This window comes from Symphalangus syndactylus, chromosome 14 (genome assembly GCF_028878055.3).
Source record: "Symphalangus syndactylus isolate Jambi chromosome 14, NHGRI_mSymSyn1-v2.1_pri, whole genome shotgun sequence".
Classification (NCBI taxonomy): domain Eukaryota; kingdom Metazoa; phylum Chordata; class Mammalia; order Primates; family Hylobatidae; genus Symphalangus; species Symphalangus syndactylus.
This window is the reverse complement of record NC_072436.2, coordinates 108,449,625-108,734,290: the sequence shown is the minus strand read 5'-3', so window position 1 is coordinate 108,734,290 and position 284,666 is coordinate 108,449,625. Positions and strand designations below refer to the sequence as shown.

At 43.4% G+C, this 284,666-nt stretch overlaps 1 protein-coding gene, 2 long non-coding RNA genes and 1 other non-coding gene across 27 annotated transcripts; 2 read left to right on the top strand and 2 right to left on the bottom strand.

The window, feature by feature from the left end:
• Positions 1–52,874: 52,874 nt before the first annotated feature.
• On the bottom strand, positions 52,875–57,950 carry LOC129461717 (uncharacterized). The gene is made up of 4 exons (XR_008650673.2): positions 57,817–57,950; positions 57,429–57,544; positions 54,506–54,623; positions 52,875–53,245 (listed from the first exon to the last, which is right to left on the bottom strand). It is a non-coding gene; the product is annotated as an uncharacterized lncRNA (long non-coding RNA).
• A 41,108-nt stretch (positions 57,951–99,058) lies between these two features.
• Positions 99,059–134,646, bottom strand: LOC129461716 (uncharacterized). The gene is made up of 4 exons (XR_010115783.1): positions 134,557–134,646; positions 123,166–123,337; positions 122,107–122,217; positions 99,059–99,510 (listed from the first exon to the last, which is right to left on the bottom strand). It is a non-coding gene; the product is annotated as an uncharacterized lncRNA (long non-coding RNA).
• On the top strand, positions 128,540–260,760 carry ATF7IP2 (activating transcription factor 7 interacting protein 2). Of its 24 annotated transcripts, XM_063618212.1 has the most exons (16): positions 166,056–166,128; positions 167,139–167,285; positions 167,373–167,489; positions 194,476–194,514; positions 199,509–199,587; positions 209,417–209,534; positions 211,000–211,832; positions 213,904–214,028; positions 218,455–218,589; positions 220,997–221,095; positions 237,602–237,759; positions 251,593–251,666; positions 252,960–253,015; positions 253,391–253,457; positions 258,021–258,106; positions 258,948–260,760. In XM_063618212.1, the coding sequence occupies exons 7-16, from the start codon at positions 211,010–211,012 to the stop codon at positions 259,359–259,361; spliced, it is 2,037 nt and encodes a 678-aa protein (XP_063474282.1). In that variant the 5' UTR covers positions 166,056–166,128; positions 167,139–167,285; positions 167,373–167,489; positions 194,476–194,514; positions 199,509–199,587; positions 209,417–209,534; positions 211,000–211,009; the 3' UTR covers positions 259,362–260,760. The 24 variants fall into 24 exon arrangements, with proteins under 24 accessions (XP_063474285.1, XP_063474286.1, XP_063474284.1 ...); XM_063618215.1 differs by lacking the exons at positions 166,056–166,128; positions 194,476–194,514; positions 199,509–199,587 and adding exons at positions 128,540–128,609; positions 165,149–165,250 and having other exon boundaries at positions 209,384–209,534; XM_063618216.1 differs by lacking the exons at positions 166,056–166,128; positions 194,476–194,514; positions 199,509–199,587 and adding exons at positions 162,276–162,347; positions 165,149–165,250 and having other exon boundaries at positions 209,384–209,534.
• Positions 260,761–270,724: 9,964 nt separating this feature from the next.
• On the top strand, positions 270,725–270,827 carry LOC129463406 (U6 spliceosomal RNA). Its single transcript, XR_008651174.1, has one exon. It is a non-coding gene; the product is annotated as a U6 spliceosomal RNA (small nuclear RNA).
• The last annotated feature ends 13,839 nt before the right edge of the window (positions 270,828–284,666 follow it).

Below are 284,666 nucleotides of genomic sequence, written 5' to 3'. Positions count from 1 at the left end.
TTCGGCCTCCCAAAGTCCTGGGATTACAGGTGTGAGCCACTGCACCTGGCCTATTAATTCTATTTTTAATCTTTTGAAAGGCCTCTGTACTTTTTTCATAGTGGCTGCACCATTTTACAACCCCACCAACAGTGCACCAGGGTTCCAATTTTTCCATATCCTCACCAACATTTGTCATTTTCTGTTTTGTGATAATGGCCCCAACAGGCATGAGGTGATAGTTCATTGTGGTTTTGACTTGCATTTTCCTAATGATTATAATGTTGAGCATCTTTTCCTACGTTTGTTGGCCATTCACATATTTTCTTTGGAGAAATGTCTATTTAAATCCTTTCACTGTTTTTTAATCCAGTTATTTGTTCTTTGCTGTTGTTGTTATTGCTAACTTGTGGGAGTTCTTTACAAATTCTGGATATTAACCCCTTATTAGACATATGGTTTGCAAATATTTTCTCCCATTCCATAGGTTGCCTTTTCACTGTATTGGTGGTTTCCTTTGCTGTGTCTAATTTCTTAACTTGTGCTATCTCATTTAATCCTCATCAAAATCCAGGGTAATGGTGGGGGGATTCAGAAGGGGGAGCTGAGACCTAGGATGGGTCCATTGGTTGCCCAAGGCCACACAGCCTGTAGTGCCAGAGCCAAGATTGAAATCTGTATTTTCTAAGAAAACTCTCTTGCCACTCTAGAGCAGGGACCATCCATCTCTCTTGCTATGTGAATAGAAATATTCACATAAGGCCAGGTGCAGTGACTCACACCTGTAATCCCAGCACTTTGGGGGGCCGAGGCGGGTGAATCACGAGGTCAAGAGATCGAGACCATCCTAGCCAACATGGTGAAACCCTGTCTCTACTTAAAAAAAAAAAAAATACAAAAATTGGCTGGGCATGGTGGAGCATGCCTGTAGTCCCAGCTACTGGGGGGGCTGAGGCAGGAGAATCGCTTTAACAGGGGAGGCGGAGGTTGCAGTGAGCCAAGATTGTGCCACTGCACTCCAGCCTGGCGATAGAGTGAGATTCCGTCTCAAAAAAAAAAAAAAAAAAAAAAAATTCCCATAGGAACAGCTCTTAGGCAGCCCTGACCCCTCCAACATTTGCCACAAATACCTGACAAGGTCTGACTCTGTACTCCTCTAAATTCCTTACTACCCTTCCCACTCCCATCCCTTCTCCTCTCCAGGACTAAATCAGTAACAACGATACTCGATGCTAGGCATATGTGCTACCTCTACCTTCTCTAAAACCTAATTCTCATCAATCATTCTCTTTTTCCTAGTGGGTCTAAACTGATTCTCAGAGTCTTTCTTGATACAGTATTCCAAGCAGCCTCTATCCAGAGCTGACATGTGAGATGAAACCCCTTTGCCATCTCTACTCAAGACTAGGAGTTTTTCCAGAGCAGAAACGGTACAGGATTCATCTCTTTAATGAAAATTTTTCAATACTAACAGCAACATTTTGTTAACTGTTAACATGCCTGAAGCATGTCAAAGGCTGTGCTGAGCTGTTTATACGTATTCTCCCCTTTATGTTATAAGGGAGATAATACCCATTTCTCAGATAAGGAAAGCAAGGCACAGAATGCTTAAACGATGCACAAAAAATTGTATTGCTGGTAAATGGTGGAGGCAAGATGGCAATTGATGGAGCTTGACTGACACAGCACACCATATCACCCCTGCCTCACCCTTGTCTGTGTCCCCCAGCTCCACACAGTGCTTGGCATGCAGTAAGTACATAATCAGCATTTTGTAAATGAATGAATGCACAAATTCTTGAATGAACGAATGAATTGGCTTAAGATCTGGTGCCAGGGTAAGAGGAGACCAGCTGCTGCAGACCCATGGGAGGCTGGGCTGTGGGAGATGGTTTCTGACTCAGACCTAGCTCCCAAACCAGGCAGGAAGAACTGCCTCCCTGCTTCTCAGCCTGAGAGTCAAACCTTCCAAGATTATAATTATCCCGCTTGCCCCACCCACGGCCCTGCTTCTCCTCGGAGCCATAGCTCACAGGCCTGAGGGCTCCAAATGAGAGGGGGCGGGTGGGGGTTGACAGATGGGTGGGGTGCCTCGGGGGTTCTTTTAGTAAGAGAGCTGGAGAAACCAGGGTGGGGGGAGGCTGAGGCACTGGAGTGGAGGAGGGAGGCTGCACAGGTCACCGCGCATCCCCCTGGTATCCTCCGAGTTGCCCAAGAGGTGGGGCACAGGCAGAGTGGTGAGCCTGTGCCACGGAGAGCAGATGTTCAGTGGGCGCAGCCTTGAAAAGAGGCGGGGCCTTGGACTGTTCATTGCTTATCTCCAGGCCTCCATTTCCCCATCTCTAAAGTGACAGAGGAGCTCAGGTCCTTTGAGCCAAATTTTCTCTAACTGGCAGGCACATGTCTTGCGTAAAGAAAACAAATTTGCATCACCCTCAGTCTGCCCCACCCTCTTTCTCCCCCAGTTCCAGGCTGGCACTTTGGTGCAGACTTCCCTCTGCCCCTAACATCATTTTCAGCACCCAGGGCTATGTCAGAGTCACCTGTGATCATGAGTCTTTTCTCAATCCCTCCCCGTCCCAGGCACGTACAGGGGGCGCATAACAGCTGGCACCATACATTTGGTCATGTATGTTAATATCAATAAACCATTTGTTATGCATGTTCACCACCATCGCTGGACTTTATGGCCACTCTGTAAACAGCACCCTGTAAAGGCTAGAGGGGAAGCTCGTGGGCTTTGCAATCAAGCAGGCTGAATTCCATACCTGGTTCCCACACTTACCACCTATGTGGCTTGGGTAAATCTCCACTTCTTTTCACTGAGCCTGGTTTCCTCATCTGTCCAATGGGCATTGAACAGATACAGAAATGACAAGCATATAGTAGTTATCCAAGGTTCAGTAACTCCTACTATTACTTTATCATTTTCCCAACTGCTAAGAGCTGTCTCCTACTCAAGACCAAGCAGGTAAGTAAAGGGCCCTCAAGAAACAACCTCTAGTGAAGTTATTAGAAGAAAGCTCCAGCCTGGGCAACATAATGGGACCTCATCTCTACAAAAAATATATATATATACAAAAAATTCTCCCAGCATGGTGGCACACACCTGTAGTCCCAGCTACTCAGGAAGCTGAGATGGGAGAACCACCTGAGCCTGGCAGCTCGAGGCTATAGCGAGCCATGATTTTACCACTGCACTCCAGCCTGGGTGATACAGCCAGACACTGTCTCAAGAAAAAAAAAAAAAAAAAAAAAAAAACAGGAGAAGAAGACACCTGAGGTGGCCCCTGGAGTTTCTATGTACAAGTCACATTACAAAGAGATGAATGCACACTTGCTCGAAGAGGGGAACAAGTGACGTGGTAAATACTGGAGCCCAGTTCTGTGTCATGCTAGAAGGTGGCATACCCTGAGCCTCAGTCTCCTCATCCGTACAATGGGAGTGTTCGTAGAACCCAGCTTGAAAGGCAATTGTTAGAATTCAGTGAAACAAGGTAAGCACTTAGCACAGGACCTGGCTTACAGGAAACAATGAATGCCAGCCATAGCTATCATTCAAGGGGAGACATTAGCATTTGGGTCACCTGATTGATAGAGCAATAATCTAGCGATGGCCTGGGCTCACAACCTGTGTAAGTGGATTAAGACGTGATAAGTCTGTGGCTCACACCTGTAATCTCAGCACTTTGGGAGGCCGAGGTGAGTGGATCTCTTGAGGTCAGGAGTTCGAGACCAGCCTGGCCAACATGGTGAAACCCCAACTCTGCTAAAAATATATACAAAAATTAGCTGGATGTGGTGGTGCATGCCTGCTATCCCAGCTACTCAGATGGTTAAGGCATGAGAATCACTTGAACCCAGGTGGCAGAGGTTGCAGTGAGCTGAGATTGCACCACTGCACTCCAGCCTGGGCAACAGAGCAAGATTCTGTCAAAAAAAAAAAAAAAAAAAAAAAAAAAAACAGAAAGAAAAGAAAAGAAAAAAGACATGATGAGGATGAGGAAAGAAAAAGCATTGGTTTAGCCTGCAAGGAGGCTGGCAGGGTCGGGCTGCCAAGAAGTGTGGCTCTTGTAGCATTTCCCTCTGACCGTGGCCAGCTGCTCTGCACCTCCTTTTAGGGCTAGCAAGAAGAGAAACAGGAAGAAAATGCAGCAAGCAAAATTCACTGTAGAATAAGGGAAAACTTCTGACCATGGTGGAAGATGTGAAATTACAGGACAAGGGCACCATAGCACTGTGTCATCCTCGTTTCTGAAGCAAATCTCTCGTCCACTCTTGCTTCCGTTGACCCAACAGCTTCAGCTGCAGCTGTGTGTCTGGTCCCCGTGCACCTGACACAGTTCCTCCACAGCCTTCCAAGTCCCTCTACATTTCTCTTTTGGGGCTTTTTCCAGAACTACAGAATCTCACTCCCTTGGGTCTCCACGCACAAGGCAGCCTAGAATTGCAGAGTTACGCCCTGGACAACCTTCAGCCATTGATGGATAAATGCCCAAGCTCCCTCGACACTCAGAGGAAAAATTCCGAAGTTTATTCTGGTGGCTTCTCCAGGTCCCCAGAGGCACTGAGACCCAGTTTCCCACAGCTCAATAGCATGCCTTTTATTGGCTTCTTCCCCTTCGGAGATTTACACTACTTGCTCCCTCACTCCTGCCTCCTGGAGTCCCCTCCCAAATAAAACACCTGCACCCATGTCCTTGTCCCAGGCTCCAATATCAGAAGAATTCAAACTAGGACGTAAACCTGGTAGCACCACCTCTCTACCTGATCCGGGATGCCCTTGCTGGCCTCTCTCCCAGGCCGACTTGATCCTGCCTCTCCTGCTCTGTCCACTATCTGGTGCTGATATCTGCATGGTAGACACATCATATCCCATTGTCACGGTGCATCTGTGAGCTCATGCCCCACTCTGCTCCGAGATGTTCACAGGCCAAGACAGTCTCCTGGTCACCTGAGGGTCAAGTAGCTCAGGACACCCCTTATTTTTATCGCAGTTGTGATCATTATCAACAACCACGTGGAGTCCAGTGACTTCTGTGTTGACATTTTGCATTTCTAGAAGGTAATATGGCACACTATAGAAAAAAAACACTGAGTTAAAAGTTAAGATATCAATGCCGGGTGCGGTGGCTCATGCCTGTAATCTGGGCACTTTGGGAGGCCATGGTGGGCAGATCACTTGAGGTCAGGAGTTCGAGAGCAGGCTGGCCAACATGGTGAAACTGAAAACACAAAAATTAGCCAGGTGTGGTGGCAGCCACCTGTAATCCCAGCTACTCAGGAGGCTGAGACAGGAGAATCACTTGAACCTGGGAGGTGGAGGTTGCAGGAAGCCAAGATCACACCATTGCACTCCAGCCCTGGGCAACAAGAGTGAAACTCCATCTCAAAAAAAAAAAAAAAAATAGTTAAGATATCAAGATTCTTAAACATTACCTATAAGTTCAATAAAGGAATAGTTATATGAATAATGACATATTCACTCAGTAGACTACTCTGCAACCATTTATGGTTTTAAAGTATTATAATAATTTTTGCTAAGCACTTAGTATATTCCACACAGCGGGCTAAAACCTTTTCCACACATTTTCTCATCTAATCCCCACAATAACCCATAATATAAGTACTGGTATTATCATCATCATCACTATGACTATTATTCTTATTTTACAAATGAAGAAATTGAGTCTTTATAAAAATCATCAGCTAATGCTTATAATGCAATGTTGAGGTAAAGTGTAGGATATCAAATGGTGTGTTCAATACATCTCAATTATATGTAAATACATATGTAGAGAAAACAGGCTAAAAGATGGTGGATTACAATGTAGGCCATGGTTGTCTCCGGGTAATGGGTTTATAAGTCACATTTGTTTTCTCCCCATCTAACTTGCTCAGTGATGGGCAATTCATCTTCAGGCTGAGGATCCACTGCCCTGCCGTCACCTCCATGAGATGTGGGTTAGGTCCCCATGGCTCCACCTTCTCCTCCTTAAGAAGCAGGGGCCAGAGCCCATGAGCCCTGAGGATTCTACAATTTGGGTGTCAAGAGGAGACTGCCAGGAGCCAGAGCCAAGCATCAAGAGAGGTTGCAGCAGTTATGCTGGGTCAGATCATCAAAAGGACTCACAAGACTCCAACAAAGTAAAAGGCCTGAAAGGTTTTTCTTTTCCATTTTTTTTTTTTTTATATTTCAAAGAGAGACAGAGTCTCGCCATGTTGCCCAGGCTAGTTCTGAACTCCTGGGCTGAAGCAATCCTTCTGCTTTGGGCTCCCAAAGTGCTGGGATTACAGGTGTGAACCACTGCACCTGGCCCTGAATGGTTTTATTACAGGCAAAGGATACAGAACGATAAGAGTAAGAAAACTCGGAGCAACTTCAGGAAGATCCAGAGCATCCACGAGCAGTTGCTAAGGGCCCCCTCAGTCACACGGGACTGGTTTGGCCTCTGCATCGTGAACCCCCTAGTGCATGGGGAAGAGCTCGGCCTCAGGGAAGCCAAGGCATATGTTCATCTTATTTCCCTCTGGTCACATAGCCCAACCCAGTCTAAGTAACCAGGCATAACAACTGAAACCAGGTGCCAACCATCCATCTATGTTTTTCCAATAAACTATGTAGCAAGTTGTTACAGGGCACCTCCAGGCAGCTTTGGACTTCTGACAGCATGTTATAAATCACGGATTAGTACATCCCATCCTTTTTTGGCCAAGCCTATGGTTCCAGTGTCTCTGGAGAAAATGCACAGAGTTACACAGACTAGCTTCAAGTTGGCCCTATTCTTACAGAGGCTTAGGATGAAGATTGGCCTTCCTGGGCCCCTGGAGTCACACTCCAGCTTTGCTCCAGATGAAGACCTAGAATCCTGAAATCACAGCTTGGGTACCAGGTGTGCAAAGTCATGAATAAATGCCCAAGCTCCCTCAACGCACAGAAGACCAAGTGCATGAACCTCCTGGTCATTGGAGATGTGCTTGGATATGTCCTCTTGGAGCCTGAGCCCAGACTGGCACATCTCATTCAATTACCACTGATGCGCTGATCCTAGAGAAGTGAGAGCAAGGAAAGTGAGGATGGAGACTGGCTTTTCTTGCCTCCCTTACTTCTTAACCCTCCCCCATACCTCACCTCCCTTAAAGTCCTCTGCCAATATCCCATAGCCTAACAGAGTAGAGTAAGCTTGGGATGCAGGAGAAATTGACCAACCTGAATCCCACCTTCATTCAATGAATACTCATGTCTCATATATAAGGAGCTTGTGGATGCTCTAGAGCTCATGGAAGTAGACAGAAGTCATCTCTATTCACGTGGGGTTTATAGTCTAAAAGGAGTCAGGTAATTAACAAATAAACATTCAGATGAATACACAACTTCAAATAGTACAAGGAAAAGGAAACAATTTGTTGTGAGAGAGAATAAAGGGTGTTGGAACCTGCAAGAGATCAGAGGCCAGAAGGAAGCGACACTCTCTAAGGGACTGGTATTTAAGCTGAGAGCTGTAGGAAGGACTGATTGACATAGAAGAAGGGGAAGGGGGAGGGAACAGCATGTGCAAAGGCCCTGAGGAGGGATTGCTTGGCAAGTTAAAGAAAAGTGACTGGAGGCCAGTGTGGCTGGATGTGGCAGGTGTGGGCAAGAGTGGTAGCAGATGTGAGGTTGGAATGGCAGAAGAGCATCATGCAGGGCCCTGCAGCCACAGCAAGGAATTTGGAACTTATTCCAGATGTGATGATCTCATGGGTTAACTTCTCCAAAAGTAGAGCCTGAGACAGGATTTTGGTGCAGGTGGTTGATTTGGAAGTGGACTTCTGGAAGCAGGAACAAGGAAAGGAAAAGATTTAGGAGACAAAGCCATATACATGCCCATCATCAAGGTCACCACTGAGAACAACAGAAGCTCTGTGCTACAAAGACCTCATGAAAAGCATGCAGGAAGCCTCCCGGAATTTTCTACCTGAAGGAGGGATAGTGGCACATTTATCTTGATGATCGCCTCCCGGGCTGTTAACTCAGTACTTCTGGGCTAGACTTTTGCACAAACTAAGCAGGTTTCAACAGCATCCAAGAAGACTCAAGCGCAGAAAGCAGAAAGACTCAGGGCACACTCTTGAGGTGGAGTGAGAAGTTACCATCAGCGGCCGAGCGCAGTGGCTCATCCCTGTAATCCCAGAACTTTGGGAGACTGAGGTGGGTGGATCACCTGAGGTTAGGAGTTCGAGACAAGCCTGGCCAACATGGTGAAATCCTGTCTCTACTAAAAATACAAAAATTAGCCTGGTGTGGTGGCACATGCCTGTAATCCCAGCTACTCAGGAGGCTGAGGCAGGAGAATCGCTTGAACCTGGAAGGCAGAGGTTGCAATGAGCCGAAGTCATGCCATTGCACTCCAGCCTGGGCAGTAAGAGTGAAACTCCATATCCATCTCAAAAAAAAAAAAAAAAAAGACAGGAAGAAGAAGTTAATATCAACACAGAGGAGGGGCATGGGGGCAAGACATAGGCATGGGGTGCCTCTGCCACCAATGGGGAGCCTAAGACAGTCTTTAAGTAGGAGAGGGCCATCTGATTGCACCATAGATGCTGTCTGCCCTGTTGTGCACACAAACGGAACAAGAACCTTGTACGTGTTAAGTACCTACTCCATGCCCCAATACTGGGAGCTTTATACACAGTATCTTTAATTATTCACAGTAGGAGTGATTATCTCCATCCGTCACGATCAGGGGTTTCAGGTGGTCCTAGCTGACAAGTTTCCCCAGGGGTAACTTCTCTCCTTCCACTTGATCCATGCCAAAGATGAGTCTTAGCACATGAGTCTGATGCTTAAGGAGCTTATTCTGGCATGTTCTTATGAGACAGACAGTGGGAGCAGGCTGGTGGCATGGCCAGACACAGCCAGGGGTCAGATGACCGACTGACCGGGAGGATATCCATCCAGAGACCATTATCAAAGTTTGGGGGAGCCTTCCCCCTTCCTTCGATCCGTATATTCAGTCCAGGTCCCTTACCAGGTGTTTCTTACATAAAAGGAGTTTAAGCTATTCTTGTGAGGATAAGCTTTATTTTAAGATTTATGAAAGTTATATCTGTGCCGATTTAACTTTGTCTCCTGGAAATCCCCGGGCCAGGCTGCATCATACTAAGTGACAGGTAGTGTCAGCCCCGCAAGATGCTCGGATGGGTTTTATGGCTACCATTAATCTTATAGCCACCAGATGTCTTTTATCGTACACTACACCAGCTTACAGATGTGGAAACTGAGGCTCAGAGGACTGCACTAATTTGCAGGTCTCACAGGGAGTAATGGAGCCGGGAGCTCCTACCAGCCCCTAATGCTCTTGTCTGCAGCTGCAGCAAGATCGGGGGGGCCCACTGTGTTCTTATCTGGGGTTCTTCACTCGGCATGGGTCTTCTCGGGCTCAGATGGTGCCAAGAAGTAGTTCTGGAGAGCCCTGGGCCCTTGCATTTTGACTTTCTGCCCCTGCAGGTGTTCACCTCCCCCACACACAGAACTGTGCCGCCATGAAGGCTAATTATAAGTGCCGGGTATTTATAGTGAGTTTCTCCACCCAGTGCTTCCAGCACCTCGAAGGAACTATTTACAGAATCCTCCCAGCACCTCGGAGAGAAAGGCAGAGCCGAGCAGGGGAAACTGAGGTGAAGCGACGGGGCGACATCTCCCCTGTTAAGGACCCTCAGCCAAGGAAGGCTTGCAGGGCGTCCTCACAGCAAGCACTGGGATTTGAATAGACAGCTGTCAGAGAGAGTGAGAGGAAACCCATGAACGCACACTTCCCAGACGTCTGGCAGCCACAGACTCGGCCATTTCCAAGCACCAGCTCATTTCATCTCTGTGCCTTGATTTTCCAATCTGCAAAATGGGGCCGTGAGGCTATGCCTCATAGACTTGTGAGATTTAAATGAGTTTAAACAGGTAAAGGAGAGAGCCTGGCAAGGAGTAAGCTTCAAAAAATGCTATTAACTATTTATTATTTTTTATCACCTTTACAACTAATCTAATAAAGTAGGCAAACATTATCCACTGGGCTTGTTGAAAAATGAAAATAATAATTACATTTTTAATCATTTCCTCTACAATGCATAGTTAGGCTGCAAGACTATTTCGGAACCAAATTTATTTTTTGCTACAATGATGTGTTGCACTGTGCTAAAGTCAGGGCTTCAGTACGTCCATCACTGGAGCCACGCTTGTTACACCCACCAGGCAACCACCCATTGCCTGCGTGCCTGACATCCTCCACACCTCCACGTCTCCACCGTCCATCACCCCACACTCTGCTTCCATGTGTACATATTCTTTAGCCCCTGCTTACAAGTGAGAACATACAGCATTTGTCTTTCTGTGTCTGAGATGTTTCATTTATGATCATGGCCTCCAGTTCCATCCGTGTTGCTACACAAACATTTTCATTCATGTTTACAGCTGAATAGTATTCCATTGTGTGTGTATTTATATAGGTATATATACTACATTTTATTTATTCTGTCCTCCATTGATGGCCACTCAGGTTGATTCCATATCTTTGCTATTCTGAATAGCGCTGTGATTAAACATACGGGTGCAGGTATCTTTTTGTATAATGATTCAGGAAACAAAGTTAAAAAGGGAAAGGCAGGTGGGTTGTCTCCACCCAGATCAGAGGGAAAAGGGGAGAAAGGGAAGGGGAGTGAAGGGGAAGGAAATGCAAGGGGAAGGAAAGGAAAGGGAAAGAAAGGGGAAGAAAAGGGAAGGAAGGAGATGCGAGAGCAGGGGAAGGTAAGCAGGGGCACATATCACCTTGTTGCTGGTTCTCTGCTCCTGGTCAAAGTTCAGTGATCCACGGAGCAAGCCCTAAGTGGAAACAGGAAATTATGATAAGATCTTTATGGGCTGCGGCACACACACACACACACCTCCCACCTCACAACAGGGGCCAAGCCAAGGGCTAACCACAGGTCATCCAAGTTTTCTGCTTTCAGCAAGATTCCAGTGCCTAAACCATAGAACCCTGGAGATCCTCCCCAGAAAAGTGCAAAATGGAACAATAATTTCCCACCTTGGAGAGACACAGTGAGGATAACACGAATAAGTGTGTACAGAGTTCCTAGCACATGAAAGGGTCTCAACAAAATGGTCACTATTATTAGAATCCTGGGTTTTCTTTATTATTTATTTTTTAACCAGTGTATGAGTCCATCCTCACACTGCTATAAAGAACTACCTTAGACTAGGTAATTTATAAGGAAAAGAGGTTTGGTTGGCTCACAGTTCTACAGGCTATACAAGACGTATGGCTGCAGAGGCCTCAGGAAACTTACAATCATGGCAGAAGGTGAAGAGGAAGGGGGCATGTCTTACATGGCCAGAACAGAAGGAAGAGAGAAGGGGGTAGGTGCCACACACTTTTAAACAAGCAGATCTTATGAGAACTCACTCACTATGCTGAGAACAGCAGGGAGGAAATCTACCCCCATGATCCAATCACCTCACACCAAGCCCCTCCTCCAACACTGGGGATTACAATTTGACGTGAGATTTGAGCAGGGACACAGAGCCAAGCCATATCAACCAGTCCTTAATATTTTTTATGTATTAAAATCACAACATGTTTGACATTAAAAACAATTCAAACTTTAAGGGAGAATAAAGACAGGGGAAAAGCTTCTTCCTCTCTCCTCTCTCTCCACCCAAATCGTTGCTGTTGCTATTGTTTTTGTTTTCTTGGTAAGAGCAGAAGTCCTCAATCCAGAAAGTCAAGAAACCTGAATCCTCTCCCAGGATGGCCAGCAACCCTCTGTGTGACCCTGGCCAAGTCACTTTCACTCCCTGCAAAGTTTCCTCTTCTGGGAGGATAGACCAGACGAGCTGTTCTCACACTCTACTGCACAATAAAATCATCCAGGAGATCTGAAAAACTCCAACACCCAGGTGGCACCCCCAGGCCATTGAATCTTCGGTAGCACCCAGGCTTCAGTATATTTTCCAAGCTCTCTGTGTGGTTTCAACGAACAGCCATGGTGGCAGGAAACTACCCCACTCCCCTCCTAGGTCCTTCTCAAACTTCACTGCAGGCATGGATCATCCTGGTCTGTGCTAAGATGCCCTGGCTCAGGCAGAGCTTGGCCATTTCTAGCAAGCTGCCAGGTTCTCTTGCTGCTGGTCCAGGAAAAGGGACTAGACCATTGGTTGAAAAGCTGTTGTTAGCTTTGCAATACTTTCTACAAAAGAAACGTTGCATGGAAACAGATACTTAACAAAATTGCTCTGATTAAAGTCAGGCTTCAGCAAGGATGGGAGAATCGGAGTCTCAGACTCAGATTCACCCCTAAATCCCTGAATTGGGCAGAATTACGACTCCATCAAAGACATCATGTCCTAATCCCACAAACTTGTGAACATGTTCCATTACCTGGCAAAGGGGAATTATGTTTTCAGAGGAAATTAAGGTTGTTAATCAGCTAACCTTAAAATAAGGAGATTATATGGGTGGGCCGAATCTAATCAGAAGAGGTTGTTAAAAGTGGAAAAGAGTCACTTAGTATTCCCTATCTGCCTTCCCTATATTTTCTCCTCCATAGAACTCATCTTCTAATATATTTTATAATATGTACACTTATGTTTTGTTTTTTGGTTTTTTAGAGGCAGTGTCTCACTGTGTTGCCCAGGCTGGAGTGCAGTGGCTATTCACAGGTGTGATCCCACTGCTGATCAGCATGGGAGTTTCAACCTGCTCCATTTCCAACCTGGACCAGTTCGCCTCTCCTTAGGCAACCTGGTGGTCCCCTGCTCCCAGGAGGTCACCACACCGATGCCGAACTTGGTGCGGACACCCGATAGACACAGTGCATTGCAGCTCAGAACTCCTGGTCTCTAGCAGTCCTCCGGCCTCAGTATCCCCAGTAGCTGGGACCACAGGCACGTGCCATGGTGCCCGGCAACATATTGACGTATGGATTGTTTCTATTGTCCTCTTCCCTGGAAAACACTCCATAAAAGTTGAGATTTTGTCTGTTTCACTCATCCTGGATCCAAAGTGCCTACAACAGTGCCTGACGCCACATAGATGTCTAACAAATATTTATGGAATGAGAAGTTAACAAAAAAAAAAAAAAAAAAAGTGCAAGAGGGAGGCAGAAGAGTGATGTAATGTGAGAAAACCTCACACCACTGTTGCTGGAATTGCAGATGGAGGAAGGGGCCCCGAGCCAAGGATACAGGCAGCCTGTAGAAGCTGAAGAGGACAAGAAAATGGATTCTCCTTCAAAGTCTCCAGAAAAGAATTCCTTGGTTTCAGCCCACTAAGACCTGTGCCAGACTCCTGATCCCCAGAACAGGAAGATAATAAATCTGTGTTGTTTTTACCCACTCGGTTTGTGGTCCTTTGTTACAACAGCCGGAGGAAAGTAATGCACCCTCTGAAGCATCTCCAGTAAAGCCCTAGCTCACTGAAGCACAGCTGGGCTAGACAAGCTTCATCACTGTGGATCCTGAAGGGGCTGAGAGTCACTAGGTCGGTCCTCTGCCCCTTTTCTTGCACAGCTACTGGCAGACACTTGGTACTCCAGGACTTGCTGTCACAGCCCAGCCTGGTGGTATCAGCTTCCCTGGGATTCCAGGGCCCCTACTTCCCCTCTTCCTGGCAGGAGGGGAATCCCAGGTAGCCTCAGCAATGCCGAAGTTATTTTCAGCTTAGCACCTGAACATTTCAGCAAAGAACAGCTTGGAAGTGTCTCCTGGACCCCCAGAGGAGACCTTGTTCCTCTCCTTGTGCTGTACCCTGCCAGATGTGGCCTTGCACCTGCGTACTCCAACTGGCGCGGTACCCAGAGCATCTCTGGTCCAACCAACTAGCTCAGGACAGGACAGAGGGTCAAGGGAGACCCCAAGTCCATCCCAGTCTGGTCTCCCCTATGCCAGACGTGGGGGTTGGACTATTCTGCAGGAGAACAGATGGGCAGGAATCTCAGGGGGTCTGGAAACAGATGAGGTCTCAACAAAAGCCCTAGAACAGTGGTTCTCAGCCCAGCTAGCACCTGGATTCACCGAGGGAGTTTTTCAAACTCATGATCAGGCCAAGAACAGTGACTCATGCCTGTGATTCCAGCACTTTGGGAGGTCAAGGTGGGAGGATCACTTAAGCCCAGGAGTTCAAGACCAGCTTGGGCAACATAGCAAGATCCCATCTCTATTTTTAAAATGAAAAATTTTTTGCCTGGACATGGTGGCTCACGTCTGTAATCCCGTACTTTGGGATGCCAAAGCAGGTAGATCACCTGAGGTCAGGAGTTCAAGACCAACCTGACCAACATGGCAAAACCCCGTCTCTATTAAAAATACAAAAATTAGCCGGGCATGGTGGCATGCACCTGTAATCCCAGCTACTTGGGAGGCTGAGGCAGGAGAATTGCTTGAACCAGGGAAGTAGAGGTTGCAGTGAGCCAAGACCGTGCCACTGCACTCCAGCCTGGGCGAAAGAGCAAGACTCTGTCTCAAAAAAAAAAAAAAAAAAAAGAAAGAAAGAAAGAAAGAAAGCAAAAGAAAAAGAAAAAAAATTTTTTTTAAAAACTTCATGATGCCCAGGCTGCTGCAATTCAATCAGAATTTCTGGAGGTGCAGCCAAGGTGACAGTTTTTAAAAGACCCTTTGTGATTTCAATGCAGTCAGGGGCGTGAACCTCTAGATTAGTAGTTCTCAGAGTGTGGGTGACAGGTGGACAGCATTGGCATTGCCTGGGAGCTTGTTGGAACTGCAGAATCTCAGGCTCCAACTCAGACCTAACGAATCAGAATCTGCATTTGTACAAGGTCCCGGGAGACTCCTGGGCACTTTCAGTTTGAGATGCACAACAGTGGAGCATAATAGTTAAGACTGTCAGCCCTGGGTCAGAGTTCATGGGGTGTCTCCACCACTTCTTTTTTGTTGTTGTTGTTTTTTTTTTTTTTTTTTGGTTTTTTTTTGAGACGGAGTGTCGCTCTGTCACCCAGGCATGAGTGCAGTGGCGCGATCTCGGCTCATTGCAAGCTCCGCCTCCCGGGTTCCCTCCATCCTCCTGCCTCAGCCTCTGGAGTAGCTGGGACTAGAGGCCCCGGCCACAGCACCCGGCTAATTTTTTGTATTTTTAGTAGGGAAAGGGTTTCACCGTGTGAGCCAGGATGGTCTCGATCTCCTGACCTTGTGATCCACCCACCTCGGCCTCCCAAAGTGCTCGGATTACAGGCGTGAGCCACCGCGCCCAGCCTCCACTACTTCTTATCCACAGAGCCTTGGGCAAATGACACTCTTGGAGCTCTCATTTTCTCCTTTCAGCTTTCTCCCACGTCCCACAGGTGGGGCTAGGCAGAAAACTCCAGAAATCCACAACAGTCCAGGGGACTTGGTGAGGACACCCAGGAAAATTCACAGCCTGTCTTGGAGGAAGAGGTTTGGGAGGACCCTGAAGATGAAACAGTCTGGAGGACCTCCCACAGTAACAGAACATGAAATTCCGTGTGAATGTGAAAACAGCTATGTTAGGGAAAGCATCCAATTTAAAACATTCTGCCCCTCTATCTCTTTAAATGAGTACCCAGGTCATATGTCCTGACCTTCTAGTCTCAAAAATACTGTGTGTGTGTGTGTGTATGTGCACATGCGTGTGTGTGTGCATTTACCATCTTGGCCTCATGAAAAATTGACAACCCATTCATGGTAGCCGAAGGATGATAGAAGCTTCAAGGTGTTCAAGAGAAGTGTTATAGGAAGTCAGCACTTATTTGAAGCTCCTCCATTGATGCGATCAGAAATCTGGAAAAAACACTGGAAAAACACAGTGCCTTAGAGGGAAAACCAGGCAGCTCTCTGAAGAATTTTAAAAACAGGAACAAGGATTTCTCAATTTGCAGGGCTCTCTGGAAGCGGGCCCTTTCGGATGAAGGCGGCAGGCTATAGTTAGAAAGAGATCCATGGTGAAGAGCATTCTGTTACTATAAATTCACTTCCAAAAGCCAAACATATGTGTGTGCACACACACATAAATACCATATCTATGGAGGAGATAAATCAGCGTATGACATTTAGCCCTTCCTAAATTTGGAAAAATATAAAATTACTATTTTTTTTTTTTTTTTTTTTTTTTTTTGCTAGTGTGAGAATAAGAAGGAAGGCATTTCACTCTAATAAGAGCGATCTGGGAGAGCATTATCTACATTCCTGAGTGCAGCTCATTCAATCATTCACTCATTCAGTCTCCAAATAGTTGCAAGTGTCCACATGCCAATAAGAAACAAGACTGAGGCCTAGCACAGTGGCTCATGCCTGTGGTCTCAGCACTTTGGGAGAGTGAGGTGGGCGGATCACGGGGTCAGGAGCTCAAGACCAGCCCGACTAACATGCTGAAATCCCATCTCTACTAAAAATGCAAAAAAAAAAAAAAAAAAAAAAAAAAAAAAATAGCCGCGCATCGTGGTGCATGCCTGTAATCCCAGCTACTCAGGAGGCTGAGGCAGGATAATCGCTTGGACCCAGGAGGCGGAGGTTGCAGTGAACTGAGCCGAGATCGCATCACTGCACCCCAGCCTGGGTGACAGAGTGAGACTCTGTCTCAAAAAGAAAAAAAAAAAGAAACAAGACTGATATCATTCCAGTCTTCACGAAGCTGGCTGGCTAATGCCTACCTTTCAGAGTATGGTCCTGGACTAACAGCACTGGCATCTTCTGGGCACATGTCAAAATGCAGATTTGTGGGTCCCACCTTAGAGCAACTGAATCATAATCTCACCCAGGAGTTCACATTCAGGTTTGAGAAGCACTGACCTAGTAAAACCTGATTTCTAAAGGTTTGCCACGAAGGAGGGCGGTCTGGAATTTCAATTTCACCCATGACCTACAGACAGAGAATCATTAAATGGAAAGATTAATAAAGTTAGCTATTTACAACCTAAACACCCCTACCTCACCAATGGAGATTATCAATCCAAGACACTGCTGATTTGTCTAATTGCAAAAGACTGTGGAAACCAGCAACTAACTCCACAATAGCGCTAAGGGAATCTGGGAGGTATTATACAACCATTTCATGATTCATCAGTATCCAGGGACCCTCCCAGGAAGGAAGAGATGGGTTCAAGTTGCAGGGTGAGGGTTTGGAGGAAAAGTTTGCTTGTCTTGGTACAGAAACTGAAAAGTCTTAGATTCCAACTCCAACACTCAAGCCCACTAATGGATGGATTGGCTCCAAGATCGGCAGGGTAACAGATGGAAGTGGAAGAAAAAAATATCATTTTCCCCAAACTTGCTGAGTCTGATGAAGATGTCGGAAGATTTGGATGCAGCCAGCATGATTAATCTTACCAACTTTACCTTGAGTTTCACTTTTGGCGGGGGAATGGCATCAGCTTAAAAGTTAATTACCAGCAAGAAACAAATCATGCAGCTGATGTGCACATTATAAACAAATCAAGTTCTTAAAATAGGCAACATGCCACTTGGAACAATGGTTTACAAGCCCAAGGGTGCATGAAAATAATTGCGAAAGGTGAGCAAACTAATAGCTAAAATATGTGAATTAAATGAGGGCAAATTGCAGATATTAATGAAAAAGCAAAGGGAAACATGGTCAACCTCTCATTTTGTAAACAGCAAGCCAAGCAGAACGATCCAGCATGCAGCCCCCTGTGGAATGAGGAGGGACGCCCCTGATGGAGACAGGGCTCCCCAAAGATATAGAAGCAGCTGGAGTGTAGAGAATCAGGGCAAGAGGAGGGGGTGCCCAGCTGGGGAAGCTCAGATCAAAGCTGACAGCAGCAGAGCCCCACCACAAGAGGGTAAATTCAGAGGTGTGTGGGAGGTGAAGTTTCTTTCCATTGTAGAAAGTTGGAAATTAAGTCCAAAGTCTTCCATTGTATTTCCATTGCAGAAAGTTAGAAATTCAGTCCAAAGTCTTCATTGTACAATTGAAGAGACCAAGCACAGAAAGGGGAGGTAACTCTCCCAAAGTCACACAGTAAGTGTCAGAGCCAGCACTTGAACTTTGGCCTCCTGACTCCAGGTCACACTTCCTTCCCATTCATCAGGGGTTCCAAACTCCTGTGCCTACAGGGTCAGGCAGGGAGCAGAAATTCAAGAAGCTGGCTTGATGTGAAGACCATGGGCCACTAGGGTCCAACAGAAATCCAATGTGAACCTCATAAGAATTTTCTAATAGAAGTAGAAAAATACCTCCCAGATTTCCTTATCCCTAATAGCCACCTCAATTTGGACTAGCCACATTTCAAGACTCAATAGCCCTATATGGCTAGTGGTTACCTTATTGAACAGTACAGCTATACGCAGTGATGCGGAATGTTGAAAACCAGAGAGAGGGTGACCCATCTAAAATGGGACAGCAGCCACAATCCCAGCGAGGAGGGAATGTGAAACCAGATGTTCAGTTTTCAAAAAAAGCCAGAAATCCAGATAGTCGTATGAAATCATTCAACGGTGAAACATCTGTGAAATGAAAAAATATTACTGTGCTACCAAGAACACATCTGATAACTGGAATTGGCATGTGGGCCCACAGTTTGCAATCTCTCTCTCAAAGAAGCAAAGAGCAACTGCATTAAATAATCAACTTAAGCATCCTTAGGAACCTAGTCAATATCAACCACTTTTAGGGACAAATTCAAGTCCCAATTCTTAACTCCTCCACTATATGAAACTTTATGAGTTCATTCCTCTGAGCCCCAGTTTTCTCATCTCCAAAATGGAAATAATCTCTTTCATGAACATGTTTTAAGGGCCCAATGGGAAAATTAAATGTAAAAGCAACTTGGCAATGTCAAAACACTGCACAAACATCATGGTCGCTACTGGGACATTCTCAGAGAATAGGACATGGCTAACCATCACGATGACATCTGAGACCCCACTGGGGTCTTGTCCCAGGGGTATTGTCCCAGAGACAATAAGCTATCATCACTGGGGATCCAAGCCCTTCCTGTCTGCATCCTGATCCTGAAGCTTAGAAGAGCTTTCTACAGGAAGAGTTTTCTGACTTTCTAGTCTCTTCACACCCACTGTATAATCCACACCAGGCCATATGTAGCCTTGGACACGAAATTCACTGATTCATTCAACAAACACCATTGAGCACACACCTTGCATCAGTCGTTCTGGGAACTGGGGATATTTAGTGGAGAGGATAGGGTGGGCGCTCTGCACTATTTTGGTGAGTTCTTTGTGCCGAACTCTGTACACCTGCTGCCTTTCTCTGAAGACTGACTTTGGGCTATAGAAGCTCCGCCACTCATATCTGGGAATTTACATCACTGCCAGGGTAGTCTTTAACCACTGACTCAGAGGGGCGGGATGGAAAGCCCAGCTTCTCCTGGACTCGAGGTGGCACAAACTCTAAGGTGTTAGGTACCCATCCCCCTCCCAGAGCATCCTGCAGAATCAGGCTGAGGCTGAACTTGATCTGAAATCTCACCCTTGCTTGGCTATTGCCCATTCTGATCTTTTTGTCAGTTTCTCTTGGAAGCACTTTCCTAATAAATCACTTGCTGATGAACCCTCATCTCAGGTCCTGATTCTGGAAAAACTTGACCTAGGACACAGACATTGTTATTATCCATACACAGCCCTGCCCTTGGGGAGCTCTCCAGCTGTCTGGAGAGGCTGATGTGCCACAAATCAGATAATGCTTCATTTGCCAGATAAACAAATACAGTCCTTTTGGGGAAAGTGCTGTATTTGTTTGGAAGGATGTTTTAACAAGTTCACTGAGGGCAAAATTGATTCCCTAAGGGCATGAATGCTGCTGGTGCCAAGAATTCAAGGGAAGAGGAGGAAACTGCTCTGTGTGTGAAAATGAGAAAGCTTTGTTTGTTCCCCAGAGCAGAACAGGAAGGGGAGTGCCAGGACCTGGAGGGGAGGCCAGGACATGCCTGGTGCGATGTGAAACCTCAAATCTTCAGTGAGGTGGTGAACAGCATGCAGGCACAGGGGCTGGAGATGGAAGAGACGGTTAGGAATTGACCTCTTGAGAAATCTTAAGTAGGGATTTGGACTATCTCAAGCCGTAGAATCAGGGACATTTGAGGCCAGTTTGCAAGCTGCCACCCACGCCCACCAGGAAGACTACAGTAACCTCCTACATGGTGTCCTGCTTCTATGCCTGCCCCCCTCCCACACTACGGACTCCCCACCAGCAGCCGCAGTGAGCCTTTAAAATGCAACTAGGTCTTGACACCTAAATGTATTCAGTTCTTGAGGCCAGGTCATTTTGTGCCTCTAAAATCCTCCAACAGCTTCAAAGCCAGGCGTGGTGGCTCACACCCATAATCCCAGCACTTTGGAAGGCTGAGGAGGGCAGATCACCTGAGGTCAGGAGTTTGAGAAGAGCCTGGCCAACATGGTGAAACCCCATCTCTATAAAAAATACAAAATTAGCCAGGCATGGTGGTGCACACCTGTAATCTCAGCTACTTGGGAGGCTAAGGCAAGAGAATTGCTTCAACCTAGGAGGTGGAAGCAGTGAGCCGAGATTGCGCCACTGCACTCCAGCCTGGGTGACAAGAGCAAAACTCTGTCTCAAAATAAATAAATAAAATAAAATAAAATCCTCCAATAGCTTCCCACTGCATTTAGAACAAAATCCAGGGTTTGTACCCCGCCTTCATGGACTCTGTAACATCTGTCTTTCTGATCTTCCGAACATACCCATCTTTTTCTGACCCCAGGGCCTTTGCACTGGCTGTTTGCTCTGCTTAGACCCCTCTCTCACCCCCACCCCAATATTTGCAGGGTGGGGTCCTTCTCATTATGCAGCTCTCAGCTCAGATATCATCTCCTCACTCGAGTCTTTCCTTACCACTGTGAATTTTAGCACCTGCCTCGATTTATTTACTTATTTATTTACTTATTTTTGAGACAGAGTCTTGCTCTGTCACCTAGGCTGGAGGGCAGTGGCACGATCTCAGCTCACTGCAACCTCCACCTCCCAGGTTCAAGCAATACTCATGCCTCAGCCTCCCGAGTAGCTGGGGTTACAGGTGTGTGTCACCATGCTTCGCTCACTTTTGTATTTTCAGTAGAGATAGGGTTTCGCCATGTTGGCCAGGCTGGTCTCAAACTCCTGGCCTCAAGTGATCTGCCTGCCTCAGCCTCCCAAAATGCTGGGATTATAGGCATGAGCCACTACACAGAGCCCCTGACTCAATTTATACCAGAGTCCTACATCAGTTTCTTCATAACACTTATCATCCCCTGAACTTGAACTATTGATTCATGCATTCACGTGTTTGTTGTCTCTCTGCTCCAAGAACATAAGCCCCATGAAGGTGGGGGCCTTATTCTATTTACCAAAGTGTCTACAGAATCTGGCGTATAGTAGGTCCTCAACAAACATTTGTGGAGTGACCCAGTGAGCTCCTGAGAGACAGGGGACCTCCAACAGGCATTTGGATGACACAAACAAGTGATGCTGACATAAGTGTGCATGAGGGAATGGTGTACCAAATGCTGTGAGAGCCCAGAGGTGGCAGAGAAGGTTCCACAGAAAAGAGGATATTTGAGCTGAGCCTTGACAGGCTGGCCTTCCTACTGTTTCGGGTGCCTTTACTGTTTCTCAACAGCTCTAGGCTCCTTATGACTCTGGATGCTCTGATTTTGTAGATGATGTTCTCTCTCTCTCTCTCTCTCTGTCTCTCTGCAAAATACTTCATTCTTCACCTGACTCATTTCTGCCCACACTTCAGGTTTCAGCTTAAATGCCACTTATTCAAGCCAAGCATTCCCAGACCCACTGTCATCCAAATTATGTCCTCCTTGCTGATCTCTCTGTAAGCATCCCATGTTAGTCATTCTTATCACCCACTCTTTGGGTTTCCCCCACTAGACTGTAAGCTCCATGAGGGCAGGGACCATGTCTGTTCTCTTCACCACTGTATCCTCTGCGCCTAGTGTGGGTGCCTAACACTCAATAGGGGCTCAGTAAATATTTGCTGGTCAATAAATCTGTGGACAGATTTATTCATGGAAGAAACAGAAGACAGAGGAGAAGGGTATGCCTCAGCCTCCTCAGTAGCTAGGATTACAGGCATGCGCCACCACACCCAACTAATTTTTGTATTTTTAGTAGAGACAGGGTTTCGCCATGTTGGCCGGGCTGGTCTCAAACTCCTGACCTCAAGTGATCCGCCTGTCTCAGCCTCCCAAACAATGTATTTTCACGCAGTTCTGGAGACTGACAGTCCAAGATCAAGGTGCAGCATGGCTGGGTTCTGACAAGGGCCCCCTTCCTGGTTTATAGATAACCACTTTCTCACTAGGGTGGCCTCACATGGCAGAGAGGGAGCAAGCTCTCAGATGACTTTTTTTTTTTTTTTGACAGAGTTTCGCTCTTGTTGCCCAGGCTGGAGTGCAACGGCCCAATCTCGGCTCACCACAACCTCCACCTCCCAGGTTCAAGTGATTCTCCTGCCTCAGCCTCCCGAGTAGCTGGGATTACAGGCATGTGCCACCAGGCCTTGCTAATTTTGTATTTTTAGTAGAGACAGGGTTTCAACATGTTGATCAGGCTGGTCTCAAACTCCTGACCTCAGGTGATCCGCCTGCCATGGTCTCCCAAAGTGCTGGGATTACAGGTATGAGCCACCTCACCTGGCCACATGTCTCTCCTTATACTAATCTCATCATGGGGGCCCCACCCTCATGACCTCATCTTACTCAAATTGACTCCCAAAGGCCCTGTCTCCCAGCAGAGTTCAAGGCAGAAAATACTGGTGCCCTTAGAAAGTCACAAATTGTTTGGTATGCTAAAAGAACAATGTGCATGGGCAGAAAAAGGCATGAGATGGGTAGGCAAGGCAAGGAGATGGGACACTTGGATGCAGCTTCCCATTATCCCTGTTTTCCCTGCCAACTTGACAGGTCCCCACAACTCTCCTCTGCACCTGCATTCCTCGAGTGATGAAGGAAGGAGTAGGTTTGGTTTTTCCAGGGTTTCCTGAGATAAAAGAAGAATGAATCTTTGTAGCTGCCAAGGGAAGAAACCTCCCACATGCCAAGAAGGCAAAAGATAAAGAAAGAGTGAACAATTGTTTCCTATGATGAGTTGAGGACCACTGTGGGTCTGGACTAGCAGACCAGGAAGCATGCTCACCCCAAAGGAGATCCAAAAAGAAAACCAAATGAGTTAGGTGAAGCTGTCTTGCTTGAGACTACCTAGTTTGTTCCCATGATAATGGCTTTCTGGAGAAGGATGACTGGATGAAGAATGCTTAAAGATCAGGAGACTCTGGGCAGGGAGACCTGGGGAGAGGTTTATTAGTCAGCTCGGGCTGCCCTGACAAAATACCATAGCCTGGGCGGCTTAAACAACATAAACTTGTTTTCTTGCAGTTCTGGAGGCTGGAAGTTCAAGATCAAGGTGCAGCATGGTTGGTTTCCAGCGAGGGACTGCTTCCTGGTTTATAGATAACCAGCTTCTCACTGGGACCTCACGTGGCAGAGAGGGAGCAAGCTCTCACATGTCTGTTCTTACAAGGGCACTAATCTCATCATAGGGGCCCCACCTTCATGACCTCATCCAACCCTAATTAACTCCCAAAGGCCCTATCTCCCATCACACTGTGAGTCAGAACATCAAGATATGAATTAGCAGGATACACATTCAGTCCATACAGGAGGCATTTGTGATCATTCCAGTGGGAGAAGATTTGAGTCCCAAAGATACATACCATGATAATCACCAGCACTGCTTGCCAATATTTTCAGCTTTCTAGGCTCATGATAGGATACCATTCCCTGGGCCCTGTGCAGTCAAGTAGGGCCATGTGACTAGTTATGCTCAGTGAGCTGTGAGCAGAGTGATCCATGTCACTCCTGCCTGGAGCATCCATGTGGCAGTGCAAGACCCTCCAGAGCTCTGCATAGCATGGTCTTTCTCCATGAGGCACTGATGTTTCTGCTCAACTCCCTTTTCTCTCCTTTCTCTCCTTTCCCCTCAATCTAGGGAAAAGCCTCACTCTTCTCAAACTGTAATTCTAATTCTAAACATTACGGAATTCCGAATCTTTTTAATTCTCCTAAGGACTTAGACATTGGGACACTAAAGACATGCACTTGCAGACTTTATTCTGTTTTTTTATATAGTCCCATCTCCTCCCTTATGCAACGAGCCCAGCCAAATGCTTAGATTGAGACTGAAGGGAGCACGGAGAAAAAAAAGGAAAATAAAGAAAAAGTATATCAATGAATATTTCAAAAAATACTATTGACATCTTCAAATTCATAATTCATTCCTTTGTCATCTTTATTCTGCAATCTACCCCTTCCTGTGAGTGTTTCATTTTAGACATTGTATGTTCTAGACCTAGAAATTCCCATTGTTTCTTTCTTATTGTTCTATTTGAGGCTGAAATTTCTTATCTTTTCATTTATTGTGAGCAGAGTTTCCCTTACATCACTCAGCATTGTTAGAATAGCTGCTTTAAAAATCCTTGTCTAGGCAAGGTGCAGTGGCTCACGCCACTAATTCTAGCATTTTGGGAGGCTGAGGCAGTTGGATCACCTGAGGTCAGGAGTTCAAGACAAGTCTAGCCAATGTGGCAAAATCCCATCTGTACTAAAAATTTTAAAATTAGCTAGGCTTGGTGGCAGGTGCCTATAATTCCAGCTACTCAGGAGGCTGAGGGAGAAGAATCGCTTGAACCCAGGGGGTGGAGGTTGCTGTGAGCCAAGATCACACCACAGCACTCTCGCTTGGGTAAAAGAGTGAAACTCCATCTAAAAAAAAAAAAAAAACAAAAAACAAAAAAACTTATCCGCTAATTCCAACGTCTGGGTCACTTTGGAGTCAGCTGCCCTCATTGTCTTTTTGCTCAAGAATGGGCCACATTTTCCCATTTGTTTGCATTTAGAGTAGATTGTAACCTAGATATTGTGAATATTACATTGTAGAGACTCTGGATTCTGTGCTATTTCTCCCAAGAGTGTTGATTTTTTAATTTGTTTTTGGAGGCAATTAACTTGGTTGGACTCAAACTACAAACTCTACTAGTGGGGCAGCAGCTTAGTTCTCAGACCATCTCTTTTAGCTTTATCTGGGCTGCTTATGGTTTGCCTGGTGCACAGATACTTCAGAAGTCACCCAGAGATTGGGGCAGAATTTATACACAGAGTTAAACCTTGCCATCTCCAGTTCACTTTCCCATGAGAACAGATGTCTGCAACTATGTCCTCTGGCTCTTCAGGCCAGATGGAGTGCAGGTTTTCTGTTGGAGTTTTAGCCACCACCACCCATCCTTTAGGTAGCTGAGTTTTTTTTTTTATTATTTGTTGTTCAGGGATTATATTTGTTATCTGACGGAAGGTCACCCCAGTAGGCACCTACTTGGCCATTATCAGAAGCAAAATTCCACATTTCTCTTTAAAACGGTGTTTAGCTCTTAAGAAAAGTCAAACGTATGTCATAGCACAGAACAAGCCTTTACAGGCAAATGTCTCTCCATTCATATTAGCCTACATCATTGTTTTTCACAGCCCCGTGAAAATTCATCTGGGATATGCAAGAGTCAAAAAACCAGTTGGGAAATGACCGGGTTTGCTAGATAATTTGCCAGTTTAAATCATAGCTTTGCTCCCATTTTACTGATAAGGAACCCCGTGCTCAGAGAAAATATGTGGATTGGCAAAGTCTCAAGGTTACAAAGGAATGGATCTAGAGTTTGCTCTTAGGTGATTGGGATGTTTAACAGAGGCAGGAACTGTCACAAAGAAGAGATCTCCTGGGCCATACTCCTGACCTTTAAAAATCAGATTGCGTCTACCTTCTCTAAACAGCACAACTCAAGCTTTAGCCAGAAATCACACGGCTAGAAGTGACTGGGCAGGTCAAGAACATTGGGGTTGACTGGGCGCTGGCTGACGTCTATAGACGTGGCTGACATCTATAATCTCAGCACTTTTGGAGGCTGAGGCGGGCAAATCATGAGGTCAAGAGTTCGAGACCAGGCTGGCCAACATGTTGAAACCCCATTTCTACTAAAAATACAAAAATTTGCCAGGCGTGGTGGTTCACACCTGTAATCCCAGCTGCTCAGGAAGCTGAGGCAGGATAATCTCTTGAATCCAGGAGGAGGAGGTTGCAGTGAGCCAAGATCCTGCCACTGCACTCCAGCCTGGGCAAAAGAGCAAGACTTTATCTCAAGGAAAAAAAAAAAGAACGCTGGGGTCCTATGATTCGTTTCAGGGTCACCCCTCAATGTCACATTTAATGGAGTTCACATGATTCCAAGTTGATGGTCCTGTATAAACCACAAACTTAGAGACCCCAGTCCCAATCTATCCACTTTAAAATGTCCCCAGTGTGCCTTTTAAAATTACAAATACCAGACTCTTTCTTACTCTGCTGCCAGGGCGATAAATTGCCTTTTTTTTTTTTTTTTTTTGGCAATACCTTATTAAAATTGTTTGAACGCTTTCACCAAGGAATTTCACTTCTAGGAATACAGCCTAAGGGAACAATCACAGAAGCACAGCGAGATTTATGTACAAAGATGAACATTGTAGCATCATTTGTAATGGTGAACAATTGCAAAGAATTTAAATATCCAAAAGTAGGAAATGCTTAAATAAAATATGATACAGCCATACCATAGAATATTAATATGCAGCTGCTAAGAATCATGTTCCTGGAGAAATTTAAGGACGTAGGGAAATGCTGATGTATGTAATGTTGAGCTAAGTAAAATAATGCAGGACACAGTTCTCTGTATAATATGATCCCATTTATAGGTGTGTGAAAGTTTGTATATACATGTACAGGTATGTATCTATCTTGGTTTATATCAGAAAAAAATATGCAACAAAATGTTAACAGTGATTATGTCCGGGGGTCGATATTATACATAATCTTTATATTTTCTTGCTTTTCCATATCACTTTCTAAAATGAGTATGTAATGGCCTTAAAATCCCAAAAAGAAATATTCAACCTGTAAATGTCATCAAGAGAAACCAGAGTGTGAAAGGGCAGACACATGGTAATATAAACCATTACATACTGCAATTTCAATTCTCCAGGAGAATGATGACATTTCAAATCAAATTAACAGCCATGTGTCAGTTAACCTCTGCTACATAACAACTACAAAATCTCAGTTGATGAACGAAAAAGCTCATGTGTCTGTAATTGACTGGAGCTGGCTGATCTAGGCTGAGCTCTCACTGGTGTATCCCTGGCTAGGCTGGGACTAGGCTGAGTTGGGCTGGGTGGTGTAGAGTCTTATTCCACTTGCTTCCCATCCTCTTCGGAGACCAGTGGGCAGGTGCCCATCCAAGTTCTTCTCCTGGTGATGAGAGCGGCACAAGACAGCAAGCCCCATCATGCAAGTGCTTTTTGGTGGCATCAAACCTGCCGCTGTCCCATAGGTTAAAGTGAATCACATGATCAAACCCAAAATTAAGGGGCAATCCTGCCTCTCCAATGGCAGAAGCTGCAAGGGGACAAGTCAAAGATCATGAATACAGAGAAGAATGAAAAACTGAGCCATTCAATTTGCCAGTGGTCACTATCCTAGGGGAAAGATGCTTACATGCAGTGAGTTGGAAATAATGACTTCATAGGCCTCTTATTCAGTTACAGACAGATTCCTCCAACTCCATCTTCAAAACCGCCCACCCAAGACCTTTTTTCTTTTTTTTTTTTTTTGAGACAGAGTCTCACTCTGTTGCCCAGGCTGGAGTGCAATGGCACAATCTTGGCTCACTGCAACCTCCACCTCCCAGATTCTCCCTGCTCAGCCTCCCAAGTAGCTGGGATTACAGGCACCCACCACCATGCCTGGCTAATTTTTGTAATTTTTAGTAGAGACTGGATTTCACCATGTTGGCCAGGCTGGTCTTGAACTCCTGACCTTATGTGATGTGTCCACCTCGGCCTACCAAAGTGCTGGGATTACAGGTGTAAGCCATTGCGCCTAGCCCAGCCAAGACTTTTTGCTCCATGGATATCAAGCCAACTTTCTCAATGACTGGTCATTTGAGTTACTGTTTGGTTTGTTGGTTGGTTGGTTTTGTCTTTTTCACATTATTCAAACCATTAATTACCTCTGAGATGCCTGCTAATTTGTTCCATTTCATGTTTCAGTGTAGCAGAGTCTCAAAGACACAGAGAAAAATAACAGTGTTCTGGAAGGCAAGCAATTTGCCCAAGGAGCATATAGGTCAATGCCACAACGCACAGCCATACTAGGGCACTGCAAGACTCCAGGGCTGCGCTGTCCAAATGGTAGCCACTAGGCACAGGCAGCTATTTATATTTAAATTTTAATTAGTTAAAAATAAATAAAATTTTAAAATTCCGTTCCTCAGTCACACTAGCTACATTTCAAGTACTTAATTCCCATGTGTGGCCAGTGGCTATTGTAATGAACAGCACAAACAGAACAGGTCTGTCTTTGCACAAAGGGCTAGTGGACAGCATGGGTCCACAGCATGGGTGCCACTGACCCAAACTGGATGGTGCTCCCTCGAGCTGTTCAATCCTTCAATCCTGACACAGCGAGCCAGATCACTCATGCCCAGGTCTCCTGGAGCTCACTACAACTCCATCTGTGCTGAGTTTTTTGGTCAACAATTCTAAGGGCATTTGCTTTTTTCACCCTTTCAACTTAATAAACGCATACCTGCTATTCATCTACTTTAACCGGGTCCTGCCAATGCAATCCATCCTGGATACTTTTCGCAAAGCAATGGGTTTCTTTGACGTTCTAGTTCCTATGCTTCGTAGCCTTTGTGATCTGGTCCTGAAGCACCTCATGGTTCTCATCTCCTAATTCTCCTTGCCTCACACTCTTGGCTGCAGTCATTTGTGGTTCTCCATACGTATATTGTGTTGTTCTATGGCTCTGGACTTTGGGAGGTTTGTGTTTTTAATTGATGAGGTATTGCTCTGTTGCCCAGGTGGGAGTGCAGTGGCATGAACACAGCTCACTGCAGCCTCGAACCCTTGGGCTCAAGTGATCCTCCCACCTCAGCCTTCCTAGTGGCTGGGATTATGGGTGTGCACCACCATACCCAGCCAACTTTGGGACCTTTGGATATCTGGTCCCTGCAGCCAGAATGCTACTGTCCCACCTGTCACCTGCACTTTTAAAGCTGAGTTCCCAGCCTGCCCTCTGAAAGATGCTTTCCCTGACGACACTGACGCAGATGCTTCTCCTCCACTCTCGGGCCCCACAGTTCCCCTGACTTACTTTTATCCTCACCCCTCTGCTACCATTCTCTGGCTTCTCTTCCATGCTATGGGCTCCCTAAGAGCAGAACATCTTGTCTAATTCAGATCATTAAAGTGGCCCTGGAGCCAGATCCACCTGGGTGTGAACTTCTGTTCCTCCACTTGCTGGCTGTGTACTCATAGACAAAGTGCTTTAACTTTTCTGTACCTCATTTTTCTCATTTGTAAAACGGGGATAATATTATGTGGGCATTTTAGCCAGGTGCAGTGGCTCACGCCTGTAATCCCAGCACTTTGGGAGGCTGAGGATGGAGGACACTTAAGGCCAGGAGTTTGAGACCAGCCTGAGCAACATAGTGAGACCCTGTCTCTACAAAATATTTTTAAATTGCCAGGCATGGTGGTGTGCACTTTTAGTCCCAGCTACTCAGGAGGCTGATGTGAGAGGATTGCTTGTGCCCAGGAATTTAAGGTTGCAGTGAACTGTGCTCACATCTCTGCACTCTAGCCTGGGTGACAGAGTGAGACCCTGTCTCTAAAAAGAAAAAGAAAATCGGGATGTTTTGTGAGTATATTAATAAGGGTTCTCCAGAGAAACAGAATGATAGGTTAAATGTAAAAAAGGGGGCCAGGCAAGGTGGTTCATGCCTGTAATCCCAGGACTTTGGAAGCCCGAGGTGGGCGGATCACTTGAGGTGAGGAGTTCGAGACCAGCCTGGCCAACGTGGTGAAACCCCATCTCTAATAAAAATACAAAAATTAGCTGGGTATGGTGGTGGGCACCAGCTACTCCAGAGGCTGAGGCAGGACAATTGCTTGAATCCGGGAGATGGAGGTTGCAGTGAACCGAGATCGCGCCACTGCACTCCAGCCTGGGTGGCAGAGCGAGACTCCATCTCAAAAAAAAAAAAGAAAAAAAGTGAAAAAGGAGATGCACTAGAAGAAATTGGCTCGTCTGATTTGGAGGCTGATAAGTCCCACTCCTGGCCATCCGCAGGCTGGAGGCTCAGGAAAGCCAGTGCTGTAATTCAGTCCAAACTGGACGACCTGAGAACCAGAGGAGCTGAGTGAATGCCAGTCAGAGGCAGGAGAAGATGGGAATGAGAAGGGGCAAATTCCTCCTCCCTCCACCTTTGGTTCTATTTGAGCTCTCAACAGATCGGATGCTGCCCACTCACACTGGGGAAGGCGGATCTTCTTCACTCAGGCTACTGATTCAAATGCTAATCTCTTCCGGAAACACTCGCAGTCAGAAATAATGTTCTACCCCATATCTGGACACTCCTGATCCAGTCAAGTCGACATGTAAAACTATCACAGAGGCTGAACTGAGATGCCACGGCTAGAAAATGATAACAGAGCCCGGCACCCTTTAAAGGCCTGCTAAGTGTTAGCTGTTTATCATATTGATTTTTTTTTTTTTTTTTGAGACAGAGTCTTGCTCTGTCACACAGGCTGGAATGCAATGGCATGGTCGTGGCTCACTGCAACCTCTGCCTCCCAGGTTCAAGTAATCCTCCTGCCTCAGCCTCCCAAGCTGGGACTACAGGCACGTACCACCTTGCCTGGATAATTTTTGTATTTTTAGTAGAGATGGGGTTTTGCCATGTTGGCCAGGCTAGTCTCAAACTCCTGACCTCAGGTGATCCGCCTGCCTCGGCCTCCCAGTGTGCTGGGATTACAGGCATGAGCCACTGCACCCAGCCTCTGTTGATCTTTATATTGCGAGATCTGGCATACAAGAGGTGCTCAGTTATTGCTGCCTGGATTAGTAAAATGATAGGAAACTCAAACTAGTTTTTTAAAAGACCCCATGACTTGTCATGGTGCTGCAGAAGACCCAGGTACTTTTAAGTGGTCCCTGCTAAAGGAATTGGGAACAAAACTGCTTATTATCACCAAGGAGGAAGTATAGGTCTGTGTCTGGGATGGTTTTCCCTTCAGACAATCCTAGCCAGGGAACGACTCCAGATTCCCTTAAGAGGCTGCCCTCCTAGCTTTGAGCATGGTTAAAGACTTCTGCAAATTACTTCCATCATCAGACCAGCTTTGAGACAGCTTAAGGTCCTGTCAGAATAATAATCATAAAATGCCTAACATGGATTGGGCACTTACTGTGTGTCACTGATTCTCAAAGGGAGGCAATCCCCCCACACATACACCCTGTGGACGTTTATCACATTTTTGTGGATCACACTGGGGGGAAGGGGACAGGCTGCTACTGTCATCTAGCAGCCAGAGGCCAAGATTGCTGCTAAACATCCCACACCGGCCAGGACAGCCCCCACAATAAGGCATTATGTCACCCAAAATGTCAATGTCAAGGCTGAGAAACCCTGTTGCATTCCAAGGTATTGAGCATTGTGTTATCTCATTTAATCTCCATACTGATGTTATGAGTGAGGCAATATTATTACCACCATTGCCCTGTTTTCCAAAAGAGGATACTAAAGCTCAGGTATGCAAACTGCCCAAGGTCATACAGCAAGAAAGTACGAGACAGGCCAGGTGCGGTGGCTCATGACTATAATCACAGCATTTTGGGAGGCTGAGGAGGGAAGAACGCTTGAGGTCAGGAGTTTGAGACCAGCCTGAGTAACATGGTGAAACCCCATTTTTACAAAAAATACAAAAATTAGCTGAGTGTGGTGGTATACACCAGTAGTTCCAGCTACCCAGTAGGCTGAGGTGGGAGGATCACTTGAGCCAGGGAGGTGGAGGCTGCAGTGAGCCATGATGACTCAGGACGACAGAGCGAGACTCTGTCTCCAAAAAAAAAAAAAACAAAGAAGAGTGGCAGAGACTTGATTCAAACACAGGGCGCATGCTCTCAGTGGCTACCATCTATTGGGACCAACACATCCTTTAAAGCCACGTGGCGTAGCAGTGAGAACCCTGGTTCTGTCATCAATAGACCTGGGGTTGGAACCCTCGCTTGGTTTCTCAATGGCCATGGATATTAGTCTGTTTTTATGCTGCTAATAAAGACATAATGAGACTGGGTAATTTATAAAGGAAAGAGGTTTTGATGGACTCATACTTCCACTTGGCTGGGGAGGCCTCACAATCATGGCAGAAGACGAAGGGACCTCTTCCATGGCAGCGGGCAAGAGAGAGTGTGCGGGTGAACTCCCATTTATAAAACCGTCAGTTTTATAAACCTCTCATGAGACTTATTCACTACCATGAGAACAGTATGGGGGAAACTGCCCTCATAATTCAATTATCTCCACCTGGCCTCACCCTTGACACTTGGGGATTATTACAATTCAAGGTGAGATCTGGGCGGGGACCCAGCCAAACCATAGCACCACGTGATCTTGGGCAGTGTCCTGAAGCTCTCTAAGCTTCTGTCTCCCATCTGTAAAATGGGGGGATGACGTCCACCTTATAGGGTCGTTACAGGTAAAATCTGACAATGAACACAAAGCCCCCGACAGATTGTCTGACACTCACTAAACGGTAGCTGCTGCTGCTATTGTTGTCATCATCCACATCACTATTATTATTCCCATTGCCTTGGTGCTGGAGGCCCAGATTCCCTCCCACCTGATCCTAAGGAAACAAGAACTCAGTTTTGTAGCTACTCCCAGGGCGCCAGCTGGCACTCAGAAACCAGTGAGATGCTGCCTTCCCAATGCCAGATTTCTCCCTTACAGAAGGGAGCCGCTGCTTTGGGAAGCTGCAGCAGTTCCCAGGGGAAGACATGTGTTGCTCAGGGCCTCACTGCTAGGAGCCAGAGGCAAGAACATGACCTGGAGCAGGTGGCTGGGCCACACAGGCTGTTTCCTCTCTCCCTGGGGAGCCATTCCCCCTGGTTCCTCCATTGAGAAGCACCAGGGTCCTTCACTGCAGAAACCAGTTACCCGCTGGACCCACTCCGGATTCATGCTGCCCTCGGAGACTCTGTTACCCAACACGGGAGGAAAGCCAAAGAAAGAACAGAATTCTTTAAAGAGAAAAGTAATTTCTCTCTGCTAACTGTCTAGGACTGCCTATCTTTTGGAAGGTGCCAAGAGAATGCAATGCCAAAGTGCAGAGAACATGCTAGAAAAGTTTCCAAAACATGGGAGCTGCTGCTGATGAGGGCAGGGCTTTCATGAGACCTCTCAGACCCCCAAGACCAGCATCAATCACTTCATGTCCCTACTAATAACAGCAGTAATAATAAGACCCAGCACTTAGAGCCCACTGTGTGTCACACACTGTTATAATTGCATTCCATGCGTCCTCTCCAACCCCTTTCATCAGTGTGCCCATTCAGAGGCCTGTGTGTCAACACATAAAAGATATTTCATAGGGGACAAATAGGAATATATAAGCCCTGGCCACCACCATCATCCGTTATTACTACAACTATCACTATGACTGCCATCCTGCAAGAGAAGTGTTTATCTTCACAGAACAGTAGGGCAAACTCAGGCTCCAAGAGGGGGATTTGGCCAAAATCACAAAAGAGGTGGGATAGTCCAGTGGCTAAACCAACAGGCTTCAGCATCAGTGGCCACTGTTCAAATTTTGATGTGGCTGTTTAGTAACCACATGCCAACTTGGGGAAGTTCCTTCCCCTTCTGAGCCCTCAGTTTTTTCTCCTGCAAAATGAAGAAGTAGATTCAAATACAGGTTAGGTCAGGCTCAGTAGCTGACACCTGTAATCCCAGCATTTTGGGAGGCTGAGGCGGGAGGATCGCTTGAGCCCAAAAGTTCGAGACCAGCCTGGGCAATACAGCGAGGTCTCGTCGCTACAAAAAATACAAAAATTAGCCAACGTGATAGTGCCTGCCTGTAGTCCCAGCCACCTGGAAGGCTGAGGTGGGAGGATCACCTGAGCCTGGGAGGTCGACGCTGCAGTGAGCCGTGTTCACACCCCTGTGACAGAATGAGACCCTGACTAAGAATAATAATAATAATAAAATTTAAAAAAAAAACAGGTTAAAGTAATGATTTGACCTGATTGTTTTTGTTTTTTAGTTAAAAACTCAGCTCTAGAGTTCAGGAAGTAGAGGTTAGATGTTCTGTGTTTTCTGAAGATAGAATCCTCCCTGCCCTTAAGAAAAGAGGAAAGAACTGGCCGGGCACCGTGGCTCATGCCTGGAATCCCAGCACTTTGGGAGGCTGAGGTGGGCAGGTCACCTGAGGTTGGGAGTTTCAGACCAGCGTGACCAACATGGAGAAACCCCATCTCCGCTAAAAATAACAAAAATTAGCCGGGCATAGTGGCGCATGCCTGTAATCCCAGCTATTCGGGACGCTGAGGTAGGAGGATCGCTTGAACCCGCGAGGTGGAAGTTGCAGTGAGCTGAGATTGCACCATTGCACTCCAGCCTGGGCGACAAGAGCGAAACTCCATTTCAACAAAAAAAAAAAAAAAAAGAGAGAAAAAGAAAAGAGGAAAGAACTTTCTATTGCTAATAATATGTTAGCTCTGTTGTTAATGGTCAGTGAGGACCCTCTTGGTCTGCCATAAAGGCTACTATGAGAGATAAGACATTAGCAAGACTGGGGTATAGAGGGAGAAAAAGCTAGGGTGGAAAGGAGAGGCTGGAGAGGAGATGGAGGAAATTCAATACCAGACACCTTGAGCCAAGTGTACATCTCAAATGAGACCAATGCCCAGGAAATGCCAGGTAAGAGGTGGAGAGAGTGCAGACAGGAACACCTGACATGCCCCGGGTCTCTGCTACACCAAAGGCTCTCCTGGTGACAACCACTCCTCAATTGAGGGAAGAAGAGGCTCTGCCCCATGGTCAAGGTCTTCATTCCCACCATCCTACAGATGCTCCAAGAGCACATAAGCTCCCTCAACAACAACATGCCCCCACCCCAGACAACCATAAGACCCAAGGTAATCTCTGGACACCAAGTAGGGCAGTGAGGAAGATGGCCATCCCTATATGGGGGGGGTAAAGGGGATTCTACATAGGCATTCTGAGCTAGGACAGTGAGAGGAGCAGATGCGACTATTGTATTAGCTATCATTGTTGTCATTATCTCCTTCTTACTTTATTTATTTTATTTTTTGAGACTAGGTCTCACTCTGTCACCCAGGCTGAAATGCAGTGGCACAATCATGGGTCACTGCAGCTTTGACCTCCCAGGCTCAAGTGATCCTCCCACCTCAGCCTCCCATGTAGCTGGGACCACAGGTGTGCGCCACCACTCCTGGCTAACAGAGACAGGGTCTCACTATATTGCCCAGGCTGGTCTCGAACTCTGGGGCTCAAACAAGCCTCCTGCCTCAGCCTCCCAAAGTGCTGGGATTACAGGCATGAACCACCACGCCCAGCCATCATTTTCATTTTCATCATCATCTCAGGCTGGGCTGCAGACTGGTGAGGGATCCTCTGAACTCTGCTCCCAAGTCCCTCCAAAGCTGCTGACCCTCCAGCAGTGACCACTTTCCCCTGCCCAGCCAGACACCTGGAAGGAAAGCCACTGTTGCTGTTTACCACCCCACCAACCATGCGGCTGGTCGGCAAAGACTCCGCTGACCGGCAGGAAACGAGGGGTGCAGGCAGTAGCCGGGTCCCTGCTTGCTCTGCCTCTGAGGCAAGGGGGTGGTGCTGGGGGAGGACGAGGCTTTTATACACAAAGCAGATGCGCCATAAACTCATACTCCCCGGGCACAGACACTCCGGGGGAAATGCTGCCGATTTTACCCACTCATTCCTCTGAAAATAACTGCACACACTATCTGCCAAGTTTCCGGAACAGAACAAGTGCTGAGGAATAGGGAACTGATGGAGAGAAGGAGTTTAGGATAGTAGGAAGGAAACCACATTGCTCGGCCTTAGAACAGGTCTCTGAAAGGGAGAAAAGGATCTGCAGTGGACTTCATCTTGTCCTGTGTTTTTAATAATAGCAATGCTAATTGCTATCATTTTTAAAGCAGCTACTCTGTCCTGGCTCTGTGCTTCATATACACAAAATTCCATTCAATTCTTCTGGTACTATTACTGTCTCCATTTTTATGGATGAGTAAAGTGAGGCTCAGATAGGTTCAGTAACTTCCCCCAAGGTCACACAAGATAAAATGGCAGAATCATGATTCAAAACCAGGCCCCTCTGACATCTGAACTCTTCCACTATACTCAGCTTCCTGCCAAACAATTTGTTCACCTGTACCTCTCAATAATAGACAGATTGGGCCAGGCGCGTTGGCTCACACCTGTCATCCCAGCAATTTGGGAGGCCGAAGTGGGCAGATCATCTGAGGTCAGGAGTTCAAGGCCAACCTGGCCAATATGGTGAAACCCCGTCTCTACTAAAAATACAAAAATTAGCTGGGTGTGGTGGCACATGCCTATAGTCCCAGCTACTCAGGAGGCTGAGGCAGGGGAATCGCTTGAACCTGGAAGGTGGAGGTTGCAGTGAGCCGAGATCACACCATTGTACTACAGCCTGAGTGACAAGAGTGAAACGCCGTCCCAAAAAAAAAAAAAAAAATAGATAATAGATGGATGGATGGATGATGGAGATGGAGACAGAGAGAGAGAGAGGATGAGGTGAAAATATCTATGAAGAACATAAAACATATCTCTACCATTCACTTCTGTAGATGAGACAGCTGAAGTTCCCACACATTAAATAAAAATTGCTCTAAGTCACTCAGTTATTTGGAATCAGAATTATCAGTCTCTCTCCTTTTTTTTTTTTTTGAGACAGGACACCACAGCTGCCTAACACCTTAATTTTAACCGTTTTCAGACTCACTTTGGAGTTCCAACCTCCAAAACTGTGGGGCAATGAACTTGTGCTGTTTTAAGCCACTAAGTTTGTGCTAATTTGTTACAGCAACAAAAGGAAAATAACACAATGGGCTTCTTAGCCGAAGATAAAACTGTACTTCACAAAATAGCAAGTAAAAAGATATTTTGGGTCTCTGTTACATACATGCAAGAAGCGATGTAGGCCAGCCACGGTGGCTCACACCCGTAATCCCAGCACTTTGGGAGGCCGAGGCGGGTAGATCACCTGAGGTCAGGAGTTTGAGACCAGCCTGGCCAATATGGTAAAACTCTGTCTCTACTAAAAATACAAAAAAATTAGCTGGGTGTGGTGGTGGGTGCCTGTAGTCCCAGCTACGCAGGAGGCTGAGGTAGGAGAATCACTTGAACCTGGGAGGTGGAGGTTGCAGTGAGCCAAGATTGTGCCACTGCACTCCAGCCTGGGTGACAGAGTGAGACTCTGTCTCAAAAAACAAAAAGAAGAGATGTGAAAAAAGAAGCAGTGCGAAAGGAGAGACAGAGAAACAGATATAAATATAAACAGGAACAACAGAAGACAACAGATAGCTCCTGTTATGAGCACTGAATTGTGTACGCTGTCCCACCTCCATTAAAAAGATATGTGGGACGTGGTGGCTCATGATATAATCCCAGAACTTAGGAAGGCCAAGGCAGGAGGATCACTGGAGGCCAGGAGTTCAAGAACAGCCTGGGCAACAGAGCAAGACCCTCCCACCTCAGCCTCCTGAGTAGCTAGAACTATACACACGCATCACCATGCCTGGCTAATTATTTTTAATTTAATTTAATTTTTCTAAAAAAGATATATGGAAGTCCTAACCCCCAATACCTCTGAATGTGACCTTATTTGGAAACTACAGTCATTGCAAATAAAATTAGTTAACACGAGGTCTTAGTGGCGTAAGTTGCATCCCTAATCTGATATGACTAGTGTTATTATAAGGGGCAGCCACTTGAAAGAGGAGACACACAGGGAGAACGTCCTGGGCCTGAGATGGGAGTTCTGCAGCTGCAAGCCAAAGAACACCAAAGACTGCTGCAGAAACCACTGGAAGCTAGAAAGAGGCAAAGGAGGATTCAGAGGGGGCGTGGCCCTGAAAACACCTTGATCTTCTGGCCTCCAGAACTGTGAGACCATACATTTCTGTTGTTTTAAGCCTCCAAGCTCATCACACCTTCTTACCGTAGCCCTGGGAAACCAATACACCTGCTTTCCCAAAGTACCAGCTACAGCGATTTTGGGAATACTGCTGCTAATCATGTTGCATTTTTGCAGGTCTAGGCATATATTTTCAGCCCCTTACCCCCAAATCAAAGTTTACCATATTTTTCTGTTTCTGAAATTTCCTATCTCAGGTATATGTAATTCATATAATCTGACTTCCTTTCTCTATTTTTTTTTTTTTTTTTTTAAAGAAACATAGTCTCACCCTGTCACCCAGGCTGCAGTGCGGTGGTGTGATTATTCCCACGTCAGGCTCCCGAGTAGCTGGGACCACAGGTGCATACCACCATACCCAGCTAATTTTTAAATTTTTGTAGAGACAGAGTCTCACTATATCACCCAGTCTGGTTTCAAATTCCTGGGCTCAAGCAATCCTCCTGCCTCAGCCTCCCAAAGTGCTGGGATTACCAGCATGAGCCACCATGATAAGCCGCTTCCTTTTTCATCACCACCAAAGGCCATGTTTAAATTATTGGTGCATCCTATCATCAAGAGCATTTTTTTTTTTTTTTTTTTTTTTTGAGACAGAGTTTCCCTCTGTCACCCAGGCTGGAGTGCGGTGGCGTGATCTCAGCTTACTGCAACCTCTGCCTCCCGGGTTCAAGCAATTCTTCTGCCTCACCCACCCAAGTAGATGGGATCACAGGCATGCACAACCATGCCCAGCTAATTTTTGTATTTTCTTTTCTTTTCTTTTTTTTTTTTTTGAGATGGAGTCTTGCTCTGTCACCCGGGCTGGAGTGCAGTGGCGCGATCTCGGCTCACTGCAAGCTCCGCCTCCCAGGTTCACGCCATTCTCCTGCCTCAGCCTCCCGAGTTGCTGGGACTACAGGCGCCCGCCACCATGCCCGGCTAATTTTTTGTATTTTTAGTAGAGACGGGGTTTCACCTTGTTAGCCAGGATGGTCTCGATCTCCTGACCTCGTGATGCACCCACCTCGGCCTCCCAAAGTGCTGGGATTACAGGTGTGAGCCACCGCGCCTGGCCGTATTTTCTAGTAGACACAGGGTTTCACCATGTTGGCCAGGTTGGTCTCAAACTCCTGGCCTCAAGCAATCCTCCCACTCCAGCCTCCCAAGTAGGTGGGATTATAGATGCATGCCACCATGTCTGGCTATTTTTTAAATTTTTCATGGAGAGGAGGGCCTCGCTATGTTGCCCAGGCTGGTTCAAACTCCTGGCCTCAAGTGGTTCTCCTGCCTCAACCTCCTCAAGTGCTGGGATTTCAGGCATGAGCCAATGTGCCCAATATGCTTGAATTTTTTTTTTAAGTGTGTGGCAGGGGAGAGGTAGAAAGATAAAATAGGGATGAATGGGTGGGTGGATGGAAGGATGGATAGATAGGTAGATGACAGATAGATATTTGATTGATAGATAGATAGGAACACAGGTAACTCCAATGCCATCAGTCACCAGTTTACAACAAGGACAGACAAACTTCCACCTCAAGCCATCTCACACTTTACTTTGAGGACCAAGCACATCCCCAGTAGAGTTACACAATTTTTTTTTTTTTTTTTTTTTTTTGAGATAGAGTTTCACTCTGTCACCCAGGCTGGAGAGCAGTGGCTCAATCTCGGCTCACTACAACCTCTGCCTCCTGGGTTCAAGCAACTCTCCCGCCTCAGCCTCCCAAGTACCTGGGATTATAGGTGCATGCCACCACACCAAACTAATTTTTGTATTTTTAGCAGAGACGGGGTTTCACCATGTAGGCAAGGCTCATCTCGAACTCCTGACTTCAGGTGACCCTCCCACCTCAGCGTCCCAAAGTGCTGGGATTACAGGCCTGAGCCACCGTGCCCGGCCAAGTTACACAGTCTTGCAGGAGAAAAATGTGATTACTTACCAGGCATAAGAGCTGCTGGGGAGTGGCTCTGTGGTTAAGTCACTCTGTGGTCTTATTTCCATTTGTCTCTGTTACATGTCTAAAGAAAATAAGGTCGACCAGGCGCGGTGGCTCACGCCTGTAATCCCAGCACTTTGGGAGGCCAAGACAGGCGGATCACCTGAGGTTAGGAGTTCGAGACCAGCTGGCCAATATGGTGAAACTCCGTCTTTACTAAAAATACAAAAATTAGCTGGGTGTGGTAGCACACGCCTGTAATCCCAGCTACTCGAGAGGCTGAGATGGGAGAATCGATTGAGCCCGGGAGGTGGAGGCTGTAGTGAGCCAAGATCATGCCATTGCACTCCAGCCTGAGCAACAGAGGGAGACTCCAATTCAAAAAAAGAAAGTAGGGTCAACGAGATGCCCAGAAAAGAGCGGGGATGGAAGCGCACTCCCTGAAGACTCTCAACCGGGAGGAGGGGGAGACGGGGATTATATACGCCCCACTCATCTGCATAGCACTTGTCCCAACTATAATTCAGTAACAATTGGTATCATCATCTAAGGATTATCTCCCCCCATGGACCATAGATTTCACGACAGCTGCCCCCTGCATGTCCTGCCCACTGCAGTATCTCCAACAATGAGCTGGGGTGCTCATTACTTGTTTGTTGAATGAATAAACGACTGTAGGTAATAACCGCACCATCTGAACCAGGATCCCAACAAATGAGGCTGTGACACATGAGATGCCCAGAGGACAGCTGAAATCAAATCTGCCTTTAAATATCTGGGCTACAACATCATCTTCTGTGGAGTCAGGTTTTCTTCTGTCAGCTTAGCTTCATCATCTTGTGCCTCAAAGCTAAGGGGTCCGCTTTGTCTCTCTCGGTCCCAGCCGTCTCCAACCCAGGAAGGAATGTGGAAAATGGTGCTTGAGAAAGCAAGTCAGGGCGCTCCAGGCCATGTGGAATCAGGGTCTGAAAGAACACCATAGGCACACAGACAAATGTGTGGACCCGTTTGGCATCTTTATTTTCCTTCCAAGTACCAGTTACTCATCCTGGGCCCAAATGGTAGCAGGTTTCCTTCCCCAAGGGGATAGATTGCAGAAACCAGAAGAGAGAGGTGGGTAGGGGGGCAGCTGAGGAGGGCAGGAGGAGAAGCCTGCACAGCACCTTCGCTGCAGACTAGGCGAGGGGGAGCATTGGAGAGCTGCTATCTCCAGGGCAGCTGCAGCCTCCTGCAAGGTTATCTGTGGCGGGCACAGGCTCAAAAGCAACGGGGCAATAAAAGTGAGTCATTGTCACCCAGCGTGAGCCAACTCAGCCACTCGGGGCTCGGTGAAGCATGTCCCTAGATGCAAAGTTACTCAAATTCTGGAATGAGTTTTGCCTGAATAAAGGACATTAAAATGTCCGTGCCCATAAAGACTGGCTGCTGTGCAGCGCCAGCATGGCTGATGGAGCCAGGGTGATCAGCTGACAAGCACCACCTGAAACGAGCTTCGGGCTGGAGACAGCGCCATACCCTTTACAGACATCTGTCCTCAAGCTCCTAACCCAGCTCTGTGGCTGCCTGGCTGTGTGCCCTTGCGCAGGGACATCACCTCTCTGATCTTCGCTCCTCTAAATGATCTCCAAGGGCCCTCATACACGGAAATTCCATGTAACAGCAACAAACAGCCTGTGTGTTACTCTTCCCAGGGTTGGTGTTTGCATTTTGACAAAAAGTGTCTGCACTCTCCAGCAGCCTACTGATGAAGTGTACAGGTTCCTGAATCCAATTGTTCAGGTTCAAATTCCGGTCCTGTCATTTATTAGCTCTGTGACTTCAGGCAGGTTGCTTAACCTCTCTGAGCCTGTTTCTTCATGCCAAGTATAACATAACCAACAGAAAGGCAGGGAGGCTTATTCCAAATCCGCAGGTATCCACCTTTTGATTGGGTTCCCCAGTGATTCCAGGCATCTTTTGGCTAAGGTTTCTGGAACCTTCTGTTTGGAGCAGAAATTGGAGCATCATACTGGCTACCGCCGCTTGCTGCACGGATAAGTTTGCAGAGGCCCCCATCCATCAGGCTCGGTCTCTCTCATTACACTGCATTTTCTCCTTTGTAACATCTATTATGATCCAGAATTACCTAGTAAATTTATTTACTCACTTATTTTCCATATCTCTCCCCCTGGATTTAAGCTCCATGAAATCACAGACTCCATCTAGCTCATGACTATCGATTCCCATAGCATAGCATCAGGCACACAGCAGGTGCTCAATACACCTGTTGCTGAACGAACAAATGAACGGATGAATGAATGAATTGCCCTTATCTAGATGCTTCTCACCTCAGCCTTCCCAAAGTTTCTCGGTATCCCTGCTTTGCAAAAAAGGAAACTGAACCCTCTGGGGTGGAAATGACCCAAAGTCACAGGGCAGTGGCTGGTACACAGGTCTGAATGACTCAAAACCCCATGTGTCACCCCCTCCCAGAAAGGTGTAGACAGAAGCACTAAAAAGGGGTTAAGGGCAGGAGTTTTGGGTCTGTCCAGCCCAATTTCCATCCCAGCACTCCTTGGGCAAGTCACTTAACCTGAGGCTCAGTTTCCTCATCCACGACATGACGATGATACCACTAACATGTTCTTCATCAGAGTGAGAGTCTCAGGACGATTAAGCCTACTTTGCACGGTGCTGGGCACAAAGCAGGCCCTCAATAAATGGCACGTTATTCATTACTACTTCTACTGCAAGCTTTTCATTTTTTTTTTTTTTTTAATTTTTAGTAGAGACAGGGTCTCACAATGTTGCCCAGGCTGGCCTCGAACTCCAGAGCGCAAGCGATCGTCCCGCTTGCACCTCCCAAAGCACTGGGATCACAGGCGTGCACCACCATACCAGGCCTACTACGTCCTTTCCAAAAACCACACGGGGCTGGCCTCTTTGTCCAGCTCACCATTTTCTCTCTCATTTCACTCCCTGCTTCTCTCTGCCACCTCCAAAGAGAAACATCCCAGCCCCCAAGCGAACCCCTTCCGCTCCGTTCCACTCCCCAGGCGGAGCCACGCGTGGGGTCTTGTGCACGTGGTCCCGCGGCAGCCCACAGCCCTCTGCTCTCCGTTTCAGGCTGTGCACCCCGGCTGTCCGCACTTCCCGGGCCTCAGTCCTCCGCAGCCGCCCCCTCCACCCACCTGCATGCCTGTGGCACGAGTGGGCACACGTGTTCCCGTCGCATGTGGAACCCGCACCTGTGGGAGGAGAGCCAGCCCGGGCTGCCGCGGCGGCTGAATCAGGACAGCAAATCTCGCCACCCCCTCACTCCTTAATCCGTTGCAATCTGGCTTCCTCCCTACGCTGCCCGAGGCTGCCCAAGCCGGGGTCGCTGATGATTCCCACGCACCAAGTCCAGCATCTTTTCTACGGTCTGGTCCGTGTGTGTCGCTTGGGAACGTTTGATTTTGATGACCACCGCCCCGCTAGCACTCCCTCCGCTAACTCCCTCCTCCTGGGACCCTGCCTGCTCCCCTCGGTGCCTTCCCCGCTGCACTGTGTGCCATTCCTGTTCAGACTCTCCCACTCCCACACCCTTCCGCCCAGTGAGCATTTATGGAGCTCCTGCCCTGTGCAGAACGTTGCTGGGCCTTGAAGGGGAGCAGGCGGACCCTGAAGGAGGCGGTGAGCTCCCACAGTGGGGGCTCACACGGCAGCTTCGCTGGCCTGCAATCCGTTCCCAGCTCCTGGCCAGGTGCAGTGGCTCAGCCTATAATCTCAGCACTTTGGGAAGCTGAGGCAGGATTCCTTGAGCCCAGGAGTTCGACACCAACCTTTAAATTTTTTGTCTTTAAATTTCATTAAATTAAATTTTATTTAAATACAAAAACTCCTGGGCTTAAGCAATCCAGGAGGCCAGCTGGCCCTGCTAATTTCATTTAAATTTTTCGTAGAGGTGGGTCTTGCTGTGAGACCCTAACCCTAACCCTAACCTGACCCTAACCCTAACTCTCGCTGCGAGACCCCATCTCTACAAAAAATTTAAATGAAATTAGCCAGGCATGGTGACAGCTGTGGTCCTAACTACTTGGGAGGCTGAGGCAGGAGGATCACTTGAACCCAGCAGTTTGATACGAGCCTGGGAACATAGCGAGACCCCTGTCTCTATGAAAAAATGTAAAGGAAATTAGCACAGCATGGTGGCCTCGCTGTAGTCCTGGCTTCTCAGGAGGCTGAGGTGGGAGGACGGTTTGAGACCAGGAATTCAAGGCTGCAGTGAGCTATGGTCCGACCACTGCACTTCAGCCTGGGTGACAGAGTGAGATCCCGTCTCTAAAAACGCAAGTTTTTTTTTTTTTTTTTAATCCTGGTTCTGCTGCCTTGCTAGCTGTGTGTCTTTGGGCAGATAGCTTACCCTCGCTGGCTGTCAGTTACCCCTTGTAAAACGAGGATCACTGTGGGATTTGCAGGAATGCCTGTGAAGTGTTTAGCACTGCGCTTTGCATGACTGCCTCACCCCTACTCTATTTTCTGCACAGCAGCCAGAATGATCTTGAAACATAAATTAGATCTCGGCAACTGCTCGCCTAAAACCTCTCCAAAGGTTTCTCGTTGCCCTTAGCATAAAATCCAGGCTCTGCACGATGTTTGCAAGCCCCTGGCGATGCTCTGACCTCATGTTGGGTTATGCTTCCGTTGGTTCAGAAATCCCAGCCACCCTGGCTTTCTTTAATATTAAATTTCATTTTAAATAATTAAAATATAAAGAGTAAATTATTTAATGTACTAAAGTAAATAATTTCATTTAAAATTTATTGCCGAATATCTAAATTAAATAATTTCATTTAAAATTTAATATTGAATACATCAAGTTCATTTCTACATCAGGACTAGTGAGGTGCCACCCCCTCCACTTGGAATGCAGAGCCCTGCCTTCTCTCCATCAAGCACGTGCCCCAGGTGTTCTCTCCTTCCCATCCTTCAGGCCTTCCCTGACCACAAGGGAGGAGATACTGTCAATGTCTCACTCAGATCCTTGTCACCAGGCCAGTGGACCCACCCCCAACTGCTGTAGGTATCAGCTGCTTAGGGCTCATACCTGAAACCTTCTCTAAAGGATTATCTACCTAGCTTCCCTGACTCTCCTTTCACTGAGAGCAGCCCTTCAATAAATCACTGGCACAAGAGATGCCATCTCAGACTGCCTCTAGGGAACTGAACTTAAGATACATTTTTTTCTTTATGTTGGTTTCTTTCAGAGCAATTATTATTATTATTATTTTAAGACAGGGTCTCACCGGGTGTGGTGGCTCACTCCTGTAATCCCAGAACTTTGGGAGGTCAAAGTGGGAAGATCACTTGAAGTCAGGAGTTCAACACCAGACTGGCCGACATGGTGAAATCCCGTCTCTACTAAAAATACAAAAATTAGCCAAGCATGGTGGCAGGTGCCTGTGATCCCGGCTACTTGGAAGGCTAGGGCAGGAGAATCTCTCGAACCCAGAAGGCAGATGTTGCAGTGAGCCAAGATCGCGCCACTGCACTGCAGCCTGGGTGACAGACTGAGACTCTGTCTCAAAAAAGTAATAGACAGGATCTCGCTCTGTCACCCAGGCTTGAGTGCAGTGGCACAATCATGGCTCACTGCAGCCTCAAACCCCTGGACTCAAGGAATTTTCCCACCTCAGGAGACTCATGACTACAGGTGCATGACACCACACCTGACTAAACATTTTATTTTATTTATTTATTTTTGACACAGAATCTCGCTCACCCAGGCTGGAGTGCAGTGGCACAATCTCGGCTCACTGCAAACTCTGCCTCCTGGATTCAAGCAATCTTCCCACCTTAGTCTGCAGGCACAGACCATCATGCCTGGCTTTTTTTTTTTTTTTTTTTTTTTTTCTGAGGCAGAGTCTCTCTCTGTCACCCAGGCTAGAGTGCAGCGATGCGATCTTGGCTCACTACAACCTCCGCCTCCTGGGTTCAAGCAATTCTCCTGCCTTAGCCTCCCAAGTAGCTGGGACTACAGGCACACGCCGCCAAGCCCGGCTAATTTTTTGTATTTTAGTAGAGGCGGGGTTTCACTGTGTTGCCCAGGTTGGTCTTGAACTCCTGAGCTCAGGCAATCTGCCTGCCTCAGCCTCCCAAAGTGCTAGGATTACAGGTGTGAGCCACCACGCCCGGCCAATATTTTTTGTTGTTAGCGAGGTCTATGTTGCCCAGGCTGGTCTCAAACTCCTCGCCTCAAGTAATCCTCCCACCTCGGCCTTCCAAAGTGCTGGGATTACAGGTGTGAGCCACTGCACCCAGCCATTATTAATTTTGGAAAATGTTTGGTACATTTCTTTCCTCTCTCTCCCTCACTACAGGGGAAGTTCCATGAGGGCAAGAATTGCACCTGTTTAATCCATCACTTCACCCGAACACTTGGTGTGGGGGCCTGCATGTAGGAGACGCCGGAAGAACTGTTTCTTGAATTCAGGAAATGAGGCATCGTATGTTTCCAGGGATTCCTCTCTAGTTTCCCCTCTTTGGACCTTCTTCTCAGTCCACTCTTAGATGATCCTCTTAGGATCTCAAACTCAGTGGGTCCCACTGTTGATTCATCATCTACCCTCAGGAGAGGAGCTCTCCCCTGCCTTCTCTAACTCTGGCAGCAGCACCAGCCTTCTGGTGCCAAGGCTAGAACTCTGAGTGCCATGTCTGACTCATTCATCACAGCCATCCCCGTAGCTAATCAGGGCCTAGACCTGTCCAAGACGTGTTGATGTTGCCCCCTTCTCTCCTCTCCCCGAAGCTCCACGCTCACAGCCTTCAAGCAAGCCCAAGCCCTGGTTTCCTCATTCCCAAGTTGCTACAAGAACTCTTAGTAGGAACTCCCCACATCTAGCCGTCACCTCTCCTGCACCCATCTTGCACCAACCTGCTGGACTCATACTGCCAACACTCACCAGCAATCACCTCCCTCCCTCTGGTAAAAACCCTAGGATGCCCACAGAGCCACGTCCTGTTGCCTTGCCTAACCTGGCATTCGAAGCCTCCAATGATACATCCTCAAGCCATCTCCTCCAACCTTGTCATTAATACTACGAATGGCCAGGGAACGCTTCTTTTAGGAGGTGACATTGCAGCCAGATCTGAACAAGAAAGAGCAACAATACAGAGTTGTTTTCAGATGTTAGGGTACTTCAGAACCCCCTGGGAGTGTAAAAATATATGCAAATGCCTGAGCTTTATCTTAGATCTATTGTGTTGAAATATAGTGGTGGAGATTGTTTGCTTGCTTGTTTATTTGTTTTTAGCAATCCCTCCAGGACATTTTGTAGTCAGGCTTAGAAGCCACAAGCGGAGGGACAGACACACAGATGGACGAACAAAGAGACATAAATTAGTAAGTTATAACCTAACCATAAATCCCAGGGCTGAAAGCACAAAAGACCCTGCCATTCACTTTTTCTGGGAGAATCAGAAAGATGTCCAGGAGGAGAGGGTCTCTAAGCATCGTCTGAAGGGGTGAGCGGGGTTTGCAAAGCAAAAGAAGAACGGTCCTCATTAATATAGTGGAGAGTTAAAAAAAAAAAAAAAGTGTACCCAATGTAAAAGCTGGGGAAGAAAAAAAAAAAAGAATGGAGAAAGTTACAGGCAGAGAGGGCAGCCCCTGTGAGAGGTCCCCGGCTGCGGCCAGTAGGTGACCACCAACGGGAGGCAGTGACTATATCAGGATGCCGAGGTGCCCCAGGGAGATGCAGCCGAGGTTGGAGTTGGGGCAGGTAAGGGGGAAGGACTTTGTGGGTTATCTGAGGAAGATGGAGTTTCTCCTAAGGCCACCAGGAGGCGCCAGAGGCCAAGCGGGGCGGGGGACGGGGACTGGCTCAGTAACTTCCTCTCCTGGAAACAGCCCGGAGCAGGGTTAGCAAGGATGTGGCCAGGGCAATAAAGGGCTTATAAGGAAATTAAAAGGTCTGATGAGGGCCATAAGGACGATTTATACCCTTTCTGTAGCATGCCTCTTGCTTGTACTAGAATTCATGTATGCCTTTGTCCCGTCTCCCTAATGAATTGTGAGGTACTCATAGAACTAAAACCCGTATAATGTATTAGCCGAAGCAGGGTTTCTCAGCCTTGGAACTGTTGACATTTGGGACTGATAATTCTGTGTTGTGGGAGGTTGTTCTGTGCATGTTAGGGTGTTTAGCAGCGTCCCTGGTTTCTACTCACACGATGCCAATGCACCTCCATCTCAACTAGTGACAAGCAAAAATGTCTCCTGACATTGCCAACTGTCCCGTGGGAGCAAAATCACCCTCAGTGGCAAACCACTGGGTTAAAGGGGTTCTGCAGGCTCTAGCAGGATCCAAATCTCGACTCTGCCACTTCCCAAGTGGGTGATCTTGGGCAGACTACATTACTCCTCTATGCCTCCATTTTCTCATATATCAAGAAGGGATTTTTAAAAAGTATTGACATCAGCCTCAGTGTAAGAATTAAACACAGTGATCCAGCCAGGCACAGTGATGCACGCCTGTAATCCCAGCCCTTTGGGAGGCTGAGGCAGGAGGACTGCTTGAGCCCAGCAGTTTTAGACCAGCCTGAGCTACATAGCAAGACCCTATCTCTACAGAAAGCGAAAAAAAAATTAGCCAAGTGTGGTGGTGCACCCGTAATCCCAGCTACACATGAGGCTGAGGTGGAAGGATCGCTTGAGCCAGGAGCTCAAGGTTCAGTGAGCTATGATCATTCACTGCACTCTAGCCTGGGCAACAGAGGAAGCCTTTGTCTCTAAAAATAGAAATAATAAATTAATAAATAATAAAAATAAATACAAGGCCGGGCCCGGTGGCTCACGCCTGTAATCCCAGCACTTTGAGAGGCCGAGGCGGGAGGATCACCTGACGTCAGGAGTTTGAGACCAGCCTGGCCAACATGTTCAAACCCTGTCTCTACTAAACATTTAAAAATTAGCTGGGCATGGTGGTGGGTCCCTGTAATCCTAGCTACTCAGGAGGCTGAGGCACAAGAATTGCTTGAACCCAGGAGACAGATGTTGCAGTGAGCCGAAATCGTGCTGCTACACTCCAGCCTGGGTGACAGAGCAAGATTCCATCTCAAAATATAAAAATGAATAATAAATACAATGACACATGCGAAGGCCACAAGGTAAACACTCACTGAACACCAGGCCTCTGAGGACACACGGGGTAGTAATGGTTATGGTAACCTCAGTGTTAGCAACTACAGCCTAGCTCAAGAATTCCCCAGATATGTGTTCCAAGGAATGCTGAACTCAAAAAGTAGTTTTATTTAAAAAGGTTTTCAGGCCAGAAAATGCAGGACACCCAATTCCTTTTGAGCAAATTAGGTATATTCAGTTAATTAAGACTCCGAGAAGGCCTGCAGTCATCATTAGTAGATTTTAAGCTCTGGGAAATGCGAAGTCAAGTCTAGCTCACTACAGTACCCCCTTTCCTAGCATAATGCTGAGGAGCACTCAATAAAAATGTGATAAATTGTGGCCGGAGGATTACCCAGGTACCGAGGCAAGAGACTGAAGGCACAAACTGTTTCAGTATAATAAAGAAAACAGTTACAATAAGAATAGTTATAATACAAATTAGATATAGAGATGATCATGGACATTATCAATCATTAGTATAGACATTATCAATCATTAGCCTTTAATATTACTGTTTGTTTTATTACTGATATAACAAAGGAATAACCGGCAGGTATAGGGTCAGGTGCTGAAGGGACATTGTGAGAAGTGACCTAGAAGGCAAGAGGTGAGCCCTCTGTCACGCCTGCATAAGGGCCGCTTGAGGGCTCTTTGGTCAAGCGGTAATGCCAGTGCCTGGGAAGGCACCTGTGACTTAGCAGACCGTGAAAGGGAGTCTCGCTTTACTTGGAGGAGTCAGGGAACGCTCTGCTCCACCAGCTTCTTGTGGGAGGTTGGATATTATCCAGGCCTGCCCGCAGTCATCCGGAGGCCTAAACCCCTCCCTGTGGTGCTGTGCTTCAGTGGTCACGCTTCCTGTCCACTTTCATGGTCCTCCTGTACTCCTGCTTCCTCTCTGAAGTTCTTAGAAGATAGCAGTAGAAGAAACAGTGAAAGTCTTAAAATCTTTTATCTTTCTGATAAGTGCACAGAAGAAAACGCAGATGCATGCTGCCTTCTCTCTCTGCTTCAGCTACCTAAAAGGGAAGGGCCCCCTGTCCCATGATCACATGACTTGCTTGACATTATCAATCACTTGGACAACTCACCCTCCTTACCCTGCCCCTTGTCTTGTATAGAATAAATATCAGCGCGCCCAGCCATTTGGGGCCACTACGGCTCTCTGCGTCTTGGTGGTAGTGGTCCCCCGGGCCCAGCTGTTTTTCTCTTTATCTCTTTGTCTGGTGTCTTAATTTCTTATGATCTCTCGTCTCCATACACAGGGAGAACACCCACTAAGCCCTGTAGGGCTGGACCCTAAAATAAATGAATAAATTAACTGAATATTTACATGAGTGAACTTGTTAATTACAGAAATCAGCTTAGCTGAGTTTAACCCCGTGTTTTCCAAGCTCTATGGACCACTGCACTGCACAGATCCCTAGGACTACAGCCCTGCAGATGTGCTTTAGAAAAAAAGAGACAAAAATAAAAAATAAAAAAATTTAAAAGATATACATATTTACTTTGGAAAATGTAGCCCTTTCCCAGAATGGTACAGCAAAAGTGAGTGACTGAGAAGGCAAGGATGATGACAGAACACATTTCTGGGATCTGAGTTTCACAGGGGCTTCATCTTCAGCTAACATTAAAACATTTTTTTTTTTAAATCAGAGTCCTGCTCTGTTGCCCAAGCTGGAGTGCGGTGGCTCGATCTTGGCCTACTGCAACCCCTGCCTCCCAGGTTCAAGCAGTTCTCCTGCCTCAGCCTCCCCGGTAGCTGGGATTACAGGCATATGGCAAAACGCCCGGCTAGTTTTTGTATTTTTAGCAGAGACAGGGTTTCACCATGTTGGCCAGGCTAGTCTCGAACTCCTGACCTCAAGTGATCTGCCCTCCTCAGCCTCCCAAAGTGCTAGGATTGCAGGCGTGAGCCACCACACCCCACCTAATTTAAAACATTTAATTCAGCTCCAAAATGGGCCCTAAGAGACGAAAAAGCAAAAGCATTCTTGGCCAAGTAGACCCTATTTTTTAAAAAGAAATATAGCAATCTCTGTGCCATTTTGTGTGCCGTAAAGCGATGAAGCAAACATCCCCCATAGAGGTGATTGTCACGCGCGTCCGTGTCAAGAGAGTCCATCAAACAGGCTTTGTGTGAGCAACAAGTCTGTTTATTTCACCTGGGTGCGGGCGGGCTGAGTCCAAAAAGGAGTTAGCAAAGGGTGGTGGGATTATAATTAGTTCTTATAGGTTTAGGATAGGCGAACGAAGTATATTCTTAAGGGTGGGGAGAATATTACAAAGTACCTTCTTAAGAGCCTGGGGAGAATATATGTATCAGTTAGGGTGGGGCAGGAACAAATCACAATGGTGGAATGTCATCAGTTAAGGCTATTTTTACTTCTTTTGTGGATCTTCAGTTGCTTCAGGCCATCTGGATATACACGTGCAGGTCCCAGGGGATACTGAAATGCCTAACCTTGTTTTTACTTCAACTCGTTACTTTGAATTTTGTCCTGCTTGTCTCTTTAAATCACCTAGCCTTGCTTCTCATGTAAATAAGACTCTTTCTAGCTAGGAAAGCCGGACAAACTCCAATTGACCCCTTAATTTACAAGACACTAGGGCTCCTCACCCAACCCCCTTTCGTGAGGAGTTGGCCTGGGTAAACAGATCCTCAGCATTTCAAAGGGGCCCAATTAACTGATGAGGTACCAACACCAGCAATGTATGAAGTTCCCAGGAACTTTCTCCAAGAGACAACAACATAAAACCTTGAGTTTGCGTCCGACATAGACCCTATATCTAAGTATAATGAAAGATTTAGACCCTTGCACCTGGTACCCTGGCTCTTCTTGTAACCATTTGTCTTTTAAGTTGTTATCACTCTGTAACCATTTTGATTCTTGATTCTTGCATGTTTTTACTTCTGTAAAATTATTACATTTGAGTCTCCCTCCCCTTCCTAAACCTAGGTATAAAAGTTAATCGAGCCCCTTCCCCGTGGCCGAGAGAATTTTGAGCATTAGCCTTCTCTTTGGCCGCCGGCTTAATAAAGGACTCTTAATTCGTCTCAGAGTGTGGCATTCTCACTAACTCGCCTGGGTACAACAATACGATGGCTTAGCTTGGGCTCAGAGGCCTGACAGTGGTATCAATCTCATTCCTCACGTCCAAAGAAATGTCTGTCACTGCAAAGGTTGTAGCTCCCATACCCCAAAAGATTAAATTTCTCTCAAGTCATGATTCTATTCCGTAACAATTCTATCCAATGGTGCTTATGGCAAAAGTCAAGAAAATTGCCTATTGCAAACTCAGTTCCAGTTTCTGATTTTTGAGGGATGTGTTTAGACTACTGCCCCCCTTGTTTGCATCTAAAATTTCCATCCAGATGAACAGTAAGCAAAATAAGTGATCATGGAAAAACGTACTCAAGAGGCATGAAAGACTTTTCGATAGCAATGGGAAAAGCCTTAGCCAAAACGAGGGCTTACATTTGCAACGTGCCCATTCCACGTCAGATACTCTTCTAGGTACTTCTCACATGCAAACTCATCTAATTAGGGGGTGGATCTTATTATGATTCCTGTCTTACAGATGACCACATTGCAGCTCAGACAGGTAGAGTGACTGGACCCTAGACACACAGCCAGTAAGGGTGGGAGCTGGCATTGGATCATAGTCTTCATGTTGTAACCGAGCGAGTTATAGAGAAACGCCACACTCTGAGACTAATTCAGGAGTCCTTTATTGCCGGCGACCGAGAGATGGCCAGAGCTCAAAAATTCTGTCGGTCTCGAAGAAGGGGCTAGATTTCCTTTTATACCTTGGTTTAAAAAGGGGAGGGGGAGCCTAGCTGAAGCAATTTTACAGAAGCAGAACAGGCAAAAAGTTAAAACATAAATGGTTACAGAAACAGTTAAAGAAAAATAAACAGTTCCAGGTGCTTAAACTATCACAAAGAGATAAATGCAGGGGCTTTGAGTACCATCAACCAAGCGAGTTCCCAGGAGCTGCTGGTACAGCTTGCCTCGGTATCTTATCAGTAAGTGCATTCCTGGATGTGCTTGGAGTCAGCTTGCACCAGTTATGTCCTTAAGGGAGGGGGATAAGGGGCTGCAAGTGAAGAAACCAAAATGGAGTCTGTCCAGCTCTGTCAACTAAGTGAGAGTCAATCAGGCTAAAATAAGGTAGGCTATCACATTAACGCTACATTCCACAGCCTCAATAATTTGCAGTAATCACCAAAGCTACTTTTAAGAAGTTTTAATATGCACTTTGGTTATCCATTTATAACTTTAATACTAAAGTTAATTATCATCAGGCCAGTCATGGTGGCTCATGCCTGTAGTTAATACAAAAATTAGCCAGGCACGGTGGCACGCACCTGTAGTCCCAGCAACTTGAGAGGCTGAGGTAGGAGAATTGCTTGAACCAAAAAGATGGAGGTTGCAGTGAGCTGAGATCACACCACTGCACTCCAGCCTGGGCCACAGAGTGAGATTCAGTCTCAAAAATAAATAAATAAAAAGTAAAAAAAAAAAAAAGTGAATTATCTGGTAGAAGTATAGGAGGTATGGAGGAAGAAAGTGTCTACACCCAAGACACATTAGAGTCTTTCTTGAGGCACTTAACTCCCAGACCCTGGGACACTAAACGACATGAAAGGCAAGAAATAGCTACCATTTAGCAATTCCATATTATTCCAGATATACCTCTTATTGCCTTTTTTCATGCTCCTTGTATTTGCTGAAGAGGTTTAAAACAAAGAGTAAACGGCAATGCCAGCTCAACTTGCATAATTCTAATGAACCAATTCGAAACAACATTCAAAGCAGTAATATCCTCACCCTCACTTCCTCCAGGCCCACCCCTAAATCAAAAAAAAAAAAAAAGAAAAAAAGACTTGATCCCTTTACAAACACTGGACTAGGAACTTCACTTATAATATCTCATTTAATCCCTAGCTTAAACTGACAAGCAAACATTAGTTCTCATTTTACAAATGAGGAGACTGAGGTTCATAGTCGTTCAGTGTCTTGCCCAAGGTCACATACTTAGTAAAGGAAATGAAGAGGGTTCTAAACCAGGTGTGTTTTCGAAATCTCCAGGTTCTGCTGCCTTCTGTATTTCAAGGTGGTTTCACCAGAAAAATCCCCCAAACCCCAAAAGGAAAAACAAACAGACACACAAACAAAGAAAAAAACGGTTATATTCCAATGTCCTCACAAGAACTGGAGGCCGGAGGCCATGGCTCATTCTTGTAATCCCAGCACTTCGGCAGGCCAAAGCAGGAGGACTGCTTGATCTCAGGAGTTCAAGACCAGCCTGGGCAACATGCCAAAACCCCGTCTCTACCAAAAATACAAAAATTACCTTGGTATGGTGGTGCACGCCTGTAGTCCCAGCTATTTGGGAGGCTGAGGTGGGAGGATGGCTTGAGCCCAGGAGGCAGATGCTGTAGTGAGCTGAGATCGTGCCACTGCATTCCAGCCTGAACAATACAGCAACACTGTCGCAAAAAAAAAATTCATTTTAATTTTAAAAAAAGAACTGGAGATAGTATAAATGTTATTAAACTTGAGTGCTGCTACTGGAGAACTGTGACCAATTAAATAGCTATTTCCTCTGTTCTGAACTGCACCCGGCCTGTTGATGAGATTGGCAGATCAGCGCTTTGAGCCATAATGCTAAGAATCTCAGGAGAAGAAAAGAGCAGATAATGGCACTTCACTATGGGTGGGGCTCAGTGGTGAGGCTAACACTTATAAGAATTGTGTTAATAGCAACATTTCTGGGATCCTTCTAGTCAACCAGAATGTGACATGTAAAAAGAAGTGTATTATTTTTTCCATATTAATACTGATCAAGTGCAGACATAAAACCTCTCTGCGGGTTTCATTTCTTTTGGATACAGGCACATTTTGCCATTTTCAAACACAAAATCTCTGTGACCAATGCTTGCTCATGAAAGGCTAATAATAATGCATTGACTGCTACAAGCTATTTTTTGTTCTGGCTGAAAATTTGTGACACTCCCTAGGTGAAGCTTTTCTTCCTTCCAGGGTTTTTACAAGGTCACTGCTGTTTTCTAGGGCACTCGTCCCAAACTGTGGAGGTGAGAGTAGCATTGGAAATGTGTCAATGCCAGAACGTTCATCTCAATATTTGAGTCAGAGTTTAAAATTCTTTTTTTTCTTCTTTTCCTGACGGAGTCTCGCTCCATCGTCGCCCAGGCTGGAGTGCAGTGGCGCAATCTCAGCTTACTACAACCTCTGCCTCTGGGTTCAAGCAATTCTCCTGCCTCAGCCTCCTGAGTAGCTGGGACTACAGGCATGCGCCACCACGCCTGGCTAATTTTTGTATTTTTAGTAGAGGCGGGGTTTCACCATGTTGGTCAGGCTGGTCTCAAGCTCCTGACCTCGTGATCCACCCGCCTCAGCCTCCCAGAGTGTTGGGATTACAGGCGTGAACCAATGTGCCTGGCACAATGAACTGGTTTTGAACAACTTTTTTGTCTCAAACACTATCCTTCACACTGGAGCTAGACCAGGGAAAAAGGACCAAGTTGGCCTCCATGGAGCTTATATCCTGGTGGGGCAGGAAGAAAGATTTTTATAAGATAAATTAAACAAACTAATTAACATTTGGAATGTTAATTTGGGGTAGATTTGTCTCCCCCAAAAAGATATGCTCAAGTCCTAACCCCCGGTGGCCTTATTGGAAAATAAAGTCTTTATAGATATAATCAAGGTAAGATGAGGTTATACCGGATTCAGTGGGCCTTAAATTCAGTGACTGATGGATCCCTTTATAAAAGGAGGCGGCCGGGCGCGGCGGCTCATGCCTGTAATCCCAGCACTTTGGGAGGCTGAGGTGGGAGGATCACTCGAGCCCAGAAGTTTGAGACCAGCCTGGGCAACATGGTAAAACCCTGCCTCTACAAAAAATTAAGAAATTAGCTGGGTGTGGTGGCATGTACCTGTGGTCCCAGCTACTTGGGAGGCTGAGGTGAGAGGATAGCTTGAGCCTGTGAGGTTGAGGCTGCAGTGAGCCATGATAGCACCCCTGCACTCCAGCCTGAGCAAAAGAACAAGGCCCTGTCTCAAAAAATAAATAAATAAATATGAAAAATATATATATATTTATATGAAGAGGGTAATTTGGACACAGACAGACATGGGAGGAGAAGCCTATGTGCAGGCGGAGGCCCAGATGGGACTGACCCATCTACAAACGGAGGAACCCCGAGGAGTGCTGGGGCCACCAGAAGCTGGGAGAGACAAGGAGACAACCACCCCTAGAGCCTTACGGGAGAGCGCAGTCATTCCTAACTTTCATCTCAGACTTCTGGCCTCCAGAACTGTGACGGAATAAATTTGTGTTGTTTAAACCTCCCAGGGCCTGGTACCTTGTTATGGCAACTTCAGGAAATAAATATAGCGGCTAACAGGATTCTCAGAGAGTGATAAATGGCATGAAGAAAATGAAGCATTTTCTTCAGGCTGAAGACCCCATGTCTACAAAAATAAAAAAATTTAGCCAGGCTCCGTGGCACATGTCTGTGGTCCCAGCTACTTGGTAGGCTGAGGTGGGAAGATGGCTTGGGCCCAGGAGTTCAAGGCTGCAGTGGGCTGTGATTGTGCCACTGCACTCCAGCCTGGACAACAAGACCCTGTCTCAGGAAAAAAAAAAAAAAAGAAGGCTGGGCACAGTGGCTGATGTCTGTAATCCTAGCACTTTGGAAAGCTGAGGAGGATGGATCATTTGAGGTCAGGAGTCCCAGACCAGCCTGGCCAATATGGTAAACTCTGTCTCTACGACAAATACAAAAGATAGGCCAGGCGCGGTGGCTCACGCCTATAATCCCAGCACTTTGGGAAGCTGAGGTGGGCAGATCACTTGAGGTTGGGAGTTGGAGACTAGCTGGGCCGACATGGCAAACCCCGTCTCTACTAAAAATACAAAAATTAGCCGGGCATGGTGTCAGGTGCCTCTAATTCCAGCTACTTGGGAGACTGAGGCAGGAGAATCACTGGAACCCAGGAGGCAGAGGTTGCAGTGAGCCGAGATCGCACCATTGCACTCCAGCCTGGGCAGTAAGAGGCCTCTTGTTCAAAAATTATTAAGAATTTCAACATGGGCCAGGTGCAGTGGCTCACACATGTAATCCCAGCACTTTGGGAGGCTGAAGTGAACGGATCTCTTGGGCTCAGGAGTTCAAGACCAGCCTGGCCAACATGGTAAAACCCCATCTCTACCAACAATACAAAATTTAGCCAGGCATGGTGACGCGTACCTGCAATTCCAGCTACTCACGATGCTGAGGCACAAGAATTGCTTGAACCCAGGAGGCAGAGGTTGCAGTGAGCCAAGATTGCGCCACTGCACTCCAGCCTGTGTGACAGCAAGACCCTGTTTCAAAATAAACAAACAAACAAAAAAGAATTTCAAGATGGTCCAGGTGTAGTGGCTCATGCCTGTAATCCCAGCACTTTGGAAGGTGGAGATGGGAGGATCGCTTGAGCCCAGGAATCCAAGACCAGCCTGGGCAACACAGCTACAGAAAGATCTCGTCTCTATTTAATAAAGAAAGAAAAATAACCTCAAGATCATGAACTCAGAGCACTAAACCAAGTGAGGGGCCTTTTTGAGCATGGGCCCTGTGTAGCTGATAGAGACCCTACCTTATCTTTCTGCGGTAAACTGTTCAGCACTTCCGTGTTTGCCTGGGTAAACGATCTTCACTTTTCACCTGGAACACTGAGCACTGTTCTTTGGTGTCTGTGTCCCGGATGGTGCCCTCACACTTTGCACTTGAATAAACTCTTTCAACTAGATCCTGAGACTTTGATCATTGTAGGTTGACAAAAACCTACCACAGCCTGACCTCTGTGGTTTGAAGAGCTCAGAGTATGTGTGAGTGGAAAAAAAACACAAGCTTTTACCTTTTTTTTTTTTTTTTTTGAAACAGTGTCTCATTTCATCACCCAGGCTGAAGTGCAGTGGCGCAATCTCAGCTCACTGCAACCTCCCTCTGCCGGGTTCAAGCAATTCTTGTGCCTTAGCCTACTAACTAGCTGGGATTACAGGCGTGCACCACCACACCCAGCTAATTTTTGTGGTGTGATCATGGCTCACTGCAGCCTTGAACTCCTGGGCACAAGTGATCCTCCTGCCTTAGCCTCCCAAGTAGCTGAGACTACAGGTGCATGCTGCCACATGTGGCTAATTTTTAAATTATTTGTAGAGATGGGGTTTCACTCTGCTGCCCAGGGTGGTCTTGAACTCCTGATCTCAAGTGATTCTCCTACCTCGGCCTCTCAAACTGCTGGGGTTACAGGAATAAACCACAATGCCCAGCTTTGTTTATAATTTTTAATCATCGGTTAGGTTTAGTGTTAGATTAGATGCATGATTCACAAATCTAATTTGACATGTCAATTCTTTGTGTCAACACAGTTTTCTTTAAAAAATTTTCCCCCAAATGAGAATTACTTGAAATTTTGAAAGTAAAAGAAACCTTTCTGAAATTAATTGAATATTTGAAAGTAAAATAAAATAGGTATTCATCCTTAAAATTCTGATTCATATTGTCAAATTGTCCTCCCTTCAGAGACATTTTCACTTTCAATCACACACACAGAGCATGAGTGTGCTGCCTTCACACCTACCAGACACCAAGCTAGGCTCTGTATCATCCTTACCACCATGATCAGTGGAAAATAAAAGCACTCATTTCTGTAGCAATGGTAATTACGTAGTCTGGGGTAGAGAAATCAGTCAAGTCCCCCCCAACTAGGATGCCATTTGCTGGGAGGGGGTTGGAAGAATGCACCAACTGTCTATCAGCCATTTCTCTACATCTGCCTTCCCAATGATTTATCTGTAGGCACCTGCTGATCACCCATCTCATCATGCCTGGCAACAACTTTGGAGAAACCAGACTGTCCACAAGAGTAGAAGCTTCAACCTGGGCAACAGGCTGAAGACCCCATGTCTACAAAAATAAAAAAAATTAACCAGGCTCAGTGGCACATGTCTGTGGTCCCAGCTACTTGGTAGGCTGAGGTGGGAAGATGGCTTGGGCCCAGGAGTTCAAGGCTGCAGTGGGCTGTGATTGTGCCACTGCACTCCAGCCTGGACAACAAGACCCTGTCTCAGAAAAAAAAAAAAAAAAATGAAGGCTGGGCACAGTGGCTGATGTCTGTAATCCTAGCACTTTGGGAAGCTGAGGAGGATGGATCATTTGAGGTCAGGAGTCCCAGACCAGCCTGGCCAATATGGTAAACTCTGTCCCTACGACAAATACAAAAGATAGGCCAGGCGCAGTGGCTCAGGCCTGTAATCCCACCACTTTGGGAGGCCAAGGCGAGTGGATCACTTGAGGCCAGGAGTTCGAGACCAGCCTGGGCAACATGGTGAAACCTCGTCTCTACTAAAAATACAAAAATTAGCTGGGTGTCATGGCGCGTGCCTGTAATTCCAGCTGCTCAAGAGGCTGAGGCATGAGAATTGCTTGAACCCGGGAGGCAGAGGTTGCACTGAGCGGAGATTGTCACTGCACTCCAGCCTGGGCAACAAAGCAAGACTCCATCTAAAAAAAAAGAGCCAGGTGTGGTGGCGCACACCTGTAGTCCCAGCTACTTGGAAGGCTGAGGCATGAGAATCCCTTGAATCCAGGAGGCAGAGGTTACAGTGGGCAGAGATCTCACCACTGCACTCCAACCTGGGTGACAGAGTGAGACACTGTCTCAAAAAAAAAAAAAAAAAAAAGGAAGAAAGCCTTCAGTGCCAAGTAGAAGAGTTCTGTGTGCTATAGATGCAAGAACACCAGATTAGGGGTCAGGAGCCCTGGCATTTGCTCTCTCAGGCATGCCAATTGGCTTTTCTGGGATATACAATACCCAGGACTATAGGTCAGAAGTGAAGGCATTTCTGTCTAGGCACAGTAGCTCATGACTATAATCCCAGCACTTTGGGAGACTGATGGGGAGGATCTCTTGAGGCCAGGAGTTTGAGACCAGCCTGGGCCACATAGCGAGAACTTGTAGCAATAGTTTTAAAAAAGAAAGAAAGAAGGCCAGGTATGGTGGCTCATGCTTGTAATCCCAGCACTTTGGGAGGCCAACATGAGTGGATCACTTGAGGTCAGGAGTTTGAAAGCCTTTCAGAGATAACAGCCAACTCTCCTATTTTTTTATTTTTTCTTTATTTATTTACTTATTTATTTTAAGACAGAGTCTCGGCCGGGCACGGTGGCTCACACCTGTAATCCCAGCACTTTGGGAGGCCGAGGCAGGTGGATCACCTGAGGTCAGGAGTTTGACATCAACCTGGCCAACATGCTAAAACCCCATTCCTACTACAAATACAAAAAATAAGCTAGGCATAGTGGTGCACCCCTGTAATCCCAGCTACTCGGGAGGCTGAGGCAGGAGAATTGCCTGAACTAGGGAGGCAGAGGTTGCAGTGAGCGAAGATCGCGCCACTGCACTCCAGCTTGGGCAACAAGAGCAAAACTCCAATTCAAAAGTAAAAAAAAAAAAGACAGAGTCTCACTTTGTCACCCAGAGCTAGGAGGATTAACCTAATGTGAGATGAAGGACCATTTGGACACTCTAATGGCCCCTCTTCTCAAAAAAAAAAGAAAAAAAAATTAAATAATTGCATATGCATATACGTGCACATACCCACATATAACTATAATTCAGCCTATAAATTCTGGTAGATTCACTGACACCTGAAGCCCACCCTCAGATCCCCAATTTAAACATTTTTCATTAATAGAAAACATACTGTCATTGCACTAAGTCATTTTGTTTTGAATGCTTACACCAACCCTTCAAGTAGAAATAATAGTTTCATTTTATAGAGGAAGAAAGCAACACACCAACACACGAGTTAACAATACATGCTCAGATCACATTGCAAGCCAGCGTCACATTAGTTAGTTTCTTTGAGTGCAAGTAACAGAGATTTGTTCTAGCAAACATGTGAAGAAAACGGATGAATGGCAAGGATATCAGGTAACTTGAAGAATAAAAAAAAAAAAGGCTGTGGCCAGGCACAGTGGCTCATGCCTGTAATCCCAGCACTCTGGGAGGTCAAGGCGGGAGGATCACTTGAGGCCAGGGTTTGAGCCCAGAGTTCAAGCCCAGTCTTGGCAACATAGTGAGACATTGTCTCCACTAAAAATTAAAAAAATTAGCCAGATATGGTGGCGCGTACCCATAGTCCCAGCTACCCAACACAGAGGCAGGAGGTAGGGGCTGAGGTGGGAGGATCGCTTGAGCCCTGGAGGTCGAGGCTGCAGTGAGCTGTGATCACCCCACTGCACTCCAGTCTAGGTAACAGAGCAAGATCCTGTCTCAAAAAAAAAAAAAAAGGCTGTGAAGTTGGGCTCAAAACAGTAGAAATCAGAGCAGCTCTACAGCCCTATTTTTATTTCAAACTTTATATTACTGTCCTCAGAATGTATTGCCCTGAGCGGTTGACAAAGACTCTCTCTTTGATCAAACTTTAGTCAGGCTCCTCTGAATCCTCTTCCTAACTTGGCCTTGACCTTTGGACTTCCCTGTTTGTCTTTGTATCTCCCAGTTTTAGCAAAATTTCTGTCATGTTGATTTAGCCAGAATCCCCACCTGCGATAGCTGACAATCCTCAAATACGTAATCAAAATCTTCCCCACGACCCCCAGGTGATGTCTGATCACCCTAGCTTGGCTTTAGCAAGAATCCTGTTAGGTCACTTTTAGCAAGAATTCCTCTATCCTCTAATTAATAGTAATTTTTCATCCACCAATCCTTCCCACCACAACCCTGCCTTTTGGCTATAAACCCCCATTTTTCCTTGTTGTATTTGAAAGTGATCCCAATCTTGTTCTCCTACTGCAAAACCCCATTGCAGTGGTTTCTTGGACAAAGACTTTTGTACTGTTCTTTAACAAGTGTCAGAATATCTTCTCCTGGGGAATTGGTTTAACCTGGGTGGCGGAGGTTCAAGTGAGCCAAGATTGTGCCACTGCACTCCAGCCTGGGCATTAGAGTGAAACTCCGTCTCAAAAAAAAAAAAAGAAAAAAAGAATATTTTCTCTTGGGGTGAGTCATATGTCCACACATGGCCAAGTAAACTGCCAAAAAGGCTGTGTACTATGGGTATGATCCCTAGAGGGAAAGTGGGATGCAATGACTGAAAACAAAGTAGGGAGGTGAGAAACACCAACACGTCTACAGTAAAAATGGCATCCATAGAATGATGGTTTGGGAGTGAATCCAACCAGAATATCCCTACCCTCCTTTCCACGCTCTGATTTGAAGAGAAGCTGGGCTCATTGGTAATTAATCAACTTATTTAATCAATACTTGTCTCTACTATGAATTTGTAATTTAGTTTTCCTAATGATGTGTCAGCAATTTTGAGTCATGTCTGACCTATGAGCACTCAGAAAGTACATCGAAAGTCAAACGGATGGTTAGGCTTTGATCCAGGCCTTGGATGAGTTTTATGAGTGTTAAGATGTCACAGAAGGATGTAGTTTTGCCTTTCCAGAACACATCCTTCTTCTGCTAACAGCATCCTGATTTTCCCTTGCTCTGTCTCTAAGAATGAATATAAGATCCAGGCTTGGCCAACCAGAAATAATCCACGTTAGTCCCAGGTTTGAAATTATTCATGAAATTATTGGGAAATACATGTTTTTCTAGGTTTCCCAGCCTGGAACATGAAGACTAAGGCTGATAGTGCTTTTTTACATTGCCTAAGCACCAAGATCCAGCCGTGCCTGAAGCTTCATAAACATTTTGGTTAGGAGCCAGGCGCAGTGGCGCATGCCTGTAATCCCAGCACTTTGGGAGGCCGAGGTGAACAGATCACCTGAGGTCAGGAGTTGAAGACCAGCCTGGCCAACGTGGTGAAACCCTGTCTCTACTAAAAATACAAAAATTAGCCGGGCATGGTGGCACATGCCTGTAATCCCAGCTACTTGGGAGGCTGAGGCATGAGAATCACTTGAACCCTGGAGGCAGAGGTTGCAGTGAGCCGAAATCATGCTACTGTGCTCCAGCCTGTGTGACAGAGCAAGATTCCATCTCAAAAAAAAAAAATAAAATAATAATAATAATAATAATAATAATAATTTGGTTAGGTTAGTCAGTGCTAGTCTTTTTTTTTTTTTTTTTTTTTTTGAGATGGAGTCTTGCTTTGTCTCTCAGATTGGAGTATGGTGGCGTGATCTCGGCTCACTGCAACCTCCACCTCCCAGGTTCAAGCGATTCTCCTGCCTCAGCCTCCTGAGTAGCTGGGATTACAAATCCACGCCACCATGCCCAGCTAATTTTTGTATTTTTAGTAGAGTTGGAGTTTCACCATGTTGGCCAGGCTGATCTTCAACTCCTGACCTCGTGATCCACCTGCCTCAGCCTCCCAAAGTGCTAGGATTACAGGCGTGAGCCACCATGCCCGGCCAGTCAGTGCTATTTTTATGTAGGCCTTTATTTATTTATTGAGATGGGGTCTTGGTCCTGTACCCAGGCTGGAGTGTAGTGGCTCAATCACACCTCACTGCGGCCCCTACCTCCCAGGCTCAAGCAATTCTCCTACCTCAGCCTCCCAAGTAGCTGGGACCACAGGCACGCACCACCATGCCCAGCTAATTTTTTTTTTCTTTTTGTTTTTGAGCCAGAGTCTCCCTCTGTCACCCAGGCTGGAGTGCAATGGCTCAGTCTCAGCTCTCTGCAACCTCCACCTCCCGGGTTGAAGTGATTCTCCTGTCTCAGCCTCCCAAGTAGCTAGGAATACAGGCATACACCACCTTGCCCAGCTAATTTTTTGTATTTTTAGTAGAGATGGAGTTTCACCATGTTGGCCAGGCTGGTCTTTGCTGAGACCAGCTTGGTTGCGGAGACCCTAACCCAGCAGCGCTAGAGGAATTAAAGACACATACATAGAAATATAGAGGTGTGAAGTGGGAAATCAGGGGTCTCACAGCCTTCAGAGCTGAGAGCCCCAAACAGAGATTTACCCACATATTTATTAACAGCAAGCCAGTCATTAGCATTGTTTCTATAGATACTAAATTAACTAAAAGTAACCCTTATGGTAAACGAAGGGATGTGCTGAATTAAAGGAATAGATTGGGCTAGTTAACTGCAACAGAAACACGCCCTTAAGACACAGATCGCTCATACTATTGCTTGTGGCTTAAGAATGCCTTTAAGTGGTTTTCCACCCTGGGCGGGCCAGGTGTTCCTTGCCCTCATTCCCGTAAACCCACAACCTTCCAGCTCGGGTGTTAGGGCCATCATGAACATGTTACAGTGCTGCAGAGATTTTCTTTATGGGCAGTTTTGGGGCCAGTTTATGGCCAGATGTTGGGGGGCTTGCTCCCAACAGGTCTTGAACTCCTGACCTCAAGTGATCCATCTGCCTCAGCCTCACAAAGTGCTGGGCTTATAGGCGTGAGCCACTGTGCCTGGCAAATATTTTTTTCTTTTTGTAGAGACAGGGTTTCACTATGTTGCCCAGGCTGGTTTCAAACTTCTGGGCTGAAGCTATCCTCCTGCTTTGGCCTCCCAAAGAGCTGGGACTACAGGCATGAGCCACCGCGCCTGGCCTATGTGTTTTTTTAATATTGGATTTGTGCTACTTGCAACTTAGAAAACATATGACTAATACAAAGGTGTCCTACCATGTCTAATCATGTAGTGAGACCAGTGACTTTTGGTAACAGAGTAAGCGTGTTGTTGGTTTTTCACTTACTTAACCACATGCTAGAACATAGACAGAGACAGAGAGTAGGAGAAAAAACAAAAGACACCAAAATAATAAAGGCACATACATTTGCACTCCAGCCAACTCTTTCCCTGTTTTGTCTCTCTCTACTTTCAGGCTCCTTTTTTATAGATACCTAATATTATCAGGATGCTGGGTTATCTAAATCCATTTACAGCTTTGAACCATGAGAATAAATCACCTATTTTAAATAAACTAACAAAATTAAATATCTAAGTACCCAGGACCTGAATATAGTTCTGTCACTCAGGTGGCTTGTATTTTAAGAGGCCTCTTGAAAGAATGTCATGTTTAAACAAATGGAATAAACAAATAGCTCCGCCTCCCAGGTTCATGCCATTCTAGTGCCTCAGCCTCCCCAGTAGCTGGGACTACAGGCACCTGCCACCACGCCCAGCTAATTTTTTGTATTTTTAGTAGAGACGGGGTTTCACCGTGTTAGGATGGTCTCGATCTCCTGACCTCATGATCTGCCTGCCTCGGCCTCCTAAAGTGCTGGGATTACAGGTGTGAGGCACCGTGCCTGGCCCTGTCTCTGTTTTTCAAAGCTATTCATTACATAAACATCCTTGAAAAGTTCAGAGCTTGGCCAGATGCAGGGACTCATCCCTATAATCCCAGCAATCTGGGAGGCCAATATGGGAGAATTACTTGAGTCTAGGAGTTCAAGACCAGCCTGGGCAACACAGCAAGACCCCCATCTCTACAAAAAATTTATCAGTTAACCAGGTGTGGTGGCACACACCCGTAGTCCCAGCTATTCAGAAGGCTGAGTTGGGAGGATTGCTTGAGCCCAGGAGGTTGACACTGCAGTGAGCTGTGATAACACCACTGCACTCGGCCTGGGTGCCAGAGTGAGACCCTCTCTCATAAAAGAAAAAGTTCAGAACTCTTCTGAAAAGGAAGCCAGTACTTTTTCATAAAAGAGGCCCGTGGAGAACTGTCTCCTAACAGACAGCAGCTTATACTGCAGCTTGAACTCTAAGGCTGGCCCCATGTAGTCACATAAAGTAGTTTATAGCCCAGGAAGCACAGTTAACATTTGCTGAAAACTTCCCAGGCCCTTCAAATGCATTTTCTCACTGTAATATCTTCTTGAGGTAGGTTTTATTCCCATTTTATAGATAAAGAAACTAAGGCTCCTGTAAGTTGAATACATCGTCTGATATCACCCAGTTAAAAGTAGGAGGGCCAGAGTTTGAACTCAGGCTGGTCTGACTTCAGATAACTGGTATCCCATTCTATCCAAACACCTGCTATGCAAATAAAGTTAGATAGGTAGGAATACTTGTACTTGCTTTTGGAGTGAGACTCCATCTCAAAAAGAAAAAATGTGTTTTCAAGTCTCAAAGAATGCAAAGTAGCTACTCTTTTCTAGAGAACCCAGTTGTGCTCTGTAAATCAGACAAGGGAAGGTGACAAGAGTCCCTCCTCTGCCTTTTTCTGCGCTCTCAGTGAATGGATTCAAATCCAGCCTCTCACTCACTCACCTTGAGATCTAGACCAGAGGCTCCCTCTCTCTGGCCTGGCTTCTTGGTCCTGGATGACCCACCTCAGTGTATCAGGCAGTCTTTCCTCTGCCCGCTCTGCTCCCCAAACCTACCTGTGACGGTGTCTTCTCTGCCTTGGGCCGGTTTTCACTGCTTTCCTGGCATCTGGCTACCCAGGATAGACGTGGAGGGGACTTGGGACCCCTTGGACCGTGAAGAGAAGAAGCCTCCATCCCATTTCCTGGGAAAGCATCTGAACAACAGTGGGAACTTTCAGGAGGCCCGATGTGGCCACCTCCCAACACCTGGGCTTCAGTATGCTGAATGTGTCTCCTCCTTTTCTCCTCCTCGAGTTGCCTTAGAAAAGACTTCCTACGACTGGCTCTGCAGGTGGAGACCTGAGAAACCTGGAGAGGGTTGGAGGTGGGAATGGGGGCGGGGTGAGCTCTATACTTTATTGTGTCTCACACAATTCCTGGCACATATGAGCGTGGCTGCTATGAAAACAAATCAGAAATGATGATTATGTCAGAGGTCTCTACACAGGAGCCAGGAGGGCAGGAGAAGCTGGCCCCTACTCACGCATCACGCACACGACCAGATGGGATTTGACCTGCCTGAACTGGGCCAAATCGCAAACATCCTGGAGAAGCAGGTGCATTGGATTTGAGCTGCTCACAGCGGGGCAGACCACGAAGCTCCCAGGGAGACAGCTGTGCCGAATTAAGCTGATCATGGCCCAGAGACTTTCTAAGCTGTCAACCAGCTATTATCAATCCTGGGCTGTGCTAAAATCTTCCACTTGTGTAAACTTGCAGTAAACCTTTACAGACCCCTGCCTACCTCACCTGGACCAAACACAATTTAGCTACTTGCTAGATTTGTGTCTCCCGAATTGCAATTCATAAAAACCCTGATTAAAACATTCTCTGTTTTATTTGTGGCTCCACAGTATTAGTTTTATTTCTCATTAGTTGACAGTGTCTTTTTTTTTTTTTTTTTTGAGACAGAGTTTCACTCTTGTTGCCAGGCTAGAGTGCAGTGGCACAATCTCGGCTCTCTGCAACTTCCACCTCCTGGGTTTAAGCAATTCTACCGCCTAGGCTTCTGAGTAGCTGGGACTACAGGCACATGCCACCACACCCAGCTACTTTTTGTATTTTTAGTAGAGATAGGGTTTCACCATGTTGGCCAGGCTGTCCTTCATTATTTTGTCATGTTTTAAGGCCCAGGAAAGGCCTAGGCGAAACTCTTTGGGCTTTTGTTACATTCCAGCCTTTGCATAAGGGCACTAGCTTTTAATATTTTGAGACAGAGTTTCGCTCTTGTCGCCCAGGCTGGAGTGCAGTGGCGTGACCTCGGCTCACTGCAACCTCTGCCTCCCGGGTTCAAGTGATTCTCCTGCCTCAGCCTCCTCAGTAGCTGGGATTACAGGTGCCTGCCATCACGCCCGGCTAATTTTTGTATTTTTAGTATGGACGGGGTTTCGCCACGTTGGGCAAGCTGGTCTCAAACTCCTGACCTCAGGTGATCTGCCTGCCTTGGCCTCCCAAAGTGTTGGGATTACAGGCGTGAGCCACTGTGCCCAGCCTATTGTCATTTATTTCTTTTGCCAATGTGTGGTTTTTATTACAAGGACCACTAACCTGAGGAAAGAGATGTTGGGGCTTAGGAAATGATACCCTAAAATGAAGGCCCTACAAACAGCCTCAGAAAAAAAGTCTCTCTCTGCCCTTCTTCTGCCCTCCTGTCTCTCTCCCCTCCTTTTCCCCCATAGAAACTGGATTCCTGGTCAGGCACGGTGGCTCACGTCTGTAATCCCACCACTTTGGGAGGCCGAGGTGGACGGATCATGAGGTCAGGAGATCAAGACCATCCTGGCCAACATGGTGAAAACCATGACTCTACTAAAATTTAAAAAAGAAAAAAAAAAAACGGATTCCTTTTTCCCCAAGGCAGGTCACAGAAACCAGAACGCCTTCTTTCTAAAGCAAGCCATAAAACCTATAGGTATTAATCTACCTCTCCCGACTCCACTTCCATGTAAGAACTGGCCATAAAGAAATTGTCTGACCTACCTTGCCTGATTGCAGGTCATCTGAAAGTTGGCTATACAAACTAGGTCATTCTTGTCATACTCAACTAAATCAGTCAATGGGCCAGGGATAAAAAGCACTCAGGGTACCTAATATTTCTCTAGAAATGTTATTCTCTGCAAGTCCAGTGGCTGAAACTGCCTGTTGTAACTTGAAACCAGTTTTATCTATAGCTGCTGAGATAACCTACTGCAACTCTAGGACTAATTTTGCCCACAGGAGTCACCTACCGATTGGTGCTTGTCAGCTCCCTGTAGCTTTACTAATGCCAATGAACTTTGTTTCAGGACCACACATAACACTCCTCTTTTTAAAAATTGATTGATTGATTGATTGATTGAGACAGAGTCTCACTTTGTCGCCCAGGCTAGAGTGCACTGGTGTGATCTTGGCTTACTGCAACCTCTGTCTCCTGGATTCAAGTGATTCTCCTGCCTCAGCCTCCCGAGTAGCTGGGATTATAGGCGTGTACCACCATGCCCAGCTAATTTTTGTATTTTTAGTAGAGCCGGGGTTTCACCATGTTGGTCAGGCTGGTCTCAAACTCCTGACCTCAAATGATCCACCTGCCTCAGCCTCCCAAAGTGCTGGGATTACAGGTGTGAGCCACCACACCCGGCCACCTTTTCTCCTATTAATCTGCATTTTGTCAGTTGATTTTCAGAGAATCTTCAGAGGGTCAAATGGAAGTTTTTCCTCACCCCTACCTGTCAGGCCTCTGAGCCCAAGCTAAGCCATCATATCCCCTGTGACCTGCACGTACACATCCAGATGGCCAGTTCCTGCTTTAACTGATGACGTTCCACCACAAAAGAAATGAAAATGGCCTGTTCTTGCCTTCACTGATGACATTACCTTGTGAAATTCCTTCTCCTGGATCATCCTGGCTCAAAAGTTCCCCCACTGAGCACCTTGTGACCCCTGCCCCTGCCCGCCAGAGAACAATCCCCTTTGACTGTAATTTTCCTTTAGCTACCCAAACCCTATAAAACGGCCCCACCCCTATCTGTCTTCACTGACTCTTTTCGGACTCAGCCTGCCTGCACCCAGGTGAAATAAACAGCCTTGTGGCTCACACGAAGCCTGTTTGGTGGTCTCTTCACACAGACGCGAGTGAAATTTTGGTGCCGTGACTCGGAACGGGTGAGTCACAATCCGAGATCAATCCCCTGTCCTCCTGCTCTTTGCTCCATGAGAAAGATCCACCTACGATCTCAGGTCCTCAGACCAACCAGCCCAAGGACCATCTCACCAATTTTAAATCCGGTAAGTGGCCTCTTTTTACTCTTTTCTCCAACCTCTCTCACTATCCCTCAACCTCTTTCTCCTTTCAATCTTGGTGCCACACTTCAATCTCACCCTTCTCTTAATTTCAGTTCCTTTCCTTTTCTGGTAGAGACAAAGGAGAAACGTTTTATCCGTGGACCCAAAACTCCGGCACCAGTCACAGTCTCGGGAAGACAGTCTTCCCTTGGTGTTTAATCATGCAGGGACGCCTGCCTGATTATTCACCCACATTTCATTGGTGGCAAGTCAATTGCGGGGATGCCTGCTTTGGCTGCTCACCCACCCCTTCTCTCCATGTCTCTACCCACCCCTTCTCCACTTTCCTGAGGGGCAAGCACCTCCCACCCCTTCTCACTTTCCTGGGGGGCAAGCACCCCCCACCCCTTCTCTCCATCTCTACCCCTTTTCTACTTTCTTGCAGTGAAGCACCCCCCACCCCTTCTCTCTGTGTCTCTACCCTCTTTTTTCTCTGGACTTGCCTCCTTCACTATAGGCAACCTTCCACCCTCCATTCCTCCTCCTCCCTTAGCCTGTGTTCTCAAGAACTTAAAACCTCTTCAACTCTCGCCTGACCTAAAACCTAAATGCCTTATTTTCTTCTGCAATGCCGCTTAACCCCAATACAAACTCGATAATGGCTCTAAATGGCCAGATGGCACTTTGGATTTCTGCATCCTATAAGACCTAAATAATTCTTGTTGTAAAATGGGCAAATGGTCTGAGGTGCCTGACGTCCAGGCATTCTTTTACACATCGGTCCCTCCCTAGTCTCTGTTCCCAACGCAACTCGTCCCAAATCTTCCTTCTTTCCCTCCCACTTGTCCCCTCAGTCCCAATCCCAAGCGTTGCTGAGTCTTTTGAATCTTCCTTTTCTATGGACCCATCTGACCTCTCTCCCCCTCCCCAGGCTGCTCCTCACCAGGCTGAGCCAGGTCCCAATTTTTCCTCAGCCTCTGCTCCCCCACCCTGTAATCCTTTTATCACCTCCCCTCCTCACACCCGGTCTGGCTTACAGTTTAGTTCCATGACTAGCCCTCCCCGATCTGCCTAGCAATTTCATTTTAAAAAGGTGGCAGGAGCTAAAGGCATAGTCAAGGTTAATGTTCCTTTTTCTTTATCCCAAATCAGATAGCATTTAGGCTCGTTTTCATCAAATATGAAAACCCAGCCCAGTCCACAGCCCGTTTGGCAATAACCTTTAGATGCTTTACTGCCCTAGACCCAGAAGGGCCAGAAGGCTGTCTTATTCTCAATATGCATTTTATCATCTGGTCAGCTCCTGACATTAGAAAAAAACTTCAGGCCGGGCACAGTGGCTTAAGCCTGTAATCCCAGCACTTTCGGAGGCCGAGGCAGGTGGATCACGTCAGCAGATCGAGACCATCCTGGCTAGCACGGTGAAACCCTGTCTCTACTAAAAAATACAAAAAATTAGCCGGGCGTAGTGGCGGGCGCCTGTAGTCCCAGCTACTCGGGAGGCTGCGGCAGGAGAATGGCATGAACCCGGGAGGCGGAGCTTGCAGTGAGCAGAGATGGCGCCACTGCACTCCAGCCTGGGTGACAGAGCAAGACTCTGTCTCAAAAAAAAAAAAAAAAAAAAACTTCAAAAATTAGAATCTGACCCTCAAACTGCACAACAGGAATTAATCAACCTTGCCTTCAAGGTGTACAATAATACGGAGGAGGCAGCCAGATGGCAATGCATTTCTAAATTATAATTACTTGCCTCTGCTGTGAGAGAAACCCCAGCCACATCTCCAGCAGACAAGAACTTAAACGCCTGAACCGCAGCTGCCAGGGTTTCCTCCAGGACCTCCTCCCCCAGGAGCTTGCTTCAAGTGCTGGAAATCTAGCCACTGGGCCAAGGAATGCCCACAGCCCAGGATTCCTCCTAAGCCATGTCCCGTCTGTGCAGGACCCCACTGAAAATCGGACTGTCCAACTCACCTGGCAGCCACTTCCAGAGCCCCTGGAACTCTGGCCCACGGCTCTCTGACTGACTGACTGACTCCTTCCCAGATCTTCTCAGCTTAGCAGCTGAAGACTGACGCTGCCCAATTGCCCCAGAAGCCCCCTGGACCATCACAGATGCCAAGCTTCAGGTAACTCTCACAGCAGAGGGTAAGTCCATACCCTTCTTAATCAATACAGAGACTACCCACTCCATATTATCTTCTTTTCAAGGGCGTCTTTCCCTTGCCTCCTTAACTGTTATGGGTATTGACGGCCAGGCTTCGAAACCTCTTATAACTCCCCAACGCTGGTGCCAGCTTGGACAACATACTTTTATGCACTCCTTTTTAGTTAGCCCCACCTGCCCAGTTCCGTTTTTGGTCGAGACATTTTAACCAAATTGTCTGCTTCCCTGACTATTCCTGGGCTACAGCCACACCTCATTGCCACCTTTTCTCCCAGTTCAAAGCCTCCTTCACATCCTCTCCTTGTATCTCCCCACCTTAATCCACAAGTATAGGATACCTCTACTCCCTCCTTGGCAACAAATGATGCACCCCTTATCATCCCATTAAAACCTAATCACCTTTATCCCGCTCAATGCCAGTATCCCATCCCACAGCACTCTTTAAAAGGATTAAAGCCTGTTATCACTCGCCTGTTACAGCATGGCCTTTTAAGCCTATAAACTCCCCTTACAATTCCCCCATTTTATCTGTCCAAAAACTGGAGAAGCCTTACAGGTTAGTTCGGGATCTGTGCCTTATCAATCAAATTGTTTTTGCCTATCTACCCCATGGTGCCAAACCCACATACTCTCCTATCCTCAATACCTCCCTCCACAACCCATTATCCTGTTGTGGATCTCAAACACGCTTTCTTTACTATTCCTTTGCACCCTTCATCCCAGCCTCTCTTCACTTTCACTTGGACTGACCCTGACACCCATCAAGCTCGGCAAATTACCTGGGCTGTACTGCCGCAAGGCTTCACAGACAGCCCCCATTACTTCAGTCAAGCCCAAATTTCTTTCTCATATGTTACCTATCTCGGCATAATTCTCATGAAAACACACGTGCTCTCCCTGCTGATCGTGTCCACTAATCTCCCAAACCCCAATCCCTTCTACAAGACAACAACTCCTTTCCTTCCTAGGCATCGTTAGTGTGGTCAGAATTCTTACACAAGAGCTGGGACTGCGCTGTGTAGCCTTTCTGTCCAAACAACTTGACCTTACTGTTTTAGCCTAGCCCTCATGTCTGCGTGCAGCGGCTCCTGCTGCCTTAATACTTTCAGAGGCCTTCAAAATCACAAACTATGCTCAACTCATGCTCTACAGTTCTCATAACTTCCAAAATCTATTTTCTTCCTCACACCTGATGCATATACTTTCTGCCTCCCTTCACTACCTCTCAGCAAGCTGAACTCATTGCCTTAACTCGAGCCCTCACTCTTGCAAAAGGACTACACGTCAATATTTATACTGATGCTAAATATGCCTTCCATATCCTGCATCACCATACTGTTATATAGGCAGAAAGAGGTTTCCTCACTATGCAAGGGTCCTCTATCATTAATGCCTCTTAAATAAAAATGCTTCTCAATGCCACTTTACTTCCAAAGGAAGCGGGAGTCATTCACTGCAAAGACCATCAAAAGGCATGAGATCCCATCACTCAGGATAGAGCTTATGTTGATAAGTTAGCTAAAAAAGCAGCTAGTGTTCCAACTTCTATCCCTCATGACAGTTTTTCTCCTTCTCATCTGGCCACTCCCACCTAGTTCCCCGCTGAAACTTCCACCTATCAATCTCTTCCCACACAAGGCAAATGGTCCTTGGACCAAGGAAAATATCTCCTTCCAGCCTCACAGGCCCATTCTATTCTGTCGTCATTTCATAACCTCTTCCGTGTAGGTTACAAGCCGCTAGCCCACCTCTTAGAACCTCTCATTTCCTTTCAATCGTGGAAGTCTATCCTCAAGGAAATCACTTCTCGGTGTTCTATCTGCTATTCTACTACTTCTCAGGAATTTCTCAGGCCCCCTCCCTTCCCTACACATCAAGCTCGGGGATTTGCCCCCACCCAGGACTGGCAAATTGACTTTACTCACATGCCTCCAGTCAGGAAACTAAAATATCTCTTGGTCTAGGTAGACACTTTCACTGGATGGGCAGAGGCCTTTTCCACAGTCTGAGAAGGCCACCGTGGTCATTTCTTCCCTTCTGTCAGACATAATTCCTCGGTTTGTCCTTCCCACTTCTATGTAGTCCGATAACAGACCGGCCTTTATTAGTCAAATCACCGAAGCAGTTTCTCAGGCTCTTGGTATTCAGTGAACTAATGGTCTTTTAAAAACACACCTCACCAAGCTTAGCCACCAACTTAAAAAGGACTAGACAATACTTTTACCACTTTTCCTTCTCAGAATTTGGGCCTGTCCTTGGAATGCTACAGGGTACAGCCCGTTTGAGCTCCTGTATGGACGCTCCTTTTTATTAGGCCCCAGGCTCATTCTAGACACTAGACCAACTTTGACTGTGCCCCAGAAAACTTGTCATCCCTACTATCTTCTGTCTAGTCATACTCCTATTCACCATTCTCAACTACTCATACATGCTCTGCTCTTGTTTACACTGCCGGTTTACACTGTTTCTCCAAGCCATCACAGCTGATATCTGCTGGTGCTATCCCCAAACCTCCACTCTTAACTCCCTCTTAAAGTACTTAAAGTAAATAAATAATCTTTGCTGGCAGGGCTATGCTGAACCCCCTTGAGCACTCTCTAATTGGATGTCCTGGGTCCTCCCAATTCTTAATCATTTAATACCTGTTTTTCTCCTTCTCTTAATTCGGACCTTGTGTCTTCCATTTAGTTTCTCAATTCACACAAAACCACATCCAGGCCATCACCAATCATTGTATATGACAAATGCTCCTTTTAACCACCCCGAAATATCACCCCTTACCACAAAATCTTCCTTCAGCTTAATCTCTCCCACTCTAGGTTCCCACACCACCCCTAATCCCGCTCAAAGCAGCCCTGAGAAACATCGCTCATTATCTCTCCATACCACTCCCCCAAATTTTCGCCACCCCAACACTTTACCACTATTTTGTTTTATTTTTCTTATTAATATAAGAAGACAGGAATGTCAGGCCTCTGAGCCCAAGCTAAGCCATCACATCCCCTGTGACCTGCATGTACACATCCAGATGGCTGGTTTCTGCCTTAACTGATGACATTCCACCACAAAAGAAATGAAAATGGCCTGTTCCTGCCTTAACTGATGACATTACCTTGTGAAATTCCTTCTCCTGGCTCATCCTGGCTCAAAAGCTCCCCCACTGAGCACCTTGTGACCCCCACCCCTGCCCGCCAGAGAACAACCCCCTTTGACTGTAATTTTCCTTTAACTACCCAAATTCTATAAAACGGCCCCACCTTTATCTCCCTTCATTGACTCTTTTCGGGCTCAGCCCGCCTGCACCCAGGTGAAATAAACAGCCTTGTTACTCACACAAAGCCTGTTTGGTGGTCTCTTCACGTGGACGCCAGTGAAACCACCGAGTCAAGAAATTTAGCAACTGTTGTTTTTCTGTTTTTCTCCTAAACTGGATTTTCCAGAAACACAATGAATATTTATAACGGCATTAATGAGCTCATTATCACCAAGTGCTGGCTTTGCAGACATGACCTGAACGATGCCACCTTTCACTCTTTCTTTTTGAGTCTTTTGGCCAAGAATTACTGTGTAAAGTTTTGCACAAGAAAGGAAATCTGCCATCTATTCGGTGCAATGGCCTTATTTGTGTATTTAAAAAGGTATGATCCGGAGTGGGAGGTTTCATTAAAGTGGCTGCAACCCTCCAACGCATTCTTCTTGCACTGTTTGTCTGTGGTGCTTTGGGGTAGAAATTAATCAAATTTTTGGCAGAGATTTGTAGGATATTAATGTTGGTTGGGGATTCGATCCGTTGTTTTCTTGAAGTGGGAAGAAAAGATCCCAGGAACACTGCCCAGCTAAGGGTGAGTGAATGTGATGGTAATTTATATGGAAAGGATTAACCAATTCTTCTTGAAGGATGAAACTGATCACCTTTGAGAGGTAGTGTGCCTGCGGGTCTGTTCCCGTCCTTCCTCAGTGGCTGGGCTGAAACTACTGCCCAGGACTGCTGGTTCTGAGTTAAACCTTAGGAATCTCAAGTGCAGGGTTTCTCTATCTTTGCCTGAAAGATTCAAACTTTGAGACTGGGTGTGGTAGCTCACACCTATCATTCCAGCACTTTGGGAGGAGGAGGTGGGCAGATCACTTGAAGCCAGGAGTTCAAGATCAGGCTGGGCAACATGACAAAACCCCATCTCTACAAAAAATACAAAAATTAGCTGGGCATGGTGGCATGCACCTCTGGCCCCAGCTACTCAGGAGGCTGAGGTGGGAGGATCGCTTGGTCCTGGGAGATGGATGTTGCAGTGAGCCAAGATCATGCCACTGCACTTCAGCCCAGGCAACAGAGTGAGACTCTGTCTCCAAAAAAAAAAAAAAAAAAAAAAAAAAAAAAAAAAATTCAACCTCTAGAAGCAAAGTACAGAATCTCATTCCTATCCAGATGGCACTGACTATGTGGGAGTTTGACATTGTGGGAGTTTAATATTGTGTTTAGGGGCTAAAGTTTTTTTATTCCAATAGATCATGTACGAGTTAAGGGATATTATCCATTCGAATAAAACCTTCACCCTCTGAAAGTTCCCTGAAAATCAAGTGACAAAAGGTAAATGATAGAAGAAAAGGCATACACGTTTATTAGCGGGTGCTGGGGAGGATCACAGAGTGATGGCCTAATTCCCAAAGGGATACAGATTCTTCTATATCAGACTTCTTAGGGGAAAGGATCGTGGGGAGTGTGAATGATTTTAGGAGGGTAGCAAAGGATTTTTATTATTATTATTATTATTATTATTTTGAGACAGAGTTTTGCTCTTGTCGCCCAGGCTGGAGTGCAGTGGCGCGATCTCCACCTACTACAACCTCTGCCTCCTGAGTTCAAGTGATTCTCCTGCCTCAGCCTCCTGAGTAGCTGAGATTACAGGTGCCCACCACCATGCCCAGCTAATTTTTCTATTTTTGGTAGAGATGGGGTTATGCCGTGTTGGGCAGGCTGGTATGCAACTCCTGACCTCAGGTGATCCACCCGCCTCGGCATCCCAAAGTGCTGGGATTATAGCCGTGAGCCATAGCACCTAGCCACAAAGGATTTTTAGGGGAATTCAATGGGCTTAGAGAACACACAATGGCTTGGAACAAAGTCTGTTGGGTCTGCAGAGCGGAAAATGATTTGTGACAAGTCTGTTCAGGTGTGTTGGCAGACTTCAGTCAGTCTTCCTGTGATGTGAGTTCAGCTAATGAAAACTCAGGGACCGGGGTCATTGCTTTCTTCTTTTCCAGGTCCAGGCTTTAGGTAGATAAGGGAACTTCAGAGAACAACTTCATCCTGTGTTTTGGGAGACACGGAGGATTGAGCGATGAGAAGTGGGTGGGTGAGGTCAGAGAGACCTTAGGTCTTCCTCAGTTCAGCCCGTCGAAGTGCCCTATTTTGGGGTATTGGTTTCTGACTCCCAACATTGGTGAAAAAATTGGGCTCGAAGTGGACCGGAAAGTTAGCAAAATTTCTTTAACTGTAGCAGGAGGAATCGTAGACAAAACCTCTCTGACACTGGATTGCGGAAGGAAAGAGCTTTATTCTTCTGGGAGCATCGGCAGACTCAAGTCCTAGAAACCGAGCTCCCTGAATAAGTAATTCCTGTCCCTTTTAAGGGCTCACAACTCTAAAGGGGCTGCGTGAAGAGGGGGTTGTGATCGATTGGACAAGCGAGGGGTAGGTGACTGAGGGCTGCATGCACCAGTAATCCAACGAAACAGAACAGAACAGGGAGTTTCACAATTCTTCCTCATACAATGTCTAGAATCTATAGATAACTCAAGCGGTGAGGTCAGGGGTTGAATTTTAACTACCAGGCCCAAAATGTGACTCTGGGCTGTCTGACTACGAATTTCACTTCTGCTTATTCTTTTAACTTCTACCTTTTCAGCAAACAAGAAATTAAGTATAAGACAATATGAGGAGTGGTCTCCTCTCTCATGACCACCTCTGCTAGTTCAGAGAAAGACGCCCACAGTGACTGGGTGACCAAGATATTGTTGCCTCAGACATTTACATTTCAAAGGGGATTAATCCAAGACCTTCGAAAAAATGTTTCTGGGTTGTAAAGCTGTCAAGAGGCTTACTTGCCTCTGAAGAGATTTATAGACACACCAAAAGATTAAAGTAAGAATCTACGACCACTAGGTTTCTCTCAGGAATACTCTGAGAGGAGGGGGATATGGTCTCTTTTCTTTTGTGGTAACAGGGGATATTCTTTTTTTGTTGTTTTTTCTTTTTTCTTTTTTTTTTCTTCAATTGGTGATAATTGCCCCAAAACTTTTAGAGTGATTAGAACAGAAAAAGTTAAATATATCAGTAATTTATTTTTTCAGTCTATTTTTTTCAAAATGCCGTTATAAGGGTAACACAATTTTATTGTGAGGAAACTGGGGAAGTAAAGAAAATCATAAGGAAACTCAAAGCCACCTTTTGAAGTTCATTCTAAAAGGATGAACTCAATTTGGGTCTGCTTAGTAATTATGTAAACGTCCTGTTACAATTGATAATTAACTATTTTGTGTTTTGCATCATCGAAGCCAGCTCAGTATAGTTGAATAAAAGGTACACCATATGAAATCTCATATCTAGACTAATTTCAAGAGGACCAAAGGAAATTATTATAATTATCACGAACTTTCTAATCACCAGAACAGCATAAAACCTTTGTTTATGTAGCAAAGTACCAATGAGTGGAAGGTGCAAGATAGAAGCTGTCACAAAAGAAAGGGCAGCCTAAGAATGAGAAGTTATAGCTTCTTTTTCGTATTCCTCCTCCCAGAGGTTGAGTTCTGCATGCCCTCCATCCCCACAATTCCACTTGACATTGCCACTGCCTTCCTCTAACCTGTCTCTGATTCTTCCTTACATTGCTGGTGGAATGACCATTCCATCTGACATATCAGATTATTCACTATTTCTTCCTTCTCTGTTACTTGTTTGTTGAACAAGTTTATTGAACGTCTATGTGCCAGCCACTAGCCAAAATGCTGGGGCAAGCCTGGGCACAGTGGCTCACGCCTGTAATCCCAGCACTTTGGAAAGCTGAGGCATGGCCAATTGCTTGAGACCAGGAGTTCACAACCAGTCTGGGCAACGTGGCGAAACTCTGTCTCTACAAAAAAACAAACCAGCAAACAAGAAAAGTTAGCCAGGAGTGGTGGCACACACCTGTGGTCCCAGCTACTTGGGAGGCTAGGGTGGGAGGGTCACCTGAGACCGGGAGGTTGAGGCTGCAGTGAGCTGAGATCACACCACTGCACTCCAGCCTGGGTGACAGAGAAAGACCCTATCTCAAAAACAAAACAAAACAAAATGCTGGGGCTATAACCATGAGTGTGCTAGGAGAGGGCACGGGTAACAGTACTCTCCTCTTCATTCTCTTCCTCCTGGCCTATCTCCTTCTTCCTCCTTTCCCTAGTTTCACTACTTGGGGCTCCAATACGAAGACCTTTTTAGATGTATTGCATCTTCGTATCCCCAGGGCCCAGCACAATGGCTGTATGAATGAATTCTCTATTGAAATTATTGGCCAGGCGCAGTGGCTCACGCCTGTAATTTGGGAGGCCGAGGCAGGCAGATCGCCTGAGGTCAGGAGTTCAAGAACAGCCTGGCCAACATGATGAAACCCCGTCTCTACTAAAAATACAAAAAAATTAGCTGGGCGTGGTGGCAGGCACCTGTAATCCCAGCTATTCTGGAGACTAAGGCAGGATAATCGCTTGTACGTGGGAGGCAGAGGTTGCAGTGAGCTGAGACCGTACCATTGCACTGCAGCCTGGGCAACAAGAGCAAAACTCCGTCTCAAAAAAAAAAAAAAAGAAAGAAAGAAAGAAATTATTTACTCAGAGTCTGGGTGCTAGAGCTGTTACGGAAGGAATTAAAACACTACTTTGAATCTTTCCATTTTTATCTACATTTTTTTTTCTGCTTATTAAAATGAGTCAATATCATAATAAAATCATTACAGAAACAAATAAAATAGAAAGTGCAACTCCTCCACATTTCTAAATTCAAGAGATAACTGCAATTTACAATTTGATGTGTGCTTCTCTAATTTGTTTCTCTTTTTATGTAGCTCTATCTTTCTATATACACACCTACATAGGTATATTTATATCCTATACATAATTTTAAAACCCAAACAGGATCATAGTAGTCAAATGAATCTTCAACTGCTTTTTTTTTCTTTTTTTCTATTTGATGATATATCTTGGCTTGGATTGTGCTGAATTTCTTCTAAATATCTTTGCAACTGTAAATTGTATGCTTTTGTATCGAGGCCAGAAGCTCGCTTATTTTTATTAACTAGTTCCCATTGTTATAAAAGAAATACAAGGCTGGGCACGCCTGCTCACTCCTGTAATCCTAGCACTTTGGGAGGCCCAGATGGGCTGATTACTAGAGGCCAAAAGCTCGAGACCAGCCTGGCAAACATGGCAAAACCTCATCTCTACTAAAAAAATTACAAAAATTAGCCGGGCATGGTGGTGCACGCCTTTAGTCCCAACTACTCAGGAGACTGAGGCATGAGAATCACTTGCACCCGGGAGGTGGATGTTGCAGCGAGCTGACATGGCACCACAGCACACCAGCCTGAGCTATAGAGCGAGACTCTATCTCAAATAAATAAACAAAAAAAAACAAAAATTATTTTACAGAAGCTTCTGCATAATCAATAAAATCACCGGGTCTGGAAATTGTCAAATACTTGGTTACCTAACCATAGCTCAAACTGCTTGCCGTTCTCTAAAAGCTAGTCTTTTTTATTTTTATTTTTTTTGAGCCAGAGTCTCACTATGTCACCCAGGCTGGAGTGCAGTGGTGCAGTCTCAGATCCCTGCAACCTCCACCTCCTGGGTTCGGGTGATTCTCCTCCCTCAGCTTCTCGAGTAGCTGGGATTACAGGCACACATCACCACACCTGGCTAATTTTTGTATTTTTAGTAGAGATGGGGTTTCGTCATATAGGCCAAGTTGGTCTCAAACTCCTAACCTCAAGTGATCCGCCCACCTCGGCCTCCCAAAGTGTTGGGATTACAGGCGTGAGCCGTGCACCGGCTATTCTTTTCGATAATCAGAAACCAATGGGTTTCTTATTATAGATGACTTCCCAGAATGAAAACTACATTACCCACCCTCCTTTGTAATAAGGTGTGCCCAGCTGACCACATTTTGTCCAATGGGCTATGAGAAGAGCCACAGACAACTTCCCAGTTCAGTGACGCCTCACAGTACGGTGTGTTCCTTCCTTGTGTCTTTTTCCCCTGTGTAAAGGTTGGAATGTGGACCTTGGACCATGAGAACCAGCAAAGCACCTTAGAGATGAAGACACAATGAGATGAAAGGATCTTGGGCTCCTGACAGCTTTGCAAAGTAGGACTTCCAAAAGTAGTTGGACTTCTTTAGAAGAGAGAAATATACTTGCATCTTTGCTCTCGTAAGCCACTGCTATTTGGGGTCTGTGCTAATGCACAGGTGAATGCCTGCCTATACTGTGAGCATTATTACTGAGAAATGAAACGCTTTTTGTCTGAGGAATGTAAGCCCCTTTATTTTATTTTTTTTTTAATTTGAGACAGATTCTCACTCTGTCACCTAGGCTGGAGTACAGTGGTGCGATCTCGGCTCACTGCAACCTCTGCCTCCCAGGTTCGAGATATGCTCCTGCCGCAGCCTCCCAAGTAACTGGAATTACAGGCGCACACCACCACGCCCAGCTAATTTTTGTATTTAGTAGAGACGAGGTTTCACCATGTTAGCCAGGCTGGTCTCGAACTCCTGAACTCAAGTGATCCACCTGCCTTGGCCTCCCAAAGTGCTGGGATTACAGACACGAGCCACCATGCCTGGCCATTTTTTTTTTTTTTTTTTTTTTTGAGATGGAGTCTTGCTCTGTCACCCAGGCTAGAGTGCAGTGGCACAATCTCAGCTCACTGCAACCTCTGCCAGGTTCATGCGATTCTCCTGCCTCAGCCTCCCGAATAGCTGGGACTAGAGGTGTAAGCCACTTGCCCAGTGGTAAGCCTGGTTTTGAGCACTGGGTCTAAACACTTCTTAGCTCTGTGATCAGGAGCATGTTACTTTTAAAAAAATTTTTTTAAATTTATTTTAATTTAATTTAGTTTTGTTTTTTTTTTCTTTTTCCCTCTCAACGCAGCTTTTCCCAACTACTGGGAGAACCAGGAAGGCCAAGGAGCCTGTCACTTAACCGCTGGGAGCCTTTCTTGTCTCATCCATGAAATGGGAATAAAAATAAAACCAATCTCAGAGTGTAACCGGGACAATCAACATTTCTTTGCAAGACTGTTGCCGGAGGCCAGGCGCGGTGGCTCACGCTTGTAATCCCAGCACTTTGGGAGGCCGAGGCGGGCGGATCACGAGGTCAGGAGATCGAGACCACGGTGAAACCCCGTCTCTACTAAAAATACCAAAATTAGCCAGGTGTGGTGGTGCATGCCTATAATCCCAGATACTCTGGAGGCTGAGACAGGAGAATTGCTTGGACCTGGGAGGCAGAGGTTGTGGTGAGCCAAGATCGGGCCATTGCAGCTCTCCCTTATAAATGATCATTATGGAGGTCTATTTAACAGGAAGAAATTATTATTCTCTTTTAATTGATTAATTAATTCATTCATTTTATTTATTTATTTATTTTAAGAGTCAGGGTCTTGCTCTGTCACCCTGGAGGCTGGAGTACAGTGGTGCAATTATAGCTCACTGCAGCCTTGACCACCCAGGCTCAAGCAATCCTCCCACCTCAGCCTCCCAAAGCACTGGGATTACAGGCATGAGCTACTGTGCTTAGCCCAGAAACAAACTATTATTATTCCTTGTTCTTTCTCTTCTTGAGAGAATTAGAACCACTACTTCCTTCCGTATGAATTTATCATCTTCATGCAAGATGAGCCAACCGTAATATCATACTGTTTGGCCACAGAGATTGGTCAAAAGATGGCTCTTGCTAAACCAATCAGAGTCCTTCCTTAGAACTTTATGATTTGGGGTCGGGCACGGTGGCTCACCCCTGTAATCCCAGCACTTTGGGAGGCCAAGTCAGGCAGATCACCTGAGGATGGGAGTTCAAGACCAGCCTGACCAATATGGAGAAACCTCGTCTCTACTAAAAATACAAAATTAGCCGTGTGTGGTAGCGCATGCCTGTAATCCCAGCTACTTGGGAGGCTGAGGCAGGAGAATCACTTGAACCCGGGAGGCAGAGGTTGTGGTGAGCCGAGATCATGCCATTGCACTCCAGCCTGGACAACATGAGCAAAACTCCATCTCAAAAAAAAAAAAACTTTATGATTTGGAACCGGGGAGGAAAGAACAGTAAGAATCACTGTGTAAATGTATGCAAGTTGAGTTGTGTACTGAGTAACTTACATAGCTATACATGGTAACCTATGAAATGTAGGGCCTGGAAGTTACTGGTGGTGGGGTGGAGGGCACAACCCAGCTTCCCAGAGATGTCTAATCTGTATGCAAATAGAGTAAAATTGATATATATAGGAAGAAGAAGACATCTGAGATAGGAAATGAGAACGCTGACTGTTAGCATTGAAATCCCAGACATCCTGCCTGGGAATGGGTTTGGATCCAACATTGTGACCTGGAGGATATTTTGGTCCCTAGTGTATCCTTCTTTTTCTACCTTTCTTCAGTCCCTCATTTCAACATAGTCCCATGTCTTTTTTTTTTTCTTTTAAGACGGAGTCTCTCCGGGCGCGGTGGCTCACGCTTGTAATCCCAGCACTTTGGGAGGCCGAGGTGGGCAGATCACGAGATCAGGAGATCGAGACCACGGTGAAACCCAGTCTCTACTAAAAATACAAAAAATTAGCCGGGCGTGGTGGCGGGCGCCTGTAGTCCCAGCTACTCGGAGAGGCTGAGGCAGGAGAATGGCGTGAACCCGGGAGGCGGAGCTTGCAGTGAGCCGAGACTGCGCCACTGCACTCCAACCTGGGCCACAGAGAGACTCTGTCTGAAAAAAAAAAAAAAAAAAAGATGGAGTCTCCTCTGTCGCCCAGGCTGGAGTGCAGTGACGCTGCCTCGACCCCCTGCAAACTCCATCTCCTAGGTTCAAGCGATTTTCCTATGTCAGCCTCCCAAGTAGCTGGAACTATGGGTATGTGTCACCACGCCCAGCTAATTTTTGTATTTTTAGTAGAGACGGGGTTTCACGATGTTGGTCAGGCTGGTCTTAAACTCCTGACCTCAGGTGATCTGCCCGCCGTGGCCTTCCAAAGTGCTGGGATTACAGGCGTGAGCCACTGCACCTGGCCAGCGTAGTCCCATTTCCATCCTCTCTGGCTTTCACTTGACCTCCACATCTCTCTCTCTCTCTTCCCTCTCTCTGTCTTTCCTTCTCTCCACTCTCCTCTCCCAACTCCTTCCCCATTTTTCCCCATTTCTGTCTCTCCACTTAACAAAACACCTTACAATTTTCTCATCAAGTAACTAAGAAATAAATGCAAACTATCATTCTTTGATTCAAATAATAATGAAAACTACAGCTATAAATTATCAATACAAATTAACACCAAAAACAATTAAACATCACAGAGGGTCAAATTTGCTTCTAGCTAAAAATCGACAAAACATTCTAATTTTCTTCACTAAATGTGTATCTTTGATAATTTATCCCAGGAAAATAGGACTTAGCTGAAATAATGGTCTCACAATGAAAACAATTGTAAATTATAATTAGTACATGCAATACAGGAAAAAAGTAGATTAAATAAAGAAAAGCAATTGATTCCATGCCACCAATTTCAGTAAATTAAAATTTTAAAAAGTTTGGGGAGAATTAGAATAGTTTAATGGACCCATGTAGATAATTGATCACAAAATTAAACTGGCTTAGTAGAGTTTACTTTGGATAATGCTTTCTCATTGGTAATTCAGCCATGTTTTATTTATTTATGTATTTATTTATTTATTTATTGAGATAGAGTTTCGCTCTTTTTTTTTTTTTTTTTTTTTGAGATGGAGTCTCCCTCTATCGCCCAGGCTGGAGTGCAGTGGCGCGATCTCGGCTTACTGCAAGCTCCACCTCCCAGGTTCAAGCCATTCTCCTGCCTCAGCCTCCCGAGTAGCTGGGACTACAGGCGCCCGCCACCATGCCCAGCTAACTTTTTGTATTTTTTTTTTTTTGGTAGAGAAGGAGTTTCACTGTGTTAGCCAGGATGGTCTCAATCTCCTGACCTCGGGATCTGCCCGCCTCGGCCTCCCAAAGTGCTGGGATTACAGGTGTGAGCCACCAGGCCCGGCTGGAGTCTCAATCTTGTTGCCCAGGCTGGAGTGCAATGGCACGATCTCGGCTCACCACAACCTCTGCCCCCTGGGTTCAAGCGATTCTCATGTCTCAGCCTCCCAAGTAGCTGGGATTACAGGCATGTGCCAACACGCCCAGCTAATTTTATATTTTTAGTAGAGATGGGGTTTCTCCATGTTGGTCAGGCTGGTCTCAAACTCCCAACCTCAGGTGATCTGCCTGCCTCAGCCTTCCAAGGTGCTGGGAATACAGGCATGAGCCACCAGGCCCGGCCAGCCATGTTGATACAATTCTGATCTCAACATTTGTATTTAAAATGTCCTGGCCAGGTGCGGTGGCTCACACCTGTAATTGCAACAGTTTAGGAGGCTGAGGTGGGATGCTGCTTGAGCTCAGGGGTTTCATATCAGCCTGGGAAACATAGCGAGACCCTGTGTGTGTAAAATTTAAAAATTAGCCAGGCGTGGTAGCACATGCCTGTAGTCTCAGCTACTCAAGAGGCTGAGGAGGGAGAATCGCTTGAGCCTGGGAGGTAGAGGTTGCAGTGAGTTATAACCATGCCACTGCACTCCAGCCCAGGCAACAGAACAAGACCTTGTCTCCTTTTTTAAAATTATTATTATTATTTGAGACAGAGTTTCGCCCTTGTTCCCCAGGCTGGAGTGCAATGGCACAATCTTGGCTCACTGCAGCCTCCGTTTACTGGGTTCAAGCAATTCTCCTGCCTCAGCCTCCCGAGTAGCTGGGATTGCAGGCACCCGCCACTATGTCTGGCTAATTTTTGTATTTTTAGTAGAGACGGGGTTTCACCATGTTGGCCTGGCTTGTCTTAAACTCCTGACCTGAGGTGATCTGCCCACCTAGGCCTCCCAAAGTGCTGGGATTACAGGCGTGAGCCACCACACCCAGCCTAAATTATTATTTTTTATAGAGATGGGGTCTTGCTGTGTTGCCCTGGCTTGTCTGGAACTCTTGAGCTCAAGCAATCCTCCAGCCTTAGCCTCTCGAGTAGTAGCTGGGACCACAGGCGTGCACCGTGACGTCCAGCAATTTTTTTAATGTTTTTTTTAGAAACTGGATCTAGCTTTGTTGCCCAGGCTGGTATCAACCTCCTGGATTCAGGCAACCCTCCCACTGCAGCCTCCCAAAGTGCTGAGATTACGGCTGTGAGCCCCCATTCTTGGCCAGTTTTACTTTTTTATTTTTATTTTTTTTTTGAGACAGGGTCTTACTCTGTCACCCAGGCTGAAGTACAGTGGCACAGTCATGGCTCACTGCAGCCTTGCCCGCCTGGGCTCAGTCAATCCTCCCACCTCCCCCTCTCAAGTAGCTAAGAATGTAGTCATGTGCCACTGCACCCAGCTAATTTTGGTATTTTTTTGTAGAGACACGGTGCTTTGATTTTTTTTATTAAAAAAAGTTTTATTTCATATTTGTTTATGACTTCAACATCATCAACAATGTAATAAGGTCAAGAGTTGGCAAACTTTTTCTATAAAGGGCCAGACAGTAAATATTTCAGCCTTTATGGACCACACAGTCTACATGACAGCTATTCAACTCTGCCCTTGTAGTATAAAAGTTGCCTGTACTGTTGTTGTATGTACTGAAAATACATAAGCAAGCCTGTCATCCTAGCACTTTGGGAGGCTGAGGTGGGCAGATGGCTTCAGCTCAGGAGTCTGAGACCAGCCTGGGCAATCTAGGGAAACCCCATCACTAGAAAAAACACAAAAATTAGCCCGGCGTGTTGCTGCCTGCCTGTAGTTCCAGCTACTTGGGAGGCTGAGGTAGGAGGATCGCTTGAGCCCAGGAGGTCGAGGCTACGGTGAGCTGTAATCAGGCCACGGCACTCCAGCCTGTGAGACAAAATGACACCCAGTCTCAAACAAACAAACAAAGAAACATGGGCGGGTTTTTTGAGGTCAGGAGTTTGAGACCAGCCAGACAGTGAAATACTGTCCCTACTAAAATACAAAAAAAGATTAGCCAGGCATGGTGGCGAGCACCTGTAATCTCAGCTACTTCCGAGGATGAGGTAGGAGAATTGCTTGAACCTGGGAGGTGGAGGTTGCAGTGAGCCGAGGTTGCACCACTGTACTCCAGCCTGGGTGACAGAGCAAGAGCAAGACTCCATTTAAAAAAAAAAAAAAAAAGGACATAACTCAGGAACAGCCAGCTAGAAGAGATGCATAGGACAGGTATTGGGTGACGGGGGCACGTGCATGAAGCTTTCTTGCGCTCCCTGGGTTCATCAGCCTCCCAGCACTTCAGTGTGTTCACCCACCTAGAAGCTTCCCAAACCTCATTGTTCAAGAGTTTTTCTCAAGCTCAATCTCCGCTGTTAAAAGGCGGGAGGATCACGAGGTCAGGAGATCAGGAGATCAAGACCATCCTGGCTAACATGGTGAAACCCCATCTCTACTAAAAACACACAAAAAAATTAGTGTCGGGCACCTATAGTCCCAGCTACTGGGGAGGCTGAGGCAGGAGAATGGCGTGAACCTGGGAGGCGGAGCTTGCAGTGAGCAGAGATCACGCCACTGTACTCCAGACTGGGCAACAGAGCGAGACTCTTATCTCAAAAAAAAAAAAAAAATTCAACACTCCAACCACTTGGTCTTTTTTTTTCTTCTTCTTCTTCGTCTTTTTGAGTCAAGGTCTTGTTCGGTTGCCCAGGCTGGAATGCAATGGCACGATTATAGCTCACTGCAGCCTTGAACTATTGGGCTTAAATTATCCTCCCTCCTCGGCCTCTTGAGTATCCAGGACTACAGATGTGCACCACCATGCCTAGCTAATTTTTTAGTTTCTGTAGAGATAGGGTCTCCCTATGTTGCCCAGGCTGGTTTGGAACTTCTGGACCCAAGTAATCCTCCCACCTGAGCCACCCAAAGTGCTGGGATCACAGGTGTAAGCCACTGCAGCTGGCCTTCTCGGTCTTCTGATGACCAACCCCATCCTGAAGCTATATAGGGGACCCACTCTAAGTCACCTTATCGGCATGAACTCAGGTGTGATGGAAAAGGACTCCTTATGGATAACAAAAGACACTCCAGGCCAGGCACAGTGGCTCATGCTTATAATCCCAACACTTTGGGAGGCCAAGGCAGGAAGATTGCTTGAGTCCAGGAGTTTGAGACCAGCTTGGGCTTGGTAGGCAGAGGTTACAGTGAACCGAAATCACACCAGTGCACTGCAACCTGGGCAACAGAGTGAGACACTGTCTCAAAAAAAAAAAAAAAAAAAAAAGACACTCCCATCACTCAGAAAATTCTAAGTGTTTTAGGACCTCAGTATCAGGAACTGGGGACAAAAACCAAATATTTCCTTTTTTTTTCAAGACGGAGTTTCTTGTCACGCACGCTGGAGTGCAATGGCACAATCTCAGCTCACTGCAACCTCCACCACCCGGGTTCAAGTGATTCTCCTGCCTCAGCCTCCGAAAGTAGCTGGAATTACAGGCTCGCACCACCCCACCCAGCTAATTTTTGTGTTTTTAGTGGAGATGGGGTTTCGCCATGTTGGCCAGGCTGGTCTCGAACTCCTGACTTCAGGTGTTCCTCCCACCTCGGCCTCCCAAAGTGCTGGTATTACAGGCGTAAGCCACCATGCCTGGCCAAAAACCAAAATTTTTTTTTATTAGAACACAACTTGTCTGTGTCTCTTCCCCTCTAGATTTTGAGTGGCCAAGCCATGTGTCTAGGCACTTTTCGTTTCTACTGCCCAGCACATAGTTGGTATCCCAAGCTGCACCATGTTGTAAACCCCTGCCATTTCGCAACCCTAGTCAGAGTGGAAAATTCCACTAGGTCTCGGCTGTGAGAAACACCCTGCCAGACAATTCCAGGCCTAACGGCCTGAACCCAGGAAATTCCCTCCTTATCAGCAGCTAACCACACTGCCTGCCCCTTTTTGCAGCAAGCGCAGACCTGTCCCGTCCTGATCTATAACTACCCAAGTCTGTAAGCAGGAGTGGGCTCCTGTGCTAGCTGGTGTCCCCTTCTGCGGGTCTTTGGTCTGTGTTGCTGTAGAGCCACCTCCGTCCATTCCTTCTTCTTTTCCCGCTCTAACAATAGTAACAGTTAAAACATGTATAACTGCTGGTGTCATTAATCTTGCCATTGGTGTTGTTGCTTGATTATTGGTGTAATGTCTACCTCATAGAGTAATCTAGCTCATTCAGTGACATGAGTCATTTAGCAGATGATTTAATGAATATTTTTCATTATCACCTCCTCCTAGGTCCAGAAAAGGTTGCTAACTTTCCCAAGACCTCTTAATTCTTTTTTCTTTTTCTTTTTTTTTTTTTTTTTTGAGACAGAGTCTCTCTCTGTCGCCAGGCTGGAGGGCAGTGGCATTATCTCGGCTCACTGCAACCTCTGCCTCCCTCCTGGGTTCAAGCAATTCTTCTCTCTCAGCCTCCTGAGTAGCTGGGACTGCAGGCGCCCACCACCACACCTGGCTCATTTTTGTATCTGTAGTAGAGACAGGGTTTCACCATATTTGTCAAGCTGGTCTCCAACTCCTGACCGCAGGTGATCCACCCACGTCGGCCTCCCAAAGTGCTGGGATTACAGACATGAGCCACTGTGCCCCGCCAACCTCTTAACTCTTTAGAACAGAGTTCTAAACTTCCTGACTCTGAAGTTATCTTTCCATTTCATCCTCAAAGATACCCAAAGGATATTTTAGCATACTGGTGATTGAGACAAAAGAATTTCCAAACCTGGAGACAAATCCCAACTCTTGCTTCCTGATTCTCTTTTCTATACTGTCTTCCCAGGTCATCCTTTCCCCATGGCTGCATAAAATAGATTGAATCAAATGGACCCCATGATGCTGGCTGCTTCTCTCCACTGGGGCCAGGAGCAGCCTGACTGCAGAGCCAGCTGAAGACAGACAGCAGTCAGAGCGCTGGGCTTCTCCTTCCAAAAACACAGCCATTCAAGGTCACAGAGACACTGAAGAATATGATAAACACAGATAAGTGTGCTTGAGGGTGAGTGATTTTTGTCTGGCTACGGAAAGAAGAATAACGGGAGAAAAGGCGTCATTTTCTTGGTCTGAACCGCCTCCTCTGGCTTCTTTTTTTCTTTTTCTCTTTTTCTTTTTTTTTGAAACAGGGTCTCAGTCTGTCGCTCAGGCTGGAGTGCAGTGGTACAATCACAGCTCTCATTGCAGCCTCGACCTCCTGGGCTCAAGTGATCCTCCTACCTCAGCCTCTCAAGTATCTGGGACTGTAGGCACACGCCACCATGCACAGCTAATTTTTTATTTTTTTGTAGGAATGGGGTTTTGCCATGTTACTTAGGCTGGTCTCAAACTCCTAAACTCAAGTAATCTGCCTGCCTCGGCCTCCCAAAGTGGGGGGATTACAGGCACCTCGCCCAGCCCTGCCTCTGTTTTAAGAGACAAACAAGAATTCAGATTTCCATCAAACCTCTCTTCTTAGAGCAAGTTGACCTCTAGGTGCAGGAAACCCTGACAGAGACTGGCCACAGGGCCCTGCGCCTCTCCCCAGCCCAGCACAAATAGAAGAGGCCAAAAAAGCAGATGTGATGGTTATGGTTCTGCTGAACACTGGAAGATACTTACTACAAGCTTTATACACAAATGCATCACCACACCCTTGTGCGGTAGGTCATATCATCACTGTCCCGTCTATTTGTTGATAGAGGAAACTGATGGTTGCGAGAGTGAGATTAACTTGCCCTAGGTTCACTCAGCTCATTATTGCCCAATAGATTTGTGGAGTAATCAAGATTTAAATCCAGAATGAGATTCCAATCAATGGTATCCAGAGAAAAAAATAAAAAATTAAAATAAATCCAGGCCGGGCATGGTGGCTCACTCCTGTAATCTCAACACTTTGGGAGGCCGAGGCAGGTGGATCACCTGAAGTCAGGAGTTTGAGTCCAGCCTGGCCAACATGGCAAAACCCTGTCTCTACTAAATATACAAAAGTCAGCCAGGTGTGGTGGTACAGGCCTGTAATCCCAGCTACTCGGGAAGCTAAGGCAGAAGAACCACTCGAACCCGGGAGGTGGAGGTTACAGTGAGCCAAGATCATGCCACTGCACTCCAGCTTGCGTAACAGAGCGAGACTCCCTCTCAAAAAAATAAATAAATAAAAATAAATCCAGTGTAGGCTGGCTTCAAGGCCTGTAGTCTTTGATAGTGTTGTTGCTGTGATTTTCCTTTGTTTTTAACTTTTTAAACTTTGAAATTATTTTAGATTTATCAGAAAGTTGCAAAGATAGCGCCGATCGTTCCTGTGTACTGTCATCTAGGTTTCCCTGATGTTAAGGTCTTACAATCATCAAAACCAAGAAATAAGCACTGGGACAATTCACTGCAGACCTTATTCATTTTTCACCAGTTTTTCCACTAATGTCCTTTGCCACCTTCTGGGAGGAAAAATATTTCCTCTGCTCCCTTATTTTCACTGACAGGGTCTGTACATTAAACTGACACAAGACAGACTAGCAAGAGAAAAGACGTTTTTATTTCCATATGTATGTATACACATGGGAGTTCACAGAAAAGAAAATGTGACTCAAAGAAGTGGTTAGAATTTGGGGCTTATAGCCAGACGTGGTGGCTCATGCCTGTAATCCCAATACTTTGGGAGGCTAAGGCTGGTGGATCACTTGAGACCAGGAGTTCGAGACCAGCCTGGCCTACATGGTGAAACCCCATCTCTGCTAAAAATACAAAACATTAGCTGAGCATGGTGGCAGGTGTCTGTAACCCCAGCTACTCAGGAGTCTGAGGCAGGAGAATCGCCTGAATCCAGGAGGCAGAGGTTGCAGTGAGCCGAGAATGCGCCACTGCACTCTAGTTCGGGCAAAGCGAGACTCTGTCTCAAAAAAAAAAAAAAGAATTTGGGGCTTAGAAACCATCTTAATAGGTGAAGGGTCCCAGTACTTTAGGAGGCTGAGGCAGGAGGATCACTTGAGCCCAGGGGTTCAAGACCAGCTTGGGCAACAAAGTGACACCTTGTCTCTACAGAAAAAAAAAAAAAATTAGCTGGGCATGATGATGCACACCTGTAGTCCCAGCTACTTGGGAGACTGAGGTTGGAGGATTGCTTGAGCCTGGTAGGTCGAGGTTTCAGTGAGTTACGATCGTACCACTGTACTCCAGCCCAGGCAACAGAGGGAGACCCTGTCTCAGAAAAAAAAAAAAAAAAAGGAAATGAAAAAGACAAAATAGATGAAGGAGAAGGGAAGAAAGAGCACTTGTGGAAAAACAAACGAGGTTTTGGAAAGATAAATGAGCCCTTAGGAGACTAGATGGGGGATATGACAGATTTTGTGACTGTCTGCTTTGGTGTGTGGCTGACTTCTGTCTCAGAGAAGATTGGAGTTGCTCCCAGGGATAAGATTTATGACAATCGAGTTCTTTTTTATTCTTTTGGGAGGCTCTGCTCTTAGGCAGATAAAAGATTTCAGAAAGTCGGATGCCCTCTGCTCAAAACAATTTTTATGCCGCACTGGCTTATTCCCCATTTCAGGATCCAACTGGGGCCGGGCACGGTGGCTCACGCCTGTTATCCCAACATTCTGGGAGGCCGAGGCAGGTGGATCACTTGAGGCCAGGAGTTTGAGACCAGTCTGGCCAACATGGTGAAACACTGTCTCCACTAAAAATCCAAAAAAAAGAGTAGCTGGGCGTGGTGGTGGGCACCTGTAATCCCAGCTATTTGGGAGGCTGGGGCAGGAGAATCACTTGAACCCAGGAATCAGAGGTTGCAGTGAGCCGAGATCGTGCCAGTACACCTCAGCCTGGGCAACAGAGTGAGACCATTTCTAAAAAAAAAAAATCCAGTTGGGACCGCACCTTGCATTTAGTTATGTCTTCTTGGTCTCCTCCAATGTTTCACGGTTTCTCCATCTTCCTTTATTCCTCACCACTTTGACACTTCTGAGGAATATTGATCTGTTATTTTGTAGACTGTCCCTTAACTTGATGTTTTCTCATGACTAGACTGAGGTTATTAAACATTTACTAGCACACCACTGGCCATTGGTTTGTATGAGAATGAAAAAACAACTAGGGTTTCTCTTTATATATATTTTATATTTGATCCTCCCAAAGTGCTAGGATCAGCCAGGCGCGATGGCTCATCCCTGTAATCCCAGTGCTTTGGGAGGCCAAGGTGGAAAGATCACCCAAGCCCAAGAGTTCAAGACCAGCCTGGGCAACATAGTGAGATTCCATCTCTTCAAAAAATTTAAATATTAGCCTGCAGGGTGTGAACCTGTAGTCCCAGCTACTCAGGAGGCTGAAGAAAGAAGATCCCTTGAGGCCAGGAGGGCAAGGCTGCAGTGAGCTATGATCACACCACTGCACTCTAGCCTGGGCAACAGAGTGAAACCCTGATTCTAAAAATAAACACAAAAAAGGGAGGTGGAGCATAACTCCCCATGCCTTAAGTATGGACTGCACAGAATGACTTCCTTACAAAGAGCACAGAGGGAGGGAAAGAGCAACTCTACAGTGAGAAACTTGATAAACACGACCTCAACCAGGTGATCAAGGTCAACATCAACCATGATAAGTCATGTCAACAGTATGCACTGGTATCACGTGATAAAAATGGCATTTTACCACTATCAAGTTTCTTCCAAAAATCCATAACCTCAGCTAATCATGAGAAAAACACCAGACAAATCTCAGTAGAGGGCCGTGATGCAAATTGCCTGACCAGTACTTCTCAGAACTGTCATCAAAAACAAAGAAATTCTGAGTAACTGTCACAGCGAAGAGGACCCTAAGGAGACATGACAACTAAATGTAGTTGGTATCCTGGATGGGATACTGGAACGGGAAATCTGTCACAAGGTAAAAACTAAGGAAATCCGAATAAAGTATGGGCTTCAGTTAATGCACCAATATTAGATCGTTGATTGTAACAAATGCACCACACTAATGTAAGCTGACAGGGGAAACTGAGTCAGGATGTATGAGGACACTGTACTACCTTCACAATTTTTGTAAAATATAAAACTATTCTTTTTTTTTTTTTTTTCTTTGAGATGGAGTTTTACTCTTGTTGCCCTGGCTAGAGTGCAGTGGCGCGATCTCGGCTCACTGCAACCTCCACCTCCCGGGTTCAAATGATTCTCCTGCCTCAGCCTCCCGAGTAGCTGGGATTACAGGCACCTACCACCATGCCTGGCTAATTTTTGTATTTTTAGTAGAGATGGGTTTTCGCCATGTTGGCCAGGCTGGTCTCAAACTCCTGCCCTCAGGTGATCCACCTGCCTTGGCCTCCCAAAGTGTTGGGATTACAGGTGTAAGCCACTGTGCCCAGCTAAAACTATTCTTAAAAAATTTACTTTATTTAAAAAAAAAAAAAGGAAAAAGTGACCATTTTTTAATCTCTCAAAAATATACCATTAACCTAAACCCTTAAAATATTTACATTCAGGCTGGATGCAGTGCCTCACACCTGTAATCTCCGCACTTTGGGAGGCTAAAGAGGGAGGATCATTTGAGCCCAGGAGCCTAGGCAACATGGCAAAACCCCACCTCTACAAAAATACAAAAATGAGCCGGGGGTAATGGCATGTCTGTAGTCCCAGTTACTCAGGAGGCTGAGATAGGAAGATCACTTGAGCCCAGGAGGTTGAGGCTGCAGTGAGCTGATTGTGCCACTGCACTCCAGCCTGGGCAACAGAGCAAGATCCTGTCTCAAAATAAAATAAAATAAAATAAAATAAAATAAAATAAAATATTTGCTTTCAAAAGGAGCTTCAGAATAGACCACATGAATAAAATATAGCAAGAGCTGCAGATAAATAGATTTCTCTAGAGAATATGAAAATAATACCCAGTACCTATTCAATGATACGAGGAACATGCAGAGGGGAGGGAAATAATTCCAATCAGTCTCCTGCTGCAGAAACCATAAACATAAAAATAGAAGTATGCTATGAATCTCCTCTCAAGAATGGGAAGGTGATCTATAGCTTCCAACTAGCATCCGTGCCCCACTGAGATGACATTCTTTCCAGAGGGGGAAAAATGAGCTGCCAGTGAGAAATTGTTCAGATGACTAAGAAAGACACCATCTCAGGAACTTCCAAATTGAGTTTGACTGTTAGTCAATGTGTTGGGTAGTTGTTATATGTCATTCCTTCTCCAGAAGATGGAGCTTTAGTCTAAAATAATGATGTAAGACAAGCCGGCAAGCTGGGTCCAGAATTATAGAATTCAAAGAAAATGTATAAAACGTGGTCACTATCAAGAGGTTTCAAAAGCATTTTAAATCTCCTTGCAGACGGGTTCATTTGACCCGATTCTCCTACTCATTATGAGTATCCATTGCTTCAACTGTTTTCATCCAGGCAAAAAGGAAAATTTCAGTGGGAGTCATAAAAATGATTATGTATCATCTTATTTTTATTTGGTTATTTCTCTTCCCAAAAGTCTAAAGGCTCACTATTATCTTGTAGCGCAGTTCATATGTTGATGCAGGTGACATTATTTATTTGTTTATTTATTTTGAGATGGAGTTTCGCTCTTGTTGCCCAGGCTGGAGTGCAATGGTGTGATCTCAGCTCACCGCAACCTCCGCCTCCCAGGTTCAAGCGATTCTCTTGCCTCAGCCTCCCGAGTAGCTGGGATTACAGGCATGCACCACCATGCCTGGCTAATTTTATATTTTTAGGAGAGACGGTGTTTCACCATGTTGGTCAGGCTGGTCTCGAACTCTAGACCTCAGATGACCCACCCACCTCAGCCTCCCAAAGTGCTGGGATTACAGGCTTGAGCCACCACACCCAGCCGAGGTGACATTTAAGCTCACTGTTGCAGTGAATTTATGATGCAGATAGGAGTTGCATGAATTTTTTCCAAAATATTCAGATATAAAATTCATTTCTTTTTGTCTAAAACAAATCAATCTGACTTAGCCCCCATGTCAGCCATAATTTTTCTCACGTCTCGCCTCCATATATAAAGCTCTAGAGAGGAACTGATTAGCGTGAAAGGAAAATAAATCTTGGGACCCCAAAATCACTAAGCCAAAGGGAAAGTCAAGCTGAGAACTGCATAGGGCAAACCTGCCTCCCACTGTTTTCCTCAAAAAGATAAAAGCTACATACCGGCCAAGCTCGGTGGCTCACCCCTGTAATCCTAGCACTTTTTGAGGCCCAGCACTTTGGGAGGCCGAGGCAGGTGGATCACGATGTCAAGAGATCAAGACCATCCTGGCTAACACATTGAAACCCCATCTCTACTAAAAATACAAAAAATTAGCTGGGCATGGTGGCACGAGTCTGTAGTCCCAGCTACTCGGGAGGCTGATGCAGGAGAATCGCTTGAACCCAGGAGGCAGAGGTTGCAGTGAGCTGAGATCTCACCACTGCATTCCAGCCTGGGTGACAGAGCGAGACTCCATCAAAAAAAAAAAAAAAAAAAAAAAGGCTACGTATCTCCCTCAAAAGGAATTTCCTTGTGGACAAAAGATAGAATTCAAAGTCATCCCCCTGCTCACTGAGATAAATGTATGTCCGATTGCCACCTTTGGAGAGACTAACCAGAAACTCAAAAGAATGCAACCATTTGTCTCTTATCTACCTATGACCTGGAAGCCCCCTCCCTGCTTCGAGTTGTTCCACCTTTCTGGATGGAACCAATATATATCTTACATTCATTGACTGATGTCTCACATCTCCCTAAAATTTTTAAACCAATCTGTGCCCTGACCACCTTGGCACATGTCATCAGGACCTCCTGAGGCTGTGTCACCGGCGCACACCCTTAACTTTGGCAAAATAAACTTTCTGAGTTGACTGAGACCTGCCTCAGATATGTGGGGTTCACATTGGCATACCTCAATTCACATGCTCATCTTTGAGCTTATCATGGTCACCTTAATGGTGGTCCCGTGAGAAGCCAAGCTGGACCATGTGCCCATACCTATGTGTAGCCAGCAATGTGGGGCGATATATTAGCCACTACCTACCTGCCCTAAGGTCAAATACTCTCAACAGAATTGAATTCTGCTGAGCATGGTGGCTCACACCTGTAATCCCAGCACTTTTTGAAGCCAAGGAAGGAGGATCACTCGAGGCCAGGAGTTCAAGACCAACCTGGCCAACACAGGGAGAACCCCCATCTCTACAAACACTTTTTAAGCCGGGCGTCATGCCTCACGCCTGTAATCCTAGCACTTCGGGAGGCTGAGGGGGGCGGACCACGAGGTCAGGAGTTCGAGACCAGCCTGGCGAACACAGTGAAACCCCATCTCTACCAAAAATACAAAAAAATTAGCCGGGTATGGTGGCGGGTGCCTGTAATCCCAGCTACTTGGGAGGCTGAGGCAGGAGAATTGCTTGAACCTGGGAGGTGGAGGTTGCAGTGAGCCGAGATTGCGCCACTGCACTCCAGCCCGGCTGACAATGCGAGACTCCATCTCAAAAAAAAAAAATAAATAAATAAACATTTTTAAAAACTAGCTAGGCATGGTAGCACACACTTATAGTCCCAGCTGCTTGGGAGGCTGAGGTGGGAGGATACCTTGAGCCTTGGAGGTCGAGGCTGCAGTAAGATGTGATCACACCACTGCACTCCAGCCTCAGCAATAGAAGAAGAACCTATCTCAAAAAAAAAAAAAAAAAAAAAGATTGAATTCTGTTAGCTGAGAAGAAGAGAGAGAAAAGGATGTTTTTAGATAGTAAACAGTGTCCACTGTAGGTATCAGTTAGCTATTGCTGCATAACCAACGGCTCCAAAACTTGATCATAATGAGCTATGATTGGGCTGAAGCAATCCTCCTGCCTCAGCTTCCCAAGTAGCTGGGATGACAGGTGGGTGCAACCACACCCTGCTAATTTTTTAATTTTTCTAGAGCTTCGTTGCCCAAGCTGGTCTTGAACTGGTGGCCTCAAGTGATCCTTCTGCCTTGGCCTCCAAAAGTGTCAGATTACAGCTATGAGCCATCACATTTAGCCTTGAAGCAAATCTTGATGAGCAACCTATTTTAGCTATTTCACAGTCTCACCTGCTAAGGCAAGGATTTCCTGGAATGAGCAGCTAAGTGTTTTATGCTTGGTCCCTATCCTATTTAATATAAGGATATTGAAAAGTATTCCTGATCTCAGTATGGTTTAATTCAGGAATAAAAAATTATGTCTGTTGGGCCAGGCATAGTGGCTCACACCTGTAATCCTAGCACTTTGGGAGGCCAAGGGGGGCAGATTGCTTGAGCTCATGAGTTCGAAAGCAGCCTGAGCAACACGGTAAAACCCCGTCTCTACAAAAAATACAAAAATTAGCCAGGCATGGTAGTGCATGCCTGTAGTCCCAGCTACTCAGGAGGTTGAGGTGGGAGGATCGCTTGAGCCTGGGAGGCAGAGGTTACAGTGAGCTGAGACTGCGATAAAGCCAGGCTTTGTCTCCAAAAAAATATAAAAAATTACGTCTGTTTCTGTTCTTATATTTATTCAATGTGTTTTATTTAGTTACTACTTTTCTCTAACTCTGGCTCTCTCTGGGTGAGATACTCCATGACCTTACTTATAAGCACGAGATGATTTTGAACTGCAAACAAATGGGTTTAAATCAAGGCAAAACAGTTAACATTGAAAAAGCTAGCTAAATTCTAAGTCGAGAATTAGTTGAAAGGCCTGATTTCACTATTTCTGCAACCAGGACACAGACTCCCACACAACCTCTTTTTAAAAAATTGCTTTATCTTCAGAAAAGCCAGTTTTCTCAACCAAAGTTCAGTATATTTTTACAGTAACACTGTAAAAAGCACTGACAATGACAGATTCCAAAGAAAATGAAGCAAGATATAAAACTTAGATTACTACTCATTGAACATATGGCTAGACACTTTATTTAAAGGAAAGGACAAGGAATTCAGAAAGGCTATAATTAGAAAGAGGCTTCACGCACTGCTCACAAGAACAAGAAGCTTTGCCAGGGCCTTGCACAGCTAAGACAATGGCCCTTGACGTTTTGGAAAATGGCCACATTGTACCGGGTCAATCAATGTGAAAAGGTACACTCCATGAGCAGAAAATTGTGTAATGTGACCTGTGTCTTTGTTTTCTATTGACACAGGTAAGATAATGGGCTGTGTTTTCTTTGTTGCTATGACGATCGTTTCCCTCTGTAGGACGGATAACCGGGCAGGGATCTGCTGGGTTCAGCCAATGTGATGAGCGGAAGTGGGAAGAAATCAGTCTTCTGTGCGGATAGCATCAGGAAACCCGTCCAATCCCACTCTTCTCTGTTCCATTCTTCATACCGAAACCAGTGTCATCTTCAATGAGATAAAGCATATCTGTATCATACCCCTGTTTACAAAAAACCATCACTGCTGTCTCCGCTGCATTTGTCTTAATCGCATAACCCGGCTTCTAGTTCTTGGGCCAGTTTTACCATATGCCGGTTCCCCCGGACCCGTTTCTCCCACTGGAAGCCTTTGTCTGTCTGCACAGCTCTGACCTCTGCCTGTGTTGCTCTTTCCCCAGAGCCTTGCCTGGCTGACTTCTACTCCTCCCTCATGTGGCAGGAAATCTCACCTTTGCAGAAAGACCTTCCATGCCAACCTACACAGCAAAGGTCTTCTCCCAGCCCATGCCCCTTTCAACTCTCAGCTCCTCACTTGTTTTCATCATAACAATTACCCCAAATGATAATGATTTTTTTTTTTTTTTTTTTTTTTTTTTGAAACAGAGTTTTGTTCTGTTGCCCAGACTGGAATGCAGAGGCGTTATCTTGGCTTACTGCAACCTCCCACTTCGTGGGTTCAAGCAATTCTCGTGACTCAGCCACCTGAGTAGCTGGGATTACAAGTGTGTGCCACCATGCTCAGATACTTTTTGTATTTTTAGTAGAGTTGGGGTTTCATCATGTTGGCCAGGCAATTACAGGCGTGAGCCAATGCGCCCAGTTACAATGGATCTTATGTATCTGACCACTTACCTGTTTTGTCCTTCCTTCCTAGTAGAACTGGACTCCCATGCAAGTGGAGACCCAGTCAATCTTGTTCACTGCAATCTCCCCAGGGCCCGCCACATCTAAAATACATATTTTCTGATACATGAATGATAACAATTCTTTCTTTTTTTTTTTTTGAGACGGAGTCTCGCTCTGTCACCCAGACTGGAGTGCAGTGGTGCAATCTTGGCCCACTGCAATCTCTGCCTCCCAGATTCAAGTGATTCTCCTGCCTCAGCCTCCCAAGCAGCTGGGAGTACACGTGTGTGCCACCACGCCCAGCTAATTTTTTGTATTTTTAGTAGAGAGGGGGTTTCACTGTGTTAGCCAGGATGGTCTCCATCTTCTGACCTCATGATCCGACCGCCTCAGCTTCCCAAAGTGCTGGGATTACAGGCGTGAGCCACCGCGCCTGGCCAAGGTCAGGAGTTCTAAACCAGCCTGGCCAACATGGTGAAACTCCCTCTCTACTTAAAAAAAAAAAAAAAAAAAAAAAAAGCCGGGCGTGGTGGCACATGCCTGTAATTCCAGCTACTCAGGAGGCTGAGGCAGGAGAATCGCTTGAACCCTGGAGGGCGAGGTTGCAGTGAGCCAAGATCACACCACTATACCCCAGCCTGGGCAACAAAGCAAGACTCCATCTCAAAAAAACAAGAATAAAAATCACTTTCTCTCTCTCTCTCTCTCTCCATATATATATATATATATTTTGAGACAGGGTCTCGCTCTATTGCCCAGGCTGGAGTGCAGAGTGGCATGAGCTTGACTAAGTGCAGCCTCAACCCCCTGGGCTCAAGTGATCCTCTCACCTTAGCCTCCTGAGTAGCTGGGACTATAGGCAACGCACCATCATGCCTGGCTAATTTTGTTCATTTTTCATAGAGACAGGGTCTCACTATGTTGCCTAGGCTGGTCTCAAATTCCTGGCCCCAAGTGATCTTCCCACCTTGGCCTCCCAAAGTTCTGGGATTGCAAGAGTGAGCCACTACGCTCGGCCTTAGCTTCATTATTAATTTGGAAGGATTTTACATCTGTTTCCCAACTGATGGGAGTAAAGACATGCCCTTGCTATGTAGGTCTAAGAAGCAGCCGCAGATGTGGCTTACATACCCCCAGCCCCCCTTCCTTCCTCTCTCAGCTGCTGTTCCTTGGACCATACCTGCCCCCCATCCCCACGTCCTCTTCTCTCTGCCCAAGGGCCTGGGTCTTGGCTGTTTTCTATTTTAAGCCAGGCTCCAACTGTTTACTTCTCTTGTTCTATAATGATTTCTTTCTTTCCCAGAGACATGTGACATTTTTCAGCTCCTTATTCTTTTTTCAAGGGCCTTTATCTGCTCCACTCCCGTCTCACCAAGGCCAACCACATTTGTTATCCTCAGAGACATGCTTGCTATCCATTTTACCCTGTGCAGAGCAGCTGGCCCCTACATAAATGAGCTACATTCTCAGCAGCTTTAAGGAAAGAGACTTGAGAGAAGGGGGAACCAAGAAGGTATAAAGTTGGGCACCCCTTCTAATAAGGCTTCGAAAGCAGGGGTCACATGGAAAGCCAAGGACTTTCTTTTTTTTTTCTGAGATGGAGTCTCAGTCTGTCACTGGAATGCAATGGCCTGATCTCAGCTGACTGCAGCCTCCACCTTCCAGGTTCAAGCAGTTCTCCTGCCTCAGCCTCCCAAGTGGCTGGGACTATAGGCACGCACCACCACACCCAGCTAATTTTTGTATTTTTAGTAAACATGGGTTTTCGCCATGTTGACCAGGCTGGTCTCAAACTCCTGACCTCAAGTGGTCCACCCGCCTCGGCCTCCCAAAGTGCTGAGATTATAGGCATAAGCCACCACTCCCAGCCGACTCTGTCTTTAAAAAAAAAAAAATAAATCCGTATTCCTTTTCGTGTTTTTATGGCTCATGGGGTTGTCAGAAAAAGGAAAATTCAAAAGAAACTGTTAACAGTGACCCACAATAGCTACAGTTAGGCACATGGTTTATAAACCTATGACTAGATGGCCGGGTGCAGTGGCTCATGCCTGTCATCCCAGCACTTTGGGAGGCCAAGGTGGGTGCATCACTTGAGGTTAGGAGTTCGAGACCAACGTGCCCAACATGGTGAAACCCCGTCTCTACTAAAAAATAGAAAAATTAGCTGGGCGAGGTAGTGGGTGCCTGTAATCCCGGCTACTGGAGCAGCTGAAGCAGGAGAATTGCCTGAACCTGGGAGGAGGAGGGTGCAGTGAGCCGAGATCATGCCACTGCATTGCAGCCTGGGCAACCAAGCGAGACTCCGTCACAAAAAAACAAACAAACAAACAAAACCTATGCCTATAAACTAAAGCTGCCCCCTTGCCTGTGTGCCTGTGTAGCTGGAACTTGTGAAACGTTTCACTGACAGGTACTGGGTATAAATTTATTTATCTGAGGTAGAATAAAGACAGGCTGGAATCAGCCACCCTCCACCAGGCCCTAAGATGCCTAACCTTTCTCCTGACCCGCTCAGCTGCTCTTTTACCTTATCTTATGTCTACAGTCACTGAGCGCCAATCAGAATCACCAAAATGTAACCCTTGCTTCTCTCCCCTCTTCTCCTACCTTCTGTGCCACACACATCCTCCTGTTTGAAAATGTGTATATATTGTGCCTTGTGCAACCTACTTTGGGACACATTCTTGGTCTATATTGAGTATGTGTTCCCAGGCTTCAGTCCTCCAACTTGTCTCAGAGTAAATCTAACCATGATTTCTCTAAGTTCTAGCGCTTGTAATTTCAGTTTTTGTTTGGCAGGGTCACAGATCTTTTTCCCTCCTCTCCAAAGCTCTTCCCCTAGTCCACCCATCTTTTTTTACCTACAGGTATACTTGCACAGAGAAACCAGAACTAACAAAAATCTATAGTTAGGACCATTATCAATACCCAGTTTCGGAAAGTTTCTGTGGAAACTCCCTATGATCAGACAAAAATACTGGCCTGTGCATAGGAATTCAGTAGTGGCCATTTCAAAAGCAAAGTCTACAGAAAGATGTTAAAATGAAAATAAATACACTAGCAAAAAAACAAACAAATGAACAAACAAAAAAACAGCTCAGCCAGGCGAGGTGGCTCACGCCTATAATCCCAGCACTTTGGGAGGCTGAGGCAGGAGGATCACCTGAGATCAGGAGTTCGAGACCAGCCTAGTCAACATGGTGAAATTCCGTCTCTACTAAAAATACAAAAATTAGCCGGGCTTGGTGGCATGTGCCTGTAATCCCAGCTACTTGGGAGGCTGAGGCAGAAGAATTGCTTGAACCCGGGAGGCAGAGCTTGCAGTGAGCCAAGATGGTTCCATTTGCACTCCAGCCTGGGCAACAAGAATGAAACTCCATCTCAAAAAAAAGAAGGAAAAGAAAAAAAAGAAATAGGCTGAATTCCAAATACAACAAAGACAAATGGAAATTTATAGCCCAGAAACAGGGTAGGGATCCATGAGTGGAAAATTACCAAAAGGAAACATCAGTGGTAAGTGAAGAGGATTCTGGCTAAATGGACCTAACAGGATTCTTGCTGCAGGTAAGCCAGGGTGATCTGGAATGTGATCAGATATCCAGGGTTGAGGATTCTGGCTAAACTGACTTAGCAGGATTCTTGCTAAAATTGGGCGATACAAAAAAAAAAAAAAAAAAAAAATCCATAGAAGTCCAAGAGTTGAGACCTAACTGGGAAGAGGATTTCAATGAATCTCCCTAAAGCTTGGTCAAGGAGAGGCTCTTTGTCAATCCTTAAAACAACTACTCTAGCCAACCACAGTGGCTCATGCCTGTAATCTCAGCACTTTGGGAGGTTGAGGTGGGTAGATCATCTGAGGTCAGGAGTTTGAGACCAGCCTGGCCAACATGGTGAAACCCCATCTCTGCTAAAAATACAAAAGTTAGCTGGATATAAAAGTGTTATTCTCTTTTATAAATGAGAACATTGAGGCATACGGAGGGCTACTAGCTGTGACATTTGGTATACCATGCTTAGCCAGGAGATTTTATGGAGGGAATGGTGGGCGTAGGTCAATCTGCCATACATGCAGCCACTTCTTCCCAGTCAGTGGTCACTTAATCCTCTCCTTGTACCTCAACTTCATTTAGAGGACAATTAACTACTGAAGGAGTGAAAAGGCAATAAGTTATCCTCACCCATCACAAGGGTCATTGCCAACACTCCTACAACAAAAGACAGATTAATAAGAGAAAAACATAACAAATGAATTTAACAAAATTTTGCATAACACAAGAGCCTTCAAAGACCCAGAGGAAACTATTTTTATGCTGAGATTCACTGGAAAACGAACAGTTGGACAAGAAGAGTATGATCTACTGTTAATAAACTGGGGGTGGTGCAGGGCCTCTGGGCATAGAGCAGGATCTCTCTGGAATTGTCACCAGAAAGGGGTCCCTATCCAGACCCCAAGAGAGGGTTCTTGGATTTCATGCAAGAAAGAATTTAGGGCGCGTCCACAGAGTAAAGTGAAAGCAAGTTTACTGGGAAAGTAAAAAAAATAAATGAATGGTCCAGGCATGGTGGTTCATGCCTGTAATCCCAGCACTTTGGGAGGCCAAGGCAGGTGGATCACCTGAGGTTGGAAGTTCGAGACCAGCCTGACCAACATGGAGAAACCCCGTTTCTACTAAAAATACAAAAATTAGCCAGGTGTGGCTCTGGGTGCCTGTAATCCCAGCTACTCAGGAGGCTGAGGCAGGAGAATCACTTGAACCCAGCAGGCGGAGGTTGTGGTGAGCCGAGATTGCTCCATTGCATTCCAGCCTGGGCGACAGAGCAAGACTCCATCTCAAAAAATAAAAAATAAAAATAAAAGAATAGCTATTCCATAAACAGAGCAGCCCCAAGGGCTGCTGGTTGCCCATTTTTATGGTTATTTCTTGATGATATGCTAAACAAGGGGTGGATTATTCATGCTTCCCCTTTTCAGACCATATAGGGTAACTTCCTGACGTTGCCATGGCATTTATAAACTGTCATGGTGCCGGTGGGAGCATATCAGTGAGGACACCCAGAAGTCACTCTCATCGCCATCTTGGTTTTGGGTTTTAGCCAGCTTCTTTACTGGAAGCTGTTTTATCATCAAGGTCTTTATGACCTGAATCTGGTGCCAACCTCCTATCTCATCCTGTGACTAAGAATGCCTTAGCCTCCTGCGAAAGCCACCCAGTAAGTCTCAGCCTCATTTTACCCAGTTCCTATTTAAGATGGAATTGCTGTGGTTCAAGTGCCTCTGACAGAATGAGGATCTTAGGATCTACTTTCAGGCAAGGTAATGCAACTGTGTAACAGATTCTCCTTGCCCACTGCCTCGACAGAGCCAATTTAAATGCATTAAGACAGGGGAATTGCAATAGAGAAAGAGTTTAATTCACACAGAGCCAGCTGTAGAAGAGATCAGAGTTTTATTATTACTCAAATCAGTCTGCCCAGAAACTCAGGGATTGGAGTTTTTAAGGATAATTGGGTGGGTGGACATTTGGAAGGTGGAGTGTGCTGATTGGTTAGGTCAGAGATGAAGTCATAGGGAGTGGAAGCTGTCCTTTTGAGCTGAGTCAGTTACTGGGTGGGGGCCACTAGACCAGATGAGCCAGTCTATCAATCTGGGTGATGCCAGCTGATCCATCAGGTACAGGGTCTGCAAAATATCTCAAACACTGATCTTACGTTTTATGATAGTGATGTTACCCCCAGGAGCAATTTGGAGAGGTTCAGAATCTTGCAGCCTCTAGCTACATGACCACTAAAGCATAATTTCTAATCTTGTGGCTAGTTTGCTGGTCCTGCAAAGGCAGTCTAGTCCCCAGGCCGGAAGGGGGTTTGTTTTGGGACAAGGCTGTTATCATCTTTGTTTCTAGTTAAACTATAAATTAAGTTTCTGCCATAGTTATCCTACGCCGAGGAATGAACAAGGACAGCTTGGAGGTTAGAAGCAAGATGGAGTCGGTTGGGTCACATCTCTTTCACTGTTATAATTTTCTCAATTATAATTTTTGCAAAGGCACTTGCAATCGGCCAGAGAATTCCTTTATGGCCGGCTCTCACACTAAAAGGTAGGGGAGGGTCAGAGCGGCTTTCTTGCTTCTGAGGCTTTTTCAGTTGCCAAGATGCCACATATTGGAGTATCATGTTCTGAGACCCAACATGAATAACCTTCAAGGCCTCCCAAAGTGAAACTTGCATATTCTTTGTTTTGTTTTGAGACAGGGTCTCTCTCTGTCACCCAGGCTGGAGTGCAGTGGCGTGATTATAGCTCACTGCAGCCTCCAACTCCTGGGCTCAGTTGATCCTCCGGTCTCAGCCTCCCAAGTAGCTGAAACTACAGGCATGTTCCACCACACCCAGCTAATTTTTTTTTTTAATTTTTTGAGATAGAGTCTCACTCTGTCACTCAGGCTGGAGAGCAGTGGTGCAATATCAGCTCTGCCTCCTGGGTTCAAGCGGTTCTCCCAAGTAGCTGCCTCAGCTTCCCAAGTAGCTGGGACTACAGGCATGCACCACCTCGCCCAGCTAATTTTTTAATTTTTAGTAGAGACGGGGTTTCACCATGTGGGCCAGGCTGGTCTCAAACTCCCGACCTCAGGTGATCCACCTGCCTCAGCCTCCCAAAGTGCTGGGATTACAGGCATGAGCCACCATGCCTGTCCACCCAGTTAATTTTTAATTTTTTTGTAGAGACAAGGTCTTGCTATGTTGCCCAGGCCTGGGCTCAAGGATCTTCCTGCCTTGGCCTCCCAAAGTGCTAGGATTATAGGTGTGAACCACCATGCCCAGCCAGAACCCACATATTCTTCTTTACTGTGTTCCAAGTGAAGAGCATCAGGAAATGCTACCCTGAAATATGCCACTTTGACATAAGAATTATTTTGAGCTGAAGACATTTCATTTTCTGAAATCCCTAAAATAAGTCAAAGGAACCCAATTGTCATAAATCCCCTCCCCAGGAACAACTCTACTCTTCTCAGAGAGGAGTCGCCAGCACACCCAAGCACACATTGTCACAAGACCGTCATATCTCCTATCTGTTCTCATAAGGGCCCATTCATCTTTCCAAAAAGTCATTTGCTTTTCCGTAAATGCCCTTTCACTGCCCCCTCCCACCTTTCCTCTGCTAAGTTAGGTATTATAGAGCCCCCAGTTTTTATGTGTTAGTTATTATTATATTTTTGAGACGGAGTTTCGCTCTTGTTTCCCAGGCTGGAGTGCAATAGTGTGATCTCAGCTTTTTGCAACCTCTGTCTCCTGAGTTCAAGCGATTCTCTTGCCTTAGCCTCCCGAGTAGCTGGGATTACAGGCGCCCGCCACTAGGCCCTGCTAATTTTTGTATTTGTAGTAGAGACGGGGTTTCACCATGTTGGCCAGGCTGGTCTCAAACCCCTGACCTCAGGTGATCCACGTGCCTCGGCCTCCCAAAGTGCTGGGATTACAGGCATGAGCCGCCGTGCCCGGCCTATTATTATTTTTTTGAGACAGGGTCTCATTCTGTCACCCAGGGTTGAGTGCAGTGGTGCAATCATGACTCACTGCAGCCTCAACCTGGCCTAGAGCCCAAATTCTAACCACTCCTTTTGTCAGAGGCCTTCAAACCAGAGTGCCTCCATCTTTAGTGAGGGCTAGGAAAATGAGGCTGGGACTTAGCGGGGTGCGTTCCCAGAAAGGTATTCCTAGCCTCTAGGTGTTTACAGTTAAGGGAACAGATTGATAGTGTTTACTGAACAGACTCAGACTGGGGAGTGTCCAGATATCCTGATATCTGGAGAACAAAGGCATTCCTAATTTTGGTTTAAAGATAATAGGCCTGGCATGGTGGCTCACACCTGTAATCCCAGCACTTTGGGAGGCTGAGGTGGGCAGATCACCTGAGGTCAGGAGTTCCAGAGCAGCCTGGCCAACATGGCGAAACCCCATCTCTACTGAAAATACAAAAATTAGCTGGGCATGGTGGTACACACCTGTAATCCCAGTTACTCTGGAGGCTGAGGCAGGAGAATCGCTTGAACCTGGGAGGCAGAGACTGCAGTGAGCTGAGATAGCACCACTGCAATCTAGTTTGGGTGACAGAGCGAGATTCTTTTTTTTTTTCGAGACACAGTCTCACTCTGTCGCCCACGCTGGAGTGCAGTGGCCCCATCTCGGCTCACTGCAAGCTCCGCCTCCCAGGTTCATGCCGTTCTCCTGCCTCAGCCTCCCAAGTAGTTGAGACTACAGGTGCCCACCACCAAGTCCAGCTGAATTTTTGTATTTTTAGTAGAGATGGGGTTTCACCGTGTTAGCCAGGATGATCTCGATCTCCTGACCTCGTGATCCTCGTGCCTCGACCTCCCAAAGTGCTGGGATTACAAGCATGAGCCACAGTGCCCAGCCGCGAGACTGTTATCTCAAAAAGAAAATAATAAAAATAGGCCTGGCATGGTGGCTCATGCCTGTAATCCCAGCACTTTTGGAGGCCAAGCTGGGCAGATCACCTGAGGCCTGGAGTTTGAGACCAGCCCGACCAACATGGAGAAACCCCATCTCTACTAAAAATACAAAATTAGCCAGGTGTGGTGGCACATGCCTGTAATCCCAGCTACTTGGGAGGCTGAGGCAGGAGAATTGCTTGAACCTGGGAGGCGGAGGTTGCAGCGAACCGAGATTGCACCATTGCACTACAGCCTGGGCGACAGAGTGGAACTCCATCTCAAAGAATAAAAAAAAAAAAAAAAAAAAAAAGCCCCAGAACTTGTGACATTAACATCTGCTTGCAGCTGTGCTTGCTTACAGAAATGGAGGCCGGATGTCAGTAACCACAAACGAGCCACCGGATAAGAACTGTGGCTCCCAAGTCTGAGTCTGTTTAGTAAACACTACCATCCTGCTACCCGGACCTGAATCCTCACTTCTTTGCTGTATGAAAATCTTCACCTGGGATGGGGAGAAATGTGCTTTGCTAGGTATATACAGTGCCAGTGGAAAAGAAAGAAGGGGACTGTGCATTCTCCGGTTCTCCCTGGAAAGTCCCACCTTTTTCCACAAATCACCACCCCCCAGTCTCCACCTACATGTTCTAAGAGACCTGAAAAACCCCCCTTCACCATACGCTCAGGGAGAAGGTGCTTTGAGCATGTGCTCTCCTTCTCCATTTTTTTCTTTTCTTTTCTTTTTTTTTTTTTTGAGACAGAGTTTTGCTCTGTCGCCCAGGCTGGAGTCCACTGGCGCAATCTCGCCTCACTGCAACCTCTGTCTCACGGGTTCAAGCAATTCTCCTGCCTCAGCCTCCCAAGTAGCTGGGATTACAGGTGCCCACCACCATGCCCAGCTAATTTTTTTTATTTTCTGTACAGATGGGATTTCACCATGTTGGCCAGGCTGGTCTCGAACTCCTGACTTCAGGTGATCCACCTGCCTCGACCTCCCAAAGTACTGGGATTACAGGTGTGAGCCACCATGCCTGGCCTGAAATTTTTTTTTTTTATCAACATGGAACTCCAAAAGTTGAAACCTACTGGACAAAGAGTTTAGTAGAACCTGAGTAGAGTTTGGTGAAGAAGAGAATCTCTGTCACAGGTCATTGAGTGTTTGAGTAGAGCATTGTTCCAGGCTTGACATCAGGGAATCTATCTTGGGCTACTGACCCCATATTGAACTAATGATGAACTTTTTTTTTTTTTTTTTTTTGAGGCACAGTCTCTGTCTCCCACGCGGGAGTGCAGTGGCACGATTATGGCTCAAAGGCTCACTGCAGCCTCGATCTCCCAGGCTTATGCGATCCTCCTGTCTCAAACTCCTGAGTAGCTGGAACGACAGGTGTGCACCACCACACCCAGCTATTTTTTTTGTATTTTTTGTAGAGACAGAGTTTCGCCATCTTGCCCAGGCTGGTCTTGAACTCCTGGGCTCATCTGCCCGCCTCAGCCTCCGAAAGTACTAGGATTTTAGGTGTGAGCCACCGTGCCTAGATTGGGTGGTGAACTTTGAGACCCACAAAGAACTGTGAAAAACAGTTCTCTCACAAACAACCATGCTCTTGACAATACACAATACAAGGAAACTGGTCCTAAACTTTAGGGACACCCTGTATAGTTTTTTCCTAACTGACCCAAATGTACCCTTCCACTAATGACTAACGATTTCTTTGTTTAATCCATCAATAAAATAATCTGGTAATTTATGTCATCTAAAAAATTTCCCATAAGCCTTTCTTGCCCCTCTTGGGTGGTGGTCTCTGGGGCCTGTTTGCAACCCCCATTCCTGAGTAAATGCTTATCTGCCTCTGACCTGTTGATTCCTTTTTTTTTCTTTCTTTCTTTCTTTCTTTCTTTCTTTCCTTTCTTTCTTTCTTTCTTTCTTTTTTTTCTTTCTTTCTTTCTCTTTCTTTCTTCCTTTCTTTCTTTCTTTTCTTTCTTTCTTCCTTTCTTTCTTTGTTTTGTAATAGTCTGGACAAAATCTGAACAGAATTTACAGAAAAGTAGAAGAGAGAATAACTGAAGCATCTCTTACTGGGTCAGGTGCAGTGGCTCACTCCTGTATTCCCAGAACTTTAGGATACTGAGGCGAGAGTATCACTTGAACCCAGGAGTTCAAGACCAGCCTGGACAACAGAGCAAGACCCCTTCTCTACAAACGGTAAACAGTGAATTAGCCAGGCTTGTTGTGCGCGTCTATTACCCAGCTACTCAGGGAGCTGAGGCAGAAGGAGCACTTGAGCCCAGGAGCCTGAGGCTGCAGTAAGCTATGATGGAATGACTGCACTCCAGCCTGGGCAACAGAGTGAGACGTGTCTCAAAAAATAAAAATTTAAAAGAAAATCTTATCTCTGGATTGCCTCCTGTACTCCTCCTTCTATGCCAGCCTTGGAGGTGCGTGTTTACATTTCCAAGGATCAGAAAGCCCATAATTTTTTTTTTTTTTTGAGATGGAGTCTTGCTCTGTGTCACCCAGCCTGGAGGGCAGTGGTGTGATCTCAGCTCACTGCAACCTCCACCTCCCAGGTTCAAGCGATTCTCATGCCTCAGCCTCCTGAGTAGCTGGGATTACAAGTACACGCCACTACGCCCAGCTAATTTTTGTATTTTTAGTAGAAACAGGGTTTCACCGTGTTGGTCAGGCTGGTCTCAAACTACTAACTTTATGATCCACCCACATCCTCAGCCTCCCAAAGTGCTGGGATTACAGGCATGAGCCACCGTGACTGGCCTCCGAAAGCCCATGATTTTGGGCTATGAAATCAAAAGACTGGACCTTGTAAAGGAGCCAGTGGTCACCTCCAACACCCCTTTAGCTCCTATGTGGGCTCTTTGGCTGGATCTAGACACCTAATTGACACCATGCAGATTAACAAAAGTATACACATTTTATTGCTTTTACCTGTACATGGGAGTCTTCACAAAAGCGTGAAGTTTAAACAAGTGGCTAAAGATAGATGCTTGTATACTATTTGTATACTATTTAGATACATTGGAGAAGAAATGACAGGAAAACCTGGCTAGGGCAATACATTTTCTAGGGGAGTTGCTAGGAGATATATGGGGGTGTCAAACAGTGGAAGATAAAGGTTGTTTCATGAAGTATGTTTATTCAGGTCCATCACAGTCCCCAATTTCCAGTCTCTGGTGATGAGGGAGGGCTGTTTTCTCACCCTCGTATATGACAGCCCTCCTCTCAGAGGAATTTTTATGGCCTGCTGCATGCACAAAGAGACAGGTCAGTTAGCCCTTTTTAATTTTTTTTTTTTTTAGAGACAAGGTCTTGCTCTTGCTCTGTCAGCAGGCTGGAGAGCAGTGGCATGATCACAGCTCACTGCAGCCTCAAATTCCTGGGCTCAAACCATCCTCTTGCCTCAGCCACTCAAGTAGCTGCGATTACAGGCACGCTCCACCAAGCCCAGCTCATTATTTCGTTTTTCTTTTTATAGAGATAGGGTCTTGCTACATTGCCTAGCTAGCTGGTCTCAAACTCTTGGGCTCGACCAATCTTCCTGCTCGTGAAGAATCACTTTCTTGGGCCCGAGCGCGGTGACTGACACCTGTAATCCCAGCACTATGGGAGGCCAAGGCAGGCACATCACTTGGGCTCAGGACTTCAAGACCAGCCTGGCCAACATGATGAAACCCCTTCTGTACTAAAAATACAAAAATTAGCTGGACGTAGTGGTGTGTGCCTGTAATCCCAGCTACTCAGGAGACTGAGACAGGAGAACTGCTTGAATCTAGGAGGCGGAAGTTGCAGTGAGCCGAGATCACACCATTGCACTCCAGCCTGGCGACAGAGTGAGACCCTGTCTCAAAAAAAAAAAAAAAAAAGTGTATATTTCCTCTTGCGCGGGTGTGGTGATGCACACCTATAGACCCAGCTACTCAGGAGGCTGAAGTAGGACAAATGCTTGAGCCCAGGAGGTGAAGGCTGCAGTGAGCTGTGATTGGGCCACTGCACTCCAGCCTAGGCAACAGAATGAGACTCTATCTCAAAATAAATAAACAAGCAAACATACCAACCACAATTTCATCAATGTTTTCAACTCGAAATAATCAATATGCCAATCTAGCGTATTTTGGGATGGCACATTCTTCGCTCCTTCAACTTTTTGTGGGGCCTGTTATGTTTTTAAGGAGACACTCTGGGAGGAAGGGGGAGAAGGCCATCACCTCCCTCCTCATTATTAAACAAAAAAAAGATTGATCCTCTTGTCCCTCCTCTGTCTCACTGGTGCCTCTTCAGTCAATTCTGCCAAGTTCCACCCTGAACTCCAAATCAAGAAATGCATCTGAGGCCACTATATGTGTAAAAAACCTTCCTGAAGGGCAGGAGAACTCAGGAGGGATTATACATTTCGTACATGCACTGTCAATCAACACTGGGGAGCCACAAACAAAGGGAGGGACTTTTTATTTTATTTTATTTTATTTTTATTTTTTTGACACAGTCTCGCTTTGTCATCCAGGGTAGAGTCCAGTGGCGCCATCTCAGCTCACTGAAAGCTCCGCCTCCCAGGTTCAAATGATTCTCCTGCCTCAGCCTCCCAAGTAGCTGGAATTATAGGCATGCACCACCACACCCGGCTAATTTTGTATTTTAGTGGAGATGGGGTTTCACCATGTTAGCCAGGCTGGTGTCGAACTCCTGACCCTGTGATCTGCCCATGTCGGCTTCCCAAAGTGCTGGGATTACAGGCGTAAGCCACCATGCTCTGCCCATTTTGTTTTATTTTTGAGACAGAGTCTCGATCTGTCACCCAGGCTGGATTGCAGTGGCATGATCTCAGCTCCATGCTATCTCCACCTCCCAGGTTCAAGTGATTCTCCCGCCTCAGACTCCTGAGTAGCTGGGACTACAGGCACTCGCCATCATGCCCAGCTAATTTTTGTGTTTTTGTAGAGATGGGGTTTCCCCATGTTAGCCAGGCTGGTCTGGCATTCCTGACCTCAGGTGATCCACCAGCCTTGGCCTCCCAAAGTGCTGGGATTATAGGCATGAGTCACTGCACCTGGCCCAGGAAGGCATTTTAATCAGGGTTTTTATGCATTGCAATTTGGGAGAAACAAATCTAGCAAGTAGCTAAAACGTGTTCCATCCAGGGAAGACTAGGCAGGGGTTTCGAAAGGTTTACTGCAAGTTTACCTAAGCGGAAGACAGTAGCACGGTCTGTGATTAACACATGACCTGTCAACCTCAAAGGGAGAAGCTGAGACAATATTAATATAAAGTTTATTTGGGTCAAGGTTGAGGGCAGCAGTCCAGAACACACTTCCAACTTGCTGTGGGGCGTGCTCCAGAGGACATTAGAAAGGATGAAGTTTTTAAAGAAAAAATAACCAATCAGGAGAGAGGGTGATTACAAACATTGTTAGGAATTCTCATGGGTTTACAGAAATAACATTGGCTAGTGATTGGCTATACATTGGTGAACTGTAGGGCATTTGGCATTTTAGGGGTACGTGGCCTTAGTTAAGTGTAGAAGTCACATAGCAAGTGGCTTCAAGAGGTGATTATTATTTGGCTGGGTGCAGTGACTCACGCCTGTAATCCCAGCACTTTGGGAGGTTGAAGTTGGAGGATTACTTGAGCCCAGGAGTGCGAGACCAGCCTGGGCAACATAGGCGGACTATATATCTCTACTGAAAAGTTTTTAAAAATTTAGCCAGGCGTTGTGGTGCACACCTGTAGCCCCAGCTACTCAGAGGTGAAAGCCGGAGGATTGCTTGGGCCTAAGAGTTTGAGAGCAGCCTAGACAACACAGGGAGACCCTGTCTCTACAAAAAATTTAAAAATTAGCCATGCATGGTGGTGTGTGTTTGCAGTCCCAGCTACTGAGGAGGCTGAGATGGGAGGATCACTTGAGCCCAGGAGGGCAAGGCTGCAGTGAGCTGTGACGGTGCCACTGCACTCCAGCCTGGGCCACAGAGGCGGACCCTGTCTCTGAAAAAAAAAAATAATAATAATAAGGTGATTATTAATTCAAAGGGAAGTAACCTAACTGCTGTTTCATTTCAAAGACTCTTTGGCCTGACGGCTTAAAGGGGCCTGCATTCCTTGAATAAAACGTTTCTTTTCTTCTTGTTTGTTTGTTTTTTCCTCCCCCTTTAGGCCATTTCTTTTCTTCTTGTTTTTTTGTTTGTTTGTTTTTTCCTCCCCCTTTAGGCCATCTGACAGCTTAGAAATTCTGTAGGCCGCGATCAGCTTAATTCAGCACAGCTGTGTCTTCAGGAGGTTCGTGATCTGCCCCGGTGTGAGCAGTTCAAACCTAATGAAGCTGCTTCTCCAGAATGTTTGCGATTTGGCCCAGTTCAAACAGGTCAGATCCCTCTGGACCAATATATGACTGAGGGCCAACTTTTGCCCTCCTGTCTCCTTGACAGAGACCTCCGACAAATCATCTCCACGTTGGCTTTCTTTTTTTTTTTTTTTGAGATGGAGTTTTGCTTGTTTCCCAGACTGGAGTGCAATGGTGCAATCTCGGCTCACCGCAACATCTGCCTCCCAGGTTCAAGAGATTCTCCTGACTCAGCCTCCTGAGTAGCCGGGATTACAGGCATGTGCCACAATGCCCTGCTAATTTTGTATTTTTAGTAGAGACAGGGTTTCTCCATGTTGGCCAGGCTGGTCTCGAGCTCTCGACCTCAGGTGATCTGCCCAGCTCGGCCTTTCAAAGTGCTGGGATTGCAGGCGTGAGCCACCACACCTGGCCTCCATGTTGGATTTCTTTTCCCAGCACTGTGTGTCAAAATATAGCAGGAATTATCGCAACAGCAACTGTTATTAATCACACTGTAAAGCAAATCGTAAGAAAAGTGCAAGAACATCTTTTTTTTTTTTTTTTTTTTTTTTTGAGAGAGGGTCTCACTTTGTCTCCCAGGCTGCATTGCAGAGGCACAATCAGGGTTCCCTGCAGCCTTGACCTCCCAGGCTCAAGTGATCCTTCCACCTTAGTCTCCTGAGTAGCTGGAACTACAGGCGAGCGCCACGAGGTCCTGCGAATTTTTGTATTTTTCATGGACACAGGATTTTGCCATGTTGTTCACGCTGGTGTCAAACTCCTGGGCTCAAGCTAACCTCCCAAAGTGCTGAGATTAGAAGTGTGAGCCACCATGCCCGGCACCAGAAGATCTTATATGCCATACGTCTTTATATATTCACAGAAGCAATGGGTAAGTATATTCCAGTAACATTTTTCAAAACTTCCCCACCCACAGCCAACCCTCCACCCCTGCTATTCTTTTTTTTTTTTTTTTTTTTTTTGTGATGGAGTCTCGCTCTGTCACCCAGGCTGGAGTGCAGTGGCGCGATCTTGGCTCACTGCAACCTCCGCCTCCTGGGTTCACGCCATCCTCCTGCCTCAGCGTCTCCAAGTAGCTGGGACTACAGGCGTCCGCCACCACACCCAGCTAATTTTATTTTTTGTGTGTGTTTTTAGTAGAGACGGGGTTTCACCGTGGTCTCCATCTCCTGGCCTCGTGATCCGCCCGCCTCAGCCTCCCAAAGTGCTGGGATTACAAGCATGAGCCACCGGGCCACCGTTTTTTTTTTGTTTTTTTTTTTTGTGGGGGGAGCAGAGCCTTGTTCTGTCATCTGGGCTAGAGTGCAGTGGCACAATCTAGGCTCACTGCAACCTCTGCCTCCTGGGTTCAAGTGATTCTCCTGCCTCGGCCTCCCCAGTAGCTGGGATCACAGGCATGCACCACCACACCCAGCTAACTTTTTATATTTTTGGTAGAGATGGGGTTTTACCATGTTGGCCACGCTTGTCTCAAACTCCTGACCTCAAGTGATCCGCCCACCTCAGCCTCCCAAGGGGCTGGGATTACAGGTCTGAGCTACTGCACCTGACCCAAGTTCATTATCTTTTAAGTGCACATCCTCTTAAGTGAACTTCCAAAATTCACATGCAAAATAGTTTTAAAACTAAATTGATTTTTTTTTCCAGTGAACTGATTTGGTAGTAAAGCCTGACTTGTGACTATTTATGATGTGGAGGAGGAAACACTTTTCCCCTACCCTTTTCGGTTCTTTTTGGTGGTGGGGGGTGCGGCAGGCTGCGAATTAAGGTGAAGAAAGCTAGATAAACAAGAGAAAAAAGGCTTATATGTATGCATACAGGAGCCAACAAATGAAGTAGCTTGCAGGCCGGGCACGGTGGCTCATGCCTGTAATCTCAGCACTTTGGCAGGCTGAGGTGGGTGAATCATCTGAGGTCAGGAGTTCAAGGCCAGCCTGGCCAACATGGCGAAACCCCATCTCTACTAAAAATACAAAAATTAGCTGGGTGTGGTGGCACACACCTGTAATCCCAGCTACTTGGGAGGCCGTGGCATGAAGACTGCTCCAACCCAGGAGGCAGAGGTTGCAGTGAGCCAGGATCACGCCACTGCACTCCAGCCTAGGCGACAGAGTGAGATTCCGTCAGAAAAAAAAAAAAAAGAAGTAACTTGCTGACCGGGTGCAGTGGCTCAAGCCTACAATCTAGAAATTTGGGAGGCTGAAGCAGGGAACTGCTTGAGCTCAGAAGTTTGAGACCAGCCCAGGCAGTATGGTGAGATCCCATCTTTACAAAAAGTAAAAAAAAAAAAAAAAAAAAAAAAAAAAAAAATTAGCTGGGTGTGGTGGCATACACCTGCATCAACTACTGGGGAGGCTGAGGGGTGAAAGGATTGCTTGAGCCTGGGAGGTCGAGGCTGCAGTGAGCCGTGATCGTGTCACTGCCCTCCAGTCTGGATGACAGAGTGAGAATGTCTCAAAAAAAAAAAAAAAAAAAAGCAGCTTGTTCATTAAATGATTAGAGTTAAAGGCTTATATACCTAAGAGAAAAGGGAGGGGAGAGAAAAGGCTCTTATGAGAACAAATAGGTTTCTTTAGGAAAGATAAATAGGATTTTAGGAGAAAAAATGTGAAGTAAAGTCTGCAGTAATGTTTGTTTATGCAGGTGCAAGTGTCTTTCTTGTTCTTGGCTATGATGCTGTCAAAGAGAGAGGGTTTATGGTAGCCTTATTTCCCAGAAGATGCTGCTTTTAGTCAAATGAAGGCAGCTCCCAGAAGGCTTCTTTCCACATCTGTTGAATCTCAAATGTCTTCAGCTTAAAATAATAAGCAAGCTAGGGCTGGCTGTCAGCTGGGAACCTAGCCAGGGCTGGGAGGGAGGGGGTTCAGTTCCTTTCCACACCAGCTCTCTGCAGGCTTCCTCACAGCATGGTGGCTGGGTTCCTAGACAGTGTCCAAGGGACAAGAAGCAGAAGCTGCCCCTGTCTAAAGGTGGGCCCAGAAGCTAGCACAGCATCAATTCTACTTCATTCTAGTGGTTGAGTAATTAAATATGAGTATCCACAGGCCTGGCGTGGTGGCTCATGCCTGTAATCCCAACACTTTGGGAGGCCGAGGCAGGCAGATCACAAAGTCAAGAGATCGAGACCATCTAGCCAACATGGTGAAACCCTGCCTCTACCAAAAATACAAAAATTAGCCGGGCATGGTGGCATGCACCTGTAGTCCCAGCTACTCGGGAGGCTGAGGCAGGAGAATTGCTTGAACCCAGGAGGCAGAAGTTGCGGTGAGCCGAGATTGCGCCACTGCACTCCAGCCTGCGTGACAGACCGAGACTCCGTCTCAGAAAAAAAAAACAAAAAAAACAAAGATCAGCAGTCACAGATCTTGATGGGGGCAGGGCCATAGAATTTCAGGATCTGGTTTTAAATTGCCATACTGCCCTACTCATTCTTCAAGTAGAAGTTCCAATACCATCCCTTCCAAAAACTTTCCTACACTCTTGAAAGAGCGCATGGGACTGAGCACAGTGGCTCATAACTGTAATTGCAGCACTTAGGCAGGCTGAGGTAGGAGGATTGCTTGAGGCCAGGAGTTTGACACCTGCCTAGGAAACATGGCCAGACCCTGTCTCTAGAAAAAATGAAAAGTAAAAATTAGTCAGGCTAATTTTGTACACCTGTAGTCCTAGCTACTCAGGAGGCTGAAGTGAGAGGATTGCTTGAGCCCAGGACTTTGAGGCTGCAGTGTGCTATGATCATACTCCAGCCTGGGTGGTGCAGTGAGACCTTGTCTCTTGAAAAAAAAGAAAAATTATTCTAAAAATGTGCAAAGTGCTCCTCCTTTGTGTGTACCTGCAGTGCATAGTGTGACACACATCTGTATAAGGGACCACCTGAGCAGGATTAATGTGAGCGACAAGGCTGTTTACTTGGGTGCAAGTGGGCTGAGTCCGAGGAAGGAGTCGGTGAAGGGTGGTGGGAGTGGAACTGGTTTTATAGGTTTGGGGTAGGTAGAGGAAAATTACAGTTAGGGGCAGTTCTTTTGGGCAGGGGAAGAATGTCATAAGATGCATAGTCAGGAGGTGAGGGGAGGTCACAAGGCACGATATCACAAGGTCGATTGATTAGTTAGGGTAGGGTAGGAACATATCACAATGGTGGAATGTTGCAAGGTCAGTTAATCAGTTAAGGCAGGAACTAGCTGTTTCTTCTTCTTGAGTGGTTCTCTTGTTGCTCCAGGCTTTGTGACTCCAGGAGGCCTGTATGTGTGGGTCACAGGGGTCACAATGGCTCGACCATGGTGTAGACCATTCAGAGGACCTTACATGTAGAGAACCTTACTTTTTTAAGAATTAACTTTAAGGAGGTATTGAAGCAGAAGACATAAGCAGAAAAACAAGTTTTCCTGTACTAGGCTGACTCACTCCAAGGCCCAATGATGGGCAGGGCTCTGTCAGGACTTTGATAGCACTATCCCCAGAAGGGATGGGATCCAAAGCCTCTCCCTCCCATCGCAGAGCAGGGATGAAGAAAACACGTTTTCCTCTTTCAGCTTCCCCCTTCAGATTCTTCCCTCTTACCATTGTTCCTTGTTCTGTTCTCATAATTATTTTTGCAAGTTTTGTAAGTTCCTGTTTTTCCCTTTTGTGCAGCACAGCAAGGTCACAAGATAAATTTGAGTTCTAAAACCTGTCATTGTTTGACAAACTGCCTTTGTTCTGCTTCTGTAAGCTCGCTTGCCCGCTCTACAGGTTTCGTGCCATCAAACCAGCCAACCCCATTTCGGATGCATGTATAAAAGTCAAGCCCCGTCTTTGTTCAGGGCTTAGCCTTTGGATGTTAATCCGCTAGGCTGGTGCACACCTAATAAAATCCTCGTGTCCCACTCATTGGTCTCTCCTGTCCCTTAATTCTTGGAACAGTATAACTTATAATGAAATTCCCCTATTTTGGCTGGGCACAGTGGCTCATGCCTGTAATGCCAGCACTTTGGGGGGCTGAGGTGGGTAGGTCACCTGAGGTCAGGAGTTTGAAACCAGCCCGGCCAACATGGTGAAACCCCATCTCTGCTAACATACAAAAATTAGCCAAGTGTGGTGGCAGGCACCTGTAATCCCAGCTACTTGGGAGGCTGAGGCACAAGAATCATTTGAACCTGGGAGGCAGAGGTGACAGTGAGCCAAGATCATGCCACTACACTCCAGACTGGGCAACAGAGCAAGACTCTGTCACAAAAAAAAAAAAAATTCCCTATTTTAAAAAGTATACAGGTCAGGTGTGGTGGCTTATACCTGGAATCCCAGCACTTTGGGATGCCAAGGCAGGTGGATCACTTGAGGTCAAGAGTTCAAGACCAGACTGGCCCACATGGTGAAACCCCATCTCTACTAAAAATTACCAAAAAAATATTAGCCAGGCATGGTGGTGCGTGCTTGTAGTCCCAGCTACTTGGGATTTGAGGCAGGAGAATTACTTGAACCTGGGAGGTGGAGGTTTCAGTGAGCTGAGATCACACCACTGCACTCCAGCCTGGGCAACACAATGAGACTCTGTCTCAAAAAAAAAAAAAACAAAAGTGTACCGTTTCATGGGTTGGACAAATGTGTACACCTGTGTAATAGCCACCACAATCAAGATACAGACTATTTCTATTACCCCAGAAAGTTATCTCAGGCCCTATAGGAAATGTCTTATGTCTTTTCTAAAAAATTCTTTTTTTAAAATTCTTTTTTTCACTCTTGTTGCCCAGGCTGGAGTGCAATGGCTCAAACTTGACTCACCAAAACCTCTACCTCCTGGGTTCAAGTGACCTCCTGCCTCAGCCTCCCAAGTAGCTGGGATTACAGACATGTGCCACCACACCCAGCTAATTATTTTTAGCTCTGTTGCCTAGGCTGGAGTGCAATGAAGCAATCTCGGCTCACTGCAACCTCCACGTCCCGGGTTCAAGCAACTCTCCTGTCTCAGCCTCCTGAGTAGCTGGGATTACAGTCACCTGCCACCACGCCCAGCTAATATTTGTATTTTTAGTAGGGATGGGGTTTCTCCATGTTGGCCAGGCTGGTCTCAAACTCCTGACCTCAGGTGATCCGCCTACCTCGGCCTCCCAAAGTACTGGGATTATAGGCATTAGCCACCACACCCAGAGGTAACATCACTATTATAGTGCCTAAGATTGTAAATGTTTTTCACACTTTTGCATTCTAGCAACCAATTGACCCTACCTGGATCTGTGACTCATGACTCAACCAGTCCTGTGGCCCTCAGCCAGAGGCAGACTGAGTGCATGAGGACCATTTATCATACTGCTATGATTTCATCCCCCACCAATCAACAACACCCATTCCCTAGCCCCCGCTGCCCACCAAATTCTCCATTAAAACCCAACCTCTGAGTTTTCAGGAAGGCTGATTTGACTCATAATCTCTGGGCTGCATTCCCAGATGGTTAAGGCATTCTAAGTCAGCAGATGAGATGGGAGCTCAACACAAAATACAGGTCATAAAGACTGCTGGTAAAACAGGTTGCATTAAAAGAGCTGGCCAAAACCCAGCAAAACCAAAATGGTGACGAGAGTGATCTCTGGTTGTCCTCACTGCTACACTCCCACTAGCAGCATGACAGTTTACAAATGTCATGGTAACGTCAGGAAGTTGCCCTATATGGTCTAAAAAGGGGAGGCATGAATAATCCACCCCTTGTGTAGCATATTATCAAGAAATAACTATAAAAATGGACAACCAGCAGCTTCCACAGCTGCTGTGTCTATGGAGTAGCCATTCTTTTATTCCTTTACTTTCTTAATAAATTTGCTTTTACTTTGCACTGTGGAGTCGCCCTGAGTTCCTTCTTGCATGAGATCCAAGAACCCTCTCTTGGGGTCTGAATCGGGACCCCTGTCCTGTAACACCCCCACTGCCACACGGTCTCTTCCATAGAAACTGAAGTTCCTCCATCGGCCTAAGATCTAGACCCACCACAGAGAACAGTTGTTTTTTCTTTCTCTCCCTTTAAGGCTAATAATTTAACCACAGCTGAACAGTATAATGACTGTCTCCAAGGATCATTTAAATCATAAAGAGAATTATTTACAAGTTATTCTCTGCTCCACTCATTCTTCCTAATAACCACTACCAAATTCCTCCTATCCTCCCTCCCATCACCTGTTTTACCAGGATCCAAGCTCCCGTTCTCTCTGTAACCTCAAGATGAAATAGAAGCCTTTTTACTTCAGTAGGATGTCAGATCTTAATTTTGAAAGCTCTCATGTAAGGCTGAAGCAGGAGATAGAAAAAGAAAACATGAATTTTTCCTTTAGGCAGCTCCCCACCCACTCCATGCTATTGCACCCTGTTCTGTAAGTTCTGTAGGCTTGTAAATTCCTGTGCTCCGCAGCTGGTTTCTCTAAGTACCTGTTCTCCATCAAGGCAGCACAGTGAAGGTCACAAGATAAGCTTGAGCGAGCCTAGATTGCAGCCATTTGGGCACCACAGTGAAGGTCCCAAGATAAGCTTGAGCAAACCTAAATTACAGCCATATGGGCCGTACAGCAAGGGTCAGATGACATGCCTAAGTGAGCCTGAGTTGCAAACCTGTTACTGTCGATAAACTGTCTTTGTTCGGTTCTGTAAACTTGCTTTCATGCCACTGCATTTTGCACCACTGTAAGCTTGTTTCAAACTAGCCAACCACCCTTCAGATGCATGTACAAAAGTCAAGCCGTCTTTGTTCACAGCTCAGTCTTTTGGGTGCGAATCCACTGAGCTGGTGTGCACCTTAATAGAATCCTCCTGTCCCACCCATTGGTCTCTCTGGTCTCCTGATTCCTGCAAAAAGGCTAGGCGTGGTGGCTCATGCCTGTAATCCCAGCACTTTGGGAGGCCAAGGCAGGTGGATCACCAGAGGCCAGGAGTTCAAGATCAGCCTGGGCAACATGGTGAAACCCTGTCTCTACTAAAAATACAAAAATTAGACTGGCATGGTAGTGCACACCTGTAATTCCAGCTACTGAGGAGGCTGAGGCAGGACAATCACTTGAACCCAGGAGATGGAGGTTGCAGTGAGCTGAGATTATACCATTGCACTCCAATCTGAGTAACAAGAGTGAAATTTCATTTAAAAAAAAAAAAAAAAGAGGGCTCCTTTGTATATGCATTACATAAATGTGTATGTCTTTTCTCCCACTTATCAAACTACCTCATGTCAGAGATTTTTCAGCAAACCTTTAAGGGGCCAAGTGCCTTGGCCTTGGAGTGATACAGCTGCAGATCAAGGAATGCCAAGGAACACCCGGAGCCACCTTTTGAGAAGAGGTGAGGAAGGATCCTCCCCTGAGGCCTTCAGAGCAAGCATGGCCTGACCAACAACTTGAATTCAGACTCCAAGCCTTCTAAACTGTAAGAGAATACATTTTTGTTTTTTCAGGTCACCCCATTTGTAGTAATTTGTTATGGTTGCCCTAGGAAATGAATATGTTACCAGAAAGAGGTCCCAATCCAGACCCCAAGAGAGGCTTCATGGATCTTGAGCAAGAAAGAATTTGGGGTGAGTCCACAGAGTAAAGTGAAAGTAAAAGAATAGGCCCAGCGTGGTGGTTCATGCTGTAATCCCAGCATTTTGGGAGGCCAAGGCAGGTGGATTGCTTGAGCTCAGGAGTCTGAGACCAGCCTGGCCAACATGGTGAAACCTTATCTCTACTAAAACACAAAAATTAGCCAGGCATGGTAGCGGGAGCCTGTGATCCCAGCTACTCTGGTGGTTGAGGCAGGAGAATCACTTGAACTCAAGAGGCAGAGGTCGCAGTGAACTGAAATTGTGCCACCGCACTCCAGTGTGGGTGATCGAGTGAGACTTTGTCTCAAAAAAAAAAAAAAAGTAAAAGAATATAAGGATAACTACTCCCTAGACAGAACAGGGTGTTCCCAAAAGCAAGAGAAGGAAGGTGCCACCTTAGGTACAATGCCTGTTTATATATAAGATGACAAGCCAAAAGATCAAGGGGGAGATTTTCTCTAATGCAAGCTCTTGTAACAAAGAATTGTTAACCTTTGTGTAACTACAGACTTTTGCAACAATCTATTTATTTATTTATTTTAGACCCATTCTTGCTTTGTCGCCCAGGCTAGAGTGCAGTGGTGCAATCTCAGTTCACAGCAACTTCCACCTCCCAAGTTCAAGTGATTCTCATGCCTCATCCTCCCCAGTAGCTGGGACTACAGGCGAGCACCACCACACCTGGCTAATTTTTGTGATTTTAGTAGAGTCAGGGTTTCACTATGTTGGCCAGGCTGGTCTCAAATTCCCAAGCTCAGGTGATCTGCCTGCCGTGGCTTCCCAAAGTGCTGGGATCACAGGCATGAGCCACTGTGCTCAGACTGAAATCTTATCTTTAAAATGAAACTTATTCTAGAAAAGAATGCTTTTGTCTTTAAGATATCAGGGCATTGGGACATTTCTTGGATTTGTTAAGTCCTGGATCTGTTTAGTAAACTTTTTTTTTTTTTATTTGAGATGGAGTCTCACTCTGTCACCCAGGCTGGAGTGCAGTGGAGCAATCTCGGCTTACTGCAACCTCCGCCTCCCAGGTTCAAAGGATTCACCTGCCTCAGCCTCCCAGGTAGCTGGGACTACAGGCATGTACCAGCACACCCGGCTAATTTTTTATATTTTTAGTAGAGACAGGGATTCGTCATGTTAGCCAGGAGGGTCTCAATCTCCTGACCTGGTGATCTGCTGGCCTCGGCATCCCAAAGTGCTGGGATTACAGGCACAAACCACCACACCTGGCCTATGTAATGTCTTTGAGATTCATCCGTATTTTTGTATTGCTCCTTTTCATTGCTCAGTAGGATTCCATTCAAGAATGTGTGTAAATTTATCCAGTTTTGTGTTGTGGATATTAAAATTGTTTCCAGAATAAATCTCAAACATTTTTTGTGAGTGTAGCTCTCTCGGATAGATACTTAGATATGAAAATGCTGAGTATGCAGCCATAAAGAGGAACAAAATCATGTTCTTTGCAGCAACATGGATGCAGTTGGAGGCCATTTTCCTAAGGGAATTAATGCAGGAACAGAAAACCAAATACCACGTGTTCTCACTTTTGAGTGGGAGCTAAACCCTGGTTACTCATGGACATAAAGATGCCAACAGTAGACACTGGAGACTCCTAGAGAGGGGAGGGAGGAGAGGAGGCAAGGGCTGAAAAACTCTCTATTGTGTATTATGCTCAGTACCTGGGTGATGGAATCAGTCGGACCCCAAACCTCAACATCACACAATATGCCCAGGTAACAAAAAACCTGCTCGTGTACCCCTGAATCTAAAACTAAAGTTGAAAGTATTTTAAAAAGAAAGAAAAAAAGAAATGGCTGAGTGGTATGGTAAATTTATGTTTAATTTTATTTAAAAACAAAACAGAAAAGCTGCCAAACTGTTTTCCAAAGTGGTTGTACCATTTTATGTTTCCACCAACAGTGCATGAGAATCTGGGTGCTGTACATCTTCCCCAACACTTGATACTGCCAGTCGTTTTAAATGTTGCCTTTCTAGAGGATGTATAATGTCATCATATCATGGTTTTATATGGAATTTCTCTGATGACTGTGAGGACTATGTTGAGCACCTTTTCATGTCATTATAAGTCATTCCTAGGTAAAGTGGAATAAGTTAACTTAAATACAAAGGCAAAAACAACTTTATTAGTCTGTTCTTGCATTGCTACAAAGCACTACCTGAGACTGGATAATTCATAAAGAAAAGAGATTTAATTGGCTCATGGTTCTGCAGGCTGTACAAGAAATATAGCCGGGGAAGCCTCAGGAAACTTACAGTCATGGCAGGAGGCAAAGGGGAAGCAGGTACATCTCACATGGCTGGAGAAGGAGGAAGAGAGAGAAGGAAGAGGTGCCACCCACTTTTAAACAACCAGATCTTGTGAGAACTCACTCACTATCATGAGAACAGCAAAGGGGAAGTTTGCCCCTGTGATCCAATCACCTCTCACCATACCCCTCCTCCAACATTGGGAATTACAATTTGACATGATATTTGGGCAGGGACACAAATCCAAACCACGTCAGTAACCAAATTTTGAAAAGCTCACAAGCTTCCAACTTGTGCCCCAGAATTTCTAGGCAATGTATTAAAGGATGCATGCCTCTACTGGATAGTTTTGTCTACTTCCTGATGTCCAGTGGTGTGGTGAAGCCTCCCCTAGCATCCTCAGTTTGTAGAAAAGACCATGCAGCCTGGGCACGGTGGCTCACTCCTGTAATCCCAGCACTTTGGGAGGCCAAGGCGGGCGGATCAAAAGGTCAGGAGTTCGAGACCAGCCTGGCCAACATAGTGAAACCCTGTCTCTACTAAAAATACAAAAATTAGCTGGGCGTGGTGGCAGGCCCCTGTTGTCCCAGCTATTCAGGAGGCTGAAGCAGGAGAATTGCTTGAACCCGGGAGGCAGAGGTTGCAGTGAGCCAAGATTGTGCTACTGCACTCCAGCCTGGGAGACAGGGTGAGACTCCACCTCAAAAAAGAAAAAGAAAAAATCCATCCATGTACTTTTAGACATTTAGGTTTTCTCTGTATATCAGCTATTGTGAATAACGCTTCCAAGAAACATGAGAGTGCAGACATCTCTTTGGCATACTGTTATCATTTCTTTCGAGTATATATCCAGCAGTAAGATTGCTGGATCATATGGTAATTGTAGCTTTAGTTTTTGGAGGCACCTCCATCCTGTTTTCCAAAATGGCTTTACTGATTGACAATACCACCAATAGTGTGTATTGGTTTCCTTTTCTCCACGTTCTTGACAAAACTTATCTTTAATCTTTTTAACAATAGCCAATCTAACAGGTGTGAGGTGGTATCTCATTGTGTTTTTAATTTGCATTTCTCTGGTGATTAGAGATGTTGAGCATTTTTTTCATATATCTGTTGGCCATTATATGTGTGTATGTGTGTACATATATGTGTGCCTGTATATGTGTGTATGAATGTGTATCTATATTATATATGTATGTGTGTATATATATATATATATATATATATATATATATTTTGAAACGGGGTCTTGCTATGTTGTCCAGGCTAAAGTGCTGTGGTGAGATCTTGGCTCACTGCAACCTCTACCTCCTGGACTCAAGTGATCCTCCGCCTCAGCCTTCTGCGTAGCTGGGGCCACAAGTGCACGCCACCATGCCTGGCTAATTTTTTGTGTTTTTGGTTGAGACAGCGTTTTGCCATGTTGCCCAGGCTATTCTTGAACTCCTGACCTCAAGTGATCTGCCCGCCTCGACCTTCCAAAGTGCTGGGATTACAGGCACGAGCCACCACGCCCAGCCTCTGTATTTCTTCTTTTGAGAAATGTCTATTCAAGTCTTTTGCCTATTTTTAAATTGAATTTCTTGTTTTCTTGTTACTGAGTAGTTTTAGTTCCTTGTATATTTTATATATGACTCCCTTATCCAATATATGACATGCACATATTTTCTGTTTGAAACAGATTGATTACTTTTTTAATTTACTTTTTTATTTGAGACAGAGTCTTACTCCATTTCCCAGTTTGGAGTGCAGTGGCACAATCGCAACTCACTGCAGCCTCTGCCTGCCAGGTTCAAATGATTCTCCTGTCTCAGATTCCTGAGTAGCTGGGATTACAGGCATGTGCCACCACACCTGGCTAATTTTTGTATTTTTAGTAGAGACAGGGTTTCACCATTCTGGCCAGGCTGGTCTCAAACTCCCAACTTCAGGTGATCTACCCATCCAAGCCTTCCAAAGTGCTGGCATTACAGGCATGAGCCACCAAGCCCAGCCAGATTGATTCTTTTTGTTTTTGAGATAGAGTCTTGCTCTGTTGCCCAGGCTGGAGTGCAGTGGCTCAATCTTGGCTCACTGCAACCTCCACCATAGAGACGGGGTTTTGTCTCTACTAAAAAGGCTGGCCTGGTCTCAAACTCCTGACCTCATGATCCACCTGCCTCGGCCTCCCAAAGTGCTGGGCTTACAGGCATGAGCCACTGTGCCCAGCCCAGATTAATTTTTTTTTTTTTTTTTGAGACAGAATTTTGCTCTTGTTGCCCAGGCTGGAGTGCAATGGTGCGATCTCGGCTCACCGCAATCTCTGCCTCCCAGGTTCAAGCGATTCTCCTGCCTCAGCCTCCCAAGTAGCGGGGATTATAGGCATGCGCCACCGTTCCTGGCTAATTTTGTATTTTTAGTAGAGAGGGGGTTTCTTCATGTTGGTCAGGCTGGTCTCGAACTCCTGACCTCAGGTGATCCACCCGCCTCGGCCTCCCAAAGTGCTGGGATTATAGGCATGAGCCACCACGCCCAGCCCCGGATTGATTCTTAACAGGAATTCTGTGATCGTGAGGCAATGCAGGTTTTGTACAAACGTGACTCTGAAGCAGAAATCCCTAACACAGAGTGAGTTATGACATGTGATGAAAACTGTTATGCAGTAGAACTTGATACATGACTCATCTGAATGGATGTTTTAAGAGCTATAGTTTGTTCTATCACAGGAGTAGCACATGATGAGTAGAGGCCACTTCGTCAGTCTATGTCCAGCTACATCGAGCAATGGAAAGAAGTGTCTGGAAGAAGAAGAGCCATGACTGATCTGCAACTGTTGTGGGTTGCACTGTGTCCCCTAAAAAAGGTACACTCAATTCCTAGTCCCCACTACCTCTGAATGTGACCTTGTTTGAAGATAAGGTATTTGCAGTTATAATTAAGTTAGAATATGAAGTCATACTGGATTAAGGTAGGTTTTAAATCTCATATGACTGGTGACCTTACAGGAAGAGAAAACACAGGGAGACACATAGTCAAGAAGGCCATGTGCCTCCATGGGGAGGCAGAGACTAGAGTGATGTAGCTAAGAACTCCAAAGACTGCGGAAACCAGCAGAAGCTAGCAGAGAGGCAAGGAACAGACCCTCCCTTAGAGCATCCCGAAAGAACCTGCCCTGCTGAAAACTCAATTTCAACTCCTAACCTCCAAAACTGTGAGACAATACATTTCTGTTGTTTTTAAGCCTCCCAGTTGGTGGGACTTAAAACAGACAGGGCTGGGTGTCATGCCTGTAATCCCAGCACTTTGGGAGACTGAGGCAGGCAGATTGCTTGATTTTAGGAGTTCGAGACGAGCCTGGCCAACATTGCGAAACCCTGTCTCTACTAAAAATACCAAAATTAGCTGGGCATAGTGGCGTGTACCTTTAGTCCTGACATTTGAAGACTGTGCCTGTGTCCCCTTCTCCTTCCACCATAACTGTTAAGTTTCCTGAGGCCTCCCAGACATTTGGAACTGTGAGTCAATTAGACTTCTTTTGTTTATAAGTTACCCAGTCTCAGGTAGTTCTTTACAGCAGTGTGAAAATGCACTAATACAGTATTATTTTACTACCTCTACTTTTAACACACTCCGTGTACTTCTAAAGATCTAGAGGCTGGGTGCAGTGGCCCACACCTGTAATCCCAGCATTTTAGGAGGTTGAGACAGGAGAATTGCTTGAGCCCAGGAATTGGAAACCAGCCTGGGCAACACAGTGAGACCCCGTCTCCAGAGAAATTTTAAAATTAGCCAGGTGTAGTGATATATGCCTGTGGTGCCAGCTACTTGGGAGGCTAAGACAGGAGGATCCCTTGAGACCAGTAGTCTGAGGCTGCAGTGATCTCTGATCAAGCCACTGGGTGACAGAATGACACCCTGTCTCAAAAACAAAAAAAATCGGCCGGGCGCGGTGGCTCACGCTTGTAATCCCAGCACTTTGGGAGGCCGAGGCGGGCGGATCACGAGGTCAGGAGATCGAGACCACAGTGAAACCCCGTCTCTACTAAAAATACAAAAAAATTAAGCCGGGCGTGGTGGCGGGCGCCTGTAGTCCCAGCTACTCGGAGAGGCTGAGGCAGGAGAATGGTGTGAACCCAGGAGGCGGAGCTTGCAGTGAGCCGAGATTGCGCCACTGCACTCCAGCCTGGGCCACAGAGCGAGACTCCGTCTCAAAAAAAAAAAAAAAAAAAAAAAAAAAAAAAAAAAAAAAAAAAAAAAAAATCTAGAAAGGCTTGAGGTTTCAAACAATGACTTAATTTTGCCTACTATATACACAGTAGTATTGAATCAACTTCACATATAACAATGGTTATATCTGAAAGTGGCTTCTAATTAGGAACAGTCTGGCCTGTAATTCATTTCTCCCAATTCCTTCTTTCTGATAGCAATCCAATGAATGAGGTGTGTTTTTACAATTTCATTTCCAAAAGTCACTGTCAAAAGACAACTTAAGCACTTTAACGCAAAATGAACAAAATGTGTTCGTCTACTACCATTATTTTTGTCATTATTGGGGAAACAGAATTAAAAACAAAATCTTCTCCCACAAAAGTAATCTCCCAGAAATCCTCTTCACAAAAGTAATAGAGAAAGAAAAATAGTTTTATTAGTATTATTATTGAATATGCATTAAGAAAGAACATGATATGTGTCGCTGGCAATCCACAAAGAGATTGCAAAGATAGAAAGAAATCTTTTTGTTTTCGAAATGGAGTCACACTCTGGCCCAGGCTGGAGTGTGGTGGCATGATCTCGGCTCACTGCAACCTCTGCCTCCTGGGTTCAAGTGATTCTCGTGCCTCAGCCTCCCAGTAGCTGGGACTACTGGCTTGCGCCACCACGCCCGGCTAATTTATGTATTTTTAGTAGAGATGGGGTTTCACCATGTTGGCAAGGCTTGTCTTGAACTCCTGATCTCAGGTGATCCACACGCCTTGGCTTCCCAGCATGCTGGGATTACAAGCATGAGCCACCGCACCTGACCTTTTGTTTGTTTTTTTGTTTGTTTTTGAGAAAGGGTCTCACTCTGTCACCCAGGCTGGAATGCAGTGGTACAATCACAGCTCACTGCAGTCTTGACCTCTCGGGCTCAATCCATCCTCCTACCTCAGCCTCCCAAGTAGCTGGGAGTGCAGGGGGCGTGCCATCACACCCAGCTAGTTTTTGTATTTTTTGTAGAGACGGGGGTCTCACCACGTTGCCTAGGCTGGTCTGGAACTCCTGGGCTCAGGTGATCCACCCACCTTTGCCTCCCAAAGTGCTGGGATTACAGGCATGAGCCACCGCACCCAAGCAAGAATGCGATACATTTCACCCTTTTTTCTGGCATAGTTTGTGATGTCAAGCAGATACAACCTATGACCTACATATTCTCATGATAAATGATAACTTGTCCCCAAGTAAGAGGAGTTGACAGCATCATTCATCGCATATAGTCCATCTTAAATTTATCTGTTAATTGGGGGTGGTCTTTGTTTGCTAGTTGGCTTTATCATATGTTTCATATCTCTAAGACAGGAGGCAGTTTTGCAGCTTGGAGCAAGTCACCCACTAAAGTTAGACTCCTACCCTCCCACAAAAGTAAGAGTTAGGAAAACTATCTCCCTTGAAGATTATATTTCAAAGAGGTAGCTGCCATGTCCTTGAGAAAAACATTCCTGGCTTTATATACAGTATAGCAAAGTTTAAAGAAGTCCAGCTACTATACCAGGCAACAAGTAATCTGAAATCTTGTAGTACACACTAGCAAAACACCTTTTGCAATTTCTTCCCTCCAATCTCCCTCAACCAAATGAGCAAGTACTAAGGTGGTTTGAACAATTAACAAACTATTTGCAACTATTCCATTGCAAAGACAATATTTCCCATCAATTTTTAAAAATGTTATTATGGTAAAATATATTTGACATAAAATTTACTGTTTAACCATTTTAGGTGTACAGTTCAGTGGCATTAAGTATATTCACACTGTTGTGCAATCATCACTCCCAACAAGCTCCAGAATTTTTTATCATCCCAAGCTGAAACTCTGTGCCCTTTAAGCAATAACTCGCCGTAGGCAGCTCCTCCATCCCCTTGGCCTCTGATAACCACTGTTCTACTTTCTGTCTCTGTGAATCTAACTATTCTAAGTACCTCGTATAAGTGGAATCATACAATAGTCGCATCAATTTTTTTTTTTTTTTTGAGACAGAGTCTCGCTCTGTCACCTAGGCTGGAGTGTGGTGGTACGATCTTGGTTCACTGCAATCTCCCTCTCCCGGGTTCGAGCGATTCTCCTGCTTCAGCCTCCCCAGTACCTGGGATTACGTGTGCACCAGGACACTGGCTAATTTTTGTATGTTTAGTAGAGATGAGATTTTGCCATGTTGGCCAGGTTGGTCTCGAACTCCTGACCTCAGGTGATCCACCCACCTTGGCCTCCCAAAGTGGTGGGATTACAGGCGTGAGCCACCATGCCCAGCCAGGCCCATCAATTTTTAAAAACTATCTACAAAGTGTTTTACTACTACGTCTCATTTCTTTCTTAAAAAAATTTAGGGACATACCAGCCTAACAGATATCTCTAGTTTTAGATACATCAAATACTTGAAAATATCCAGAAAGACTAGATATTTCAAATAAGAGCTTACTTGCCTGTCCACTAGATATATAATACTGCTAAATAAAACTGCATACACACGGCAATAGTTACAATAAGGTATCTTCTAAATATGAACATTTTGGCATAGATATTTCAAAAAATACTTATCAATTGTATATACATGGAGAAATAAAATTCACACAGAGAGCATAGTTATAATATGAAGATGACTCCTAAATATGACCAGACTGGCATAGAAGCTTCTTCTCTTCCTCCTCAGGCCTTTTTTTTTTTTTTTTTTTTGAGACAGAATCTTGTGCCGTCATCCAGGCTAGAATGCAGTGGCGTGATCTCAGCTTTTTGCAACCTCCTCCTCCCGGGTTCAAGCGATTCTCCTGCCTCAGCCTCCCCAGTAGCTGGGACTATAGGAACGTGCCACCACTCCCAGCTAATTTTTGTATTTTTAGTACAGACGGGCTTTCATCATGTTGGCCAGGCTGGTTTCAAACTCGCAACTTCAGGTGATCCACCTGCCTCGGCCTCCCAAAGAGGTGGGATTACAGGCATGAGCCACCACAGACATGTCCCATGTCTTCTAAATCATTGAACAAAAATGGACATGTGTTGCTTCTACTGGTGTTCTAACAATTCCATTTCAAAAAGTTGTTTCCAAAAGACATTTCTTTTCTACAATTAAAAAAAAATGGCCATTTACAAGTTATGTGATTTTCTAGGTCTACTTTATCATGTCAGCAACCTTTCTATCTAGAAGGCCTAGATGTAGCAAATGTTTTATTTATTTATGTTTTTATAGAGACGGGGATGTCACTTATTGCCCAGACTGGTCTCAAACTTCTGGCCTCAAGCGATCCTCCCACTTCAGCAAATGTTTTGTTTGTTTGTTTGTTTGTTTGTTTCTATTGTACAAAAATTTTACAAATAAAAATGTTTTAGGCCAAGCACAGTGCCTCACACCTGTAATCCAGCACTTTTGGAGGCCCAGGCAGGGGGATCAACTGAGCTCAGGAGTTCAAGACCAGCCTGGGCAACATTGTGAAATCCTATCTCTACAAAAAAAATACAAAAATTACTGCATTGTGAAATCCTATCTCTACAAAAAAATACAAAAATTACTACATTGTGAAATCCTATCTCTACAAAAAAATACAAAAATTAGCTACTCAGGAGGCTGAGGTGGGAGGATCACCTGAGCCTGGGAGATCAAGGCTGCAGTGAGCCATCTTCACACCACGGCACTCCAGCCTGAGTAACAAAGTGAGCCCCTGTCAGGGGGGAGAAAAAGAAAAAAAGTGTTTTCTTTTAAAAGGTGTGAGAGGCGGCCGTGGTGGATTACTCCTGTAATCCAAGCTATTCTGCGGGCTGAAGCAGGAGGATTGTTTTTGGATAGGAGTTTGAGTTGCACCCTGGGCAACACAGGAAGACCCTCATCTCTACAAAAAATAAAATATTATTCACACCATTGCACGCTAGCCTAGGTGACAGAGTGAGACCATGTCTCTAGAAAAAGATAAACGTAGGCGAGGGCGTGGTGGGTCGAGCCTGTAATCCCAGCACTTTGGGAGGCCAAAGTGGGAGGACTGCTTGAGCCCAGGAGTTGGAGACCAGCCTGGGAAACACAGGAGGATGCTGTCTCTATTTAAAAAAAAAAAAAAAAAAAAAAAATTGCCGGGCTTGGTGGCTCACTGCTGTAATCCCAGCACTTTGGGAGGCTGAGGTAGGTGGATCACGAGATCAGGAGATTGAGACCATCCTGGCTAACACAGTGAAACCCCGTCTCTACTAAAAATACAAAAAAATTAGCCGGGCGTGGTGGCGGGTGCCTGTAGTCCCAGCTACTCGGGAGGCTGAGGCAGAATGGAGAGCTTGCGGTGAGCCGAGATCGCGCCATTGTACTCCAGCCTGGGCGACAGAGCGAGACTCCGTCTCAAAAAAAAAAAAAAAAAAAAAAAAAAAAGCCTGGAGTGGTGGGGTGCACTTATTGTCCCATATAATCAAGAGGCTGAGATGGGAGGATCACTTGAATCTAGGAATTTGAGGCTGCTGTGAACCTCAGCAGTGATTGTACCACTGCACTGCAGCCTGGGTGAGAGAGGGAGACCCTGTCTCTAAAAAAGAAAAAAAAAATGTGGGATGTGGAGAGTGGAGATCAACTTGTTCTTATATGCACAGGACTTCTACACTGCCTCCTAAACCTCCCCGAAGCACGCTGGGCACTTCTTTCTCTTGGCCCGGTGCTGTTAAGTTTTTCTACTGTTTCTGGTTTCTACTGCCAGGACCATGCGCGGGAAGGTTGCTAACGGTTTTAACGGTTCTAACTGTCGCTAGGCCGCTCATTTCCCGGCCTGGAAGGCCTTTCTCATTATTGTTCCATCTCAGGGAAACTGAGCGGCCGCCCCAAGTCCCGGATCCGTGCGGCTTGTGCGGCTCGTTGGCCAGTCACTGCTCCACACAGCTTTGCCTTCCGGGCCGGAGGTCTCAATCGGGCCTTCCAGCGCCGCCATTTTTGTTGCCCTGCCTTGCCTGCCGCCCAAAGATTCCACGTCCTAGGTGGCCTGGCGGGTGTTTGCTGCCGTCCAACCGATATGAGTCGAAGAGTCCAGACTCTGGGAGGCCACTGGGGCCATCAGGTCGTGGAGCCTGCGGATCTGTTGCTTCTAGGCCTGGACCGGGCCAGTGGGTGCAGCCGTCCCTGGGCCTCAGCTGACACAGGTTCCTGGGGCACAGGGCTTGCCCACTCTGGAGCTCTCTGCAGCAGTTTTGTCATTTTTTCTTTTTTTTAATGAACGCCAGCAAAACTATCACAATCAGGTTGAAGTTAGTAGCATTATATAACCCCGTGTTTCTTTTTTTCTTTTTTCTTTTTTTTTTTTTTTTTGAGATGGAGTCTTGCTCTTTTGCCAGGCTGGAGTGCGGTGGTGCAGTCTCAGCTCACTGCAACCTCTGCCTCCTGAATTCAAGCAATTCTCCTGCCTCAGCCTCCCGAGTAGCTGGGACTACAAGCACGAGCCACCATGCCCAGCTAATTTTTGTATTTTAGAGACGGGGTTTCACCATGTTGGCCAGGATGGTCTCGATCTCTTGAACTTGTGATCCACCTGCCTTGGTCTCCCAGAATGTTGGGATTACAGGCATGAGCCACCACGCCTGACATAACCCTGTGTTTCTATTCCACATTTTCGAGCCCAGGCTGGAGTGCAGTGGCACAATCTCAGCTCACGGCTGCCTCTGACTCTGGGCTCAAGTGATCCTCCCACTTCAGCCTCTCGAGTACCTGGGACAATACGTGCGAGTGCATGCCATCATGCCCAGCTAATTTTTGTATTTTTTGTACAGAGATGGGTTTCGCCATGTTACCCAGGCTAGGCTCAACCTCCTGGGCTCAAGTGATCCTCTCACCTATGCTTCCCAAAGTGCTGGGATTAAAGACATGAGCCACCATGCCAGCCCCACATTTTCAATTACTCTGAATCCACAGGATCTTAGTCCCTGCACTGAGGAGATGACAGGAAACGATACTTCGCAATCACTAACTACAGAAGTAGTATAATTTTTTTTTTAAATCATTAAGTCGGGTTCTGTCTTCGTGTTAGAGTCCTCGCCAATGCACCACAGTCTCTCCTTGCAAAGTATCACCTGGAGTCCTTTGTCTCTTGACCAAGAGAATTAAGGACCATGGACACAAAGAGTGAGGTTGGAGCAAAAGTTTAATATGCAAAAGAAGAAACTCTCCACAGCAGAGATAGGTGAATGGGTTGCCAACTATAAAGCTGGGTCCAGGGGTTTCTATGGACTGGGAAGGGAAGAAATGTGCTGACTGGTCTTGGAGAAAGCCCTACTCAGCTTGCCTGGGACCAATCGGGGCTGAAGTGATGATTCATAGAGGCTTGGCTCACAGTCCAAAGCATGTCCAAAAAAGGAAAGGAAAGTGCCCACCAGAACCTATTGGAGCCTGCCATGTACATGCCCCCAAAAGGAGAAGAGGCTGTTTCCTGGAAGCCTGCTGATTATATAAAGGACAAAGGCATTTCTATGTTGGGTCTTGTTCCCATATCAGTGTAGCTGTGGGCATGTCTTAGACACAAAGGACAAAGGCGTTTCTATGTTGGGCCTTGTTCCTTTATCTGAGTGGGCCATAGATTTCATTATCTGTGCCTTCAGCCTGATTTTTCAGGCTGTTTCTCTGTTTAAAGGAGTTTTACCAAGGACCCACCCTAACTGCTTAACTTTTTCTCTCACTAGTTCTTAGAGCAGTAAATGGTTTTTGTTTTTTAAGTATTTGTATAAATGGTACTTCTAGCAGTCCGGCCGCAGGGGTTATTCAGGGATGTACCGAGAAGTAGTGAGGAGAATGATGAAAGAAAGACACAGAGAAGCGGGATTAGGAGGGACGGTCCCCTGATAGGGAAGCGACCCAAGCTCTGGTTTATTCAGTGCTTTTATACATGCCAGGGGTCAAAAGTCCACACAATAATTGTTTTTGTCTTCAATTGATGCGGCCTCCGCAGTCTGTCCTGTGCTAACCATTAACTATGAAAAGCCATTCACAGCGCTTCACTGATCTGGTAAGAACAGGAAGCTACCCATAACAGGATCTTCAGTGGTCAGGTCTTTGCCATGCCACCTACTTCCCTGTCTGCAGGCTTTGCCAATGCGTGGGAATGTGAATTTGGCTCCCCACAGGTACTGGCTAGGCAAGGTGGCTCACACCTGTACTCCCAGCACTTTGAGAGGCTGAGGCAGGAGGATTGCCTTAGCCCAAGAGTTCAAGAACTCAGGCAGGGCACCCAGAGTCAGCCTAGAGCAGTATATTTAACATATGTATGCTGTCTCTTTTCCCATGAGATCACAATGTTGTCTCTACTCTGGAAGCAGTTTACCCTCAACCCTGTTGTTTTATTAAGAGTGGAAGGATGTCTTCTGGTAGTGGGGTGTCCCACGTTCGTAGTGCAGGACGTTTGACAATCTTCAACTTAACAGACCTAGTCTGATCAAGGAGGCCCTCTCCTTCTGGAATCTGGGGTTCCAGTTAGTCTAGATGGGTCTCTTGGACAGGAATGTAAATATGGAAGCTTTGAGATTGCAATATTCTATCTATTTTATGGATGGAGAAGGCAAGAAAATTGGACTAGGGAAAGAAGCACAGATGAGAAACAGAGTCTGGATGGCTTATCAATTCTACATTCCCTTATGCTACCAAAGCCTGGCTGTATTCCTCTGTCTTTTAATAAGTATCTTTTCCTCTCCTGTGAGCCACTTTGGGTTGTTTTTTGTTACTTGCCAACAGGCTAACTGGTAAAGATTCTGTCCTCTTTCCTGGAACAATTTATCTTTCGGAGAATTTCCCCCAACTCACCATTTGGCAATTACTGTTAAACTTTAATATATACATACCCTTTACAGCATTTTTTTTTGTTCCAAGGTCTTATAATTTCTAGGACTAGAAGGGCAAGACTGAAAAGATTTCACTGCAACAATGTGTACAATAGAAAAAAAGGCAAAAATGTACATCATCTATGCCTGACTACTGGGAATTGATTAAGTAAATTACTATGCATCAACACAATGAAATGTGGTGCAGTTTTTAAGAAGAATGACTTAGCTCTATGCTCACGTGGAAAGATCTTCAAGACATGATTTTTTTTTTTTTTTTTTTGTAATTGTTTGTTTGTTTTTGAGACAGAATCTTGCTCTGTCACCCAGGCTGGGGTACAGTGCTGTGAAATCAGCTCACTGCAACCTCTGCCTCCCGGGTTCAAGTGATTCTTCTGCCTCAGCCTCTCGAGTAGCTGGGATTACAGGTGCCCACCACCACCACCAGCTAATTTTTTTGTAGTTTTAGTAGAAATGAGTTTTCACCATGTTGGCCAGGCTGGTCTTGAATTCCTAATCTCAGGTGATCTGCCCGCCTCAGCCTTTCAAAGTGCTGGGATTACAGGCGTGAGCCACCACACCCGGTCAAGACATGATGTTTTGATTGATAAATGGCATAGTAGGACAAGCCCATTCATATAATAATCAAAACTCCAAATCTCTCTCTCTCTCTCTGTGTGTGTGTGTGTGTGTGTGTGTGTGTGTGTATCTATTTAGGGAAGTCTGTGAAGTTGTGCAAGGAAGGTTGGAGTAGGGGTATGAGTGGGTTTTGTTGTGAAGAGGTCATTTCAATTTCTACTGTATGGAATATGCCTTTATATTGTTTGAGTTTTATAAGGATGTCTACAGGCAGAATATCTTTTAAAAAATCAAAATCATTTAATGAATTTGTGGTGGTTTCAAAATATGCTCACAAATTCTAAGATACTCCTCCATTTAAGTGATGAAACTCGATTCCCCAACCGTTTGAATGTGGGATGTTCCAGGTTAAATTGTACTTTCCTGTCTGAGACCTGCGATCAACTATTTCTTCAGGAAGCCCTGGTTTCGTGGAGTGGGAAATAACATTTCAACTGAACACTGGGGGAGTTCATAGCCATCAGGTTGGTCATTGTTCCTGGGTTTTTCAGCATGGAAGGCTAGGAAATACATACTGCTTTTGCTTTCAAAAGAGTAAATAGATCGTGAGTTCAGTGTATGAAAGAGTTATTTGGATAAAGGTGCTTTTCTGATGTAGATGAATGTGAGGTTCCCCATTCTCCTTTTCTCAATTTCCTTTAGAAGATTTTGTTGTCAACACACCATCCAATGTTTTCTTTTGGTAATGAATTTTCTGTGTTAGTTTGTTGCATGACCAAAATTAGTATCTTTTTTGGGTTTAGCTAAATATTTTTAAAATAATATTTTTGATACCAAAAAGTAAAAAAGAAGCCAGGCACAGTGGGGAGCGCCTGTAATCCCAGCTACATGGGAGGCTGAGGGAGAATCGCTTGAGCCCCAGAGTTGGAGACTGCAGTGAGTTATGATTGCACCACTGTGCTCTGGATGACAGACTGAGATCCCAACTCTTAAAAAAAAAAAAGTTATGCTGAAGAAAAGAATAATAATTTTAAAATACAGTACTGCATAATGCCACTTAGAATAAATTCTAAAACAAGTGCAACTAATACATTTTAATTGAAAGAAGATGAGGAGTTTTATGAGGTTGGGGATCAGTGGTTGGGGGATGATTGCAAAGGGCATAAGGGAATTTGGGGTGGTGATGGAAGTTCATCTTTGGTATGACAATGTCTATACTTCTCCAAACTCATTGTACACTTAAAATATGTGCCTTTTGCTTTATGTAATTTTTACATCCATAAAGTTGACTTCACTAAAAAAGAAAAAAATTTTGGAATGACTCAAACTTGAACTCATATGATGGAAACAAATATCGAAGCAAAGTCTCACTTTAGTAAAATATTTGAAATAATGTATGCAGAAATGGACTGCAGATGCAGAGCCTACTTCTGATGTAAGCATCTTGGAGACTAGCCTTTGATCCCTTTAAGTAAATGGCCAGGAATATGCTGGGTTGGTTTGTGCTGGCTACTAGACTGATGAGCATCAAGTCATGTCAACGTTTCCCATCAACACACTGCAGACGGGACACTGATAACAAGCATATAGTAAACAGGCAGACAGATAACCTAAGTCTATTCCCTCCAGGGAGGGACCAAAAATGTACAAAAACTCTCCCAAATCTCAAGGGGTGATATGGTTTGCCTCTGTGTCCCCACTCAAATGTCTTCTCAAATTGTAATCCCCACATGTCAAGAGAGGAATCTGGTGGGAGGTGATTGGACTGTGGAGACAGTTTCCCTCATGCTGTTCTTATGATAGAGAATTCTCATGAGATCTGATGCTTTAAAAGTGGCATTTTCAGCCAGGCACGGTGGCTCACACCTGTAATCCCAGCACTTTAGGAGGCTTAGGTGGGCAGATCACAAGGTCAAGAGATTGAGACCATCCTGGTAACAAGGTGAAACACCATCTCTACTAAAAATACAAAAAATTAGCTGGGCATGGTGGCACGTGCCTGTAGTCCCAGCTACTGGGGAAGCTGAGGCAGGAGAATCCTTTGAACCCAGGAGGCGGAGGTTGCAGTGAACCAAGATAGCACCACTGCACTCCAGCCTGGGTGACAGAGCAAGACTCCATCTCAAAAAAAAAAAAAAAAAGATGTGGCAGTTTTCCCTGCACTCTCTCTCTTTCCTGACACCATGTAAGACGTGCCTTGCTTCCCCTTCACCTTCCGCCATGATTGTACATTTCCTGAGCCCTTCCAGACACGCAGAACTATAAGTCAATTAAACCTCCTTTCTTTATAAATTACCCAGTCTTGGGTAGTATCTTCATAGCAGTGTGAGAATGGACTAATACAAGGGGGGAAAGCAGTGGTCTCCTACTGGACTCATCACTCCACTTGGGCCTTATCTTTGGTACTGATACAATTATCACAGTTTCCTTAGTGGACACAGGAGGGTAGGTAAGGCAGAGTAGAGTTTTTTTGTTTCTTTTTGTTTGTTTGTTTGTTTTTTGAGACAGTTTCACTCTTGTCACCCAGGCTGTAGTGCAATGACACGATCTCGTCTCACTGCAACCTCTGCTTCCCGAGTTCAAACGATTCTCCTGCCTTAGCCTTCTGAGTAGCTGGGATTACAGGCACCTGCCACCATGCCTAGCTAATTTTTGTGTTTTTAGTACAGACAGGGTTTCACCATGTTGGCCAGGCTGGTCTCGAACTCCTGACTTCAGGTGATCCACCCGCCTTGGCCTCCCAAATTGCTGGGATTACAGGCATGGGCCACCATGCCTGGCCCAGAGTAGAGTTTTATTAAGTGACAGAAAGTTCTCAGTAAAGACAGGGGTCCTGAAAGTGGGTTGCTACCAACAAGGTCAGCACCAGGGTTTTTTGTTTTGTTTTTTGAGATGGAGTCTTGCTCTGTTGCCCAGGCTGGAGTGCAATGTCACGATCTCGGCTCATTGCAACCTCCGTCTCCCAGGTTCAAGACATTCTCCTGCCTCAGCCTCCCAAGTAGCTGTGATTACAGACATGCACCACCATGCCTGGCTAATTTTTGTATTTTTGGTAGAGACAGGATTTCACCATGTTGGCCAGGCTGGTCTTGAACTCCCGACCTCAAGCAATCTGCCTGCCTCAGCCTCACAAAGTGCTGGAATTACAGGTGTGAGCTACCATGCCCAGCCTTCCCCGAGGCTTGTATCCTTCCTTTCTAGGGGTGTTTTTCTCATTTGCATCGTACACAAACCTCTGCTTCCTGGATGCTTCCTGGTCCCAGTTGTTAGCGCGCAGGTGCATTCTTGTCTATAGTTACTCCATCTTAGTTATTAGCCATAAGCACCACAGAAAAACGCACTGAGGGGGGTAAAACTGCTCTGCAGATGTCATATTAATGATATTATAATGAGCTTGGGTCAGGTTAAGGACATTTAGTTGATTTATTGTGCCTGTGTCTAAGTTGGGACAAACATCCTTTTGAGCAAAAATTCTGGTAAAAGAGGAAGTTCTTAACCACATTTCCATCTGCTAGCTGCATAACAGGGGTGCTGCGGGGGCATTCCTGTAGGCATTATCTTTCTTCTGAGGTCCTCCCCCTCTATCTGCCTAACCAGCCCCTGTCTCCTCTCTCACAGTCATGTGGGGAGTCCAGGGAGCTAGGAACCCGCTACCTTTACCCATTTGTGTAATTTTCACTCTGTAAATATTTCCATAAACTATGTTATCAAAGACATAGTCTGCAATACCATCTGTGGTGAGGCACCTTTCTTTTTTTTTATTTTCGTTTTTCTGGGTTTTTTTTTTTTTTTTTTGGTGGTGGGAGGGACAGAGTCTCCCTCTGTCACCCAGACTGGAGTGCAATGGCTCGATCTCAGCTCACTGCAACCTCTGCCCCACACCCCAGGTTTAAGCAATTCTCCTGCCTCAGCCTCTCAAGTAGCTGGTATTATAGGCTTCCACCACCATGCCTGACTAATTTTTGTATTTTTAGTAGAGATGGGGTTTCACCACATTGGCCAGGCTGGTCTCAAACTTCTGACCTCAGGTGATCTGCCCACCTTGGCCTCCCAAAGTGCTGGGATTGCAGGCATGAGCCACTGTGCCCAGCCAAGACACCTTTCTTTTAACCACATCCCTGTGCCTAGCTCTGATACCCATTGATGTGAATTCCCCAAAACTAAAGCTTTAACAAGAATGGAATAATTTTATAGTTCACAGGCTGAGTGCATTCGAAGAGTATATAAGCTCGTTCTATTTTAGTTATGTCAACCTGAAATAATTGAAAGGCTCAAAATCCAGTTTTAAAGAGTTTACTCAAGTGAAAAGCTGGGAATGGCTTTTCACCTGAATAAACCTTTCTCACACAAAGACTTCACAGCTATCACAGTGTCTAAGATGGAATGTTAAATATACTCTTTTAAATTGGAAAGGAGGCCAGGTATGGTGGCTCACGCCTGTAATCCCAGCACTTTGGGAGGCCAAGGCGAATGGATCACCTGAGGTCAGGAGTTCAAGACAAGCTTGACCAATATGGTGAAACCCCGTCTCTACTAAAAATATAAAAATTAGCCAAACGTAGTAGCATGCCCCTGGAATCCTAGCTACTCGGGAGGCCGAGGCAGGAGAATTGCTTGAACCCAGGAGGCAGAGGTTGCAGTGAGCCAAGATCCTGCCACTGCACTCTACCCTGGGTGAAATCTTGAGGAAAAAAAAAAAAAAACACATGGAAAGGAAACAGTCCCCCAAAGTCTTACCTCATTCTAGCATTAGCCCAAAAGTGTGACTCCAAAGTCTCATCAGAGACAAGGCAAGTCCCTTTTGCCTAGGAACCTGTAAAATAAAAAGCAAGTTAGTTATTTCCAAGATGCAATGGGGGTACAGGCATTCGTTAATTGTTCCCATTCCAAATGGGAGAAATTGGCCAAAATAAAAGGGCTACAGGCCCCATGAAAGTCTGAAACCTAACAGGGCAGTCATTTTCTTGTCTGGAGACATGAGCACTAGAGAAAATGGAATCAGTGTACTCAAGTTAAAAGCTAAGTTCTTGGTCACATACACAGAAAACAAAGGAAATTAACAGGATTATGTTTTCTTTTTTTTTTTTTTTTTTTTTTGAGGTGGAGTTTTTTGCTCTTGTTGCCCATGCTGGAGTGCAATGGCGTGATCTCAGCTCACTACAACCTTCACCTCCCAGATTCAAGGAGTAGCTGGGATTACAGGTGCCCACGACCAGGCCTGGCTAGTTTTTGTATTTTTAGTAGAGATGGGATTTTACCATGTTGGCCAGGCTGGTCTCAAACTCCTGACCTCATGATCTGCCCACCTCGGCCTCCCAAAGTACTGGGATTACAGGCGTGAGCCACCAAGCCTGGCCTGAGGATTATAAAGTTTTCTATACAAGACTAATTTAACAATTTAATCTGTTACAGATTGCATTCCTTTTTTTTGTTTGTTTGAGGTGGAGTTTTACTCTTGTTGCCCAGGCTGGAGTGCAATGGCGTGATCTCAGCTCACCTCAACCTCCACCTCCCGGGTTCAAGCAATTCTCCTGCCTCAGCCTCCCAAGAAGCTGGGATCACAGGGGCGCGCCACAACACTCGGCTAATTTTTGTATTTTTAGTAGAGACGAGGTTTCTCCATGTTGGTCAGGCTGGTCTCCCAACTCCTGACCTCAGGTGATCTGCCCGCCTCAGCTTCCCAAAGTGTTGGGATTACAGGCATGAGCCACCGCCCCTGGCCACTACTGTTTGTATTCTTGACCGTAGAGTTTGTTTTCTTACAGCTGGTGTTCATTTCCTTTCCAATTTATTTATTTATTGAGATGGAGTTTCTCTGTTGTCACCCAGTCTGGAGCACGATGGCATGATCTCAGCTCACTGCAAGCTCTGCCTTCCGGGTTTAAGCAATGCTCCTGCCTCAGCCTCGCAAGTAGCTGGGATTACAGGTGCCTGCCACCACGTCCAGCTAATTTTTGTATTTTTAGTAGAGATGGGGTTTCACCATGTTGGCCAGGCTGGTCTCAAACTCCTGACCTCAGGTAATCTGCCTGCCACGGCCTCCCAACGTGCTGGGATTACAGGCATGAGCCACTGCACCCGACAGCTTGTTTATTTATTTATTTAAATTCTTATTTTTTTTTTTAGAGATAGGTCTTGCAGGCCAAGCACAGTGTGATCTCAGCACTTTGGGAGGCCGACGTGGGCGAATCACAAGGTCAAGAGTTTGAGACCAGCTTGGCCGACATGGTGAAACCCGTCTCTACTAAAAATACAAAAATTAGCCGGCTGTTGTGGTGCGCGCCTGTGATCCTAGCTTCTCGGGAGGCTGAGGCAGGAGAATTGCTTGAACCTGGGAGGTGGGGGTTGTGGTGAGCTGAGATCATGCCACTGCACTCCAGCCTGGGCGACAGAGCGAGACTCTGTCTCAGGAAAAAAAAAAAAAAAGGGGGGTGTGTCTTGCTCTGTCGCCCAGACTGGAGTACAGTGGCTTGATCATAGCTCACTGCAGCCTCAAACTTCTGGGGTCAAGCAATCCTCCCACCTCAGCCTCCCAAGTAGCTAGGACCACAGGCGTGTGCCACCATAAGTGTCAAATTAAAAAAAACATTTTGTAGGACAAGGACAAAGTCTTGCTGTGTTGCCCAGGCTGATCTTGAACTCCATGCTTCAAGGAATTCTTGCCCTCACCCTCCCAAAGTGCTGGGATTACAGGCATGGGCCACCATACCCGGCCCTATATATGCTTGTTTTATGTAAAAAATATTTTATTATGTAAGAGTCAAATTATGTATTTTCTTTTCTGAATTAGTTATCCACCACTATGCAACAACCCCAAAACTTCAAACAAAAACCACTTAGCATCTCACAGTTTCTGTATATCAGGAATCCAGGTACAGCTTAGCTGGGTGCTTCTCAAGATTGTGCAGGGGGTTCCAGTCGAGCTGTCAACTGTAGTCAGCTCAAGACTACTGGGCCAGGCACAATGGCTCGCTCCTGTAATCCCAGCACTTTTGGAGGCCAAGGTGGCAATATCACCTGAGGTCAGGAGTTCGAGACCAGCTGGCCCAACATGGTGAAATCCCATCTCTACTAAAAATACAAAAATTAGCTGGGCGTGGTGGCGCATGCCTGTAATCCCAGCTACTGGGGAGGCTAAGGCAGGAGCATCGCTTGAACCTGGGAAGTGGAAGCTGCATTGAGCCATGATTGCACCACTGCATTCCAGCCTGGGTGACAGAGCAAGACTCTGCCTGAAAATAAATAAATAAATAAAAAGACTCTACCGGGGCTGAGGATCCACTTCCAAGCGCACTCACATGGTTGTTGGTGGGCAACAATTTCTCATGGTGAGCCTTTTTATAGGAATGCTTACAATTTTCAAACATGTTTCCGACAGAACCAGGGAAGGTTCCCAAGACAGAAGTCACAGACTTGCTGTAACCTAATCTCGGAAATGACATCTGATCATTCCTGCCATATTCTATTTGTTAAAAGTAGGTCAAGGCTGGGTGCAGTGGCTCACACCTGTAATCCCAGCCCTTTGGGAGGCCAAGGCTGGCAGATCACCTGAGGTCAGAAGTTTGAGACCAGCCTGACTAACATGGAGAAACCCTATCTCTACTAAAAACACAATGGCCAGCTAATGTCTGTAATCTCAGCTACTCAGGAGGCTAAGGCAGGAGAATCACTTGAACCTTGGAGGCAGAGGTTGCGGTGAGCTGAGATTGCAACATTGTACTCCAGCCTGGGCAACAAGAGTGAAACTCCATCTCAAAAAAAAAGGCAGTTCAAGTTCAACACATATTCAGTAAGAGGGGAATTAAAAAGGTATGATTCCCAGGTGGCGATCACTGGGAGTCATCTTAGAAGCTATGGACATTACCCCCAAAGTCTTCAAGTAAAGTTAACCTTCCATAAAAATGAAATGTGCTTGTGGTTTGGCTAGGAATTTCCCTTGACCTAGCACTGCATATTACTGTATATTCCTACATATTCCAGTTTGAGAAGCCCAGTTTATGCCACATGAGTAAAAAAGACATCTCAACATCCAATCTTTATTCTGGCAGAGACTAAGAAACTGAGCAATAGGCCGGGCGCGGTGGCTCACGCCGGTAATCCCAGCACTTTGGGAGGCCAAGGCAGGCGGATCACGAGGTCAGGAGATTGAGACCCTCCTGGCTAACCTGGTGAAACCCCGTCTCCACCAAAAATACAAAAAATTAGCCGGGCATGGTGGCAGGCACCTGTAGTCCCAGCTACTTAGGAAGCTGAAGCAGGAGAATGGCGTAAACCCGGGAGGCAGAGCTTGCAGTGAGCCGAGATCGTGCCGCTGCACTCCAGCTTGGGCGACAAAGCGAGACTCCATCTCAAAAAAAAAAAAAAAAAAAGAAAGAAAGAAACTGAGCAATAGTTCTAAATGCTGGCTGCATATTAGATCTAGCTGAAGAGCTTCTAACAAAAATCCTGGCTGGTCACAGTAGCTCATGCCTGTAATCCCAACAGTTTGGGAGGCCAAGAAGAGAGGATTACTTGAGGCCAGGAGTTTGAGATCAGCCTAAGCAACATAGCAAGACTCCATCTCTACAAAAAATAAAAATTAGCTGAGGGTGGTGGCATGTGCCTATAGTCCCAGCTACTCGTGAAGCTGAGGCCAGAAGATCACTTCAGCCTAGGAGGTTGAGGCTACAGTGAGCTATGATTACGCAACTGCATTCCAGCCTGGGTCACAGAGTGAGGCCCTGTCTCAAACAAAAAAAAATAATAAATTAAATTTAAAAATAAATTAATAAAAATCCCAGCTGAGTGCAGTGGCTCATGCTCATAATCCCAGCACTTTAGGAGGCCAAGGAAGGAGGATTGCTTGAGGCCAGGAGTTTAAGACCAGCCTGGACAGTGCAGTGTGACCCCATCTCTAAAAATTCCCAATACCCAGATCCCCACCTGGACCAATAAAATCTGAATATCTAGAATATAGGACAGATTAGGTGATTACAAAGAACTGAACAGCTTTGTTGAGGTATAACTGACATACATTAAACTGGATTTGGTGATCTTTTATTTTTGTTTCTGCTTTCCTTGAATTACGTAATTTTAATCTGCAGTCTGAATAGAAAACCTCTGATCTTGAAGAAGAAAAAGACAAAGAAGTTATCCTATTATTATTAGGATTTGTCTTTCATTCCATCTGTATGATAACAGAATCCTGGAGAAGTGATAAAAGGTGGAAAGAAGATAAAAGTAAATGGAAACAACAAGGAAAAGAACAAAATCTATTTGAGATGTAATCATAATATAATAGAGGGAGTTAAACAGTGTTTCTCAAACTATCTTCAGTGAAAGATCAGTTGTTTTTTCTCCCCCAACCCTTTGCAAACATACTAGTTTTGTAAAATACAATAACATTTTCTTAGCAATGTTAAATTGCTACTTAGATGCCAAATTCTTATTGTCCCTTTCTATACGTATCTCAAAGCAAACCAGTAACACTTTGCAGATTGGTGCAAGTCTGCAGACCTCACACTGACTAGCACTATCTATCCAATCATGGGCTCAATTATCACTTGGTCCTTACCTCAGTGTTGACAAAAAGACTCCTAAGATGTGTCTGACACCAGTTTACATAGCTTAAGGTTACAAGGCAAACGCTATAGTATGCAGGTTAATAGTTATCTCATGAAACATCACAACTTCTCAGGTACAGCTTCTGGGTGACTCTACCATATGGAGAATGTTTAATTGTGCGAGATAGGGTTGAAGAAGATGCAGACTTACTTTCAATTCAGGAAGGTTTCCCCACTTCCATTATTTACTTTTTATCTCTAAAAAGCAGTTTTCATTGAAATATGATATTTTATTGATTAGCTTTTGCCCCATGTAACAAGCCAGCCCAAAACTTACTGGTTTGAAACTACAAACATTTATTAGCTCAAAGTTATTCAGGCTAGCAATCCGGGAAGGACTCAGCTATGTTGAGCACGGGCTTAATTTATTTATTCTTCGTTGCGCATGTTCAAATACCAGGACACTTGGCTGGGCAGGATGAAATGGCTGGGATAATTGAAGCTACTCTCCACACGATCTCTCTCTCTCCAGCAAGCTAGCCTGGACTTGTCCACATGGTGGCAGAACTCCCAAGAGTGGCAAGTGGCAAGAGAGAGCAAGTCCCACTGCACAAGCATCTTTCAGGGACTTGTTACATTGTTACCACCTGAGTGGGTTCTTGCCCACTGCCCATAGAGCCAACACTAAGACAGCAGTTGTTGCTGTTAGGAAAGAGTTTAATTATTGTGAGACAACTGACTGGGAGAGCAAGAGATATTTCTCAAAGCCACCTCCCTGAGGATTCAGAGGTTAGGATTTTTTGTTTTTTTATTGGTTTTTTGTTTGTTTGTTTGTTTTTGTTTTTTGAGATGGAGTCTTGCTCTATTGCCCATGCTGGAGTGCAGTGGTACAGTCTTGGCTCACTGCAACCTCTGCCTCCTGGATTCAAGTGATTCTCCCACCTCAGCCTCCCAAATTACAGGTGCCCATCACCATGCCCAGCTAATTTTGTATTTTTAGTAGAGACAGGATTTCACCATGTGGGCCAGACTGGTCTCAAACTTCTAACCTCAAGTGATCCACCCACCTTGGCCTCCCAAAGTACTAGGATTACAGGCATGAGGCACTGAACCCAGCCAGTGGCTAGGATTTTTAAATGATAGTTTGGTGGGCAGGTGTATTAGTCCATTTACACACTGCTATAAAGAACTGCTCAAGGCTGGGTAATTTATAAAGAAAAGAGGTTTAATTGACTCACAATTCCACATGGCTGGAGAGGCCTTAGAACACACAATTATAGCAGAAGGAAAAGCAGGCACGTCTTACGTGGCAGCAGGCAAGACAGAACGTAAGAGCACAGGAAAAACTGCCATTTATAAAACCATCAGATCTCATGAGAATTCACTCACTAATACAAGAATAGCATGGAGGAACCACCCCCATAATCTAATCACTTCCCTCCCTTGACACATGGGAATTATAATTCGAGGTGAGATTTGCATGGGGACACAGAGCCAAACTGTATCAGCAGGGGTCCAGAGAATGGGTTCTGCTGATTGATTAGGGATGAAATCATAGCAGTGTCTAAGCTGTCTTCATGAGCTGAGTCAGTCCCTGCAAAATAGGGGAGTCATACGACCAGTCAAGTCAGTTCCTTGGCTGGGGACATGGGCCACTGATCCAGATGGTGTCAGCTGGTCCTCTTGCAGGTAAAGCCTGAAAAATATCCCAAAGACCAGTCTTAAGTTTTACAATAGTGTTTGAGACTGCCAGTTACTATGGAAAGCAAGCTGAGAAGCAATGGCAGGTTATCATTTAACTATGCCAATAGCTTAGTAGAAAAGTCTGTGAGGGGTGAGATTTCTGGTGGTCAAAGGCACTTGGCAGCTCCTTTGACAAGTCTAACATCTGGAAGCCATCTAAGAGGTCTGTGTGATTTAAGAATTGTTGTTTAACAAAAAAGAAAGTTCATTAACCTTTTGGTTAGCCTGCCTTGGGGCTAGGACAAGAAGATAATCAGTTATTAGTGACTACCACTTATTGAAATGACTATGTGCAGGCAATGATGAATGGAGGAGGAAAAGGTCAGAGAGAAAGGAAAATATCTTTTTTATTTATTTGAGACAGGGTCTTCCTGAAGTTCAGACGAGTACAGTGATGAGATCATAGCTCACTGCAGCCACAACCTCCAAGGCTTCAGTGATTCTCCAGCCTCAGCCTCCTGAGTAGCCAGGACTACAGCCATGTACCACTAATATTTTTTCTCTTTTTTTGTAGAAATGGGGTCTCGTTGTTGCCTAGGCTGGTCTCAAAATCCTGAGCTCAAATGACCCTCCCTCCTCAGCCTCCCGAAGTGCTGGCATTACAAGCGTGAACCACTGTGCCTGACCAAATTTTTAATATATTTTTGTAGAGAGAGAGTCTCACTATGTTGCCCAGGCTGGTCTTGAATTCCTGGCCTCAAACTATCCTCTTGCCTCAGCCTTCCAAAGTGCTGAAATTACAGGTGTGAGCCACAATGTCTGGCCCATATTCTGATTATACCCTATTATTGGTGGGCATTTGGGACACATTCCGTTTTGGATTATTGCAGATAGTGCTGCTATGCACATTCTGGTATATGTCATTTGGTTATACACACATATGCATTTCTGTTGTTACAAACTTAGGAGTAGAACGGCTGGACGCTGTGGCTCATGCCTGTAATCCCAACACTTTGGGAGGCCAAGGCGGGTGGATCACAAGTTCAGAAGTTCGAGACCAGCCTGGCCAATATGGTGAAACCCTGTCTCTACTAAAAATACAAAAAAACATTAGCCGGGCGTGGTGGCAGGCCCCTGCAGTTCCAGCTACTCAGGAGGCTGAGGCAGGAGAATCGCTTGAACCCAGGAGGTTGCAGTGAGCTGAGATTGTGCCACTGCTCTCTGGCCTGGGTGACAGAGCGAGACTGTCTCAAAAACAACAACAACAACAAAACAAAACAAAACAAAAACTAGGAGTAGAATTGCTTGGGCATGAGTCATTACTGTATTCAGATTTAGTAGATATTGTCAAAGTTTTGCCAATACAAACTATACCATACACCTGGATTTTGTACAATTCGTACAAACTCAAATTTTACCAATTGCACTCCCATCAGCAGCACATGAGAGTCCTTGGTGTTGCATATTCTCTCCAACACTTGATATTTTTGACCTTGTCATTTTAGCCTATCTAGTAGGTGTGCAGTGGATCACACTATGGTTGTAATTTGCGTTTTCCTAATTCATATGGTTGAACATTTTTGTGTTGTTTATCGGCCATTTGGATATCCTCATTTGCAAAGTGTCTGTTCAAAATATGTGTGCTTTTTTTTTTTTTTTTTTTTGGTTGGGTTGCCTATCACTTTTAGTGATTTGTAAGTGTTCTTTATATATTGTGGATATAAACCTACTTTGGGATATATAAATTGTGAATATTTACTCCCCTTCTGTGGATTACTTTTTAATTCTCCCAGTGGAGTATTTTGATAAGCAGAAGTGCTTATTTTCACCAGGCACAGTGGCTCATGCCTGTAATCCCAGCACTTTGGGAGTCAAAAGTGGGCAGATCACAAGGTCAGGAGTTTGAGACCAGCCTGGCCAACATGGTGAAATCCCGTCTCTACTAAACATACAAAAATTAGCCAGGCGTGGTGGTGCATGCTGGTAATCCCAGCTACTTGGGAGGCTGAGGCAGGAGAATCACTTGAACCTGGGAGGTGGAGGTTGCAGTGAGCCGAGATTGCACCACTGCACTCCAGCCTGGGTGACAGAGCAAGGCTCCATCTCGAAAAAAAGAAAAGAAAAGAAAAGGGGCTTATTGTCTTTCTTTCTTTCTTTCTTTCTTTCTTTTTTTTGGGAGCCTCACTCTGTTGCCCAGGCTGGAGTACAGTGGCATGATCTCAGCTCACTGCAACCTCTGCCTCCCAGGTTCAAGTGATTCTCCTGCCTCAGCCTCTGGAGTAGCTGGGATTATAGGCACATGCCCGCATGCCTAGCTAATTTTTGTATTTTTAGTAAAGATGGGGTTTCACCACATTGGCCAGGTTGGTCTTGAACTCCTGACCTCGTGATCCGCCTGCCTCCATCTCCCAAAGTGCTGGGATTACAGGCATGAGCCACTGCACCCAGCTGTGCTTATTTTTAAGGTTGTCCAAATTATCCATTTTCCCAGTGAGTGCTTTTTGCATCCTGTTTAAGAAATGTTTGCCTAATTTGGTTATAAAAATGTTCTTAACATTTTCTTCTAATAAATGAATTATCTTACCTTTAACAGTTGAAACAAACTGGAGCTATCAGGAATTGAGTGTGTGTGTGTGTGTGTGTGTGTGTGTGTGTGTGTGTGACGTGAGACAGAGGGCAAAATATGTTTTTTTTCGAATGAATGGCCACTTGACCCAGCACTACTTAGTATTTAAAGAAACTGTTTCCCGCCGGGCGCGGTGGCTCACGCCTGTAATCCCAGCACTTTGGGAGGCCGAGGCGGGCGGATCACAAGGTCAGGAGATCAAGACCATCCTGGCTAACACGGTGAAACCCCGTCTCTACTAAAAATACAAAAAATTAGCCGGGCGAGGTGGCAGGCGCCTGTAGTCCCAGCTACGTGGGAGGCTGAGGCAGGAGAATGGCGTGAACCCCGGGGGGCGGAGCCTGCAGTGAGCCGAGATCGCGCCACTGCACTCCAGCCTGGGTGAAAGAGCAAGACTCCGTCTCAAAAAAAAAAAAAAAAAAAAAAAAAAAAAGAAACTGTTTCCCTATAGGATTGCAATATCACTTATTTAGGGAAATAGCATGTTATCTACCATCTTGTTTAATATCTCTTAATAATGCTTTGTCATTTTCAGTATGGAAGTATTGCACATTTTTTCCTTAGAGTTACACTTAGGTATGATATATTTTCATGCTTTTGGAAATAGTACTACTTTAAAGTTTTCATTTATTAATTGTGATATATACAAACACAACTGATTTTTCTATATTGGCTTTGTATCTGGCAATCTTATTAAATGCATTTATTAATAATGTGTCAGTAGATTTTGGGGGGGATTTTAACATACACAATTTTGCCATTTGCAAAAAATCAGGCTTTTGTTTGTTTGTCTGTTTTGAGACAGGGTCTTGCTCTGTTGCCCGGGCTGGAGTACAGTAGTGAAGTGATGGCTCACTGCAGCCTTGATGTCCTGGGCTCAAGTGATCCTCCCACTTCAGCCTCTCGAGCATGTGGGACTACAGGCACATACCAGCATTCCCAGCTTTTTTTTTTTTTTGCTAGTTTTGTGGAAGTAGGCTCTCACTGTACTGCCCAGACTGGTCTCAAACTCCTGTTGCTCAAGTGATCCTCCTGCTTTAGCCTCCTAAAGTGCTAGGATTACCGGCGTGGGCCACCGTGCCTACCATGTGGTATATTACAGAGAATGTTCCATGTATATGGAAGAATTGTGTGTTTTCCTGTTTTCAGGTAGAATGTTCTCCATTTATCTGTTAGGTCTGGTTAGTGTATACTATTGTTCAAGTTTTCTACCTTCTATTTGGTCTTATGCCTAGTGATTCTATGCATTATTAAAAGTGGGGTATTGAAGTCTCCATGATAATTTTACAATTGTCTAGTTTTTCCTTCATTTCTCTCAGGTTTTGCCTCATACATTTTTGAACTCAGTTGTTAGGTGCATATATGTTTATAATTGCTATATTTTCTTTATGAATTGACCCTTTTGTCAATATATAATGTCGCTCTGACTCGTGCAAAATGTACTTTGTCTAATATTAAGATAGCCACTCTGTCTTTTTGTTACTATTTACATAGAATATCTATTTTTATCTTTTCACTTTCAACCTACTTTTATCTTTGCATCTAAAGTAAATCTCTTATAGAAGATACATAGTAGGATTGTGTTTATTTTTTTAAATCCATTCTGTCAATCCAACTCTGCTTTTAATTGGAGACTTTATTCTATTCACATTTAAAGTAATTGCTGATGAGGAAGGACTTACTTGTCATTTTTCTACTTGGTTTTTCTATGTCTTTTTTTTTTTTAATTGGAAATGAAGTCTCACTCTGGTGCCCAGACTGGAGTGCAGTGGCGCAATCTGGGCTCACTTCAACCCCCACCTCCCAGGTTCAAGTGATTCTCTGGCCTCAGCCTCCTGAGTAGCTGGGATTACAGGCATCCACCACCATGGCTGGCTAATTTTTGTATTTTTAGTAGAAACGGGGTTTCACCATGTTGGCCACGGTGGCCTCAAACTCTTGACTTCAATTGATCTACCTGCCTTGGCCTCCCAAACTGCTGGGATTACAGGTTATGAGCCACCACACCTGGCCTTTCCATGTCTTTTTATGATGTTGCTCCTCAATTCTTCCATTACCTTTTTCTTTTGTGCTTAGGTGATATTTTTGTAGTGTACCATTTTTATTTATTTCTCATTTCCTTTTCTGTGAATTTTTTTTTCTTTTTTTTTTGTGACACAGTCTCACTCGGTCACCCAGGCTGGAGTGCAATGGCGCGATCTCTGCTCACTGCAATCTCCGCCGCCTGGGTTCAAGCAATTCTCCTGCTTCAGCCTCCTGAATAGCTGGGATTACAGGCACCCGCCACCACACCTAGCTAATTTCTGTATTTTTAGTAGAGATAGGGTTTCACCATCTTGGCCAGGCTGGTCTCGAACTCCTGACCTCACATGATCCACCTGCCTCGGCCTCCCAAAGTGCTGGGATTACAAGTGTGAGCCACCGTGCCCGGCATGTTAATTTTTAAAAATTTATTTTCTTAGTGGTTACCTGAAGATTACAACTAGACACTTTAGGTACTGTATTATTAACACCTAAATTCAATAGCATACAGAATTCCTGCTCTTATACAGTTCCTTACCTCCCCATATGTTATTGCTATCACAATATTTTGTTTGTTTGTTTTTTGAGACATGGTCTTGCTCTTTTACCCAGGCTGGAGTGTAGTGGCATGATCTTGGCTCACTGCAACTTCTGCCTCCTAGGTTTAAGTGATTCTCCTGCCTCAGCCTCCCAAGTAGCTGAGATTACAGGCGCCTGTCACCACGCCCAACTGATTTTTGTAGTTTTAGTAGAGACAGGGTTTTGCCATGTTGGCCAGGCTGGTCTCAAACTCCTGACCTCCGGTGATCTGCCTGTCTTGGCCTCCCAAAGTGCTCGGATTACAGGCATGAGCCACCGCACTCAGCCTTATCACAAATTTTATCTTTATCCATTGTGTGCCTATTAACATAGACTTATTTTTGTATGTTTAAAACCACACAGAAATAAAATAAGGGGCAATCAACCAAAAATAAAATAATGCTGGTGTTTGTATTTTTCTTGGTGGTTATTTTTACCAATTTTTTTATTTCTTCATACAGCCTTGTGTTACTGTTCAGTGTCCTTTTATTTTTCTCTCTGGATTTCTTGAAGGATTCTTTTTTTTTTTTTTTTTTTTTGAGATGGAGTCTTGCCCTGTCGCCCAGGCTGGAGTGCAGTGGTGCTATCTTGGCTCACTGCAACCTCTGCCTCCCAGGTTCAAGCCATTCTCCTGCCTCAGCCTTCTGAGTAGCTGGGAATACAGGTGTCTGCTACCATGCCCAGATAATTTTTGTATTTTTAGTAGAGACGGGGTTTCACCATATTGGCCAGGCTGGTCTTGAACTCCTGACCTCATGATCTGCCCACCTCGGCCTCCCAAAGTGCTGGGATTATAGATGTGAGCCACTGTGCCCAGCCTGAAGCAGTCTTTTTAGCATTTTTTGTAGGGCAGGTTTGCTAGTTACATATCTCTTCAGCTTTTTTTTATCTGGCAATGTCCTGTTTTCTTCTTCATTTTTGAAGGCTAGTTTTGCTAGGTATCAAATTTCTGATCGACAGTGTGGTTGTTTTTTTTTTTTTTTCGTTTTTGTTTTGTTTTTTCTTTCAGCACTTTAAATATGTCATCCCACTCTCTTCTGACCTTCTTGGTTTCTGCTGAGAAATTGGCTGTTGATCTTTTGGAGGATCCCCTTTACATGACAGAGTGCCTCTCTCTTGCTGCTTTCAAGATTCTCTCTGTATCTTCGGTATTTGACAGTTTGATGATATAATATGTGAGTGTGGAGCCCTTTGCATTTATCTTTCTTGGAGCTCTTTGTCTCTGCTTTAGCATTCAGTTCCTTTTTTCTCTAACAATCAGCCAGAGTTAAAATGATAGGGTAGTATCTTCTCAGGTGTTTTATGAATATTAATCATGCTGCGGGCAAGGGCATGGCTCTCAATATTCCCCAGGATTCATTTTTGGTGTTTACTGCCCTAATTATTTGGTGAATCCCAATCATGAGCTTTTCTTCCAACGCATTTAGTGTATCTTTTTTTTTTTTTTTTTTTTTTTTTTGCTTAACTATAATATTTTGCCTCATGTGGCAGCAGGTTGTTCATTTGTCTTTCAGTGTGTATAAGGAATGTCTTCCAAATAGCCATGTTTCTGCCCTGAGAGTTGTCTGAGTTGTTTTTTGTTTTTCTTTTTTTAAGATGGATTCTCGTTCTGTCTCCCAGGCTGGAGTGCAGTAGCATGTTCTTGGCTCAGTGCAACCCCTGCCTCCCTGGTTCAAGCGATCCTCCTGCCCCAGCTTCCTGAGTAGCTGGGATTACAAGCATGCGCCACCATGCCTGGCTCATTTTCATGTTTTTAGTAGAGACGGGGTTTCACCATGTTGGCCAACTGGTCTCTAACTCCTGACCTCAAGTGATCCGCTTACCTCAGCCTCCCAAAACAGTGGAATCATAGGTGTGGACCACTGTGCCTGGCCTGATGCTGTAGTCTTGAGTTGGAAATTTGTTGGGCAGGATTGCAAAGTAGAAACTCAGGCAGGATTTCTTTGTCTTGCTTTGTTGCCCAGGCTGGGGTACAGCAGTGCTACAGTGGCTCACTACAGCTTCAATTTCCTGGGTTCAAGAGATCCTCCCACCTCAGCTTTCCAAGTAGCTGGGACTACAGGTGTGAGCCACCATGTCCAGATAATTTTTTTATTTTTATTTTTGTAGAGACGGGGTCTCAGATCAGCTCAGGCTTGTCTCAAACGCCTGGACTCAAGCCATCCTCCTATGTTGGCCTCCCAAAGTACTGAGATTATAGGCATGAGCCATTGTGCCTGGTCTGAGGCAGGATTTCTATGTTAGTCTTGTGGCATAATTCCTTCTCTGGGAAGCCTGTTTTTTCTCTTAACATCTTGGACTAATTGATTAGGCTCACACACATTATTTAAGGTAATTTACTTAAAATCAATTGATTATAGACGTTAATCACATCTACAGAATATTTTCACAATGGTATCTAGACTTATGTTTCAAACAACTGGGTATCATAGTCTTGCTAAGTCACCACATAAAATTTAAACATTGCAGTAATCATACTTTAAGAAATATATTCATGATAACAGTATTTCTATCCTATAATCTAATATTGCATTCATAATCAGCAATTATGTTGCTATCTATAATTTTGCCTTAAATAAATTTCAATTGTTCTATTTTGATGTATGCTTGTCAAAATGATATTATAAAGATATGTTGAAAAACTAATTCTGAAGGAATTTATTCATTCTCTTTCATTTTATGAGCTTCTTTTATTGAGCCTCTATTATATAGTCATATAATGGAAACAAGGAGATACAATGATAATGAGAGGATGGTGATGATTATATCTGTAATAGTTGTAAACTTTTACTAAGCACTTACTATGCGGCAGGTACTTTTTAAAGTGCTTTGCCCGTATTATTTTACATATTACCTGAAAGATGAGCCACTACCCTCAAAATGCTCATAAATAGTAAGAAGAGACAAATGAGAAAAGAGGAAAAACAATATGATAAGCGTTATGCTGCAGGTAAAGGTGAAGTGATTTGAAGAATGAGTAGACGTAGTTGTCAACAGAAGGATTGGCCTACTATGATCTCTTGAAGGGGTTGTCCCACTTTTCTTTAAAAGACTTTGTGGGCTGGGCACAGTGGCTGACACCTGTAGTCCCAGCACTTTGAGAGGCCGAGGCGGGTGGATCACGAGGTCAGGAGTTCAAGATCAGCCTGGCCAAGATGGTGAAACCCCGTCTCCACTGAAAACACAAAAATTAACCAGGCGTGGTGGTGGGTGCCTGCAATCCCAGCTACTCAGGAGGCTGAGGCAGGGAATCGCTTGAACCTGGGAGGCAGAGATTGTGGTGACCCAAGATGGCACCACTGCACGCCAGCCTGGGGACACAGCGAGCCTCTATCTGCAAAAAAAAAAAAAAAAAGGCTTTGTGGAACTTACAGTCTCTGTTGCAATTACTCAACCTTGTCACCAAAGGTGAAGAATGAGTAGACATTAGCCATTTGAGGAAGGGGGAAAAGGATTTTCCAAATAGCTGAAGCAACAAATGCAAATTCCTGAAGTCTTGAAATAATACAGTGTCTTCTAGAAAGGCTGTAGATCAAGAGGGTAGAAATGAGAATTGTAAGGTAGACAGTGGTTACTATTCCATAGTCACCATAAAAGTGTTTTTGCCTACTGTGATGGCTGTATTTCCAGCCTTTTTTTTTTTTTTTTTTTTTTTGAGATTATGGAGTCTCACTCTGTTGCACAGGCTGGAGTGCAGTGGCGCAATCTCAGCTCACTGCAACCTCTGTCTTCTGGGTTCAAGCGATTCTCATGCCTCAGCCTCCCAAGTAGGTGGGATTAAAGGCGCCCACCACCATACCCAGCTAATTTGTGTATTTTTAGTAGAGATGGGGTTTCACCATCTTGGCCAGGCTGATCTTGAACTCGTGACCTCAGGTGATCTGCCTGCTTTGGCCTTCCAAAGTGCTGGAATTACAGGCGTGAGCCACCATGCCTGGCCTCATATGGCTTTTGAAAGAGAATCAATCTGGGCCAGGCACGGTGGCTTACGCCTGTAATCCCATCGCTTTGGGAGGCCAAGGCAGGTGGATCACAAGGTCAGGAGATGGAGATCATCCTGGCTAACACGGTGAAACCCCGTCTCTACTAAAAATACAAAAGATTAGCCAGGCATGGTGGCACGCGCCTATAGTCCCAGCTATTCGGGAGGCTGAGGCAGGAGAATCGGTTCAACCCAGGAGGCAGAAGTTGCGGTGAGCTGAGATCGTGCCACTGCACTGCAGGCTGGTGACAGTGCGAGACTCCATCTTAAAAAAAAAAAAAAAAAAAAAAAAAAAACGAAGAGATCGGCTCAGTGTCTCAGGCCTGTAATCCCAGCACTTTGGCATGCCACAGGGGGGTGGATCACCTGAGGTCCGGAGTTCGAGACCACCCTGACCAACATGGAGAAACCCCGTCTCTACTAAAAATACAAAATTAGCTGGGTGTAGTGGCACATGCCTGTAATCCCACCTACTCGGGAGGCTGAGGCAGGAGACTTGCTTGAACCTGGGAGGCAGAGGTTGTGGTGAGCCGAGATCGCACCATTGCATTCCAGCCTGGGCAACAAGAGCAAAACTCCTTCTCCAAAAAAAAAAAAAAAAAAAATCCAATAAAGACCAATATAAAATAGTCTAACCTCAGAGTTGCCTTTTTATACTTGACAGCCTGAAAACTACATATAATTCTGACTTCTTATGTTATTTTGTGGCTGCTAAATAGATAAAGAGGTGGCAATTGTCTATGAAAAGAGTCACCCTCTGTAAAACGTGAAGAGATTTATTCTGATCCAAATATGAGCAACCATGGCCCATGACACAGCCCTCAGGAGGTCCTGTGAACATGTGCCCAAAAGTGGTCGGGGTGCAACTTGGTTTTATACATTTTAGGGAGGTATAGGACATCAGTCAAACACATTGAAGAAATACATTGGTTTGGTCCAGAAAGGCAGGGGTGATGGGGGCTTCCAGGCTATAGGAAAATTTAAACATTCTGATTGACGATTGGTTGAATTTGTCTAAAGACCTGGGATCAGGCTGGGTGCAGTGGCTTATGCCTGTAATTCCAGCACTTTGGGAGGCTGAGGCAGGTGGTTCATCTGAGGTCAGGAGTTCGAGACCAGCCTGGCCAACCTGGTGAAACCCCGTCTCTACTAAAAATACAAAAAAATTAGCCGGGCATGGTGGCGCACGCCTGTAATCCCAGCTACTCTGGAGGCTGAGGCAGGAGAATCACTTGAACCCAGGAGGTGGAGGTTGCAGTGAGCCAAGATCGCGCCATTGCACTCCAGCCTGGGCTGTGCAGCAAGAGTGAAACTCTATCTAAAAAAAAAAAGACCTGGGATCAAGAAATGTTCAGATTAGGATAAAGGACTGTGGAGACCAAGGTTCTTTTGAAGTCTTATAGTGGCTGCCCTTTGAGACAACAGATGACACATGTTTCCTATTCATACCTTTAAAGGGTGCTAGACTTTTACTTAATCTCTTCAGGATTGGGAGGGCCTGGAAGAAAAATATGTAGCTGTGTTAATAGAGATTCTTTACAGATGCACATTTTGCTCCACAAAGGACAGCTTTGCAGGACCATTTCAAAATATGGCAAAGAAACATTTTGGGGTAAAATATTTTGACTTTCTTGTCAGGTTGGAAAGTAAGTCATGATATATGGGTTTTATACCCAAGTGATGAGAATTTATGGTTTGTAGGGCATGACTCCCCAGGTTCCTTAGATAGGAATTTGGCCAAGATTTTTAAAAATCAGTTTAGTCCTCACAATGCATGTGTGTTTTCTTTTCTTTTCTTTTTGTTTTTCTCTTTTCTTGAGACAGAGGCTCGCTTTGTTGGCCAGGCTGGAGTGCAGCGGCATGGTCTTAGCTCACTGCATCCTCTGCCTCCCAGGTTCAAGTAATTCTTGGGCCTCAGCCTCCTGAGCATCTGGGATTATAGGTGCCTGCCACCTCGCCCAGATAATTTTTTGTATTTTTAGTGGAGACAAGGTTTCACCATGTTGGCCAGGCTGGTTTTGAACTCCTGACCTTGTGATCCTCCTGCCTTGGCCTCCTAAAGCGCTGGGATTACAGGCGTGAGCCACCATGCCCGGCCCCTTTTCTTTTACTTTCTTCTTTTTTTTTTTGGTCTTGCTCTGTCACCCAGGCTGGACTGCAGCCTGGAACTCCTGGGCTGAAGAAGTAGTCCTCCCACTTCAGCCTCCTGAGTAGCTAGGAATATAGACACACACCACGACACCTGGCTAACCAAAAAATTAAAATAAAAAATAAATAAATAAACTGTAGAGACAGGGTCTCTCTATGTTGCTCAGGCTGGTGTATGTTTGTTTTCAAGCTAGGAATGTTCATGATAGGCTAGAGAAAAGGTAGAATAAACTGGCATTTTGTAGTGCCAATATGGTAACCACACTAATAGCCCCTTAGAAAATAAAATAGTAACAAACATTTATTGAACACTTACTATTGGTTAAGTACTCTATTGAGCACATGACATGAATTGAGTCCATGTAATGTAATTCATGCAATAATTCTAAATGGTTAAATTTTCACTATGTGTTATGTATTGTTAGTAATTTCATTTTATATGTCAGGAAACTCAGGCATGGAGAAGTCTATTAATTAGGGTTCTGTCATGGAAAAAAGAAACCACTCCAGATATTTCAAACATAATGGTATTTAGTACAGAGAATTAGATGCTCGTAAGTTTGTAAGGGCTGGAGGAGCTACTGTCACATTGGTTTTCTTTCTTTCTTTTTTTTTTTAGACGGAGTTTCACTCTTGTCACCTAGGCTGGAGTGCAATGGTGCAATCTCAGCTCACCGCAACCTCTGCCTCTGGGTTCAAGCAATTATCCTACCTCAGCCTCCTTAATAGCTGGGATTACAGGTGCCCGCCACCACGCTTAGCTAATTTTTGTATTTTTAGTAGAGACAGGGTTTCATCATGTTGGTCAGGCTGGCCTCGAGCTCCTGACCTCAGGTGATCCACCTGCCTCGGCCTCCCAGAGTGCTGGAATTACAAGCGTGAGCCACCACGCCCAGCCTCACATTGGTTTTCATTTGTGCTGCTGCCTCTGTGGTCCAGAGAATAAGAAGGGTGCTGCTTCTGCTGCCCAAAGGGCAGAAAAGTTCAGAAAACCACTGTTGTCACAGCTGCCTTTAAATAACTGAGACAGGGACTAGTGTGAAAGAGAGCGACAGCCTAAGGAAAAAGCCCACAATAACATGTATCTCTGCCACTTTTCAAATTTCAGCAAGTGCATTCCACTGGGTAAAACACAAGTGAATCCAGAATACGGGAGACAAGGGCTCCTTGGAAATGTAGTTCACAGGGTTTCCACCTTGCCTTAGGGAGTGCCAAGAAGCGTGTGGAATGAATGCTTGCATTTGTTTTCTATTGTTGCCATAGAAAGTTACCACAAACATAATGGCTTAAAACACTACCCACTTATCTCACAGTTCTATATAGAAGTCAGAAGTACAGTGGACTTAGCTGGGAACTCTCCTTAGGGTCTCAATAGGCTGTCAGCCAGCTCAGGCTCTGCAGAGTAATCTGTTTCTGGGTTCATTCAGGTTGTTGGCAGTACTACTTTCATTCTCAAGGTTTGCATGTGGTCCCTCTCATCTTTAAGTCAGGAACCATGGGCTGAGTTCTGCCTGTGCTTTGAAAATCTATGAATTTCCTTTCTGCTGCATCTGTGTGACTTGTCTTTTGCCTTTCGGGATTCACGTGATTACACTGTACTCACCAGGAAAATCCAGGTTAAGTCCTCCATCTTAAGGTCAGCTGATTATAACCTTAATCATATTCTCAAAGTCCCTTTTGCCATGTAAGGTGATTTATAACCATAAAACGCACATTAGGAGACAAAGATCATGGGAGTACAAATTCTGCCCGCCACAATCCTCAATGGAAGAAAACTAAGAAACAACAAAGCATTCCAACACAAAAATCTAAAGAATTTACTCAAGATCATTGATATTCTCAGCTTTATTAATTTTAATAATATAGTTACTATACATCAAGTGTCTACCATAAGTCAGGAAATGTACAAACAACTGTATCTGTTATTATGTTAAGCATTATTTATTTTAAAAAGTCAAACAGCAAATTGAGAGACTTCATAGTACTTCATGTAGCGCATTATGTGAATGAATTTATCTATTTATTTATTGAGACCGAGTCTCACTCTGTCACCAGGCTGGAGTGCAGTGGCGTGATCTTGGCTCATTGCAACCTCCTTCTCTCAGGTTCAAGCAATTCTCCTGCCTCAGGCTCCCAAGTAGCTGGGACTACAGGTGCACACCATCACGCCCAGCTAATTTTTGTATTTTTAGTAGAGACGGGATTTCACCATGTCGGCCAGGATGGTCTCGATCTCTTGATCTCAAGTGATCTGCCCACCTTGGCCTCCCGAAGTGCTGGGATTACAGGCGTGAGCCACCGCACCCAGCCAACAATAAACTTTATTAACATAATGTCCAGTAAATATCAATTATTATAATTTTCTTTATAGAGATGGGGTCTCACTATATTGCCCAGGCTGGTCTCAAACTCCTGGGCTCAAGCTATCTGACGGTCTTGGCCTCCTAAAATGCTAGGATTACGGGTGTCCCCCTGGCCTATTATATTACTTTTGTTAAAATGAAATACAAGATATCCTAGTACCTTAAATAGACATAACAAAATGGTAGGATTACAGGCATGCACCTGGCCTATTATATTACTATTGTTAAAATGAAATACAAGATATCCCAGTACCTTAAATAGACATAACAAAATGGTAGGATTACAGGCATGCACCTGGCCTATTATATTACTATTGTTAAAATGAAATACAAGATATCCTAGTACCTTAAATAGATATAACAAAATGGTAGGATTACAGGCATGCACCTGGCCTATTATATTACTATTGTTAAAATGACATACAGGATATCCTAGTACCTTAAATAGACATAACATTTCTAAAGGCTAGTTACTCACTGTTAACTGAATTAAGTCCAAATTCCTTATCTGACTGCAACTTACTACCTCCCACTCCCTCCCACACTATCTCTCTTAGCAACCCTATAATTATTTTCAAAATCATGTTCTAGAACAACAAAAAGTGTGCAAAGATTAGGATTGTTTTACATTTTTGCTAATTTCCTTAATGTCTGACTTAATACAGTAAGACTCTCTCTCTCTTTCTTTTTCTCTCTTTTTTTTTTGAGATGGAGACTCACTCTGTTGCCCATGCTGGGGTGCAATAGTGCGATCTCGGCTTACCACAAACTCCACCTCCCAGGTTCAGTCGATTCTCCTGCTTCAGCCTCCTGAGTAGCTGGGATTACAGGCACGTGCCACCATGCCCAGCTAATTTTTGTATTTTTAGTAGAGATGGGGTTTCACTATCTTGGCCAGGCTGGTCTGGAACTACTGACCTCATGATCCGCCTGCCTCGGCCTCCCACAGTGCTGGGATTACAGATGTGAGCCACTGTGCTTGGCGTTTCTCTCTTTTCTAAGACAGTCTCTTGCTCTATCATCCAGGGTGGAGTGCAGTGACACTATCACAGCTCACTGCAGTCCCTAACTCCTGAGCTTAAGCGATCCTCCCGTCCTCTCAGCCTCCCGTGTAGCTGGAACGATGCAGCTAACTTTTTATTTTTACTTCTCTAGAAAAGTGGGGGTCTCACTTTGTTGCCCAGGTTGGTAGTTAGATTCTCATGTCTGCTTCTGTATTCAATCTGTAACAATATCACACGTCAATTTTCCAGAGGCTTCTAGAAAATTCCATTGACTCTCCTGACTCAGAGAATGAAAAAAGCAAAAACATCTTTATATTATTATAGAAATAGTATAATTATAAAAATAGGATTGGCATTAAAGATTACTCCTAGATCCCTGGATCATATTTGGGGAACTGGCTCGTTGGAGTATGTTATTCCGTTGATGACCTAACCTAGATTGTCCGGACTCGCCTCATTTTTCTCCTAACTGGAAGTGACAAGGCAGGCAGCTCTAGCCTCACGACAAGCGTGGTGGCTCACGCCTATAATCCCAGCACTTTGGGAGGCCCAGGCAGGTGGATTATCTGAGGTCGGGAGTTCATGAGCAGCCTGACCAACATTGAGAAACCCCATCTCTACTAAAAATACAAAAAAAACTTAGCCAGGCACGGTGGCGCATGCCTATAATCCCAGCTACTTGGGGGGGGCGCTGAGGTAGGAGAAGCGCTTCAACCCGGGAGGTGGAGGTTACAGTGAGCCGAGATCGCGCCATTGCACTCCAGCCTAGGCAACAAGAGCGAAACTCGGTCAAATAAATAAATTAAAAAGAAGGCATTAGGGATCTAATCCACTGTTGTATTTCCTGTACTTTCTACACAGTGGGCATTCAGTGACCACCTGTTGAATGAGTTCATGGCATCCAAGTGCACAGCCACCTAAGGCATCGGGCCTCCTGAAATCACAAGCAGCCAAGGCTGGCAGGTAGGTTCCTGGGACAATTTAGCAAACTCAAGGCTATGGTGCGGGTGGGCGCAGTGGCTCATGCCTGTAATCCCAACATTTTGGGAGGCAGAGGAGTGGATCACCTGAGGTCAGGAGTTCAAGACCAGCCTGGCCAACATAGTGAAAACCCATGTCTATTAAAAGTACAAAAATTAGCCGGGCATGGTGGCCCACACCTGTAGTCCCAGCTACTTGGGAGGCTAAGGCAGGAGAATCGCTTGAACCTGGGAGATGGGAAATGGGGGTTGCAGTGAGCTGAGATCACCCTGCTGAACTCCAGCCTGGGCGACAAGAGCGAAACGCCGTCTCAAAAAAAAAAAAAAAAAAAAAAAGACTATGGTGCTAGGACCAATCTCCTGAGTCGCAAAATTTAAGGAGTCATCAAAAAAAGTAAATAAGATAAATATTTTCAAACATATTAAAAAATTCAAATCGGAAACTACTGATCGGGGTGAGGAGTTGTTTTTGTAAATAAGGTCTTATTCCTATTAAGTTTCGAAAGTCTAAATCTTAACACGAGTCACCCAAAAGAAAGGCGCAGCTCAGAAGCCTCCATCTGCGCTATGGCGGGGAAGCCCCGGTGGCTGACCGGAAGAAGCGCCCACGGAGGCGAACCCCAGGCGCCCCTCAGCCTACTTCCATTTCCCCTCGCGACCCTTAGCCCCTCCCACTCTAGCTGGCTGTGCCTGATTGGCTGGGCTGCCGCAAAGTCGCGCTGCCATTGGTCCATAATCAGCTGGGGGTGGGCGTAGGGAGACCTACTTCAGCAGGTCCTGGCCGGACCACCATTGTTAACGGCTGCGGTTCGAAGTGGCTGTGGGGTTAGCTGCGGCTGGCGCGGCGCGGCGCAGCTCCAGGTACGTTGGGGGCCGGGCGAGTGTCCTGCAGAGCGGTGATTGGCGGGGTGGCGGCTCTGGTCGGTGGCCTCTCTGAGGGCCGGCCCCGGAGGCCTCGGAGCGCCGGGCCGACCGGACGTTTGCGGCGAGCCTGCCCTGACTGAAAAGCGCCCGCGGGGCCGTCTGACCGGGCAGGGAAGAGGCTCCTGAGGGGCGGACGGGCGTCTGCACCGTTTTCGCAGAGGGGTGCTGGTGAAGCGGGAGTGGTGTGCGGCCCCAGGTCCGGGCGGCACTGGGGTTGGGGATTGCGGAGGGAAGTGGTTCGTGTTTTTTGTCCTGAGGGGGTAAGTAAAAGCTCGCTCTTGTCTGGAATGCTTTTAGGAATTAACGGAAAAATCTCCACCTCCACCAACTTTACTGTCCCATTGCCACATTTTCTTGAGTCATTTTAATCATCTAATGAAGCCAGGTGCCAGAGGGCAACTGGATCTCGCCAGGCGGACTTGAAGTTTGTTTAAAAGTAGGGACTAGAGCATCAGGAAAAATACAAAATTCTGAGTAAAATGCTGAAATCCCGTACCTGTGAGCTTGCCGGTGTAGGGATGGTAGGATTTAAGGAAGACGATTTCCTTAAGGTAGAAGTTCGTTTTTATGAATATGTGTTTAAGAAAATTCCGTCTTATCGCCCTTCTGTAACCAGTTTTCTCCAAGTTTGGCAAGCAAGTTTGAGAGAGGACGCAGTAATTATTTTTGCTTTATTTCTGTTAAAACCTTACTGCACTTAAGGAGACGGACTTCTACCTTTCCACGTTTCTGTGTTGAAAATGAAGTTTCTAACCACGTGTTGCTTCCTTTAGGACACAATGGCTTTTTCTGCTCTGAAGACTTGTATATGGTTAATATGTATAGAAGAAGAGGACAGTTGTACTCAATAGTCCACATTAGAAAAATTATGTCATATTCACTTAAATTGTTATTCTAGATTGCGACTTAATACTGTTTTTATTATGGTTTTGTCATATTTATTGTAGCCAGTAAATGACCTGCGACATAACTATTTGCAAAACAAATGGGGAAGACCAAGATAAAGATAAGTTATATCACAGGAAAGCAATTGAAAATGCAAAAATGAAGCATCTGAATGAAGGACTAATAACACTGAATTCAGCTTTTGTGAAGTATGCCTTTCTTCTTAGCTTGTTTATTCTGCAATACGTTTGTAGAAGTGTTGACTCCGATCTTAATCAAATTTACTTCACTCTCAGTCTTATCTGCAGATATGTACAGACCACATCCTAAGATTGACTTCTGCCTCAACAGAAATACATGAGCCAGTGCATTATTGGAAATGATTTGCGTGTTTTAAGAACTGGTGTATATAGGTACATCTTGAATGTTCTGCTTTCCTTGCCTTATGCCTGTACTTCACCTCAGCCTTCACTTCCATTGTGTTTCCTTGCTACTTGATATCTTGAAATCTGGTACAAAACTATTGCATGATCCCTGCACCTTTGCTTCTGCATATATCATAGCTCTCTTATAGTGAGTGTGCACAATCTGTTTGATTTGATGTAATCAAAGTTTAAATAATATATTGGATAGTTAAAAATAAAATACAACTTTAAATGCGCAAGAGTATTCTCATTGTTGAGCGAGATAATACAAAATACCAAAAAATCGTATTCTCTCATTCTATGTCATAGTCTTATTTATTTTACTTCTCCCCGCCGCCCCCCCACCCCACACACACACACTGCGGTGACTTATGTATCTCATTTATTTTATTTAATTTAATTTATTTATTTATTTTTTTAGGCAGAGTTTCGCTCTTTGGCTCAGGCTGGAGTGAAGTGGCGCGATCTCGGCTCACTACAACCTCCGCCCTCCGGGTTCAAGTGATTCTCCTGCCTCAGCCTTGCAAGTAGCTGGGATTATAGGCGCGCGACTAGTTTTTGTATTTTTAGTGGAGATGGGGTTTCACCGTGTTGGCCAGGCTGGTCTCGAATTCCTGACCTCAGGTGATCCACCCGCCTCTGCCTCCCAAAGTGCTAGGCTGACCGGCCTATCTCATATTCTTATATCATTTAGATAATTATTCTGCATTACAGTAGACTAGGATAGTTTTTTATCTTCATTTTTACCAATGATGGGACAGATTGGAGTCAGCCGGTATCTACAGAGAAATAACCATGACTTTTTGGAGGAGAGGGAGATAATATATTGGATTTTTTTGAACTTCTGATTAAGCTATGAAATGTTTAGAGAGGTGTTACTGAAGTTAGCCATGAATTATTTAGAGGCATTGTATGTGTCTACTAAATGTGGTGGTAATTTCCATTAGTATACCTCTGAGGCTGTAGTGTGTACAGTATGCTGATGTGAAATAGCTTATCAGATAGCCATGGCAAAAGTTGCCGAGGCCTTTTTAGTACTCTTTATTAAGGAGACAGTGACTTTGGGAGGTTTTTCAGTACTTGTTATTAAGAAGAGAATAACTTTGGGTGGCTTTCCAGAGGTTTGTTTTTTAAGTGAATATTTATTAAACAGCATTAAAACTACTGTAAGAAAAGCATGTCACTGAAGATACAAAAAATATTTGTAGGCCGGGCACGGTGGCTCACACGGTAATCCCAGCACTTTGGGAGGTCGAGGCAGGTGGATCACGAGGTCAGGAGATCAAGACCATCCTGGCTAACATGGTGAAACCCCGTTTCCACTAAAAAGTACAAAAAAATAAGCCGGGCGTGGTGGCAGGGCGCTTGTAGTCCCAGCTACTCGGGAGGCTGAGGCAGGTGAAAGGCATGAAGCCGGGAGGCCGAGCTTGCGGTGAGCCGAGATCGCGCCACTGCACTCCAGCCTGGGCGACAGAGCGAGACTCCGTCTCAAAAAAAAAAAAAAAAAAAAATTGTAGTGGGAAATGTAGATAAAGAAGTAGTAGTTCTCTCGGGGCTGTTTTTTGGAGGAGGTGATCTTTAAGCTTGATCTTGAAAGAGCATAGACTAGGAGGAAAGGTTGATAATATGACAGTTCTGGTCAATTTGTAAAGTGAAGGTTAGGTTTATAAGAAGGTTCAGTTGATATCTCCAGTAAAAGACAAACTACTGTGAAAGAAAGATAATGTAGTCATGGTAGTCTATCTGGCTATATAGAGAATATTTATAACAACTTAAATATTGATTTAACTGAAAATACGATGAGCTGTAAGAAACGTGTGAGCTACAGAACCGGATCTATGAATGACAGGAGGGCAGACCACAGTGCTTTTCACATCCTCCCCTCCTTCCCATGGGCATAAGATCTGGCTATAGGAAATCTAGCTAATTACAAGAACGCTTTATAATTTGGAGGGAAACTTGGAACTGTGAGTGCTCCCCCCGTCCAGTGTTACCATCCCCTACCATCCAATTAAAATGTTTCCTCCCCACCTCCAAAAAAATACATATGTGAGCTAAATCATCATCTGCAATTACAGGAAGTCGACATGGCTAAAATTTGTAACTCAAGAAATAGTATGAAAATATTTTAAAATACTGAGATTTTAAAAACAAGTCGTTAAAGTGATTGCCATTAGATATTCGGGAGTGCTGGCAAGCAACTGCTTTATTTCATAATGAGCATTTTATACTATTACATTGATAAAACTTGAAAAAAGTAATGTCAGAATTCTCTTAGCATTCAAGTGATGCGGATGCTGTTGGTCTATGAACCACACTTGGCGTTACTTCATGCTCATTATGAGATTAACTGCCACCTGGCCTGAGTTTTGTCATTTTGTTAACCACTATATAACTGTTAAAGCGCCCTGTCGCTTCATAATAACTTACCTGTTTTGTGTTTGTGATAGATTTCTTTGAGTCTTAAGACCCTCCGTTCAAATATTGGCTGAAGTATCTGACTTTGAACAAGTTTAGTTAAATGGGATTTTTTCTAAATTTTTACTTTTTAAAAAGAGTAACAGTAAAAATTCAGTTCAGTAGGTTTTTTTTTAATTTAATGAGAATTGCTCTTATTAAATTGTTTATAATGTACTAATATACTACCTTGGAGAACATCATTGGAGAACAGAGATGTTTTATAATGGAGAAATCCAATGAAGCAGGAAAAAACCAAACTAAATCAGCATGCACCCATAGCTTCGAACTATAAAAGGAAAAAAGATTAAGCTAACTTTTAACCACAAAGATATAGGAAATGTGCTATTGCTTGGAAGGTAACATACTTCTGAATAATCCGCAGGTTAAGAAATTACAATGCATCTTAGAAAATATTGGATAAATACCAAATTGTAAGGTAGAGTTTTTCAAAACTTGTGGGCTCAACTAAAGTAGGGCTTAGAGGAAAATTTACAGCTTTAAGTGAGAAATTAGAAAAAAAGGTAATAGGCTGGGCGTGCTGACTCGTGCCTGTAATCCCACCACTTTGTGAGGCCGAGATAGAGGATAACTTGAGGTCAGGAGTTTGAGACCCACCTGGGTAACATTACAGGACGCTGTCTCTACAAAAAAATGTTTTGTAAAATTAGCCAGCCATGGAGGGACACACTTGTAGTCCTAGCTACTTGGAAGGCTGAGGCAGTAGGATTACTTGAGCCTAGGATTTTGAGGTTGCAGTGAGCTATGTTCATGCCACTGCACTCCAGCTGGGTGACAAAGTGAGGCTCTAAAAATATAAAAGGAAAAAGAGAGACTGAAAAATATCTGAGTTTTTACCTGAAGCTGGAACAAGAACAGCAAAGCAAATGCAAAGAAAGCGGAAGGAGAGTAGGGCATGGTAGCTCACATTTGTAATCCCAATGGTTTGGGAGGCCAAGACTGGAGGACTACTTATGCCCAGGAATTTGAATCCAGCCTGGGCAGCATAATGAGACCCCATCGCTATGAAAAAAAAATTAGCTGGGTGCAGTAGCATGCACCGGTAGTCCTAGCTGCTCTGGAGAATGAGATGGGAGAATTGCTGAGCCCAAGAGTTCAAGGTTACAGTCAGCTATGATCGCACCATTGCATTCCAGCCTGGGCCACAGAGAGAGACCCTGTCTCAAAAAAAAAGTGCTGGGTGTGGTGGCTCACACCTGTAATCCCAGTACTTTGGGAGGCTTAGGTGGGTGGATTGCTGGAGCCCAGAAGTTCAAGACCAGCCTGGGCAATAAAAATTTTAAAAAGGCCAGGCACTGTGGCTCCCAGCTACTCAGGAGGCTGAGGTGGGAAAATCACTTGAACCCAGGAGGCAGAGGTTGCGGTGAGCCGAGATGGTGCATTGCACTCCAGCCTGGGCAACAAGAGTGAAACTCCATGTCAAATAAAAAAAGAAAAGGAATATGGCAGGAAATTATGAAATGGAACACTGTGTAATAGCAAGCTAGCAAACTTAAAGTACTTTGACAATCTCTTTTTGTTTTTTTTTATTTTTGTTTACTTTGACAATCTTGATACATGTTTAATAAAAATGATCAAGAAAAAAGAGAAAAACACATCACTAATATCAAGAATGAGGCCGGGTGCAGTGGCTCATACCTGTAATCCCACCAGGAGGCCAAGGCAGGAGGATCACCTGAGGTCAGGAGTTCAAGTCCAGCCTAGCCAACATGGTGAAACGCCATCTCTACTAAAATACAAAAATTAACTGGGCGTGGTGGTGCACACCTGTAGTCCCAGCTGTTGGAGAGGCTGAAGCAGGAGAATTGCTTGAACCCGGGAGGTGGAGGTTGCAGTGAGTTGAGATCGTGCCACTGCCTTCCAGCCTGGGTGACAGAGCGAGATTCTGTTTAAAAAAAAAAAAAAAAAAGAAAAGAGGGACAGTACTACAGGTATTACAAATACAATTGGAGAATACTGTAGGAACTTTGTGTTGACAAATTTTAATTTGTGTTGAAATGGAAAAATAGGTAAAATTGACACCAAAAGATACAAAAATCATGAATGGTTGTATATATCTTTTTTTTTTGACGGATTTTCACTCTTTTCCCCAGGTTGGAGTGAAGTGGCAAGATCTCAGCTCACTGCAACCCCCACCCCCCAGGTTCAAGTGATTCTCTTGCCTCAGCCTCCCAAGTAGCACCCGCCACCATGCCCGGCTAATTTTTGTACTTAGTAGAGACTGGGTTTCGCCATGTTGGTCAGGCTGGTCTTGAACTACTGACCTCAGGTGATCCACCTGCCTTGGCCTCCTAAAGTGCTGGGATTACAGTCGTGAGCCACTGCGCCTGGCATTTTTTTTTTTTTTTTTAACTGGAGATGACATCTCCAGGATGTTTTTGAACTCCTGGGCTGTTTGAGCCTTGGCCTCCCAAAGTGCTAGGATTACAGGTGTGAGCCACTGCTCCCAGTTGGTTCTACCTCAGTTTTAATTGAAAACCTTTACCACTAAGTTAACCCCAGGCCCAGATGGCATTAGTGGTGAATTATTCTAATATTTAAGGAAAAATAACACCATTCACACAGAAATTGTTCAGAGACTAGAAAGATTTTGTAGTTTGTATGAGGTCAGCAAACCTTTGATATCAACACCCAATAAAAATAGACCCATCTCTCATTAACATTGATATAAAAATTATGAACATAATGTTAGCCATTTATAGGCCAGGCACAGGCCCATAAATTGTCTAATGTCAGCACTTTGGGAGGCCAAAGCAGGAGGATTTCTTGAGCCCAAGAGTTTAAGACCAGCCTAGGCAACATAGTGAGACTCTGTCTTTAAGAAAAAAAAAAAAAAAATTAGCTGGGTGTGATGGGCGCCCCTGATGTCCCTGCTGTTTGAAGGGTCAGGTGAGAGTCTTGTTTGAGTCCAGGAGGTTGAGGGTGCAGTAAGCTGTGTTCATGCCCACTGTACTTTAGCCTGAGCAACAACGTGAATCCCTGTCTCCAAAAGAAAAGAAAAATGAAGGTTTAAAAATGAAACCATTAGGCCAGGTGCGATGGCTCACACCTGTAATTCCAGCACTTTGGGAGGCTGAGGTGGATGGATCACTTGAGGTCAGGAGTTTGAGACCAGCCTGGCCAACATGGTGAAACCCCCTCTCTACTAAAAATACAAACATTAGCTGGGCATGGTGGTGAGCACCTGTAATCCCAGCTACTTACTTGGGAGGCTGAGGCAGGAGAATTGCTTGAACCTGGGAGGCGGAGGTTGTAGTGAGCCGAGATTGCCTCAATGCCAGTGCACTCCAGGCTAGGTGACAGAGTGAGACTCTGTCACAAAAAAAAAAAAAAAAAAGACACCATTGGAAGAATCCTATGGCAGTAAAGGAATAGAATAAAAGGCATGAGACATAAACCAAAAAGTGAAAAGCAGACATAAATGAAGCTATAGGTGGACCCTGAATTATGATTTGACATGATTTTTAGTTTATGATGCTACGGAAAGTGATAGGCATTCGGTAGAATATAAATCCATGAGAAATTCAAGACTTCAGTATTAAATCAACTTTGGCTTAAATTATTTTGCTCAATTGTAGGCTAATATGAGTGTTCTCAACATGTTTAAGGTAGGCTTAGGCTTTGCTATGATGTTCGGTAGGTTAGTTGTACCTGTATTAACTGCATCTTTGACCTAGGATATTTTCAATTTCTGATAGGTTTTTTGGGATGTAATACTATTGCAAGTCACGCAGCATCTGTATATCAATAGTAATATGAAGGCCAGGTACAGTGGCTCATGTCTGGAATCATAGCACCTGGGTAGGCCGAGGAATATTTGAGGCCAGGAGTTTGAGATGAGCTTGGGCACCATGGTAAGACCTTGTCTCTACAAAAAAAATTTTAAAATTAGCTGAGTGTGATGGCACGTACGTGTAGTCCCAGCTGCTTGGTAGGCTGATGTGGGAAGATCACTTGAGCCCGGGAGTTCAAGGCTGCAGTGAGCTCTGATCTCAGCACTGTGCATGATAGAGAGACCTATCTCTAAGCAAACAAAAACAACCAAGTAATGTCAGGTGTGAAAGGATTAAACAATCCTGTGAAATGGCAGAGATTTTCAGACTGAAGGAAAAAACAGCCTTGGCCTATAGGCTGTTTACAGGAGACAGACTTTGGATTCAAAGATGCAAATCGGCTGAAAGTAAAAGGATAGATGAAGATACAACATGCAAATAGCAACCATAGTAAAGCTATCGTGCCTATACCGATTTCAGACAAAATATACTGAAACAGTATATTTTCAAACAGAGAGACATTCTATAATGACAAGAGTTGGTGCCTCAGAAAGGCATACAAATCGTAAACATATGCACCTACTAAGGAGGAGCAAAATGTATGAAGCAACTATTGACAGAATTGAAGGAAGGAATGCACAATTCAGTAATAATTGGAGAATTCAATACAACACTGTCATAATGGATAGAAAACTGAGGAAATCAGCAAGACAAGAGACTTACGCAGCACAAAGCCAACTAGACTTAAGCGACATCTTTGAATGGTCCACCCAACAACAGCAGAATAGACTCTTTCGGAGTGTATGTAGAACATCCATCAGTATAGTCACACTAGGCCATGATGCAAACCAACACACTTAAAAGGATTGAAATTATGAAAAAGAACATTATCTGACCGGTGAATAAAATCAGAAATCAGTACTAAAAAGAAACTTGAGAAATTTAAAATATGTTGAAATTAACACTCCTAAATAATGGGTCAAAGAAGAAATCATGAGGTTAATTAGAAAATACTTTGGGGTGAATGAAAATGAAGACAAACATATCAAAGGTTTTGGAGGGTACAATTGCAGCAATTGTTAGAAAATTTATAGTGATAAATGCTATATTAAAAAAGAAGACCTCAAATCAGTAACCTAGACCTTTTAAGAAACTGGAACTAGAAGAACAAACTGAGCCTGAAGTCAGCAGAATGTAGGAAAAAATTAGTTTGGAAATTAATAGAATAGACAAAAATAGAAAAGGAAACCATAAATCATTTTTTTAAATGATCGACAAAATTAAACATTCAGCTAAACTGAGCACAAAAAAGGGAGAGAAGACTCAAATTACTAAAATCAGGAATGAATGAGGGGACATTACTACTGACCTTCCAGTAGTTAAGAAAAAAATTATAAGGGAATACTATAGAATAATTCCAGTTGTATGGTACTCCATTAATAGATGAAACAGACAAATTCCTAAAAAGACACAGAACTACCAGAACTGACTGAAGAAGTAGAAAATCTGAACAAACATAAACAAAGCAGTGGAATTAGGACAAAATGAAAAGCCCCAAATCAGATGGTTTTATTAGTAAATTCTACCAAACATTTAAAGGTACAGTTCTTCAATTCTTTCAAGAAATAGAAGAAGACAGAACATTTCTGAGATAATTCTGTAAGGCTAGTATTATTTGGATACCAAAGCAGACCCCAACACTATAGGAAAAGAAAACTGCAGAACGATGTTTTTTTAATGTATAGAGATGTGAAAATCCTCAACCAAATGCTAGTAATTTGAAATTAACATAAAAGGATTATATACCATGACCAAGTGAGATTTATCTCAGGAATGCAAAGTAAATTTCTCGTGCAAGAATCTTTAATGTTAAGTGCCATATCAAAGAGAACAAAGCTACATGATCTTTTTAAGAGATAGTGAAAAGCATTGATAAGATCCAATGTCCCTTCATGATAAAAACATTAAACAATAGGGAAAGTTTGGAGCTTTCTTTACTTGTTAAAAAGCATCTGTAAAAAACCCACAGCTAACATCGTATTGGAGGATTGGAGGTTTTCCTGCTAATTCAGGAACAAGATGACCCCTCCTAGCATTTCTATTCAGCATTGTACTGGAGGATCTAGTCGGGGAAATGAAGCCCATTTTTTTTTTTTTTTTCAAATAATAAAAGCGTCGAAATTGGAAAGGGAGAAGTAAAACATTATATACAGATAACATGATTTAATATGTAGAAAATTCTAAGAGATTCACAAACCATTAAAGATAAAAGCCAGTTCAACAAAGTTGAAGGATGGAAGATCAGTGTACATAAATCTGTTTTATTTCCATATACTTGCAAAGAGGAATCCAAAACTGAAATTGAGGAAAACATATATAATAGCATCAAAAAGTAGTACAAAACACATACTCTGAAAACTGCAAAATGTTGAAAGAAATAAGTAAATGGAAAGATAATCCCATGTTCATCTAGCCAGAGGACTCATATATTTTGGATATTAACCCCGATCAGATGTATGGTTTGCAAATATTTTCTCCCATTTCATACATTGGCTCCTCATTCTGTTGATTGTTTTCTTCCCGTACAGAAGTTTTTAAGTTTCATATATAATTCTAGTGGTCTATTTTTGCCTTCGTTCCCTATGCTGTCGGGGTCATATCTAAAAAAGGTCATTGTGCAGACCGTCATGGAGATTTTCCCTGTGTTTCCAGTAGTTTTACAGTTTTGGGTCTTACATATAAGTTTGTTTTCTTTTTTTTGAGATGCAGTCTCGCTCTGTGGCCCATGCTGGAGTGCAGTGGCATGATCTTGGCTCACTGCAGCCTCTGCCTCCTGGATTGAAACGATTGTTGTACCTCAGCCTGTTTTTTTTGTTTGTTTGTTTGTTTTAATTGAGACAGTGTCTCACTGTCTCGCAGGATGGAGTGCTTGATCTTGACTCACTGCAGCCTCCACCTCCTGGGCTCAGGTGATGCTCCTGCTTCAGCTTGTCCCAGTAGCTGGGACAAGAGGCACGTGACACTGTGCCTGACTAATTAAAAAAAAAGTTTTTTTTTAAGATTTTTATAGTGACAAGATTTCCTTGTATTGCCCAGGATGGTCTCAAACTCCTGGGCTCAAGCAGTCCTCCTGCTTTGACCTCCCAAAGTGCTAGGATTACAGGCATGAGCTACCATGCCCAGCCTACATTTAACTTTGTAGTAGTGCATTTAAAGTTGATTTTTGTATGTGGCGTGAGATACTGCCTAGTTTCTTTTGCATGTAGATATTCCGTTTATGCAGCACCATTTATCAAAGCAACTGTTCTTTCCAAATTGTATGTTTTGCCATTTGGTTGAAAATCAATTTAATATAAATCTGTGGATTTTATTTCTGAGTTCTCTATTCTGTTCCATTGGTTATGTGTCTGTTTTTATCCCAATACTGTACTGTTTTGTTTACTGTAGCTTTGTGGTATATTTTGAAATTGTCTAGTGTGATCACTCCACTTTATTCTTTTTGCTTAAGATTGCTTTGGCTTTTTGGACTCTTCTGTGGTTCCACAAAAATTATCCATTTTACGATTGTATTTTTGATTTCTATGAAAAGTGTCATTGGAATTGTTATAGGGATTGCATTGTCTCTATAAAGTGCTTTGGGTAGTGTAGTCATTTTAGCAGTATTAATTCTTCCAAAATATATGAGGAACTCAAATAACAAGAAAACAAATAAGCCAATTAAAAAATGAATTCAAGGTTACAGTGAGCTAAGATTGTGCAATTGCATTCCAGCCTGGGCCACAGAGAGACTGTGCCTCAAAAGAAAATGGGCTGGGCGTGGTGGCTCATGCCTACAATCTCAGGACTTTGGGAGGCCAAAGTGGGTGAATCATTTGAGCTTAGGAGTTTGAGACCAGCCTGGGCAACATGGCAAAACCCCGTCTCTGCAGGAAATTAGGTGCACGCCAGTGGTTTCGGCTACTCAGTAGGCTGAGGTGAGAGGATTGCGTGAGCCTGAGAGGTGGAAGTTGTAGTGAGCTGAGATTGTGCCACTGCCCTGCAACCTGGGTGACAGAGTGAGACCTCATTTCAAGAAAAAAAAAAAAAGGCAAAGGACCTGAAGAGATGTTTTTCAAAAGAAGACGTACAAATGGCTAAAGTGCACATCGCTAATATTCATGGAAATGTCAATTAAAACCACTATGAAATATCACATCTCACACCTGTTAGGATGACTTACCAAAAATAAAAGATAAGACTGGGCATGGTGGCTCAGGCCTGTAATCCCAGCACTTTGGGAGGCTGAGGTGGGTGGATCATGAGGTCAGGAGTTTTGAGACCAGCCTGGCCAAGACGGCGAAACCCCATCTCTACTAAAAATACAAAAATTAGCTGGGTGCGGTAGTGGACACCTGTAATCCCAGCTACTTGGGCTGAGGCAGGAGAATCCGGGAGGCGGAGGTTGTAGTGAGCCAAGATTGCGCCACTGCACTCTAGTCTGGGCAACGGAGCAAGACTCCGTCTCCAAAAAAAAAACAATAAATAACAAATGTTGGCAAAAATGTAGAGAAAAGGGAACTCTTGCACACAGTTCATGGAAACATGAATTAGTATAGCCATTATTATTTTTTAGAAGTTCAAAAAAATTAAAAATATACCTATGATCCAGGAATCTTCTTATTGGATGTATATCTAAAGGATATTAAATCATTATATTGAAGAGATACTTGCACTCACATGTTTATTGCAGCATTATTCACAGTAGATACAGAATCAACCTGTTTATCAAGGAATGAATGAAGAAAATGTGGTATATGTACATAATGGAATACTATTTTGCCTGTCATTTGCAAGAACATGAATAAACCTGAACATTGTGTTAAGTGAAATAATGTAGACACAGACAAATACTGTATGACGTCACTAATTTTTCGAATCTAAGACTCATTTAAGGAAGGAATAGAAAGGTGATTATACAGCTGGGGGGTGGGGTTGGATAGATACTGGTCAAAGGATATAGAATTTCATTTAGGGAAATATGTTCAAGAGGTCTGGCCAGGTGTGGTGGCTCACGCCTGTAATCCCAGCACTTTGGGAGGCCAAGGCAGGCAGATCACCTGAGGTCAGGAGTTCAAGACCAGCCTGACCAACATGGAGAAACCCCATCTTTACTAAAAATACAAAATTAGCTGGGCGTGGTGGTGCATGCCTGTAATCCCAGCTACTCAGGAGGCTGAGGCAGGAGAATCGCTTGGACCCAGGAGGCAGAGTTTGCAGTGAGCTGAGATTGTGCCATTGCACTCCAGCCTGGGCAACAAGAGCAAAACTCGGACTAAAAAAAAAAAAAAAAAAAAAAAGATCTATTGTTCTATTGTGCAAAACCTGAGTAGTCAGTAACAATATGCTGTATACTTGGAAAATTATACAACGGTATTATTGAAATTCATAAATAATAACTATAATCTTAAATGAAAAAATAGTAATACTAAATTGATCTACAAATTCAACACACTCCTTATGAAAATTGCAGCTGGCTTGGGAGAAATTTATGATTTTTCTTTGCTGTGTAAATTTAAGGAGAGTTTATTTTTAAGTATGGTAAGAGATAGGGATTCAGTTTCATTCTTATACATATGTTAATCCAGTTTTCCCAGCACCATTTATTGAAAAGAGTGTGTCCTTTCTGCAGCATATATTCTTGTCAACTTTGTCAAAGATCACTTGGCTGTAGATATGTGGCTTTATTTCTGGGTTCTCTGTTCAGTTGATCTGTATGTCTATTTCTATACATTGTTATACTGTTTTGATTACCATCAGCTTTGTATTATAATATTGTTAGAAGTCAGGTAATCCAGTATCTTCAGCTTTATTGTTTTAGCTTAGGATTGCTTTGGCTATTTGGGATCTCTTGGTTCCATGTGAATTTCAAGACCGTTTTTTGTAATTCAGTGAAGAATGACATTGGTATTTTGATAGTGAATGCATTGAATTTGTAGATTGCTTTGGGCAGTATGGCCATTTTAACAATATTAATTCTCCTGATCAGTGAGCATGGGATATTTTTCCATTTGTGTCAGCTACAATTTCTTTTGTCAGTGTTTTGTAGTTTTTCTTGTATAGGAGGTCTTTGACCTCCTTGGTTAAAAATATTCCTGAGTATTTTATTTTATGTTTTGTAGCTATGATAAATGAAATTGCCTTCTGATTTGGCTCCCAGTTTGATTGTTATTGGTATATAGAAATGCTACACATTTTTATTTGTTGATTATTTTATTTATTTTTTTTTGAGACAGAGTCTTACTCTGTCAGCCAGGCTGGAGTGCAGTGGCATAATCTCGGCTCACTGCAACTTCCATCGCCTGGGCTCAAGCCATTCTCCTGCCTCAGCCTCCCAAGTAGCTGGGATTACAGGCGCCCGCCACCACGCCTGGCTAATTTTTGTATTTTTAGTAGAGATGAGGTTTCACCATGTTGGTCAGGCTGGTCTTGAACTCCTAACCTCAGGAAATCCACCCGCCTTGGCATCCCAAAGTGTTGAGATTACAGGCATTAGCCACTGTGCCCAGCAGTGTGTTGATTTTTGCATCCTGAAACTTAATTTGTTTATCAAATTAAGAGTTTTTTGGAAAAGTCTTTAGGATTTTCTAGACATAAGATCATATATCATCAGCATACAGATACACTGATTTCCTATTTCCCTTTTCTTTCTCTCTCTTGCCTGATTGCTATGGCCAGGATATATAGTAGTATGTTGAATAGAAGTGGTGAAAGTGGGCATCTTTGGTTTTTTCAAGTTCTTAGAGGGGATTCTTTCAACCTTTCTTGATTTAGTATGATTTTGGCTGTGGGTTTGTTGTATATGGCCTTATGGCCTTTATTATCTTTAGCTATGTTCCTTCCTTTTTTGTTTTGTTTTGTTTTTTTTGAGACAGTCTTGCTCTGTTGCGAGGTTGGAGTGCAGTGGCATGATCTTGGCTCACTGCAACCCCCATCTCCTGGGTTCAAGTGATTCTTATGCCTCAGCCTCCTGAGTAGCTGAGATTACAGGTGCCCTCTACCATGCCCAACTAAATTTTGTATTTTCAGTAGAGACAGGGTTTCGCCATGTCGTGGCCAGGCTGGTCTCGAACTCTTGACCTCAGATGATCCTCCCGCCTCTGCCTCCCAAAGTGCTGGGAATATAGGCATGAGCCACCACACCTGGCCTTAGCTATGTTCATGCTATGCCTAGTTTATTGGGGGTTTTGTCATGAAGGGATGCTAAATTTTATGAAATGCTTTATGTGCATGTATTGAGATCATATGGTTTTTGTTCTTAGTTGTGATAAATCACATTTATTGATTTGCGTGTGTAGAACCATCCTTGCATCCTTGGTATAAAACCCACTTGAATTATGGTTTATTTTTATTTATTTATTTTTGAGATGAAGTTTTGTTCTTGTTGCCCAAGCTGGAGTGCAATGGTGTGATCTCGGCTCACTGCAACCTCCACCTCCCAGTTTCAAGCGATTCTCCTGCCCCGGCATCCCGAGTACCTGGGATTACAGGCGTGGCACCACCATGCCTGGCTAATTTTTTTGTATTTTTAGTAAAGACGGGGTTTCACCATGTTGGCCAGGCTGGTCTCGAACTCCTGACCTTGTGATCCGCCCACCTCGGCCTCCCACAGTCCTGGCATTACAGGCATGAGCCACTGTGCCTGGCCTATTATCTTTTTTATGTGCTGTTAGATTCAGTTTGCTAGTATGTTGTTTAGGATTATTTCATTTATGTTTATCAGGGATATTGGTCTGTAGTTTCTTTGCTTTGTCCTTGTTTGGTTTTGATATCAAAGTGATACTAGCTTCATAGAATGTGTTAGGAAGAATCCCCTCCTTTTTTTTTCCTCTTTTTTTTGAATAGTTTCAAGAGGATTGGTATTAGTTCAGCTTTGTATGGTAGAATTCAGCTGTGAATCCATCTGGTTCTGGGCTTTTTTGTTGTTGGGAGAGTCTTTTTTTTTTTTTTATTGATTCAGTCTCACTAATTATTCATCTTTTCAAGATTTCTGTTTCTTCTTGGTTAAGGCTTGGGAGGTTGTATGTTTGTAGTATTTTATCCATTTCCCTTAGGGTTTCCTGTTTGTCAGTGTATAGTTGTTCATAATAGTCTCTGTTGTTATTTTGTATTTCTGTGGAATCAGCTGTAATGTGTCCTTCTTAATTTCTGATTTTGTTTATTTGGACCTTATCTCTTTTTGGTTGGTTTAGGTAGTAGTTTTCCAATTTTGTTTAAATTTTCAGAGAACCAACTTTTTGTTTTATTGATACTTCTTTTTGGTCTCTATTTCATTTAGTTCTGCTGTGACCTTTATTTCTTTTGCTAATTTTTAGCTTAATTATTTTTCTAGTCTCTTGAGTTACAATGTAAAATTTTTAATTTTTGAACTATTTTTTTGATGGAGTCGTTGAATGCCGTAAACTTATCTCTAAGCACTGCCTTTGCTATATCCCAGAGGTTTTAGTATGTCGTTTTTCTGTTTTCATTTGTCTCAAATGTTCTTAATACCTGTAACTCATTTTTTCAATGACTCAGTGATAGTTCAGAAGCATGTTGAATTTCCATATATTTTTATAGTTCTGAAGATTCTCTTGGCATTGATTTCTAGTTTTACTCTGCTGCGGTCTGAGAAGATACTTGATATGATTTTGATTTTTGTTTTGTTTTGTTTTGTTATGAGACAAGTTCTTACTCTGTCACCCAGGCTGGAGAGCAGTGGCGTGATTTTTTACTTACTGCAGCCTTAACCTCCTGGGCTCAAGTGATTCTTCCACCTCAGCCTCCCAACTAGCTGGGACTACAGGCATGTGCCACCATGCTTGGCTAATTTTTGTACTTTTTTGTAGAAACAGTGTTTCACCATGTTGCCAGACTAGTCTCAAACTCCTGAGCTCAAGTGATCCTCCCACTCAGCCTCCCAAAGTGCTGGGATTACAGGCATGCGTGACTATGTCTGGCCTGATTTTGGTTTTTTAAAAATTTGCCCACAGCCAGGTACGGTGGCTTCCCTTGTAGTCCCAGCATTTTGGGAGGCCGAGGCAGCAGGATTGCTTGAGGTGAGGAGTTCGAGACCAGCCTCATCAGCACAGAGAGACCCTTTCTCAAAAAAAAAAAAAAAAAAAGTTGAGTCTTGTTTTGTGGTCTAATGGTCTGACTTGGAGAATGTTCCATGTGCTAATGAGAAGACTGTATATTCTGCAGGTAGAATGTTCTATGAATGAGTGTTAGGCTCATTTGGTTTAAAGCTCAATTTCAGTCCAATATTTGATTTTTCTGTTTCCATCTGTCTAGTGATGTTTGTGTGGAGATTAGTGATTTTCCAGGTTAATGGATGTCAGGTATAAATCCTGCTACCACTGCAGCTGGCTCTTAACTGTAAGTGCCACCTACTGGCCTGGCGGTCAGCCCACATAGCTTATTACAACATGTGACACAAATGCACCAGGCTCAGGAGTATGAGGTGAGTTCTCATGACTTCGTATTACCAGAATTGTCCATACCATGCTGGCTACTCAGGAGGTTGTGAACCTGCTCACCTACCTGGTACACTGCTACTACGACTGGCATTTGAGAAAACCACCACACTAAGGCTTTTTAGAACCAAGGAAATAATAAGAGTTTTCACCACTGAACTCGTCCAGAAGCAAAGTCACAACCTCAAGAAAAAAAAACTCCTGTCCTAGTGAAAATACATTTAATAATAGCAAGAAGCAAATGTGTCTCTGGATGTGCAGAAATAAGCATAAAGTTACAGGAAGCATGAAAAAATAAGGTATTATAACACCCCCTCAAAGGAACATAGGAATTCCTTAGCAACGGATTCTAACCAAAAATGATAAGTGAAATGCTGAAGAGCTCAAAATGTTTTTAAGGAAACTTAATGAAATGCAAGGGAAATCTGAAAACCCATACAAAGAAGTCGGAAAATCAGTTTAGGATATGAATGAGAAATTTGCCAAGGAAATAGATATCTTTTCATAAAACCAAACAGAACTTTATGGCAATGAAAAATTCATTGAAGGAATTTTGGAATGCATTTGAAAGCTTCAAGTATAGAGTAGCCAAAGCAGAAGAAATAATCTTTTGAATTAACCTAGTCAGATAAAAATAAAGAATATATAAGAAGGAAGAAGGCCTTTGAAACATACAAGACTGCGTAAAGCCGCAGAACTAATGAATTAACAGTATTTCCAAAGGGAAAGAAAAAGCAAATATTTAAGTAATCTTTTTCAGGAAATAATTAATGAAAACCTCCCTAGTCTAGCAAGAGATTTAGACATCTTAGATACATGAGGCCTAATGATTCCTAGGAAAATATGTTGCAACATGGGTTTAATGCTATATAGTCATCAGACTGTCTCAAGTCAAGGTGAAGGAAAGAATTATAAAATCAGCAAGAGAAAAGTGTCTAATCACCTATAAAAGAAACCTCATTAGACGAATAGTGTACTTGTCAACAGTAATCTTTTGTTTTTTTTTTTGAGACAGAGTCTCACTCTGTCACCCACGCTGGAGTGAAGTGGTGCGATCTCTGCTCACTGCAACCTCCGCCTCCCAGGTTCAAGCGATTCTCCTGCCTCAGCCTCCCAAGTAGCTGGGATTACAGGTGTGTGCCCCCAGACTTGGCTGATTTTTAGTAGAGACTGGGTTTCACCATGTTGGCCGGGCCGGTCTCGAACTCCTGACTTTAAATGATCCACCCACCTTGGCCTCCCAAAGTGCTGGTATTATAGGTGTTAGCCACTCTGCCCAGCCTTTTTTTTTATTTTTTGAGACAGAGTCTCACTGTGTTGCCCAGGATAGTGTGCGGTGGCATGATCATGGCTTACTGCAATCTCCACCTTCAGGTTCAAGCAATTCTCATGGCACTGCCTCCAGCTGGGACTACAAGCGTGTGCCACCATGACCAGATAATTTTTTTGTATTTTTAGTAGTGACAGGATTTCCTCACATTGACCAGGCTGGTCTTGAACTCCTGGACTCAAGTAAACGGCCCACTTTGGCCTCCCAAGGTGCTGGTATTACAAGTGTGAACCCCTGGGCCCAACCAGAAGTAACCTTACAAGTCAGAATGGGATGGGATGGGATGGGATTGTCAAAGCGCTGAAAGAAAAAAAACTGGTGAACCAGGAATTTTATATCCAACTAGATTAAGCTTCATAAATGAAGGAGAAATAGTTTTTCTTACAGAAGCAAATGGTGAGGGAATTCATCACCAGTAAGTAGACCCTCCCTACAATAAATCCTCAAATCCTAAACATCTTAATGAAAGGTCAATATTTGGCTGGGCGCCGTGGCTCATGCCTGTAATCTCAGCACTTTGGGAGGCTGAGGTGGGTGGATTGCCTGAGGTCAGGAGTTCAAGACCAGCCTGGCCAACATGGTGAAACCCGGTCTCTACTAAAAAAAAAATAGAAAAAATTAGCCGAGTCTGGTGGTGGGTGCCAGTAATCCAGCTACTCAGGAGACTGAGGCAGGAGAATTGCTTGAACCCAAGAGGCAGAGGTTGCAGTGAGCTGAGATCACACCATTGTCCTCCAGCCTGGGCAACAACAGCAAAACTCCATCTCAAAAAAAAAAAAAAAGTTAATATTCATCATTGTGAAGACACCTGGAAGGGCAGAGCAAGGTGGCTGAATGGAAGCTGTTAGTCCAAGCTGCATCGTTTTGTAAGCCCCCACACCATTTTGCAGAACTTGCTTAGAGTGAAACATTCCACAGAGGCTTGGGTCATGAGAAACATCCTGCCTAACCACCTGACCACAGGAACATTCTTATCACATCCTGCTGGACAAAGGCCCAAGGAACATTCTTACCACATCCTGCTGGACAAAAAGGCCAAACCACCTGACCACAGGAATATCTTTATCAACATCCTCCCAGGCAGCAAGCCATACCACGTAGATCCCTCCTCCCCAGACCTACAATTACCCCAGCCTGTAAGTGGCAGTGGGTCCTGGCACCAAGTTGGTCCCCCTATGTAGATTTGTACTAACAGAAGCTTTCACTTGAAGTCAGGAGTTCGTGACCAGCCTGACCAACATGGTAAAACCCCATCTGTACTAAAAACAAACTAGCTGGGTGTGGTGGCACATGCCTGTAATCCCAGCTACTCAGGAGGCTGAAACAGGAGAACTGCTTGAACCCAGGAGGTGGAGGTTGCAGTGAGCTGAGATCATGCCACTACACTCCAACCTGGGCGACAGAGCGAGAATCTGTCTCAAAAAAAAAAAAAAAGAAAAGCTTCAAATAATTTTTTTCATAGAATATTTTACTCTGTCACTCAGGCTGGAGTGCAGTGATGCAATCATGGCTCACCACAGCCTCAACCTCCACAGGATCAAGCAATCCTCCCATCTCAGCCTCTCGAGTAGCTGGGACTACAGGCGTGCACCACCACCCTTGACTAATTTTTTATATTTTGTAGGGATGGGGTTTTCCCATGTTGCTTGGGCTGGTCTTGATCTCCTGGGCTCAAGCTGTCCACTTACCTCTGCCTTCCAAAGTGCTGGAATTACAGGCCTGAACCACTGTGCCCAGCCAACTTAAAATAATTAACCTATTGATGCATCTTAAAGAACTAGAAAAGCAAGAGCAAACCAAACACAAAAGTAGTAAAAGAAAAGAAGTAATAAAGATCATTGCAGAAGAAACAAAAGATCAATGAAATGAAAAGTTAGTTTTTTTAAATATAAAGCAAACATTTATGCAGACTAGGAAAAAGAATACCTCAGAAATTCAAAGCATCATTTGTGGCTACTATGAGCAACTATAGGCCAATAAATTGGAAAACCTAGAGGAAATGGATACATTCCTAGGCACATACAACCTACGAAGATTGAAACATTAAGAAATCCAAAACCTGAACAGACCAGTAACAAGTAATGACATAAAAGCCATAATAAAACATTGCCCAGCAAAGAAAAGCCTGCACCCTAATTGCTTCACTGCTGAATTCTACTGAATATTTAAAGAAGTAATACCAATCCTACTGAAATCATTTTGAAAAATAGATGAGGAGGGAATACTTAAAAACTCATTCCATGAGGTTACCCAATACCAAAACCAGACAAAAACACATAAAAATAAATAGAACTACAGACCAATGTCTCTGATGAGTATTGATGTAAAAATCAGCAAAATGGTAGAAAACTAAATTTAACAATGCATGAAAAAGATTATTAATCATGACTAAGTAGGATTTCACCTGGCTTCAACATGTGCTAGCTATCAATGTGATACATTATATCAACAAAATGAAGGACAAAAATATGGTCATTTCATTTGATGCTGAAAATGCATTTGATAACATTCAACTTCCCTACATGATAACCCAAGAAACCGGGTATAGAAGGAATGTATCTCAACATAATAAAAGCCATATATGACAGACCACAGTTAGTATCATACTGAATGGGGAAAAACTGCAAAAAAACTGCAAACCTTTGGTTTGAGATCTGGAACACAACAAGGCTGCCCGTTTTCACCACAGTTACTGAACATAGTACTAGAAGTCCTAGCTAGGTGAATCAGGAGAAATAAGGGGCATGCAAATTGGGAAGGAAGAAGTCAAATTGTCCTTATTTACAGATGATAAGATCTTATATTTGGAAACTCCTAAACAATCCACCAAAACTAGTAATACTGATAAATTGAGTAAAGTTGCAGTATGCAAAATCACCATACAAAATTTAGTAACATTTCTATATGCTAACAGTGAATGATATGTAAAGGAAATCAAAATAGTCTCATTTATAATATTGACAAATAAGATTATTTTAAAATTTTTTATTTCTGTAGATTATTCAGGAACAGGTGTTACTTGGTTACATAAGTTCTTCAGTGGTGATTTGTGAGATTTTGGTGTACCCATCACCCGAGCACTATACACTGAACCCAATTTGTGGTCTTTTATCCCTCATCGCCCTTTCCCCTGAGTCCCCATAGTTCACTGTATCACTTATGCCTTTACATTCTCATGGCTTAGCTCCCACTTGTGAGTGAGAACATCCAATGTTTGGTTTTCTACTCTTGAGTTACTTCTTTCTTTTCTTTTCTCTCTGTCTCTCTCTGTCTCTGTCTCTTTCTAGACAGAGTCTCGCTCTGTCACCAGGCTGGAGTGCAGTGGCACGATCTTGGCTCACTGCAACCTCAGCCTCCTGGGTTCAAGCGATTCTCCAGCCTCAGCCTCCCAAGTAGCTGGGACTACAGGCATGTGCCACCATGCCCAGCTAATTTTTGTATTTTTAGTAGAGGTGGGGTTTCACCATGTTGGCCATGTTGATCTTGATTTCCTGACCTCGTGATCCACCTGCCTTGGCCTCCCAAAGTGCTGGGATTACAGGTGTGAGCCACCATGCCCAGCTTATACCACAATTTCTTTATGCACTTGTTGATTAATGGGCATTTGGGCTGGTTCCATATTTCTGCAATTGTGAATTGTGCTGCTATAAATATGCCTTTGCAAGTATCTTTTTTGTATAATGACTACTTTTCCTCTAGGTGGATACCCAATAGTGGGATTGCCGGGTCAAATGGTAGTTCTACTTTTAGTTCTTTAAGGAGTTGCCACACTGTTTTCCATGATGGTTGTACTAGTTTACATTCCCACCAGCAGCATAGAAGTGTTCCATTTACACCACATCCACACCAACATCTATTATTTTTTGACTTTTTGATTATGGCCATTCTTGCAGGGGTAAGGTGGTATTGCACTGTGGTTTTGATTTGCATTTCCCTAATTATTAGTGGTGATGAGCATTTTTTCATATGTTTGTTGGCCATTTGTATATCTTCTTTTGAGAATTGCCCGTTCATTTCGTTAGCCCACTTTTTGATGGGATTATTTGTTTTTTTTCTTGCTAATTTGTTTGAGTGCCTTGTAGATTCTACATATTAGTCCTTTGTTGGATGTATAGGTTATAAAGATTTTCTCCCACTCTGTGGGTTATCTGTTTACTCTGCTGACTCTTCCTCTTTCTGTGCAGAAGCTCTTTAGTTTAATTAAGTCCTGCCTATACATCTTTGTTTTTGTTGCATTTGCTTTTGGGTTTTTGTTCATGAAATCCTTGCCTAAGTCAATGTCTATGTTGGCGATAAATGCTCGGTGTCGCAAAGTGAAACCAGCACTCAGGCAAAAGTTTTCCCAGCAAGGCAATTTACTTCTGCAGAAGGGTGCTGCTGGTGTCAATCACAATCACAAGAGCACACTGAACAAAGGAGGGAAAGGGTTTTTATTCTTGTTCCCCTACATCTGTATCCATCTCCCATGGATGGGGGGTAGGCAGGTCGGACTACACATTCTAAGTTGACCTGATTGGCTATTTGTGGATATTTTCCCAAATAAGGAAGGGAAGGGGGATGTGAGTTACAGTGGTGGGACATGTGGTTTCAAAGGGTAGAATGGGTACAGAGTGAGCAACCAAGGGAACAGATGTGAGTTATTGATTAGAGCTGATAGGAAGGTTTTTTACAGTAATTGGGGCAAGGAGGCATGGAGAACAAGAAAGTTGACTTTGAGAACAAAGAATAAGAAAGTTAACAAGCTAAACCTTTGAAAAGGAATTTATTATATCTTACATCTAGAAGGGTTTTTCTGATGTTATCTTCTAGAATTTTTATAGTTTCAGGTCTTAGATTTAAATCCTTGATCCATCTTTTTTTTTTTTTTTTTTTTTTTTTATCGAGACGGAGGCTTGCTCTGTCGCCCAGGCTGGAGTGCAGTGGCATGATCTCCGCTCACTGCAAGCTCCGCCTCCCGGGTTCACACCATTCTCCTGCCTCAGCCTCCTGAGTAGCTGGGACTACAGGTGCCTGCAACCACACCCAGCTAATTTTTTGTGTTTTTAATAGGGTTTCACAGTGTTAGCCACGATGATCTTGATCTCCTGACCTCGTGGTCCGCCTGCCTGGGCCTCCCAAAGTGCTGGGATTACAGGCGTGAGCCAACGCGCCCAGCCTCCTTGATCCATCTTGAGTTGATTTTTGTCTAAGTTGAGAGATGTGGCTTGCCAGTTATCCCAACACCATTTGTTGAATAGAGTGCCCTTTCCCCACTCTGTTTTTGTTTGCTGTGTCAAAGCTCAGTTGACTGTAAGTATTTGATTTTCTCAGTTCTCTATCCTGTTCCATTGGTCTTTGTGCCTATTTTTATACCAGTAGCATGCTGTTTTTGGTGACTATGGCCTTATAATGTAGTCTGAAATCAGGTAATGTGATGCCTCCAGATATGTTCTTTTTGCTTAGTCTTGCTTTGGCTATACAGGCTCTTTTTTGGTTCCATATGAATTTAGGATTCTTTTTTCTAGTTTTGTGAAGAAGATGGTGGTATTTTGATGGGAATTGCATTGAATTTTTACATTGCCCTTGGCAGTGTGGTCATTTTCACGGTATTGTCTCTACCCCTCCATGAGCAGGGGATGTGTTTCCATTTGTTTGTGTCATCTATGATTTCTTTCAGCAGTGTTTTGTAGCTTTCCTTGTAGAGGTCTTTTGACTCCTTGGTTAGGTATATTCCTAAGTTGTTTTTTTTGTTTTGTTTCGTTTTTGTTTTGTTTTTTTTTTTTCCCCAGCTATTGTAAAAGGCATTGAGTTCTGGATTTGTTTCTCAGCTTGGTTGCTGCTGGTGTATAGGAGAGCTACTGATTTGTGTACAGTAATTTTGTATCCAGAAACTTTGCTGAGTTCTTTTGTTAGTTTGGGAGCTTTTTGGAGGAATCTTTAGGGTTTTCTAGGTATACAGTCACATCATCAGCACACAGTGACAGTTTGACTTCCTCTTTATCAATTTGGATGCCCTTTATTTCTTTCTCTTGTCTGATTGCTCTGGCTAGGAAGAGAAGTGGTGAGAGTGGGCATCCTTGTCTTGTTTCATTTCTCAGAGGGAATGCTTTCAACTTTTCTTCATTTAGTATTATGTTGGCTGTGGATTTGTCATAGATGGCTTTTATTACATTGAGGTATGTCCTCTGTATGCCAACTTTGCTGAACATTTTAATCATAAAGGGATGCTGGATTTTGTTGAATCCTTTTTCTGTGTTTATTTAGAGATAATTGTGTAATTTTTGTTTTTAATTCTTGTTATGTGGTGTATCACATTTATTGAATTGCATATGTGAAACCACCCCTGCATTTCTGGTATGAAACCCACTTGATCATGGTGGGTTATCTTTTTGTTATGTTGTTGGATTCAGTTAGCTAGTTAAGGATTTTGTTAAGGATTTTTGCATCTATGTTCATCAGGGATATTGTTCTGTAGTTTCCTGTTTTGATTATGTTCTTTGCTGGTTTTTGTATTAGGGTGACACCGGCTTCATAGAATGATTTAGGGAGGATTCCCTCTGTCTCTATCTTTTGGAATAGAGTCAGGATTGGTACCAATTTTTCTTTGAATGCCTGGTATGATTCAGCTGTGAATCTGTCTGGTACTGGGCCTTTTTTTGTTTTTTTTTTGTTTGTTTTTTGTTTTTTTTGTAGTTGTTGTTGTTTTGTTTTGTTTTTTTGAGACAGAGTCTGGGTGTGTCGCCCGGGCTGGAGTGTAGTGGCACAGTCTTGGCTCAAGCAATTCTCCTGCCTCAGCCTCCAAAGTAGCTGGGATTACAGGCGCATGCCACCATTCCCGGCTAATTTTATATTTTTAGTAGAGATGTGGTTTCACCATGTTGGCCAGGCTGGTTTGAACTCCTGACCTCTGGTGATCCACCCACCTTGGACTCTCAAAGTGCTGGGATTACAGGTGTGAGCCACTGCGCCTGGCCTATGTTGGCAATTTTTTAATTGCCATGTCAATCTCACTGCATGTTACTGGTCTTGCAGGGTATCTGCTTCTTCCTTATTTAAGCCAGGAGGGTTATATCTTTCTGGGAATTTATCCATCTCCTCTAGGTTTTCTAGTTTATATGCGTAAAGGTGTTGAATTAGCCTTGAATGATCTTTTATATCTCTTTGGTGTCATTTGTAATATCTCCCATTTTGTTTCTAATTGAGCTTATTTGGTTTTTTTTTTCCTCAGCTTTTCTTGGTTAATCTTACTAATGGCCTATTAATTTTATTAACCTTTTCAAATAACCAGCTTTTTGTTTCATTTATCTTTTTTTTGATTGTTTGTTTTTATTATTATACTTTTAAGTTCTAGGGTACATGTGCACAATGTACAGGTTTGTTACATAGGTATACATGTGACATATTGGTTTGCTGCACCCATTAACTCATTTATCTTTTGTATTTTTTTTTTGTTTCAATTTCATTTAGCTCTGCTCTGGTCTTAGTTATATTCTTTCTTGTGCTGTGTTTGGGTTTGGTTTGTTCTTGTTTCTCTAGTTCCTTGAGACGTGACCTTAGATTGTCTGTTTTTGCTCTTTCAGACTTTTTGATTTAGGCATTTAGGGCTATGAACTTTCCTCCTAGTACCGCCTTTGCTATATCTCGGAAGTTTTATAGGTTGTATCTCTATTGTCATTCAGTTTGAAGAACTTTTTAATTTCCATCTTGATTCCATTGTTGACCCAATGATCATTCAGGAGCAGGTTATTTAATTTCTGTGTGTTTGCCTGGTTTTGAAGGTTCCTTTTGGAGTTGATTTCCAGTTTTTTTCCACTATGGTCTGAGAGAGTGCTTGATATAATTTCAGTTTTATTAAATTTATTGAGGCTTGTTTTGTAGCCTGTCATATGGTCTACCTTGGAGAAAGTTCCATGTGTAATGAATAGAATGTATATTCTGCAGTTGTTGGGTAGAATGTTCTGTAAATATCTGTTGAGTCCATTTGTTTCAGGGTATAGTTTAAATCCATTGTTTCTTTGTTGACTTTCTGTCTTAATGACCTGTCTAGTGCTGTCAGTGGAGTTGAAGTCCCTTACTATTATTGTGTTGCTGTCTATCTCATTTCTTAAGTTTAGTAGTAATTGTTTTATCAGTTTGGGAGCTCCAGTGTTAGGTACTTATATATTTAGGATTGTGATATTTTTCTGTTGGATAATGCTTTTTATCATTATATAATGTCCCTCTTTGTCTTTTTTAAGTGCTGTTGCTTTAAAGTTTGTTTTATCTAAGAACAGCTACTCCTGCTCGCTTTTGATATTCATTTGCATAGAATATCTTTTTCCACCCCTTTACCCTAAGCTTATGTGAGCCCTTATGTGTTAGATGAGTCTCTTCAAAGCAGGAGATAGTTGGTTTGTGAATTCTTATCCATTCTGCAAATCCGTGTCTTTTAAGTGGAGCATTTAGGCCATTTACATTTAATGTTAATGATATGGTTTGGCTGTGTCTGTACTAAAATCTCAACTTGAATTGTATCTCCCAGAATTCGCATGTGTTGTGGGAGGGACCAAGGGGGAGGTAATTGAAACATGGGGGCCAGTCTTTCCCATGCTGTTCTCATGATAGTGAATAAGTCTCATGAGATCTGATGGGTTTATCAGGGGTTTCCGCTTTTGCTGCTTCCTCATTTTTCTCTTGCCACCTCCATGTCAGAAGTGCATTTCGCCTCCCACCATGGTTCTGAGACATCCCCAGCCATGTGGAATTGTAAGTCCAATTAAACCTCTTTTTCTTCCCAGTCTCAGGTATGTCTTTATCAGCAGCATGAAAATTGACTAATACAGTTAGTGTTTAGTTATGAGGTACTATTCTGTTCATCATGCTGTTTGTTGCCTTTATACCTTGGTTTTTTGTTTGTTTATTGTATTTTTGCTTTATAGGTCCTGTGAGATTTATGCTTTAAAGAGGTTCTGTTTTGATGTGTTTCCAAGATATGTTTCAAGATTTAGAGCTCCTTATAGCAGTTTTTACAGTGTTAGCTTGGTAGTGATGAATTCACTCATCATTTGTTTGTCTGAAAAAGACTGTATGTTTCCTTAATTTATGAAGCTTAGTTTTGCTGGATACAAAACTCTTAGCTGATCATTGTTTTGTTAAGGAGGCTGAAGATAGGGCCCCAAATCCTTCAAGCTGGAAGGGTTTGCCGAGAAATCTGCTGTTTATCTGATAGGTTTTCATTTATAGATTACCTGGTGCTTTTGCCTTACATACCTTACATAAGATAGGTTTTCCTTTATAGATTACATAAGATAGGTTTTCCTTACATAAGATAGGTTTTCCTTTATAGATTATCTGGTGCTTTTGCCTTACAGCTCATAAGATTCTTTCCTTCATCTCAACTTTAGATAATCTGATGCCAGTGTGCCTAGGTGATGCTCTTTTTGCGATGAATTTCCCAGGTGTTCTTTGAGCTTATTGTATTTGGATATATAGGTTTTTAACAAGGCCTGGGAAGTTTTCCTTGATTATTCTCCCAAATATGTTTTCTAAACTTTTAGCTTTCTCTTCTTCCTCAGGAATGCTGATTATTCTTAGGTTTGGTTGTTTAACAGAATCTCAGACTTCTTGGAGGCTTTGTTCATATTTTCTTATTCTTTTTTCTTTGTCTTTGTTGGATTAGGTTAATTCAAAAACCTTGTCTTCAAGCTCTAAAGTTTTCTTCTGCTTGTTCAATTCTGTTGCTGAGACTTTCCAGAGCATTTTGCATTTCTTTAAATGTGTCCATTATTTCCTGAAGTTTTGATTGTTTTTTATTTATGCTATTTCACTGAAGATTTCTCCCCTTATTTCTTGTATGATTTTTCTGATTTCCTTAAATTGGGCTTCACTTTTCTCTGGTGCCTCCTTGATTAGCTTGATAACTGACCGTCTGAATTCTTTTTCAGGTAATTCAGGGATTTCTTCTTGGTTTGGATCCACTGCTGGTGAGCTAGTGTGATTGTGTGTGTGTGTGTGTGTGTGTGTGTGTGTGTGTGTGTTGATGGGGGGGATGTTAAGGAACCTTGTTTTGTCATATTACCAGAGGTGGTTTTCTAGTTCCTTCCCATTTGGGTAGGCTCTGTCAGAGGAAAGCTTTAGGGGTCAATACTGTTGTTCAGATTCTTTTGTCCCACGGGATGTTCCCTCGATGTAGTACTCTTCCCTTTTTCCTAGGAATGTGGCTTTCTGAGAGCCGAGCTGTAGTGATTGTTACCTCTCTTAAAATTAAATACCTAGTAACTAACTGAAGATGTGAAAGATACCTACAATGAAGACTGTAAAACACTGATGAAAGAAATTGAAGAGGATACAAAAAAATTGAAAGATATTTCATGTTTATGGATTAGAAAAATTGATATTGTTAAAATATTTATACTACTTAAAGCAGTCTGCAGATTCAGTGCAGTCCCTATCAAAGCATCGATGACATTCTTCACAGAAATAGAGAAAACAATCCTAAAATTAGTGTGGAACCACAGAAGAGTGAGAATAGCCAACACTATTCTGAACAAAAAGAAGAAAACTGAAGGAATCACATTACCTTACTTGAAGTTATACTGCAGAGCTATAGTAACCAAAACAGCATGGTACTAGCATAAAAACAGACCAAACAGTAGAACAGAATAGATATCCCAGAAACAAATCCATATACCTACAGTGGGTGAGCTCACGTTTGACAAAGATGTCAAGAACAAACATTTGCGAGAAGACAGTCTCTTCGATAAATGGTGCTGGGAAAACTGGATATTCACATACAGAAGAATGAAATTAGATCTGTTATCTCTCACTGTATATAAAAAGGCAAAATGGATTACTTAAATCTAAGACCCCCAACTGAAACTACTAGAAGAAGTCATTGGGGAAACTGTCTAGGACATTGTTCTGGGCAAAAGAATTTTCTTAAGCATTGGTAACCAAATGAAAAATGGACAAATTGGATCACTTCAAGTTAAGCTTCTGCACAGCAAAGGAAACAATCTACAAAGTAAAGAGACAAGGTACAGAATGGGAGAAAATATTTGTAAACTACATGTTTGACATGGCATTAATAACCAGAATATAAGAAGCTCATACAACTCTGTAGGAAAGAATCTAGTAATCCAATTATACAGTGGTAATACCTGAATAGACATTTCTCAAAAGGAGAGATAACAAATGGAAAACAGGCATGTGAATAGCTGCCTAACATCATTGATCATCAACAAAATGCAAATGAAAGCTACAGTGAGATATCACACCTCATTTAAAATAGCTTTTATTCAAAAGACAGGTAATATGAAATGATGGTGAGGATGTGTAGAAAGGGAATCCTTGTACATTGTTGACTGGGATGTAAATTTGTACAACCAGTATGGAGACCAGTTTGGAGGTCCCTTAAAAAACTAAAAATAGAGCTACCATGCAATCCAGAAATCCCGCTGCTGAATATATACCCAAATGAAAGGAAATCAGTATATCAAAGGAATATCTGCAATTTGATGTTTATTGCAGCACTGTTCACAATAGCCAAGATTCGGAAACAACCTAAGTGCTCATCAGCACATAAATGGATAAAGAAAATGTGGTACATATACACAATAGAATACCATTCAACCATGAAAAAGAATGAGATCTGTCATTTGCAACAACGTGGATGGATCTAGAGGTCATTATCTTCAGTGAAATAAGCCAGGCACAGAAAGACACACTTACGTTCTCACTTATTTGTGGGAGCTAAAAATTAAAACATTTGAATTTATGGTGAGAATAGAAGGATGGTTACCATAGGCTGGGAAAGGTATTTTGTGTTGGGGAAGAAGGTGAGGGTGGTTAATGGGTATAAAAATTAGTTAGAATGGGCCAGACACAGTGGCTTACACCTGTGATCCTAGCACTTTGGGAGGCCAAGGCAGGTGGATCACCTGAGGCCAGGAGTTCAAGACCAGCCTGGCCAACATGGTGAAACTGCCTCTCTACTAAAAAATACAAAAGTTAGCCTGTTGTGGTAGTGATGGGCACCTGTAATCCCAGCTACTCAGGAGGCTGAGGCAGCAGAATCACATGAACCCAGTAGGCAGAGGTTGCAGTGAGCCAAGATCACACCATTGCACTCCAGCCTGGGCAACAGAGCAAGACTCTGTCTCAAAAAAAAAAAAAAAAAAAAAGTAGTTAGAATGAATTAAGACCTAGTAACCTAGTATTTAATTGCACAACTGGGTGACTATAGTCATCAATAATTTAGTTGTGCATTTAAAAGTAACTAAGACTATAATTGGATTGTTTGTAACACAAAGGATAAATGCTTCAGGGGATAGATACCCCATTTACCAATGTGATTATTACACATTACATTTCCGTATCAAAGTATCTTACGTACCCACAGAAGTTACAAATTAAAACTAGAAATGAAACCTCATGAAAGTATAAGAATCAGAGGTCATATAAAACAATCACATAAAGGAAGAAGAGAAAGGAATCAAATGGCAACACAATGTAATTCCATTATACCACAAAGACGAGGAAAACAAGGAAAGACTTTATACAACAACTAGGTAATAATCGATAATGTGACAGGATCAAAACCTCTCATATTAACATTGAATCTGAATGGATGAAAAGCTCCACTGAAAAGAGAGATTGATGGAATGGATTTTCAAAACCCATCAACCACATATATGCTGCTTATGAGAAACATCTTACATGGTAAGACACATTTAGACTCAAGTTGAAGGGGTAGAAAAAGATATTCTGTGCAATGGAAACCAAAATTGAGCAGGAGCAGCTATACATATCTCACATACAATTAGCTTTAAATCAAAAGCAGTAAAGAAAGACAAACATGATCATTATTTAATGATAAAGGGATCAATTCAACAAGAGGATATAACAATCCTAAATATGCATGCACTGGACACTGGGCCACCCAGATTCATTAAATATTACTATAGTTAAAGAAAGAGACAGCTGAACAATAGTGGTAGGGAACAACAGCACACTCATACTAGGCAGAAATTGATAATCTGATCCTAAAATTCATATGGAAATTCAAGGGACCACAATAGCCAAAACAGTCTTCCCCAAGAATGACAAAGTTGGAGGACTTACATATCCTGAATTCCAAACTTCTCACAAATGACAGTAATCAAGATAATGTGGTACAGACCTACACACAAATCGAATAGAATCGTGAACCCAGAAATACACCTTCTCATTTAAAGTCAATTTGTTTTTTGTAAGGGTGTCATAAAAAGGTAAGTAATGGTGTTTTAAAATTGCGCTGGAACAATTGGATGTCCACATCGGTTGTGGAGACCGTAACCTAGTGGCACTAGAGGAATTAAAGACACACACACAAATATAGAGTGCAGAGTGGGACACTGACAGCCTTCAAAGCTGAGAGCCACAAGCAGAGTTCTACCCACATATTTATTGACAGCAAGCCAGTGGTAAGCGTTGTTTCTATAGAATATAGATTAACTAAAATGGGAAACAAAGGGATGGGCTCTAGCTAGTTATCTACAGCAGAATATGTCTTTAAGGCACAGATCACTCATGCTATTGTTTGTGGTTCAGGAACGCCTTAAGCAGTTTTCCACCCCAGGTGGTCAGGTATTCCTTGCCCTCATTCTGGTAAACCAACAACCTTCAGCGTGGGCGTCATAGCTCTCACAAGCATGTCACACTGCTGCAGAGATTCTGTTTATGGCCAGTTTTGGGGCCTGTTTATGGCCAGATTTGGGGGCCTGTTCCCAACATGTCCCCCTTTTTTGTTTTTGCAAGACAATAAAAGCAAAGGCGGTTTTATCACGCTGAGCTACTTCTCGCAGGAGTCGGGATCCACATCTGCAGACTATACAAAGACAACACAGATTAAAAACACAGTCATCATTGAAATCACAGAGCCTCCAAGTGTTTTTATCCATTTTAATGGGTTAATAGCTGCTAATCTGTCTGCAGCTCCTTCAAGCACTCCAGTTCCTGGCATTAAGGTCAGGTGTGCCTGGGATGCTTTAAATATTTGTTCTTATAATTTTGCAATATCCAAAGACAAGTTTGTAGAGTATCCTTCTAGATGCTTTTTTATTCTTTCCCAAGTTTTGATCTTATTAAGAGCCATTAATAGTTTCCACAAATCCTTTTGTTTAGCTCCTAGAGTTGGCCATATCATTTGAGGTTGAGGTGCCACTATACTGCCATGTTTCCAGATAATAGGAACTCTTGCCATACTTCTTACCATTTCTACCATCTGACCGTTTTGTTCAGACCAACAGAACATAGTGTGGCCATGGCACGCAGACTGAGAGGTACAATTCGTGCTAAACATCCCCTTAAGGGACCAATCAATAATGATTCCATGGGAATCGTTGCACAGCACCTCTGCCTGTTTTGCAATGCAATCTTCCCAAACAAGTACGTTCATTTTTTCAGGCCAGGTCCAGTTCTCTTTACGAACAGGTTTTTGATGGTGGTATGCCTCAATTATAGGAGCAGATTTATTATGGTAAATAGTGAGACCAGAAAGCATGTGTAACTGTGTCATAGAGTGATTACATCCAGGCATTATTGCCAACCAAGTTTGATAGTGAGTGGGTAGGCAACTAGTGGCCTTTCCCAAACAGATAGGTGAATGTTCAAATCCTAAAGAAATATTCCTAACAGTTCCTTCCTCATGTGGGTGAGACAGGCCTCTATTATCTGTAGGACCGAGCATCTAAGAGCTATCATTAGTGTATATCTCCATTGGGGGGTCCAGCAAGTTACAGGCCGTAGAAGTGGTGGAAAAGGTAAATATACCCAATAAGTATAATTGTTCTCTGTGTCAGCCCTTGCTAAACGAATACTCATGGCAGTGGTGATCACCGCTATCATAACTGTCATTAAATTACTCATTGTGATTGGTTGTCCCGCTTTCCTCAGCTTTTCTTCCGCCATCTGTGACAGCTTCTTGTTCTGTCCCCAGGTAGGTGGCTGCATTTGACAGGTGTTGCTCGTGACAGTTGGGATCCTCCTCAGTGTCACTCTCAACATGGCTGCAACTGGTGGGTCTTTGGGATCCTCCCAAAACCTCTTCTGGAGTATCTGGCTCATAGTAAGGCTTTAGGTGTCTCAGTGGCACCCAAATTGGCTGTTGATTCGGTCCTGGCAAAACACAAGCATAGCCTCTACCCCAAGTTATTATTTTACCTGTTTCCCAACTTTTTGTTATAGCATCTCTCCACCAAACAAGTTGTTCTGCTTCTGTCTTTGCAGCTGGTTTCTGTAGATGCTGTTCAGCTGCTGATAGCATCTGGCCTTTAGGCAGGCTCAAAAAATGTAAAGTCAGTAATGCTAGATTCAGTTGCATATGTGATGTCCTGTAGTCCCTATTTCCCTCCTTTTGCTTTTCCAATGGCTGTTTCAGGGAGAGATTCATTCGTTGCACAATAGGTTGTCCTTGAGAATTACATGGGATGCCAGTAATGTGTTTAATATTCCATACAGAGAAAAATGTAGCTACAGCTTGGTTAGTATACATAGCCTGGGGCATTGTCCGTTTTAATAGATGCTGGAATGCCCATCACCGCAAGGTACCGTAAAAGGTGATGTTTAACACCGGCAGAAGACTGTCCTGATTGGCATGTAGCCCAGACAAAGTGAGAAAAGGTATCTACACATACATGCACATAAGCTAGTCTCTCAAATGAGGGAACATGGGTGACATCCATTTGCCAAAGAGAATTAGATTCCAATCCACGAGGATTAACTCCTCCTTTAAAAGATGAGGAAGGCACCATTTGGCAAGTTGGGCATCGCTGGATAATAGCTTTAGCTTCTTTCCAGGTAATGCTATACCTGTGTTTGAGACCAGAGGCATTAACGTGGGTTAAATTGTGAAAGTGTCTGGCATTAGATACTGCAGTAGCAACTAGGCGATCAGCCATTTGATTGCCTGCAGTCCAAGGTCCTGGAAGAGGTGTGTGAGCCCTAATGTGAATGATGTAAAAGGGTGCGTTCTACTCCTAACTGCTGTTTGCAGTTGTGAAAATAATCAGTTGTTCATCTGTGTGAAATCGTAACTGAGCATTTTCAATTAATTGTGTGGAATGAACCACCTATGAAGAATCAGAAATCACATTAATAGGCATATCAAAAGCATTCAATACCTCAATTACAGCTACAGGCTCTGCTTTTTGAGCTGAAGTATAGGGCGTCTGAAAAACTTTACCTTTCAAGCTAAAATAAGAAGCTTTACCATTACTAGACCCACCTGTGAAGACATTTTCAGCACCTTCAGTTGGTTTAAATTTAGTTATTTTAGGGAGAATCCAATTAGTTAATTTCAAAAATTGAAACAGTTTTGTTTTAAGAAAATGGTTATTGAGAATATCCACAAAGTCAGCTAAGTGAGTTTGCCAAGTAAGACTATTTATAAAAGCTTGCTGTATTTGTGCCTTCTTGAGAGGGACAATAATTTTTCCAGGATCATATCCATGTAATTTAACAATCTGAGTTCTCTCATTTCCTATCACAGTAGTGATTTGATCTAAATAAGGAGTTAGAGTCCATTAATTAGTATGTGGAAGAAAAGCCATTCTACAAGATCTTGCTCTTGAACAATAACACCAGTAGGTGAATCTGAGTTGAAAAAATTAGCAAATCTAGAGTCTTCTCTGGATCTTTTCTACTTATTTGAGCCTTATGCACTTGCTTCTCAATTAGCTGTAACTGCCTCAGACTCCTTTGTTAATTGCTGAGGGCTATTGCAACTAGGATCTCCTCTAAGGGTAGAAAATAGATTACTCATGGCATAGGTAGGAATGTGTAGAGCAGGTTGTATCCAATTAATGTCCCCTAGTAATTTTTGAAAGTCATTTAATGTTTTCAATTGATCCATACGTGTGGTTGCTTTCTGTAGCACGATGGTAGTGTCATTTACTAAGGTCCCCAAGTAGGAGTAAGGAGTAGTAGTCTGAATTTTGTCAGGAGCTGTAATTAAACCAGCACAAGAAATCGAAATTTGCAAGTGATCGTAAGATTGGAGTTATAATTCTCTAGTGGGGGCAGCACAAAGTATATCATCCATATAATGAATGATGTAACACTGAACATTTTTTACGAGTAGATTCAATTGTTTGCACTACATACGTCTGGCAAATTGTTGGACTGTTTAACATGCCTTGTGGCAACACTTTCCAGTGAAAATGCTTAGCAGGCTGCAGGTTGTTTACCACAGGAATTGTAAATGCAGGCCATTCACAGTCTTGCTCAGCTAAGGGGATAGTAAAGAAACAGTCTTTTAAATCTATGACTCTTAAAGGCCAATTTTTCAGAATCATAGCAGGAGAAGGCAGTCCTGGCTGCAATGCCCCCATAGGTTGTATAACTGAATTAATGGCCCTTAAGTCAGTTAACATTCTCCATTTACCTGATTTTGTCTTATGAAAACTGGAGAATTCCAAAGGGAAAATGTTGGAGCTATGTGTCCTTTTTCTAATTGTTCAGTAACGAAGTCCTCTAAAGCCTCCAGTTTTTCTTTGCTGAGCAGCCATTGTTCTATCCAAATTGGCTTATCTGTTAACCATTTTAAAGGTATAGGTTCTGGAGGCTTAACAGTGGCCACCATCAAAAATGATATCCTAAACCTTGGTGGGAACTTTGTCTTTCCACCTGAAGCGGTTCCTTCAAACTTTGCAAATTTTTTCCTAGCCCCATACCAGGGACATACCCCGTTTCATGCATCATATGTTGACTTTGAGGGCTGTATAACTGCTCTGGAATTAGAACGTGTTCTCCTCATTGTTGTAATAAATCTCTCCCCCATAAATTTATAGGTATAGAAGTTACAATTGGTTGAATAGTCCCAGGTTGTCCATCGGGCCCTTCACAATGCAAGATATAACTACTTTGATATACTTCAGGGGCTTTACTAACTTCAACTGTGTTAAATTGAGCAGGTTGAATTGGCCATGAGGACAGCCAGTGCTGTAAAGAAATGAATGAAATGTCCGTTCCTGTATCTACCAAACTTTTAAATTTGTTTCCCTGAATAGTTATTTCACAGATAGGACGTTTATCAGTAATTTGATTCACCCAATAAGCTGCTTTGCCTTGTTTATTTGTGCTTCCAAATCCTCTTGTTCGTTTAGTTTCACTTTTCCCCATTTCCACATACGGCACAATCAGGAGCTGTGCTATACACGCTCCTGGCTCTGCTTTCCAGGGAACAGAAGTAGATATAACAATTTGAATTTCCCCATTGTAATCTGAATTAATGACTCCTGTATGTACTTGCACTCCTTTTATTTTATTTTATTTTATTTTATTTTATTTATTTATTTTTTTGAGACGGAGTCTCGCTGTCACCCAGGCTGGAGTGCAGTGACGCGATCTCGGCTCACTGCAAGCTCCGCCTCCCGGGTTCACGCCATTCTCCTGCCTCAGCCTCTCCCAGTAGCTGGGACTACAGGCGCCCGCCACCACGCCCGGCTAATTTTTTGTATTTTTAGTAGAGACGGGGTTTCCCGGTGGTCTCCATCTCCTGACCTCGTGAACCGCCCGCCTCGGCCTCCCAAAGTGCTGGGATTACAAGCGTGAGCCACCGCACCTGGCCTACTTGCACTCCTTTTAAATTTAAACTAGAGGCCAGGTACAGTGGCTCACGCCTGTAATCCCAGCACTTTGGGAGGCCAAGGCAGGCAGATCACGAGGTCAGGAGATCAAGACTATCCTGGCTAACATGGTGAAACTTCGTCTCTACTAAAAATACAAAAAATTAGCCAGGCATGGTGGCGGGTAGCTGTAGTCCCAGCTACTCAGGAGGCTGAGGCAGGAGAATGGCGTGAGCCTGGGAGGCAGAGCTGGCAGCGAGCCAAGACCGCGCCACTGTACTCCAGCCTGGGTGACAGAGCGAGACTCCATCAAATAAATAAATTTATTTATTTAAACTAGACCTACCTAGAAGTAATGCTGGCATCATCTGGTTGGAGACGGCAACATTCTTTAATAGTCCTGTTATAAAAGGAGAACCTGGTCTATATTGATTAATAGCTTAAGTTCTTTTAAGTATTTTAAAAGCAAAAGGCTCAAACGTAGCTATGATATTTCCCTCTTGATAGGGGTGGTGTATTCTAACAGGGAACTGCCAAGCCTCTATATCACCCTCTTGTCTAGCTTGCTGAATTCCTGCCTGAAAAGAACTGAGAGCGGTCGCTCGAGGTGCTGCCCAAACAGTTACTGGGGCATCTACTTTTCACCCACTGTCCTCTGGAAAAAGATCTGGAGGGTCAGGCCACTCTTTTTCTTCAAAATAATGAGGGGGTGCAGAAGGGTAGGGACAAACCTTTCCCTCCTTTGCCACTTTAGCTTTAGCTGGCCAACAGACCTGCTCTGTCACCTCTTATGTTACTTCGTTATACCCTCCTTCTCATCATCAGTGTGAAAAGGTTCCAAGGTGGAATGAACCAGAGCCCACACTTGTCCCATTGGTACCCTGATGCTTCCGAGCTCCCCTTCTTCTCACCACAGGGTTTGCTTAAGAGTACTCGGGTGTCCTCCAGCGTAGTTCAACGTTCTCCAGTTGTCGCTCCGGCACACGCGTAGAAATATACAGTGTGAAGCGGGAATCGGGACTGATAGCCTTCATAGCTGAGAGCCACGAACAGAGTTTTAACCACATATTTATTGATAGCAAGCTAGTGATAAGCATTGTTTCTATAGATTCTAGTTTAAATCGGGAAACAAAAGGATGGGCTGTGGATAGTTATCTGTAGCGGGAACATGTCTTTAAGGCACAGATCACTCATGCTATTGTTTGCGGTTCTGGAACGCCTTCAGGGGTTTTCCGCCCTGGGTGGGCTAGGTGTTCCTTGCCCTCATTCTGGTAAATGAACAACCTTCAGCGTGGGCATCATAGCCGTCACGAGCATGTCACACTGCTGCAGAGATTTTGTTTATGGCTGGTTTTGGGGCCTGTTTATGGCCAGATTTGGGGGCCTGTTCCCAACAGACCCCTATCTCTCACCATAAGCAAAACTTAACTGAAAATGGATCAAAAACCTAAATATAAGCCATTATAAAACTTTAAAATTCTTAAGACCTTGGATTAGGCTGTGATATACTTGCTAAAAACACACGTAAATGTGTTTTTAAATCTTTAGAAATTATGCTTTATGAAAGTTTTACACTGTTTTCAAAGCATACCATCAAGGAATGGGAAAGACAATCCATATAATGCAAGGGAAAATTTGTAAATTATATCTTATAAGGGACTTAATCTAAAATATATAAGGAAATCTTACAAGCCAGTAATAAAAAGGCAAATAACACAGTTTTTAAATTCTCAAAGAATCTGCATAGACATTTATCCAAAGAAGATGCACAAGCCTCCAAGAAGTACATGAAAAGATTCTCAACATCATTAGCCGTCAGGTAAATACAAATCAAAATGACAATAAGGCACCACATCAGTTGCCACAGGATGACTATACTAAGACAAACAGATAAGAAGTGTTACTGAAAAGGTGTTAAAATTGGAACTCTCATCCACTGCTAGTGTGAATGTAAGTTGTTCCAGACATTTTGGGAAACAGTCTGGTAGTTCCTCAGAAGGTTAAATCTAGAGTTACCACATGACCAAATAATTCTACTGCTAGGTGTATAGAACAAAGAAACATGAAAACATTACATCCACATAAAAACTTGTACATGAATGTTTATATCAGATTTTTTTTTTTTTTGAGACAGAATTTCGTTCCTGTTGCCCAGGCTAGCGTGCAATGGCTCAATCTCGGCTCACTGCAACCTCTGCCTCCTGGGTTCAAGCGATTATCCCATCTCAGCCTCCTGAGTAGCTGGGTTTACAGGTGCCTACCACCATGCCTGGCTAGTGTTTTTGTTTTTTTTTTTTGTATTTTTAGTAGAAACGGGGTTTCACCACGTTGGCCGGGCTGGTCTTGAACTCCTGACCTGAAGTGATCCGCCCACCTCAGCCTCCCAAACTGCTGGGATTACAGGCGTGAGCCACTGTGCCCAGCCAGAAATCTTTAAAGGTATTCATTTCCATGCAATTGTGAAGCAGATTCAGATATTAAAAAAAAAATTAATGACACCTTAATATTAAATAATATAGAAACAATAATGTGAGTAATGTAAATTAAGGCTTTAATATGGCATGTATAACGTAAATGGATTAAGTTCTGTTGAAAGACAAATTCATTAGGTGAAAATTTTTATGTATTACAAGAAACATAAATTGATACAAAAATGTTAAAAGTAGGCCGGGTGTGGTGGCTCACATCTGTAATCCCAGCACTTTGGAAGGCCGAGGTGGGCAAATCACCTGAGGTCAGGAGTTTGAGACCAGCCTGACCAACATTGAGGAACCCTATCTCTATTAAAAATACAAAATTAGCCAGGCCTGGTGCCACATGCCTGTAATCCCAGCAACTTGGGAGGCTGAGGCAGGAGAATCATTTGAACCCAGGAGGCAGAGGTTGCGATGAGCCGAGATCGTGCCATTGCACTCCAGCCTGGGCAACAAGAGTGAAACTCCATCTCAAAAAAAAAAAAAAAAAGTTAAAGGTAAAGGATGGACAACATTATACTCAGTAGGATTTACATCATCATAAAACATTAAAAGTACAGATTAGATAATTTTATTATTTCAAAATGAAGTTAACAATGAGGATACAGCCAAGCAATTATGCATCTGAGGGAAAAATGAAAATAGGTCCTTTCCTCTTTCTATGTGCTAAAATAAATTCTAGATGGATTAAGGACTTAAATTGTAAATGACTTGAGAAAATATAATTAAATTTAAAACTTGAGAAAATGTAATTCATCTTTTGCAGCATGTGTTACAGGACAGTATTACCATCTCAAAGATCTGTGAGTTGTGGCTTATGTGACAGCAAATAATTCAAATTGGCTGAAGAGAGGAGTTCTGGTGTTGGTAGGGATCCCCAATTAGTTTGGGTGGTTGTTTTTTATTCTCAGCAATGAATGCAACTTCACTAAACGGGTTCTATGATAGGCAAACTATATAGTTAGAAATATTTAACTTACTTGCACCTTTTATCAGCAGTTTTACTTGTCTGCCCTAAGCATTCTCATGCAGACATTTTTCAGGTGAAATACCTCTCCTCAGAGCCGTAAGTTTAACCAGTTGTGAAGTGTGTAATGTTAGTGACCATTTAGTTCATGTTTTTCATGAAGTTTAACAAATGTACTCTGAGCTGGCACTCTGCATTCTTACTATATATTGTAATAATTGCACAGCCATGGTATAGCACCATGTCCTTAAATAACTTACATCAGTGAAAGGCTTCTTTACCACCAGTAGGCTTCGCTATTTCACACAATATGGGGTAGAGAAGGATGTCACAAGGAAGAGCGATCAAACTTTAACCATAAAAGAAAAAAATTATTTAATTTTAGTATATTAAAATTAGGAAGAGCCTAATAAGATACCTGTAACTCATATAACAAAGGATTGATGAAGACGTATGTTTTTGGTTTTTGTTTTTTTTTTTGTTTTTTTGTTTTTAAGACAATGTCCCACTCTGTTGTCCAGGCTGAAGTACAGTGGTGTGATCTCGGCTCACTGCAACCTCCATCTCCCGGGTTCAAGCGATTCTCTTGCCTCGTCCTCCCAAGTAGCCGGGAATACAGACATGTGCCACCACGCCCAGCAAATTTTTGTAGTTTTTAGTAGAGACAGGGTTTCACCCTGTTGGCCAGGGTGGTCTCGAACTCCCGGCCTCAGGTGATCCGTTCACCTCAGCCTCCCAGAGTGCTGGGATTACAGGTGTGAGCCACTGCACCTGGCCGGAATATGGTTTATAATATGTTAAGTATGCTTTGAAAGAGGAAAGACACCCCAAGAAGTCATGAGCAGGAAATAACCAGGAATTTTTACAGACAAGTAAACATAGCTAATAAACATAGGAAAAGATGGTAGTAATTAGGGAGAGGAAAATTAAGACAATGAGAGCTAATTCTTTATCCAAGTAGATTGTCTAAAATCAAGTCTGGCAATACCAGGTGTTCAAGAGGATGTGGCTCAGTGGTAACTTTTTTTTTTTTTTTTTTTTGAGACCGAGTCTTGCTCTGTCACCCAGGCTGGAGCGCAGTGGTGCGATCTCGGCTCACTGCAAGCTCCGTCTCCCGGGTTCATGCCATTCTCCTGCCTCAGCCTCCCAAGTAGCTAGGACTATAGGCACCCGCCACCGCACCCGGCTAATTTTTGGTATTTTTAGTAGAGATGGGGTTTCACTGTGTTAGCCAGGATGGTCTTGATCTCCTGACCTCGTGATCCGCCTGCCTCGGCCTCCTAAAGTGCTGGGATTACAGGCGTGAGCCACCACGCCCGGCCTGGCTCAGTGGTAACTCTTATGTATTGACTGTATGGATGCAAACTGGTAAAACTGCTCCAGGAAATAATTTGGCTTTCTTGAAAAGTTGAACATGGATACGTTATCAGTATTCAGAAATTCACTCAGGAAATGCTTACACATAAGCACCTTGAGACAGAAATGTTCAGAATAGCATTGTTGTGTCAGAACATCAACAAGAACTGGAGATGTAATCCCAGCACTTTGGGAGGCTGAGGCATGAGGATCACTTGAGCCCAGGAGTTTCAGACTAGCCTGGGCAACATAGTAAGACCCAATATCCACAAAATTTTTTTTACAAATTAGCCAGGTGTAATTTTACAAATTGCAGGTGCATGCCTGTAATCCCAGCCTTTTAGGAGGCTGAGGTGGGAGGATAGCTTGAGCCTGGGAGGTTGAAGCTGCCATGACCCATGCTGCACTCCAGCCTGGGTAACAGAGCAGCAAGACCCTGTCTCAGAAAAAAAAAAAAAAGGAACTAGAGGTGACCCAAAGATGTTTCACAAATGATCAGATAAATTTTGGTATATCTACCCAATGAATTATTACAGTGCAAAGAAGAACATGAATTATTGCTATACACAAGCACATGGATTAATTTTATACATATAACTGAAAAAAGTATTAGCTATAATTTGCTCAACAACAAAATTAAACAGTATATTTGCTTACATATGACATTTATGATGAAACTGTAGAAAAAGTAATAGAATTATAAACTAAGTTTAGGATACATCATCAGGATGGAGATAGGTGCAAGGGGCATAGTTTGGAGAAACATAAGTAAATGCAGGTTACTGATAGTATTCTACTTATTTGTTGCGGGTGTTTCAAAGATGTTCACTTTATTATACTTTATAATTAACATATTACAAGTCTTTTGTATGCATGAAATGCAGAGGCATTTCTTTACTCCAGAGCTTAAATTTCAGCACGTTTTACTAGTTCAGGCCTTTTCCAAAGGCCCTTAGAAGGGCCATAGTAACAATATGTTCACGTGGTTGGATGTTTTCATCAGATTTACAATAGTAAGATATTTTAAGTATAGTCATTTAAGACCCCTGTCTCTCTTCACCTTGATTTCTTCTTTGTGTCAGCTGGCAGTAGTGTGGTTTCAGGCATTTTGTGATTGGGGGATTTATTTGTGTTTAGTGGGATGTGTTGGTGATTCAGAGTCATTTCTGGATGTAGGTAATTATAGCCTGTCAGCCTGATTGTGTTGGGAATGTGGTCTCTGGTGCCTGGCACCTGTAATATGTGAGTATTAGAGAAGCCAAAGTTTGCAATTTATGAAACCAGAAGGTAATCAGGAAAAAATTCACAATTATCTGATGTTTAAAATTTTAAGTGTAGGATTTCGTTCTCATCAATTTCCAGTCAAAACAGCACTTTCCTCCTGTCAAAAATAATAACATAGCACATTCAATTATAAATTCACCATATATTTATTTTCTTTTTTTGATAGGAATCCTGCTTTTTTTTTTTTTCTTTGAGACAGGGTCTCGCTCTGTCACCCATGCTGGAGTGCAGTGGTGCAATCACAGATCACGGCAGTGTCTAAATCCTGGGCTCAAGTGAACCTCCTGCATCAGCCTCCTGAGTAGCTGAGACCACAGGTTTGTGCTACACCTGGTTGAATTCTCCCTTTAAAATAATATAAGAATGTTTTTATTTGTAGGACACAAAACTGTAGCAGTGTCTTCAGGCAAAGCTGCTAGTTTTATGCATCATGATTATCAGTTTCAGCAAATGCATCATAAAACCATGCTAGAGGAAAGATTTGATCATTTTCTTTGGAAAATAATACAAAAATTGTATTCATGAAGAGACAATCAAATAATACACAGTCCTATAGGAAAAATAGAGTTGTATAGGCATATTAGGGTCTTAATTAATGAAGAGTGTTGTGCTGTTTTTTGGATTTATTTAGTATATATATCAGGTTTGTTTGTGCATTTGTTTGTTTTAAGACAGAGTCTGGCTCTGTTGTCCAGGCTGGAGTACAATGGCACGATCTCGGCTCACTGCAACCTCTGCCTCCTGGGTTCAAGTGATTCACTTGCCTCAGCCTCCCGTGGCTAATTTTTGTATTTTTAATAGAGATGGCGTTTTGCCTTGTTGGCCAGGCTGGCCTGAACTCCTGACCTCAGGTAATCCACCTGCCTCAGCCTCCCAGAGTGCTAGGATTACAGGCGTGAGCCACCGCACCCAGTTAGTTGGCTTGTTTATTTAAGCTAGAATGTTATGTATCTTAGTGCTGGTTTTATTTTATTTTATTTTATTTTATTTATTTTGTTATTTTATTTTATGTTAATTTTATGTTATTTTATTTTATGTTATTTTGAGACCGTCTTACTCTGTTGCCCAAGCTGGAGTACAGTGGCGCGATGTTGGCTCACTGCAACCTCCACCTCCCGGGTTCAAGTGATTCTTGTGCCTCAGCCTGCCGAGTAGCTTGGGATTACAGGTGCATGCCACCATGTTTGGCTAATTTTTGTATTTTTAGAAGACACAGGGTTTCACCACGTTGGCCAGGCTGGTCTCGAACCCCTTACTGGAAATAATCCTTCCACCTCAGCCTCCCAAACTGCTGGGATTACAGGCATGAGCCACCACACCTGGCCACATTTATTTTAGAAACTTGAACATTAGGAAAGCTTAAACAGCTGCCATTATGTATAGAAAATGGAATGTTTTATAAAAACTTTTTTTTGTTTTTATGAATAAGTGCAGTTTAATCTTTAGATTATTTAAACTATGACTTACCTGGATGAGTAAATAGTGAATGGTTATAGCACTGAGGTGATATAACAAGAAGTGGCTAGATAAAACTATCAGGTAGAGGCTTACTAGCAATACAAATTTTGAATTTATGTAGTTTAGATTTATAGAAACAATAGAAAAGATTTCTATGTTTTCAGTGTCATCAAAATGGATATAATTTTCAGTAAGGTGATTATCTAAATCTGGAGAGACAGTGTCAATGTTATTTTAATACTGTAAATAAATAACTTTAATTCAGTAGTAAATAACTTTTATTCACTGGAGAAATGCATTTAAATATGATGTCTTAAATTCCAGGATATGAAAGATGGCAAGTCCAGATAGAAGTAAACGGAAGATATTAAAAGCCAAAAAAACAATGCCCCAAAGTTGCCGGAAGCAAGTAGAGATGCTGAATAAGTCAAGGAATGTTGAAACGCTGAAAATAGCCGCAGTTGGGAATAATGTTCCAAGTGGTAATCAGAGTTTCAGTCCTAGTGTCATAACTACCAAATGTAGCCCTTCTGAAAATGATGCATCCTCATTGGACTCTAATAAAAATTCAATATCAGAGAAAAGTAAAGTATTCTCTCAGAATTGCATAAAACCAGTAGAAGAAATTGTTCATTCAGAAACAAAATTGGAACAAGTTGTTTGTTCGTACCAAAAGCCAAGTAAAACAACAGAATCCCCCAGCAGAGTCTTCACAGAAGAGGCAAAAGATTCACTGAACACTTCTGAAAACGATTCTGAGTATCAGAGAAATGTAACAAGATCCCTTTTTGAGCATGAAGGGGCTTGTAGTCTGAAGTCCAGTTGCTGTCCACCCAGTGTATTGAGTGATGTTGTTCAGATGCCAGAGTCTACAGTAACCAGTACCATGGGTGATAAGAAAACTGACCAGATGGCTTTCCATTTAGAAACAAACTCCAATTCAGAATCACATGATAAAGGGCAAACTGACAACATTTTATGTTCAGAAGACTCAGGTTTTGTGCCTGTTGAGAAAACACCTAATTTGGTGAATTCAGTCACTTCTAACAATTGTGCTGATGACATTTTGAAAACCGATGAGTGTAGTAGAACCAGTATTTCAAATTGTGAAAGTGCAGACTCAACATGGCAGTCATCACTTGACACTAATAACAACAGTAAGTGTATACTTATGCACCTTTTAGAAAAATTAAAATAAGTCACTTTTCTTTAGGGTATTTTAAAGTCTCAAATATACAAACAAGTAGAGTATAGACAGGAAAAAGGTAAATGATGACAATTATTTCATAGTATCTTGTTTCTGAACCATTCTTAGTGAGGTGGGGGACAGGTATCCACCATATTAAAAGGGTAATTATTGCAAAGAAGGAATCAATCACTTTTCCTTAAGTACAAAATATCAAAAGGTGGTTTATAGCAATTATTTGGTTCATTTCATATACATCACTTCTTATTTTGAAGTTTTATTAGATTAAGAAGGAGGCTAGTTGAAAGAGTGGATTTTAAAAATTGTTGGTAACCCAATTTTTTTTTTTTTTTTGAGACGGAGTCTCGCTCTGTCGCTCAGGCTGGAGTGCAGTGGCGCGATCTTGGCTCACTGCAACCCCCACCTCCCAGGTTCAAGTGATTCTCCTGCCTCAGGCTCCTGAGTAGGTGGGATTACAGGTGGGCACCACTACGCCCAGCTAATTTTTATTTATTTTTTGTATTTTTAGTAGAGACGGGGTTTCACCATGTTGGTCATGCTGGTCTCGAACTCCTGACCTCGTGATCCACCCACCTTGGCCTCCCAAAGTGCTGGGATTACAGGAGCGAGCCACTGTGCCCAGCCAACCCTATTTCTTTCTATAGAATTGACCTGTAAATCACATGCTAAGTATGATAGATAATATATTCACACATGTGTGTATATGTGTGCGTAGAGAAAGAGAAGCACCCCAAATAATAAATGAAGTCCTTGGGTTACGACATCATTAAAATAGCAAAAGTGAATTTCATTTAAGTAGGGTATTTCGTTAATGAAATAGAAAAAAACTGATTTAATGCTATAAATTTTGTGTTGTTGTCTAGACTACAGAATGGTCATTTAACAAGATGAATTTAAAATTGCTTAAAAATAATAACAGTATCATCTATTTAAAATATGTATAATAGGACTGGCTGGGTGCGGTGGCTCATGCCTGTAATTAACAGCACTTTGGGAGGCCGAGGCAGGAGGATCACTTGAGCCATCCAGACTAGCCTGGGCAACAGATCCAAGACCCTGTCTCTTAAAGAAAAAAAAAAGAAGCTGGGCACTGTGCCTAACGAATATAATCCCAGCACTTTGGGAGGTCGAGGCAGGTGGATCACCTGAGGTCAGGAGTTCAAGACCAGCCTGGCCAACATGGCGAAACCCCGTCTCTACTAAAAATACAAAAAAAATTAGCCAGGCGTGGTGGTGGGCAGCTATTATCCCAGCTACTCGGGAGACTGAGACAGGAGAATTGCTTGAACCTGGGGGGCGGAAGTTGCATTGAGCCAAGATCACGCCACTTCACTTTAGCCTGGGTGACAAGAGCGAGACTCCTTCTCAAAATGAAAAAAGAGTACCTTTATGTAAAATAACGTAGAACCACTTAAGTCACTGTAAATAGAGAATTAAATGCCATAATTTGTTAAGTTTTTGTTCGTATATGTGTATTGAATTATTAAGTAAGATTAAAGGGAAAGAGGGACAGAGTATCTGAGACCAGAACCCTACGTAAGATAACTCATTTTTTTTTTTTACAGTTAGTTTGTGGGTATGTTTTTATGCAATTGAATGTTCTAAAAAATGCTGCAATGTCACATTTTAGTTTTTCAATTTGCTCAGAGGATCTCTAAATTAGAGAATTCCTATTTCCTTCTCTTTTTTCCTCCTTGAAACAGGGTCTCACTGTGTTGCCCAGGCTGGAGTGCAGTGGTCGAGGTGCTTACTGCTGCCTCAACCTCCCAGCCTCAAGCAATCCTCTCACCTCAGCCTCCTTGAGTAGCTGAGACTACAGGCATGCCCCACCATACCCAGCTAATTTTAAATTTTTTGTGGAGATGAATTTTCACTATGTTGCCCAGGGTGGTCTTGAACTCCCAGCCTTAAGCCACCCTCCCTCCTTAGCCTCCCAGAGTGCTGGGATTACAGACATGAGCCACCACAGTGAAGCTGTTTTTTTCTTTAAAGTATCTTTCTAATCTTTCCCTCTCCTCAAGGCCATTATCAAAAGAAGAGAATGTTTTCAGAAAACGAAGAAAATGTTAAACGCATGAAAACATCAGAGCAAATTAATGAAAATATTTGTGTAAGTTTGGAAACGCAGACAGCATTCCTGGAACAGGTAAAATATTGGGGCTTAAATAAAACTTTTACTTTTGATTAGTAAAACATGGTAAAAGTTAATTATCTGGTCCCCACAGTGGCATAATACAGACGACTTTCACTTGATGCAGAGCTGGTGTGTGAAAGCCAAATTATCAGACAGACTGGGGAGAGATAATTATTTACATTACCAAAACAGCTCTGGTTTCTTGAAAATGGTCTCATGCAGAATAACCTAGGGATCATGTGTAGGTAGAGTCCTGTTGCAAAAAGAGAATGGGCTTTCAGTCAGTATTACACTCATATTTGTCTGTAAGTCAGACACTGCATGGCCTTCAGCTTTATTAAACAATCTAATCTCTTGTACTAGTCATGGGGTTCTTAGATCTGCAGCTCTATCCGTTTGTAGATCTCACCACAACCGAGAAGACTCAAACAACCTGGAAGTCCATTGCAAAGTCCCTCTGCATTCAGGTTTACTTGCCCTGTTTTCCAAACTTAAACGGATATGGTACATTATCTGACATTTTGGTTTCTAGCATCATTAAATACACTTCTTGCTTTCATTGTGGCCTCATTTTATCTCATTGTACTACAGTCTCAATATACATGTGATCAATTGTTAGCTGAAGTGTAGCTAGTTTCAGTTCTAGTAGAATGGCTATACTCAGGACGGGTTTTGATGACCATGTTTTCCTATTTCACTACCACTAGAATGCCACCACTACAAATCATTACCTAGTAGACTAATGTCTCCCAGCTGTAATGGACCAAAATTTCCCCATCCAAACGACCCTGCAAACTGTTTCAGAAACAGAAACACTACCATTTTTTAAAACAGACCATTACAATTACATAGTTACATATACTATGAATGTGTATTCTTCACCTAATAATAAGGGAAAATAAAGGGAAAGACTTAACGCAGAACCAGCTTAAAGGGTGAGTCAACAGTTTTTCCATGTCTACCTTTTGGTTTTCTTCGAAGACCAAAGGAGACAATAAAAAATATGTAAGTGTTCTGTTGTTGGCAGGGAAAGGGTAGAAGTATGGTAAGCATGGATCCTAGCCCTAGGACCATGTTATTCAAGAAGAAGGTTGGGGATTCCAGCTGTGTCTTGTTGCCAGTAATTAGTAGCTGAAGTGAGAAGTAAGTTTTTGTTTGTTTGTTTGTTTGAGTCAGAGTCTCACTTTGTCACCCAGACTGGAGTGCAATGGCACAGTCTCGGCTCAGTGCTACCTCCACCTCCTGAGTAGTTGGGACTACAGGTGTGCACTAGCACACCCAGCTAACTTTTTGTGTGTATTTTTAGTAGAGACAGGTTTTACCATGTTGGCCAGGCTGGTCTTGAACTGCTGATCTCAAGTGATCCGCCCGCCTCGGCCTCCCAAAGTGCTGGGATTACAGGTGTGAGCCACTGCGCCCAGCCAGAAGTAAGTTCTGATGTGTGCATAACCATCTCTAAATAGCTAGCTTTTCCTCACTTCTTATTCCTGTCCAAACAGTTATCTCTCTAAACCATATCTAGATGTTTACCTTGTTTGAATCTCAATGAGATAGCCCTCCCCGTCATTCTGACATTGTTCTCCCCTACTGAAAGAGTCCTACAGTGATCATTTCTTAGCCTTTTGAGGTTTCATAAGGAGCATGGCCTGGTTAATTCCAGTTAAATTACTGAAGAGGAAGGGTTTTTCCTTTACAGTCTTAAGTTATTCACTCTACCCACTATCTCAGAAAGTTGGCACAGATTGGAGATAAGTTTGTACTTTCTCCAAACTTTTGGCCAGTTTGGCTGCCATCTCCACTTTGAAGCCAGGACTTCAATCTGATTCCCTGTTGATGGGCACATTACCATCGGTAAAAACATTTATGAGGTATTTGATGGAGGTTATTGTGTCTTCCTTCTATATAAGGAACATTACCATTAAATTAGAACAAGTGTATAGTCTAACCAAGAGGAGTTACCCCATGGTGGGTACTTAGTCAAAAATGATCAAATTTAAGGACCTGTCCCAATGTGAACCACCAGGAGTACTTGTTTAAATTGTGGTTTCTTGAGCTAATAGTTGAAGACTGTTGTTTTAGGCTACTGCTTTCTCAAACATACCTGATAAAAATCATTTGTAGTAACTGTTTAGTAGACAACTTTCCAGGCTCCTTTCCAAAAGATTGGAAAGGATGGGGCCTAGGAATTTGATTTTTAACAACCATCCCATGTGATTTTTCCTCACCAAGGATGAGGAACACTGTTAGAGAAACACTGTACAAAACGGTGTTTCCACGTTCAAAACATTTAGATTTGTTCCTCCAACATTCATGTGGGTATGAGCTTCACATATTGAACCCAGCCAGTGAACTAACAAACGTGATGATCCATAAAACCACATGAGTAATAGGTAATGGTCATCGGTAAAAATAATAGTATTGGCCGGGCATGGTGGCTCACGCCTATAATCCTAGCACTTTGGGAGGCCAAGGTGGGTGGATCACTTGAGGTCAGGAGTTCAAGACCAGCCTGGCCAACAATGGGTGAAACCCTGTCTCGGCTAAAAATATAAAAATTAGCTGGGCATGGTGGAGCATGCCTGTAGGCTCAGCTACTAGGGAGGCTGAGGCAGGAGAATAACTTAAACCTGGTGGGTGAAGGTTGCAGTGTGCCGGGCTCACGCCGCTGCACTGCAGCCTGAGCAACAGAGCGAGACTCTGTCTCAAAAAAAAAAAATAGTATGTGTTACTGAGCCTCTTTTTTTCAAATAATACATTTTGAGCACATTCATTTGCTCACATGTTTAAAAGTTATGAAAGTAAAAATGGCAATCATGTCTAATGTAGAGAAACCATGGAAGAAATGTTAGTGAAGCATTAAAGAAGAGATCAAGTAGACAGTGTTGAAGAGTGAGAACACTTGCAAACAGGAAGGAAGAGCCTTGGGAATGACCAAAATTAAAGAATATAATCAGGTGATATCAATGTAAGAGTTTAACATAGGAACTATGTGTTCTATTTTGAGCATCATGAAGCAAGATACTGGAGGAAAAAATATATAAATATTATAAATACCTTAAATGTATCATAACAGGTCATATTAATGAAGACTACTTACACTGTGATGAAAATTGCTTACCAGGAGGATACACACCGAGTAAAAAACTACAGTGAATGTTTCTGAATGTATGGCTCAGCAGAGCTGCTTGTATCAGTGGGCATTGAAATTAATTATTCTCCCTGAAAATGGGCCAGTCTGCTTTCAAAAAAAAAAAAAAAAGATAATGAAGTTGATTAATTTTTCATATTATAGCTACTACAATTTGTTAGAATGGCATGCATTATGGCAGATAACGTTGGTAACTACATGATTGTCCTTGGCTTCCCCTCCTCCTTTTTTTTTTTGAGATGGAGTCTTGCTCAATCACCCAGGCTGGAGTACAGTGGTGCGATCTCGGCTCACTGCAACCTCCACATCCCAGGTTCAAGCAGTTCTCCTGTCTCAGCCTCCCGAGTAGCTGAGACTATGTCGCCTGCCACCATGCCTGGCTAATTTTTGTATTTTTAGTAGAGTCGGGGTTTCACCATGTTGGTCAGGCTGGTCTTCAACTCCTGACCTCGTGATCTGCCCACCTCGGCCCCCCAGAGTGTTGGGATTACAGGCGTGAGCCACTGCACCCGGTTGGCTTCTTTCAGTTTTAGCAGCATGGTGTAACTAGCTGAGCTAACCAATTGATTGATATTATTTCCATTTTAACAATAAGAAAGGCACCTCCTAAAAAAATTATGGAAGTAATGGTGATTATGTTACATATTTATTTCTCTCATATCAATTCAATGTTTTTTGTTTTATGGTGCTCTTTTGCATATTACCTTATGTTCCTATAAAAATCCTTTGAGTATCACTTGTTCAACATTTATTATATTATCTACTCATTTGTCAACAAGGAAAATGAAGCTCAAAAATAATGTGACTGACTAAAGGATCAAGTAGCTTATTAATGGTAATATCAAGTCTCGCACTTGTGTAATTTGTTCTATATCTACTACAGACCAACCAACCATTTTCATCAGGCTCTGGTTTTCAGATAAGTAGAGTTCCTTTATATGGAATACTAACTAGGAGTTATGGACATTAAAAAATATAAATGGCATATAGTCTTTTAATTGTTTCTATAATGTATAGTATGGAATTTAAGTGGAACTATAGGAATCTAAAGTTAGCATTATGAGAATAAATTTAATTTCTAACATGTCCAGTATACTTAAATATTGGGTGTGTTCTGAGTTTAATATTCAAGTTTTATAAAACTTACTGGTGTAGTTATATAAACATACATATATAAATATTTAATTGGTTACAGTAAATCTGGAAAAGAGCAAGGCTTTTTAAGTAGAAAGTAAAATTGCTTTTAAATTTGAAACATAGGGTGTTTTGGTTTTTATTTTAAAATTCTAGGTCAGACATTTGATTCAACAGGAGATCCATAGCCTAAGTTATGAACTATTTGATAAGAAACTGAAAGAATTGAACCAACGCATTGGGAAGACAGAGTGCAGAAATAAACATGAAGGAATAGCTGATAAACTCTTGGTAAGTTTTGATTTCACTTGAGTCTTTTTTAGGGGAGTAGGGGGTGTTTTTGCTCTGTTGCCCGGGCTGCAGTATGGTGGCTCACTGCAGCCTCTGCCTCCTGGGCTCAAGCAATCCTCCCACCTCAGTCTCCAGAGTAGCTGGGACTACAGGTGCATACCACCAGGCCCTGCTAATTTTGGTTTTTTTTTTTTTTTTTTTTGTAGAGATGAGGTTTCACAATGTTGCCCATGCTGCCCTCAAACTCCTGAGCTCAAGTGATTCTCTAGGCTCAGCCTCCCAAAGTGCTGGGACTACAGGCGTGAATCACCACACCTGGCCCATTTGAGTCCTTTTAAAAAGAAGAATTTGGTGATATTTTTCATATTAGCAAAGGAAAACAATAAGGGAAGACACACCTGACTCCTGGCCATTAGCCTAATGTAAGAACATATTATAGGCAATGTAATTTATTATAGCTTAGCAATATTGGCTTTTGAGAAATACTCATAGAACTGTTAGGCATTCTGTGTCAATTGACAGGCTTAATACTTAGGCAGTTTCGGCCGGGTGGCTCGTGCCTGTAATCCCAGCACTTTGGGAGGCCAAGGTGGGCAGATCACAAGGTCAAGAGATTGAGACCGCCAACATAGTGAAACCCAATCTCTAATAAAAATACAAAAATTAGTTGGGCATGGTGGTGTGTCCCTGTAGTCCCAGCTACTCGGGAGGCTGAGGCAGGAGAATTGCTTGAACCAGGGAAGCAGACATTGCAGTGAGCAGAGATTGCACCACGGCACTCCAGTTTGCTGACAGCGAGACTCCATCTCAAAAAAAAAATTACATAGGTAGTTTCTTTTAAACCTAAATATATCCTTTATTAGAACTTGTACAACCTGTTTCAAGCTTTTTTGGACTTTTTGTTTTCCTTTTCTAGTATTACTTGCTGATTGATGTTTTTAACCACATTAATTTTATTGTAGACCAATTAGAAGTTTGAGTTTTTTGTTTTGTTTGAGATGGAATCTCGCTGTGTCGCCCAGGCTGGAGTGCAGTGGCGCGATCTCGGCTCACTGCAAGCTCTGCCTCAGGGTTCACGCCATTCTCCTGCCTCAGCCTACTGTAGTCCCAGTAGCTGGGACTACAGGCGCCCGCCACCATGCCCGGCTAATTTTTTGTAGTTTTAGTAGAGACAGGTTTCACTGTGTTAGCCATGATGGTCTCCATCTCCTGACCTCGTGATCCACCTGCCTCGACCTCCCAAAGTGCTGGGATTACAGGCATGGAGCCACCGCCCCCCGGCCTTTTTTATTTTTTTTTTGTTTTTTTTTAAAACAGTTTCACTCTGTCGCCCAGCCTGGAGTGCAGTGGCGTGATCCCGGCTCACTGCAACCTCCACCTCCCAGGTTCAAGCGAGTCTCCTTCCTCAGCCTCCCCAGTAGCTGGGACTACAGGCGCGTGCCACGATGCCTGGCTAATTTTTTGTATTTTTAGTAGAGACGGGTTTCACCGTGTTAGCCATGATGGTCTCAATCTACTGACCTCGTGATCCGCCTGCCTCGGCCTCCCAAAGTGCTGGGATTACAGGCATGAGCCACCGCCCCCGGCCTTTTTTTTTTTTTTTTTTTAAACAGAGTCTCACTCTGTTGCCCAGACTGGAGTGCAGTGGCGTGATCTCGGCTCACTGTAACCTCCGCCTCCCAGATTCAAGCGAGTCTCCTGCCTCAGCCTCCGGAGTAGCTGGGATTACAGGCACCTGCCACTATACCCAGCTAATTTTTTGTATTCTTAGTAGAGATGGGGTTTCTGCATATTGGTCAGGCTGGTCTCAAACTCCTGACCTCAAGTGATCTGCCCGCCTCGGCTTCCCAAAGTGCTGGGATTACAGGCGTGCGCCACTGCGCCCGGCTGAAGTTTGAGATTTTTATCTTCCTTACCTTTAATATTATACAAGCACAGGCTGGGCATGGTGGCTGACGCCTGTAATCCCAGCACTTTGGGAGGCAGAGGCGGGTGGATCCTGGGGTCAGGAGTTCAAAACCAGCCTGACCAACATGGAGAAACCCCGTTGCTACTAAAAATACAGAATTAGCCAGGTGTGATGGCACATGCGTGTAATCCCAGCTACTTAGGAGGCTGAGGCAGGAGAATCGCTTGAACCCGGGAGGCAGAGGTTGCAGTGAGTCGAGATCGCACCATTGCACGCCAGCCTGGGCAACAAGAGCAAAACTCTGTCTCAAAAAAAAAAAATTATATATATATTATACAAGCATAAAATGTGATTTCAAGCTTTTGCATATATTAGAATTTCTCATTTGGGTAGATGCCTAGGTCTTACACAACTACTTTGGCAAATAATTTACCCTCTATCTCTATATGATATATAGTACTCTGGCTTAGTATTTCTTTTTTTCTCTTTTTCTTCTAGGCAAAAATAGCAAAACTTCAAAGACGTATTAAAACAGTATTATTATTTCAAAGGAATTGTTTGAAACCAAACATGTTATCCAGTAATGGAGCCTGTAAGGTTTGTATAAACACACAGGAATTTTAATAATCTATTTGACTCGTATAAGTGGTTTGATTAGAAGAAATGAATATATTTCCAAGCTAGGACAGAAGGCGTAAAGGTAAGTAAGTTTTTACTTAGAGTGTTCCCATGAATCTGTCTCTAGAGAAGACACCCTTAGGTAGTACATGCCACTTGTATTTCTGTAGTAAAGGGAGTAGAAAGAGCATTGGTGATTGCCAAGATTGGCTTCCCCCACCCCCATTTTATCATGAAAAGTATCAAATATAGAGCAAAGTTGAAATTATGTATTTTTAATTATAGTTTAAGTTCTGGGGTACATGAGCAAAATGTGCAGTTGCATTACATAGGTATACACATGCCATGGTGCTTTGTCGGACGCATCAACCTGTAATCTACATTAGGTATTTCTCCTAATGCTATCCCTCCCCTAGCCCCCCACCCCCCGACAGGCCCTGGTGTGTGATGTTCCCCTCCCTATGTCCATTTGTTCTCATTGTTCAACTCCCACTTATGAGTGAGAACATGTGGTGTTTGATTTTCTGTTCTTGTGTTAGTTTGCTGAGAATGATGGTTTTCAGCTTCATCCATGTCACTGCAAAGGACATGAATTCATCCTTTTTTTTGGCTGCATAGTATTCCATGGTGTATACGTGCCACATTGTCTTTATCCAGTCTATCATTGATGGGCATTTGGGTTGATTCCAAGTCTTTGCTATTGTAAATAGTGCTGCAATAAACATACATGTGCATGTGTCTTTATAGCAGAATGATGTGTAATCCTTTGGGTATATACCCAATAATGGGATTGCTGGGTCATGTGGTAGTTCTGGTTCTATAGATCCTTGAGGAATCGCCACACTGTCTTCCACAGTGGTTGAACTAATTTACACTTTCACCAACAGTATAAAAAGCATTCCTATTTCTCCACATCCTCTCCAGCATCTGTTGTTTCCTGACTTTTTCATGATCACCATTCTAACTGGCATGAGTTAGTATCTTACTGTGGTTTTGATTTGCATTTCTGTAATGACCAGTGATGAAGAGCTATTTTTCATATGTTTGTTGGCTGCATAAATGTCTTCTTTGGAGAAGTGTCTGTTCATATCCTTCACCCACTTTTTGATGGGGTTGTTGTTTTCTTGTAAATTTAAGTTCTTTATAGATTCTGGATATTAGCCCTTTGTCAAATGGATAGATTGCAAAAATTTTCTCCCATTCTGTAGGTTGCCTGTTCACTCTGATGATAGTTTCCTTTGCTGTGCAGAATCTCTTTAGTTTAATTAGATCCCATTTGTCAGTTTTGGCTTTTGTTGCTGTTGCTTTCGGTGTTTTAGTCATGAAGTCTTTGCCCATGCCTATGTCCTGTATGTTATTGCCTGTGTTAGAAACAAGAGCTTGGAGTCGCAAAGAAAACAAGCACTCAAACAAAAGACTTCTCAGCAAGGCAAATTTACTTCTGCAGAAAGGTGCTGCCTGCATCAGTCACGATCGCAAAAGCATACTGAACAAAGGAAAGCAGGGGATTTTATTCCTAATGCCGTTCCTGTTTCTGTGTCCTCCCCCCATTAATTGGGGTCGGATTGCACAATCTAAACTGATCCCAATTGACTAGATTTAGCATTTAGAGTAGGACAAAGAACCAGGAAGTTTGTTTGTACCTAACAACTTAAAGTAAGGTGGTGTGGGTCAGCTACAGCCTTGGTAGATGGAGGCATGCTTGGGTGTGTTAAAGGCGGGAAAGGTTACTTATAAAATAGAATAAAGGACAAGGAGGGTGAAACCCTTTGAAGAGAAACTTTGTTCCTAACAATTTTCCCCCTCTTGAATTTATACACTTTCTTCTTCAAACTTACCTAACATGTCTTGATTTTGCTGTTCTTCTTGATTGTCTAGAAGTAAAAGCTTGTCAGAACAGGGTGGAAAAGAAATGAGGAAAATTTTAGTAGGGGCTGTTTTTATAAGTTTTATTGTTTTATTGAACTAATCCATGAATAGAAGGTATCATACAGCAGCCAGTGGGAATGAGTACCCTAACTATAATTGCCAGGGAAGTAAAAATAGAAGCCATGAGTCCTTTCCATTTACCAAACCACCTTTGTAACCATCCTGTAAAGGGGTCATTTACCCCAGAATTCCTGGTTAACTCATTAGATAAGGAGGTGAGACTTTGTAGATGTTTAGTGATTATTCCATGAGGGGCTGTATTGTTAGAGATGAAGGTACAACATTGGGTTCCTGTCATGATTCAGACTCCATCTTTTTCTGCTAGTATCATATCTAGTGCCATCCTATTTTCACAGGCCATTTGTCCTTAATTGCTCAGCTGTTCCTTTAATGGCATCCTTAGTATAATTGACAAATTGTTGTTCGGTATAGTAGATATAATTTATCCAATCCACGTTTTTACTAACAGTTACCCACCAGAAGAAGGATTCGAACCCTGCAGCTGTTTGGTTTCGTGCTTTAAATTTATCTGGTACCCCCTGTGGGACTCCAGTGGCATCTATATAAACGTGAGAATCAAAAGATCTTGAGGGGCCTCTCTTGTTTTATGGTGGTGTTTTTCCTTTTTCTGGTTGATGGAATGCCAGGGTGAAAGGGATGGCCAATTGAATTAGAGCGCAAGTACTACTCCAGTTATTTGGCAGAGTGTCCAATAAGGGTCCACCACAGTACCACCATACATCCATTCAAGGATAAGTAAGGGCAGACTGATTGGTAAGCTCTTAGAAAGGCTTAAGCTCACTGCATCCCTTTAGGTCTCCAAGAAATGCCAAATTTTCTCCCTGTCGTGAGAGACACAAAGTAAAATTGGCATCGTTAGATGGAAGCTGGGTGGCCCTCAGGGACTGACCTGCAGGGTGCTGGACTTCAGGGTATAGCAGAGAGAGAGCTTGGCATGACTTATTACCCCAGGCTGTGGGGTGCTAGAAGAGAGCTACCATACAGTCCACGCCCGGTCGATTTGAAGGCTATGCAAGTAGAAAGGGGACAACCTGGGCCTCTGGCCTACCGTGTGCACAAGCGTAACAACTGCTTTTGTTGAGAGTGCAAACAGAATATTCAATTCATTGCATGCAGGCATTTGCTTCTTGGTATCCAGTCTCAATTGCTAAAGTCTGTTTTAAATCTTTTACAATAAGGCTTTAGGGCGGCACAGGGACCTTCCGTGAAAGTCCAGCCTTGGTACTGAGTGGTCCAATAAACATGTTCCCAAGAGCTACATGGTTTCAAATACCATGCTAGATGGTCACAATGGTGAGAGTTAGGGGTGGGTTCTGTGTGTTCTAGAGGGCAAGGGCAAAGGTACTTACTTGAAGAGGCTAGTTGCCTTTGGGTTTGTAGGTTCCCACAGAGCATAACAAGACAAGCATCAAATGTAATTGTTTGAGGAAATGATGATCAGGTTACATTGATAATAAAATGTTCCTGGGTAGCTAACGAAAGAAATAGGAAGCAAGTTGGACAGGTTAAGTTGTTTTGAATATTAGTTTGGAAGGTGTTGGCCCAGGAGTGACAACCTATGACTCCAAAGGGGGTCATGCCTTTTTCACCTGAGTGTGATGGGTCTACCCTTTCTTAATGGTCCAGACTGCTGTCTCAGTGGTTAGGAGCACTAGATAAGGTCCCTCCTAGGTTGGTTCGAGTTTTCTTTCCAGCTTTTGATGAGGACATAATCTCCAGATCGACATGGATGCACTGGGAACTCAAGAGGCAGTGTTTGTGCTAAGAGACCTTGGGTCCTAAAAGAAGACAAAGTAGAAGATAGACCAAGTATGTAATGTCTTTTTGAGGGGCAGTTCAAATTCTGAGCAGGGCAATGGGGAGACACTTGGTCCAAGGCAACGAAGTTTTCAAAATCAATTTAAATGATTCTTTAAAGTTTGGTTCATTTTTTTCTACCTTCCTTGATGAAGGTGGATGCCATGGAGTATGATATTCCCAATTTATTCCTAGAGTTTGAGTAAGCCCTTTAACAATATTTGCAGTGAAACGAGTTCCATTATTTGAATCAATATTTTTTATTATTTCAAACCTGGGTACAATATTTTCAGTTAACGCCTTAACTACATTATTAGCAGTTGCATTTGAAAAGGGAATAGCTTCTAGCCAGTGAGTGAGGTGATCTGCTATTACTAGTAGGTATTTTAGATGACCGATTGAGGTATTTCTGTGTAATCAGTTTGGACTGTGGAATGGTCTTAGTCCTGGACGTCTTCCCCCAAGTGGTGATTTTTTTAGAGTTTGCTTATTAGTTTTCTTACATATTAAGCAACTAAATATAACTTGTTTGGCTGGCGTATAAATTCCTATATATCTATAAACTCTGAACTGCATCACACATAGCTTGGGGTCACCAATGGGTACCTTGATGCAGCTGAGACAATACCTCCTTCATGAGCGGTTTGGATAACATTTCTCTTTGGTCTGATAATACCCATTTCCCTTCTGAGTTTTCTTTAGCCCCTGTTTTTATTAATTTTTCTTTTTCAGTGGAAGAGAAAATGGGGACTGTGGTAGGGGGAGGAAGGCAAGGAGTTAAGTGAAAAACAGGCCTCTCAGAGGAAACAGCCACTCATTTGGCTATTTGATCTGCAAGGTTATTTCCCCGACTTTCAAAAGAAAGGCTTTTCTGGTGTCCTGGGACGTGGACAATAGCTATTTATTCTGGCAGCTGGAGATTATTTATTTTACTTATTTTTTTTAAGACAGGGTTTCACTCTTGTTGCCCAGGCTGGAGTGCAATGGCGTGATCTTGGCTCACATCAACCTCTGCCTCCCAGGTTCAAGCAATTCTCCTGCCTCAGCCTCCCAAGTAGCTGGGATTACAGGCATGTGCTACTGTGCCCGTCTAATTTTTTTGAATTTTTAGTAGAGACAAGATTTCTTTATGTTGGTCAGGCTGGTCTCAAACTCCCGACCTCAGGTGATCTGCCCACCTCGGCCTCCCAAAGCACTGGGGTTACAGGCGTGAGCCACCGCACCTGGCCCTGGAGATTATTTAATACATGGGTGATTAACTCTTTGTGAATTAGGTCTTGACCTTTGCTATTAATAAGGCCTTGTTTGGTCCAAATTTTTCCAAAAGTGTGAGCTACCCTGAAAGCATACTTGGAATCAGTATAAATAGTCCCTTCTTGGTTCTGCAAGTGCTTTAGGCTTGATATAATGCAAACAATTCACATGTTTGGGCAGACCAATTATTGGGCAGTCTTCCTGACTCCTTCAAGGGCTTCCCCATTGATTGACTACTGAGTACCCATTATATCTTTTTCCCTCAGTTACTCAGGAAGAGCCACCTATAAATAAGTGCTGCCCTGTTTTGAAAGGGGTCTCTCTTAAATTAGGCCTAACTTTTGTATGGTAATTAATTAATCTAAACACTCATGTTCAGGTCTCTTTGGATTTGGATCTCCAGTCAAGAAACCTGCTGGGTTAAGTGAATTATCAGTGGATAGTGTTAAATAATCTCTTTCTAACAGGATAGCTTCATATTTTAAAATTCTTGAGTCAGTAAGCCACCATTCCTGCCTTTTGATTTAAGATGGTTCTAACTTGACGAGGTGTGATTACAACCAACTTTCCACCAAAGGTTAGTTTTTGACTTGTTCCCTCCAGTCTTTAGGGGGTGAAGGAGTACAGGTCCTTGCCACCAACACAGGGCATAACCTATTTCCTCTTGGGAGGTGGGGCTCTTACTATTAATATGTTCTATTGAAAGCTGACAAATCCAATCCTCATATGACCCAAACTTTGGCCAGAAAACTGAGGGTTCGAGGATTGGTTCCTGAGTCCAAATGAAACAATATTTTATCATCTGTTGCTTTTTCTTGTGTTTAGTCTTTTCATTATCTTTCCAATATTTTAATATAAGCCCTAGGGGACTATCAGGGGGAATGTTATTGCTGCTAGTGTTATCCTTTTTATGCCCTACCTTATTTGGGGTATTTCCCATCTTGGGGGTTTTGGGGTGAGGCTCAATATCCCCTATTGGAAATTTCTTGCCTTCCCGACTATTGGAAGTTTGTGTGAGGCTCAGTGTTCCCTACTGGAGATTTCTTGCCTTTCCTTTCCTACAGCCTCAACCCGCCCCCCAACCACTGGAGGTTTCTTGCAGTCTTCTCCTTTTGCTTCGTCTTCTCTGGCCACTTCCCCAGAGGGAATTTAGGTCTCTCTTAACATTGATGGATCAGTGTAAAACCCTAACGGGACCCCCGAAGGGCCGCCATAAGCCATATGAGTTGACCACGGAACTGCAGATTGGACTCACTCACTCCGCACAGCAGTAGTGCTTGTTACCATTCACGCACTTTCAACCTCCAAGATATCCCAACCATCAAGGAAGCACTTCACGGCCCCAGCGGGTTTTCTTACCTTGGTCTGTGCACATAGTTACCTGGTGGCCACAGTATTTGTAGTCCTTCTCTTCTCGCGTTGCTGAGATTCCAGGTTTATTTGTCACAACGGGTGAGTCTCAGTCTCCAGCCTTTGAGGCCACTGCACTGAGTCAGTGGGATGCATCCCCCCCCCAGAAGATGACCGGAGACCCCTCCCCAGAGGAGAATGGGATCCCAGGCAGGGCCCCCAAATTGTTAGAAATGAACTGGGAGTTGCAAAGAAAACGAACACTCGAAAGACTTCTCAGCAAGGTAAATTTACTTCTGCAGAAGGGTGCTGCCTGCATCAGTCACAATCACAAGAGCACACCGAACAAGGGAAAGCAGGAGTTTTTATTCCTAATTCCGTTCCTGTTTCTGTGTCCTCCCTGCCTCCCCCCACCTCCCCTGTTAATTGGGGTCAGACCGCACAATCTAAACAGATCACAATTGACTAGATTTAGCATTTAGAATAGGACAAAGAACCAGGAAGTTTATTGTTTGTACCTAACAACTTGAAGTGAGGTAGTGTGGGTCGGCTGCAAGCTTGGTGGATGGAGGCATGCCTGGGCCTGTTAAAGGCAGGAAAGATTACTTATAAAATAGAACAAAGGACAAGGGGTGTGAAATCCTTTCAAGAGAAAATGTTCCTAACACCTAGGTTTTCTTCTAGGGCTTTTATGGTTTTAGATCTTGTGGTTAAGTCTTTAATCCACCTTAATTTTTGTATAAGTTATAAGGAAGGGGTCCAGTTTCAGTTTTCTGCATATGGCTAACCAGGTTTCCCAACACCATTTATTAAATAGGGAATCCTTTCCCCATTGCTTGTTTTTGTCAGGTTTGTCAAAGATCAGATGGTTGTAGATAGGTGGTGTTATTTCTGAGGTCTCTGTTCTGTTCCATTGGTCTATATATCTGTTTTGGTATCAGTACCATGCTGTTTTGGTTGCTGTAGCCTTGTAGTATAGTTTGAAGTCAGGTAGTGTGATGCCTCTGGCTTTGTACTTTTTGCTTAGGACTGTCTTGGCTATGTGGGCTCTTTTTTGTTTCCATATGAAATTTTAAGTATTTTTTTCCAATTCTGTGAAGAAAGTCAATGGTAGCTTGGTGGGGATAGCATTGAATCTATAAATTACTTTGGGCAGTATGGCCATTTTCACAGTATTGATTCTTCCTATCCATTAGCATGGAATGTTTTCCATTTATTTGTGTCCTCTCTTATTTCTTTGAGCAGTGGTTTGTAGTTCTCCTTGAAGAGGTCCTTCACATCCCTTGTAAGTTGGATTCCTAGGTATTCTCTTTGTAGCAATTGTGAGTTCAAATGGGAGTTCACTCATGATTTGGTTCTCTGTTGTTGTTATGTAGGAATGCTTGTGATTTTTGCCATTGATTTTGTATCCTGAGACTTTGCTGAAGTTGCTTATCAGCTTAAGGAGATTTGGGGCTGAGACGATGGGGTTTTCTAAATATACAGTCATGTTATCTGCAAACAGAGACAATTTGACTTCCTCTCTTCTTATTTGAATACCCCATATTTCTTTCTCTTGCCTGATTGCCCTGGCCAGAACTTCCAATACTATGTTGAATAGGAGTAGTGAGAGAGAGGGCATCCTTCTCTTGTGCCAGTTTGCAAAGGGAATGCTTCCAGTTTCTGCCCATTCAGTATGATATTGGCTGTGGGTTTGTCATAAATAGCTCTTATTTTGAGATATGTTTCATCAATACCTAGTTTATTGGGAGTTTTTAGCATGAAGGGGTGTTGAATTTTGTCAAAGGCCTTTTCCGCATCTATTGAGATAATCACGTGGTTTTTGTCATTGGTTCTGTTTATGTGATGGATTAAGTTTATTGATTTGTGTATGTTGAACCAGCCCTGCATCCCAGGTATGAAGCCAACTTGATCGTGGTGGATAAGCTTTTTGATGTGCTACTGGATTCGGTTTGCCAGTATTTTATTGAGGATTTTCACATTGATGTTCGTCAGCGATATTGGCCTGAAATTTTCTTTCATTGTGTCTCTGCGAGGTTTTGGTATCAGGATAATGCTGGACTCATAAAATGAGTTAGGGAGGATTCTGTCCTTTTCTATTCTTTGGAATGGTTTCAGAAGGAATGGTACTAGCTCCTCTTTGTACCTCTGGTAGGATTCGGCTGTGAATCCATCTGGTCCTGGACTTTTGGTTGGTAGACTGTTAATTACTGCCTCAATTTCGGAACTTGTTATTGGTCTTTTCAGGACTTCGATTTTCTTCCTGCTTCAGACTTGGGAGAGTGTATGTGTCCAGGAATTTATACATTTCTTCTAGATTTTCTAGTTTATTTGCATAGAGGTGTTCATATTATTCTCTGATGGTAGTCTGTATTTCTGTGGGATCAGTGGTGATAGCCCCTTTATGATTTTTTATTGTGTCTATTTGATTCTTCTATCTTTTCTCCTTTATTTGTCTGGCTAGCGGTCTATTTTGTTGGATCTTTAAAAAAAAAAAACCCAGCTCCTGGATTCATTGTTTTTTGTTTGTTTGTTTGTTTTTAAGGGTTTTTCATGTCTCTGTCTCCTTCAGTTCTGCTCTGATCTTAGAGTTATTTCTTGTCTTCTGCTAGCTTTTGAATTTGTTTGCTCATGATTCTCTAGTTCTTTTAATTTTGATATTAGGGTGTCGATTTTAGATCTTTCCCGCTTTCTCTTGTGGGCATTTAGTGCTATTAATTTCCCTCTGAACACTGCTTCAAATGTGTCCCAGAGATTCTGCTACATTGTGTATTTGGTCCCATTGGTTTCAAAGAACATCTTTATTTCTGCTTTAATTTTGTTATTTATCCAGTAGTCATTCAGGAGCAGGTTGTTCAGTTTCCTTGTAGTTGTGTGGTTTTGAGTGAGTTTCTTAATACTGATTTCTAATTTGATTGCACTGTGGTCTGAGAGACTATTAGGATTTCCATTCTTTTGCATTTGCTGAGGAGTGTTTTAATTCCAATTATGTGGCCAGTTTTAGAATAAGTATGATGAGGTGCTGAGAAGAATGTATATTCTATTGATTTGGGGTGGAGAGTTCTGTAGATGTCTATTAGGTCCACTTGGTCCAGAGTTGAGTTCTAGTCCTGAATATCCTTGTTAACTTTCTGTCTCGTTGATCTGTCTAATATTGACAGTGCGTTGTTAAAGTCTCCCACTATTACTGTCTGGGAGTCTTAAGTTTCTTTGTAGGTCTTTAACAACTTGCTTTGTGAATCTGGGTGTTCTGTATTGGGTGCATATATATTTATGATAGTTAGCTCTTCTTGTTGCGTTGATCCCTTTACCATTAGGTAATGCCCTTCTTTGTCTCTTTTGATCATTGTTGGTTTAAAGTCTGTTTTATCAGAGACTAGGACTGCAACCCCTGCTTTTTTTTTGTTTGTTTTCCATTTGCTTGGTAGATCTTCCTCCATCCCTTTATTTTGAGCCTATGTGTGTCTTTGCATGTGAGATGGATCTCCTGAATACAGCACACCAATGGGTCTTGACTCTTCATCCAATTTTCCAGTCTGTGTCTTTTAATTGGGGCATTTAGCCCATTTACATTTAAGGTTAATATTGTTATGTGTGAATTTGATCCTGTCATTATGATGCTAGCTGGTTATTTTGCCGGTTAGCTGATGCAGTTTCTTCCCAGAGTCGATGGTCTTTACAATTTGGTGTGTTTTTGCAGTGGCTGGTACCAGTTGTTCCTTTCCATGTTTAGTGCTTCTTTCAGGAGCTCTTGTAAGGCAGGCCTAGTGGTGACAAAATCTCTCAGCATTGGCTTGTCTGTAAAGGATTTTATTTCTCCTGCACTTATGAAGCTTAGTTTGGCTAGATATGAAATTCTGGGTTGAAAATTCTTTTCTTTAAAAATGTCGAATATTGGCCCCCACTCTCTTCTGGCTTGTAGGGTTTCTGCAGAGAGATCTCCTGTTAGTCTGATGGGCATCCCTTTGTGGGTAATCTTACCTTTCTCTCTGGCTGCCCTTAACATTTTTTCTTTCATTTCAACCTTGGTGAATCTGACGATTATGTGTCTTAGGGTTGCTCTTCTGGAGGAGTATCTTTGTGGTGTTCTCTGTATTTCCTGAATTTGAATGTTGGCCTGTCTTGCTAGGTTGGGGAAGTTCTCCTGGATAATATCCTAAAGAGTGTTTTCTAACTTGGTTCCCTTCTCCCTGTCACTTTCAGATACAACAATCAAACGTAGATGTGGTCTTTTAACATAGTCCCATATTTCTTGGAGGCTTTGTTCGTTCCTGTCTAATCTTGTCTTCTCGCTTTATTTCATTAAGTTGATCTTCAATTTCTGATATCTTTTCTTCCGCTTGATCAATTCAGCTGTTAATACTTGTGTATGCTGCATGAAGTTCTCATACCGTATTTTTCAGCTCCATCAGGTCATTTATATTCTTCTCTAAACTGGTTATTCTAGTTAGCAATTTGTCTAACCTTTTTTCAAGGTTCTTAGCTTCCTTGTATTGAGTTAGAAGATGCTCGTTTAGGCTGGGTGCACTGGCTCACACCTGCAATCCCAGCACTTTGAGAGGTCTAGAGGGGCACAAAGTCAAAAGTTCGAGACCACCCTAGCCAACATAGTGAAACCTCATCTCTACTAAAAACACAAAAAATTAGCTGGGCGTGGTGGTGCGTGCCTGTAGGCCCAGCTACTCAGGAGGCTATGCAGGAGAATCGCTTGAACCCGGGAGGCAGAGGTTGCAGTGAGCCAAGATCGCTCCACTACACTCCAGCCTGGGTGACAAGAGCAAAACTCCGTGTCAAAAAAAGTGCTCCTTTAGCTCATTGGCGTTTGTTATTACCCAAAGCCTACTTCTGTCAATTCGCCTGAAGCCTACTTCTGTCAATTCGCCACCCTCATTCTCTGTCCAGTTTTGGTCTGTTGCTGGCAAGTAGTTGTGATCCTTTGGAGGAGAAGAGGCATTCTCGTTTTTGGAATTTTCAGCCTTTTTGGGCTGGTTTCTCCCCATCTTCGTGGATTTATCTGCCTTTGGTCTTTGATGTTGGTGACCTTCAGATGGGGTCTCTGAGTGGACATCCTTTTTGTTGATGTTGATGCTATTCCTTTCTGTTTGTTACTTTTCTTTCTATCAGGCCCCTGTGCTGCAGGTCTGCTTCAGGTCCACTCCAGACCTTGTTTGCCTGGGTATCACCAGTGGAGCCTGCAGAACAGCAAAGATTGCTGCCTGTGCCTTCCTCTGGAAGCTTCATCCCAGAGGGTCACTGACAGATGCCAGCCAGAGCTCTCCTGTATGAGGTGTCTGTTGGCCCCTACTGGGAGGCATCTCCCAGTCAGGATACACGGGGGTCAGGGACCTACTTGAGGAGCCAGTCTGACAGTTAGCAGAGCTCAAACGCTGTGCTGGGAGATCCACTGATCCGCTGCTCTCTTCAGAGTCCTGTCCGGCAGGGACATTTAAGTCTGCTGAAGCCCTCAGCCGCCCCTTCCCCCAGGTGCTCTGTCCCAGGGAGATGGGGGTTTTATCTATAAGCTCCTGACTGGGGCTGCTGCCTTTCTTTCAGCGATGCCCTGCCCAGAGAGAAGAAATCTAGAGAGGCAGTCTGGCCACAGTGGCCTTGCTGAGCTGCAGTGGGCTCGGCCCAGTTCAAACTTCCCAGTGGCTTTGTTTACACTACGAGGGGGAAACCGCCTACTCAAGCCTCAGCAATGGTGGATGTGCCTCCCTTCACCAAGCTTGAGCATCCCAGGTCAACCTCAGACTGCTGTGCTGGCAGCGAGAATTTCAAGCCAGTGGATCTTAGCTTGCTGGGCTCCGTTGGGGGTGGGACCTGCCGAGCCACAACACTTGGCTCCCTGGCTTCAGCCCCCTTTGCAGAAGAGTGAACGGTTCTGTCTCACTGGCGTTCCAGGCACCACTAGGGTATGGAAAAGAAAAACTCCTGCAGCTAGCTCAGTGTCTGCCCTAACAGCCACTCAGTTTTGTGCTTGAAACCCAGGGCCCTGGTAGCATAGGCACCAGAGGGAATCTCCTGGTCTGTGGGTTGTGAAGACCATGGGAAAAATGCAGTATCTGGGCTGGAGTGTACCGTTCCTCACGGCATAGTCCATCACGGCTTCCCTTGCATAGGGAAGAGAATTCCCTGACCCGTTGTACTTCCCTGGTGAGAGGCCCACCCTGCTTTGGCTCGACATCCGTGGCTACAGCCACTGTCCAACCAGTCCCAATGAGATGAACCAGGTACCTCAGTTGGAAATGCAAAAATCACCTATCTTCTGCATCAGTCTTACTGGGAGCTGCAGACCGGAGCTATTCCTATTCAGCCATCTTGCCAGCAATCCGAAATAATTTTATAGTGAATACTTGTATACTCAACATTTAGATTCTGAAAACTGAGCAAGGAGCTTTCTTTTTTTATTTATTTATTTTTTTCAGATGGAGTTTCACTCTTCTTGCCCAGGCTGGAGTGCAGTAGCGCGATCTCAGCTCACCGCAACCTCCATCTCCTGGGTTCAAGTGATTCTCCTACCTCAGCCTTCCACGTAGCTGGGATTACAGGCATGCGCCAGCACACCTGGCTAATTTTGTATTTTTAATAGAGACAGGGTTTCTCCATGTTGGTCAGGCTGGTCTTGAACTCCCGACCTCATGTAATCCACTTGCCATGACCTCAGGTGATCCACCTGCCTCGGCCTCCCAAAGTCCTGGGATTACAGGCGTGAGCCACTACACCTGGCCCGCAGCTTTCTTCGTAAGAAGGATTTTACTTCAGAATCCAATTCTTTCGTAGGTACAGAGCCATTCAGATTGTTTTTTTCCATCTTTTATCAGTTTCGTAAGTTATCTGTGTAAGGAATTTATCCATGTTTTCTAAATTATTGAATTCACTGTCAAAGTTATTAGTAAAATTCACTTGTCCTAGGCTGGGCGTGGTGGCTCACGCCTGTAATCTCAGCACTTTGGGAGGCCGAGGCGGGCAGATCAAGAGATCAGAATTTCGAGACCAGCCTTGCTAACACGGTGAAACCCCATCTCAATTAAAAATACAAAAAATTAGCCGGGCATGCTGGCAGGTGCCTGTAATCCCAGCTACTCGGAAGGCTGAGGCAGAAGAATTGCTTCAACCCGTGAGGCAGAGGTTGCAGTGAGCCGAGGTCATGCCACCACACTCCAGCCCGGTGACAGTGTGAGACTCCATCTCAAAAAAAAAAAAAAAAAAAAATTTCTTGTCCTTTTAATGTTTGGGGTTCTACAGTGTATCACTGTACTTTGTTTCTGATATGGGTTAATCTGTATTTTTATATTTATTATTTTTCCTTTTTGATCAACCAAATTTTGTTATTTCTATCATTTGTTTTATTTTGATTCCTGTTTTTTTTTTAGTTGTCTTTCTTTTGCTGACTTCAGTTATAATTTGTTCTTTTTCCAGGTTTTTAAGAGACCTTTTCTAACATTAAACATTTAAAGCTAAATTTCCTTCTAAGCATCACTTTTTCTAAGCATCTTCTTAGTGGTTAGATTATGTACTACTTAATGCAAAGATTATAATCTTTGATACATCATATCTTTGTTTTCCATCAGTTCAAAATGATTTATAATGTTCCTTGTATTCTTTGACGTATGAATTATTTGGAAGTGCGGGTTTAATTTCAAAATATTTGTGACTTCTAGGTATTTTATTTTTATAATACCTGATTTCATTTGGTCAGAGAACATACTATGTAAAACTTAAATTTTGAAAGTTAAACTTATAGGCCAGCCTATTATTTTACTTGATGAGTGTTCCATGTACAGAATGTTGGTTCTAATATTCTGTAAATGTAATGTTTGAGTTAATTGTGCCAAGATGGTTGATAGTGGTTTTTCGACCTTCTACAGCTGTGGTAGATGGAAAAAATGGTCCCTGCAAGATGTCCATGACCTAATTCCCAGAACTTGTGAATGTTACCTTACATGGTGAAAAGAGTCTTTGTAGGTATTATTAAATTAAGTACCTTCAGAGAATGGGTAGTTAATCCTGGATTATCTGTGTGGGCTCATTTTAATCAAAAGGGTTCTTACAAAAAAAGTGGCAAGAAGGTCAAAGGCAGAAAAAAGAAATGGGACAATGGAAGCAGAGGCTAGAATGAAGTATACTGAAGATGGAGGAGGGCCTCAAGTCCAGAAACGCAGGCAGCCTCCAGAAGGAAGGCCAGTACCTTGATTTTAGCTTAGTAAAACTGACTTCAAACTTTTGGCTTCTAAAAGTGTGATAAAATAAGCCATGCAGTTTGTGGTAATTTGTTAAGGTAACTTCAGGAAATTCACAGAGAATTTGGTACCAGGAAGTATGGGGTGCTGCTGTAACCAATACCTAAAAATATGAAAGTGGCTTTGGAGTAGGGTAATGCATAGAGACTAGAGGAGTTTTGAGGAGCATGCTTTATAAAAAGCCTAGATTACCTTGAACAGACTCTTAGTAGAAATTTGGAAGTTAAAGACTGCCCATGGGGGTTAAAAGGAAATGAGGAGCGCAGTGGAGAAAACCTACCATGGACTTAGTACCTAGATCTTCATAAACAAACTTTTGGTAGAAATGTACACATTAAAAGCATTGTTGGTGAGGACTTGAAAGGAAGTGAGGATACATGTTATTGGAAACAAGAGGAAAGGGGATTTGTGTTACATAGTGGTAGGAAGTTTAGTTGCATTGTATCGTACAGTTACGTGGAAAGCAGAACTTGTAAACAATGAAGTTGGATTTTGTTTGACTTAAGAGATTTTATTCCTTTTTTTTATTACTTTTTTTTATTTTTTTTGGAGTCAAAGTTTGGCTCTGTTGCCCAGGCTGGAGTGCAGTGGCACAATCTCTGCTCACTGCAATATCCGCCTCCTGGGTTCAATCAATTCTCGTGCCTTAGCCTCCTGAGTAGCTGGGATTACAGGGGCGTATGAGGTTTCTGAGCAAAGTGTTGAAGGTTTGGCCTGATTTCCTCTTGCTGCTTTTTACAATGTGAGAAAAAAAAAGAAAAATTGAAGAAGAAACAAACTGTTTAGCAGAAAGGAACCAGGACTTAATGATTTAGGCAATTCTCAGCCTGACCAGATTGCAGAAGACTCTAAGAGGCTCGCTATCAGAAGAGTATGCCCTGGAGAGAAAGTCAAGATTTTAGCTGGACACCCTTTTGCTAGTGCCTTGGAAGGATCAAGTGTCTCAGTATCCAGTCACATGGAGGGCTGTTTGAAAACACTAAGCATAGGACTCTCTTTCAGCAGGAAGTTCCCATTTAGGTTTAGTGTGTAGATCCTGGCCTCTTCGTTTAAGCTGCGGTTTTAATGACAGTTTACTTTTCAGAGCTCTTACAGTGCCATACTGCTTAGCTTCATTCTTCTGGCTCCACTGGGTCTCTCATTTAGCCCCTGCCGGTGCGACCTCAATCCCCAGTGCCGTTGGGTGGGAAATTCAGGAATAGTTGGCCTATGGTCACTACTACTGCAACGGATTGGGCCTGCCTTTGCCCCAGATGTCAGATGAGCACCCAACTGATAGTGCTGCTGTGGTGAATTGGGCCCCCGATCCTGCAAGTGTGGAATTGGGGGGTTAGCCACCACTGCTACAGGTTTGGGGCAACGGATGGGTGCCTGGCTTCCATGGCATCCAGTGCATTTTTGTTCATGCTGTCCCTTGATCCTTTTGAATTAATGTACATATATATTTACATATATATAAAATGCTGCAAGTTCTCAACCAAAGCTGAGAACACTGAATGTTTCAGCTTCAAGTTTTAAAGCAAGTTAGCAATCTATTTCTAGTCTTTATTAAAAGTATAACAAAAGTAAAATTTTCTTAAGTATAGTGTTTATTAGTTCCTAAAACTTAGTCTAATAGGAATAAAGTGTTGTCTAACTACCTGAACATTTGTTTTTCCTTCTTTCTATCCAAGCTAGGAAGTTGATGTATACCATCATTTTTATTTCTTCAGAGTTTTTAAAAATTCATTTTGGCAGGCAAATCACAATCATGGTCATCAGCCATCGAAATACATGTGATTTAACTTATGTTTTGCCATATGTATGCAAGAATACTTTGAAAATGCTAATTTTGTTTGGAAGGATACAATTGGTAAAATTCCCCTCAACTGCTTTTTTCTCACCTATTTAATAGGTTGCAAATTCAGAGGCTATAATTTTGGATAAGAATTTGGAGTCAGTTAATAGTCCAATTGAAAAGTCTTCTGTGAATTATGAGCCTTCTAACCCTTCAGAAAAAGGAAGTAAAAAAATTAATTTGTCACCAGATCAAAATAAGTCTGTTTCTGAAAGGTAGGTGTTTCTGCAAAAATGCATAAATTTATCTAAATCTATAATAATGAATTTTTTCTTCATTACAGTTTTGGATCTTTATAATATTGATTATTCTTAACATTCACTCTTAAAATGTCCTGTAGTTTTACTTTTACATATTATACTTCAGTTGTGGGGTTTTTTTTTGGCTTTTGGGTTTTGTGGGTTTTTTTGAGATAGGGTCTCACTTTGTTGTCCAGACTGGAGTATAGTGGTACAGTCATGGCTCACTGCAGCCTTGACCTCCTGGGCTCAAGTGATCTTCCACCCCAGCCTCCCAAGTAACTGGGACTACAGGTGTGCAATCACCATGCTGGGCTAATTTTTTATATTTTTTGTAGAGGCAGGGCTTCACCATGTTGCCCAGGCTGGTCTGGAATTCCTGGGCTCAGGCAATCTGCCTGCCTCGGCCTCCCAGAGTGCTGGGATTACCGGTGTGAGCCACTGTGCCTGGTCCTATACTTGAGTTTTTAAAAAGAGGAAAACATACAATCAAAAATAAGTAGATTAAATGATGGCCATTGTTTGAAGAACACCCTTTCCCACAAATAACTATGCATACACAAGGAGACTCTAAAACAAAGGAGAACAAAGGAGAAGCATTACAGATCTAAACCATTTATGTTTGTTTTGGGGGATTTAACATGCAGTTGTGACCCTTCAGGAGATGCCCTAATATTCTGTAATATTGGGCCCACATTTTAGTTTTAAGCCAGGAAGCTGCTGTGAAGGAGGCATTTAGTTGATGAAGGCAAGAGCCACATTTCAGTGACACTTTGCAGTGTGACCCCTTATTGATCCATGTGCTGAGACTCATGAAGTAACAAAAAATAAAAAGTGCTAGTAATGGAAGTGAAAAAGACACCATTAAAATAGTGCTTTATAGAAAAATATATCCAATTTAGCAGTGGTTTGTGTCTTTTATATGAACAAATCTATCTCATGTTCTATTCTGAAGGAAGAACCCTGCGATTTCTAAAACTGTTTGAGGCAGCACTCTCAGCCCAAGGTGAATGTGCGGATAGGTGTAACAAATGTGTAACTTGATTCTCATGGCTTTTATGGTGAGTTTTATAAAATATTTAAGCAAGAAATAACACCAGCTTTGAGCAAACTCTTCCAAAGGATAGAAAAAAAGGGAACGTTCTTCAGTTCATTTGACTAGCATAACCCTAATACTATTATAAAATCAATTTTAAAATTTTACACAAATGGAAAATTATAGCCTGCTTTAAACCACAAAATAGATGCAGGTGTCCTAAACAAGATAACTAGTAAACCAAGTTCAATAGTCTACAATGTTGAGTTTGACTCAAGAGTACGGGAACCTTGGTTTAACAATTAAACATCAATTAATGTGGCTGGGCGCAGTGGCTCAAGCCTTTAATCCCAGCAATTTGGGGAGGCTGAGGCAGGTGGATCACTTGAGGTCAGGAGTTTGAGACCAGCCTGACCAACATGGTGAAACTCCATCTCTACTAAGAAAAATAATAATAATACAAAAATTGGCCAGACACAGTGGCTCATGCCTGTAATCCCAGCTCTGGGAGGCCAAGGCGGGCAGATCACCTGAGGTCCGGAGTTCAAGACTAGCCTGACCAACATGGAGAAACCCTGTCTCTACTAAAAATACAAAATTAGACCGAGTGCAGTGGCTCACGCCTGTAATCCCAGCACTTTGGGAGGCCGAGGTGGGTGGATCATGAGGTCAGGAGATCGAGACCATCCTGGCTAACACGATGAAACCCAGTCTCTACTAAAAGTACAAAAAATTAGCCGGGCATGGTGGCGGGCGCCTGTAGTCCCAGCTACTCAGGAGGCTGAGGCAGGAGAATGGCGTGAACCTGGGAGGGAGAGCTTGCAGTGAGCTGGGATCACACCACTGCGCTCCAGGCCTGGGTGACAGAGCAAGCCTCCATGTCAAAAAGAAAAAAAAAAAAAAAAAAAATTAGCTGGGCATGGTGGTGCATGCCTGTAATCCCAGCTACTCAGGAGGCTGAGGCAGGAGAATGGCGTGAACCTGGGAGGCAGAGCTTGCAGTGAGCTGGGATCACACCACTGCGCTCCAGCCTGGGTGACAGAGCAAGCCTCCATCTCAAAAAAAAAAAAAAAAAAAATTAGCTGGGCATGGTGGTGCATGCCTGTAATCCCAGCTTCTCAGGAGGCGGACACAGGATAATTGCTTGAACCCGGGAGGCAGAGGTTACAGTGAGCTGAGATCACGCCACTGCACTCCAGCCTGGGCGACAGAGCAAGACTCTGTCTCAAAAAATAAAATAAAATAAACTAATGTGATTTGCCTGGAGAAAAACCATTATCAACTCACTATAGATGCAGGACTTGATAAAATACCCATTTATGATTAAAATAAATTCGTGGCAAACTCAGAATTAAGAGGTAACTTCTTTAATCTGACAAAAATTATCTACAAAATCCCTAAGACAAATCTGATGGTAAAACATTGGAAGTGTTCCTTGGAGATACAAAAGAAAGATGCCTACTGTCACCATTTTATATAACATACTGGATGTCTTAGCTAATGCAAGAATGCCAAAAAATCAGGGAAAAAGGAAAAATACAAAGTATAGTAAAGAAGGAACAATATTATTACTATTTCTGGGTGACTGGGGTGTGTGTATGAAATCTAGTGAAACCTACAGATTAATTATTAATAAAGAGTAAAACAAGATTGCTGAATGCAAATATCTAAGAAATCTTTCATCTTCCTGTTTAGAATCAAGATAGAAACAATCAGGAAATAAAATTTTGGAAAAGCTGTAACACCATTATAGAAGCCCCAAAACATATCAAGTACCTAGGAATACATTTAATAAGACAAACAATAGCTGAAGAAAATATAAAACGTTAGATATTAAAGAAAAATCAATTAAAAAGGTATACTATATGGCGTGGACAAAGGAGTATTATATTTATAGAGTACAATTTCAATCAGTATCTTTGTGTAATTTTATAGAACTTAATGACGTGATTCAAAAATGCAATGGGTTCAGAGGTCAAGATACTCTTTAATTAGAGAAAATGGAAGGAATTTGCCATCAGATGTTAGGGTATTACAAAGCTACAGTGATAGCATAGTATGAGATTGGCACGTGCTGGACAAATAGATCAGTGTAACAGTAGAGAATCCAGAAACCCATGTATGTATGTACGTGTGATATGTGATGGAGATTGTGTGGCAGTCAGTCATTTGGGAAATGCTTGACTTTTAGTAAATGGTAACATCTTGTTTGCTGTTTATGTTGAGGGGAATATGAAATTAGACTTCTATGTAAAGCTATACAAAAAAACTCATGGATTATGGAACTAAAAATATCTAAAGGAAATTATAAAGCTTTAGAATATATATTATAAAGCTTTTAGAATATATAATGTCTTCATGAACTTGGATAGGGAAAGATTTCTTAAGACATAAATGCCCTTGCCATAAAAGAAAAATTAATTTTACCACATTAAAATTAGAAACTTCTTTTCTCAAAAGGCACTATAAAGATAGTGAGAAGACAGGCCATCCGAGTTGAAGAAGATACTCGCAGCACATATAACCTGTAGAGGACTAGTACGCAGAATATATATAAAGAACTTCAGCAAATCAATGAGTAAAAGCCCAATAATACAAAAGAAAAATGGGCAAAAGACTTGTGCATCCACTTCACAAAAGAGGAGTTCGAAATGGCCAATAAACATATGAAAAGGTGTTCATCTTCATTAGTAATCAGGGAAATGCAAATTAAAACCACAATGAGATATCATTTCATATCAGGTAAGGAAAAAATACATTTAAAAATCTGACTACTGGGTATTGGTGAGGTTTTGAAATAAAGGGAGTAGTATTTAATATTTTGTTGTTGGGTGAGTAAATTGGTATAGTACTCTAAAAGAAAATTGGCATTATCTGGAAATATCAAAGATATGAATATCCTTTGACTTAGCAGTCCCAGCTCTTGATATATCCTAGTTAGAGGTATATCTATTGCATGTTGATATGCCATAGAATATATGTATAGGAATGTTTATTAGCAGCATTTTTTATAATGGCCAAAAACTGAGAGGAAAAAGTGTCCATCTACAGTTGAAAAAGAAATTACAGTAAATCTATATGGTGGAATGTTGCACATGAAAGAAAATGAAGGAACTGTAGTCACATGCAACAGTATGGATTATTCCCACAAAGTATGATTGGAAAGCACACACAAAAGACTTGTATGATTCCATTTAAATGAAGTTCAAAAATAGCCGTAAAACAAAGTGCATGATTCAGGGATTCTAAGCTGGATAGTAAATCTAAAGAGTAAAACAAGGAGATTAGTACCACATATGCCATTTATGGTGAGGAAGTTTATGATATAGGATAGAAGCATATGGATTTCTGAAGTGCTGATAATTTAAAATTACCTGAATATGGCTACATGGGCACTAGCATTGTATTTATTTAATGGAAAATATATTTTTAATGTAATCTGAAAATAATTATCTTTTAATCAGAAAAGTGATTTATGCTTAGTGTAATCTGACTGATGTGTGTGGATTTATAATTGCAATCTTACTATCTGTTTTCTATTTGCCCTGTTTTATGGTCCTTTTCCTCATATGTATCTGTTTCTCTGTTTTAGCCATCTTTTGAATTAATCTTTTTTTCCATTCCCCGTTACCTTGTTAATTTTACCGTTTTCATTATTCCTTTAGAAGTTATCCTAAGATAATGATAAGTATTCCTTACTCGTTGGAGTACTACTTCTGCTATTTTATAGACAGTGCTTGATCTTAGAATACTTTAGCTTTGTTTACTTGTTTTCCCCATCTTATGTGTTTTTGTACATTTCAATTTTACATTAAGTCCCAGAGAATGACTACTATGTATCATCATTGTTTATTTAGAGTTACCCGCATATTTATGTTTTCTCTTGCTCATTTCTTCCTGTAGTTTCATCTTTCCATCTGGGCTCATTTTTTTTTTCCCACAAGAAGATCATTTCTTTTGCTTTTAGTTTTGCTTAGAAAAAATTCCATCAGTTTTTATCCAGAAATGACTTCATTTTGTCTTTATTTTTGAAGGGTATTTTAACTTGGGTATAGAATTATAGGTTGGCAGTTATTTTCTTTCAGCACTCTCATTTTCATCACATTGCTTTCTGACTTCTATTTCTGTTGAAATGTTTTAACATTTGTTTTATTTTTGCTTTTTCGAAGATAAGTCTCTAGCTGCTTTTAAGATATTCTACTTTGGTTTTCATCAATATACTATAAGATGTTACTACAAGATGTTAGGTAGTGGGGTGGTGGTAGTATACTTTGCCTTTTAAATTTATACGGATGGGGGTTTGTGGCCCTTCTTGAATCTGTGGCTTGATACCTTTCATTATCTTGGGAAAATTCTTGACATTCTTGCTTCAGATACTGCTTCTGGAGCATTCTATGTCTTCTGTCTTACTGGTTTCTAATTATATGCTTTTCTGTATACTCCCATCTGTTTTGCTCTAGATACTTTTGTCTGGGTATTTTCAACTAACCTGTGTTGTGTTCCAGCTTATTAATCCTTTCTTTTATTGGATCCAAGTAGCTATTAAACCCATGTATTGAATTCTTAATTTCAATTTGTATATTTTTAAGTTCTTGGTTATTTTTTACAGATTCACCTTCTTCGGTGAAATTCTTTACCTTGCCATCCATGTGTTGAACATTTTAGTCACTAAGATTTTCAGATCTATTTCTGATGACTGTCCTATCTGGGTCACTTTGAACTCTATTTGTGTTTGCTGTTTTACATCTTTGTCCTGGTTTTTAGGACAGTTACTAATTTTGTGTTTGATTACTGGATATTGTATATTGGAAACTGTAAAGGCTCTAGATGATGTCTTCCACCAGACTAGATTCACTCTGTACTCTGGAAAGCAGCAGAGAGACACAGCACCTGTGATGGATTTTAGATATGTCCACAAATTTTCAATACCCCTCCTTTAAAATGTGGAGCCTAATTTCCATCTTGGACTATACTTAGTGACTCACTTCTAATGAATAGAATATGGCACAAGTGACATTATTTTAGTAGGTCATAAAAGACATTAGCTGCCTTGCTCTCTCTTAGATCACTTGCTCTGGAGCAAGTTAACTGTTATGTCATAAGAACATCAAGCAATCTATGCAGAGCTCTACATGGTGAGGCAGCCTGCTAATAGCTATGTGAATGAGCCATTTTAGGTTCTGACCCCCAGCCCTGGTCAGACCTTTGGTGACTACAGCACCTGCCAACATCCTGACTGCAACCTCATGAGAAAACGTGAGCCAGAACCCCTGAACAACACGACTTCCTACTTATTTACCCACAGGAACTGAGATAATGAATGTTTGGATTTTTAGGCCATTATGTTTTGGGGTAAATTATTACATGGCAATAGAGATACAATATTTCAGTCTATTCAGAAATTGAGCAGAACTGAGGCTGATCTACGGATTTTATAAGACTTGGTGATTTCTTATTTTCCCCCATTCTTGTGTTACAGCCCTCTTGCCTGGGATATGGTCTGTGGCACCCCTCCTATTGCTGGTCTTATATTCCAGTTCTTGGCTCCTCAATACCAGCCCTCTGTGATTTCAGTCACATAGCATCCTGCGTGGCTGAGTTCACAAATGCCTTGAGAGAAGAACACTGGCCAAGTGTCTAGCTCACTTCTCTTGGATCTTGGTCTCTCTGGTTATTGGTCTCTCAAGTTATGGCTGCCACCACAGCTTTCTAATGTCTTCAAATAGATATTTTTTCCCCAATTTTTCAAATTGCTCAAGTGTGGGGCTCCATCATAGCTGTTCTACATGTCCTTCATGTACTTTTGTATACATTATCTTCTATTTTTAAATTAAAAACATTTAAGAAATAAAGGAACCCTTACAAAGGAAAAAAGAAATATATTGTTCCCTCTGTTACTATCCTGGCTCTAGAAAAAACCAGGAGATTTTATAATTGTTTTTTCTCATGCCACAGGTATTGAAGGAATTAGTGCCACTGTTGTCCATGTCTACAGTATGGCTAGATTTAGAAGTTTAAGCATTTTTGTTTTTAGAATCAGGAGGAAATGGGAAAGGCACTAACAACGGAGCTGCAGAAGCTCATAGAAGAGAAAGTTTATGGCCCAAAACACATGACAAAAATGAAACTTGCTTAAGTTGGAAGAAAATGCCTTTATGTGCAATTACTTCCAAAGAGTAAGCATCAGGTTCTAAGGCACCAAGAGCAGACCATTTCACCAATACTGATTGAATAAAATATTAATACTGCCTAAAAAAATCTCGCATTGAATTTCGTGTGATAAAGAAATGTTTACAGAGATAGAAAGGGGGACAGGAAGGAGTTACTAGCCATAGTATCTTAAGAAAGTTACTACTATGTTGCATGTGTTGCTCCCTACTCATTCTTTTGTTGCTGTTGTTGATGTTGTTTGGAAGACGGAGTTTGGCTCTTGTTGCCCAGGCTGGAGTGCAATGGCACGATCTCAGCTCACTGCAACCTTTACCTCCCGGGTTTAGGCGATTCTTCAGCCTCAGCCTCCTGAGTAGCTGGGATTACAGGCATGTGTTGCCACGCCTGGCTAATTTTGCGTTTTTAGCAGAGACAGGGTTTCGCCATGTTGGTCAGGCTGCTCGCGAACTTGTCACCTCAGGTGATCCATCTGCCTCAGCCTCCCAAAGTGCTGGAATTATAGGCGTGAGCCACCACGCCTGTCCATCCTACTCATTCTTTATTAAAATTTATTTAATCCTAATAATAAATGTATCCCTCTTTTACAGAGTTTCTTGCCCCAAAACACTCAAGTAGTAAATGGCAGAGCTGGGATTTGGATCTAAACATTCTGTCTCCAGAAACTGTGCTCTTACCTACTACATAATAGCAATGTCTGGAGAAATGAATCACTAATTTTAGACATAGAAAATGTTTATCATAGAATATGCCACAATTATATAATATCTATCATATGCATGTGCCACAATTTATTTAGTTCATGGCCATTTGGATTGTTTGCAGATTGGGGAAAATATAAATGGTGCTGCTGTGAACATTCTTTTACATGTCTTTTGGCGAATGTACATAGATACACTTCTGTTGGACATATGCCTGAAGTGGAATTGCTAGGTCATAAGGTATGCGTATCTTGAGGTCTGATACCACCAACCAGTTTACCAAAGAAGTTGTACCAAGTTATACTCCCACTATATAAGTACATGAGATTTTTATTACTGCATATTCTTGCCAGTTCTTGGTGGTATCTCTTTTTAGCCATACTGGTGTATAGGATCACATTGTGGTTTTAATTCGTATTTCCTTCTAATAATGAAAATTAAGCAAATTTGCATGTTAGCCATTTGGATATCTTCTTTTATGAAGATTTTTGCTTTGTCTTTTCAACTTTTTTTGACAGATACATTTATTATAAATATCTTTCCTGAGCCAAAGTCATGTTGTTTCTCTAATGGTGTCTTTATATGAACTGACTGTACTTAATTTCAGTGTAGTTTTTTTTCATAGACTATATGCTCTTCTGATGAATGTTCTAACTGTTTGCTCCTACTTCCATATTTTAAAAATTATTAATCATAGTTGTTTTAATGCTCTTGTTTTAACTCCAGTATTTGGATCACCTGTGCATCTGTTTCTATTGTTTTTCCATCAGCCTCCAGTTTTTTTTGGCATGCTTGATAGTTTCTGAAAAATTGTTGAGGCTCTAAGTGATATCTTGCCATAAGACAAGGCTAATCCTCTGCTTGCCAAATAGAGTAGGATCTGATGATCACCTAATCTACTCAGGGAATGGTATCCCAAGGCTTGTAGTAATCTTGGTAAGGCTCCTTCTACCTCTAGTTCACTCTGGTCTCTAAGACATAGCCTACCATGGTTACCATGTGAAAGCTTGGACTGTTTGCCAGGGCTCCTTCACCTTGGTGGGTCCCAAATATTATTGTTTACCTCATAAATACAATGAGACTGCCAAAAATTACCTCCTTTTTAAAGATTTTCTGCTCAGTTTCTTATACTCTCAAATAGCAATAATTTGAAGTACTGTAGCTTCAACCAAAGAAAAATTAAGTGAAGGATTTTGAGATTGATAAAATATTTTGACTGTCGTATAATGAATATCTGAGAAGAATTACTTAAAATTTTCTTAGAGATTAGCAATGAAAAATACAGCTATCAGTCTTTCATCCAATTTATGACTATTATGAGAAGACAAAAATATATATAAAAGAAATTTAACAATTTAGAGTGTAAATGTGGATAGAAAATCAATTTTTCTTTTTTGAGATGGATTTTCTCTGTCACCCAGGCTGGAGTGCAGTGGTGTAACCTTGGCTCGCTGCAACCTGTGCCTCACGGTTCAGGCGATTCTCCTGCCTCAGCCTCCTGAGTAGAGCTCCCACCACGCCTGGTAATTTTTTGTATTTTTAGCAGAGATGGGGTTTCACCATGTTATCCAGGCTAGTTTCAAACTCCTGACCTCACGTGATCCACCTGCCTCGGCCCCACAAAGTGCTGGGATTACAGGCGTGAGCCACAGCGCCCAGCCAAAAATCAAATATTCTTTTTTTTTTTTTTTTTTTTGAGACAGAGTTTCGCTCTTGTTTCCCAAGCTAGAGTGGTGCAATGTCACGATCTTGGCCCACCACAACCTCTGCCTCCTGAGTTTAAGCGTTTCTCCTGCCTCAGCCTCCCGAGTAGCTGGGATTAAAGGCATGTGCCACCACGCCCGACTAATTTTGTATTTTTTAGTAGAGATGGGGTTTCTCCATGTTGGTCAGGCTGGTCTCGAACTCCCGACCTCAGGCGATCCTCCCACCTCCACCTCCCAAAGTGCTGGGATTACAGGCGTGAGCCACCGTGCCTGGCGTAAATCAAATATTCTTAATAAAATTTAGATTTAAATATTTGTTTTTGTTTCTTAGTTAGAAATAATGGCAATTGTTAAGAGTCCCATCGAGAAATGTGATATTTAAAAAGTTGTTGAATTTGTGTTTTTTTTTAAATCTTCATGGAAAACTGTTGAGCATGAACTGAAAAATGATTTTTGCCTCTCCCCATGCAGTCAACAGCTACAAGAACTGACATTTTGCTGTAAACAAGGCAAATCGGGCTAAAAAATTGTTTTCAGATCTTGTTCAACCAGGAGCTTAGGATCATGATTGGGAAAACAAATGAAATGAACTCTACCATCGTCCCAGCTTCCTGCCTGGAGGCATTTTCCAGGTCAAGAGCAGGGATGGAGGAGGGATTCCAAACAGAGCTTTGTGGTCCTGCTGAGTTTAGGTCAGAGATTGGAGAGTCTGAGTTGGCCAGAATTTATGAAGTGGAATAGTGAAGAGAAAAAAACTCAGAGCTGTGAACATCTGCAAAGGGGCCTTGAAATATTGGCTGAATACAGATCTGCATGCAAAGGATGAAACTACGAGAGACTGGGGAAAGAACTATTGGAAAGAAGGCCAAGTGATTGATTCCTAGAAGTCATACATCTTGTTTTCCCTCTGGCTAGAAGGAAGATTGGCAACATTTTGCTTTCCCCTTGGCTAAAATGAAGAAAATTTGTAATCAGAAGCAACAGGTAGGGTCCACAGATGGGTATTGCTTCAGTGGGGCTCAATTAGTCCCAGAGACTGCAAAGAATCTATACACAGAAAAGCCAAAAGCAAGCTTCAGAGGAATCAGGCTAATCCTAAGTAATTTAATTGCATTCCAGAACAAAGTCTAACACTCTTTTGAAGGAATGAAACAACATCCATTACCCAACAGCATAAATTTTACAATATCTGACATCTAATGAGAAATTCCCAGGCATGCAACATAGCAAAAAATATGACCCATTAACAAGGAGAAGAATGAAGTGATCTACCTAGAAATAATTTGGACTTAGCAGACGACATAAAAGAGCTATTGCCAATATATCAGTGAAATAGGTGTAGAAAATGTTCAGTCTAAAGCGTGGAGAGGAAAAAGACTGAAAAAACAATGAACAGAGAGCATCAGAGACCTATGGAACATTATCAAGCAGTCTAATACACATATTGGAGTATCACTAAGGCAGGGGTTAAGCAAATGTTTGAAGATGCAGTGTCTGAAAATTTTCCATAGTTGATGCAAATTCTAAATCCATAAATGAAAAAAAGTTAAATTCAAGCAGAAGAAACATAAAAGCATACAAAACAACGTCATCAGATTGCTGAAAGTCAGTGAGGAAGGGAAAATTTGAAAAAGTAACCACACAAAAGACACATCACATAGAAAGGAACAGAAAGTCCGACCAACATGGAATAAACCCCGTCTCTACTAAAAATACAATATTAGCCCAGCATTGCGGCGCATGCCTGTAATCCCAGCTATGCGGGAGGCTGAGGCAAGAGAATCACTTTGAACCAAGGAGGCAAAGGTTGCGGTGAGCCGAGATTGTGCCACTGCACTCCAGCCTGGGAAACAAGAGCGAAACACAGTCTCAAAAAACGAAAAAAAAAAAAGGAACAAAAAGTAAGAATGGCACCAGACAGACTTCTTGCTGTAAGCTGTGCAAACTAGAAGACATCTCCAAAATTGAGATCATAGATACTTCTAAAGTATTGAAAGGTTAAAAAAAAAAAAAAAAGTCCATTCAGAATTCTATACGCAGTGAAAATGTTTCCACAGTGTAGAGGAAAAACCGACTTTTTAAGCCAAAAAAGGGTGAGAGAATACATCAACAGACTTACGCTACAAGAAATTTTGGAAATTTTTCAAGCAAAAGGAAAATAGTATTAAATAGAAATTTGGATCTGTACAAAGTAATATAGACTGACATTGTAAATATGTTGGCAAATAGAAAATGTTTTTGTTTCTATACAGTGTATACACACAACACATACTCTGTATAGAAACACTACATCCTGTATATGTAGAATATATAGTTTAGAAACTATATATACACACACACACAAGCAAGTAACAATTGGAATATGAAATTTAAAATGGATGCCATTTACAATAACTTCAGAGAACATAATATATTTAGGGATAAACCAAAACCACCTAACCTAAAACTACAAAGTATTACTGAAGAAATTAAAGGAGACCTAAATAAGTGGTGAGATATGCAACTTTCCTGAATTCATTAAGATGTTACTTCACCCCAAATTGTTTATCTATCAATGCCTCAGCCATTTTTGTAGAAAGTAACCGATTAAAAACTTAAGGCCAGGCATGATGGCTTACACCTATAATCCCAGCACCTTGGGAGGCCAGGGCAGGAGGATCACTTGAGGTCAGGAGTTCAAGACCAGCCTGGCCAACATAAAAAACATTTTTAAAAAAATTTTTTTTTAAAGTTAGCCAGGCCTGGTGACACATGCTGTCGTCCCAGCTACTTAGGAGGCCAAGGTGAGAGGATCCTTTGAGCCCAGGAGGTTCAGGCTTCAGCAAGATACATTTGCACCATTGCACTCCAGCCTGGGAGACAGAGCAAGAGTCTGTCTCTTAAAAAAAAAAAATTGTAGATAAATATTTATATATATATATTATATCTAATATATATATCTAATATATATATTAGATATAATATATATTTTATATATGAAAATGCAGAGACTTACTTAGAAGATGAAAACAATGTTGGGAAAGAAAGAAGACTACACTATCTTTGTTCAAGACTTAACTATAAAGGTGTAGTATTAAGACAGTGGTGTAGGCATAGGGATAGGCATGTTGACCAATGGACACACTAGAGAATGCACATGTAGTTCATTGGTTTATAACAAAGGTACCAACGTAGTTTAACAGGAAAAGATGTTCTTTTCAACAAATGTTGCTGGAATAGAGGGAAAAGTGAACCTCAGCTCTTACTTCATACCATAAACAAAAATTAACTCAAAATGGATCATACACCTAAGTACAAACAGTAAAAATATAAGATGTCTGCAAGAAAATGGTATAATTGGACTGGGCGCAGTGGCTCACACCTGTAATCCCAGCACTTTGGGAGGCCAAGGTGGGCGGATCACGTGAGGTCAGGAGTTCAAGACCAGCCTGACCAACATGGTGAAACACTGTCTACTAAAAATACAAAAATTAGCCGGGCATGGTGGCATATGCTTGTAATCCCAGCTAGTGAAGAGGGTGAGGCAGGAGAATCGCTTGAACCTGGGAGGCAGAGGTTTTGGTGAGCCAAGATTGCACCATTGCACTTCAGCCTGGGGGACAAGAGCGAAACTCCATCTCAAAAAACAAGCGTCACTCATAAAAAAACAGGGTCAAAATGGCTTGAAATATTCTATAACCATAATCAGCATCATTTATCATCATTGCCTCAATTAAATTTGTGGTAAATATTGCTACTGGAGAGATACAATAAAGAGTAGTAGCAGTTCTTTTTAAAATAATTTTCTTTGTTATAGTTTTCTACCTTTAGGAGTCCAGGTGTCTTTATGAGTCTTAATAGATTTCCTTCATTACATGATGTTTCGTTTTTATAGAAGCGAGTATATATGCTCAAATGAATTTGTATGTTTTATACATTTATGTCCCTTGTATATTTATATATATTTTGAGTCATTGTGAAAGACCCATAAAATGTAGTAGGGATCTAATTATTGGATTTTGATGAATATTTGGTCATATAACTGAACTGGTAATAAATGGGGTTTTTTTGGGTATTTGGTTTTATCATTTCTATTTCCCCCCAAGATTGTTCAATTAAAACATTATGAAATGTTAGAGGACTCCTAACCACTAATTGCATGTTTAAGCCTGATAATGCATGTTTAGTTTTTGTTTTTAATTTCTTTTTATCATTTTAGTAACAATGATGATGTTATGTTGATTTCTGTGGAAAGTCCTAATTTGACAACTCCAATTACATCAAATCCAACAGGTATCTTATAGCTGATTAGAATATGCTCTATCAAGTTAGAAGGCCTTAAATCAATGTTTGCTTTAAAGTGAAAAATTGAATAATATCTTTTAATAAAATGAAAAATTTAAATGTACTCTCAAATGTTCTAATTTATATCATGGTTAATATTACCTAAATAAATGATTCCTTAATGTAATTGAGATTTCATTTTAACCTTGTATTTTATCAGTTTAGGGTCTTTTGTTTCTTTTATGTGTTTAATGACTTATAGGTTGTAAAACTACTTACTTATTTTTAATCGTTGGCCCTGGCCTTTTTTTGATGGTAGTGATGGTTTGTTTTTTGTCTCTTTATTTATCTATTATCTTATAGTCTACTTAAGATTTAAAATTTGTCTAGTCAGTCTGGGTGTGGTAGCTCACGCCTGTAATCCCAGCACTTTGGGAGGCCGAGGCAGGCAGATCACCTGAGGTCAGGAGTTCAAGACCAGCCTGGCCAACAAAGTGAAACCCCATCTGTATTAAAAATACAAAAATTAGCCAGGCATGGTGGCAGGTGCCTGTAATCCCAGCTACTCGGGAGGCTGAGACAGGAGAATTGCTTGAACCTGGGAGGCAGAGACTGCAGTGAGCTGAGATCGTGCTACTGCACTCCAGCCTGGGCAACAGAGCAAGACTCTGTCTCAAAAAAAAAAAAAAAAAAAAAAAAAAAAATTTTAACCTTACATTTCCAATGATAACTTTTCTCTCTCTCTCAAAAATAGCCATCTTGTTTGGCTCATAATTTCTTACTCAAAATTCCCCATTTTCATTTTCTACTGTGTTAAGAGTATTTGCATCTTCATTTTAACTTTGCCTCTACTTATAGCTACTTAATTGTCCCCACAGTTTAGGCTAAGATTGTGAATCAGAGAATTACAAAGGATGTTAATCATTTATCTTAGGGTTCCTACTGGTTCCGGGAAGAGTGCTTCTCAGCCATGTCAGGCAGTTGTAGTCTAAAGATACTGTGAATTAAAAGTGTGTGCATTTCCAAGTGTATTTTCTCATGGAAATTTCTAGGTAGATTTTCAAAAAAAGAGTTACTAACATAGTTGCAAAGTTACAGAGAGAAAAAATGGTTGACCCAAAATTACATTTTTTAAAAAAAATTTCATTCAGTCTTTGGAATAGGTAAAGTCAGTTGAGTTACTTTTTATCACTATATAATTAACAGCTAATTAGCATCCCTATTATTTTGTTCTAGCATTCATATTTCACAAAGCCCATAAATACTGTGTAATAAATTTGTCAAATGTCTAATTTCTTTCAGATACCAGAAAAATTACATCAGGAAATTCTAGCAATTCTCCCAATGCAGAAGTTATGGTGAGTAATAAATATTGACTCTGAATATTGTTCATTTAAATATGTTGGTTCAAGGAACTTTAGTGTTTGCTGCACGTTGGATGATTTAGTTTTAGTCCAGCTTACACACTGAAAAGCAGACAGCTAATGATAAGCATAATTCATAACGATACTCATTTACCAAATTCGTTTACATTCTCCTTAGTCATATTCTCAGAAACCATTTAGTATTTGATAAGAGCTTTTTAATAGTAGAGTTAAACCACAAGAGACTTAGAGAATGTTCCATCTAGTTTCTGAATGGTGATTTAAAATTACCAAATGTTTTTAAATTTTTAAAAACATTTTCAGCTATTGAGGCAAAGCTTTATTTTTTTTTTTTTACAATTTTTTTAGGCTGTACAGAAGAAACCTGATTCTATAATTGATTTGACAAAAGAAGGCCTATCCAACTGCAATACAGGTAAAAGGATTTTTTAGATCTTTCTTTTGTAAAAAGGAGGGAAGGGTAACAACTCACAATGCACTAGGTCTACTTGTGAAGTTTGTTTTAATATGTTAGTGTGCCTATGTTTATATCTCTATGCAGTTTTAGCTCATGTGCAGATTCATGTAACTGCCATCACAGTGAAAGTACAGAGCCTGTTGCCACAAGGCTCCTTCATGCTACCCCTTTGTACTCATACCTTATTTCTGCCCCAATCCCTGGCAGCCACCAATCTGTTCTGTACTATAATTGTTATTTCACAAATTTATATAAATTTGATAATGTAATATGTGTCCTTCTGAGATTGACTTCTTCCACTCAGCATAATTCTGAGGGTCATCCACATTGTTGTGTATCAGTAGTGTGTTCTTCTTTATTGCCAAGAGTAGCCTGTGGTGTGGATTCATCATAATTTCTTTGTTCATAAACCCATTGAAAGACATCTGGCTTGTTGGGGACTTTTACACATTTATTTTCTTCCTGTGGTACATACTTTTTTCCCTAGCCACAACAATAGCAGCTGAGAGGACGCACAGAGAGACAGAAACTGGGACATAACATGAAAATGTAGAGGGAGAGTGACAACAGTGTCTGTCGTCTTTCACAGATTTAAGGAAAAAGAAGTGAAATACAATTGTGGGGCTGGGGATCAGTTATAAGGTCTCATTCAAATTTAATGAAAAGTATAAAGCCACATATCCAAGATGTTTAATAAATTCCAAGATAAATGCGAAAGAAGTCACACCAAGACATATCATAGTCAAGTTCCTGAAATCCAGTGATAAGGAGAAAAATGAAGATACAATGTAGGTGAAAGAACAAAGAATTCACAGGTTTCTAGACTAGAACAATGCAAGCCAAAAGACAGTTGAATGACTTCATTAAAAGGCTGGGGGAAAATAACTGTCAACCTGTAATTCTTTATCTAGAAAATAATGTCTTTCAAAAATGAAAGCAACTTTGGGAGGTCAGGGCAGGAGGATGGCTTGAGGCCAGGAGTTTGAGACCAGCCTAGGCAACATAGCAAAACCCTATCTCTACAAAAATAAGAATAAATAAAGCAAAATTAAAATTTTTCAGATCAACAAAATTTGTTGCCAGCAGACCTTTGCTATCAGAAATAAAGGAAGTTCTTCAAGTGATAGTAAAAGATACCAGATGGAAAGTAGATCTACACAAAGGAATAAAACTATATTGTAGAATGTATATAGAAGTCAAAAACTATATTGTATAATGTATATAGAAGTCAGTAGGTGAAAACAGTAGTGCAAAAGACAGTCATGGGATTGGAAGTATGCTGTTATAAGGCTCTTAAATGGAGTGGTGTCATGTTATTTGAAGCTAGACTATGGTAAGTTAAAGATATATATAGTAATGCCTAGAGCAGCAGTTTTTTCTTTTAAATAGAAGTAAAGCTAAGAAACCAACTAGTAGAGATAAAATGGAATTTTTAAAATACCCAAATTTGCTGGGCGCGGTGGCTCATGCCTGTAATCCCAGCACTTTGGGAGGCCAAGACGGGCGGATCATGAGGTCAGGAGATCAAGACCATCCTGGCTAACATGGTGAAACCCCATCTCTACTAAAAATACAAAAAAAATTAGCCAGGCATGGTGGCGGGCACCTGTAGTCCCAGCTACTCAGGAGGCTGAGGCAGGAGAATGGCGCGAACCCGGGAAGTGGAGCTTGCAGTGAGCCAAGATCGTGCCACTGCACTCCAGCCTGGGCAACAGAGCAAAACTCCATCTCAAAAAAAAAAAAAAAAAAACCCAATCTAAGAAGCCGGAAAAAAAAAAAAAAAAAAAAAAAAAAAAAGAAAGAACAAACAAGACTAATAGAGAACAGAAGGCAAAATGATCAATTTAAACCTGACCACACTGATAATAAATGTAAATGGCCCAAACACTCCATTGAAAAGCATTGTTAGACTGGAGAACAATACAAGTCTCAACTGTGATTACAAGAGATGCACTTTAAAAAGGAAATAAACATTACTTGGGTTGGAATGAAAGTCCTGTTTTGTCTCTTGTTATCATAAAGTTAAGCTTCTGTTGTAGTCTGTTTTAATTTACCAAGGGCCTGTTGATTTACTGCCTTGAAAGAAGGAATATTATTTACAAGAAATTATATTTGCTAGGATATTTTAAATATTCAGCTGTTGGCTAAAAATTTAAAGGTTATTTGTATTAGTTCTTAACCTGTAGATTATAATTTTACAAATCTGTCTCTTAAAACTAGTACAAAAGAGCTGAACAGACTTTCTAAAATAATAAACTCATTACTTCTTCTAGGAAGGTTTTTGTAAAAATACCAGTAAATAAGGTGACTAACTCTGAAACACAATACAGAATCTTGTTCATCTTTGTCAAAAGAAAAATATAAGTAAAAGAAATTTCATTTGGAGGATTCATAAAATATATTAGTTACATCACAGGATATAAAGGATCTAAAATGGTTTTTACTGCTTAATTGTAGGATTTTTAGCTACCCAACTTTCATACTTTCCAATATAAACCCCCTTTTCTTAACCATCCCTTTACTTACTCTCCCCAGTTGTGGTTTTTTTTTTTTTTTAACTTTATGTTCTGGGGTACATGTGCAGGATGTGCAGGTTTGTTACATAGGTAAATGTGTGCCATGGTGGTTTGCTGCACCTGTCAACCCATCACCTAGGTATTAAGCCTGGCATGCATTAACTATCTTTCCTGATGTTCTCTCTACCCCCTGCCCTCCCCCAACAGGCCCAGTGTGTGTTGTTCCCCTCCCTATGTCCATGTGTTCTCATTGTTTAGCTCCCACTTATAAGTGAGAACATGTGGTATTTAGTTTTCTGTTCCTGCGTTACTTTGCTGAGGATAATGGCTTCTAGCTCCATCCATGTCCCTACGAAGGACAGGATCTCATTCCTTTTTATGGCTGCATAGTATTCCATGTGTATATGTACCACATTTTCTTTATCTAGTCTATCATTGATGGGCTTTTGGGTTGATTCCATGTCTTTGCTATTGTGAATAGTGCTGAAGTTAACATATACATGCATGTATCTTTATAATAGAATGATTAATATTCCTTTGGGTATATACCCAGTAATGAGACTGGTAGGCCAAATGACAATTTTATGATGAAATTGCCAGAAGCAATTGCCACAAAAGCAAAAATCGACAAATGGGATCTAATTAAAGAGCCTCTGTACAGCAGAAGAAACTATCATCAGCGAACAGACAACCTACAGAATGGGAGAAAATTTTTGCAATCTGTCTATCTGACAAAGGTCTAATACCCAGAATCTACAAGGAACTTAAGCAAATTTACAAGAAAAAGCAACCCCATTAAAAAGTGGGCAAAGGACATGAGCAGACATTTCTCAAAAGAAGACGTACATTTGGCCAACAAACATGAAAAAAAGCTCAACATCACTGATATCAGAGAAATGCAAATCAAAACCACAATGAGATACCATCTCATGCCTGTCAGAATGGCGATTATTAAAGTCAGAAAACAACAGATGCTGGCAAGGATGTGGAGAAATAGGAATGCGTTTACACTGTTGGTAGGAATGTAAATTAGTTCCACCATTGTGGAAAACAGTCTGGTGATTTCTCAGTGATTTAGAACTGGAAATACTTTTTTTTTTTTTTTTTTTTTTTTTTTTGAGATAGTCTAACTCTGTCCTCTGCCACCCAGGATAGAATGCAGTGGCTTGATCTTGGCTCACTCCTCCCGGGTTTAAGCAATTCTCTGTCTCAAATTCTCTGTCTTAAACCTCCTGGGTTTAAGCAGTTCTCTGTCTCAGCCTCCCGAGTAGCTGGGACTACAGGCATGTGCCACCACACCCAGCTAATTTTGTATTTTTAGTAGAGACGGGATTTCACCATGTTGCCCAGGCTGATCTGGAACTCCTGACCTCAAGTCATCTGCGTCCTAAAGTGCTGGGATGACAGATGTGACCCACTATGCGCAGCCTCCCCAGTTGTTTTCAATCCATTCTTTTGCCTACTTGTACCTTCTTTCCCTCCCACCTACCCACATTTTTCCTATTCGCCTCCTTTCTTCTTCTCACCATCTATTTTCCTTTCTGTTTCTCCTCCTTCCCCTCTTCTTTTCCCCACTCCACATTTTATACCTAATTCCTTCCAGACGAGCACAGACCTCATTAGTTGATTTTTAGTTTGAATTCCTAAAACTTGGGTATAGATTATAAATGGCTCTGTGTTTGTGGACATCTTTGTTGGCCTAACAAGAAAATTTGCCTCTAAGATCATTGATCAGAGATCTTTGTCCCATGTGTAAATGTATCTAGTTCCCGGTTACACAATGTCTAAAGTGTTTACCTTAAGGGGAATTTTTGTCACCTTAAAAATTTTCTATATTTGGTACCTCTGTATCTTGAACTTTAATTAAAAGTGTATCTTCATAATTCACAGTTTTATAATTTTAATTCACATTTAATTACCACCAAAGATGTAAACTATAGCTTAAAGGCTAGGGAATTGATTACTGCAGATAACATTTACTTCTTAAACCTTGTGTTGTTCACAGAAAGTCCAGTATCCCACCTGGAGTCACATTCGAAAGCTGTTTCAAACTCAAAAGAAACAACCCCATTGGCACAAAATGCAGCCCAGGTACTGATTCAAAGTGCTCTGTAAGGGATATTTATTCCAAATTGAGTGGGAAGTACCTATGTTACTCTTGAAGAAACATTTGGGTCATGTTTCAGCTTAGAAAACAATTTAATGTGCTGTTGTTAATCTACTTATTTATACAATTAAAATTATTCAGTTGAGTTTTACAGAAGCTACAGAAATTAAAACAAATACTTTTTTTGTTGAACAAATTGGAAAAGAAGCAGTAGCCATTGTTGATGAGGATGGAAGGAAAAGGGTGTTCTCAAACACTGACACTTTTTTTTTATTTTTTATTTTTTATTTTTTTTGAGACCGAATCTAGCCCTGTCGCCCAGGCTATAGTGCGGTGGCGTGATCTCAGCTCACTGCAGCCTCCACCTCCTGGGTTCACGTGGTCCCCTGCCTCAGCCTCCCGAGTAGCTGGGATTACAGGAACGCACCACCTCGCACAGCCAATTTTTGTATTTTTAGTAGAGACGGGGTTTTGCCATGTTGGCCAGGCTGGTCTCAAACTCCTGGCCTCAGGTGAGGCAACGCACCCAGCCACGCTGACACTTCATGTAAATTACTATAGTGTTTGAGAACGCAATTTGGAAATGAGATGGAATATTTATCCCACATGTCTGGAACCTAACCTATTCTGGATTATTGATATTCCAGGGTGTAGAAATCTTAAATCCAAAAGAGGATTATGCTTAAAGGACTGGATCCAGCCTCACATATTACTGGAATATCCTTTTATTATTTTGATAAATGGATTGAAGAATGAGAAATATGTATTTCTACAACTGCAGTTGACCACTTTAAAAGCTATATTTTCTTACAATTGTGTTTTTAGGTTCCTGAGTCCTTTGAGCACCTGCCACCTCTCCCAGAACCACCAGGACCACTACCTGAATTAGTAGACAAAACCCGAGACACACTTCCTCCCCAGAAGCCTGAGCTCAAAGTGAAACGGGTTTTCAGACCGAATGGCATTGCCCTGACTTGGAATATAACCAAAATCAATCCCAAGTGCGCTCCTGTAGAAAGCTACCACCTCTTCCTGTGTCATGAGAACTCTAATAATAAATTGATTTGGAAGAAGATTGGAGAAATTAAAGCTTTACCACTCCCCATGGCCTGTACTTTATCCCAGTTTTTAGCTTCCAACAGATACTATTTTACTGTCCAATCAAAAGATATTTTTGGACGATATGGACCATTCTGTGATATAAAATCTATCCCTGGGTTTTCTGAAAATCTTACCTAAAAGAGAGGTCTTTAATAATGATATACTACTTTTTTTTTCCATATTTGTTTGTTTACAATGTTACTGTAATACTATTTGCCGTTGTAAAAGGCCAGCTCAGATTGTGAGCCCTTTCCATTGGGACAGTCCTCTTCTGTATGTTGTAAGTGGCCAGTCATTTGATGAATTTCTGGTTTGTATTAAATACGTCCTTCCGATGGATAAGTTCTAAAACACGCTATCATGGGCCTATGTTGCTGAGGTGCGTTGTGAACAATAACCTTTGGTGACTGTGGAACTGCTGCTTCTATCAGAAGAGCTAGGATACAAGCAGCCACTGTTTCCTCCATTAACAATCAGCTTTTAGTGACCTGCTGTGGTCAGCATAACTACAGGAAAAGTCAGCCCTTGACTGAGAGCCAGATCATCCCTGGAGTGCACCCCTACCAAGATTTTATGAAAAGATGACATGTTGGGCTGCATGATAAAAGTTAATTATAAAAATTAAAAAAAATTTTTTTTTGAGATGGAATATTGCTCTGTTGCCCAGGCTGGAGTACAGTGGCACAATGTCACCTCACTGCAACCTCCATCTCCCGGGTTCAAGCAATTCTGTGTCAGCCTCCCAAGTAGCTGGGACTATAGTCGCTTGCTACCACGCCCGGCTAATTTATTTTTAGTAGAGATGAGGTTTCACCTTGTTGGTCAGGCTGGTCTCTTAACTCCTGACCTCAAGGGATCCACCTGCCTCGGCCTCCCAAAGTGCTGGGATTATAGGCGTAAGCCACCATGCCTGGCCAAAAATTAAAAGATTTTATGAAAAGAAACGGCTTCCCATTCTATTCAGCTTCTAAGTGGGCTATTCATTTGTGCCCCTCCTCTTTTTTGTTTTGTTTTGCACTTTGTCAATCATTTGGGGAAACAGCCGAGAGGTCTTTCCTGAATCTGTTTCTAGACATAATAAAATTTGTGTGCCGTGTACACAAAAACATAATAGTATCTTATGAAAGCATTACCCAACCTGTTTGAGTTGAGAATGGATTTGTCCACCTTAGATTTGAGGCTTTAGTTTGCTGATTTCCTAAATGCTACCCTTTGATCATTTCCTGGCTGCCATCACAATACTAAGGGGCTCAGGTGTGTCTTGTGCCCACCTCTTCCTGAGAAGAGATGGAAGTGGAGCTGTGACTAGTACAAGCAGCCCAAGAAACTGAACAGGGCCCAATGGAGGCAAACTTGAGAAAATAACTAGGATGATAAGAAACAAAAATAATCCCAACTGTTTGAAAGTTCGAAAGAGGGGCATTCTTTCCTGGTACATGGTGAGAGTTCAGGCTCCAGAGGCTCAAAACGGAATGGTTTTCCTTGGCATTTTGTAAATGCTCTCACATCTGCAGTAATAAAGCTGTTATTTTCTGCAGTCTTCTATGTCTTTATTTTTAAGAAAATGACTGATTCATGAGAGGAACTGCTCTGTGAGTTCCATTTCCTGCTCAGAGCCAGGAACTCACCCTGGGATTGCCATGGACTAGACATTCACTCACTGTGAAGCCCAAAGACGCAGCATATAAACAAGATTTTGGTACCCATTACCAGGTGAACCTGCATCTGCAACCATTGGGCTATCTGGAACGATGATCGATGCTCAAGTCTCTAGCAAATGAGCCTTTATGATCACAGGAAGAGGGAGAAAGGCTGACAGCAAACCTCTTAAGAGGTGGTACCTCAGAAAGCACTACTGTAGCCAGGCACGGTGGCTCACGCCTGTAATCCCAGCACTTCGGGAGGCCGAGGCAGGTGGATCACGGGGTCAGGAGATGGAGACCATCCTGGCCAACATGGTGAAACCCCGTCTGTACTAAAAATACAAAAAGCTGGGCATGGTGGCAGGCCCCTATAGTCCCAGCTACTCGGGAGGCTGAGGCAGGAGAATGGTGTGAGCCCGGGAGGTGGAGCTTGCAGTGAGCTGAGATCGCGCCACTGCAGTTCAGCCTGGGCGACAGAGCAAGACTCTGTCTCAAAAAAAAAAAAAAAAAAAAAAAGAAAAAGCATTACTGTTTTGCCTTTTGGTGAGGCAGGGGCAAGATCAACAGTTTTGTTTGTTAATTTGTTTTTGAGATAGGATCTCTGTTACCCAGGCCAGAGTGCAGTGGCACCACCATCAGTGCCCCTGCAGCCTCGACTTCTTGGGCTCAAGTGATCCTCCCACCTTAGCCTCTCAAGTAGCTGGGACTAGAGGTGTGCACCACCATGCATGGCTAATTTTTTTGAATTTTAGTATCGATGAGGTCTTACTATGTTGCCCAGCCTGGTCTCTAGCTCAAGGGATCCTTCCACCTCAGCCTCCTAAAGTGCGTGGATTATAGGCAGATCCTCAACTGTTAACACAGCAGTGACACCAGGAAGGAGCCAGCCAGCCTAAGGACGAAAGTCCTGCCAGTAACACAGTCACACAGTACAGAGAACCCACACCCTGACCCCATCCCACGAAATGCTTCCTATACTTCCAGTGGGAAACCTTTATACCTTCATTAGGTAACAGAATCAAACTGAGTGATGACTGAAAATTGAATACATTGAGAAAAGGCTATGGAGTGGCCCAAGGAATCACTAGGAATCCTTGAGACTCAAGGAAAAAAATACCTTGCAATAACTCAATGAAGTTTGAAACCTGATACAGTTTATGCAATTCACGTTCTTCATAATGATACGTTAGACATGTTATGCCCACTTTAAAGATGGAGAGACAGGCCCAGAGAGCTTAGGAGACTTGTGCAAGGTCACAGAGGCCCAGGGAATAATTACAGCCAAGATTCAAAACCAGCTACATGGTTCTGATTCATGCCGTGTACACCATGCTCTGCTGTCTATGGGAACTAGACTGAAGGAACAGTCAGAATTCACACTCTTTGCTGCCTTGTGGCTCCAGATTGAAATCCCAGCAACTGATTGGCTTATCCTAGGGCATTATGTTTAAGTTGCAAGGTGAATTGGGGAAGCAAACCTCTGGTATTTCTAATCTTCAGTGAGAGGTATACACAAGGTAAGTGTGGTGGTTCTGGACTGTGTCCCCGTAGCTAAGCTAGAACTACCTGCCCAGGATTTCCTTCCCTGGCTGGTTCAAGGTTAGCATTGATCACGAGACATTTGCTGAGATTTGGAGAGCAGAAGTAAAATGGCATCACATGTCTTAGGTTCATGTTAAATTAAAAACCCCTGGGGAAGTAGTAAAGAGAAAGCAATGTACCCTATTCCTTTACAAGCCAGGATAAATTTAAAACCTATAATTGATAATTGAAGGGCAGTGGAGGACATCAGAACGAGGCAGCTGGTGTGCATTGTTGCTCATCTGCAAGTTGATGGACCTGCAGTTGCCATCAAAGCCACCTCTAGCCTGTCCAAGTACAGGGCACGTATGGGTGCTGCTGCATGGTTTTCCCACAGCCCATTATTCCCATGGCTTCAAGGTGGGATTGGTGACACAGGTTCCAGTTTGTACTTGGTCCCAACCACATCCATCCTTCCTCCCCAACAGCCTGCCTGGTTGACTGATGGTGACTCCAGGCTTCACAATAGACACAAAGGGAACAGTTTGTGTGGCCTTCTCCACCAGCTCTCATGCATAGGAACAAGTCTGGCCCCATGAGAGATCCTTGTTCTTGTTGAATACCATGAGTTCTACATTTCTCTTCAAAGAATCAGTATGTCAGTATGTTCAGTTCTTTGTTCTCCATTTTAAAGCTTAACTTCCTCGTTCTCCTCACCCCTAGTTGCAGTAAACAACCTTTTCCACCAGTTCTAATCAGTAGTTCACATCTGTTCTCCTGGTCACCTGCTCTGTCCTGAGTCACCCTGGTCACCTGCTCTGACTTGAGTCATCCTGAGTCACGTGTTCTGTAACTGCCCTTCCCACCAAACTACTCACCCCACCACTCTGGCTCATACCCCTGCTCTCTTTAAAATAGCTAATCAGAATTAGCTTAGATTGTGTGGTCCAACCATAGCCAATAGGGGAATGACACAGCAGTAGGGGCTACCTGAGTCAGGAATAAAAACCCCTTCCCCCTCCCTTGTTCAGGTGTGCTCTCACCATTGCTCCACCCATGAGTCGCACCCTTCTATAGAAGTAAAATTGCCTTGCTGAGAAAATTAAACTTATATTCAAGTGCTATTTCTTTTGTGGCACCGAAAATTTATTTATAACAATTTGGGGCCAGGCGCTGTGGCTCACACTTATAATCCCAGCACTTTGGGAGGCCAAGGCGGATGGATCACAAGGTCAGGAGATCGAGACCATCCTGGCTAACACAGTGAAACCCCGTCTCTACTAAAAATACAAAAAATTATCCGGGCACGGTGGCAGGCGCCTGTAGTCCCAGCTACTCGGGAGGCTGAGGCAGAAGAATGGCCGGAACCTGGGAGGCGGAGCTTGCAGTAAGCCAAGATAGCGCCACTGCACTCCAGCCTGGGTGAAAGAGCGAGACTCCGTCTCAGAAAAAAAACAATTTGGGGGCTTGCCCGAGATTCCCATTCTCCACTGGGGGCGGGTCTAGACCGCTCCCTTCAGGAGAAGTGCCCCACTGCCTTGTTGCAGCAGCCTCGGGTAAGGAATTGAGACCCACCCGGTATGATGAATAAACCCAGACTCTCAGCAACATGGAAAGAAATCGACCAGCAACCTTGGGGAAAGGATCCTCACATACCACGGCAACTAGATAACTCTGTGCACAGACCAAGGTAAGAAACGTTGCAAAAGCGGCAAAGTATTTCCTTGGTGGTTGGGACATACCAAGGCAAGAAAAGCCTCAGGGGTGCTGAAGTATTCCTTGGTCAGGGTATCTTGGAGATTGAAAGTGTAAGAAGAAGTGGCAAGACATTTCCAGTAGGGGAAATTGAACCTCACTCCAAAAGTTTTGGTGAGCAATTTCCAGTAAGGGAAATTGAGCCTCACCCTAAAACGTGAGAAATTTCCAGTAAAGGGAGATTGAGCCTCACCCCAAAACTATCAAGACGGGAAATAAGCCAAGTAATGTAAGGGATAAAAAGGATAAAGCTAGCAACAATAATATTCCACCTAATAACCCCCTAGGCCTAACGTTAAAATATTAGGATAACGAAAGGACCAAAAACAGGAAAAATCAGCTGCTGTCCCAGACCCTTCTCCTATCCCTGTTGTCCCCCTCCTTATAACCCTGCCTCTTGGGAATTGTCCCAAGAGCCCACTCACTACCAGCCTAAGTACCTTGCCCTAAAAGGACTTCAACGCGAGACAGAGCAATGTAAAAAGGATATTCAGAATTTCCCTTTCCCCTCCTCTCAGAGCAAAGAGGCATGATCCATAGAGCCATTATGGGAGCCTAGGAACCGTGAACACCCTCCTGGCCAAAACATTCCTACAACAGATCAAAAATTTCCCACCGAAGACCCCCGGTGGGACAATAACAACACAGCCCACCAAGAAAATATGCAGGACCTTAGAGAATTGATTCTCGTCTTTTGACCATATCTCGGGATGAATGTGTTCTTCATCTGCAGTGCTGAGCAAGTTTAGGGAGGGGAGGAATTTTCCATGATTGATTTGGAGGCCTAAGCCTAATTCTAGCATCAAATCTCTTCCTAATAGATTTGTCCCTGTACCCCAAACCCAGAATCTGTACCTGGGTCTAATCTGTACCCCGAACCCAGAATCTTACCTGAACATTTGATATACAGCAAGTGAAAGATGAAGGGCCTATAGAATTTTTAGACAAATTAAAGGAACAAATGAGAAAATGTACTGGCCTAGGTCTCGAGGATCCTCTTGCATAGGAAATATTAAAACTTCATTTTGTCACTAACAGCCAGATATTAACAAGAAATTACAAACGAAAGAGAACTAGAAAGATAAACCTATAGAAGAGTTTCTAAGAGAAGCCCAAGAAGTATATGTAAGAAGAGATGAAGAGGCTGGGCGCTGTAATCCCAGCACTTTGGGAGGCCAAGGTGGGTAGATCACCTGAGGTCAGGGGTTCGAGACCAGCCTGACCAACATGGAGAAACCCCGTCCCTACTAAAAATACAAAATTAGCCGGGCGTGGTGGCACATGCCTATAATCCCAGCTACTTGGGAGGCTGAGGCAGGAGAATAGCTTGAACCTGGGAGGTGGAGGTTGCGGTGAGCTGAGATCATGCCATTGCACTCCAGCCTGGTCAACAAGAGTGAAACTCCGTCTCAAAAATAAAGAGATGAAGAAAAACAAAAGCAGAAGGCAAAAATTCTGCCCACCAGGCAACAAAGTACCCAGGGGCCCAGAACCTATAAAGAACCTAGACCCCCCCCCTTCAGGCAATATAAAGGGTATGAAAGTAAAGCCAGGAGACTCAAAGGTAGAAGAAAAAAAAATCCGAGAGAGAAAGAAAGAGAGAGACAGAGTCAAAGGGAGAGAGAGGCAGAGAGAAAGAGAGGCAAAGAGGGAATCAGAGAATCAGAGAGTGAGAGAAAGAGTAGAATAGAGTTGAAAAGGGAGAGAGAGGCAGAGAGAAAGAGAGGCAAAGAGAGAGGGACAGAAAGAGGACAAAACAAATGCTTCAAATTAAAAATAGGTCACCCTCAAAAGAGAAAGTTTCATATAGGAAGAAGAATAAAAGTCATATATAAAAGAAAATCAGCTAATATTAAATTTCTGTTAATTCCGGAAGCAGAGACAAATCTATTATGAAGAGATTTGATGCTAGAATTAGGCTTAGGCCTCCAAATCAATCATGGAAAATTCCTCCCCTCCCTAAACTTGCTCACCACCACAGATGAAGAACACATTCATCCTGAGATACGGACAAAAGATGGGAATTGAGGAAAGTTACAGATTCCTCAGATTCATGTTAAATTAAAAACCTCTGGGGAAGTAGTAAAGAGAAAGTAATGTACCCTATTCCTTTACAAGCCAGGATAAATTTAAAACCTATAATTGATAATTGAAGGTCTTCTCTGTGATGGGCTTCTTAAACCCTGTATGTCTCCCTATAACACTCCAATACGGCTTGTAAAGAAGCCAGACGGGTCATACCGGTTAATACAAGACCTTCGAGCTATTAATCAAATAGTCCAAACTACCCACCCTGTTGTTCCCAATGCTTATACTATTAACAGTAGGGTCCCATATAGTCACCAATGGTTTACAGTAATAGATTTAAAAGATGCCTTCTGGGCTTGTCTGTTAGCAGAGGACAGCCGCGACCTATTTGCCTTTGAGTAAGAAGACCCTCACTCCAGTGAAAAATAGCAATACTGATAGACAATCTTACCCCAAGGGTTTACAGAGTCTCCAAATCAGCCTGAGGACCACGACCTCGTCAAAAGTTGGATGGAAGGAAAACTCGAACTGGCTTGGGAAGGACCCTACCTAGTGCTTCAAACCACCGAGATCACAGTTCGAATAACAGAAAAAGGATGGACTCATCACACCTGGGTCAAAAGAGCAACACACCCTCTAAAATCATGGACAGCTATTCCAGGGCCAATTCCAAGCAAGCTAAAGCTAAAACGGGTTTGATCCTCTTATATTGCACCTCCTTCTTTTCCCCTTCTATTGTTAGTCTTCTCGTTATTAATGCAACTAGGTCAAGTTCACCCCAAACTATTACTTTTGATGCTTGCCTTGTGATGCCCTGTGGAGATTTGCCAAACCAGAGGCAACTCTCCACTTCAGAAAAGTATTTTTATCCTTCCTAGCTCTCCTCAGACTGGAAATCTGTTAACTGGGATAAGTTAGTTTGGGAAGAGTTTGACGAAGATTTCCAGTATAAACCGGGAGTCTTGTCCTCCTAGAGCAGAGCTTCTCTGCCAAAGTTGGTGCAATGCTCTACAAAATACCAAAGAGCAAGGATGGACCGACCCAACTAGTACTTGCAGCTTCTCAAAACCATATATTCATTTCACTAAAGAAGTTACCCTCCCCATTGTCAGCTGAACCAGTATAATCCAGTACAGATGACAATCTCTGCTCCCCAGAGGTATTCCCCTTCATTAAGCCGTCTCTATGATATAAGAAGAGAAGTCTCAGAGAAGGACCCCATAAGATCCTTTGAAATGAGCTTCACTACCTCCTCACCTCCTGCATGGCCTTCTGCCTCTCCTAAGTTCTCCTCTAAACAAACCTTCTCTTGTTATGTACTCAGTGATAGGATGAAAGTAGACGTTGAGGAAGTAAATGATTTAAAACAAACTTTAGCAATAGAGACAGGATATCAAGATGCAAATGCCTAGTTGGAATGCATCCAATATTCTGTTCGCATGCTAAACGAAAGCAATTGTTATGCCTGTGCACACGACAGGCCAGAGGCCCAGACTGTCCCCTTTCCACTAGGATGGTCCTCCAGTAGACCAGGTATGGGCTGTATGGTAGCTCTTTTCCAGGATCCCACAGCCTGGGGTAGCAAGTCATGCCAAGCTGTCTCTCTGCTATATCCTGAAGTCCGACACCCTGTGGGTCAGCCTCCGAGGGCCATCCAGACTCCATCTCCCAACACTAAGTTCACTTCGTATCTTTCACGACAAGGAGGGAACTGATTCCTTGGAGACCTGAAAGGACACAAGACTTTTCAGGAGCTTACCAATCAGTCAGCCTTGTTCATCCCCGAGCAGATGTGTGGCAGTATTGTGGTGGACCTTTACTGGACACTCTGCCAAGTAACTGGAGCGGCTCTTGTGCTCTAGTCCAACTGGCTATCCCTTTCACCTTGGCATTTCATCAACCAGAGAGAGGGAAAATGCAACATCATAAAACAAGGGAAGACCCTTATGGGTCTTTCGACTCTCATGTTTATTTAGATGCAACTACAGTCCCACAAGGAGTACTAGATAAATTTAAAGCCCAAGATCAAATAGCTGCAGGATTTGAGTCAATATTTTGGTGGGTGACAGTAAGAACGTAGAGTGGATAAATTACATTTATTACAACAGCGGTTTATTAACTACACTAGAGATGCTGTTAAAGGAATAGCTGAGCAATTAGGGGCTACTAGCCAGATAGCTTGGGAAAATAGAAAAGCCTTAGACATGATATTAGCAGAAAGAGGAGGAGTTTGTGTCATGATTAAAACTCGGTATGGTAGTTGCCAGGCATGGTGGCTTATGCCTGTAATCACAGCACTTTGGGAGGCAGAGGGGGGGGTGGATCATGAGATCAGGAGTTCAAGACCAGCCTGACCAATATGATGAAACTCTGTCTCTACTAAAAATACAAAAATTAGCCGGGTGTTGTGGTGTGCACCTGTAATCCCAGCTACTCAGGAGGCTGAGGCAGGAGAATTGCTTGGAGCCGGGAGATGGAGGTTGCAGTGAGCTGAGATCACGCCGTTGCACTCCAGCCTGGGCAACAGAGCAAAAGCAAGACTCCATGTCAAAAAACAAAAAACTCAATATTGTACCTTCATCCCAAACAATACTGCCCCTGATGGAAGTATAACAGAGGCATTGCAAAGTCTAACTGCTCTGTCCAATGAGTTAGCCAAAAACTCAGGAGTAAATAACCATTTCTCAGCGTGGCTAGAAAGGTGGTTCGGTAAATGGCAAGAAATCATAGCCTCAATTCTTAACTTTTCTTGCATCTGTAATAGGTGTACTCATTCTTGTTGGGTGTTGTGTCATACCATGCATCCGTGGGCTGGTGCAGAGATAGAGACAGCACTTACTAAAACCTCCCTTAACTCTCCTCCACCTTATTCAGAGAAGCTTCTTCTTTTAGAGAATCAGGCAGAACAACTAACCCAAGACATGTTAAGGAAGTCTGAAGAGAAAGTAAAATTCAAGAGGATGGAGCTGTTGAATACAGTGAGTTCTAAATATCTCTCAAAGAATCAGTATGTCAGTATGTTCAGTTCTTTGTTCTCCATTTTATAGTTTAACTTCCTCATTCTCCTCACCCCTAGTTTCAGTAAACAACCTTTTCCAGTTCTAATCAGTAGTTCACATCTGTTCCCCTGGTCACCTGCTCCGTCCTGAGTCACCCCGGTCACCTGCTCCATCCTGAATTATCCTGAGTCACCTGTTCTGTAACCACCCTTCCTGCCAAACTACTCACTCCACCACTCCAGTTCACACCCCTGCTCTCTTTAAAACAGCCTATCAGAATTAGCTTAGACTGTGAGGTCCAACCCTAGCCAATAGGGGACATTGCAGTAGGGGCTGCCTGCGTCAGGAATAAAAACCCCTTCGCCTCCCTTGTTCAGGTGTGCTCTCACCATTGCTCTATCCGCAAGTCACACCCTTCTATAGAAGTAAAATTGCCTTGCTGAGAAAATTAAATTCATGTTCGAGGGCTATTTCTTTTGCGGCACCAAAAAATTATTTATAACTTTCTGTAGCTCCCTCCCTGAGATGATGGGGACTCCCAGGACACAGGAAGAGCAACCTTGCTCTGAGGAGTTGAGGAGGGCAGTAGCTTCCCAAACTATTCTGGAAAGCAGCATATCTCATTCACTGGTGTGTGCTAGAATATGGACTTCACAAATACACCCTTGGGTCTGAAAGTCAGTTCCAACACTTATTAACTGCTTTGGGCAACATGTTTTATGTCTCTGAGCCTTCTTTTTCTCTACGTGCAAAATGTAGGCACTGCTGGCCGCCTACATTTTGTAATAGTTTCCTTCCCTTCTGTGCCCTTCTCCTCTTTTCTCTTTCGCCCTTCTTTCCTCCCTCCTTCTCCCTCTTTTTCTCTGTTTCTTTTTCCATAATTAACTGGTTCTTCTTCTACTAGAGGTAGACTAGGCCAGGTGTGGTGGCTGATGCCTGTAATCCCAGCACTTTGGGAGGCTGGGGCAGGCGGATCACCTGAGGTCAGGAGTTCGAGACCAGCCCAGCCAACATGGCGAAACCCCATCTCTATTGAAAAAAATACAAAAGTTAGCCAGGCGTGGTGGCTCACACCTGTAATCCCAGATACTTGGGAGGCCAAGGAGGAGAATTGCTTGAACCTGGGAGGCAGAGTTTGCAGTGAGCTGAGATCACGCCCCTGCATGCCAGCCTGGGTGACAAGAGTGAAACTCTGTCTCAAAAAATAAAAAAAAAGTGAGACTAAGAATCCTGATAGATACATATAGTGCCATTGTAAGGAATAAATGAGTGTGGTAAATTCTTATAATTTTATGGTTCTATTTGCTTTTTTTTATTTCAATAGTTTTTGGGGTACAGGTAGTTTTTGGTTACATGGATGAATTCTTTAGTGGTGAATTCTGAGATTTTATTATACCTGTCATTTGAGCAGTGTACACTGTACCCAATATGTAGTCTTTTATCTCTCACCCACCTCCCAATGTCACCCCACCTGAAGTCCCCTAAGTCCATTATATCACTCCATATGTTTTTGCATCCTCATACCTTAGCTTCCCCTTAAACGTAAGAACACTGCTTGCTTTGGCAGCACATATACTAAAATTGGAATGATACAGAGAAGATTAGCACGGTCCCTGTGCAAGAATGATACACAAATTCGTGAAGCATTCCATATTTTTTTGGCTGGGTGTGGTGGCGCATGCCTGTAATCCCAGCAATTTGGAAGGCAATGTGGGTGGATTGCTTGAGGTCAGGAGTTCAAGACCAGCCTAACCAACATGGTGAAACCCTGTCTCTACTAAAAATACAAAAATCAGCCGTGTGTGATGGCGCACACCTGTAATCCCAGCTACTCAGCAGGCTGAGGCAGGAGAATTGCTTGAAGCTGGGAGGCGGAGGTTGCAGTGAGCCAAGATTGTCCCACTGTACTCCAGCCCAGGTGACAGAGTGAGACTCTATTTCAAAAAAAAAAAAAAATTAAGAACATATAGTATTTGGTTTTCCATTCCTGTTACTTCACATAGAGTAATGGCCTCCAGCTCCATCCAAGTTGCTGCAAAAGACACTGTTTTGTTCCTTTTTATGACTGAGTATTACATGGTGTATACACACCACGTTTCCTTTATTTACTCCTTGGTCAATGGGCATGTAGGTTGGTTTCGTATCTTTGCAATTGCAAATTGTGCTGCTATAAACATGGATGCATATGTCTTTTTCAAATGACTTTTTTTTCTTTTGTGTAGATATCCAGTAGTGGCATTGCTGGATCAAATGGTAGATCTACTTTTAGTTATTTGAGACATACTGTTTTACAAAGTAGTTGTACTAATTTACATTGCCATCAGCAGTGTAAACATGTTCCCTTTTCACCACATCCATGCCAATATCTATTGTTTTTTGACTCTAATTACGGCCATTCTTGCAGGAGTAAGGTGGAATCTCATTGTGGTTTTAATTTGCATTTGTATGGTTCCATTTTGAATACAAGTTACACTTCCCCATACCAAAAGCAGGGCTTAGTTCCAATTTGCAGTTCTCCACCTCCTCCCAGTTCCTCAGTGTCATCCATCCAGATGTCTGCCCTATCCTGGTGACCACCTCCCCATGGGATAGCTAGATACAACCTGCCTGACTCACTCCCGTGATCCCCACAGCCTGCCTGTGCTGTGCAGATATGCCACAGTGATCACCTCTCAGTTACAGCCCGACCCGTGCCTGCTTGCTTTAAACCAGGGCTGTCCAACCTTTTGGCTTCCCTGGGCCACATGGGAAGAAGAGGAGTCATCTTGGGCCACACATAAAATACACTAATGCTAATGAAAGCTGATGAGCTAAAAAAAAAAAAAAAACAAACACAAAAAAATCTCATAGTATCTTAAGAAAGTTTACGAATTTGTGTTGGGCCACATTCCAAGCCATCCTAGGCCACAGGCAGCCTGTGGGCCGTGAGTTGGACAAACTTGCTTTAAAGCCACCAGTGGGAACTCCCCACAGGAAACCTGCTGGGGTGATTCCCTGGACCTGAGTAAAGGCTTTAGTCCTGCAGATCCTTCTCTCTCTTGCTCCCCACCCACTGGATGAGCTCCCTGCTGCCTTTGGACATCCCATCAACCCTGTGGTCACCACTCTTCTCTCTAGACCTGTAAGAAAGTGCTGCTATGATTTCCTGTGTTTTGCTGCACTGCCGGCTCTGTGTCTCACCTGACCCACACACCTGAGCCTGACTCTCCTCCTGGTCAGGGCTCTCCTCCCAGAGAGTGGCTGTGTTGGTAAGAACAAAGTGGACACAGGTCAGCACGAGCAAAAGGCTGTCTGCCAGTACAAACAAGTCTCGTGGGAGAGGGACACCTGGTAACCAGTTGGACACAGGCTTTAGGTCGTCCACCAGAAAAAGAAAAATCCCATGAAAGGCAAGCTCCAAATGCCCACTTCTCCTGCAGCCCCATCAGGACAGGGCTAGAGTTTATAGACCCTTGCCCAAGAGAGACTTCAAGACCAAGTCAGAGCAAAATCCTAACAATGAGATAACGTAAAATACCTAGGACAAAGCAAAAATGCTAGGCGAGGCAGAGAATGAAAAATACCTTGTTTCCTAACTGCTGACTTACTGAGACAAGAGGGGCAACAGGAGACGGCAAGTCAATCAGAAGTAGTCATGGAGATAAATATATATATAACTTATTTATTTTTGTATAAATATATTTTTATATATTTTATTATATATTTTATATATATTATTATATATTATATATTTTATTATATATTTTTATATAATATATAAATATATAAATATATATTTATATATAAATATATAAAATAAATAAAAATATATAAATATATAAAAAATATAATATATAAATATACAAAATATATATAAAATATATAAAAATATAGAAATATAATATATATTTTATATATTTATTATATATAATATATATTATATATACATATATAAATATATATGAAAATATATATAATATATATAAAATTATATATAGATATATATAAATTATATAGAAATATATAGAAATATAATATATATTATAATATATATGTTAAATATAAAATATAATATATAATTCAATGATATATATCTTTTATATATTATATATAGTATAATATATTTATACTTTATATTTATAATTTATATATTATATTTTATAATTTATATATTATATATTGTATTATATATTATAAAATATTATAAAATATAATATATGATATATATTATATATTATAAATATATAATGTATATTATAAATATATATTATATATTACAAATATATATTATATTATACATATATATTATATATTACAAACATATATTATAGTATATATATTATATATTATAAATACATATTATATAGCATATATATTATATATTATAAATATATATTATATAGTATAAATATATATTATACATTATAAATATATATTATACATGTTGGAATTTTTATATAATATATAATACATATTATATATTATATATATTGGGATTTTTATATATTATATATAATGAAGATACATATATCTGTTATTTATTTTTATATATAAAAATAGATGATATATATATTTATCTCCATGACTACTTCTGAGTCATTTGCCTTCTATTGATATATAATATGTTATATTTATATTTATATATATATCTTTTATTTGTTTTTGAGACAGGGTATCTCACTCTGTTGCCCTGGCTGGAGTGCAGTGGTACAATCTTGGCTCACTGTAGCTTTGACCTCCCAGGTTCAAGCAAGCCTTTCACCCCCCAAGTAGCTGGAATTACAGGTGCGCACCACCATGCCCAGCTAATTTTTATGTTTTTTGTAGAGATGGGGTTTTGCCATGTTGGGCAGGCTGATCTTGAACTCCTGAGCTCAAGCAATCCACCTGCCTTGGACTCCTAATTTTCTGGGATGACAGATGTGGTTGGCCTCTTTTTTTTTTTTTTGAGACGGAGTCTCGCTCTGTTGCCCAGGCTAGAGTGCAGTGGCACGATCTCAGCTCACTGCAAGCTCCACCTCCCAGGTTCATGCCATTCTCCCGCCTCAGCCTCCCAAGTAGCTGGGAGTACAGTTGCCCGCCACCACGCCCAGCTAATTTTTTTGCATTTTTAGTAGAGACGGGATTTCACGGTGTTAGCCAGGATCTCCTGACCTTGTGATCCACCCACCTCAGCCTCCCAAAGTGCTAGGATTAGAGGCGTGAGCCACTGCACCCAGCAGCCTCTTTTCAAAAAAATCACAATATGTGAACATACTCCCAACAGAAAATTATTTTATAAATACAGCACTTAAAAAAAATCAAAAGTCTCATTTTAGCACCACTCACTCCCAACTCAGTCTTTCCATGGCAGGGCAGGTCTCAGTAACACAGGCCTCCATAACAACTGTCTCAGCACTGACTGAGTGGTTAAAAGCTGAGAGAGCCAATGCCCTTACACAAAGGCTGGAATGTGACAAAAGCCTATGAAGAGTTTTGCCTCGGCTTTTCCTGGGCCTTGTAAAGCATGACAAGATAATGAAGGAATTCTTAATGGGACCTGTTTAGGATTAAACAAGTTTTATTGGGGTTCTGAAAAAGCTCCCCAGGCCTCCAGTGAAGAAGTTTATTGGGGGTCCTGTTAGAGCAGAGAGAGAGACGAGAAGGAAGACGAAACAAGAGAGCGACTCAAACACTTGAGACAGGTTTATTGAGAGTAAACCTGAGAAGGGCTTCTGAGTGGCAGGATCAGGAGCAAACTTCTCTTACAGCCTGAGGCATTTCCAAACGGCCCAGCGGGGGAGGTGTGCTCTGGGTGTGGTTCCTCTGGGGGAGGGGTTAGGGGAGCGCTGGCTGGTTGGGACTGCTGGGGACTTTGATATGGTTGCTTAGGGTTGTTACGCTCTGTTGAAGATATAGGCGGGGCTGACTTTTGCAGTTTGGTCGGTGGCAATGGACAGTTCTGAGAAATGGAAACTTGATAGTTTAAGCTGGTGGAGTCTTGTTAAGATGGTGGTACTCTTGTCCCATCGGGTCTGAAGGAATTCCCCAAACCTCCATGATTTAGCAGGAGACAAGCTAAGGGTAATCACCCCAGCACCTGGAGCCATTTAGATTAAGTAAATTTACAGAGGATGGTCTTCAGGATTGAGGCCTTAGTTATAGATTAAAAGAAGTTAGCTGGGTGCGGTGGCTCAAGCCTGTAATCCCAGCACTTTGGGAGGCTGAGGTGGGTGCATCACCTGAGGTCAGGAGTTGGAGACCAGCCTGGCCAACGTGGTGAAACCCTCTCTCTACTAAAAGTACAAAAATTAGCCGGACATGGTGGCATGTCCCTGTAATCACAGCTGCTTGGATGGCTGAGGCAGGAGCATCGCTTGAACCCAGGAGGCAGAGGTTGCAGTGAGCCAAGATAGCGCTACTGTACTCCAGCCTGGATGACAGAGCAAGACTGTCTCAAAAAAAAAAGAAAAAGAAAAAAGAAAAAAAGTTAATCACTTATGTCTTTAGATGAATGCACACTTACATGTAGACATATAGCTTAGAAGGTATATAAGCACTGGAAAACTTCTTAATTTTGAGTTAGTCTGGTGATATTTTCCAGGCCTTCTCCCTGTAACCAGTTACCCAAATAAAAATTCCCTCCTTTCTTAGTTCATCTGCATCTTGTTGTTGGGCCACAAGAATAAGCAGCCCGACCCTCAGTTTGGTCCGGGAACATTTCTGCTGAGGAGGTAACTACTCTTACCAGTTGGGTATATTTTCTTCCAGGCTTTTCAGGGCAGTTATCGGTGTAGAATCCTGACAGATTGTTCTCAAGGCTTCATTCACCACTCCACACTTCCACACTTCTATCTGTGTCAGAGATGTTTGAAACAGAGCAACCCCATCTTGAATAGGGGCTGGGTAAAATGACACTGAGACCTACTGGGCTGCATTCCCAGGAGGTTAAGGCATTCTTAGTGACAGGATGAGATAGGTCAGCACAAGATACAGGTCACAAAGACCTGGCTGTTAAAACAGCATGCACTAGAGCCAGGCGTGGTGGCTCACGCCTGTAATCCCAGCACTTTGGGAGGCCGAGGTAGGCGGATCACAAGGTCAGGGTATCCAGACCATCCTGGCTAACACAGTGAAACCCCGGCTCTACTAAAAATCCAAAAAATTAGCCGGGCGAGGTGGCGGCCGCCTGTAGTCCCAGCTACTTGGGAGGCTGAGGCAGGACAATGGCTTGAACCCCGGGGGGCGGACCCTGCAGTGAGCCGAGATGAAGATCGTGCCATTGCACTCTAGCCTGGGCAACAGCAAAAAAAAAAAAAAAAAAAACCAGCATGCGCTAAAGCTGGCCAAAACCCCACCAGAACCAAGAGGACCACGAAAGTGGCCTCTGGACACCCTCACCACTCATTATACGTGAATTATAACACATTAGCATGCTAAAAGACACTCCACCGGCACCGTGACAGTTTACAAACGCCATGGCAATGCCAAGGAATTACCCTATATGGTCTAAAAGGGGAAGGAACCCTCAGTTTCAGGAATTCCCAGAAAACTCATGAATAATCTACACCTTGTTTAGCATATAATTGAGAAATAACTGTAAGTATTCTCATTTGACCAACCCATGCCACTGCTCTGCCTATGGAGTAGTCATTTTTTTTTTTTTTAAATTGAGACAGAGTCTCGCTCTGTCACCCAGGCTGGAGTGCAGTGGTGTGATCTCAACTCACTGAAACCTCTGCTTCCCGGGTTCAAGCAATTCTTCTGTCTCAGCCTCCCGAGTAGCTGGAACTACAGGTGCCCGCCACCATGCCTGGCTAATTTTTGTATTTTTGGTAGAGATGGGGTTTCACCATATTGGCCAGGCTGGTCTCAAACTCCTGACCTTGTGATCCACCCGCCTTGACCTCCTAAAGTGCTGGGATTACAGGTGTGAGGCACCGCACCCAGCCAGAGTAGTCATCTTTTATTCCTTTACTTCTCTAATAAACTTCCTCTCACTTCTTTTTTACACGAGGTCCAAGAACCCTCTCTTGGTGTTTGGATTGGGACCCCTTTCCAGTGACATCTGCTCTAGACTAATCTTATGTCCTGCGGTTGATGAATCGGGAATCTCAGGTGAATAGGAAAAATTGTTGGATTGGGAGCAGATTCTGGTTTCTGGTTTCCCTGGCTCTCATTTAATATGTAACACTGAGTAGGTAGCTTTCCCTTCCTAAATCAGCTTCCTCAATAATGAGAGGATTTAGATCTCCAAAGTCTGTTTTAGTTCAGACCCTCAAAAAAATCCAAAACACACAGCTAGGCGCAGTGGCTCATGCCTGTAATCCCAGCACTTTAGGAGGCCGAGGCAGGTGGATCACGAAGTCAGGAGATCGAGACCATTCTGGCCAACATGGTGAAACCCCATCTTTACTAAAAATACAAAAATTAGCCAGGCATGCGTGGTCATGGACCCCTCTAGTCCCAGCTACTCAGGAGGCTGAGGCAGGGGAATTACTTGAACCCGGGAGGCGGAGGTTGCAGCAGTGAGCTGAGATCGTGCCACTGCACTCCAGCCTGGGCGACAGCAAAAACAAACAAACAAAAAAAGCTACATACCTCCCTCACAATTTTCCCAGAAGGAAATTACTTGTGGACAAGAGACAGACAAAACTCAAAGTCTTCCTTCGGCTCACTTGAGACAAATGCCTATCTGATTGCTTCCTCTGCCCTATTGTTTCACTAAAACAGAGTAAGGCCTAAGTGACTATTCCTCTACCCTCCTCTCACATGTAAATTGCATATTCAGTGAGAGGCTAATCAGAGACTCAAAGGAATGCAACCCTTTGTGTCTCGTCTACCTATGAACTGGAAATTCCCACCCTATAGCCAGTTGTCCCAATGTCAGAGATGATAAATTAATCTTCAAAAAGCTTTAGTTCTCTGTTCTTTGTTTCTTACGACCAACTTCCTTGTATTTCCTTGTCTCTTAGCTACCTGTTCTGTAAACAACCTTCTTGCCTTTGTGGTGCTCAGACAAGTCCTTCTTGCCTAGTAAAGGACAGTCCCTCTTCCTTCCCATCTAACAGACCCTATTCAGTTTAAACCTTGGCTTAGATTGTGAAGTCCAACCTCAACCAATGGGGAAAGGACACCGAAGTGCTAGGAACTGCGTTAGGGATAAAAACCCATTCCCCGCCCCGCTCGGTGTGCTCTTGCAGTCATGACTGGTGCAAGCTGCACCTTTCTGCAGAAGTAAATTTGGCTTGCTGAGAAATCTTTTGTTTGAGTGCTCATTTTCTTTATGACTCTGAGCACTTACTTCTAACACCACCTTTCCAGGCCAAACCAATGTACATCATACACATATTGATTGATGTCTCATATCTCCCTAAAATGTATAAATCCAAGCTGTGCCCCAACCACAGTAGGCACGTGTCATCTGGACCTCCTAATGTTAGAGGTGTGTGAACCAGAGTAACTCCATCTTGACAGGGGCTGGGTGAAATAAGGCTGAGACCTTCTGGGCTGCATTCCCAGACTAAGTCCTTCTAAGTCACAGGACAACATAGGAGGTCAGCACAAGATACAGGTTATAAAGACCTTGCTGTTAAAACAGATTGCAGTAAAGAAGCCGGCTAAAACCCAACAAAACCAAGATGGCGACGAGAGTGACATCTGGTCGTCCTCACTGCTACACTCCCACCAGGGCCATGAGAGCTGACAAATGCCATGGAAATGTCAGGAAGTTACTGTCAGGCCTCTGAGCCCAAGCCTGCATGTATTCATCCAGGTGGCCTGGAGAATCACAAAAGAAGTGAAAATGGCCTGTTCCTGCCTTAACTGACGACACTACCTTGTGAAATTCCTTCTCCTGGCTCATCTTGGCTCAAAAGCTCCCCCACTGAGCACCTTGTGACCCCCACCCCTGCCAGCCAGAGAACAACCCCCTTTGACCGTAATTTTCCACTACCTCCCCACATCCTATAAAACAGCCCCACCTCTATCTCCCTTCACTGACTCTCTTTTCGGACTCAGCCCGCCTGCACCCAGGTGATTAAAAAGCTTTACTGCTCACACAAAGCCTGTGTGGTGGTCTATTCACATAGACACGCGTGAAAGTTACCCTATATGGTCTAAAAAAGGGGAGGCATGAATAATCCACCCCTTGTTTAGCATATAATCAAGAAATAACCATAAAAATGGGCAACCAGACAGGTGCTGTGGCTCATGCCTGCAACCCCAGCACTTTGGGAGGTCGAGGCGGGTGGGTCACCTGAGGTCAGGAGTTCGAGACCAGCTTGGCCAATATGGTGAAACCCGGTTTCTACTAAAAATACAGATATTAGCCAGGTGTGATGGCATATGTGCCTGTAGTCCCAGCTACTCGGGAAGCTGAGGCAGGAGAATCGTGCCATTGCAGTCCAGCCTGGGTGACAGAGCAAGACTCTGTCTCAAAAAAAAAAAAGGGGGTGGCGGGCAACCAGCAGCCATCAGGGTTGTTCTGTCTATGGAGTAGCCATTCTTCTATTCCTTTACTTTCCCGATAAGCTTGCTTTTACTTTAATCTATGGACTCACCCTGAATTCTTTCTTGTGTGGAGTCCAAGAACCCTCTCTTGGGGTCTGGATCGGGACCCCTTTCCTGTAACACTGAGGCTGTGTGTCACAGGCACATCCTTAACCTTGGCAAAATACACTTTCTAAATTGAGATCTGTCTTTGATACTTTTGGGTTCACAATTGAAATGTGCAGTAAGACATATTTTATACCATGTTATTTTGTGAATTTTGTTTATTATCCTTTTTGTTGGCTTATTTTCCTCCTTCTATTCCTTCTGTTGAAACCTTTCTTTTCTTCCTTCTTCCTTCTGCTTGTTTACAGCCACTTGTTTTTCTGTTCTTTCAGTGACTTCCCTCAAATGTCAACATGTATTACTTTTTTTTTTTTTTTTTTTTTTGAGATAGAGTCTTCCTCTGTCACCCAGGCTGGAGTGCAGTGGTACGATCTTGGCTCACCGCAACCTCTTCCTCCCAGGTTCAAGCGATTCTCCTGCTTCAGCCTCCCGAGTAGCTGGGACTATAGGTGCCTGCCACCATGCTCGGCTAATTTTTGTATTTTTAGTAGAGGCAGGGTTTCACCACGTTGACCAGGCTAGTCTCGAACTCCTGACCTCAAATGATCCACCCACCTCAGCCTCCCAAAGTGCTGGGATTACAGGCTCGAGCCACCGTGCCCAGCCAACATATACTACTTTAAACCTTTTTGTTATGGAAATTTTCAAACGTATACAAAAGTAGAAAGACCAATATAATAAAATCTCATGTATCTGTCAAGTAAAAAACAAATCTAGCCTTAGGGAAGGAGAGACTTTATCGTAAAAGACTTATCATAATAGAGAAAATGCTCCAAACACAAGATCTACAAGTGTCTCAGAATAAAGGTGGGAACGGTTTTCCTTTACAGGAAGAAGTAAAGTAAGTCTAGAAATTACTAGATGTGGGGGAGTGGGGTGCTCCAGCAATTGGACAGAAAATGTCTCAATCAGCAGGTTCTTGGGAGGGACCTGCTGTTAAGGGGGAGGGTAGAGTAGGAGGTGTTGCACATTTCATTGCTCACTGAAATTGAAGTGCGGCCACAGTTCAGGAACCGGGGGAAGAGAGATGTCTGCCTAAAATACGGTCATCTAGCAGGCATTTTGTCTAGATTGGTCAATGGGAACAGACAGTTCACCTAATCATTTATGTGACAAACAATGGGAATTTGGAGGGTGTGTGTCTGTCCTTGTTATAAGGTCAAACAATGGGTCTTATCCGAGTGTCATGGGGAAGAATGGGTTTCTTTGCAGTAAGCCATTTCCTGGGCCACCTAAGGTCTCGGGTATTTCTTAGCCATCGCTATTTTCCAGAAGCTCTCATGAAGCTCAATATTGTGATATCTATCCATCACTCACCTTTAACAATTTTCTTTTTCCTTTTTTTTTTTTTTGAGACGGAGTTTAGCTCTTGTTGCCCAGGCTGGAGTGCAATGGCGTGATCTCGGCTCACCACAACCTCCACCTCCCAGGTTCAAGTGATTCTCCTGCCTCAGCCTCCCGAGTAGCTGGGATTACAGGCATGTGCCTCCATGCCCGGCTAATTTTGTATTTTTTAGTAGAGACGGGGGTCTCTCCATGTTGGTCGGGCTGGTCTCGAACTCCCAACCTCAGGTGATCTGCCCGCCTCGGTCTCCCGAAGTGCTGGGATTACAGGCGTGAGCCACCGTGCTCAGCCAACAATTTTCAACTCATGTCAACCTTGTTTCATCTAAACCCTGTATACCCTCTCAGCTCCCATCAGGCACTGAATTACTATGATGCAGATGTGTGATATGTCATTTTATTCATAATGTTTTAATATCAACATACATTCAAAACCTTTTTTCCCAACAAAGTCTAATCCATATCTCTGACATCCTTCCAATCAAGAAAAGGATCTTACAAGAAAATGCCTTAACTACAGGTTCCCTACCCCAGATAAACACCTACTGACTGATTGATTGACTGAGACAGAGTTTTCACTCTTGTTGCCCAGGCTGGAGTGCAGTGGCGCAATCTCAACTCACTGCAACCTCTGCCTCCCGGGTTCAAGCAATTCTCCTGCCTCAGCCTCCTGTGTAGCTTGGATTACAGGCATGTGCCACCACGCCCAGCTAATTTTTTGTATTTAGTAGAGACGGGATTTCACCACGTTGGTCAGGCTGGTCTCGAACTCTTGACCTCAGGTGATCCACCCGCCCCAGCCTCCCAAAGTGCTGGGATTACAGGTGTGAGCCATTGCACCCAACCTATTTGTTACTTTTATCAATAAGTTTAGACCCATGTTTTAAAAGCAAAAAGAGCTCATTACGGCTGTTTCCAGTCAATAATTGTTTAATTTACTGGCATTTTTATCACATTTCTGTATTCACCATTTTTCTTGCATCCCACACTTTTTCTTTCAATTAGGGACTATAGGTGTTAAATTCTCTGATTGTGGGTGTATCTGATATATCTTTATTCCACCCTCAATCTTGAACTATGGTTCCAGGAATTGCCAGATTCTTCTCATTAATGGATATCTAACGAATTCTGCAATATGCTCTTTACCATCAGCCTTGGCTCCAAACTGCTTTAACTTGGAAAGATGTCCAGTCTGTTCACCCTTACTTCTTCCAAACTTCCACAATTCTCTTGCTCTCTTTCCTTAGGTTCTGCATTGAGTTCTTGCACTTCTCTATCAATATATAGACTTTAAGATGAGGTGGCATAGAAGAACAATAAGGGGGGATAGATTCACATTAAATACAGATAAGTAGAGCTTAAGCAGGATTTTTGGAAAACAGAGAGAATGCTAGAGTAACAACAGGTTTAGTTGCCAAAGGATTTCTCTCTATCCATCTCAGCAAGAGAGAATCAGGTCTCCTGAGATTAATTGGTTTTATTTAATTAATTTATTTTTAAGATGGCATCTCACTCTGTCACCCAGGCTGGAGTGCAGTGGTGCGATCTCAGCTCACTGCAATCTCTGCCTCTCAGGTTGAAGCGATCCTGCCTTAGCCTCCCGAGTAGCTGGGACTACAGGCACGCACACGACCACACCTGGCTAATTTTTGTATTTTTTTTAGTGGAGTTGGGGTTTCACTATGTTGTCCAGGCTCCTCTTGAACTCCTGACCTCAAGCAATCTGCTTGCCTCCGCCTCCCCAAAGTGCTGGGATTACAGGTGTGAGCCACCGTACTTAATTGGTTTTAACTAAGTATTCCAGGCACAAAAAGTAGAAAGAGAAAGAGGTAACAGTCAAATTAAACACCTCTAATTCTGAAATTCATACCTGATCTAGCTCTCATAGAGAAATGCTGGTCCTCAACCCTGGTGATGTATCAGAATCATCTGGGAAACATTTAAAACACAAAAATGTTTTGAACAAATTCAACAATAAATCTCTGTAGCTATAGGCTTCATGGAACCTATCACTTCTTCCTTTTGCTATTTTAATAAAAGCGCTCAGTTTTACAAGCAATTCAGGAGTCGATTTTGGCTGTGTTTGGACATTCCAAAAGTTAAAGTAATTGGTCTAAGGACATCTGAATAAGGACATCCTTTTATATTATAAAAGATCATTCTTTTGTAGTATAAGGACATCCTTGTATAATCTACCTAGGATATTCATTCAGTAATGAAGAATTTTTGACTTTTGGCCTGGCCTGTGCTAGAGTTGACCACCTTAAACTGTTAACAAAATGCAGATCCCATCAATGAGGGTCCTGTGACTGCAAGCAAGTGTGTTGGGGGAATTACTTATAGGAAAGCTACAGGTTGATTCACAGAAAGAAAAGAATATCAGATTTTCTTTGTGATGCTCCCATTGGAATGACTTAATATGCCAATCTTTGAAACAATAATTGTGCTAGGGAAGGGGCTAATGTGATTAACATTCCCAACTACCCCAAAGTAAGGTAAGAAATGCCAGACAGGCAAAATTAACAGGTGTGTATGCCGGGCACGGTGGCTCATGCCTGTAATCCCAGCACTTTGGGAGGCTGAAGCGGGTGGATCACCTGAGGTCGGGAGTTCGAGACCAGCCTGACCAACATGGAGAAACCCCATCTCTACTAAAAATACAAAATTAGCTGGGTATGGTGGCACATGCCTGTAATCCCAGCTACTTGGGAGGCTGAGGCAGAAGAATCGCTTGAACCCAGGAGGCGGAGGTTACAGTGAGCCGAGATCGCACCATTGCACTGCAGCCGGGGTAACAAGAGCGAAACTCCCTCTCAAAAATAAAACAAACAAACGAGACTTGGCGAAGTAGGAGCCCTGTGTGATCGTGCGTCAGAGTCCGGGCTGAGACCAGTCCTGGCCAGGCAGTTAACAGGACGGTCTCCGGAGGCCGGGATTCGCGGAGGGTCCACTGGCAGGAAGAAACCCCAGGAGGAAGAAACCTCAGACAGCTGGCCGGGGAGGCAGCGTGGGATCCCAGCCTCAGGCGTGCGAGGACGGTGTGCCCGTGAGTCTCCCCAAAAGTGGTGCCCTTGTGATGTCGAAGACAGGTCTGCCTGTGTGCCCGTGGGCTGCTCTCTCACCGGTGGGTCATAGTCGCGGAGAGCAGAACCCGGCAGCTTCAGGGGCTGCCTGAGGGTGGGTGTTACCTGCTGTATGTCTGCGTGCATTAAGGGTGTGTATGTGGGGGGGGGGGGGGGTGTTACTATGTAAATACTTAAACAGTTGGGGTAAGTTATTGCCACACTAGGCTGGCTGGTGGACTGATCCGGTAATTCTCCCCGTTAAGTGACATGTTACTGAATAGGCCAGAGCAAAGCTGATTTGGCATCCTCTGTCGTTGTTTGGAAACTTGGATCTCAGTTCAGGAGCTAAGACCATGTACTTGGGTCAGGCTGCAAGCATGAGCCCGCCTGACTCTAAGTTCTTGGCTGCCACCTGGTGGTAATGTTGAAGGAACACACCACTCCCGTCAACAGATTAATGTGGACGGAAGGGACTGCACTGAAGACTTCATCTGGTTGCTGAGACAGGAACTG

Bases quoted from the DNA above. Each gene is read 5' to 3' on its own strand.
- ATF7IP2 (XM_063618215.1), top strand. From the start codon at position 211,010: ATGGCAAGTCCAGATAGAAGTAAACGGAAGATATTAAAAGCCAAAAAA. The intron at 218,590-220,996 runs GTAAGTTTTGAT...TTTTTCTTCTAG, and splicing joins GAATAGCTGATAAACTCTTG to GCAAAAATAGCAAAACTTCA. The intron at 221,096-237,601 runs GTTTGTATAAAC...CCTATTTAATAG, and splicing joins CCAGTAATGGAGCCTGTAAG to GTTGCAAATTCAGAGGCTAT.